Genomic DNA, 284,678 nt, shown 5'->3' on the forward strand with positions numbered 1-284,678 from the left:
GGTGGGAGTTCCCTTAGAAACTCTTCAGAAGAGAAGCCAAGACAAACCCCTTCTATTTGCCTGTGGTTTCAACTTTCCTTTCAGAAGAGTAGAGTTTGCTCATTCCATTACCTATCTGATTTCAGGGACAGGGCTTTTATTTTCTTTCCATCTTTTTATTTATTGACTTAGACCTGAGCTTTTTGGGTTTTTTTAAACTTTCTGACTGGCTGTGTGGCAGTTGTAGTTCTTTCAGTCTGGATAGCATGTCCTAGCATATCAGGTTACTGTGATTTGTCTGTTCAACAGACAACTCTTCAAGTCAGTGAAAAAGTAGAACAAGACTTTCTAAAATTGTCAGCATGGCTTTAAACATTTGAGAGGGGAATGAGAAGTGTAGTTGATTTCACAATATTAGTTTAAAAGTTGGTATTTGCAGAATGAACAAGGTCACTGCAGGTAACATGGAAATTAAGTCATCATGGTGACTCTTTCACTTTGAAGTGTCACCAGCAACCCTTGATTACCATCTCAGAGCCTTGCTTGCACACCATTCACAAGATCTCCAGCAAAATGGATCCTGGCTAGCACAGGTTGATTTTGGGGGGACAACCAATGAGCTTCACATTTTTTACTTTTTTTTAAATCAATCCTCCCTTCCTCACAACAAAGTGACTTCTTCACAGGGCTGCAGTGACCAGCTTTAGCTCCCAGGCACCTACATTTCTCTGTGCCCCACTTCACATCATGCAGCTCAGCCACCTCTGCAAGCATTGCTGCCAACACTGAGCAAATGGAGGAGACAGTGAAGGTCGAAGGAAGATGGGGCTCTGGAAAGAAACCAGGCAGTGGCATCTGTCAGCCTCCAAGTGCTTCCCCTGTTCCTTACTGTCTCCTCCAGCCTCTCAGAGCTGCTGTGTGGGAGGAAAGAGCAGCACCAGCAGCTGGAGAAAAGTGGGAGGAGTGGGAGGAAGAAGAGGGAAGAGCACCTGGGGGCTGAGAGCCAGCGTCGCTGTCTGCTCCCTTTTGCAGCCCCCTCCAGCTGTGTTTCTGTCATCCACCTAGTAGCCAGAGGGGCTGAGGAGCAGGTAGAGGTGTGAGCAGTGGCTTGTGGGGCAATTCCCACCAGCTCCCTCACCTTTGCCGTGCTTCTGCCTTTCTCCATGCCAGGAAAAGCGCCATTACTGATACTGAAGCACTCCAGCACTGTCATGCTTTATTCCCTGTACCTCTAAGTTAAGGAATAGGCGGATGAAGCAAAGATGAGAAGTAGCCAAGGACAAAATTAGTACTGCCTCCTCTCTGGACATATTTGGACTTGGATGGATGGTCTGCCCCACTAGGAGCAGGTAAGAATTGTCCCATCCCAGTACCCCTCTGCTATCCCATCCCACAGACTGTCCCAGCATCTTCCCTGGGAGAATCAGAGTGATGTGAGGATCTTGCAGCTCTTTGCCAGTCTGGGCACAGCAGGTTTGTTGAGCTGCAGTTGTGCTACCTGTCCCCCTCCTCTACCACCACAGCCTTGGTCTTCCACTGACAGAATCACCTTCCCAGGTCCCAGTTTTTGTTCTGCCTGTCTCCATGTGCCAACTTTGGCCCTGTGAATCCCTAGTAGTGCAGTTTTGTGCCTACACACCTGCAGCGCTGAAGCCTCCTGGGTACCCCCACAACACACTTCCTGCCCTCCCCGGAGGCCCGGTATCGAGCCCCTCACTGCTGATTCATGGCACCTCTCTGTCTTCTATATTCCTTTCCCGGACAGGCTTTGCCAGTGGGGCGTGTGTGTGCCGTGGACACTGGGCAACTCGGCAAGAGTAACGCCGATTCTTCAGTATCCCCAGTTTCGTGATGACTCACGTCTTGGGCAGGAGCCTTTAATGCTGGGAGGGGAAAGGGGTGTCCGTGCCACGGATGTCCCCGTCTGTCCCCGTCCAGGGAGGGGTTGGAGCCGGCACCTTTCGCCGCCAGACACAAAAGCTGCTCCCGCCGCAGCTCGGCGTCCCCGGCGGGGGCGGGGGAACCCTGGGCAGGGTCCGGGGCGGCGAGGGGAGCCCGGGAAGGGTCGGGGGCGGCGGGAGGCGCATTTCCCCTCTCTGCCGGCAGGTGGCAGCCGCAGCCCGGCTTGCAAGGGCCGGGCCGGGCCGGCCGGGCGGGGCAGCGCCCGCCGCCGCGGCGGGACCGGGGCTCCCGTCGGGGCTCCCCCGCCGCGCTCTGCCCCCGCACGGAGCGCGGCCCCGGGCGTGGCGGTGTCACCCCTGCGGCCACCCAGGGGTCCTCACCCGGGCCCACAGCGCAGCCGGGAGGGCGCTGCCTCCGGAGAGCGGCGCCGCCCGCGCTCCCCTCCCTGCCCGAGGTGCGGCCTCGGCCCGGGTTCGTCTGTTGGGACGGGGTGAGGGGCGGCTGGGGAGCTGTGGCCTTTTTGGCGGTGGAAGCCCCCGTGGCAGCGCTGTAGGAGCAGCAGGCTTTGCGGGGGTGTTTCTGAGCGCCCCTCTGCGCGGGGCCGCCCGCACTTCCCTGACGGTCCCGCTGGAACCCCCCGGCCCCGGGGACAGCTCCGGCTGCGGCGAAACCTCCCGCTCGTTCCCGCCTCCCCGTCCGGAGAACGGCCCCGGGGGCTGCCCGGCTCCCCCGTTGGCACCGCAACGCCCCGGGGGCTGAGGGGGAACCTTCCCTCCCGCCCACACAGTCTGAAACCCGAGGGATGCGGGTGCCGGGAGTGGAAACACGGGGGCGGAGCGGTGCTACCGGCGATCCCCTCCTGGGCAGGTGGTGCCCAGCACTGCATTTCTGAGGGTTTACCCACTTCAGCTCTAGATTCTGTAAGGGAAGGGTTTGCCTATCGGGAGGTTTCTCCGGGCGATCCCACCAGCCCACGGAACGCTCCTTTGTGCAGCCTCACGCTGATCCGCCCTTTGGGCTGCGGTTTGCGATTCCATCTCCTTTCACTGTAGGTTGTTTTTTTGACCAAAACTTTAGTCACAGCTGGGCTAATCTTTATATATTTCACGAATGTCACGATCGTTGCTTTCAAGCTGACCCTCCCCAGCTCCTTTACCAGCTCAGTCCCTCACCTCTGCGTGCCCTCCAGCTTCTCACAGCAGCCTCTCTTCCCAGAGCCCAGGGGACAGCCCACTGGCAGGGAGTTCCCTGCTCACCTTTCCTGCCTCTGGAGGGGGCAGAGACATTGTTATCCAGCACTGCATCTGTCCTGAAACGTCTGTAATTCAGAACAGAAACCACCTCAGGCTCTGTCAGTTTCAAACCTTTCGGGCTGGATTCATGCTCGGAGAACAATGACACCACTTTCTTCCAAACTGTTTCAAATTTAGTCAAAAATCAAACAGGAGAGTCATGCTTAGAGCTGGACTTGACTCAGAACCTGGGAGTGAAACATTGGGGTTTCTCATCTGATGGTCACAGTCCCACTGAGACAGGTAACAGCTCCCTGTTTGAAGATCTACAGGGACGACAGAGCTGGAGAGGTGGTGCAAGCATCACCACCCCTAGTCCCACCACCGTTTGTTAGTCCCTGCTCAGACTCCTGGAAGGTGATGGGAGATGAGCTGGAACCTTGCCCCTGCAGGGTGTGGCACAGGCACTAAAGGCAAGCCATGGCCATGGTGGGGAATTGTCCTGCCTGTGTCTGTGATGTTCTTTAATATCTTAGGGACTGCAGTGTACAGGGTTCTCAGACTGCCCCCCCCCCCCCCCCCCCGATTTGCCAGCTTGAAATGCTCTTTAAAATGTATTTTTAAAAATCCAAACACTATTAAATGCAAAGAAATCATGAAAAACAACAAGGAACAAAAGCTCTCAATCCTAGCTGAGCACTGCACAGACAGGAACCTGCTCTGACGTACATGAGCACCCCATAGGGATTAACTCTCTCCTACCCAACAAAGCCAGCCTTCTAGTTTCTACTTTGCAGCACATTTTGTGTGCTATATATGTATTCAATTTAGCCAGATAGGGAGATTAAAATGTACAGGCTTAGTACCTATCTGCAGTTGCCTCCACCCAAAAAAAAACCCCACAATCCTGGTCCAGGAGTTTTCTGCCTGTATGACAGATCCGAAGAAATTTCCCTTGTGAAGCAGAAACAAGATACAGGCAGCAGAAGTCTAAAGGAAAACAACAGGGAGAAGCTCTAGGAGTCATTTTCCCCTTTGCTTTCCTAGTAAATATCCAGAAGGGAGTCTATTGCATGTCTACTACCAAACAGTTAATATTTTGCTACCCTCATGCCTTAACTGAGGTTCCTAAAGCCCTTTGCAGCCACTGCTTCACTCAGTCTCAGGTACACCCACCTAGGAGACAGCCGGAGTAACTAACCCTCTTATAAAAAGAGGGGCAGTGAACCACAGGGGGGACTTGTGTAAAGCCACCTAACAGACAATTCCTGGAAAAGAAATTAGGAGGTGGGATTCTCAGTTTTGACTTTAACCTTCAAGTCAGGTTTCCTTCTTTTCCCAAACCTGCAGTGCCAAACCACTGCAGTATCAAACATGCAACAGCATCCTCCATCTTCTTGTCATCTTTGGTACCACATTAGGGTGGAGGGACATGTAAGCTGCAAGCCTCCAGACCTTCACCTGCCTTTTTAGGAGACTGCCATTTACAATGCTGGACTAGGAGATTCATGCTTCTGGCTATCTGCATTATCCTTAATTTCTATAATGGAACATCATCACTGAGGGGGGAATTACACAGAAATTACTTGCTTCAGGTACTGCATCTGTCCCATGTTTAAGCACAGTGAGAAGGTCTGATGTTTTTCCCGATGTACCACATGCTCTTATTCCATTTCTTTTTTCCCTGCATCTGTGGGCAATTCAAAGTCTCACCATGAGACCACCTGCACAGGGATACAGCCCATAGAAGGTCTCAGTTGTGGCTGCAGCAAGAACAGTTTGGAACAATGTAGAATTTTTCCAATGTGATAATTAAAGCATAGCGTCACCTATATATGCTTGCCCTTCTCACCATAAGCTGCAAATTTTGAATTCTCTCATTTTTTACTTTCAGGTCTGACTGGACACAACTACCATCTTGGGGTGCCTGACTGGTTGTCTGCAAGGGAGGTGTGTAGACATCAGCTCTCTCTTTCCCTGACAACTCGTTGCTGTGGTACAGCACAGGACATGAGCAAGATGCTCCATAGCATCTGAGATGGCAGTGAAAATCCTGTGACAGAGGCAAGATCCTTGGAGATTGGTATGTCTTAACAGGTACAGTGTTTTCCTTGAGAAATAAGTGTAAAATATTTACTACCTTTCACTCTACTGCCCTTTGACAAAATTATGAAAAAAAATTTCACTCAAAAGAAAGGGGAGAAGAAGGGATTTATGGTAGGGAATTCCTCATGTCTGCATATCTGTTCTAGAAATGGAAAATGTTCATGAGCTGTATCCAATCACTTAATTGAAATCTTTTCCCAAAACACCACCTCTACTTTTCTTAATTCTGGGTTGGTACCATTCTGAATCTATACTTTGAGTTCATCCTAAAAGGAGACAACACTATGTTGAACATGCCTTAGCTACCATTGCAGGAGTGTGATATGAGACATACCATTTCATACACGGCATGGAAAGTATGATAGACCAATATTGAACTCAAAACCATGTCAGCAAGTTTCTGGGTGAAGTTGCTAATCAGTATGCCCTGTATTTAATGTGCTTGCACTCTCCACACATCAGTGCAGTGTAGAAGTACTGGGGGAAGCGCCATAGGTGACACGCTGTATTTTTCTGAGGCTCTTGTCTTCCACTTGACTATGCCTAAGGCCCTTGCCCTCTGTGAGGATCTGTCTAGGAGCAAGTGCAAAGTTCAAGAGAGATGTCTGTGATGGTATTATGACATGATATGGGTGAGAAAAGAGGGAGAAAACATTTGCTGATAATCAGATTGTGAAGAAATTAATTTCAGTAATTTCAGGCTTGTGTTGCTCAAAGGTCAGCGTTCAGTGACATTTGACAGGAAATGAGAACTTCTCAGTTAAGATCAACAAGACATCAGTGTTTTTCAATGTTTCTTGAACACTACAGAAGGTGGCTTTAAATGCTCTTAATTCTTACCATTTTTCTACCTCTAGAAAGTCCAACAAAGTCTGGTTTTCATACTGGTTTAAGTGTCCTGAAACTTGGGCTTGAAACCTAAAACCTTCCTCATCCATGTCCCTCCTATTAGTGATGAGACAACAGGATCACAGATCCTCTTAAGGATCTTAAATTAAAACCCTTTCTTCCAGTGCTGCTCTTCTTGTCTCCATTTGCTAATTGTGAATATGGAAACTTGATAGCCAGAGACCTCATGCTAGAGCCTTACAGATCTACAGATTACATAGCTGTAATTAAATTGATGAGAGTAGAGGGAACGGAATTAATATTAAAAAAAAAAAAAAAAGGAAGAAAGAAAACAACAACAACCTAACCCCCAGAAATCAAATCCATGACAATTACTTTAAATGTGTGGTATGTGGTCAGTGACATATGAGTCACTTGAGCCTATCTTTATAGAAGTAGCAAAGTATGAATAAAACACTCAGCTGGCATGGTGCCACTGTCCCTGTAGCTATATCAGAGCATGACAGCAGCCTGCATTGTCAGCTAGAGGCTTATTGTCATCAAGGCCAATAGAAATCTTAGTCCTGGTGCTTGCTAAGAGTCATCCTATACCTCAGCGCTCTATTGCAAGTCTTCCTTGGAGCTGTCTTCCATAACTGTATTTCTCTTCAGCGCCTTTACACCCCCATTTTGTTTTCATGATTCCAAGAGAGTTTTCAAAAGAAGTAATGTAGGTACCTGTGTCTTTTCCTCTCATAGTTATATTGCCCACAACACTAACAGCTCTGCGGTGCAGGTTCAACCTACACTTGCTTTAATGAATCTGGGCTAACATGGAAGCTGGTTGTTGCCTGCCAGGATTAACAATCCAATGCATGGAAGTCCACTTTATGTGGTGTGACCATGGATTTTGGCCAGGCCCAACCAGATTCTCCATTTGAGGACATGAGTGTGGCCAGTGCTGAACCATTACACTTGCTCCCTGCAGCACAAGGAGGTCCTCTGTGAAAAGGAGATTGTGGGGTAATGGATATTGGCAAAGCCTTTAAAAAGGTTGAATTGGCATCTGTCTGGAATGACGTTGGTTATGGTTGACTCTGCTCCAGCTAGACGGATAGATTAGATAAAGCAATACAGGTGCCTTCCAGCTCTGCCACTCTGTGACAACTCCCTTAGAGCAGTCTGCACCACCATTAGCTTGATGAGCCATCACAACTAAAACATAAAGAGGAGGCAAGAGCCTATTTTGGTTTGGGAAGAGAGCTTGTAGTAAATTAGTGTACTTCCAAAGCTCTGATTGTGTAGATACAAATGCAGCACAACTGCAAATGTTGATAAACTGCCATACTCTAAAACCAGGTCCATCTCATCCCACCCTCTGTTGCCAAGGAGCAGACTAGAGGGAGGTTGGAAGGGCAAGATTAGTTTTCCAGAAATAGCTGGTCTTCTACACTGCGTCACTCTTTACCAGCGTGCTGACATTGCAGCCATGTTGTGCTAAAAGGTCAAATCCATTCAGTTCCTGTGTTGTGGCCCCATTTCCCAGAGTGGCTCACACAGCATACTTGCTAACTCACTCCCACCCCCAGGCTCAGGTGAAGCAGCCATTTCCCTAGAAGAGGAAACCTGGAAGAGAGAAGAGTTTCCATGAAGTGCCAGATGGATGGTTGGGAACACAGTCCAACTACATGGCTCAGCTGCACTTCTCAGCCCCATCCCCCAAAAGATCAAGACTCTTCTTAGTGGCTCTAAATGGGAATAACACATGAATTCCCAAATGAGTGAGGGAGTTATGCAACCAGGAGGCAACTGATCTCATGTTCATATCGCTGGGAAGCAGAGGAGCCTTCCCCCGCATCTTACCCAAGCAGACAGTGAGCGGGGTTTCCTTAATGGGAATCCCTCCACTGCTTCTCCCCCAAATCCCCAGCTCATCCATGTGGGGTGTGCCGCCTGTGCATCAGATGGGTGGAATGAGGCTGCCGACTTATTTTTCATTCAAAGGTTTAGCTGAAGATAGATTTGAACTCCACACATATATTTAAAGGGAAGTTTTTTCAACAAGTGTAGTAGGCTTAGTCTGAAATGCCCACCTCTATCCATCCCTCTCCTTCTGGAGAAAGGAGGCAGCTCAGTTTGTTGCCTCTCACTATATCTGTTTGTAAGAAAGTTGTGAGGGAAAAGCTTAAATATGTAGGCTGAACACTCCAAGATGAAAAATAACAAAAGCAAAAAAACCACCATGGTCCTCATCAGTGAGATGACAGCTTGAGTTGCACCCTGAAGTTGGTGAAGACTAGCTGGGGAAGGAGAAGGGCTTTGTCCTTTCCCAGCAGTGTGGCGCGTGTATGTGCAGGACAGGTTAAAAAAGACTCTGATTGGGAGCTCTCCCACATTCCCAAACTTTCCAGCATCTTCCATCACCTAATTTTCATTTACTCCGAGAGTTCAGAACCATTTACAAGTCATTGATGTATCTCACCTTGTGACTAACTGAGCTACTCCTGCTGGGTGAGGTAGCATGACTTACCCAGGTCAGGCCATGACAGAAGCAAGAGAAAGCCTGAGAAGCATCTGTTCCCATGGCCTGTCAGGCCATGTCTGTTCTCTCTGCACAAAAGTTTGGGAAAACTTGGTGCCTGAATGGGTTTTCCTGGGAGATTAGGGTGCATTTGCATGAGCATATCCAATAATTAGGTAACTGCCATAGCTGGTGAAGACCAACTTTCTCCTAGGAGGCCACAGAGGAAGATGACTTTCCCTACCTGTTGTGGCTGGGGAGAGGGGCCAGGAGGTGAGGTTAGGAGACAGGTCATGGCCCTTCAGGAATGGATTTCCCCAGTGTCACCGGGACAGCCCTCCAGGGGAAGAGCTAAAGCTCCCCACACCAGGTGTCCGAACAGCTATGCTAGAGCCTTCTCTGCCCTCTCCTCCTCAGGAGTGAGAGAGCTTTGGGCAAGGGCTGACTCAGCTCAGCAGGGCACAGAGAGACACCCCACCAGGCAGCCCTACCAGCACCAGGGCTGGGTGGTACCAGCATGACCGCAGGCATCTGCCATCCCAGGCCCTGTGTGCCCACTCACCGGGCTGCTGGAGCTACAGCCAGACTGAGCATGGAAGTGACCACAACATGGGTTACAGTCGGGAGGGCTGCTGGGGCTGTCTCCCCCCCACCATGCTGGACATCAGATGGGGAAGGCAGCTCTGACTGATAGGTGTCCCTTCATGAGAGAGTAATAGGAAAATTACTGGGATTTCTGCTTCTGTAAACCATCCTGCCTGGGAAATAGCCAAGCAGAAACATCTAGGAGAAAAAAAAATGAAGCATCTGCTTGATCATATGAAGGGTGTTGCCCTAAGATGGAAAAACTAGCTTTATGTCCCAGCAATGCCACACACTACCTCTATAGCCTTGGGTGAGTCACTCAACTTTCATTTACCCAGCTATAAGTAAGTGCAAAGGGTTTTTTCCTTTTATATTTATTATTTACTTTTTCTTTTCACATATTAAGCTCCTTGGGCAGTCTCTTAATACCCAGCATGTCTAGCTCCTCACATGTTATGGTGCAGATCTTATTTGGTTGTTTACCTCCTCCCATAGCATAAATGAAAATTCACTATTAATATCCCTGTAGGAATACTTAGATTGGGAGAGGCTATTTTGGGAATGACAGGATGGAGGGGGGGGGAAAAAGTATTTTGTTAAAATGCAGACACTGCCCTTCCTAAGCCAGGCTGAGTTAGCATCCCAGAATTGAGTAATAAATGCTACTTTTTTTCTGTGTCCATCCCTTCTTTCAGCCATTCTAAGCTGAACCTTTCTGCTGCAGTGTATGTTCTGTCCTCAATTAAAAAAAAAGGCACAAAATAAAATAAACCCCTGATAATATAATTCTTCTCCCACTGCCAGAGTCTCTGCACCAGGGAACTGTGAATAATCTCCCAGTGCAAACAGCCCCCTGTGTAAAAATAGCAACACAACTGCAAACTTCAGGGTAATCACTGCTTGATTTCAAAATATTTGTTCTGCTCCTGTCCTGTCCTTTATCTCTCAGACCTCTATATGTCACTAAAGCAACATTGGACAGCTCCTCGCCAGGTCTGCCTCCTCCAATGTGCTCCATCATTATTAATGGAAACAATCTCCATCTCGGAGTATTTAAAAATATACCCTTTTCTAAATATAGGCAATCTGCGTGTGCTTAACTACTACAGGGCAGAAAGAGAGGGACCAAAATATTGACATGCACTGGGTGTGTATAATTTGTTTTGATTCCTGCTCCCCCTGCCACCTCCCAATACCAATCTGTATATTACCCACACACCTTGGAGGAAAATCTGTAATTATTTAGCACGAGGAATGTATCTGCTGCTTAGAGCCTGGAGTTTCCTTTGTTTATTTTTCCATCCTCTGTCCAAACGGTGTCAATGAGAGTGGAGCTTACTGAGCTATTTATAGCCTCTCGCCACACTAGGCTGCACCTTGCCAGCAGCAGCAGCAGCAGCAGCAGCCTCCACCCCCCGGGGGAAACAGGATGGGGCAGGCCATGGGGCAGGGCAGGGCACGGGGCCCCGGGCAAGGAGAGGAGGGCAGGTGAAAGCCTGGAAGTCAAGGAGGGGAGGGAGTGAACCAAAGGTTGTATGCAAAGTGGGGACCATGGCATGCAAGGTGGAGAGGAGCAGGGTGCAGGTGGACCAGGGGAGCTGTGTCAGGTGCTTGTCAGGGAATGGAAACCGGAAACATCAAAAATTGTTTTGAGAGAGATTTGAGGAGGGATGTGTCAGGTAGCTATTTCCTGGATAGGATGGGGGCTTTGAATTAAATCATATTGGGTCAACCCTTGCCTGGGATCAGGGAGTACTTGGGAGCTGGCCAGAGCAAAACTTGCCTCTTGGGAAGTGGGTTTTGGGGAGTGCAGAAACAGCCCATCTCACTCAGTACAGCAGGAGCATCTAAAAAAAGAGCAGTACTGGATTTGACCCATGGGGAGGGGGCAACTTGTCCAGCAAGAGTCATAACTGGGACTGGGGAACTCTGGGCTTATGTGGCCTATTGCCACAGGGGACTGGGTTCAGGGTGTGCTCCCCATCCCTTCCCCAGCATCATCTCTGTTCTAGGGTGGCAAGCTCTGACCTTGGCTGCAGCAGGCAGGCAGAACCATGACAAGTGTGTGGAAACACCCCAAGAGGGTCTCAGTGCCTTCTCTACAGCCCCCTCGGCTCTCACTGAGCCTTTGCTTCCCGCACCGTGCCTGGCCCCTCTCCCTGGGGGTCCTGCCTGCTTCCTGTGCCCCATGGGGGACATTTTCCCACCCCTGCCCGTGGGTGGATTTGATTCATGCCTGGTTTTATGTGCAGACGTGCTGGTGGCAGTTCCCTAAAAGAGGGTGAAGGCAACCTACCCACTAACAGAGTCAGCTCTGGGGCTCCGTTTGTGGCTGTGTTCTGTTGTTGTTGGCGTTAATAAGCTTGCCCTTGGTGCAGTCTGCAGGGCTCGAGGAGCTGACTAAGGAGCAAAAATCCAAGGAAGGGGGAGAGCGGGAAAGGGAGCTCTCATTTGGGAGTGTGTGTGTGCATGCTCTCCCTTGAGTACATGTCCAGAGCCTAAGGCCACCCTATTTTTCTAACGGGGTGCAGGGAATAAGCTGCAGTTTCTGCTTGAGGTATTGCTTGAGCTGGCAGGGAGAGCTGGGCTGGCCAGATGGAGGGATGAGAGGGAGGCAGGGAGAGAGAGGCAGGCAGGGATGGGAGGGGGGAGAAGGGAGCTAGACACCTACGCAAACACAGAGTGAGAGGAGATCCTTGGATGCAAACACAGACACAGGCGTCCTCCTCCTCCTCACATGCCCCTGATTCATTTCCACATGCCATACACGTGACATGCTAATTCAGGGCTACTACAGAACTCCAGGGCGAGAGAGGAACAGGAGAGAGAAATAAAACCCAGTAAGGCACCGAACTGCAGATTTTTAAAGGGGATTCAGTGCAGCTTAGCCGTACTCCCGCCTCGTGCTCCCTCCGGGGGAGGCAGAGCCGGGCTGGCCTCGCTGGCAGCCCCCCCGCCTCCTCATGCCCCACGCACCCCCACACCACCACCTTGCGGGAGTGGCTCCACGTGAGCCCCGCACACAGAACCAGTACGGTGCTAGAGCACATCCCACCCATCCCCGGGACACGCGGTTACATCAGCGGCACGCTCCCCTCCGCGCCCCTGCGGCACCACGCGGGCTGGGGCGGCCTCAGCCTCTGCCCTCCTCCCCAGCACCGGGGGCCTGCCGAGCTCGAGTCTATTTTTAAATACAGGCACATAAGTCCTACGTGCTGGGGGGCGAATAAGCTCCAAACAACCCCGTTACAAACCCGGGCATCCCCAAGGTAAATGTAGTTACCCGGCAGTGGGGCAGGAAATGCTCCGCATCGCAGCCCCCTCGCTGCAGCCCACTCCCCCACCACTGGCTCCGACTTTTGGTGCCCCTGCCCACCTCCATTCCCAAGCCTTGGCAGGCTGCCTGCCCTGCCTGACTCCGACAGTCACATCCCCACTGTGACAAGATGCTGAAAAGGAGGGGAGGTAAAATACAAAATACAGCTGTGTCTGTCAGTGGGCTGAAGTACCTCTGGCAATATGACTGCTCCAACCCCACTGGGGTTTACACCAGGGTAACAGATAGGATAGTTTTATCCTCTGTATCTGTACCCTTGCCCAGTTTATGCGGCACTTTCTTACCATCCACTCGTCCAATGCTGGGTCCAAAATGAATGAACCACCTGGATTCATAATTTCTATCATGCAGAAATAACGTCAGTACAAAGAGCTCTGCAGCCCATCACCAGCCATCTTCCTCCCACTTCCTGTTTAAGGCTGCATCAATGCAAAGACCTGAAGAACTTCACCCCCTCAAGCACTACCAGGTGTGCCAGAGACATGGGAAGGGGAAAACAAATTTCCTCTTCAGAGCTCCCCCCAGCATGAGGAGGCAAGGACTCCCAGCCATCCCAGGTGAGACAAAGAGGGGACCAAGTCCCTACTCCACACCAGAGCAAATGTGGTGAGGAAGAACAAGCACCCTCTGAACTGCACTGGGAAGTGGTGGTGGCCAACAGCAGCAGGACTAGACCTCTCCCCAGCAAACAACAAGTGATGGTGGAGGCTTCCAGTGCCCTTCGGGGTTAGTCGTGAGCACCCCCAGCTCCTATTGCATCAGGTCAGTCTGATGAGGACTGGGTGGGCATGACACAAGGATCTTAGTGGAGTTACCTCTTTGTAGCATGGAGAACCAAAGATATTTTGGGCTATATTGTATCCTGGGGATATTTTTGCTAACTGGACTAACCCTTCAGACATCTCTAACAGGAGCTCCAAATCTAGGAAGACAAAAACGTCTTTGCCTTCTCCTGAGCAGAAGCATGTGTGTTTCGCCTTTGAAAAGCATATCAGTGAAATTTGGGTTGCAGTCCTGGTAATTTGTTCCTGTGAAAAGGTAGTGGTTACAACTTTTTATCCAAGTGTTGCCTACCCTTCTCTTTTTGGGAGCCAGTGGAGCTGGACCCTGGCCCCAAGAAAGATATCTTAGCAAGCTTCTTGCTTCTGCATTTCTGAGGAGGAAAGAGAGAGGATCTAGTTTACTGGCTCTAGCTTTCCCCATGTATGAAGGGGCTTTCTTGGCTAGACTCAATATTTTGAACCAAGATCTGTGAAGGAGAATACACAACAATTCCACATTTATCTGCCACCATTTATATTAGAGACACTCTGCTCACTCAGTAGAAGAAACCTGTGTTGCTTCATGCAAAGAATAAGAGGAGAAGGTGGAAAGCATTCAAGTTAAATATTCCACCCAAGTATTTTAAACTGACAGTCACATGAAGTAAAAAATCCCGCAAGCTAAATAAGACTGTGTAAGGCTTACTGAAAAACAAGGCTTTCTGTCTAAGGCAGAGGAAACAAAGGTCACTCATAACACCCACTAATGTTTGTATTTTAAACTCTTATTATGTCCGTTCTTAGAGGCCCTAATCATGATCAAGGTCTTTGTGTGTATGGACAAGAAGGTAAGATATCAACCCCAGAATGTTTTTAATGATGTAGACAGACAGTTATGGTGGAAGCAGTCACAAACGTACACGTGCAGAAGTGTGTGTGTGTCTTTGTGTAGCATCCTGTCTCTTTACAGTACTGCCCATGGGCACCACAGCGCAAGATGCTGCCCCCAAAATAACAAGGAAATCCATGACCAAAGAGTGTGCAACTGCAAGTAAAGACCAAACTGACCTGAGTGCTTACTTTGAGCCTAACAAGCTGCTGCACCCAAGCTGGCATTGCAGCCCGGGAGTCCTGCCTCTCCCTGTCTCCAGTAACCGTGAGACAGCACTCCTTCCCACATTTGCAGGAACAATGATTTTATTATTTTTTTCTGTAATTATATTAATACCTGTTCTTCCCTCATGCTAGCAATTTGGTTGATTTCTTGTTTATTGCTTTTCACCTTCTACCATCAATAATTCAGCCACATAGCCCCCAGGAGGTGGAGAACTTAATACTCATTTTACAGAGACTTGCCTAGGAAAGGAGTGGTATGATAGCTGGAATCAGATCCCTGGCATTCCTTGTTCCTAACCCAAGCCACAGTCCCAGAGATGGCAATCCCACAACCTGTGATGCCAAGCCTCTTGCTGGCTTTTGGAGTTTTGTTCTGGTTTCTATCTTGTTGAGTTTTGCCAGGAATAACAACTGCAGGATGTGACCCTGATTGTAAATGAGGTCCATAGGTGGCTTGTGCACTATCAGTCTTGCTTCTTCTCCTCTGGTCTTTAATCCTGTGTTTCCCAAATCAAAGTGTTGTACCCGGATCCTCTCAGGATCTGTGGATTAGGTCATGGGGTTCATTTCAGTGCTCAGAAAAACCTGGTTCTTGTAATTAAACTGCTACCGTTGTCAACCCCAGAAAATCCTGTTTTAGGGACTGGAAGGGGTGAGGAGAGAAAAGGCTGTGAAGAATCAGCTCCACTTACACTCTCTAGTGAGTGTCTGAGCCATATAGGTCAGGCAGAAGCCATTTGCTGTGCTGTACCTGCTCCACGGATGAACAGGGGACTGCATTCGGCATATATGTCAGCTGTCTTCAGTTCAATTTAATTAGCTAAACCCTTCTTAAAACCCTGTAGAAATAAATATCCCTCTACTCCTCAAGCTACTGCCTTTTTTTTTGGGGGGGAGGGGGGGGTTTCTGTGCGTGCTGTCCCTCCAGCTCATCCTTCAAACACCTCGGCCATCTCTTCGAGTGCCGTGGGCTATTTTTAACTCATGTGCGGGTTTGAGCGAAGCCTCCCCGTGCCGGAGTCCCCCCGCTGGGGTGCGGAAGGGGCTGGCGGCGTGGAGCAGGGAGCGAAGTCAAGCCACAAGGGGGCATGTGCTCTTCTAATTCATAAAATGTGCCTTCATTGACAAAAATGCTGAACAATTGGTGAATGGTGTGTGCATAAGTTAATGCCGCTGGAGAACACACGGGTAGTGACGGGGGAGCTTGGCTGGGGGGCTTGTGAGCAGGGGAACAGAGAGATGGGGAGGAGTGGCAGGGCCCTAAAATGCATCCGGGGTGTCTCTGCACCTCTCTCCTGCTGAAGCAGGGAGCTCTGGTGAGGGGAGAGTCAGAGAGCCTAATTCTGCTCCCAAACTCCACTGAAAGGAATTACAGTGGTAATGCCAAAGCCGGGAGGATGTTAGCAACAGTCACAGGCTCGAGCTGGCTCTGGGGATGCTTTGTTGGTTTTTTTAAGGTTTTGTAGCAAATGCGTTCAGCTGCCAAACATTTTTAATTCCTTCACTAGGTGAGACGGTACAAGAGACTAATGGCTAATAAGGATATTTACACACAGAATATTTATTTCTAAGCAAACTTTACATCCACCTGCATCTCCTAGACTGGTGTAGCTGAACCCATCCTCACCACGGTAAGTTCCTCAGCTTCTGCTGTCTCTTCCTGCCCTATAGTGCTTGGGTAGTTTCACCAAAGGACAACCAGTGTAGAGGGAAGAGAAATGGGGCTAAGCACTGAACAGGGAGCCAGGACCCTTGGGGATGCACCCAGCCCTGCTATGGTCTCCAGTGTCTGTGAGTACTCTGATGAATTAGAGGAACTAGGAACTGCTAAAGACTACTGTGAAGTCTTGTTTTCAAACAGATTTCCCAATGCAATGGATAAAAGAAAATACGAGATGAGCAGAAGTTTTTCTGTCTGAGCATGTCACAATAAATATTTGGTTTATTGGCTTTTTAAGGGTCCTATCTTCTCAATCCAAAATGGATTCAGGTGTACTGGGAGTCAGTTTACAAATTCCCAGTATATGAGTCAAAATGTGCAGCTTATCACCTGTAATTCCAGTGACTGCAGTGGAATTCAGACAAGGATGAATTTGACAAAAGAGGACTGGTCAGGATTGTCCTGAGAAATATCAGAAATGGGGAGGCAACCCTCATTCTGCCTGCCCTGCTAGCTCACCTCCTTCTGCAAACCTTCTCCTCCAGCTGTGAGGGCAATGCAGTCAGACCTTCACTCACTATAGGCTGTGCCTAGGCAGCATACACTGGGGTCTTCCACCAGTCCCTACAGACTGCACTGAAATAAGGGACAGGGTTGCAGAGGGTGTGTCTCACCCCACTCCCCAGATTATTCCCTGCTTCCCTTTCCTTTCTTTGGTGGGGAGGGGAGGGGAAAAGCCAGGCAGTAAAGAAAGTACCAGCACTGTCCCTAGAGCACAAAGAGAGGAGGTACAGGATTACTCCATAGTGACAAGCTGATGTGTCCCAGAAAGCACCTTCTGGAGTAACCAGGCATGTAAGAGCCAGGCCTATAGCCACCATTGATGAATTTGATGATTCAGCCTTCAAGCCTCTTCACCTCATTTTAAAAAGGCAGGAAAAGCCCTGTCATGCTGGTCAGAAGATCATGTTGCCCTCTATCTCCATCTTTCCCCCTGCACCGGTGCAAGCAAGACATAAGTGCTGCAAGGTTTTATACAAAACAGAAGAGGGGAAGCAGACTGGATTTACCTGCAGTATGAAGCAGATTTATCTCTTGAATGAGATAGCCCAAAATGGCATCTCTGAGAATTTTGGCTAAATTCAGAAGACGTAGAAATAAACATGCAAAGGGCTTTCTGTCATGAAAGATGCTCTGACACAACAGTGATGTGTGTGTATAACATTTATTGGGGAAATCGGCAGGAACAAACCCAGCCTCAAGTATTCTAAAGCCTGGGACATGACATGCAAGGCTGCTGCATAGGAGTCTCCTGTCACAAACTGTGTGACTACTTCATGCTGCTGACAGCAATACCACTCCATTCAACATTTTATGTGTGGCATGGGCAAGACTTTGGGAAGTCTGGCTTGCCCCTGGGACATGATTGGTTAGGCAGGATGCAGGACCGTAACCTTTCATTGTCTTTACAGTTTTTCAGGCCTCTGGTAGTGCTATAGCTGATCATGATTTTGCTTTTGCTAAATTCCAGATAAATCCTCCTGCACTCTGTGCAGACCTGAAATTTCCCTTTGGACTGCAAATTGTGAGGGTAGCCCTTCCCTGCATGGGAAAAAAAGACATCTTCCTGTGACTTGGGGCTAGCCACAGCCACTTGTTCATGTGCTGTGATGCCTGTGTAGCCTGTTGCCTCTAATATCCCTAAAGCCATGTGCCATGAAGCCTATCCAGACTGAAAATCTCCTGGTTCTTCTTCCAGGACTGAAGTTCCTGCAGTGGTTCCGAATAGTCTTTAAACACAGGATGCCAATTTGATTTAAAAGCTGAAAATAGCAAGATGTGTCTGTCCCACCCACCATGAAATTTGGTAACTTACTTTGTCCATCCTCCCTCCCCTTTTCTAATTGTTCTTTTTTGCACAGTTCCCCATTTAGACTGCAATCTCTTTGTGTGCAGCATGCTCTCCTATACTTAACCACAAAGCACTTTATGCACTGAACTGCTTTTTTTTCACTATTATTTAGTGCTCAGAACATTTGTTGCTGCACAGGTGGTGTGGTGTCTCCCTGCTCTTCTAGAAAATTCCAGTAGTCATAAGACTGAGATGTCTAAGAAGTCAACAATGAAATGCCAAAAGAAATATCCCTTCCCAACACAATCTTAACTGTGAGTTGCTGGCATTAGCTCCTAGAAATGGCATGGCAAAAAGTGAGGAGCCTAATAAATAGACCTGAGGCACTCTCTTTGGGTGTGTGCTGTTATTAGAATTACAGACAACAAATTGGAAATCCAACATTTATCTGCCTCTATGCTGAGTGTGTTGACTGTAGCTGTATTGATTACCTGTTGGAGCAGCTTGGAATAGCTGATATCGTGATACAGTGCAAGGTCTATGTTAAGAGATGGAGCATGTTTTTTTTGGTTTGCCAACAGAGATTTAGCCAATGTGCCCATAGTAATCCCTTGCTGCAGGAATTGTCCACAGCCTAGTGGTATGATCTCCTGGTCACTGGGGGAGGTGAGCAAGGCCATCTCACTGAAGGAATCTATAGAGAAAGGGAAAAGTCAAGATATCTTTTAGTGTCTTATATGTAGGCTCAGCACTTGAACAGAAGCCAAGCCAAGCTTGCACCTGTTTGCTTGTGTCACCTTGCCTTATGCTTTACCACAGAAAGGGAGACATTGGACTCTGTCCAAGAGACCTCCATACACGTTTCCAGTGTGCCTGCAATGGTGGGTGAGGGCCCTGCTGTGGCACAGCACTCAGAGGGCAGAGTTGAAGTTGCATTGCAAACAGCAATGTGTGCAACAAAATCGTGTCTCTTCTTTGCTTGATTTCACCCTCACTCTGCTTCTCTACTTCTTGAAATGAAATGAAGAAAATTTAATTCCCTCTAAGCAAAGTTCTGGGATATCAAATATTTTTCAATCTACACACACACATACACACCCACAGAAAAATGCAACCTTTTCCATGTCCAGAGCCTGGATAACCACACTGGATTTGGTTCACTGTGTTGCACACTGCTTCCCTCTTTATGCTCCTGTGTTTGCAGGTACAAGCATGAAACTCCAAAGAGGAGCTGGGGAAGGACTCTGGAGTAGACTGGAGCCATAACTACACTTAGAAAGGTGGAGAGGACAAAAGTGAAGGGAGCACATATGACAAGCAAGAGACCTGAAACAAAGCACTCCAAAGCCCTGTGAGGTATGGATATTGGTTACGAAGTTTGTAAAGCTCAACTGTTCAGCTTCTCTCACTTCTTTTCTCTGCTTTCTTTCATCCACCACATTCCTTTTGCCTCTTTTTACTCCCCTACAGTGCTTCAGGTCTTCTCAAATCCCTTCCATTACACCCACACTTTGTACTTCCATATCTTCTGACACCCTCCCCTTCCTCTCCATGCATGCACTGTTTGCAGCTGTCCTCCCTTGTTTCCTCCCACATCCATCTCAGCTTTACCCTTCTCCTTCCCACTTCTCACATGGAGGTTATTTGACATACCTGTGGGCAACAAGGAACGGGGCAGTGCTGTGAGGTGTGAGTGTACCAGGTGCAGGATGGCAGGACAGGGAACAAGAGCCAAGGTCCAGCCCCAGGCTGCTCCTGGGGAAGGGAAGCCCTTGGGAAGGAGGTTGAGAGCTCTGGAAATTCAGAGGCTCGTTCTTGGTCAAGCAAAAGAGCCACATGAAGGAAAACAGTGTCTGCAGAGCTCCAGGTGGCTCTGGCCGGAGACAGGCTCGGTGCCAAGCAGAATTCCCCTCTAACTAACATACTCCGCTTACACAGAGGGAAAAGGAGAGTGCTTCTAGCTCACTCTCCTCACAGCCTACCTGGCCTTCATTCTCCACCAGGCCTCTCATCATACTTTTGGGCTAGGGTCTCAGCTCTACTCCCTTGTCTTTGTTTCCTTCTGCTTTCTAGCCTCCCCTCTAATTGCTTTTGCCTTTCCAGTCCTATACTCTTCTTCCTGTGCTCTACTCCAGACCCTTCTCCCTTCTGCATCCAACCAACCCAGCCTGCCCCTGTTCAGTCAGCACATGTGCCCCAAAGCTTTCCCTCTGATAAGCACCCCCAGAAAGTAAAAAATTTAGAAACTCTAGAACAGTCTGTGCTAAAGGGATTTTTTTATCTGTGACTTACAGGCATAGATGACCAAATTGCTTGTTTTTCTTTGGCTGCATTCACTTTGCTTGTTCCAGGTAACCTAATCCTGTTTTTTTAACTGTCTTCTATGTTCCTCCACTTAGTCCTTGCTGATTTTTCATGACTACTTACGTTTCTAAAACAACATTGGACTGTTTATTTTAGAGAACTCACAAATGTTGTTTTTAAATGAGAGATAGTGAGGTTTGGACAAAAGGAGCTCTTGCAAAACACAAGAAACTTGTACATCACTCTGTTCCCAAAAGCTGTCAAGAGAAGTCACCCTGCATAGTGCATGGGTGCAGCTCAGGTCTAGCCAACACCTCGTGTCACCTGAGATCATTTAGTTATTTTACCAGCAAGCTGCCTTGAAACCTTCTTGCTTCAGCACATCTTACTGCTCATGTGCACCTCACCTCACTTTCTTTGATTTGATAGTTTGCCACAAGCTGATGTGGGGACTCAAGCTCAAAGGTCAGTCACTTTTGCAGCAGAGTGTCATCACCACTGCAGAGCACCAGCAGAAATTAATATCCAAGAACATGCCAGTCTGAGCAGGACCAAAACTTCTTTTTAAAAATTAATAATAATAATAATAATAATAGCCATCATCAATAGTGATACAAAGATGGATGAATGTGTGAATGAATGATTCATATAATGGCCGTGCTTTCATTCTTTTCCTATTTGTCCCTCAGAACTAGGAGTGGAGCCTCTGTGCACACCAATGCTAGTCTTGGTGTCATCAGCAGTCTGCAGATACAGTTCCAGCTATAGTACATGCGTAGCCATTACATGAAAAAAAGGGATGTGTGAGATGCCTATCTCAGGCAGGCTGCGCATCTGCAACTTCTTGCTCAAATGACTCCAAATTTGCCCCAAGTGATATTTATCCAGGGCCTCTGGGAGGTTCATTAGTACTGCAAAAATCAGATGGAGCATGAGAATATTGAGGTATGTTGCATACTTCCTTGTTAAGCAGAACATGATGCTCATTCTTCACTATGGTAGAGCAATGCACACTCTCTGGGATGGATCTGAGTGTATACAGTGCTGAAGTATTGTAAGTAATAAATGGTGTACCCAATAGTGCCTAGCTGCAGTGGTGATTAATCATTTAGGCCCTGATCCTGCAAACATGCATGAGTTTAACGTTACTACTATGAGTAATCCCCTTGATTTCAAATTAGATTAGTCACAGTCTTAACACTTGGCACGTGAATAAATGTTTGCAGGGCTAGAGTCCTATTTATGGCCTGATCTTGCAAATTATTACTGTCTAGCACAGTGCCTCTGTTCCTGAATACTTTCACCGATTAAAAAAAAAAAAAAAAGCCTGAAACACTCTCCTGAACTGTGAATGTTGCAGGATTAGATCTGCTGTGTGGTACGTATGCACAGCTCTGCATAGCATAGGTCATGGATAGATATAGCTGTATCTGGCCATGGGTGTGTGCTTTGATGAAAGCACTTGAAAGCTGATCACCATCAATGTTTATTTACTGTCCTTTACCACTGGTTCTAAGATTTAGGTCTTCCCTCTACAGTGTAAACAGAATTTTCCTCCTATTTCTTTTTAAAGAAAGAAAGAGAGATTAAATCAGTTTTGCTAAGTTAGGGTGAAGAAAATAAGGAAGCAAATAAGCAGCTTGCAAATTTAAGTCACCAGTCTAATCAAATTCCTCTGGGCTGCGGTGTCCTTTCTGTGAAATCAACCTGCATTAAAGCGACTGGGTTGCTGTTTGTGAATGTACCATCTCTGCAAATTACCGCTGCTCTGTTGCATTGTGTTTGTATGAATGGGGGTGACATGTGCTTGCCCACAGGTCCACGTGAGAGAGGTGGGGTGAGGAAGGAAGGATATTTTTAAAATGAATCTAGAGGGAGAAAGTGGACGCTGCAGCTTCATAGAATGTGAATGGTATCCTAAAATAACCCCTGTCATCTGCCCACCCACCCACTGCCAAAATCAAGGTGCAGCTCTTTCATTTAAAATTAATTCTTGGCCCCAGAGGGTATCGATAGATCAATATTTTGTGCTTCTGATCTCTTGCAGGCCACCCTTCAATGGCTCATGCAAAGGCTAAAAACAGAAAGATGCAACACAAAAGATACTGCAGTCAGCTCAAGCAAGGGGGATATTTTTAGATCAGAAAAGGGAAAGGAGGGGAGAGGGAGAGAAAAAGGAAAGAGAGGGAGAGAGGCTGGTCTAGGGTTTGCAATCTAATTTGGTCTCCCTCTTCCCCCCTCCTTTTTTTTTTCGTTCTCTCTTTTTTTATTCCATCGGTGGTATTTTCCATACAATCTGATTTCTGCCCGCTTGGCTGGGGGGGGGGGGGGGGGGGGGGGGGGGGTGGGCTGGCACAGCAAAGCCGGGCTGAAGATTCTGGAGTTTTATGGCTCATTCCAGCTAGTGGCTTCTCTCTGCCAGTTGAATTAATTTGATACTATTTTTGAAAGTCAGTGTTTCTAAGGGAGACCTAATGACGCAATGACGTCAATGCAGGTCAATAGCACACACTGGAGGAACTGACTGTGCTACCGGGAGCCAAGGGCTGGGAGCCCGCTCCAACACCCTGGCTCCCGCACATGCTCCCCCGCCGCCTCCCCAGCCATCCCCGCTCCCCCCACGCACCCCGTGGGCTCCCCGCAACCCCCACCTCCCCCCCGCAAAAAAAAAAAATCTCTAAAAAATCTGTGATCAGAGGCAGTGCGGTGAAAAAAAAAGCCCCCCCTCACTACCTGTGAAAGGCAGCGTTATTGTGGCGGTGCACGCACTAGGAGGAAGGGGAGGCAGGCAGGGACACGCGTGTGCCCGGCCGGCCGGGACCGCGGGCTATAAATAGCGGCGGGGGCGCGGGGCGGCGGGGGCTGAGCGATTCCGCCCCGCGCACTCGCTCAGGAGGTGCCGGGCTCGGCGGTGCGGGGGTGGTGCGTGGGCGGCGGGGCGGGGGGGGTGGCGGGGGAGGGGAGGAGGGGGCTGCTGCTTCTCCCTGTCTCCAAGTCAGGCTCTGAACACGAACTGGCTTCTTTTTTTTTTCCCCCTTTTTTTTTTTTCCTTTCTCCTAGAAGAGTGCAGGCACACATTACGCGAAACCCACAGCCTTTCGCGATACACAGCTCGAAACGCTCTAGTTTATTTATATAGCCCCTCCACCCTCAGCTCTTCCCACCCGTCCCCAAATTCCCTAGAAATCCAGCTAAGGCGTGGGGAAGAGGGGAAAGCGGTTTTGGAGGGGAGGGAGTTATTTATTTTTGTTTTGTTTGGGGATTGTTTTGTTTTGTTGGGTTTTTTTTCTTTGCATACAAAAATAAGTGAAGAAGATTTTGCAAGGTAGGTTTCTCTGTGTGTGCGTGCGCGTATGTGTGCGTGCGTGCGTGTGTGTGGTGCTTTCCTTTTGCTTTTTGCAAAGTTTTCTGATTTCAGCTGTTAGATGCTTTTACAAGACATAGACTTTTCTGATTTCTTCTGCTACCTGTCTTTGAAAAGACTGGACAGCGTTGCATTCCCCCTCCTTGCAAAGAGTTCTCTAGACTGTTGTGTTGTGTGTCCTGTGCATTTGATGTTCCTGCAGGAAAGCATGTTAGTTTGCGAGCTCAAACTGCAGACAGGGAGCTATGTATTTGAGACCCCCCCACACTTTTTGCAGAGGCTGCAACTTTCACTTTGTCACATTTTGGGGTGGGGGGAGAAGGAAGGCATCAACTCACTCAGGAAACAAGCTTGCAAATGAAATTTTAATTGCAAAAAGAGTCGAAGTTAGCAATGTTAAAGCTTAGGGAGGATGAAAGGGAGTTGACATTTCTTGCATAGAGAATTTGCTACCACTGGGAATAGACTGAAAGTCCATAGTGAAGGGGGGGGGGGGGGTAATAGGTAAAATAACAAAGCAAATGATAAGGCAAAATACTAATTAAAGTGATGCAGGAAAGTGAGAGGCTGTTACAAGCTCTAACCACCTGTAGAGGGAAATCTTTATACATAGTAATTTCTGATAGCTGATCTATAGAGAAACTAAACAGAATTACATGTTCCAAACTTTGCTGCTCTGCAATGTGTGAACCAAGATGCCAAGATGCTCGGTTAATTCTCGGGGGTTTGCAAACTGCAGATACTGTTAGCTCAGGAGAAATGAGGGTTTCTTAGTCTCCACCTTGGCTGCAGCCATCTGTGGTGCACGTCCTGGTTTCCTTTACTGCTGCTGCACTCAGCGTTGGTTATCAACAGATGTCTTGCCTGAGAAGAGCAGGTTTGATTTATTGCTAATTTCAAGCAGGTTTCTTAATCAAAAAAAGTTGAATGGCCCTCACTGTCTGAGGGGAAGGTTTCCAAAGTAGCTGTGAGGACCAACTACTTCAACCAGTGGAAAGCCTTTTTCCCTTCAGAGAACCCTGCTCAATTTCTGTGTAACTAAAAGTAATAACTAATACCATGTGACAACTGACACAGTACAGAGTGTGAGTTATGTACCACACCTTGTGTAGTGCCTTTTCTTCTGAGGAATCTCAGGGCACTCAGTGGAGCAGTGGAGCAACCTGACCTCAGAGGGGACAAAACAGGCAACTGCAGGATGACAGCCAACTGCCTCAGAAGGGTGAGGTGGCACTGGAAGTCAGAGACATGGCAGTTGATGCAGAAAATCAAAAGTGATGTGGGTTTGAGGCAGCTTTTCACTTCTCGCTTGCTCATAGAGTATTTTCGTCCTCTACCATGAAAGGCAGATCTGTCTGGAACATGCTGGGGGTTACAAAGTGCTCATGTCTTAATCATAGAATGGTTTGGGTTGGAAGGGACCTTAAAGACCATCTAGTTCCAACCACCCTGCTATGGGCAGGGACACCATCTACTAGAACAGATTCCTTAAGAACCTATCCAATGTGGCCTTGAACATATCCAACACTTAACTGTCCTGCCTACTACACCATTGGTCCATCTCCCTTGCAGAAATATGGAGATCTTGAGTTCATTTGGCCTTGAATCACCTCTACAGCCACCTGTTCAACCCTCATCTGTCATTCGCCTGTCCAACTGAGAAAACATGGAGATCTCCTGTATTTTATGCTGGTGAATCTTGATGCAGACGTCATTGGGGTCACCTGATTAGTGAGACTGCAGGGGGTGAAACACCATGGGGCAGTGCTACTCACTTGTATCCTCCACAGAACATTACAACCGCTGGAGTCCATCCCTTCAGAGTGCTGTTTTGAGGTTTCTGAGGTTTGTGCTTCATCTCTTTTCTTTTCTCTGCTCTTCACCCCAACACCCAAATTGTTGACTGATCAGGATATCTGAATGTTTTGAAATGCCACCAGGTTTAAACAACTTCAGGAACTCCTCTCTTGCCACTTCAAGAAAGCAATCTGTGGCAGGATGACTCTTGGTAATGAGTTTTCATTAACTCCTTTCACTTCCCCTTCTCTGGGAGCTTCTGAGGTCCCACACATGGTCTTCTCAGTACAAACTCTCTTTAACCCAGATATTCTCGCATCCACTTCACCTATGAGTCACTGCACTTTCTAGCCTACAATTACATTTGCATAGCTTGTGCAATAGAGGGAATTCTCCAGCTCGAACACTGCTCATCTACCTTGTTGCAGCTTTCCAGATGCTGTGTCTTTTCATGTCAGATTTAGAAGGATTCCCTGTGTTGAAAGAGCTAACCACTCCCTCTTTTTCTACCCTTTCTCTCTACTACCATCTCCTCCAAGCCCAACAATGAACAGGACTGCATCAACACAGAATCTTGCCCTGAAAGTGCTTATCTTGCTTTAGATGCTTGTGCTGAAGGATATTCCCTATTAAGACTCCTCCTGCTTTGTATGTTCTTCTGCTACTCTTGATTTTCTAGTGCTAAGCATCCTGTGATGCAACTTACCTCAAGGAGGCTGCATAAGCTAATTCTGAAGTGGTTTTATTCAAGATGGTGGTAGTTTATGTCACCATGCAGCATATTAAATGTCAGGTGGACAGCCATACAGAGGAAAATCCTGTATTTCTTCTCACTGTACTTCTCCAGATTGTCTTGCCAATAATTACACAGTACTATTAGAGACCTAGATACAGTCTTCATCACAGTAAATGGCAATGAAAGTAGTTCTTTCTTATGAAAAACCTTCAGAGAGGCAACCACACACCACCTTATAAGCTCCAGGTATAAGAAGTAAAACTCTTTCTTCTACTAAACTATGTACGTAGTATAAGGACTGGACAAAAAGTCAATGCTGGTGAGTTAGAGCAAAACAGTTTATTGCTTGGACTCACATTTAGTTTATAGGAAAATGAGGAAAAGGCCACAAGTCCACAAGCTATCTGGCAGAAGAATTGCTGTCTCTCAATTTCATTGCAGACCTCTCTGAAAGGCACTCCAAAATTCATTGACACCCATGTGCAATCTCACTGCCAGGTTAGTTCACCTCCACTTTCTCAGTTGAAAAACTAGTATCAAGCCAAGGTGAGTGGCTTCACTCTTTCACATACTCATTGGAGTATTTTTGATATTCCATGGCATTTTTCCCCTCGAAACACCAGGATCACAAATAAGATTGAAAGATTGTCTCAGCCCTGATATTTGCAATGCATTCTTGCAAATTCTTCTTGTATAGTAGCTTCAGTTTCTCCTGCTTTTCAACCTTAGGCACGAGCTTCCCATTGACTCCCACTGTGAGTGTGAGGCCACGCACCTTGCTCTTGCTGCTTGTCACTTTACGCTCCTCTTTGCTCTACCCAAGATCTCTTTCCTATCAATTCGTCACTTGCTGCGATCTTACCAAAATTATCTACATAATATTATTTATATTATAAATAATATAATATTTCTATAAAATATATAATTTATAATATAGCAATATTTCTGCAAAAGATAGCCATTCCAAAATAAAAAACCGTGCTGGGGCACAAGTAATTTTCCTCCGTTTTTCATAGGACTCTCTTCTGTGCCCTTCCATTTGAATTGTAACCTCATGGGGCAGTTACTGATGTTGTTCATTCTCTGGTACAGTACCCACCAGGTCATGCATAGGTAGTAGGTAACAATTACATTGTCTGTCATTATTTTTCTTTTTTCTCCCCCCTAAATAAGGATCCAACTTTATTTTAATGCCCCAACCTATGTTTTCAAGTGTTGGCTCCTGGCTAGAATGTTCCTTTTGGTTACTTTTTGATTCTTTGTTTGCACAGCATCCCATAGGGTGGGAGCTTAATCTGAGATTGCCAACACATGATAATGAGGCTCACTTTTGAAAGTTTAACTTGTGACATGTTGCTAATGTAAGGATCAGTCAACTGATACAATATTAACGTAAAAAAAAAAAAAAACCAGATTTCTAAATTTAGCTAAATACTCATTGTCAATTTTGAACAACAATTCAGGATAGCTTTTATATGCAAACCTTGAACTACCCAGAAAATCATTACATGAAATGTAATTCAGACTTTGTATCTCTGTTCATATAGTCCTGCAATAATTGCAATTACTGCAAAAGCAGCACAAAACAATGATCTGTGAGGGATTTGAAGAAGCATATGGGTTTCATCCCCTGGCTCCATGGCAGGCATATATAGCAATATGATGATAGCCTGTGTTTCTCTGTTGCTCGTCTGTGGATCTCCAGATATTCTACTAATATTCTGTAAGTTATGTATGGTACTTCTCCATCCAGTTCACATCGTGAGCTGGGTAAGTATTAATACAAATGTCCTGTCATTAAAAGAATGTACATGTAGCCACAACAAGGACCAGGGACACAGCTGCTACCCATCCTCTGCTTTGGAGGGCCCACTGATGAGGGAACAAAATGGAGAAAACCGCTATGGTTCCTCTGTACACGTTTCACTATATATTGGCTGATGGTAGTGGTGTGATTAGATGTATGCACTGCAGCAGTGTTTCTGAGGACTTTCTAAATGGTCTATACTCTTCCAAATATTGAAGTGTGTCCTTCTTCCTGTGAATTTCATGGCATGCCTTGTCTTCTCAGTGACAGCTGTTGGTCCAGTAGCTGTCACAGTTTCCCCTAGGGGAACCAAAGCATGTCTTAACAGTAAAAATTTGTAGATGTTTCCACTCCTATGCCCAGTCACATGAATTATCTCCTCCCGATTCATGACCAAATAACATCATGTACCAATAGTCATTTATTTGGCAAAGTAAAAGAATATGAAGTATCACATGTTTCTGCAATTCAGCATCTGGGAAAGAGTAAAAGCCATTGGTGCTTGCCCAGCTGGTCCTCAGGGACTTCCACGAGTTTTGTACACACTGATGGTTTGCCAGTCACAGTAAGGAAACCAGTGGCTTACTTTGTAAACTGTGCGTAGAAAAGACAGCTTGGATCCAAGCAGAAACAGCTTGGATCTTGGTGCCGTTTATAGGGTTGAACTTGCTATTAGCATACAGTGCATAAATGTTAACTGGTGATAAAAATAGGTGTTTAGACAAAAAATCATATGTGATCTAGATCTTTTATCCATTCATGTTTTAGTTTTCTTTCACGTTACTGGAAACTGCCACATTTCTGCTTTACTGAACATGGGTTTCTGGAATTTCAGACTTTAGATAAAAGAGATATTTGGGCTTTTAGTAGGAATTCCAGAACTACTGAATGGTGTGAATTTGGACCTCAAAAGGTAAGTAGAGAAGTGACTGATGAAATCTCTATCCTGTCCTTGTTTGAATATGCATTACATTTTCTAGCTGAGTAACACTTCTATGTTGTAATTTTTGATAGCCAGATTGAACTACATTCTAAGGAAGAACAAATCAGAGGCAACAAATTAGGAAAGGACAGTGTTACAGCAGCATCAGAGGCCAGGATAAGAGCTCACAAGGCCATGTCTTCATAACCGTAGACATCTCACCTTGTCTTCCACCTCACCATCTATGAAATGTAGCTAAATGAGTGTATTTTCTTTTTCCCACTCCACTGTCTTCAAGAACATCCCTGAGAGATGAACATACCTTCAAGAACATCCCTGAGAGAATCTGATTTTTTTCTTTAATTATATCCTTTGGCTTCATGTTTTATCTCAGTAAATAAATTCTTCCTAAATTACTTAAAAATCACCCCACTCCATATCCCATTCTCTCCCACTGACTATAATACTGGCTAGCTTGAGGTAAAGACTGACACAGATTTTTAGCATTTCTTCATCACTGCCTTCTCTTATTTTCTATGAGTACAAGTTCCTGTATAATTTACCTTGAGGTGGTTTTTTTATGCTTTTGTTCTTGCTTATAACTCTTTCTTTAAGGTATTTGCCAGATATGTATGCACATTATGTTAAAGGTCATGGGTCTTATTCATTAAAAGTTCCATTTTAAAGGCTAATGAAAATCAAATCTTAGTGTAAAGGCTCATCAAATTCGTAGCAGGATTCCTCAAAGGTTGTGCTTCTTGTATCTGAAGTATGATGCCTATTCACTGTATTTCTTCCATAGGTTCAACTTTCATTAAGAAGTGGTATGATTTTCTTTTGATATCATCCTCAATATTGAGACCTTAGTATTCTTTTCCACCAGCTTCATTATGCTAATGCTTCTCTTCTTTTCATCCCTGTTACACAGAAGTATGTCTCTAGGGCCTGGTTTTGCAGCCATTGGAGGAAAATCCAGTTTCTATCCCTTTACATGTTATAGCAGCAATATATATCTCTAATGTAAACAGAAAAGCTAATGAAAACAAAGCAACCCAGGTATAGTGGCATTTCAACCCAAAACTGTTCAAAGTGTTTATTAATGCAATTTGTGTGTGATGATACTACCATGAGTTGTCTATTTTATTGGTGTCCTGGTATATGCATCCAGGTTCTCATAAAATTCCGTAAATCGAAGTCTTAATAAGTCCTTGATCTTCTGACAAAGGTGAGATTTTCTTTATTAACGTACTGCAGTTTCTCATTCTGATGTTGGAAGTAAAACATTCTTTTCCTCTTTGCGCTTCCTTGCATGCTCTGATCTCTGATTATTTATAATATAACAATATTATAAAGTCTTCTTACTGATGACTTTTATTCATTATCTCAATGCTATAGATACCTTCAAGAACATCCTGGTTAGGTAAGTGGGTATTGTCTTATCTTCATTTTGTGAGTAGATATACCAAGTATAAAGCGATGGGCACTCCACCTGAAATCAGAGGAGAACCTCAAAATTTTTCAAGGAAAAAGCCTTTCCATGAGAAATTTCAGATCAACACTTGTTGTAGCAATTTTGTAATTAGAAGGAAATATCTAGATCCTAATCCTCAGCTTTAACTAGCAATTACTCTTCTTCAGATCCGTTCACTAGCTTATACTCTGTCACCTATAATAACCAGCAGATTGTTGAATAGATATTGCTTTAATTTATTTCCATTTCAATATGACTGTGCTTTCCTCTGGATTCTATATTTTCCTGTAACATGAATTAACTGATATAAGTTATTGATTGACCTGATACAAGGTGAATTTTATTCAAAAAGATGAGGGGGTTTTGTGAGTTCCTAGTATATCTTGGTGACACTTCACTCTGCTTCTGGTTATCTTCTGTTCTCCTTGTCTTTGGAACATATCAAGTGTCATTCAGCTTCTTGAGTGAACGAGGCCAAGAACAGAATCAAACTGTTTGTGGAAGTAAGACTGGGTTAGAAGAGTATTTTATAGCAATTATATTAATGAATGGCTCACAGGTCAGCTGAACTCCAAAGCTCTGAGGAGGTAACTCTCAAACTACAGCAGACCCAAAATGAGAAAGAGATGGTGCCTTGAACTTGCTGGAAGGGAAATTTCCAAGGGAGAGGACAGTTCCACATATATGGATCATACATGTTACAGCAGCCCTTTTGGCGTCTTCTGTAGCTGTAGGTGATGCTGACGGGGACTCCACTGCTTCAGTCAGTATTGGGTATCACTTTTCAGTGGAGGAAAAAATACAGAATCCGTTGCTTTCATTAAGACTTCATTGGTAGGAAAGCTTAATTGTTTGGAAACAAGGAGATGGCTGATAAATTTATCTTCTACGTTGATATTTTAGTTTCTTTTTAGTGCTTCTAATGATCAGGAGAAGTGGAAACTGCTGTTTGGTACATGATCAACTGCCAAACATACTTTTCAGTTTGGATGGTTTCCATTTTTTTTTTTTTTTTTTTTTTTAAGCAAGAAGTTCTCTGGGCACTGGACTTCACTTTGACCAAGCCCTTACCAGCAGACAGGCAAGATAGGAGGTGGTTCTGCTGAGGTGGAGATGATGTATTGAACTTGAGAATCAGGGGACACCAAAGAGGAAGGCAGGCTGGTTTTGTGGAATTGAAGCTGAAAGATGGTACTACAGCTTCCAGAAGAAAATGTTAAACCCTTTGGTAGAAAGATCTAGTTCTTTCACTAAGTTTAGAGGTCTTAGGGGAAAAGAAACCACACAACACAAAAAACCCCAAACGAACCACAAAACAAAATAAAAAATCCCACATGTGACTGCAAGGAGCTGCTCAGGATGGGAAGCAGGGAGGGAATTCCAGGCATCTTTGTGGCTGGGGAGGGTCTCAGGCCCAGGAGCTGCAAGGCTTGCCAGCATGCCTGCTCCTGACCTGTCACAGAGATCATCCGTTGTGCACAACCAGGCTGATACCTTTTCTTTGCAATAGAGAAAAAGTAAAGCTAAACAGCTTTCCTCTGTTCACATTCACAGAGGAGAACTACAGAGAAATGCAAAGCATTTGGTGTATGTCTGGGAGGGAAGAGAGTAGATGACCATCCCTTCCTTCCACAGTGGACTGTGGGTTATCTGAAAGCTCTCAGGTCTGAGTGACAGAAGATAGTTTAGGTGTGCACACCTCCATCCTTGAACTCCTGTGTCACCTAATGATTTTAGTAATACAGGATGAGCTTCATTGCAGTTCCTCAAAGAAGGTATGTTGTGTGACTGGCTCTTTGTCTGGGTCTTTAGGTGCTTTGACCTGTCCTTGGTATGAGGTCTTTCCCCACTGTGGTATTTCTCCACATCCTTCTAGTGTCTGGGCTGCTACTGCTGTAAAGGCCAGCTTTCCAGCTGTATATGGTGAAAAAATGATTTAGGCTGGGTTTTCATTCTAGGTCTGAAGCACAACATCTTTCCCAGTCCTGGGAAGATGGATTTGTGGCAGGTGTGCCAGAGATATGCGAATGAAAATGGATCTGCCCACTTCTACCGAAGTGTGTGTGTAGTCCTTTTAAAATGCCTAATCTATTTCCCCAAGCCTGACAGTGCTTATGATGTGATCTCAGAAAGGTGTGTGATGTCCCCCTCCCTGAGTCCTGTTCTATCAGTACCAGTAGTTGGCAACACCATTGTCTGGCTAAGAGACAGAGGAGGAGACAGCCTTACCTCATTGATTGCAGTTTATTGACATTAGGAAATTCATTGTCTGCAAAAGAAGTTGGTAATAATTAAGTGAGTTAATAAATAAGGAATGTGTGTGTACAGATTAGACAGTAAATAACTTCCTGTCTTCTTGATTGCCCCAGAATTTTGCTTCTCTCTTCATGCAAAGTGTGAAAAGGGATGATGGTGGGCAGAGCATGGTAGGGTATTCTTACCTGGGCAAGACAGTCCCATAAGCCTGGGCTTTCCCTCAGGTGCTGGCATGTGTGTCTGAGTCTGTCCCCGGGGGTGGGGAGGTTGTTTAATGCTTTTAGTACCATTTTCCAACAAATGAGAGATGTGTTTAAAAATAGCAACAGCCCTTTATGCTTGACTTTTTTTAGTCATTTTAAGAAAGAGCTGCATCCCTTTGGCTGGGAGACGGGAAGACGACCTGATCTTCAAGGTCTCCATTAGCTCCTCTGGGACTGTGGAAGGGTTCCTGGTGCCCTCCCCTCCCCTGGCTGCATGTGTTAATTGACCCCTCTTCGCACACTTGGTGGCAAGAGAGGTCGTTTCAGAGATGTGTTTTGCTTAATGGGAGCAGGGAAAGGTGTGGTGCCTAAAGGGAATACCTCTCTTGGCCAGATAAACCCCGCAATTGTCAGCAAGACAATTCTCTTTTGTCTAGCTGCTATTGATGCCTGGGTTTGGGGCAGGGGGCTCGGGGGGTGCGAGTGTGTGTCTGTGTGTGCCACACTGCAAGCTCAGGTTTAGCCATCTGCGTACAGACTATAGCAGCATTATAATTTTTAATTGCAATTTCATTTGATATTCTCTCCCTTTCCCCCACCCTTTTCCCTCTCTCTGTATAATCTGGATCATTGCTCTCTGTAGCTGATTCCGTGGGAGACCAAGCAGAGTGCGTGGGTGCAGAATATAGAAAGCCAGAGCCATAGAATCTGTTATTTGCGTCATTCTAGGAGACGGGGCTGTTTGCCTGACAAATATACAGAATTAATCCTGGTTTTATCAATATCTGTCTTTTGCTACAGTAGCCAAATACAAGTGTAAGGTGGTAGGGGGACTTGCTGCTGCTGTTGTTGGTCTCTTGTGGGGAGGGGGAGTGCGGGGGGGTGACAGGGGAAAAGAGGAGGTAAGGATGCTAAAATATATTCAGCTCCCCCCGTGCTGTTTGCCTTACAAATATTCAGAAAACAGACTTATGTTTCCAAATTGCTTTTTGTTAAAATTGGTAACCACGAGAAGGGAGATGGGGGGCGGGGGGGGCGGGGCGGGGGGTAATGTTCTTGCAAGGTCTGGCTATGCAGATTGCTCTCCCTGCCTGTGCTTCTGCATGGGATATGTGTGTGTTTTTTAAGAAATATCTCCCTGTCCCCAGCGCATATTCCCTCCTCCCCACCCCCCACCCCAAACACACATATGAACACCCCTCAGGATTTTTGTGCAACTGTACAGAGCGCTGCACTACACGAAATATGGGGCTTGCTAATTAACTCTTTTCCTCGAATTGAAGTGCCTTACTGCAAGCACAAAGCTCCAAGCACAGACATCTTTTATGATGAACTAGAGCCTCTGAAGAGGAGAATCTGAACGTGACGTCAATAGCTGATAACTGACGCAGCCTTGCAAAGGAGTCTCAGGCTGGCTCCTTGCAGCCTGCAAGCCCTAATGATTCTATTTTTTCCCCAGTCCCCCCTCGTAGTGAATTACTAGAACGCAAACACACACACCCCTTTTTTTTCATATATGTATTTATAGATCCTTTATTCTCCAAACAAAGGATTTTTTAAGGGGGGGAAAGGCACTGGGTGGGGAGGAGAGAATTTTATAAAAAAAACCCCTTTCTTCGTGCTGGGTGCAATTCAGTACATGAAACCACCTCTATCTCTCGGCAAAGCAAACATCCCTGCCTGAAATCCACATTTGTGCATGATGGCAAACTGGTGCATGGTGGTTGTGTTTTTTCCAAAGCCCACTTTATAAAGACTCCGGAGGAAGACAGACACAATAATGATTGCAAGGCAACAGGCAGAGAGGCACAGAGACAGACTCAATACAACTGTGGATTAGGGGGTTGTGCAATAGGACAGCATGGAAGGCGGTCAGTTTGGGTCGTTTGGTGTGGATTTTGTTTGTTTGTTTTTGTTGTGTGGTGTGTTTTTTTTCCTCTGCAATGATACACCTAAAGCAAATGTGGATGGTGTTGCAGAAAGAAGCTAGGGTAGGGGGGTGCGTGGTTGGGGGCTGTTGTGTTGTAGGGGGGCAGACTTAATGCACATTTAATGTTTTGGATGTAGCGTTCCAGCGAAATGCCTTTGTGTGTAGATTTTTTTCCCCAGTACCTGCTAAAAATAGCATCAGGGTTTTGATCGCGTTCCAGAAATAGACAGAGGGTTGCACTTGTATAAAAAGCGAGCGCGGGTGGAAGAAAACCTGGACATCACCGCAGTATTTTTTTTCCAACTCCTGTCTGGAAATTAATTGTTGGATTCCCCCCCTCCCTTTCCTCGCCCCCTCCCCCTCCCCCTCCCTCCCCTAACCGAGGAGTTCCCGTTTGGGTAAGTAGTGATCTTTCCTGTGCATGGTGCAGAGAGTGGCTGTGAGTCTTGTCTTTATTTTATGCATGCCTGGATTCATTTTTTCCTTCCTTTCTACTTTTCCTCTAAAGCGATAGGGGTATACTCCTCTACATAATGAATTTGGTGCATGCCCGGAGCCCAGACACGGGGAATTCTTGCAGAAAGGGGAATCACCCTGTCGGTAAATCTCTGAATCAATAGCGAGCTGCAACTCTCTCTCTCTCTCTGTCGGCGCTGTTGAGCCCCTCTCCCCGCCCGCCCCCCCCTCTATTTTCACCTTCCAAGGGGGGAGAGGCAGGGGCCGGCGGCGGGGCCGGGGGCGCGGGCCGGGCGCTCCCCGCAGGGCGGCCTCCCGGAGCTGTCCGTGCCCCGGTGCTGAACCCGCCGCCGCGGGCGGGGGTCGGTGCCGGCCCCGCTGCCGCCGGGCGGGGGCCGCGCAGCGCCGCCGGCAGCGCCGCTCCCGCGGAGGCTTCCCCGCCGCCGCTCCTCCGCCCGGCGCCGCCTGCCCTTCCCGCCCGTGTGTTTGAAAGAGCCTCTACCTGATGATGGTGCTCCGCAAAATAAGAGGCTATAGGTTGCTTTATTTGGACTCACCCCTTCTCCTCCCACCTCATTTTTCCCCCCTAAGTGCTCACACTTTCTGCTGATCGTGTGTGTGCGAGCGTCTGTTTTTATTATTGCCCGTCCTTCGCGTCCTTAGTCATATCCTCACCAGAGGAGTTGGTGGAATGACTGAATTAGAGGCGAAGTAGTGGGGGATTGTTGTGGTGTGTACGGAGTAGCTGTGTAGGGTTACCTCGGTGCTGCAACAACCCGTCATCCCCTCACCGCTTCTGGGAGCCGGGGAAGTTCTCGCTAGGCTACGAGCATGCAGGTTCGCAGGCATTCCGGCTAGCAAAGACATGTCATCAGATTGCATTAAAAGAGACACGGAAACACCGTCCGGCACTCACATGCACCACCGCGTTATCCCGGACAACGGTATCCCCTCCGAAACCGCCGTGGAAGGGGGCTTAGCTGCAGCCTCAGACCTGCAAAGGGTGGAAAACGCACGAGGCAGACAATAGATAAGGAAGCAGCTTCCCCCGGAGCACGTTTAGCCATAGCCTCGCAGTAAAAGCAAGCTTAGAAAATGGTGCACCTACCACACAAAGCCCAGCAACAATTGCGGATCCTGCAGACAATGGCATGATGCAGCCATGAACATCAGTATAGCACAGCACACTGGGCTGGGGTGAGAGCACCTCCTGGCCAAGACTGCATGCAATGGCTCTAATCTAGGCATACAAAAGACATCATTTCTTGCAATTAATCAAATACCAGAGCCTGAATTCACAGCACGGCACTCCACCCACGGCTCCCCTTAATGTCTAAACCGTCCCTTCCCCGAGCTTGCGTGGTCGTATTTACAAGCAGACCCAATATCTATTTTGTTTGTTTGGTTTTTTAAAGAAAAAAAAACCCCTTACAACACGTGTAGCCAATCATTGCAACTCTTAATATATCTCTACAAAACAGGCATTAGAAACAAGAAATGCCCTCCTTCCTCGCCCCCTCCCTCGCCTTCCCAGTCCTCCCCTCCTAGATCGTTGCCTCACTTGACACAATGCATAAGATTACCCTTAACTGGATCCTATTAAATAATTCAATGGTGGCGGTGTAATTTTGGTTGGAAACTGCACGGATTTCCAAGTCGTGACTGTAAAAGTGAGTAATGTGCTCTGGCTGCGTCATGGCTCCAGTCACAGATGGTTCCAAACTGAGGAGAAATCGTGACTTCGACTTGAGACGTCCCCTCTCCATGAAAAGACCATCCAATCACAACGGCGTCGGGGGGCAGCCGGACTCCGCGGAGCTCGCTTTCTCCTTGCTCTCCCGTCCGTGTGTGTGCGTGTGTGTGCCCGTGTGTGTGTCCGTGTGCCCGTGCCTGCGCGCGTGTGTGTATAAAATCCTCAACAAGTTGCAGAAGGGGTAGGGAGAGGAGGGGTTAATCCCGGGGAATCTTCTGCACCTAGTGAGATCGTGACCCTCCCACACAGTACAGTAACTTATATACACACCTGGAGGAAGGGACGCTTTGCTTTTGGGCTTTCCAAAAAAAAACCAAAACCCACCAAAAAAACACCAAAACACTGTTGGTGATGGTTGCACCCTGCGCGGGACTCCCCGGAGCGGCCAGGGACGCGCCCCGCCAGGTAAGTACTGGGGGTTTTCAAACTTCTGCCTGCGCTGCCCCGGCTGCACTGTCCGTCCTGCCGCGCTCCGCTCCTCTCGGCCGCGCCGCTGCCGCTGGGCTCGCCGGGGGCTCGGGGCGTCGTTCCACCCGGCGGGCGGGAGCGTCGGGAAGGAGCCGCTGCCGTGCGGGATGGGACGCGCGCGGGGGCGTCACGCGTGGGTTTCCCGCGCCGCTCGCGCGGGACCCTTTGCCGCCGCGGGGCAGTGGTGGACCCGCAAGTTCTGGAGTTTGGGCCGGGACGCGAGTCCTCTCGGTCCCGCGCGAGTATCTGCCCCAACTCGTACGGGATCCCGGCGGGCGGGCGGGCCTCGACGCGGACGTGTGTTTGCCTTCCTCCCGTTGCCGCCGGGCACTGGCGGGGCCTCTGGTTCCCCGCGGGCTTTCAGGAGAAGACCTCTGGAGTTCACTGACATGTCCTGGAAACTTTTAGCAAGCGGGTGTCCTCGCCGAGGGCGGTGATGGGTGGCTCAGCGCCCAGGACGGAACTAAGGAGCGGAGGGGAGGGGACGTCCCGCGTCCCCCGCCGTCCACGACAGGGTCGCCCCTCGGGTCTGACTGGCTCCCCGCGCTGAGGCGGGGGAGATAGGGAAGAAGGCAGCGGCAGGTCCCCCGTGTCCCCAGCTGCCCGCCGCGAGGTGGCGGGCGGCCCGGGGCGCCCCCGCCGAGGGGAGCAGCGGCTCTGCGCCCGGGGCCCCCCGCGGCGGGGCTGATCCTTAGCTTAACGGCGCCCCTTTGGCAGAGGATTCCCGGAGAGGGGCTTGGGGAGCGGCAGAGGCGAGAAGGGGTCTGGGCTGGCCCGGTCGCGCTGTCGGACGTGCTCTTGTCGTGGATTTGGTGACTAATTGAACATAGAGAGGGCTTTTTCCCCCTCTTTTTTCTTTTTTTCCCTTCCTCCTTCCATCCATCCATCCATCCATCCTTCCCTCCCGCTCTCCTCTCCTCTCCCCCTTTCGGGAGGAAAAAAAAAAAAAAAAAAAAAAAAGAAAAAAAAAAAAAAAAAGCCGAGCGAGGCAGTGTGAGGCGCCCGCTGATTGGTGGGTGACGATTTTAGCCCGCACCAATGAGCGGCCCTCCTGCTCTCTATTTATTTAGCGCTCAGGGGGGAGAGTTTTCTCTTTACGCAGCGCCCGTGCCCAGCGCCGGAGCCTCCGCGCGGAGCGGGGCCGCGGACACGCCGCGCTCCCCACGCTCCCGCGGCCCCACCGCCGGCCCCGGCCCCGCCGCGGGGGGGTGCGGGGTGATGGGACACCCCCCTTCCCCCCCGCCGCCGCCTCTCCCAGCGGGGTCCTGGGTTTCGGAACGGGACTTGGCGGGGATGGGGGTGGGGACCCGGCGTGGCGGGGGATGGCGGAGCCGATCGCCCGTGGGTCCTGTGGATGTTGTGGTGGCAGCCGGATGGATGGATGTAGGAAGCTGCGGGAGACTTTGTCCTTCGCGAATCTTTTTGCGGTCTGGGCTTGCTGTACATAACTACCTACCCGGGAAGCCCTTACCCCAAAAAGCATTCGCGGAGGGCGCATTCGCCGAAGGAGCAGCAGCTGCGATCGCCGAGCCTTGGACTTATCTAGACTCTGTGGGCTTCTATTATTAATTCCTGGCACCTTTCCTTTTCCCCTGTCCCCCCCCCCCCCCCCGCCCCCCTCCCGTTGTGAGTGTATATATGTGTCTCTCTAGATATATATGTAGTGAGAGAAATAAACACCCTTTCCCCCCCTTTCCTACTCCTCTTGGTCCCCCAAACGTCCAAATATTCCCCGTCGCCTAGTAGCCTAACTTTTTAATCGACTTTTGCCTAAAGGAGCAAATCACACCTTTATTCGGATAACTGTATGGTAGTTTTTATTTCATTTATGGAAAAATAAAAAAAGAATAAAACTTCTTAAAAGTTCTCCTACCCTAACCTTCCCCCCCCCTCCCCTCCTTTCAGGACATAGCCGTGTTTGAAAAATATGGGTGTCCTAGTTGATCGAGATTAATTCATAAAAAAAATTCTTCGGAGCGATTCATTAAATGCTCTGTAATTGTGAGCCTCGGCTTATTTCGAGGTGGGGAGGGTGGGATTTACTGGGATCACCCCATAAATAATAGGGAGGGAGGAGGAGGGGGAGGTGCACGGATCCGCCGCGGTTTGGGGGAGACCCCAGTTAGCAGGAGATGCACCATGGAAGCGCTTGCCAAAGGCGCCTCCCTCCCCCCTGCCCACTTCCAACCTGATTTTAAGCAACTTGCAGTCCGGTGATCTCTCCGATCACTCTTTCTCCAAAAACTAGTGCCCCCGAAAAGGGTAAAAAAGGCAGAATCCGAGGGAAAACCCAGCCGAGGCAATGCTTTTGGACGAGGTGATTGCAAGCGAGCAAAGCAGCATCAGCACCAGCTCTGTGGTTCTGAAACTGCCTTGTGCATGCACACAGCACTGAGAGCATCTCAGGCAGGAGTTGGGGAAGCTGCATTTTCCCTCTCTTTGCAGTAATTACTAGCCTGGATTCCGTGGGCAAGAAATAAATAGCAAAGAGAAATCCTCCCTGCCTGCCGCCCCCCAAAAGAAGGAGTGATTAAGAGCGGATCTGTCCGTGCAGATCAGCTTCGTGAAAGAGACAAAATCTGAGCAGCAAGTTGGTAGCAGAGTGGCCGCTTGACGCAACACAGGGGCCTATGGTTCGCCCGGCTGTAAAATAAAAATGAGGGGGGGGGCGATCTAATGTCTCAGCTGTCAGAAACTACAAGGGATGTCCCCTCTGCTCCCCCCGCCGGACAGCAGCACGGAGGGAGATTCGTCTGAGAAAGGGCTGATCTTTGCATTTCAGGGAAGCCTGCATAGGAGAGATCGGACGAGGACCACAGTCGAGGTTAAGAGTTAATATTTCTCGAGAGATAAAGGAGATTTTGAAGACCTGCTTGCACTTTAGAAAAGAGTAAAAGGCCAGCTAAGGGATAAGTGAGGAAAGAAGGCAAAGAAAAAGCACCTCATAGCTACCCTCCCTCCTTTCCTTCTTGCTCAGGACACGTAGCTTGAGCACTTGCTGGCTTGATGAAAACAAAGGTGGAAGGGTCACAATATCTTCCAAGTAGACTCGCATTTTCATAATAATTTATCCTCTTCTATTTAGAGAAAAAAAAGACATTTGTACTTTCTGGTCGCCAGCAAACGTCTTTACGGGGTTTTTATTCATGTGAGCATAATCTAAAGGGAGAGACAAGGTAGCAGAGGGAACTTGGAAAAAAAGAAGAGGGAAGTGATAAGAGGGATCAGCCAAGCTAAGGCTAAAAAAGCATCCTGTATGTTCCCTGCCTACAGTCGTCCCTCAAGAGGATGGAAACCAGCAGTGATTTGGGGGGGCAGCTCAGGCGCGAGTGGAAATCCGAGCCACGGTGGTGCAGCTCCACGTCTCTTTACCTTGCCAGCCAACTGTTGCTGCCATGCTCAGGGCTGCGGCTGCTGCGGGCGGAGCGGGAGCCGCTCCCTTCTGCTCGGGGGCTGCCCCTGGCCGGGCTCCGCGCCCGCCGCAGCTCCACACGGCGCCTGCCCCCAGCCGCCCTGCCCCGCTCCGCTCCCTGCCCTGCCCCTCTCCCTGTCCTCGCTCCTCGCAGGTCCCTCTCTGCTGCGGGACACTCTCACACGTCGGGCGGTCCGGGCCGCTGCCGCCCCTGCCCCGGCCGCCCAAGCCCCCACCCCCCGGCAGCCCCTCCGGAGCGTCCCGGGGAAGCCCCGGCCCTTTCCTTCTCCCGTCGGGCCCTCTCCTGGCCCTGCCAAGACGCGTCCCGGGCTGGACTCGCCTCCCCCGACGTGCTGTGCTGGGGCTGGGCCTGGGGCAGCTGCCGGGGCTCCACTTGGTGCTCAGTGTGTGTGTGTCTGTGTGTGTGTGTGTCCTCTCGAGTGACACGGACGCCCAGGTGGGGCCGTGAGCCAGTCTCCGCTCCCCTCGAGGCTTCAGGGCAATCCGCAGCCAGGTGAGTCGGGGAGGAGCGGAGACCCCTGCGGGAGCCACTCCCGACCCGAATAACCCCCCTTTTCCCTCTGCCTTTCCCCACAGGTGCGGACGCGCCGTCGAGGCCGGAGGCGCCGTGGGAGCAGCGAGGGCCGCAGGCAGGTGAGAGCAGCGGCACGACGGGTTTCCCCCCACACCCCCGGGGTTACTCACACGGGGCCCTCCCGAAAGCCAGGGAGCCGTCTGGGTTCCCAGCTACTGCCGTTTCCTTAGACCCCGGTGCTAGTTACAGCCAGGCTTGGCCTAATACAGCCTTAGGCCACAGCTCCTCGGGGACCTCCAGCACTGATAGGGCTCAAGGCAGCACCTGCAGCCCCTGTGTACAGGCTAACACCTCTCATCCACACGGGAGAAAGCCCATGCTGGTGGAAGGGAGGTCAGGTCATTGAAAGAGGGGGGGAAATCCAAGTAAAGTTGATATAAATTATATATAAACAGACCGTCAAAGTGATTTCAAGTGAAACCTGTCGTCGTAAGAAGATGGGGAAGAAAAAAAGTTAATGAGCATTGCCTAGAATCTATTTACTTACCTCATCTTTCTTTCTTCATTTGCTAGTTAACACTCTTCCACTTCATAGTTAAATGCATTGTCCGACATTTGCAGTTCTCGTAGTTTTTTCTCGTAGTTTTTTTTCTTCTTCTTTTTTTTAAATGCACAATCCTTGAGACAGCTAGTACAATTTTCTGCCTACTACTATAGTCATGAGGTAGAAAAATCAAGAGGCAAATTAATTTATAGCACATATTTTAAAAGCAAAAGGACCCCACCCCATTAAAACAACCAAAAATATCCTTGTTTGACTCATTTTTAGCCATTGTACCCTGCTCTGCTTCCAAACATGGCAACTTTGGAGAAAGACGAAATACATTCCAGTTACAAAATTAAAAGCTTATAGACAAGTAACTACAGCAAAGTGTTTTTACATTTTTAATTTTATATTCATTTTTTTCCTTTTGGATTTTAAATTCAATTTATGAGTAAATGAAATTCATAGGAAGGATTTTTGCAAGAAGTCCATTTTTGTCTTTTCATTTTGGCATCTAATTTCTTGATGGCCGTTATCTACCCACAACTTGTGATGGATGATTTGCTGTAAAACCACAAAAATATCTTTCTTCAGAAAGCTGTCATTACGGGCAGATGTCTTCAGAAGTTGGGGGCTCTGCTACCACCTGACTCAGGTTAAACACTTCATTAGGACCCATAAAGCTTAGCAGTGCTTTACTGGTGTCAGCTCATTTACCACCAAAGTAGACAAACTTTGCTTATTTATAGGTATTGAAGAAAAGCAGATTCTTTAGCTAAAGGTGGGTAAGGCCTGCTAGAGCCTTGAGTACATGCACCTCCTAGACCAGCATTTAATCTCCCCCAAAAGAGAATGTATCAAATACTAAACTAGTTCTACTCTTGAGGTTTCTTAAAAGGTCAAGGCATACATTGATAGGAGCAGGAGGTGAGCGCATGTTAATTTACGTCTGTTACTGTACTTGATACAATTATATAAAGGCTAAGAGCCTATGAATAGAATTGCTACTTAAGGCCTGTGAGGCTCCTGTATTCCTGTCAGTTAAAGGCTGAGAAATACCTCCAACCATCTGTAAAAAATTGCTTTGTGAATATGGGCCTCATGAAATAATGATTAAGACTTGTACCCTCCCCTCCTTCTACTCTCCCTCTCCCCCAATTTTTAGTAGTATTTGAATCTTTTGCAGAGTATCTGCACATCAGTTTTCATTCTTTCTCTTTTAGATGTGTTACCACAAATATATTTGGCTATAATATCTGCATTAGCTGTAGTATACTGCCATCTCATTTCTGGCTATAGAGATCACTCTTATAAAGGACTCACGTGAATTACTTTTATTTTTGTTACTATATTTTCAGACAAGTTTTGTAGTGGTTATTTTTTGTGTAACTTTCAATAACTATCAACTCTTGTTGAAATGTTAGATGTTTTTAAATATACTTCTAAAGGAGCTTTTTCTAAAAATTAAAATAAATACCTTTTGGCTTTCATATGATTAGTTATACCCAGGTTCAGCAGGGGCAGGTTAATTTGATTGGTGTCATGTTGTGCCCCCCCCCCCAAAAAAAAAAACCCAAACCACAGAAAGTTATTATTTCTCTTTCCTTTTTTAAATATTTTATGGGCAGTACTTAGGGAGCACTAAATAGGGTTTGTTGACTCTCTGGCAGTGTCCACACAAGTCTGTTTTATTATCGCTGGTTTAGCATGACCACCGAAAGTGCCTCAATAACCAGTAATGCAGTTAGCAGTGCTTATAGCCACTGCATTTATCTAATGTGAGAGTGTGAGAGTTGAAAACCCCAACAAAGCCTAATTAGCAGTAGACATGACAGGAAAAGTTGGCAGATTTATGGTACTGCAGATGTGATAAGTAGTCGTGGGGAAAATATAGGGTGTAGACTCACCAAACTTCAGAGAGGAGCACTAGAACAGCCAAACTTAGTCTGAAATGATGCTATGCTGTTTAACTTTATTTCTGTTTGTAAATATAATCCATTTTCTTATGTAAATATAACCAGGAAAGAGCATCATTGTCCATGGACCTTGTTTGGAGCAGGGAGAAGTTGTTGCACCTTATTTAAATACATTCAATTTTCTGTGTGACCTAGTGCTGTTCAGAACAATACACAGGGGCACAGGGTTGGCTGCATGCACACACACGTAATACATATGTATGTCAATACAAAATGGAATTTTTTCTAGAATTTTGTTTTAATTCTGGATAGTCAAGCTTCCTAATTTGTAGAAGAGAGTTACGGAACTTGTCCCTGTGAAACTCAAAGCTTCCACTTAAAAAGAAGTGACACCCGTGTTTTATAACATATTTGATGCGGTTGTCCAGATGAGTTTGGACGGATGATAGAAGATGCTTTATTAATTTTACTATTTGCACATGGAGAAATGCATAGAAATAGTAGCAGCATGACATGAGTCTCATTTCTAATACAGCTTTAGTCTCTGTAGAACCTCTGTGGGGTTGGTAGACACCATCCGCTCCCCATGGCCACAGTATGGCCTCCAGCACCGCTCAGGTGCTTCCTGTGACATGCACTCCTGTCTATATACAGGTAGTCTCAGGCTGAGCTACAAGTGTAGTGACAAGGACTGGCATTCCAGTACTGATGGTACCTGTGCTCATCACCAGGATGCAGCATTAGCCTTCTCAGGAGGAAAGAGGATTCCCTTGAGTCCAGCCAGAGGCGAAATGTGACCCCTGTGTTTGTATAACGTCAATGAGTTGTGCTGATAGTGCTAATGTCTAGGCACCACGTTGTTCTCTCCCAGGCAGGCGTAGATGGGAGACATGTGAGAGAAAAAGGGAGGCGAATTTAATTTTCTGTTTATTTTATTAGAGGATTCCCTCATCCCCAAAGCTCATTCTCTGAATTTGAGGAATTCATGCTCTGCCACTGCAGCTCTGTCTCCCAGGTGGTGGTTAGGCTGTCTTCTGAAGTTGCCCCCTTTGCTTGTCAATGGAGGTACTGAAGGGGTTATTGTCACCTTCTCCCCACAGCTGAAAATGAGCAGGTATTATTTTAAAAAGTGCTCAAAGAATTGTGATTTTCTAGGCCGAGAATAGAATTTACTAAGAATAAAGTCAGGGTGTGCCCTGGAAAACGTGTTCCATCGTCCCTCATTTTCAGCAAGCTATAAGTAAACAGCATGGGATAATGCCATGCTGAATAACATAAGCTATCATGGGCTTCTGCCCGGACAAGGTTCATCCACCTGGGAAACCTGAAAATTCTCAGTTTGCGTGCAAACGTCTCTGAAAAGGGGCATTGTAAAATAAATTTCTTCTGAGAATTTGATTGTTTTAAATGATACATTCTCAAAATGCCTGGTTGAAGGAAAAAAATGAAAAGCAGTGGAAAACTGCCATGGAGAAATTACATTCTTTTTAAAGGTGTGATTCTTCCATTTTTTTTCCCTCTTTGAATTATCTGGCCTCACGTGAACATTTCTACCAGAGAGGTGTGGGAGGCAGAAAGCATTGCCAAATCAAGGCCTACCTCACCCTTGAGTTTATAGCTTTACTGAAGCAAATAAGATTTGTTTCCAACAGAGGAATCGGGACAAGCACTGGGAAAATGTGCTGTTGTTCAGCTTGTTGCATCACAGTCCCAGCTGTACAGATATAAGTCAGTGCCCATGTTGGTGTCCACCCTCACTACAAGCAGAAGGAGGAAAAGGAGAAAGTGGCCTAGAAGAGAGGGTGTTTAATCTTGAGCTGAGTGAATGGCACATAGTGTCCACTCTGGAAAAATGTCAGCATTTCCTGGGAGAGAAGTAAGGACAAAAAAGACCAGCTAACTAGGAGAGGGGCTGGGGAGAAGTGGCCAGCAGCTATGACACTATCAGTTATTTAACCTCAATGTACAGAATACATAGTCAGCAGTATTAATTTAACGTAAATACCGTGAGCTGCAAACACCCAAAGAAAGACACAAAAGCCAACACAGAAACGTCTCAATTCCCTTGCTTTTTTTTTTGTCTGGAAAGACTGGCTGAGTGATTCGCTAAAATTCTGCATATCTGGTGTAGCTGCCCTTGTCCTTAGTGGTAAGCTCATGCCAGATCTATGTCACTTTCTGGTTCCTTTTCTAAATATTCTTAACAATGTTGTTATATTTTAGTCATTTTTTAATTATTTATTATATTTAGTTATTTTCAGCATGTGTTCCTATGGTCTATTTTGTTGCATTAGAAATGGCCAGTGATTTAAGAGAAGAGCTATTTGTCTGTTAAGAGAATATGAAAAATCCTGACATACCTGTTCCTGGCATACCAGAAGTTCCTGGCTCTGACAATATGTTTGCCAGTTTTGATGCAAATGTATACTGATTGCTAATTTGCTCTTTGTTGGTCCATCTCCAGGGCAGGGATGGTGCAGCGAAGTGTTCCCTGCCTGGGCACAGTTCTCAGCCTTTGCCATAGATCTGCTCCTGTGGCGTCTTGCTCCTCAGAGAATCTCCAGCCCATGTGTCCCAATCGTAAGACCAGGCACAATTCCTAGTTGGAAAAGAAAATGGATTTCTTCTCAAGGAGGTAGAAAGAGAGGGACATCCTAAAGTATGGGGAAAGATGATATGGCTTTGTGGGGTGTCATTTTTCAGCAATATATTTGGTAACTCTCTTTTCCTTCCAAATCAGGATTTAAGAAGCCAAAACAGAGAAAAAAATTAGCAGAGTGAGATGTAGGCTTTTAAAAAACTTCAGTCCACTGCTGGTTCCCAGACTTGCCCTCATCAAAGCAATGCTTCTCAGTCACTCTCCTTACCCTCATGGGAGCGTCTGCTGGGGAAGTATGATATGGCACAGGTAGAGAAATGACTAAACGCTACAGATGATGAGAATGTGGCAAGACAGCTCCTATTTCTCCTCTTTAAATCCCCCCTCCCCCTTTTTAATTTTTTTTAATTTTTCCTGTTTCCCTGTATTTCTATTTCATTGCTCCTGCTTCTACTTTGTCCCGACTCAGGCACATGCACACTGTCTCTCTTTTTTCCTTCATTCTGTTTCCCAGATTTTCACCCACCTCCATGGGCACCTGTCCCTAGAAAGGGCCCTCAGCTGATTCTCCTACTACACTGCTCCTCCCATCTTGTTTCCTACAATGCACAGAAGATGAATACTTCTGATGAACACAGGAGGTGAAAACTAGGAGGCAGGGCAGAAAGCAGAGGGTGAGCCTGGGTCTGAGCAGCCAGCTCAGCAGACGTGATCCCTAGCTGGGTTGGCCACTGCCTTTTGGCACTTGGATGATCACAAAGTTCATCACAGAGCAGAATGAGCAGATATCAGGGCCTGTCAATGTAAATGAGAGAAATCTTCCCCTCAGCTGTTGAGTTTGGTGTTAGGATTCTTCTCCTTAATTGCTTCTTAGGTAAATTAGCATGCTGTGTGCTGCTGTGCCTGTTGCACGGGGCTGACAAGGACTTTGCAGGCAGTGTGGCTACATTATAAACTGATTAACCATCTTCAATAAGTTGCAAATGACGATGGAAGTTACACGGCATAGAGGGGAGCATGTGCTCCCTGCTTTATGACAAGTTGAGGTAAGCAAGGGTGGGAAGGATGAATCTACTACACAAAAATAGGATTTATTGACATGCATTACAGAATTTTATAGAGAGTTTTGTAAGTAGTTGTATGTTTCTGTATGTTCACATGCATGTATTTTTATCACGCAGTTGTAGCAGAAGGCCAACCTAACTGAACCAAATGAAGGAAAACAGGACCAAGAAAAAAACCCCAAATTAAAATACTGTTGTGTACACTGAACTGCTCAAGTCCATATGCTGGCAGGCCACCCATACCTTCATCTTGAGGCTTTATTAAGAGTTTGAAGTACTTGTGTGTAGTGTGACATAAAAGAACAGGGTGCCAAGTCACTAAACTGAAACCTTTGGGAGCTCTGCTCATCAGGCTTGCAGTATAAGGGACGTTATGTTGAAGTGTGATGCTCAAAATCATCTTGAAGGACCTATGGCAATGACTTCTCAAAGTCCTATGTTTTTCTTAAAAAAAAAAAAAATTTCAAAAGTATGTTGTTGAAAGGAACAGGAAAAAAACCCACAGCTATCTTTTGTTTTTAAATTAAATTAAAACACTTTATAGTTAATGTCAAAAAACCAAATGAACTGATTTGTTTTAGCACACAACAGCAAGGAGGTAATATGGCTAGGACAGGGAGATAAACAATTGATCTTTTAGGCTGGTTTCTTTTTTTTTTTTACTGGCCAAACGGAATGAAATGCAACAATAAAGAGCCTATAAAAAGGGAAATCAGGATTGACCCTTGTTTGTTTTTTTTATAGTTTTTCCAAGTGCTTTCTGGTTTTACTCTTTAAAATAAAATTAATATCAGAAACCATGACATTTTTTACATAAACATTTTAAATTTACACCGTAGGTTTAACTTGTTATGGCAATTATACAAGGTGAATTTTTTACTTCTTCTTTAATTTTTTTTACCCAGTATTTGTGAATATGCAAGTCTTTGTATGTGCATGCACACAGATTATTTTATTGTGCAAGGACAGATGTATATGTGCACATGTAGACATATCCACAAATACGTGTGCATGCAAATCCATAGTAGAAATAATAAAGGTAAAATGTGATTCTTTTCTTGCTATGTATAAATTTGGCAAAAAATTAAAAATTGTTTACTGATTCACAGGTTTTAATGTACACTAAGAAAATTATAGTTCATTTCATAAATATTTACTAACTTTTTAAAAGGCCTATTCAATATTAATTAAGCTGAAGTACCGGGCAGACTTTTTTATTATATCACAGTTTATGGAGTTGAGGACTATTTAAAAAATAATGTTTACTGACCAGCGATTGCCTGCATTTCTGCAACTTCCTCAGGGTTTTTTTAACCCCAATTTTAACTATTTGGTCAAGCAAATATTTTATGGCTCTTTGTGTTCACCAGCAGTCTGTTGCAATACAAAGCTTTGTATGTTGCTTGCAAACCCAGCAGCTATTTCCTGAGAAAAGTAACTACATCTGGATCCAGCAAGGGCTTTCCTCTTCCAAGCAGTCTTCTAACAGGACTTAGCCTAACCACAATAGGGCTCCTCACAGCAGTAAATGCTGCAAAGAGACACAGATGCTTGCAGGGAAAGGCCTTTTGTCTTGCACTACTGCATCTTATATTTTTTTCCTTCCTTTTCACAGTGGGTAAAGATATCTTGTTTGTGTTAAGAATCAAGCTCTTGCTGAATTTTTCTTTACTTCTGATTGTCCAGTCACAGAAGTGGCATAAAGACCCTACATCCCTTCCTGAACGATCCTGGTTTCTGTAAATTTCTATTTTTTGTTAGTTTGAAGAGTTTCTGTGGGATGTAGTTTTGGCACTGTGTGACTGGCTATCTGTTCACATGCTTAGTAAACCTATTAGCAATAAATATTCTGGCTTTATTAATTCACTGCCCCATCCCACATTTACTCCAGTGCAGAGGGACTATCCAAAGCCTGAGAGGAATATTTGGTTTTCTGAGTCCTTTCTGCTCAGGTTGTCAAAATATGAGAGGAGGGGTATTTTGTCGTTGGGGTTTTTTTTAATTATTTTGATTTTTTTTTTTTTAACACTTAACAATTATTGCTTGGCAACTGAACAAAGACCATCCAAACTTGTATCACACTAACCATTACTACCTTGTTTGTTACCCTGCTTGCTTGTTTCCTTTTCTGATTATTCATAGTCAAACTAGGCCTTTCTCAATGTAATGGGTTTTAAAAATATATGTGTAATGCAGCTGCTAAACTGAGAATGGAGATCCTGCAGTTTAGCACTCAGTAAACAAAATATGACCAAGTACTGTCATGCCAATAGTACAAAGATTCCCAAATTAACATGAGTGTTAGTTTGGTTACCCTTGTAACCTGCTATACTCTATCTTTTTGCATAAGACCTTCATTTGCTTTCCCATATGGTTCATGAGATTATGGAGTTAGTTCTGCTCCCACAGTGAAGCCATTAGTAAAACTCCTTTAGACTTGTATACAAAAAGTACTGGTTCAAAAGTGATAATTTCTTATTATGTAGCTATTTGACCTCTTCTTTTGAGACATATTCATCTCCTTATTTTGTTCAGTTGATACATACTTATATACAGTAGAAACTCACAATTTAGGTATTTTACTTGCTGCTCAACTTTAAGCAGGTATTACACGCAAGAAAAGCAATCTTAGAAAAAAAAAATCAGAAAAACCTGATGAGGTTGAAATGGCAGAAAATGTTCTGCATAAAGTAACATTGCATTTCATCATTATTTTTTATTTTTGGATTAATTTGGTGGGCTGATGTATAAAAGACCACAATCTGTCCGCTCCCCCCCCATCGTCTAACACTCATGTAACTGCAGAGCTCACTTAAGCAGATCACCCTTTACTTCCCCTGCTCCAGATGTGAAATTTTAGCTAACACTGTCCCAATTAAATAATGGTCATTGCTTTTCACTCCTATTAAACTAAATCAGTCTCTTGATTCATTCCTGTTAAAGGAATTTCTTGTATAAATTTGAACTAGTATAGTAGAACTCTATATGTGGGGGACTGGATATACATGCATATATGCAGGCATATGTGCATTAAAAATACAGGAAAAGTATAGTAACTGAAAATAATAAATAGAATCAAATTAATCCGTCCTCAGTTCATTTGTTTTTAAGGTATTTGGCTAGAATCATAGAATTTTAAGGTGTTCATGAAACTGCAGTATAGTTCTATATAGTGAAACAGTTATGCTGCAGGGGGATTTCACAACTAGTTGCTTTGAAAATGTGTTTGAACATTCCTGTCTGTAAGGTACATACCTAGTCCTTACATAGTTTAACCAAATCTGATTCAAATCCAATCAAAATCCCACTGAAATTAAGGGCTATTTTTTCATTTAATAGAAATTGTATCAGTCCATCCAGTATCCTTGTTTATTTGAGGGTAACAACTGTCATGATTTCTCTGTGTGTGTGTGTGTGTGTGGCACGTGTACCCATGCAAATTTTATTCATCTATCTGTCCGTAAAAAGCCATACGTGTTGTGTAGTTTTACTGTGGCTTTGTGCATGCATTAGGTAAACACATATCCATGAGGTAGTACATGAGAAGAGTTGTGTAACAGTGGTCTCCTCTTTATGCACAAGTATTTATTTTTTTTTTATATCTAAGAGAATAGCCATCATCTAGCTTTCAATGGGAAAACAAACTAGCTTTCAATGGGAAAGCAGAGTAATTTTTGCTGGTTTTTTTTCCATTTTAATTTGTCCTTGAAGGTCAAAACTATTTTGTTGATCACTTCATGTCACGATTTTTATTTGGAAACAGACTGTAACATCTCTAGCAGAAGGACTGAGAAGTTATGAACATGTATCTGAAGTGTCTAACACACCAGAAGAAACTTTTTTTCCCTACTCAACAGTGGTAAAGAAAATATAGGCCAATACCTGCTTACTTTATTATCCAAATTTTCCTAACAAAGTCCACTTGATTAATTACAGAACTAAAAATAGTGGTTGCTTTCATAGGTGGGCTTTAGTATCTGTACGCATCATAGACATTACAATAAATAGTTGTTCCTTGATTTAAAATGTTTTTATTTTTTGGCTTGCCTTTCCTGCTGCCTAGTTTAGGAGGCTAACCTCAGACAAGCAAGTCTGAAATTTTAGGCCATTGTTTTTTAACCTTATGGACAGTCCCCAAACTGTACAGCATTTATTTCTGTATCAGCTTTAAGAATAAATGAGATACTGCTTTCGGGTTTCTGAAAGGTAACCACAGTTAGATATAATCAAATTCCTGGAAAAGGTGTCAAGAAGGAAACAAGTCAACTTGCTCTCTGTCATTTCTAGCAGCCTGGAACAGTACAGAATTTGAATAACAGAAATTCAGTGGAGTGAGTAGATCTTGGATCTAAGGGTGGATCTGAAAGGTGCAAACTGTGCTAATAGAGCACAATGAAATGTGACCGTTTTGTATCTAGGCATCTGTGCAGTCAAGTCCCCCATTCCCTTAGTCCAACAGGCACATAAGGCTGTGGGAGGGTGTCAGGCAGGGTGAGTGGGCAGGAGAGGGGACACACACCATCCTGCTGAGGCCACCTGCGGCCATGGCACCAGATCATGCGCCGCTGGTCTACCCACTGCCCTGCTGCAACACTAGCTCAGACTGTTAGAAAATCTGGGACAAAATAAAAATGACAAAATAAAATATTTGGGCCTGGTCTTTTGTCCCAAATAGTTTCTAACTTGGGTGGATTTTATTGTTGTAAAGAGGCAGGTGTGTAACGTGTGAAGTCCCTTGGAGCTGTGGTGGCCGATACTGGTCAGCTGAGCCATCAGCCTGCCTCAATACCTGCTGTGTCAAGGATGGAGCTAATCTGTCTAGTGAGGAGGAGCAAAAAGGAAGCAAACTGACTGCAAAAAAAAAAAGCATCAAAAAGATACCAGAAGTACTTGGGGGGGTCTTTTTGAAATTAGAATTTCTGAATGCACGACGAATGCAGGGTTGACTTCTTATTTGAAGGAATATTTGTAATAGCTTTGTTTTATTTATTATAAAGTTAGGTAGTGATGTAATGGAGACCTAGAAGACGTTCTTAAGTATAAAGAAGCACATTTGCCTAGTGGAAGTAAGACCTACTGGAAGTTTTACTTTGTCTATGCTTATTCACGGGTCTAGCACGGAACTAAGAGAACGCTTTGAGGGTGGAAGGGGGTGAGGAAGATTAGTGTGTCTGTTAGACATGATACAGTTTCCAAGCTCATGTGTGTCAAGGTCAAATGTAACTCACTTTCTGTACATTATTTACCAGAGTCTTGTTTCTGGTAAATGGAAGTATTTATCTGAGTGGCTAGAGCAGAAACTTGCATTAAAAACTAGCCATGAGTATGATTCCCTTGCATCCATGAGTATTATTCCTTTGCATCCTTCGGAAAAAAAAAATCCAAATTTATAACGAAGCTGAGAACAAATGAAAAAATAAACCTTTACTCTGTCGTTCTTGCTACAGCTGGTCAGGGGGTTATTGATATGTAAAGTGCATAATGAGTGCTATAACTAATAAAATAAAAATTATTTGCATGTTTAGATAATAGGCAAATCCATATTGCTCTGTCCCATGAATCTAGTCCTATTATATGTAAGCAGGACCTAGCCCATTATATGGCCTTATATGGACAATTCAGATACATAAAGAAAGCATGTTTTGGCTCAGTCATATGCAAACAAAAGTCTTCTGTACATTTACAACTAACAAAGGACATTTAGGATGACTTTTTTTATATGAATGTAACCCAAAATAGGAAGAAAAAATAATTCCACTGAGGTAATAGTGGAAGTTAAATGTTAAACATGCTTGGATCATTAAAAAAATTGTCAGAGCAGCATGCTGCCATTTTATCACTCTATCATCTGTTATACATGTTATTAAGTAAATATGAATATTAAAAATAAATGTTAATCCTCTTTTTGTATTTACTCCACAGTAACAGTCATATTTTTCTTGTAATTTTGGAATTAAAAATATAAAAACATTTAGCTGTTGAGAACAAAACCTGGATTTTTTTCCCCCCTCCATTTAAACTACTGATTAACAATTTATTTACTTGTAAATTACGATTGACCATCCCAGTCATTGCTTTTTATTTGATATTTTACTTGCTGTTTCTTTCTGGACAGTGTATGAAGAAGGTTTTCATTTCTATATGATTCTAATCCTCTATTTCTACATATATTACTAATATTTTCCTTAGAAAAATCTTATCTTTCAAGTGAGAGTCTCCCCTCTGCAACTTTACATTTATTTTTCAAAGAACTAAATACTCTATACTGAAGTTTTCCTGTTTTGAGCAGTCACTATTTAGGTTAGTCTCTTTTGCAAACTTGAGGGTTCAGGTCTGAGACTATAAGCACTTCTGTATGTATAAGTCTAATTTTGTGAGTAGTCTAAGCCAGCAGGGCTCCTCAAACAAGTACGTGTTTGCAGGCTTGGGACCTGCAGATATTTGGATGGAGGAGACAACAGGGAAGGGCTACAGATACTAAGTTTTGGGTTTAATTACACATGCCTGCCAGGATCATCAAGAAATATGACAGTATTATTTCATGAAACAGATTGTTTGGGACACATAACATACAATGAAACTGTTTGCCTAATTTGGTACCATAAGATAAAGTTAACCTAAATACCTGATACCCTAATCAAATCTAATCATTGTGACTGTTGAAACTTTCAGTTCTGATTTAGTTGAATTTATAGGTAACATTCAAATATCTAAAAATCTTCCCATCTGATGATATCTGGTTGAAAAATTTGGAAAAACAGGAATCAGTTTCTAAAATTTGTGGAGGATCAAAAGGCTTTTCAAAGATGCTATTAGAGTAACAGCTTTTTGGTTTTTTTTATATATAAGTTGTTACTATGTTTTTTCACTGAGAATTTTGTTTTGGTTAGTTAGGATTTTTTCCTCTTCACCACACCACTTTCAAGTTGCAGCCACAAATTAAAAACCATTTAGGAAAAGGCTACTTGCCTGGTTCATGATACTGCTCCTACTTCATTTAATGGGATCAGTATCAGTTTTAGAGGTGAGGGGTGTGGTGTAAAAGCAGAAGGACAGAGGTGCATAAAAAGAGTATTTCACAACTCAGAGAATATTTATAATGTAGTCAGAAGCTTGTGCAACGAGAGAAAAGTGATGTGAGGACATAGTCTGTGGTAAATAAGGAGGCTAGAAAAATCAATGTTTTAGAAGCCATGTTTGCAGATGTGACAAATATATCTACCTGGGAAATGGCAATTAAATTTTTAAGCAATATTGTTTTTACAATAATGAAATTAAGGAAAACTATGGAAGTCAAATTCTGCCCTTAGATATACTCATATATTGCCTGATGGCATGAAGAGTGAAGATTTTAACGTTTCACATCTGACTTGGAACCAAATCAAAAAGACTATTTTCAGATTACTCTGGAGTGACTTCCAGATCAGAGGATCCCAAATTGATCTGCCAATGTATAGAGAAATGATTTCATCAGGCATAGAGAGCAGTCTCTTTGGAGTCAAACATGATAGCGATTGAACTGTACATAGCAACGACAAATGGCAATTTTGACTTTTACGGGAAAGAGGGAATTTACTCATATGTAGAACTTCATACTCCAGATGACTATCTGTTAAAGTGAGTGACAGAAATACAGGCCATCGTTCCCTCTTCAGACTACTTTGTAATAGCTTCGCTTCTCTGTCCTGTAAGTATGACTGGCCCAAATTAATAGCTAGGTTCTGTGATTCAAATAGAGCATTAATAAGCAGAACTTCAGGTCCTCCTCCAGTCTCCACCAGCTTTTCAGTATAACCCTGGACAGACAGCTGTTTTTCAAATGGTATGTAGTATTTACATGAAACATAGTTCAGCAAAATGGAGGCTTCAACAAGCAGATACAGTTTCAGATAGACTGTTCTTAGGCAGCTAGTTACTGGTCTGTGGAGACTGGCATACACACATTTATCCTACTTTGTTCACTGCTATTACGAGTAGAGTTTGGTGATCCCATCTGAGTATCCTGGTTTCTGATAGTTTCTGAAGGTTTCTGTCTGGAATAGTCACTTACTCTCTCTCTGTCGTTAAATATTTCTGAGGAAGAAAGCAGGCAGCCTGCTGTGTCAGAAGGCTATGTACAAGGAAAAGTGGAAAGGTTTTGGCGAGTCTTCCCAAACCACATTGACCAGAAATTACCTATCCTTTATCTGGCAGACACTCAACAATGTCAATGACTGTCAACATTTATTTTTTTCTCAGCTGTCTTTAGAGGACTCAGCTAAGCTGACTATGATGTTTCTCGGCCTTTTCTTGAAGAAGGTGGTCATCAAATCTTTGATTCTCATTTGTCTTTCAAGATATCTTTATGTGGATACTGACGTACTAGAATTGAATGTTCTTGTCTTCTTGTTAGCCAGGATCAGCTTCCTGAAGACCAGCAATGAAGGCGTCCCTGTTAACTTTCACCAGGAAAAACAGGAAAAGGAACATCACCTGAATGTCTTACACAGAGTAGTACCAGACCTGAAAAAGCTGATTTCCTAGGGTTGTTTCACGCCTTGCTGTAAATTTTGATGGATTCTTCTTCTTCAGTTGGGCCGCTTATAACTACCCTCTCCTGTGTGGATTCTCAGGTGCCTAATAACGCATGTTCTCACAGTGCAGCCTTTTCCTCCAACCTGGAACACTTACAGGTCTCTGTAGTCTTGGTGGCCGCCTACTTTCACAAAACTTGCAGAAACTTAATTATCATTGAGACCTATGTTTAAGTGCCAGGTCTGACTGCAAACTAGCAGTGTATTCAACAGTTATTGAACACCCTGACGGTCACTTTCTGTCTGACTTTTATGCGCACAAGTACGTACACATGCACACACACAGCATGATCACAAGCCTCGTTGCCATAGGAAACCAGGCTAAAAACAAGCAAGGTCAGAAGGCATGAGCTCATTGTTTTTCCTTTCCTGTTCCTTCTTAGAAACTCCTAGCACAGCTTTTGTTATTTATTAGATTAGATGTGGTTTTGGATGCTAGGTAATGGAAATCATACTTACTGCATGCTAGGTTCTATATTGCATGACACAATGATGTCCATCATGGACTTTGTCCAGTTGCCATCTTTGTCAGGCCTTACCTCATTCTGTAGACAGTCTTTACTTGATTCGGTAGTCCTACATGCTGCTTTGGCTTGCAGTTTTCTTCATGGTCCCCTGGTTGTTGTTGAGAGTTTCTTCCATAATCACTTTGATCTCACTACAGAGTCTTGCTCACCTTGAAAATAGTAGCAGCATCACAGGAACAAAAGATATTCCAAAATAGATTTCAGTGGGCTGCACTGTTTGCATAAAAACCCAAGTGGGGTCATCAGTGGTTAAACATTACGGAAACCTCTAATCTAGTTAGAACTAGCTCAACCACTGTCATCTTTGCTTTAGAATAAATACATATAGTGTGCTATAGCTAAACCTTTATAATACAGAGGTGCTTTCCTGGGTAGGAGATCAGTTGGGTACCAGAGGCCCCTTATCTGGAGACACTGGTTACCTTTCTTGTCTTTCATATACAGAAGGGTAGTTTTAACCTCTCACAAGGGTGGGGTCACTGTGACCAGAGGACTGTGAGGGTCGTGAAAACAGAGCCACAGAGCTGCAAAATTTAAAGAATTTCTCTGCATAGGGGACACAAAAGCCATACTTTTGGTAACTGTTCATGTATGCTCTTCTTTCTTTGTCCCCCACTAGTACAGCAGCAAAATGTTGCTCTTTTGACCAACATGGTTACTTGCCGAGACTTATTTGCCTTTTCAACATGAATTTTTGCATTCTCTTGCATCTTCTTCTATCAAATACAATTGCAAAGTACAGACGATAAGGAACAGGAATCCACCTGGGTTTGAGTGTGTAAAACAGCTTAATTAGTGATAAAGCATAGCATATTTCTTTGTCTCATGTAAATATTAAATTAAGGTGCCTACCAGTGGGCACAATTATGTAGACATATGTTTATCATGTAAGAATAAATCAAACTTCTTGTTTTCCATATACTGTTTTAGAAATTCAGAAACTGTAGACCTACTTGATTATAGCTGTCTGTCCCCATTGCCAGGGTAGACTTGTACCTTGTTTGTGAGTTTCTGTGCTTTTACCTGTACTTGCTCTTATGGAGGTTCTGTTCTTGGGTAAAATTGGAGAATTTCAACCCTGGAAAATATTTCCTCTTGTCCTCTCTGGATGCTCTTTCACTTCAGTGGATGGAAATCATGTCTTAAATGTATACATTGTTTGTTAGAGACTCCTTTGCAGTGACGGTTAGTAAATCCCAGTGGTACATAGATAATCCAGATCCTCTCTGCATTTCTACATCTTCTTTCCCTGGGTTTGTCAGTGCTGCAGAGACAGATCACCCAAAGTCACTCAGCAGTGGCCTCTAGCCACCTCGGTTTTGTCAGGCCTTCTAGGGACAAAAGCTTTTCTCAGCATCAAGAGCTTACTGGGAAGGCAGAAGCCTGCTAGAGTAATGGGGGGAAATTGTAAAACTTGGAGTACTTCCGGCTACTACCAAAGGCACAGAAAACCTCTTTTCTGAAACTCTTTCACCACCACTTCCCCAGCTTCCCTAGAACCGTATCACTGCCTTTACTGATTGCATACATATGGTTTGGGCCACTCCTAGTGCCAAGCCATGAAACATTTGTAGTCTGGGAGCTGTGCTGATGTTATCAGATCAGCAGAGAAAGGAACTAGCAGAATATAGTTATTTTCAAAAGCCATCTAGGAGATTAAAGTCGCCACAGAGTGTGCACCTGTCTCCCTGCCTGTCTCTCAAATCCTGGGCATGTAGCTTTAAAATCCTTAAAGAAAAGGAAACTGGCAGCTCACTGCCAGATACCTCAGAGCCGGTGCCATGTATCTTGAAAGCTCACATCCCTGGCTGTGTCCATGCTAGTAATTTATATGCATCTTGGACCATTCTCTGGCACTGAGGTCAACTGGCACAAAACATCCAGCATCCATACAATTAAGCTGTCTTGATCTCCCAAGACAAGATGGCCATTTGCAAAATATTTCTTGGGAACAGTTGCTGGCTTGAGGTAGCTTCCAGCCCACACCCAGGAGCAGTTTGGGAGAGTGCTGTTTGGCCCTGCCTCAGCCATGCCAGGGGTCTTCTAGAAACTGGAGAAGAGGTGCCAGTGGTAGTGTCCCTGGCACATTTTAATGTTTCGGAGGAGGTGTAGTCTTGCATGTGACTTGTAGGTGCCTTTGCCACAGCAACAAGATGGAAAGATTGATCCCTTTTACAAGGGTTACAATTCCCTCTCTTTGTCAATCCCTTTGTCTCCTCTCTCAAATCTGAGATTTTATTCTGATGAATGTTGGAATGGATTACTATTTTCATCTGTTTAATAGTTTTCTGTTGTGATTGTATTTGACTATATTTGAATTTGTATTTCCCCAAGGATAGTGAAAGGGATTCTATAAATATTATTTGATTTAATTAGTAAATATCAGCTTATTTTGTAATGTAGTAGGGAAGTGAGGATGTGCACAGGGAGAGTGACCAGTAAGGACAGAAAGACATTGCTGTTTTTATTTCTATGCCACAGTCACCATAGTCCCTGTGCCGCTGTTGCTGGAAACTCTAATGCCGCCACAAAGGGCATTCTCTATTGTAAACTCCATGGTAAAACCCCAAGGTATTTTTTTATAACTCATAGTTTGCTGCCATAATCCAGAGAATCCCTGTAATTCAGACCCTACTGAAAGGATGCACTTGGTCAACAAGTTTTTCTTGAACTGAGCATTCAGATTATTCAGATTATTATTATCATTATTATTGTTCAGATTATTTTGATCCCTTGTAGGCTCTTCAGCAGAAAATCACCACGTCAGTATAATCTTTCAAGGCACATCTTCATTCTGAAATGTCCTCTGTAGCCTGATGTAAGCCCTGGTTGAATTTGGCCAGGCACGTTAACCAGGTTTCTGCTGAGTCAGACCATTTGTTGGCAGGGTCTAGGAGCCGTACTGTCAGCCAGGGAGCAGAGGTTTCCTTCAGATGATTATTTTGTTAACAGAAAAGACTTTAAATTTCTAGTTAATAATATTTTACAAATCTACAGGTAAAAATATGAATTTAAAGAAAAGATTTGAATCAGATGCTGATGTGTCTTGGGGCAAATCAGTGATGATAGAGTGCCATGTAGATTTGTGGGAGTCTATTAAGGTTGTTTCCACATTCCAAAATGGGTGTATCTATTCCTAGAGCTGTCTTGTATAAGTAAATAAAATGTCCTAGGTATTTTTGCTATTCTGGGGCTTTCTGTTAGTCTGATAGTTGAATGAAATGTTCTGTGGGCCAAATGCTATTTGCTTAACTCATGGGAGCTAGTCTGCTTATTTCAATGAGTTAGAAAAGCAAACTGGATTTTGTTTTTTAGAAACTATTCAGAAAGCTGTCCTATATTTTTACCAAGGATTGCCCACTAATGTGGATGCCACTATATGCTATAATCAATGGGAAACCTGTAGGAAAGTCAGAAGGTATGGCACTGAGTTTGCACTGGTTTAGGATTTACAAACAAATCCTTGAAGGGGGGCATACAAGGGGCAGATGGAACAAAATTCCAATACACTTCAAATGGTATTAACTAATATTCATGGCTATTTCTTATGCTTGTTGTATGTATGGGGCTTCTGTGGATAGGAGTCATGCATATACAGTGCTGGAATTATTCTGTTCTAAACTAAGAATTTTAGAGTAGTTTTAATAACGTTCTATTCATCTGTAAAATCTGGAAGTGTATTCTGTCAATGGAGGTTAGTACATAAAGACTGTTAAAAAAAATGTGAACTTTTATTTGAGTATAACTATTTGTTTTGATGGTAATTGAGGCAGTTCCTTCACTTTCCACAAACATTCATTAGAGTGATATTCTGTAGAAAAACTGTCACATGCAATGATGCATTTCTGTATCCATATGAATGCCTGAAATGGTAGTTTGCGTGCAGCTCTTAGGGAAGCCTTTGATGGGTTGCAAGTTTACCAACAAAGGTTAAAAAAAATGTCAGGTGATTTGTGTGACCAGCAGCCCCTTATAAATACTAATCTATGAGTGGTGAATTCCTAAAATACGTGAAGCAGTCATTTTAGTGAATAGCTTGTGAGCAACGTCATGGGCAGAAATCTGTTGGCAATTACTCATTCAATAATTTGTGAAAAATATGTCTGCTCATTGACATTTTGGAAAAAAAAATTACATCTCATGAACGCACCGTGGGAAATATCTTGCCAACTAACAATGCAAAATACATGACTCCACTTATAAATATTTAACCTTCTTAACTTCTGATATTTCTTATCAGAAGAGGTCTGTCTAGATGTGCAGACCCCATTAGTTCCCCAAACAGCAGAAATGTAACCCCAGAATTGTGACATAATTTAAAAAAACCCCAAACTTTTATGAGTGGCTCAGTCCCAAAGTGAAATTTGCAGCTGGATGGAGTTTTTTTAAACAAAATATCAATTTTTTGTACTTGGGTATGTTAAAAAAACAGATTGCAATTCAAACTTCAAAACAAAATTCACTTCTGAAGGCTGTTATGCATGTGCATTGGGGATCCAAGTACGCATTTGAAAATGCAGTTGTTGGCAGTCATTAATTTAATCTCCTCTGCTGAACACAGGTAGATCCAGAACAGTTTAGAGCTCATGATCCATGATTTGCTGCAGCAATAAGATTTACGAAAGCCCATTCCTGGATCATTCCTTTCTCATTGGCCATCAGAGTATCAGTTCTCCCATGCTGCTCCTCTGTGACCTGCTTTAGAGCTTCAAAGGAGGTTGATTTTCTGTGTCTCCTTCTTCCTTTTATGTCTTTGCTGAAGTTCCCAACCAGAGAGGTCATTTTTAAGGGTATATTTTTGTGACGTGGACGTGGGACATGAATTGAGACTGACAGATTCATTTCATGCAGGATACATGAATAGTGCTCGCAACTTTTGGTCCATATGTGCATGCACTGATTTCAGATTGGTAGCTTAGCTGGCATAGCTACTTCCAATGTCTTACTTTCAAGGTTATTTGTACCATTTCAACCTCATTTCAGTAGTGACCGCACAACAGATCCCATCATGTATAGGCACGTACCTCTTCATATATTTATTTTCTGGTTTTTATTGTTTGTTGGGTTTTTTTATATGTAGTTTGCTGACACAATTGTATGTTTTTTACATTTTTCCTTGTTAAAATTATGTTCCTAATGCACTCTTATTACTAAAATAATTTCATACTTTACTAAAATTTCTTCCCGGCCTCAAGTATGCAGTGATTACCCTAGCATAGTCAAACCAGTATCCTTACATTATAATTTGATGGTACATCAGCATTAAAATGACTTAGTGTTGTCTAACCATCTATCAAAGTATTCCAATATATATAATTGTAATGCAATAAATTTTGGTCTTATATTTTATACCCTTAAAAAGTATGAAGAACTTTGAAACCCTTCACATTCAAGACCAGTTAAATGGAAATATGACAAAAAACACATTCTGCAATAGGTACCTCACAAATAATTTGTTTGTCTCAGTTGCGTCTGTCTTGCCATGGAAATAATAGTTAAAGGGGCAAATGAGTGAAATTGTTTCTAGTTTAAGATTTTGTTTAGAAATAAAACAACTGAAGATGAGTTGTCTCATTGAACTTTTTCCTGAAATATACAAGGTTTTGTTTATATTTTTGGATTTCAGTTTTCCTCTGAATGATTTGCTATCCAAAACAAAATCAGGGCTTTTCTACGACACAGTAATTAAAATATGAAAACTAACAAGTACTAGAAAATGAGTCTTGTTTGTTGTAAATTGGTGACCTGTACTGCAATGCAGAATGCAGATGATGACCCGAAAGTCAGAGAGACTTAAAAGTGTGGCATAACTTATTTCAAAATGATTACTGAAATTGTTAAGGAATCTGTGTTTTGAGGCAGTAACATGTCTTTAAGCCTGTCACGATTCAATTCAACTTGGTTTTTTTGAGTGTTCAGTGATGAGAGACCGAATTAAGCATTCTCAGCAACTCTGGTAACGTTTGTGCTGCTGGCCTGAAATACTCCACCTTTTGTCGTGGTCCTTCTCCCCACATGGCAGTGCATTAGTACACCTTGCCCTGTTATCAAGTGTCCTTGTTGTTCTGGCCCTGCTCTCCTTTCAGTCAATAGGAATTACAGCATAGGTTTTTGTAAGAATAGGGGCTGACCCCCTCTCAGGATTTCTTTTCTTAAGTAGTAATAACTTTGCACAGTGCCTGATTGGTTTGGGGGAGTTGTTTATGGTAACTACTTGAGTTCAACAGAGTTTTTGTATTTTCTTTTGCTGTTGCTAATTTGAATTTATTTTTAAAAGGGGAATTAAATTACCCAGACAGGAAGATATTGATGCAAATTTCCTAACTGCTAAGTTAATAGGATTGAAATTAGGAGTGTGTATGTATCTTCAAGAAGCATCAAAAATACATAACTACAATTTAGGGACCTTAGAAATATTTTGGTTTTAACAGAAATGTGATTCCTTGACTTACTTAGCTCAGGCCTATTTTTTAAATGCTATGACTAAGACTCAAAACCTCTTTGCTTCTTCAGTGATTCTGCAGGACTGTGTTGAACCCTTCCTGAGAACAACATCCTGCACAGATGTCTCACCTTTTTCTCCAGATGATCTCAAGACTTCCCAAACAAAGCACTCTGAGAATTACACTTTAGTCCATTCCACCATACGTCTTCTTTATAATTTTACCTGGAAATTTTGTGAGGGAGTTAAAACAGCAAAACTTATGCTATGGAAGAATTGTAACATGTGCTACCATACATAGGTGCATGTAATTATTTTACAGCTCAAGAAGCCTAAAGTCCATCTCCAAGACTAGCACTTCTTAGGCAATCACATGCTACAAAAATATAACACTTCTATTATTTATGTCACCTTTTTTGTATAGATATCAGTGCATATTCAATTCAAAGGATCTTGCAGTGCTTTACAAATGACATATGTACAGGAATTCCTTCCACATTGAAATGCCCAGGCTTAGAGGGTGGGCTGCAGCCAAGAAAATAATCAGCTTATAGCACACTGCATAATGTGTGTGAACTGCACAATGTGTGTAAGGATAATTCTGGCCAAGGGCATATCAGACAGTGCATCTCACCAGTGCATCCTGCTGGAAAAGACTAGTATTTAAAAGATACATTAAAAATAAAAAAACACCATCAACATTCTTCATGGACGGTCAATATGGTCCATTAAGTTTTTCTTTATACATGTATGCATTTTGACTATACATACATATAATTAAAATGTTGATTTGTCATTGGCATCCCTAAACATTGTCTGTTTTCACAAGTAATTTCCTTTAAGCATCAGGTTTTAATAACCAATGATAAAGGAAATTAGAAGAATCTTGACTTATACATCTGAGAGGACAATATACATCTATATGGACTAATGATACTTACTTACAGTTCAGAGGACCAGCCCATACACAGACTTACTGGTATAAACTGTGAACTAGACTGTAGAAAGTGTGTGTGCATTACCTTTTTAAATACTACAGCACCTGCTACCTAATTCTTGTTACTTACATAGTGCTGCCAGCTTGGAGTTCCCCAAACATTTCACCAAGATTAATTGGGGAATAATCTCATTTAAATTTGGAAAAAAAAAAAAAAAAGCTCCAACAAAAACCTAGAACTTTTTTCCTCATTTAATAAATGACAAGCCATCAAACAGTTATATGATATGACTTTGCCAATAATGCATGGTCGGCCGTGAGTTAACACTTACTGTCAAAATACCGTGCCATAACTACACCTGTCAAGCTCTTTGTCTGAATGAGCCTTCAGTTTGCCTTTGGGGTAGAGGCAGCCAGTTGTTGTGGGACTGTACAGTCCTACCACAGTGAGAATAACTGTGGTTGTTCCAGAGCATCCGTGACAGTTTCAGTGTTGGCTAGTAATTATAAGAAGGACAGGAATGTTCATAACCTGTCCAGTGGTGCCAGAGTCTCCTATTACAAAGTCATTTCATAGGAGACCTTCAATAAATGCCTCAGTGTCTTGGGGAGAAAAATATGTTGACTACTGCCCTGACCCTTGTACTGGCATGAAGAGGAGGGCCATCATTAACCTCAATCTTCTCCATAATTCTTGCTTTCTAAAGAATTTAACTTAGCTCCTCCTAGGTGTTTCCCTTGCTTTCTCCTGTCCTTTTATTCTACTCATCTTTGCTCTGACTCCATAGGATGCCTCTATTCTCAAAATTATTACTCCAACTCTCAGTTAATGTTGCTGTTCAGGTACCATCTTTTTCTGCAGATTCCTCAGGACAGATTTCTTCTGCAAGTCCTTTCAGAGGAGACCTACTAGTGAAATGTCCATCATAACGGGTTGAAAAGGATGATAAAATAAAATGGCAAGGACTGTGTGGAACCAAACAGCAACCACTGGCTGGCTTCTGCAGAAAACCCCTGCACTGCTCAAGCATCCCCACTCTATTTCTCCCTTTTTCTTTATGCCCCTAAGGTATGTTTTGGATTAGTCTAATTTAGAATATCAGCATCTGGGGTTTTTTTTTGTTTTTACCTGTATTGAGATGTATGCATGTATGGCACTGTACCAGTAACAACAGGAAAGGCAGTGGCACAGTTCCTTTAGCTCGAATTTATGTGTACTAATGAAGGGATTCATTATTTTTGCTGTTTTGGGCAGACAGACAGCAGTATGGGGATGTGTACATAGAATGCAAATGCCTACATACTGCATATGCTGTTTGAGTGTAACTGTGCATGTGTTCTCTATGTGTGTGTCTGCACATGTGCCCTTAGCTTTATTATGTATGTGTTTATTTTACATAGTTGATTAAGTATTTTGTATTTATTTTTCCGTGTGTCCGTCTGGACACTTTAGTTCTTCCAAGTCAGTATAAGGCATAAGTATACCCCTTTAGCTGTGTCTGTCAATGCTGAATGAGAGGATGTTCATACTTGAGCTTATTCTACATATACTAGTCAGGATCTGTGCTTGTCCATGACATATGTATGAATGCATTCATGAAGACTTGGTTAACATGTTTTGGCCTGGTCTGAATATCTCTGTGCAGAAGACGGTGTACAAGGGAAGTTTGCTTTTACTAGTTTGCAGACACCATATTCTCAGTGTACTGAATGCTGACCACTGAGTGCTTATGACAACATAAGGGTCAGTAATGATGGCTAACATTAAAGATTTTTTAATTTATCAAGTTAATAGTGTCCATATTCTTGCACAAAATGAGAGAGCTGGCCTTTGTGTTTTAGGGGAATGCAGAATGTGGCCAAGACTAGTTTTGATAGGGTTTTTTTTTGATTTTGCCTCGTGCTTAGAAATACAAATCTTTAGATTTCTAACACCAAGTTTGGAAATTGCACGTCTAGTAAGTGTTTTACAGGCTTTTTGAGCTGTCTGGTGAGCCAAAACAAGAGACTATATCCATCAGTTTTTTCTGTCTACTTAATTTGTTAAGTGAAGTAATCTTCCTGAAGTGGGAGCATTTCATATAGCTTGCTAAACAACCAGGAATTTTGAAAACCTTGGATAAAAATAAAGACTTTATTGTTCATGGCTTCATTTAATAATTTAGGGCTGTGCAAAGTGAGTGCAAAACAGGTATGGATGCTCTGTTTTGCACTTACTTTTCTTATCTGAGTCTTGAAACATGATTCCCTAATGTGATATAGTGTACCAGCATGGTGAAACAGGTCCACTTTGCTTATACAGAGCTAAGTATACAAGGGGCAAGGCAGCAGAAAATTAGGGCATAGGGGCCTATCCCAATTCCCTTGAAGGAAATGGGAACTGAACTACGCCTAAATCTCTAATTACATGGGGGTAATAGTCTATCAGAACTCCCACTGAAGCAAAAGGGAGTTGGATCAAGCCCAAGAGTCTAATTGCATTTTTCCTTGCCATTTTTGTTCATATATTTTGTTTACTCTGGCTCATCATTACATTATTTTGTAATTATTATGATAGGATTAGTGGCCGTTAAATATCTTATTTCTGAATGGTATGACTTGTTCCTAGTCACTGATGTCACTGATGTGTGTCAGAAAGGTTTATATATTCTGGTGGGTATAGCAAGAGATAGATAAATTTATCTAACTGATTGAAATGGATCAAGGCTTATACATTTCCTACCAGCACTTCGAAGAGCCATACTACTTTTCTGTGTGCAGAAAACAATACAGTGCAAGGCCACACCAGGACTTTTTTCTTCCTGGTGTTCATACCAATACCTTTGAATTTCCACAGTGAGGACTGGATATATCTAAGGAATTTTACAAGAACAGAGCAGTACTGGCTATGTGGTGCATAGCTATTACTTGGAGAAAGTTCCCATGCCACCCATCATTTTGGAGCACTCCAATACATTTGTTCAGTTTGTTCAATACCAGATTTCGTCCTGCTCTGCAGTGGTATCAACATGTCATCTACAGTATAGACTGTAGCTGGGAGTTTCTTCCTGTCTTTGAATCCCATCCCCAAACATCACAGCTCTAGTCTAAGAGAGTTACAAAACATCCCAGGCAATGAGAAGTGTACTCACACTTCCAGTGGCACGCTGACTGCGCCGTACCGGCAGTATTAAAACTGAAGGACTGTACAGAGGCCCTGGTACACGATGGGAATTCTCACCAATGACGGCAGAAACTGCATACGTCAGTCTAGGCAGGACTCCAGGTAGATGACGTCAGTGTGGCTTGGAAAACATCAAAGTAGGAAATGCTGGAGCAAGGGGCATTTATGCAGTCATTCCTCACGACGTAATTTTACTTAGTTGCCCATTAATAATGTCCTGAGACAGGTGGGCACAGCTTTATTTTGGAGATCTTATTGATTTGTCCTAATTTGTACTTCCAATTTGTGACCCTCGTATATAAGCTCAAAATTAGGGAATGGTTTTAGCCGAGACAGGTTAGACTTCTGGAAAAGTTTTCTTACAGGAGCAGTGGAAACAGGCAAGCAAATTAGGTATGGATTTTGATTAATTAATGAAATGGACTATATATCAAGGTTGTCCAAAATAGGAAGGCTTTACTCATCAACATAGGAGATCCCATCCACTGTAAGTTTCACTGTATCTATCTGGGGAGCTGCGAAGGAGATAATTATCAATACACTATGGAAGGACAAGGTGAATCATTGATATAGCTATCCATTACTTTCTGGGACAGAAGGACTTTGAACAATTTGGAGATGTTTTGTTCCTAATTAATATATTTTTGACTACAGCAGAGGTACAGAAACTTTGAACCAAATAGTAGATGATATGTCTGTCAATTAAACTACCCAGGAGATGTACTGGTAAGCGACCTTCAGTTACAGAGATATAGTCTAGGTAACCTCAGTCACTTCACAGGAATCATTCAAGACTTGAACTGACAGAAAAGAGGAAGGAATGTCTTCCTCATTGAAACTCTTTTATCCCATTCAGAATAACACAGTCTTAATGTGTATCTCCTAACTGCAGTAGGAATTACAGTTTTCTTTCAGACTGAACAGTATTTTGGTGTTTAGTTCACTTGACGTAGTTTCTGTCAAAGAAGACAATTTTTTCCTTTTGAACTTACAAACCTGGTTTGCAGTGTTTCCAATATGTACATTAAAATCTATAGAGCGACATCTCACTGTAGTCTTAGCATGCTATTGTTAATATTGGGCGAGACTTTTGCTTAAGAACAAACAGGGTGAAACAGTTCATGATAAACAACAACAAAATATTTAAAAGTAGATCTGACTATCTTGATTAAAACTGATTGTTTCTTAAATTTGTAATGAAGATGAGTTAGAACTGTTTCAATAATTTGTAAAAAAATAGTATCAGAAGGCCATTTTAGTGACTTGGAACTTGCTGTCCTGGGCTGCGTAGAGCCTGGGAACTCAAGGAGGCAGAGGAGTAAGCTGGCCAGTCCAGCTTCGCTGTTCAACGTGACCAAAGTACACCAACACACAGATACTCCAGGCTATGAGATGCAAGTGAACTTGTAAAAATTGCTCTCTTCAGCAACTCAGTAACAAAGGTAAGGAGCCTATTTAAAACATACACTTTAACTAAAATATTTATTTTAGCATTGCTTTTGAAAAAAAAGCAATATAAAAATACCTGTCAGATCCATTTTAAAAGATAGGTTCTAGTTTACCATGAGAGAGAAAACCGGGTACTGGATGGGGAGACAGTTTCATCAGTTTCGATTGACATAAAGGTAAGCAGGTCTTCTCTGTATGACTTCAATGACAAAGCACTATCATGTTTCCTCCCCGCCCCCTTAACAACAGATGCAAAGGATGGTACACCTCCATCCGGTGAAGCTGTTGAAGTTTTGGGTGGCTTCAAAGCAGAGTTCTGCTGGAGAGGGGAAAAGTGCAGGTTTTGTGATACATCTTTTGTAAAGTAATACCTAAATTACATGTAATTCAAAAGCTAAGTATTTCCTTAAACACTAGTATCAAGACACTGGCTAAAGAGTTAACAATATGAAAAAATTCTGTTAGTAAAATCTTCTCTTTCCTAATATAAAAAAATTGAGATAATATATTGTACGTGCAAAACGTTTTTTGCATTTTTTTTTGAAGGAAAGAGTGTGTATGAAGAAAACTATTTGAGCAAAGTTTAAGAAAAAGATGTCCGAATGCAGTAATGTCAGAAAAATATCTGTAGAAGATTTTGCATAGATTTGTAGTTCATTGTAATCAGGGAAAAACTGATTCTTCTGCAGAGTGCAGACAGACAGATGGCATCCTGCTTGTTTGGACTGGGGCTCTGTGTAGGTGACATGCTGGCCCTCAGCACAAAGAGTGATTTCACTGAGTTAGGTGGTAACTTTCTAAACAGGTTATTATCCACATTTCAGCCCCCAAGATCTGAAAATTAAGGTACAACTCACTGCCTCTCATAATGTTTATTGCAGATCTTTGTGCTCGAGTCGTAAGAGGTCATGCACGATGCTTTACCAGGCAGACTGAAGTCCCACTCACTGTATCTCATACAGGTAGTCTGGCAGCATTTCAGAAAGTGATGGTGGACCTGAATCCTTACTGGCATACATGAGAGAAATTGCTGACGTCATTACAGCTTCAGGTGTTCACATCAGTAACTTTGGCTTTAGTTTGTCAGTAAAATGTGGAAATCTTTGCTCTTAAAACGTTTGGAACTTTTCTGCCACAGTTCAGTGCTATGTAGCATCTACTTCCAGTTTCACAGAGTGCATTTATATGTAGGGAACTGAATGCACGTGCCAGAAATGGAAAGTTTTTTGCAGTCACTTCTCTGGAAGACATGCCATAAACCTGCTGTAAAGAGTTAATAGCACTGGAGGCTAATCACAGAACAGTTGCTGACCTCAGTGAGTTTCGGCAGACCATACCTTTGATCACAAAAGGCAGCTTTTGTGATCAGACCCCATGAAGATGTTGCACAAGTCATGCATGCATTGAAGGTTCAGTTGTGGGGTTTTTAAAACCATTCACAGCTGTTGACTTTAGTGGAAAAAAATGTAATAAAAATTTTATTTTCTGCTTAATGCAGAACGTTTACCTTTTCAGAAAGGAGTTCTTACTCCTCACTTACCCATCTGGTCCGTTGAGCTGGTCACTCTCATAATAGGCTTTTTGCAGCTGAGGATGCAAGAGTACAGCAAAGATGACGTACCTGAGACTGTGCAGTCAGTGGGAGAGCTACACAGAAGAGTCTTGCCGCTTGCAACAGACCAAACAGTGACCGTTAGATTCCAGTAAAGTTATAGACCTTTTAAAAGATAAAATCTGGGATTAAGGTGTTTGGTAAACCCTTTGAAAGTGGGGATTTGAAAAGAGAGGGTAGTTTTTCTAGAGAAGCACTAAAGTATCATGATCTACTGTGAAATGGCTAATAAAGGGTAAAATCAGCAACTCCATGGCTTCTAATACCTGTGGAACAGGTACTTTTTAAAGCAGACTAACTCTTTTTATACCTTGTAATAGTTACCTTACATGTATAAAAGCACTATTTCTAGTTTAATTAGTTGTCTTTATTAATAATTATTCAGCTCTGAACTTGAACTAGCTTTGTTTGCAATTACAGAAATAATCAAATTCACTTGAATAGCACTAATTCCTATTTATCAGTAATGCATTTTTTAGAATTCTTTTTAGAAGTTAAAAATAGGACAACTTACAAATTACATTTCAAATAGTTTCATATCTTGTTTAAATAAAAGTTTGTTACACATCTAGACTGAAATTTTAGATATTCTGTTTTAATTTAGTGAGACAATTTTTGGCTCAAGAAAGGATAATTGTGAATGGAAATGTTATCAAAGCTTTATTTTTGGCAACAGCTTTACAAAATGACACAAGGTGTAGTCTGCTACTAGTCTGTAGTTTCAAGTTCTTGCTCTCCTGAAAGTGCTCAGGATTTCCTTGGATCAGGCCCATAACTATCTTTGTCACCTCAAATGGAGCTATCAGTGTCACTCCATAACAAAAAAACCTGTTAACCCTTCCCTGCCCAGCACCTTCTCAAAGACTTGCATCAACTCCAGCAATTCAGAGAACTAGCAGTAGAAAGCTTTGCTGGTTGATTTGATTACTCTTTTACCAGACCATTCTGATTTAACTCCTGATTTTGGATAAAGTAAAGGAGTTTTCACTAATTCTACCTCTCCCCTCCCAGTTCACACTTTCTGTATTTGCTGGGAAAGTTTCTTGCCAGCTTGCTTCTTTGTGGGGAGGAGAGGGGAAGCCTATGACTTAACAGCATATATATCAGAGGCATCAAGGTCACAGGTAAAATAGATGGAACTACTAATTTTTCCAGCTGTATACTAGTAAAAGCATGCACCACAAAGACCCGATCCTGACAGACCTCCCATGCCTTTCCATTGCTCTCTCTACTTGGCACCTGCAGGTTTGTGAATTGGAAGCCAGCTGTCATCCCAGCTTTTACTAGTGCTCTGGGTCCTGAGCATGCAGAGGACCTGCGTGCCTGGGACCACACCGGCCTGGGGGCTCGTGAGTGTCCTGCTCTGCCTCTGCACCACATGCTCTTTGAGTCCGCAATCAGTTTTACATGAGGCTAAATTGCACTGCTTACTGGAGGAGTTTATAAATCCTGGGGGCTAAATCTAAACAATTCTTTCCAAAATTATTTTGTCCTGTTAAAATAGCTCTGATCAACATCAGAACTAAGATGCTTTCTGTTCTTTACTAAGAAAAGTAAGGAATCTCTGCTGGCTATTTGGAGGCTAGATCCTGCAACCTCTAGTGAATATTTATGCATATTCATGAAAATAATATCAAGGAACTCAATAGGAACATTTCTGTGAATCAGAATTATTCCTAGGAATGCAGGTTAACATAATACTGCCCTGGCAAAATCTCCAGTTGATAATGCTGCAGTGCTTCCTCTCATAGTACCTGACTTTCAGAGCTAAGTTTTGAAAGCACTAAATCAAAAGTAAAAGTTAAAACTTCTAACTACATGTTTCCAAATGCAGTATACAACAAACAATATTAGGTATTTCAAATGAATTAAAAAAAAACAAGTAATAAAAAAGCCTTTAATTGTAGTTTTGTCTGAGTTTCTTTTCTTGGATGTTTGGGATCTGCTATAATCAGTTCTACAAAAATTAAAATCTCCAGGACAAGCAGATGGAATCTTTAACTAAATAAGTAAAATTTTGCAAAAGTACTCGAGTTTTTAAAGTAAAGGAAACGTTGATCTGATTTGTAACAATAATTTGCAAATTTAACTTGGAAACCAGCTTTTTCTTCCAGATGAGGGAGGACCAGAAGTAGCCAGAACATTCAGAAAAGGTAACTATATAAGCTTTCAAAGCTGCTTTGCTAACATACTGTCTACCACAAACATTATTTTCACAAAATCATAAAACCATATTTTCATATAAAGAGAAATTTCATAGAGGTCTTCTGACCTTCATAGTTAATTTAGACAAAATCCTACTGCCTTTAAAGGTACTGCCTGAAATTACTTTTGTCAGGAAAAAAAAAGAGGGTTTGAGACTTACAGAGCCTTTATTTGAATATATTTAGTATTGTGATGTATTGACATACAGAGACAGATCCTCTTAATTGTCTAGAATTTGGACTTGAAGGAAATCAAAACTTAAAACAGATTAAAAGTTAGGCAAAACACTTTAGGACTGCAGGCACCAGCCAGATAATTTCAGTGGATAGCTTTTTTTTAAAGTGAATATTTATATTAAATGGCATCCAGTTGAGAAATAATTTTCAGAGAAGATATTTTCTTATATTCTGGGAAGTTAGACTCATAATTGCCAAAGTACTACGTAGCATGCAGCTAAATATAAAACAAAATAAGCTCAGTTATCTAATATAGATATAAATGCAAGTATTTGTGAAATCTATTTAGAGTAATGTTTTGTACCTTTGCATACAGAAGAAAAAGCTGAAGTGGGAATATTGTATACTTTAGCCAAAATACCAGCTAAATATTTTTTCCTTTTGCTGGATTTACTTCCTAACAGTAATAAAAAAGGTTTAAGTATCAAAAATATCTGAAGAATAAGCATACCTAATTGTTACCAAATTCATATGGTACGAGTTAGGAGACAATTGGATCTTAAATTCCTGTGGACTGATCCTGCTCTCCTAAAATGAATGGTAAATTTTCCTTTGCCTTCAAAGGGAGCTGAGTTTCATGTCAGCTTTTTAAATAGAATTTATTAACTCTTCAGTATTCTGATAAATAATATAACTTCACTGTTTCTTTAAAATCAAAGAAACAAAAATTTTAGATTAAAATCTAAGCAAACAAGACTGGCAAGTACTGTAAAAAAAACAGCTTTTGAGTCGTAGCTATTATTAGACTATCAGCTGATAATTTGATAAAAAGAATTCAGTCTTATTTGTCTACTGTTTTTAAGTGGCTTATAGAACTTAGATGTTTTAGACTCTCTATTAACATATACAGAATGCAAAAGAAATAAAGCCCTGCCCTTGCAGAATAAAGGCAGAAATATGTTCTGGCAATTAAAACAATTAAATCTAGCTGCTGAATCTAAAACTTAGTTCCCTAAGAACTGATATTTTAATGTTAACAGTAGAAAATGAGGCAGAGATATCTTTGCATCAAGAAAGAACTTCTTTTAATGAAATATACAAACTTGGTCTTTCAGACATTAAAAAAAAAATGTATTTGTGAGTTTAAATTTGTAGTCTAGTAAATACATTGTTTAAATAGCAAGCAGAGACAGCCTTAGAAGAGGAGTAATTGATAGGATTAAAACTTACAGTTGGTACAAAGAGAAAATACTTTGATAAGGGCAAGCAGTAAGCATAAGTCAGTTTGGGGTTCATCAGTATCCTATGAATTCCTATATTTCATACTAATTCATATGACTTAAAATTGTTAGAATCATTATTCATCCCTATTGAATATATTTCTATTAAAAAGTTATATTTTTCTTCTTTTTCAAAAATTGCTATTGGTTGTTCTACAGAGAAGCAGAAAAAAAAGTAAATTCTGTCATAATTCACAAATACTCCTTCTCCTGAAGCAGATTTTTTACTTTGAAATTATTAATAGGAAATTATTTTAACAGTTTTTTAAAAGTTTATTTATGTGAGAAGCTTTTCGAAAGTTTTATAATACTATCTTATTTATAACTGACTGCAGCTAGAATACAGCCTTTTTAAATACTGAATTCTGTACATAATAATTAACAAAACATGTGGATGTAGATACAGTTATTAGGAACATTAATTTACATTGTTGAATCTTAGGGGGAGGTTGTTCTTTCTTAAGGCTTTTAAATAGTTAGAATAAAAACAAATGGAGATTAAAAGAATCTGTTTCAAATCTTCCTTAGAAACCTGAAAAATGTTTCTAAACCTTTAAATGTGGTTTGATGTTTTTTTGCCTAATATGTATAGGTTATTTATAAATCTTCTTACTATAAAAGATTTTTATTTATAGATAGTTCATATTTCATTAAACCAACTGAGCAGACAGGGCTACATCATACTTGTTTGTAAATTTAACTGGGACTTATTTAATAGAACAATGAGCTAGATAAATGTCCTACCCGAAGTTTTATCCAAATAATAGCACTTGTAATAATTAACATATGTTAACAGTCCCATATTGATCATGTATCTGGAACCTCTCTCTTCAGTTCCTACTTAATATTCTTGGAGGTTTTTTCTATTTATGGCTTTCAGAATAATAAACACAATACTCCTGTTGTTTTTGAAATTTATAATGAAGAATAAATATTGATTTTGTTTTGACATCAAGAGCAATTACTTACAGAAGGAGATATACACTAATTTTGCACAAGCAAGTTTATGAAGTTTTAAAGTCCTGGAAGGAAAGGAGTTTAAAAGAACAAAAACAAAAGAAACCCCACCCCCAATATTTGATTAAAAATGTTTTAAATGTCTGCTGCAATTTTTTTAAGAGGGGAAAATAGCCTTTTTTCTTTGGCAATGTATTGAAATTCAAAGAATGATATTAAAATTCATGATGGGAGTTCTACCACAGAACTTAGCTTTTCAAATGTCTGGTCAGCTCCTTAAACTACATTAAAAAACTATGTTTTCATGTGCTAAGTAAACCTAAATGTTTACCTTGGAAAAGAATAACTACATATATCTGATCAGTGGAGACATGAACACCACACAAGTGATTTTTTTAAAGGAAAAGAATTATTTCCACATAACTTTTAAATCAATGGGCATCTGCTTATGGCCATATTTGTGCTATAATAAGGACAATAAGCTAGATTTTACCAACTAAGTGGAAGGTAGGTATAGTATAGTATGAAGTGGGAGCAGGCTCAGAGTTGGCTCATTATAGCAGCAGTACATAAATATAAATATCAGGAACAAAGTTCAACTTATTTGACTACAATTTTCTCAGAGATACTACCTTAAATTTGAATTTGCTAATTGTATGTGCTTCAATGAAATCATGAGCTTTTAAAACATGTATTAATAAGCTTAAATATGATTATGTTATTAAATATTTCATTAATTAAAAAGAGAGCTCTGTAAGTCATAGTGTAAGCCAAATATGGAAAACTGAATTGATGCCTTAGTAATATGCTTCATTCTTTATTTTTAATGAACAGTTTTAGAGGTGAATAATAAATTCTCCAGAATAAATTCACAAATGTATCACTCTATTACTTTTTGAAAATGTTTTGTTCTCCTGCCACATAAATTATGTAATCTTTTTGCTCTCTAGAAATTATGCCAAAGTTGCAAAAGGGTCAAAATATTACCAGTTTAAGTCTCCCAAAAAGTTTTAAAATATTTCTATATTTCACATTACAATAAGGCAGCTGTGGAAGATGATTCAATGTAATCCATTAATTTAAAAATTCTCGATGATGAATATTCAACTGTAAATTATTATTACAATAAATTCTTATTACATAATTTGATATTAATTTTTTCCCCTGTAGGACACCACAGATATAAGACAAAGTCTTGCATTCAAAACTTAGCTTATAATAGTATAAGGTTAGGCAAAGCAGTATCCTCATTTGTGGCTGTAATTTTATAACCAGAGGAATATCTATATTAGAGGTTAAAAATTTAATACTTGTCTTCTGCTACAGTTATCCAGATTTCTATTCTATTTACTAGTATTTTTGCCACAGTTTTCATTTAGGTATTTCAAACAAGAAGACACAATTGCTTGGTCTCTGATCTCTAAAAATCCATCCTGTCAGGATGAGAATTAATTAATTAATATAGCTTTAATTAACTTTAAGTTTTCCCTGTCCCTTTTTCTCTCTGGTTAATTTGGTAGAGGGCAAAAATAGAACTCAGATTAATATAATTTCATCTGCCATGGGCAGGGGGTTTGGAACTAGATGATTTTCAAGGTGCCTTCAAACTCAAACCATTCTGTTATTCTATGATTCTGTGATTTCCCAACTCACATAAAATCCTCTTTTGATAAGACAAATTCTTGGGGTAATAATGACATACTGTTACTAATGTGCATTTTTTAACCTAAATTATGGCATTCAATAAATTTATTTCACTGAAAAAAATCCAATTAATTGGCCTCAATATTTATCAGAGGTTGCAAATTGTGATTTTAGTTATTAACTCTTAGTTTTAATGGTCATTATACTTACCATATAGAATGCTATTTAAACAACCAGACCTCATGCTTTTAAGATTTAAAGCAACCATTCAAATCATCTTCACCACTCTTCTGCCATAATAATGTAGCAAATCTGTATTTCATGACACAGGAATTTAAAATGAGATGCACAAGGGCATCTAATTGGAACAAAAAGGAAAGTAGTCAGATTACAAGGGTATCTGGATTTACGTGGGTTAACACCAAACTTCTTTGTGAATTGCTGAACTGAAGATATGAAATTTCAATTCATATAGAATCATAGATGTAAAGATGTGAAATTATACTGACTGTCTGATCTGTATAAATCCAGCCAAAAGCTTATAAGTGATCATTGGGCTCATGTGGTAGCAGTGACTTAGTTGTACTGCAGTCTAACTCCATACTGAAATGGGGTCTGGGGTTGAGATGTGGATGAGGCAGAGGTTAAGGCTAAGCAGCTGGAACACAGGCCTGCCTACCCTCAGAGCTGCCCAGCTCTGGGATGGGGACTGTTCCAGCTCTGTGGTACCCAAGCCCTCCAGAAATTTTGGGTCAGGCCTGTTTTTGTAAAAATTTTTTGGCTACGTTCTAGTGCACAGTGCAGTTGGTTTCAGGGAAGCTGCATTTATCAGAATATTTTTGTGTACCATATTCTATATTTGTGGCTTGGACTTTATGATTATTCTATATGCTTGCTTAAATGAAACTGAAACTTTAGGAATAGAGAGCTAATTTTTTTCTCGTAAAGAAAAAATACTGTTATATAGAAGAGACTCCATATAAGGTAAACGACATGTCAGCTAGCTGCTGGTGTATTTATTCCTTACCCATATGAGATGGAAAGTAACATGAAGCTAGGAGGTATTAATGGCTGCCTTAAACTAAGAACTGGTAAAAAGCGAGTGGATGCTGACAGATTTACTTGCCATGCGTAGGGATTCCACATGTGCCTCATTTTCCAAATTTACTTAAAATTCAGAATTTTTCCTGTATGCATTTTCTGAAATTTCAGAGTTCACTAGTTGCACACAGGTGTGCAACAACAGTGAAATATGGGTCATATTGCTCCAACTGTATGGTATACAAGCCCTGAAGGTTCAAAAGAGGAAATATTCTTACCTAGGTTGTGTCAATTAATAGTGTTCTTCCCATGTTTAGTTTATTTGAGAAGTGAAGTTTGAATTAATCTGCCCAAACCTCCTCTTCTGTTTAACTTTATACTCTGGCAGCTCATTGGGTCCCTTCACAAAACACAGTAAGACCAGCTTCAACACTATTAATGTGAGAGACACAAAACCTGAGCAGAAATACCTGACCTTAACCTATACGAAGTGTCCACTTCGCACCACTTTGACCAGGAGTAAGCACTTGCGCCCATAGCCACTGTTTACGGATAGGTCTCTAATAAATTGACAATGTGTGGATAAATATCAGGCCCTTCTTCTGTCCCTTTGTCTAGTTTCTGATTATTTTTAACTATATTTCGGCAGCTGGGGAAGAATATTTAGCTATTAGCTGTGACTGAAAGTTCTGCAGTATTTAGACAAATAATATAAACTTTTTATGAAATGTTAAACCATTAATATTGAGGTGCTGCAAAATCATATAGGACAGTAAGAAATGTCCATGGGAAAGACTGACAGGGCTTCATTTTTCATAAAAATCTGTAGGATCATCAGTGTAATTTTCATAAAGCATTTTTAATTTTTATTTTTTGGGGGGAAAAGATCAAAATCACACCTGTGGTATTTCTGAAACCAGAGTACTGCGTTTTCTTTTTATGGAAGTCTGTTGGATTTTATTTAATCCCATTTAGATTGTTATATCATGCTCATAACTGCACTATTGGAAAGCCACTCACTTGCTTAGTGCCAACAAGTGTGTTTTGATATTTGGGAATGACTTGACTTGGAGTCCAGGATGTGTGTACTGTATGTCCAAGACTAGTTGGACACAGCTTGGTTTACAACCCATGAATGTGCCTTCTTGAGCACTAGACATAGTATGTTTTTGTATGGTCCTCCTGAGGATAAAAATTGATGTTCTGGTCGTCCCCTGTTAGTAGATGGTTTCTGACCTTCATTATGCTACAAAGCACAAATTTCCAGTCAAACTTTTTTTGACCAGAGGTTGTTATTTATTACACTAGCTTGCTAAGAGGGTGGGAAAAGTAAGGGGTCTTTTATCTTTTGCAAGTTTAGTATTAACTGAGTTAAATGTATGCCATTTGCTTAGGTGCCCTGGAATGTCAAATAAAATGTAGAAATGCAGAATATAGGTATGAATATGTAGAATATAAAGTAAAATATATTATTTAAGATTTGCTGTGGGAGAAATGGCACACCGTCTTCTCCAAACTACAGTTGGGAAAGGACCTTGGGAGTGTACAAAGCTGGTCTAAGAACAAGAAAACAGAAGGGCTGTTTGGCAATAAGTGGTTTCAAAGCTGAAGCCCTTCAAAAAGGCAAAGGGAAATGGAGCAAGCTCATCAGCTGTTTGCATGCAAGCCAAAATAAATGACAGGCACCAAGGTCGTGATACATCTTGAGACAATTGGAGTCCACAGGATTTTTAGACATGTTGAGCACTTCTTCCAACTGAGATGAGTGATGTGCAGTTCCTTCCCACTCATCCAGTAATATCTCGTTCAGAAGGACTAATCCTTTTGGACTATGAGGATCATGCCCTGCTTTTTAATTATAGAAGGATACTGAATATATGGCAAAAAGGTAGTCACTAAATGATGTGCTATTAATTGATCAAGTCTGATAAATCTTCCACCACTCTTCCCATCATTAGTAAAAGCTTTATGTGTCTTTTTTTAATCGCGTAGGGAGGTATCTGTGATGCAGTTCCTTTTCCTGTTAACAGGCAGTATATGCACTTCCTTTTTTGCAATCTACTATATGCAATGCCATTATGTCCTTTATGAAGAGATGAATCAAAAGGAAGTCACAGATTCAGGAAGTTTGATAAACTGTATTAAAGGACATCTGTTCACCTTCACTTTTTCAGGGAGACTGGACGTGCTGCCAGCAAGCCAAGGTAGTCAGTAGCTCAGTGGCTACCCCAGATGCTTGCAGGAAGTTCTCAGTCCCCAGCTGTCCAAACTGAGATACTGCTGACAAACTTTTTCTTCTAACACTGCGTATATTGTTATGTCCTTTAGCAACCCTCAGTTCAAGAAACACTTGTTCAGCGGAGGCAAAGTTCCCATGGAGCAATGAATTCCCAAGCAGCACAGTTTTAGAAAGCGACAGAAACCAGTTTTGTTGAACCTGGATGCAGTGAAGGTCTGCTGATAGTGGCAGAAGACCTACATAATTCCATGACAATGCAAAGTCTGTATGATCACCTGGGTTATGGTCATCTTTCTGTTGTGTTTCTCTATAAGCAGAATTATGCTTGGTAAGGGATATGAGTGATAGACAGAGGTTTTGATATTAGTATATTTGCTTTAAATTTAAGGAAAGAAATGAAGGTATTTTTCCCTATGTTGTGTGTATACTGTTTTAGATCTCTTGATCAGCTGGTCTTTATTTAGAAGTTGCAAAAGAAATCTATGTATTGGAAATCTATGAGGTTGTGTTACATTGGTTGTTTAAAATAGGGCCAGATAATGTTTATAATACATGCGTTGCAATATTCACTGTATCTCTGATATAAACCTATTGTGCAAACATGAAGATGCTGTTGGCTCACAGGCAGAAGTAGGGGTCCCAACACTATTGGGATGCTCTCTATGGATGTTCACCCCCAGGAGCTAGCCTGGTTATTGCTGTGCTCATTTTGGTCTCTCCTATGTGACTGCCTCATTGAGCTGGGATCAGGGCACTGCTCAAAAGGTCAGAAAAAAGTAAAGACAGCTAAGGTCTGGTGTATTTGAGACTGAACTAGAATGAGAGGTGAAAAGTCAATGATCCCAGGCTGTGCTCTCCTCACCTGTCACAGACACTGTTTGACCTGTTCACATCTCTGTTCCTCAGTTTAACCCACCTGCCATGACAGTTACTCTCCACTACAAGGGTTATGAATAATGTGATTATTACATAGCACCAGGTGTTATGCCTGGTGCCTTCCAACACAAATACATTAGCAAGTATTTGTTAATGGTTGCTCTGCTCCATGTTTCCAGAAGGGAAAAGGAGAGAGGAGCAGACTGTCCTTGTGATAACCTCTTCTACCACAGTAGGACCTGTCAGAAGAGGGCTGCAAACCATTAGAAACCCCAAGGAGAGACTACAGAGCCCTTCAAGCCTTCTGGCATGGCTAAGAAAGGCATCTCCTGGGGAGTTCCCTTCTTTGCACTTCAGGAATTATTACAACATTAAGTATCTTTGAAAGAACATCAACCCTCTTTCCATCACCTTTCACGTGTAACTGTCTTCTGACCCTCTACCACACATAGTATTTTGAAGGGTTCATTGATAATCCTTGCTGTGAGGTCTTAATATCCTTAATATTGGAAGACAGAAGTCAAATGACAGTTACACAGCTAAAATTATCTCGTTAGTTTAAGAAACACAAAAATGTATAGCAAATATTTATATAAATTTATTTATATTTCCGCAGTGCTACAGAAAGGGACCTGGGGGTCCTGGTTGATGGCCAGTTGAATATGAGTCAGCAGTGCCCTGTCAGCCAGGAGGGCCAATCATGTTTAGGGGTGTATCAGGCACAGCATCACCAGCCGGTCGAGAGAGGAGATTGTCCGGCTCTGCTCTGCACTGGTGTGGCCTCCCCTTGAATATTGTGGCAGTTTTGGGCACCACAATATAGGAAGATATTAAGTTATTAGAGAGTGTTCAATGGAGAGCAAAGAAGATGGTGAAGGGCCTTGAGGGGATGATCTATGAGGAGTGGCTGAGGTCACTTTGTCAGTTCAGCCTGGAGAAGAGGAAACTGAGGGGAGACCTCACTGCAGTCACAACTTCCTTGTGAGGGAGAGAGGAGGGGCAGGCACTGTTCTCTTCTCTGTGGTGACCAGTGATAAGACCTGAAGGAATGGCCTGAAGTTGTGTCAGGGGAGGTTTAGGTTGGGTATTAGAAAGAGGCTCTTCACCCAGAGAATGTTTGGATGCTGGAACAGGCTCCCCGGGGAAGTGGTCACAGCACCAAGCCTGGCAGAATTCAGGAAGCAGTTGTACGATACTCTCAGGCACATGGTGTGACTCTTGGGAATGGTCCTGTGCAGGGCCAGGAGTTGGACTCGGTGATCCTTGTGGGTCCCTTCCAACTCGGCATATTCCGTGATTCTGTGATACAAGACAGATAAAATACAGGGCACAATCTCTAGAAGGAAGTAATTTCTACAAGTGTACCAAGAACAGCATTTAAGAGCAAGGCTAAGTTATGAAGCACATCCTTTAAAGGAACCATTTTGAAACAGGCCAATGTATTTTCTGTAATTATTTCTCTCATTTCACCCGTATTAATGGATGGATATTTAGTGGTTTCATGAGTGCCCACTTTAGTTAAGCTTCATCATATATTAAAGAATTTGCCCTAAAAGCTAATGCAGGGAAAGCTAGCAAAGTCTTTCTCTCAGGACACTTTATTGTGGGGGGAAATGCAGCCCTGGGTGAAAGCCTGATGTAATAGCTAACTTCCACCAAAACACTTTATCAACAGCATGGTTGGACGTTAGGAAATTAGGGACAAACAAATCTTAGACATCGCAGTTAAGAAAGAGTGAATTTTGCAACTTATGAGGGATATGGCTACCCTGGGTGTATAGACGCAGTGTGTTGGGAGTATATGAAAGTCAGTGTTGCGATCAGGCTTTCTGGTAAGCTCTGTTTCCTGTGACCCAGGTGATTATAGTGGTCTATCTTTGTATGGCACAGAAGCTTTTAGGGTGTGGTTGACCTAAGTGAGTGAATAACCCCACTGAACACAGGGGCTATAACTGTATGCTTGAAATTAAGTGTGTGTATGAGTCTCATGTTGACCTGGCCTTGGAAACACAAGACATGTCTTCTGGGGAAAGGAAAGGAGAAGTAGTGGTTGAGAACGAAAGCAGAGACAAATTATTTGAGAGCGTAGTTACTCCTCTTCTGTGTAGTTACATTCAGGAAAAGAGAAAACAGGAACATGTGCTATATCATTCTGTGGAAGCTGCTCGTGTCTAGATGTGTGATGTGTCAAACACATAGTACCACAGACTACTTGAATAAAAAAGTGGGTGTCTCTGAAGTGGATGGGTACATGATCACAATGAAATTCCATTTTTTTATTTAAGTTTCATATGGTGAAATAAAACAGTAGTGAAAATAAAACTGTGATATAAGTATTCTCACAGGGGTTGCATAGGTGAGCTTTTAATATTTAACTTTTGGCATATAAATATGACTATAATTTCTGTAAGCAGCTAGTGATAATTTCTGTGTGTGCTTGTAGGACATAGAATTTCTAGGAAAGAAGTTGAAAAAGTGATTGTTGCGTGGCTCCTGTAAACCCCTAAGTCTTTCCTTTAAGTCTCAGTGTCTCAGAAGCCATTATGTCTACAAAGGCAGAAGCTGCAGTGCTTTGGTAGCTGGAGGAAGATTTCATTGTATGTATATGGGCCAACCTACACATATGTGCGAGTTCGTGACTGCGTTTTGGAGTCTGTACCATAGAGAGGGAAGGTCATGTAAAAGGGTACATATGGGTTTGGAAAATATAAATGGAAGCTGTTTTTTTCCCCTGCTATTGATAGTTATAGTTGCTAAAAGCATTGTGGTGTATTCTGAAAAAATGAGGTTTACGCAAGCATAAGCTTTGGAAACTTTGGTTAGACAAGGTCCTGGTGCAAGACAGTAACAGTTCTGTATGGGCTGGAGTGTTTCTTATTGATTGTGCTTCGCACAAGGAGGAGAAAGAGTTATTCACACCTGGTAGCAGAGAGATACAGTATTTCCCTCCCCATGAAAACCACTCAAAGTGAACAGATGCCCTCTAATTTTCTGTGGCCTGTGTCAAGAAGGGTATTTGTCACTAATTCAAAAGTATACAGAAAGGTAAATGCAGGAACTTTTTCCCCTTGAGTTTGCATAGGAAAATAATTGAAGGCAAACATTGTACGTTATAAGGAATATATTGGTCTGCATTTGGCATTCTTTTATTGCAGATTACAGACCCAGAGGCCTGATTCTGATGTCAGTGAAGTGAATGGCACATTTCCTATTGATTTCAGGGAAAGAAGGAGCAGACTACAACCCAACATGAGAAAGGTGAAAGCTGCTCCTTTAGAAGTATGCTATCCTTTATATTTAGGCCCCCAAAATAATTTTTTCTTAGTGTCCTGGGAAGTAGATGGACATGAATTGTTTGTATTAAAAGTGTAATGAGGATTGTTTAAAGATGTAAATGTCATCTTTAACATTGCTGAACCAAAAATATAGAAGATTCTGCCAGTGCATGAAAGTGAAACTAGCTGAGAACAAAAGTGAAACCAACAGGCAACTCTCACTCCCCAGGCTGAGTAAAATGCAGAAAAGTAAATCCTAAACTGGTGATGCTAAACAGTAAATTTGAATTGTAAAATTTTCTTTAGTTTTATTAGTGTGTGAAAGTGTTGCTAGTGATCTAGATAAAGATTTCCCCTAAGATAGATGTTTTCTCATGATGGTATCTCTTTAAAAAGTCAGAACCAATTAAAAATGTCTATTTTTTTTATTTATGATGTTTAGGGGCATCTATAAATGTTACCCCCTTTTCTTTTCCATGCATTTTCCTTTTTCACGTGTTGCATCACAGGCTTGCAAGTCATGTACACTTAATATGCTGACAGGAGCATGTGCTAGAGCAAGACAGTATTGACCTTGCTTTGCAAAAGTATTGGGGACTGTAATCAGCAAGTTTCTAGAGAAGGGAAAGGAAAAGTATCTTTAAAAATATATGAAAATGACTGTAGAATGTGTTTAATCTGTAAAACACTAAAAAATGAGAGGCAGTGTAGCAAAGGGGAGAGACAGATAGACAGTTCTCTCTGCCCCGTTTAGTATGATCAGCAGGAGACAAATGTACAGAAAAGTGGGCAAATACCAAACAAAACAACACCAGAGGGTAAAAAAAAGCAATGGGAGTCATGGAGAAAAAGAGAGAATGGAGAAAATAAGTGGTTTAGATAAGTTAACATTGTGCAAAATTCTTCCTTGTTTCACATTTGTCAATGTCTAGGAAATTGGGTGGAAAAATACATGTGCAGCAACAGTCTGCTATAGATCTAAGCAGTATTAGGAGGCTAAAATATGTGGACGGAGAAGGGTAAGAGATGGCAGGTGTTTTGTTTTGTTTTGTTTTGTTTTGTTTTAAAAAAAGGCAGTTTAGTCATAAGTACTACACCCTCCAATGCTGAGGCTTTCTGACCATGATTTACATTGATAATGCTTATTAAATGACAAACTGAGGGAAAGGGGTTTTTTTGAAATTTAGCACAATGAATTTGGACTCATTATCTTGAACTTTTTTCCCCTCTCACATTTGTTTGAAAAAGCGTAGAGGGAAAAAGGGGGGGGTAACAGTGTATAGACAGTGATTTTAGCTGATATCTTCCTTGCATGTGAAGGGAGGAGATAGAAGTCTCAAAACTACAGGCCTATGGAAATTGTACAGCATCACAAATAAGTACAAAATAACACAAACCACAGAAAAAATGGTAAAGCAGACACCGTATTTATCTGGGAAGGTATTCAGCTTCTAAAGCAGAGAAGGAAAAAGTTGCCGTGCAAAGAAATATCTCAGGACTCTGTCCCTCATGTAAATGGCTTAAAAAAATTTTTCAGTGTATGTAAAATAAATTATTTTTTTCTTTTTAAATGTAAGATCATGCCACTTGCAGTTAAATGTTGCTAATGAGATGGAGCATGCAGTGGTATACAGTTTAATACAGTGTTATACGGGCCTCTAAGAACTGAAAAACAGGTCTGGAAAATCTGGTACTTCAATTTACCACGTATGGAACTAATTTTTGGCATGTGCACCTGACTTATCAAGACCAATTTTGAGGACTCTAATTAGAATGCAATAGGAGTTCTTAAATGCTTTTCAGATCAAGAGATACAAAGCTTTGTGAGGGTCACATAATTTGAACATCCAAAAATGTGTCCTGGCATACAATAATTTTAATCTATTCTCTCTTACATTATAGGGAGCCCAACACAGCCCCTGTTCTGGACAGAAGGACAGACGTCCGAGGGAAACGAGCATAACTTCTCAGGTAATGCGCTGTTACTGATACCTTTTGATATAGAGAGAAAATAACTTTTCTGTTCAGATTAAATAATACCTGACCTTTTGGCCTTTTAGATTTTGGAGTTTACTGACATTTCAGGCAAACACAAATATTTTTGGTTTAGTTTGAGAGAGGCGAGGAGGCAAAATGTTGTGAGGGAGGGAAGTTAATGCCAAGTCCTTCTGAAGTCCAGTCAGTTGCAGGAGAACAGTAGTCCTTGCAGTAGTATACTGGATTTTCCCATTAAAAGATGCAAATGAGAGGATACTATAGAAAGATTGATGTATTTGTGAGTCGTGGTGTGTGTTTCAGTTCACGTCATATTAGAATAGCTAATAAATTGGAAGTAGATGCTATAATCTGTGGTTGGTCAAAGACAGGGCTAAAAAAATAGATCTTTCTAATTGTACGTGGCTTTATTGTGTTGAAAAATATAGTTGATGTGGTAGCAATTAAAAGTAGTCTGTTTTGATTAAGTTGAAGGAACAAGACTTGTTTTTAAAGCATGCTGGTTAATTAAGCAAGAGTCAGGAAATGGCATAAAGCTAGAGATAGGATGGTTTTTGAAAAAAATGCAATTTCGTGAGGTCAAATTAATCAATAAATAAAATTTTCTGATCAGGAAAGAATCTGTATTTCTGAGATATTTTATACTTTGTGTAAGCTTTTTATACACCAATAGATAGAGGAGCTGTGTTAAAGTGTTGGACTTGCTATTGTGTTATGGTACATCACTTTTTCTTCCTGATTTGAATTGTTGATTCAACTGTGATAATTTAGACAAGAGAGAAATGTAAATTCCGTTTACCAAATGAGATGTTTGTAGTATTTTAAAAAAAGAGAGATTAAAAAATATTAGAAGTCTCTAAAAGCTATAATGTTGTTCTGTAACCTTATAAAAGGCAAAAATCTAAATCAAAATATTTCTACAGGTAAAATAATATACAATATCTAAAAAAGGTATAAACTGCTGTTAGAAAAGTTTTGAAATAAACAATATGTGAAGATAGGTAGTTAGGATTTTTAAGTATTTTTCTTCCCCTTTTCTCTCTCCTTTTTGGCAAGGAAAATTGAAATATTTCTTTCAAATAGAAAAGGAATAAATAAATACAATTGGAATAAAACATTATGCTTGATATTTGGTGAACTTTGTTTTCTTATAAGTATTTTGGTTTTAAATATAAGTGCTGTGAAATAGTTCAGATCTCAAAGTTTGTGGGGAGAAAATGTTTCAGTATCTTTGTTCCTACCTGAGGAATACATTTTAGAGGTCTATTTTCCCTGTTTGCAAAATACATTTTTATTAGATCTATGTATTTGGGTTAAGACTTACTTAAAATTACTTAATTAGGTTATACTGAAATTCTAAGTGATTTAAAAAGAAGGATTATGGTAATATGACAAAACATAACACTATTTTCATTGAAATTCTTAAATAAAGCCCTTTTAACATGCCAATTTTAAAAATCTATAAATTTAGAGTGTTAAAATAGTACAAAATATAAAAAGGCTGAACTCATAATGGAATGTATAATCCTGTACCAGTGAGCAGGGGTTTTTGTAGGTACGTCTGGAACATGGGAGGAGGTCATTTACACCTTAAGTTTGGTTTTGAGCATTTCTCTTGTTGTGTTGTCCTTTTCATTACTTTATTATGTATATGTAAACACTTATAAAATGTTTGTGGCTGATTTGTAAAGAGAAAATGTAGAAAAAGAGGTAACAGTGTAGGTACGCTAAGCTAGATGCGAATTGATTGTGTTTTCCAAGGAAATTTTGAAATATATACCAAAGTAGAAATTGCTATAGTAAGGAGTAAATTCTAAATAATTGTACTGAAGCCGTTTGAAATACCATGGCTGTGAATTGTCTTTAAAAACCTCCTATAAGTGTCCGAAAAACAGTGCAACATTAAAAGATTTTCTAATTGTGTTTTCTCTAGATAAATCTATAGGCTTGTTATGCTGATTTAAGGCACAGAGTATTAAAAAATAAACTTTAAAAAGGAGCTACATATGTGCTTTTCTCATAGATAGTTCTTTTTTTTCTAAAAAGGAAAACGTATGTGTCTCTTTCCTCTGTGTTGTTTATGGTTTGAAATAAATAATAAATTTTTAGTGATTTATTTCTTAAAAAGAAGTATTTATATGAAAAATCTGGCAGTAGGTTTGTTTCACTTGTAATTTAATTTTGGAGAAATAGCAGAATGTTTCTGGATATTTGCATTTGTTTCAGAGGTTGGAGCCTAAGCCAGATTTCTGTGTAGTCTGTCAGGCAGTTACACGTCTGGGCATGTTACAGTTTGTAGCACTACAAATTAGAGCCATTTGACTTGTATTTGCTGCACGAGGCTTTCATAAAAAAAAAAATATTGCCATTAAAATGGAAGTATAGGGAATGAGCTGTGTGCATGGGGTGTGTTTCAGGGTGCGGTGCTGAGCTGTGGAGGGGGTCGGGTGAGACCCAGTGGATTTTCCTCTGAGGTGCTGCTTCTGTCTGAACTTGTGATATCTGCACCCCCCACGCCCCGTCCCTCACTTATTTTATAAATGGATTATGACACTCCGGGTTATTTTTTAGATCGCAGCAGGTTAGTTGCATGCACATTGTTTGCTACTTATTTTAAGAGAGGAGCTGACAAACTGCTATATGTGTCAGTCATATGTATACTGAGCACCTGTATGAAGAGTGTATGGGAAGGAGGATAGAATAGGAACGTGTTACTGAGTTTTCGCATTCGTTTCACTGCCGGATAGCTCAGCATTTCCCAGTAACTTTGTCCCAAAGTTTTCTGGGGGTTGTAAAGCTATTTTTGAGTTAATTTGCTTATTACAATTTGCCTTCTTAAACAAAACAAACAAATAAAAAACCCCAAACAGTTGGTAGAAGGTATTTCGACTGCTTTTTATCATCCGGCAGGGAGCGTGAGGTTAATACCAGCAACAAAAAACTGTGGTTGGGGACCAGAAACCTCAGTGCGGGAGCACCGAAAGCCGCCCCAGCATCAGCGGCCCGGGGCCCGCCGCTGGGCCGGGCCGGGCCGGGCCGCTCGGAGCGAGCTCCGCCGCCCCTCCGGGCAGGGCCAGAGGCGGCCGTTCCTCCTGGGGCCGCACAGGAGCCGTGCCGGGGGCTCGGACGGGACCCGCTGGGCAGCCGCCGAGGCGGGCGGGGGGGACCGGGCGGGCCGGCAAAGGCGCCTCAGCGCCGCAGAGGGTTAATGACGGCGGGGCCGCGGGGGCCGGCGGGAGTTGTAGGCGCCGAGGCATGACGGGAACTGGCGGGAACGGCCGGGATGTGACGGGAGCGCCTGTGACGGCGCCCGCTTGGCTCAGGGTGGTGGGGCCGTCACTGTCCCGCCAGGCCGGTCCACCCGCACTGAGCCGCCGCGCTGGGGCGGCCCGTGCCCGGCCGGGAAGCTCGGGGAGCGCCGGCCTGGCCCCCGCGCCCTGAGCAGCGGCCTCGGGGCGCGGCCCGGCCGGGTGCGCTCCTCGGGCGCCGGTAGCTCGGTGGCGGGTTCCCTCCTTCCCGCGGGGCCGGGGGTGCCCGGCCAGCCCTGCCCTGCCCCAATGTCGGCGGGGCTGGGCGGCCGGGGCCTGCCTGTGCCGCCCGCGGCTCCGCGCCCGGGCCAGGCTGGCGGGCGGTGCCGCAGGGCAGGGGGTCACCGGCCGGGCTCGACGGGGCTCCCCCCAACCCGTTTCCTCCCGGGAGGGATTCGCTTTGGTTAAACGACGGGCGCGGCTCCTTCGCGCTGGCTCCGGGGCTCCCGCCGCACCTGTGGCCGCTCGGGGCCGAGGCACCGGCTTACGGGCTCGCTGCGTGTGCGGGGCTGGGCTTCCACTTTGTGCTGAGCACAGATGCTTTCCTGCGGCCTCCGTCGCCAGTCAGCCTGCTTGGATAGCGGAGGCATGCACGTGGCAGGAGGAGGTCGCATTTTTTATCTGCAAGTTTGGGTTTGGTTGGTTGGTTGTTTTTTTTTTAATGTGAAATGGAAGAATTAAAATGCTTAAACGTGCTGAAGTGTGTTGAAGTTATGGAGGGACAAACCCAGGAAGCAAGCAGGACTCAGCAGTCTACCTCATAGCAGGGTTTTTTCTCTGTGGACAAAGTGGGGAGGGAAGAAAGAGGAGGAAATATACTACGTGTTAATTTAATTTGTGGCAATAGTGGGCCCAAAGTGCAAAATCAGTTTCTTGTTAAACATTCTCATGTTTTAAAATAACTTGTTAATTAACTGGAGGTACCTTACTGTATGCATGAAAGGAATGACAAGTAATAAATCAGTCTGCAGTGAATTTGGTAAATTTTGTTTGGATTCTTGTTTTCCTCCTTACTTTTTGGCAGCAAGTCTTGAAATACAGTGGTGCCATGCATCAGCAGTCAGCTGAACTTGGGGCTGAACATGCTTCTCATGGGAGCGAAACATGGTTATTAGGTTATTTTCCTTTGTAATAGTAATCCTCTTGAGATTCAGAAGTAAACATAATTTATTTGTTAACTAATAAAGAAGTATGAAGAAAATAATACTATTGAGCTCAAACAAAAGAAGAAAAGAAAGGAACTATGCCACAGTAGGTTTGTTTTCTATTGCACATGTTGCAGTTCAGTTTTGAGAGGAGGTGTGAGGAGCTCTACAAACATTTGTGTGTCTGAAAGCAGATTTTGCCAGTAATCATCACGTGAAATACAGTCCTTAATGTATACATAGATGGGTGTAATTCTCAGAAGAAAGAAAACAAAGAAGTGATTTTTTAAAAATTATTTTTTAAGCGAAGTTATTGTTCCAGTGGAGGAAAAATCCCATTGTTTTTCTTGTAAAAAAAAAAAATTGTTGGGTAGACAGAGAAAAGGGGGTAAGTGCCTTAAGTGCCAGCTTTGTAACACCTGGTGGTTTGGATTTGCGGAGTTAAGCTGTTGAAGATGACTTGAGACACAAAATCAGCAAGTCCAGAACAAAACAAAATATAAAAGATCAAGACAAGGAAAATGTGAATACTGTCATGTGTTTTAAACTTATTAGGCCCACTCTATTCCCATTCTGAAAAGAACCACTGTTTTTCCAGTTTTGCAGTAGGAAATTTTACTGGATTCTGTTTTATTTTAGTGGCAATGCATTAACAATGCACTTGTGCATTAGCACAATAAATAAAACATATCCCCTTTCCAAAAATGTATAATGTAACTGTAAAGACTGTATGAGCAGTGGAAGCTACATGCAAAGGTGGTCAAATAGTTGAGGGTACCCAAAAGAAAGACAAGCTTAGCGATACAGATGGTCTGATCTGACAGCCACTGTAAACTTAGCTGTAGGACAATTTTTGAAGAGTGAAATAAAATCACAGAGAAATTAAAGGTGGCTTGAAATGCAGCGCAGTTTTAGCAAAAGAAAGTGCTAGACTAACTTGTTACCTTACATGTTTCATTGTGAGGAAACCGGTACTGTACAATGTGAGGAAATCATGTAAAATGGAAAAAATTTTGATTAATTACATTGTAAGCTAACTTTGGAATGCACTGACAGATAATAGTTGGAAAGAAGGCTTCAAACTTGTGTTTTCAAAGACTGTATTGGAATTCTTTCCCTAGTGACACCAGTGAAAAAGTAGAATGGTAATAAAATCTTATGACAAAAAATATAGTGGACTGTATTGATAGAGAGGAGGATTGGAATATCCCATGCACCAACAAGATAAATCAAAACTGCGATTAATAGAATTAGATGAGATTTAGTGATGCAAATAGAAACTAATCACAATTTATTCTGAAAGAGTTCATCGCTTCAGTGGTGAGTTGGTAGTTGGTGCAGTAGTCAGCAGCAGAACGATAGCATGCTGCTATGTGACGTGGCTGAGAAAAAAAAAAGGTGGTGTCCTAGAAAGCATTATGGGATGGATTTACTGTGTGTATAGGACATATTACTGTCAAAGTATATGGCATTAGTAAGACCCTATCTGGAGCCCAAATAGCACCCACATTCAGATTAAATGGATTCAAACAGATGGATGGAACAGATGCAGAAAAGGACCACATGGATGTTAAGAGGAATAGAGAGGCTTAACGGAAAGGCACAGAAGTGACAATTACACTCTTTTTATATAGGGAAGGAAAATAATTATGTGAGCTCAAGATTAGAGTAAAGAAGCAAAACAAATGCATGCAAAGGGGATAATGGGTAGAGTTTGCTGAAAATTGCAGGAAGAGCTCTAACTATCAGACCAACAATATTCTAAAGCAGTTGCAAATGAGAAGTTTAAATTTCTTTTTTAAATGAAGTTAGATGTATCCAGAAAAGAACATCAGTATTGGGTTCTGTGTAATATTGGGGAATTTGATTCATGAATCCTGGATATCCCCTCACATAATTCTTCATTCTTGTTTATCAGTAAAATGGATTCTGAGATGGATATGTTCATTTACGGTAGGTCCACTTTGAAAGTGCTGTTGTTTTTTGTCATCTTGATGTGTTTTTTGTTAATTAATTCTTTTCTTTGAGCACCTTAATAGAGGCAGAGTAGTTTGGTTATATTTGCTATGAGTTGTATGTGTGGTTTGGACACCATGCTGAAGGTGTATTCACGCAGTGCTGCTTGACATCTTGCCCCTGGATGGGCTGTAGAAGTCTTCATGGAAAAATTTTTTGGAAAATATTTGAATGAAAAACTCAAGTCATCTAGGGCAAGGCAATGTTGCATTCTAAAAAAGGGAGGTATAATCAGCTTCCTCAGGTGTGAGACCTTGTGTCTTTTTTTTTGCCTTTTGAACTCCATAGTTTTTACATACAGCATTTAGTGCAGCACTGAAAAAATGACAGAAAAACCTAATGATTAAAGAACATTGCTTTTCAGCAAGGCTACCATCCTCTAGGCAGACAATTTAGGTTTCTACTTGGCGTTTTTGCTATTTGGGAAATCTCCTCAAAGCAGGGAGTTAAGCAATCATTGCTCAGCCATCCATTTTAATTTTATTTCTCAGTCCACATCTGTAGCAGGTTATTCAAAGAGAAATAATATAATATGTTTTAAGGATGTAACTTTCCATTCAGTGGTCAATAGAAAACTAAGTGATAAAATCAATCTAATCATCAATTTATGCATTAAGTGCTACCAGTGGCACTTTCAATAGTTGCTGAAGCAAAGGAATGAATGGATTATAGGGATTAAACTTCCTTCATATGCCTAGAGGGAAACAAGTAATGAAAATGGAAGGCTTATTTGGTATGAGACAGCACAAAAGACTTGGAAGACAAAAAAATAAATATGTATTATTTCTAAATTGTTTCTTGCACATTTTTTCTGTAATGTGGGATTTGAGCTACGGATTCAATCTTGAGGCTTACAGGGCAGAAGTGAGACCATGAAAGTGATTCTATGAGTATGGAATGAAACATGACTGGTTGTTATCTAACCCACATTCCTGAAAAATATTTCTCTCTTCCATCATGACTCTGATTCTTTAACGAAAATAATTCCTGTACATAGCAGATTCTTCAGGTTCTTTCTCTTGTTCTTTTCTCGACCTTTTTGAGCTGGAAGAAAGTCATGGACTTTCCCATTGAAATGGTGGGAACACAGTGTTAGGTCTTCAGCAAAGTAGGATTTTCTGACCTGCTTTGCCTGTGTCATCCTCCAAGGCTTTCCACTGCAAAAAGAGGCACTTCCGCTAGTGTCACCAATTTCTCGTTCTCTTGTGCTGCATTGTCTCTTGAAATAGTACTGATTGGAGGAGAAAATTCATGGAAGTGAGAAGCATTTATGAGACAAGGTTGATAATGATATTTGTGTGATTCAATAACAAAAGCAAAACAGCTAGTATTTTAATATTAAACAAAAATTAGATGTACTGAGTAGGGAGAGTCCATTCTTTGGCTGGTTCTATGTAAACAAGTCTGGGCAGAATATGTACATATGTATACTCATAAATGTATATATACCTATAAACCTGATTTGCTGTGCATGCTGGCTAATGAGCAAAAGTAATAGAGGATCAATATATAGAAGAACTGGAAACTTAAGACGCTGAACAAAATCAAAGTATGCTCGAGCTTGAATTGGTAGCAGTAGACTGGGAAAGGGATGGTTCAAGGCAGCCTGCAGCAGCATTTTTTGGGTTGGGGTTTTTTATTTTTGATGTTATTTTGTTTTTAATTATTATTTGTAGGAATGCTTTGGAGCCAGGTCATTGCTGCTGTAAATCTTCAGATTTCCATTGATGTCTCCAGAGGGATAGTGTTTTACACCCCCTGAATAGATGGTGTTCTTGGTGGAAACATTATTGTGGTGTCTTTGGTCTTACATTGTTTTTAAACAAGGGTGGTTTTGAAATGCTAACTTTAATGGTTAAAACTAATGGTAGGACTCTTTAGGAAATCTAAAAGCTGGGCATTTTAAAGAAGTATGGAGAATTCGAAGAAAAACATACGGACGCATAATTGGGTGTTAAAGATAAATAGGAAACAGGTTGGGTTTTTTTTGCTATCAACTTCTGCCACTGGTGGGGTCCTAACTGAACTTTCTACCATCCTATTTCCTCTAGAAGTGATACACTGCGCTTAACAGGCATTCTTCAAAACTTAATTCATGTTTGTGAAATACTGGGAGTGGCCAAGACAAAGTCTTCTACAAGTACCAGGTGCACCAGAACTGTCTGGCAAGTGGATCTTTAATGAGAGACTTGAGGATGATGGATTTTTTTAAAAAGGATATGATGATGGAAGAGGTAAATTGTTATGTGAAAGAGAGGAAATGTCACATGATTTCTGTCTCTTGGGTATGTACCAGCTTGTGCTAGGTAGTCTCTTTCAGAGATGTGGTGGAGCAGAGTGGAGGGAGAGCTATAGACACAATCAATACGCTCCACAAAAGGATGCTGTGAAAGAGGGTTGAGTGTATATAATACAGTGCAGTGGATGAATAATGGGTTATAGATGAGGAGACAGAGGTTTATTAACAAATGTAGTCTATCATCTGCATCTGAAAGTGATTGCGTGATGCAAGGTGAGACTGAGTGTTGGCAATGGTGTGAGGGACATGCATTCCTGAACTTTGTTCATTTTATGTGGACAAGTATCTGTATCACTTATCTACAGTTACGAAACTAGGTACAAGAGACATCAAGGATTAAACAATGAGCACACAGTATTTCATTTCTACAGATGATATTTTCAGCTCAAAATCAATATATTTCAGTGGGCTGTAGGATTGAAGATGGTTAATCTTCTGTTGCCATGGCCATATTACGTCTCTCCAGTAAACACATGCTGCACTTGGATTTGCAGCATGCACAACTGTTAGAATTTTTTTTCAGTAGTACTTGATTTCCAGTGTTGCTGGTGATTAAAAAAAAAAAACAACCACTTTATATGCATGTCCTACTCAAGACTTTCCTTAGTTTGCATGATGAGAGGATCTGGAGCTCCCCATTGTAATCACTTCTGAAAACTCTAAATGGGGAATGGCAATAAAAAGAGCAATTTTGAGATTTTACAGGAGACTCACCTGTTAATCCACAGTAGGTAAAAGTGAAAAAACCCTGTACAAAGTACTAGAAGTTTATAGTGCCATTTGTCTTGTTTTCTGTTTGTAAGGGAAGCTGAACAGACCTTCTCATAAAGAGCTGTGTACATCTGCTTGACATGCTAAATTTACAATCTATAGACTCAACTAGTTAATATGCCAACTACTGTCTGGCTTTAGGTTCTGTTTATCTTCCATTGCTACATTTGTCTGGAGTGTTTTGTTGTTGAGAAATTTTGGACTTTATTCCCTAAAGCAGAAGGACAGGTTGCTGACGCCAAAATTTATTTAAGAAACAAGGAGTGTATAGCTGCTACACAGTGTAATAACCTAAAATGCCTGAATGGCTCAATTTCAAAGCTAAGACTTGTGTTTCAAAGCTGGCTTGTGTTTGCAGGTCCCTGTCCTTCTCCCATAAACTACAGTCAAAAGTGTGCAACTGCAGGATGAGTGACACACCAATCAAAATCTGTGCCTACTTGCTTATTTATTATGGCACTTTATGTTACCAGTTCCCTCCCTTTCTCTCAACCAACTGCTCTCTGGCTCATTTTCTCCTGTAAGCTCTGCAGAGCAGGGACAATCAGCTCTTCTGTGGTTGTTCAGTGCCTGGTGCCCCTTCTCACAAGTGCTGAGGTGCCCTGTGTAGCCCCCAGACTTGGGCTGCTGCTGGCAAGGCCCAAGTCTGAAACATGGATCCCCAAGCACCTGCTTGGAGGGAAGAGGCTTACATAAATACCTGTTTTCAGAGTTGCCCAAATACATGGCTTTAACATATGTTTAAGATTTATGCACAAGATGGCACTGAGAATGTCTGCCCCAGCCCCTCCAGTCCCACTGGCTTTCCCTCACATCATTGCAGATGATGGAAAACCAGTTATTAGGAAAATTTTTTTTACTGAGGGTGGTGGGGCAGTGGAATGGGTTGCCCAGATGTAGTGGTGGATGCCCCATCCCTGTGAGTTTTCAAGGGCAGGTTGGATGGGGCTCTGAGCCACCTGGTCTGGTAAAAGGTGTCCATGCCTACAGCAGGGAGGGTTGGAACTAGATGATCTTTAAGGTCCCTTCCAACCCAAACCATTCTGTAGTTCTATGATAAGATGATTGATTCTATGATTCTGTGTGCTATGCAAGAACTTCAACAAGATCACCTCACCCAGCACACATCTGTACCATGCTGTTAAAACACTTTGCTGCCCTTTCAGGCAGAAGAGGGAAAACTGAGTTCCTGGGTGAGTGCTAAATAGCATGCAGATTTGGCGGGGTACGATGACCCCTGCAAGGAGATGGAGTGGGTGCCTAAGGAAAGGCTGAGGGTTGAGAATTCCACACAAGGTATCTTGCCTCACCCCAGCGTTAGGATCAACTCAGCAGTGGACAAGGTGTCTTGAGAGATTTGTTGACATGTATAACTGGTTCCTGTAGACATCTTCATTTAACAGGATGGATAATGAAGATTATGTTCTTAGGTATTCTACTTTTTGCCTTCAGTGTGCACTGGGGCAGGGTGTCGTGAGGCTGTGGATTTAGGCAAAGACATGCTGCAGTGCTCAGCACCGCAAGAGCCAGGCCCTTTTTTGAATCTGGCCTCACCTCAGTAAGTGTGAGTAATGATAACAGAGGCATGAGAGCAGAATGACTGTACAGAAGGGAGAGCTGCTCTTGACTTGCTAGACTGAAAAACATATTTGTAAAGGGATAAAATTAGTGTTGGGTACAAGAATGCCATTTAATGAAACAAATGACTACATTTCTTCTCAGTGGCACGAAAAACACGTGACATATCCCAGATAACCAGCAGTCCCCCATTCTGCTCTAAGAGTTGCTGCAGAGCTTTGTCTCCTTTTGATATATTCCTCTCTGTAGTTCTACATCCTTATTTTTTGTTCATTATTGTTGCATTTTTTACTCATGCATGTCTTTACTCCTTTAGCTTTCCTGAATACTTCTCTTCTGTCTCTCTTGTGATCTGCCATACAGCTTGGCCACCTTCCATGTGATGGAGCAATGTAGCCGACTTGTGGGTTGACTTAGGCTTGCATCACCATCCTGACCCGGGTTGCATCAGCAGTCATCTGGAACTGACTACACCCCTGAACTGATAAAAGATGCTGTGGAAATATGGATCTCTGGGGCCTTTGCAAGGTATCTTCATATATATGCGTGTATGCATGTTGATGTGTGAGTACATTCAAAATGCCTATCTGTTCTATCAGCTCAGCTGACTGAGTGCTCCTTTGGGATTTGCTGCTGCTTAAGGCAAATGGGAACAGACCTGCAAAGCTCAGGGGAATACTGGGATTGACCCTGAGAAGGGGGATATGCCTGTTGCCTAGGAATACCCATAAGCAAGAGATCCAAAACCCCTCACTTGACCTTTGTATAGTTCTTTCCCTTCCAGTGAGTCCCTTTCCCTGCCTGTGACTCATCTTCTTCTAAATGTAGACTGTAAGCTTCTCAGAGGACTGCCTTTCTCTCTGAACAGAGTAGCATAAAAAATAGCAACACTGTTGAATAACTAGTATTATTTTTTAACACAAAAAACCTAAGGGCTGCCTTGCTGTATCTGTGCTTCTCTGTCAACGGATTTATCAGTTCCCTCGACAGAACAGCGGGGCAGGTTCTGTCCTGACCCACGACAAGAAGGTTGTTCAGAGAAGAGGTCTCAGGAGCAGCACAGCTGCAGTGCAGTGGGGAGTAGACGTTATAATAAAAGATGGGCAGGCTCTGACAAAGGCCAACACATCTTCCATGGCACCCATGTACTTACTTCCCTATTTCTGACTGATTTGTAATTGGCAGCATCCCCTTAGTAACTGCAGTGTGGCTTATGTGAACGTCCAGTAGGAAGCTGCCTGCTCCCTTCAGCAGGTTATTCAACACCCATCTCCTTTTCTCCAGCCTCTACATACACTGTCCAGCTGCCCAGTCCACTTCCGTTCTCAACTCTTGGTGACACTGCAGCTCTTGTGTTGTCTTCAACTTGTCGTAGATCTCTTACTCTGGGCAAACTGGTACCTTTTCTCTTTTCAGATGCTTGTGCCATATCCTGTCTCTTTGTTGCCTGGTCCTCTGGAGGACAAAAGAGTGAGAATCAGCAGTGTCTCACTTATCCTGCAAACAGTTTGAGAACTGCTTTGACAGCCAGTGGAAGAAAATAGTGTGATGTGGTCACAGCAAGCACGTGTTCTTTCTAACAATTTACAATTGCACTATGATCCCATTGAGAGTGATACTCAAACCTCCCTCTGATTACCTGTTCTTTTCTCTTGCTGTAACAACATTGTTTCTTTCCAACACAGGAGTGTTTATGCAGAAATGCCAAGATTCTTTACACAGATTACAGTAGGTTTACAAATTAAGGAAAAACTAGTATGGAACAAGAGGAAAATAATCCTAGCATTTTGCACTTACTTGTAATCAAAATCCTGTCTTTGGAGGGTGTTAAGTCAAATATACACTTGGTGAGGCCTATGAGGATTTTCCCTGTGTAAGGGCAAGAGTTAGCCCTAGCATATCACACTATTCTAAAAATGGTGTCCAGTAAGCAATAGGTGGCCACTCTTGGAAAAAAATCAGGGAGAAATTGGTGAAACCTGGATCCTCTGCAGTGTCACTTTCACAGTTGAGTGACTGACAAACAAAAGCAAAGAAAAAGACCCAGTGGGCTAAATCACCATGAGGTTGGATTCCCCCTGTTGTGGAATTGAACAAAATCCAGCAATGTTCCCTTCTATTAGGTCTGATGTAAATGCTGTATGGTAAAGACTAATTTCTAAAAGTCAGCTGTAAACCTATAGGTCAGCCAATAAGACAGAGACTTGACACATTTTTCATTGTGAAGTGTATGATAGTTTCAAGCCTTTAGTCAATGTCACTGCAGACAGTATATTGTTGAATCCAATGGAATTGGAATCCTGCTATGAATTTAATTGTTTTCCACAAGTAGAACAGAAGCCTTTGATTTCTATTAATTATGTATCTACGTGAAAAGCTATTTTGTGTGTATATATATTTAACAACAGGAAATGTAACACATATTTATTTTTATTAAACTAATAAAAGGGATAAACCTATCAAAGCATGTTTTCATTTAATTTCTTTGGACTTGTTTCCCTTAGCATGAAACATGAAAGGTCATTAAGTTCAACCTCATATATCTCAGGACACACAGGTCTTTCTATGAGATAATTGACATCATACAAAAGCATCTTGTTTCTAAATGAGAACTTTGAGGTTGCAATAGTCCTTGTAACTGCAATCAACCATGGTTGGGTTGAGGCCTCAAGGTGCAACACTCGAGGTACTACTTACCTGTTGCAACTAGGGTGGCACCTTGCATGAGATCTTTCCAAACTCTTGCAAATGTAATCCCTGCATTGAGAAGCTCATGCTTTATGAACAATGAGCAGCAAAAGGTTAGGAAACATGGAATAGGACAAGGAGAGAGAAATTGTAGAGCTCTTGTAAATCCATTCAGTTCATAGTAAGCAGTCTGCAGGAGTGGGATCTCTAAAGGGTAGCCAGATCTGTAGCATGTTGGTTCTCCACCTCCTGGAGGAGAACACGGTGTGTGGAAAGTCATGCAAAGGAGAGAGTGAGGGGAACTGGCACATGGCTGCAGCCTGGCAGCAGTGCTTTAGCAGAGGCAAGGGTGGCATGGGAAGATGGAAGTTCCTGAAAACTGTCTGGTGGCAAAGCTATGTGTAGATACTCATGAACACAGGTGTCACCAGCTTGAGTGGCTCTGGCAGCAGCTGGAGAAACAGCAAGAGGAAGAGAGCAACGTAATAAAATTGATGGATGAGGAAGATGAACTCTATGTTTGTTTTGGATTCAGGTGGGATTTTTGGTGGGGTATCTGGGAAGGCCAAATTGGGCTCTCCTAGGTGTCAGAGCAGCGTGGTAAGAGGATGAAGTCTGAGGCAGAGTGGTGCTTTGGTATTGCTTGGAGATCTTCAGCAGTAGTGGCTGGATTTGGGTATGACCTGTTTGCCAGTGCAGGGGAGAAAGGAAAGGCAACATCAAAACTGCCCCCTATTCTACCTGTTGTCAATCTCTCAGATGTATGCTCCAAAAAACCTCATCTAGAGAATGTTTCTTACTGCTTGAAATTAAGTCATTGTCAAAGAAATGGTATGAAAGGTTTGTTTTCTAGAAAAAGATTTTGACACTGAGAGTTGCAGGAGGCTCTCTTTAAAAACAGTGGTTCCCTCCACCTCCACGGGACTTCTCTTGCATTTCGGTTGACCCGCACATTGCACCAAGACGCCACTGATTTTTCTTCTTCCTCAGCCACTCCCGCCCTCCAGCCTGTTCAGGCACTACATCTCAACCATGAGCTATTTCAGGACTTCAGCCTCCCAGACCTCCCCTGTCCCACCTCCTTCCCATCTCAGGCTCCCTCCAGGAAGGGCGGGATAAGCCCAGGGGCCGTACGCGCTGTACGGGTGGCACAGCCCCAGCGGGTGGCTGGACTGGGGCAGAAGGCAGCGCAGGTTCGTGCTCTTCTCTGCCACCATGGAAAGGGCGAGGGAGAGTGTGCATGTGCGTGTGTGTGTGTCATTTCAGAGGTGTCTCCTACACTTCCCCCGAGTCCAGGCGTTCCAGACCCATCGCGCGTGGGGCTGTGGGAGCGAAGTCGTGTCAAACGGGCAGGTGAAGGACGGCGGGGAAGAGCAAGTCCAGGCGTAGTGCAGCAAGTGAGGAAATATGTCAGGAGGCCTCCGCTGCCCCCGGATCTCGCCGGGGGAGGCAGATCGAGGCCGGTCAGAGGGAGAGCGCTGCCAGCCCCGCGTCGCGTGGGCAGCCGTGGCGCCCGGGCTGTGGTGCCCAGCCGCGCTTTCCCCCGTGCCATGTTCCCCGTGCCCCCCCGGCCGTGCCGTGTCGATTCCATCGCGGGGCCGCTCCGGGGGCGAGCGCAGTGCGCGGCGGGGGGAGGGGAACCCAGGGACACATTCGGGTGCCGGGCGGAGCCTGAGCATTTTATGAATGGGCTCATATGACGTCATGAGGGCGGGAAGAGAGGACCCGTCCTCCACCAATCCTGCGAGGCCTCCGCGCTGCGGGGCCAATCGAAGCGCGATCTCCGGGTGACGGCCATCCTCGCCGGCCAATGGAGGCAGGAGAGCGGTGGCGACCACGTGGGGCGCAGGCCGCAAGTAGTACGGGGGCGTGTGGCCGGGCGGCCTCGGGGCGGGCGGGCCCGGCCGCGTTGCCGGGTTACCCGGTGCCTGAGCGGCCCCTCCGCCAATCGCGGCGGGGCGGGGGCGGGCGCCGTGACGGCTGCGGGGCGGCGGTGGCCGGGAGGGCTCAGTCCGGCCGCGGCAGCCTCCGCAGCATGGTTGTTCCCGCCGCGCTCCCGGCCGCCGGCCTCCTCTACTGGGTGGGCGCGTTGGGCGCTCTGTACGCGGCGGCGCTGGCCTCGTACCGCCTTCTGGCCGGCCTCCGCGTCTGGGTGCTGGGCAGCGGCGCTGCCGCCGTGGGGCCGGCCCTGGGCGCCTGGGCAGGTGAGTGCGCGTCCCGGCCGCCCCCGCCGCGGCTCCTTCCCCTCCGTCCCCCCGGGCCGGGGCAGAGCCCCGCGGGGCAGCGCGGCGGCGGCCTCGGCCCGGCGGGGAGGGGGCGCGGGGCGCTTCTCCTGGTGAGCGCGGGTGGCGGGCACCGGCCTCGAGGGAAGCGGCGGAGCGCCCGGGGGGCGGCAGCGGGTCCCGGGGCGGGCCGGTCTGGGGCAGCAGCCGAGGGGCCAGCGGGTACCGCCGCCCGGCCGGGCGCGCTGCCGCGGAGCCGGTCTCAGGCTCCCCGCGAAATCTGCGGGTGCTGAGAGAAGCTCCAGTTGTTGGGATTTTGTGCGCTGGCGGGCGGGCGGGCACGGCGTGTTTGAACTTGGTCCCGGCCGAGCACGCAGCGCGGCCCCGGGTCCGCGCGGCTGATCCCGGTCTCGGTCCCGGTCCGCATTCCCGGCGCGCGCCGCCCCCTCCGCGCCGGCCTCGCGCCTCATCGCTGACGTCACGCCCGCCCCGTCCCCGCCGCCCCCGGAGCAGCCGCGGCTCCCGGTGCAGCGGGAGCGGGAACAGCCAGCCCCGTGCCCGGCCGCGGCGGCACCGGGAGCAGCAGCGCTGGGCCGCGGCCGATGCCCGGCGGGCGGGGGCAGCCGCGGCTGCTCCGGGAGAAGCGCCGGGGCGGAGGGCGAGGGAGCAATCGTGCCGGGAGCGGCGGGCGAACAGCGCGAAACTTGTGCCAGCCCCGCCTGCTCCAGCAGTCCGTCCGCTCCGCGGTCCCGGTCCAAGGAAGGGCTGAAGCTGAGTGGCCGCTCCTTTGTAAGGGGTGACAGTAGTGGTGGCCGGGAGGGGGTGTCGACAGCGTTTAACTGACATCCCAGAAATACAGGAGCGCAGGGGAAGTACAGCAGAGGCCGGTGCCAGGGGATCACCAGTGCTACGCTGCACTAACTTTTCTCAGTTCTTCGATTCCTGGTCACAGGAGGCACAGTTTTTTCCATCTGAGTCTGACATTGCCACTGCAGCTTTGAAGTTAAGATGAGGCTTTAGAAAGGGCTTCTCTGCCGGTGTAACAGATCAGGCCAAGAGAGTTTTCAGTTCCATTCCTCCCAAAGGCAGTGGGAAGGACAAGTCCTAAGCCTAATTGGGAATTGATAAGGTGGGCCATAAGAAGAATTGCAAACTGTAAGAGCTGTGAGTTTAAGATAAGATGATAGTTTAAAAGGCTGCACAAGGTATTTCCTTCCCTCAAGGGGAGTAGGAGGACATCAAGTGCTCAGATGCTGCAGCTGCTTCCAGGTGGCAGACCTGTAGGTGCAGCAGCCCCGCAACAAGCTGGTAGGTTGCTGGGCTAATGACGGTGCTTCCTGATAATCTTCAGCCCACACAGAACTGGTGCTTCAGCCAACACAGAACTCGTATATGAACACATGGTCGGGCAGTCGAATTTCAGCTTGTGTGAGACGCCAGTAAAGCAGTAATGCTACTGGCAGCACACATAATGCCAGAGCATGTCATGAGTCCTGCGTGCACGGGTTTGAAATGCAGCAGCAGTGCCTTGGACAGGCTGTAGCTTTACATACAAATGAATAAGGCCCATGTCTTCCTCCCAGCTAGAGAAATGGAATGCCTGTTAAAGATATGGTTGGCACAGGAGACCCAAACCCTCTTTGACTTTCTGATGTTAGTTTTAAATATATTACTTACTGCATTATCAGTTGCCTGCTGACTTGTGGTGCGTCACAGAAGTCTTGGTGGCCACTTTAGCTTGTTTTGCGTTGTCACACACGTGGAAGTTTGCAGTGCTTGAGCCAAATGCCAGCTTATCAGCTGGAACCACAAACTGTAGACAACAGATCTTCCCACAATCACATCCTTAGATGTTCACAGAACTGCAATGCAAATGTCCTCCGTCACTGGTTTGTACAAGTGTAGGCAGCAGCAGGCCACTGTATGTGGCCAGTGGGTACTCAAAAATTATTCTTTCTCTTTGCCATGGTCATGATCTTCAAGACATGGAGGAAGAGGAGCATTGGCAGGACAGCTAAATTCCCTGTTTGTTGCTCTGCTCTGAAGTAGAAGCACTGCTGCGGTGTCAAGGAGCATGGAGAAATAGGGTGACGGTGCCTGCTGATTTGGACTTGAGCTGTCACTGTGGCTGACAACGTTTGGCCATCGTGAGCTAGCTGTTGTGTGTCCTCTGTGTGCAGCTTATGCAGGCGAGATGCTGCTTTATTGGGACAGCTGCTGTAATCTCTAGCTGAAATGAGGAGAGGTTGTTGTAATCTGAATAAGCACTGGGGTGGTTTGCCCTGAAGCACATTGTGGCACCAACAATAGTCTGGACAGGTTGTCTGTTTTCTCTCCTAAAAAGGAGTATAAGGCACAGCTTGCAGATATGTTGGGTCACCTTGAGAATCAGCGAATTACTAAGTCATACTGTAGGAAGAAGTGCATTTCCTGTTTTTCTGGTCTTTTAAAAACTAGTGGATTTGATGCTAATTGGCTACTGTAGTTACTGTTATGTGTTCTTTCTACTGCAGGACTAGAAAGCAACTTTACAACAATTCTGAAACACAAACACTTTTGTAAGGGCTTCATACCGCCCTTTACCTCTTCTGCATGTCTGAAACTGACTTGGAAATTCTTTTCTTGTTTTCTTAGAATTTTTTTTGGATGCCTATATTCAGTTGCTTCTATCTATGCTCTGTCTAATTTTCTGGTATTTAGAAGGAGGGGATTTGAGGAGGAGGAACAACTGGATGAACCAGTAATGTACTCTGAGAAAATCAGGTTTGTACTACTTGAAATAGCATCTCTTTTGACCAAAAGTTAATTTTTCTAAAGTTGCACTTCTGTATGAAGGTCTGTATGCAGCTTTTCTGGTTTACCCTCTGCATAACTTGCATCTGGCTTGATTTTTGGCTACTGTACAGTGAATGGACGTTGGGTGGATGTTATTTCAATGTGATATTTCTGGGTGCGTCTTGAGCGAGTATGCAGTGAAAACTTGTGGGTTCAATGCTCTGCCTTTAATGTGCCTAATAAATTGGTAGCAGAAGATAACAGCTCCCTTGATTGAAAAACAGTTTAGCTAAAGAAACCACAGACTTGACAGGAGCAGCATGCCAAGGAGTCATTCTGAAATCACCAAGAATACAGCAAAGATCTGGCTGCTCTCCTGCCTTCCTCTAGACAGGCAGATCTGTTGATGGTGCTGCTAGTTGTGATCCATAGTGATATTTCCTTAGGTTGGATGAGTGTCCTATTCTTCTCCCATTGATGGTAGTGGCAGGCAGCCACCTTGCTTCTCTGCCATTGACAACTGGGTGTATTCTGGAGTACAGAGTGTCTGGAGCAGGGAACTGTCTGCTGCTGTCATAGCTCCCATTTGGAGAGTTGCCTTGTCTCCTATTTTAGGAAGTCACCTCTTTTTCTGGAAAACATGAAATAATTTTTCTGTCCCTTTCTTTCAGTAACTTGGTGAAATGAATTCAAAATCCTATGGTAATTCAGACTGGGAGGGACCTCAGGAGGGACCTCTACTTCAACCTCCTGTTTGGAGCAGGGTCAGCCGTGAGATCAGACCAGTTTGCTATATGCAAATAATCAACTTTGTATATTCAAAATACACTGTCACTGCAAGTTGTATTGATCTGGTGCTCTAAAGTGCCTGACATCTTGGTTGTGTCAATACCTGGTTGTGTAGATACCTAAACTTTTTATTTATTTTTTTCCTGGCTCAAAATCGCAAATATGTTGATGAGAAATATATTTTTTCCCTGATTTGATGTAACTGAAGTGATGTGTTAAGTGGAAACAAAGTTTATTTTGATTGTGTAATTGTCCATATGACACTCAAAGAAAAGTCCTGTTTTCTTTCAAGCCTCACAATGGCTTAAAAAAGCACCCACTTCTTCCCCCAGTGCCTTTGATAGAGACATGGTTGAATAATTGTACATTTAGTGGTTACAAAATGTCTGATAGTGGTGATGCTTTCTCATGTGGTGAATACAGCTGTACAGTTGTATTGGGGCCAACAAACGTTTGTGAAGATGAGTTTGCCTTAATTAAGCTTCTTGGAGTTTATTCACTAACATGCAAAATTAACTAAATGTGGGCAATTTGCTCTAAATTTCCTAAAAAAGAATTTGTAAGAGGTTGTTAATCAGGATGGTGCTCTCAACTCCCTCTAACTTCCTGTGATTTGAATTTAGACAAAACCCCCTTATTCAGTCTTAAACTGTTCTTTTGCTGTGTAAATGTTTAACAAATAACTTGTTGGAGCAGCAGCAAAGCTGGGTGAACCTCTCTGCCTTCTTGTCGGCTTCTTTTAGCTTCTTTTATTTAACCTGGGCTATGCACAGTCCAGCATCTAAAAATAGCAACTTGTGTACCAGGGCCACTAAGGAAGGCATGAAAAATGTATGTAACTGGGTACATGAGCAGTGGAGTAGATACTTATTTGTGTCTCTATGGTCAGGTCTTTTAAAAATTAAGAATATGAGGGGTGATTCCCAAACTCTGGCAAGCAGGTTGGGGTAATAACAAGCTCTATAAGTCAGACCTTAACAATAATATTATTAAATTAATAAATGTGATGCTTATGTGAAGAGGAAGAAGACTAGCTGGATTTTGTACTTGTCAATGTTTTGAGTTAGATTCCATCTATAAGATTATGCTTCCTGTGGTGTCTGGAAACGGTGTGTTATGAAACAGACCCTGATCCTTATGAAGTTCGTGGGATATCATTAATGAAATGTCAGATGATAAATTATGTTAACAACAATTTAAGAACTCCATACAAAGAACATTCACTTTAGTGCTGACCATGTGCTAACTTGTTGATGACTGAGCAGCTTTCACAAGCAATGTTGTTTTGCAAACTCAGTAGCATCAAGTGAAATAGTTACCTGAAGGCTTCTTTGTTTTCTGCAAGTAGCTTTCAGTCCCTGTTGCACAATTGAGTGCAGTCTTGATTTGCAGGTGTTTCACAATGTGCAGTGATATAGTGTAGACCATGTCACAAATCACTGTTGCACAAATCACTGTGCAACACTAGTGCAATGTGTGGTGACGGTGTAGTTAGTAGGCTCTGCCCAACTCCCAGTTTTCCCTGCATGCAAGTGCTTGGCTGGTGTGTGCAAAGCTTTAGGGAAAGCTTTTGGTTCTTTTGTTCTTTAGCAGAATCACTTATTCAGAGATTTATCATCTTCAGCACTTCGGATCCATTGGAAAGGTTTTTTGGCCTTGTTCTTCATTCTGAATTCTACAATAAACACTTCTACCCTTGTGTGAAATAAAGCATGGCACTCATCAACCTAGAAAGTAATGTTAAGAAAGTGTGAAAATATGCCAGTTTGCTTGTAACTAACTCGTGATCGTGACAGCTCAAGAGAAATGTGCAGCCTGAACTTGGAGCATGTTTTGCTTTTTTGTATGGCTATTTGCACAGTGCTTCTGAAGGGTTATGCATTGAAGAGTGGTTTTGAGAACAAGCTGGTGCTAGTGTCCTAATCCTCTCTGAACTTCCCAGGAGTGCTTCTCCAGTGTGTGTGGCTTTTGCTTTTCCTATTTGCCATGTAATGTTTCCAAGTATCCATCCTGAATTTTCTCTTGTAAAAAAGTTAGCTGTCTCCCTTTAGTCATCAATCCTATTTATAGTTGGTAATTTAGAAGACTTCTGTCAGTGTCTCCCTCCCGCTTGCTCCTTGTTGGACTAAGCAAGCAATGCTCTTCCAGAGCAACCCAGGAGAAGTGGGATCTCTGACCCTGTTTCTCTAGACTCAGCAGCTTGCATTGTGTGGTGCTTGAGTGGGCTGCAACTCCTTCAGAGACCTTGCAGCTCTTGGTGAGTCAGGGAGGTTCTCTAGTATTTTTTACGTAGGCTACTGCTACTAACATATCCTAAAATTAGTTTTGCTTCCTGACAGTGTAAAGGAATGCTGTTTTCTACAATTTTGCTGTATTTCTGCTGCTTGACTGCATCTTTCAGGTGTTTTCCTTTGCACATGATGTTACTCACTGTTTAAAATCTCTGCTTAGTAGGATTGCTCAACACTTGTTGCGTTGAGTGCTCCTTCTTGCAATCTGTGCTCAAAAGAGGAGTGGGAGAGCAAATACTCCACCCAGATGTTCACAGTCTCATCTCCAGTTCTGATGTATCCCTGCTGATGGACTTCAGCCTTCCACTTCGGGCTTGTGCCAGCACGCTAAAAGTGTATGTGTGGGCACCACCATCAATCAGCATCAATCAGGCTCATAATCTCCAGCTCTGGAGTTTGATTCAGAATATGAACAGGCATTGCTGTGTTTAACTGCAGGAACAGAGATGTATGTGAAGAAGGGTTAAATGCTGTAGTACAGTTTCTCTACCTCCAAAAAAAAAAAAAGCTAATGATGTGTGGAGGACAGATGTTTGCATTAAGGTGAAAAGAATACCCATCTCTGATAAGCAGCCTGAGAGGGAAATGCTTGAAAATTTATTAGCCTGGGGGATGAATAGCTGTGTTATTTTAAGCCAGCTCATTCTCTCAACCTTCTGTGTGTTTTAAAGTAGGGATACTTGTAATGGAAACTGGTTAATTAAAACTAGAGAATTTATACAAGGATGTAATCTAGAGTAGTATCTTTCTCCCGTTTCTTTGTTTTCCTTTTTTGTCCAGTGTACTTCCCTCCCTTTGGGAAGATTATCTGGGAAGCACCCTGGTGACAGCAAGGAAAGGCCTTGTGTACAAGTGAGGAGCACAGAAGTGTCTCCAGCAAAGAAGTCCAACTGGAGTTGTGCTGGGTGTTACTGTCAGTTGGGTAAATACTCTCCTGTGTGAAGAACAAGTAAGCTAGGAAGCCTTGAAGGTGTGAGGGCAGAGCTGAGAGTGTAGTTTGGGGGAAATTCCACCTGGGAATCATTTTTTGGTAGGTGGGTGAATCTTGGTCTTGTGAATCACAGAATATGCTGAATTGGAAGGGATCCACAAGGATCCACAAGGATCCTTGAGTCCAACTCCTGGCCCTGCACAGGACCATCCCCAAGAGTCACACCACGTGCCTGAGAGTATCGTCCAAACGCTTCTTGAACTCTGTCAGGTTTGGTGCTGTGACCACTTCCCTGGGGAGCCTGTTCCAGTGCCCAACCACCCTCTGGGTGAAGAATCTATTTGTGATATCCAACCTAAACCTCCTCTGACACAACTTCAGAGCATTCCCTTGGGTCCTGTCACTGGGCACCGCAGAGAGGTGGTGGAGAGGAGAAGACCCCTCTTCCCCTCACAAAGAAGTTGTAAACTGTGATGAGGTCTTCCTTCAGTCTCCTCCAGGCTGAATATATTCATCCCTAATACATATGGTTGGGATGATCATGTCTGCTATGAAAGGGATGATAGTAAGAAAGTATCTCCTAATTATTCAAACAGAAATGCCAAATGTGATTCTGTAGGCTTGTATATGAATACAAATATGGGATAAACACTATAACTGGTAGGTAAAGCATCTCGTGTTGGGCTTGCATGGTTTAATTACTTGCCTAATTAGATTTAGGGTTGCTGCTTGTAGTTTCAGATGACTTCTATTGCTCACTTACTGGTAGACTTTAGAAAACCAGGGTTTCTAAAGAAAAGCAAAAGATTTTTCAGATTGATTACATTAATATCTGAAAATGCTAGAACTGGAACAATTTGAGTTCCTTCCCCTGTAGTACTTTTAATTGTACCAAAGAATTCTATCTTAAATCTTCTTTTTTTTTTTTTGACTCCTGATTATTTAACCTTAATGTGATATATTGTTTTTCAATCTGTGCAACTTCCAGATTCCTGGAGTTGAAGTCTAGAGCAGTACACCATCAGCCACTGAGTGAGTCATTAGCAGAGCTAAAATCCTGATCCACAATATAAACTTCTCCAGCTAACATGGCAAAAGAGCTATATACAAAATTTCCTGCTGAGCTTCTAATTTACTCCCTTACCCTCAGCAACAGATGGTGACACCGAAAATCCTGGGCTTTGGTTGTGGGTTTTGAAAGAATCCTCATATGTAGCAGTTCTTCAAACTAGAGTTGAGATGTCCAGAAGCTGAGCCTCAGGGAAAATAGTGCCTGTTCCATTGTTTCTTGTATTTCTTTTCCCATTTTTATTACCCTCCCTGCTTCTTTCTCTCTTGAGGGTTCTCTTGTTTTTTGCTCATGACTCAGTTGCTTCTCAGTTGTGGGAGACAGCTGGGTGGCTCAGATTCAAGCATGGTTTGCATATGTGCAGAACTTACTGTCTATTTGACTGTACAGATTTGGGTTTGGTTGCATCTTTGGTTTTTTTCTGGTTTTTATACCTTGCTTCTGTTTTCTCCTCCTAAGTAATCATGAGCTGTGTTTTCTAGGAGGGTGTATTCCATCAATCATGGCAGTACCTGAGGAACAGCTGGGCTTCCACTTCTTGAGGAGCTCTCTACTTACTGGACAAGGAAGAGCAGAGTTGGGGAGCTCAGCTCTAGGGATGTTAATCACAAAGATTTTTTCCAAAGGGTTTTCATGTGTGTTAGAAGACTACCACTGAAGCAGAAAGGGAGAAAGGCTGTAATGAAAGAAGGGGACTGGGACATGAGGGATAAACTCAGTGGGGCAAAGGTTTTTATTGTTGAGGGGAGGAGCTTGTTGTGCAGAAACTGAAGAATCTGATCTCTTTCCAAAGTGTCTAGTCCCTGCTTTTAGGTGCAGAGGTGTGGAAGAATGTGTGTAGATACAGAAAGCAGAAGGCGGAGAACTACCTATAGTTCTGCAGTTGCTGCTACCCAATCAACGCTTGCATGCTGTTCTTCTCTGTACTCTACTTCACCAAAAAGACCCAGTTTCATGTTCCTTGTCTGTGACTGGCTGGTCTGTTTCTCCAAAACTCTTCTCTTGTATCTGTTCTCATCTCTGGAAGACCTGTTTCCCATAGGCTCTGGTCCATCTGCTCCCTTCCCCAGGATTCTTATCCTGCCAGCAAAGGTGCTTGAGTTATAAATTTGTAACTTACTATTGTTTTTCACAAATATATTTTCTTGAAAAATACAGTACTCCTGATGTCTGAGTCCTATCTGCCACAAGAGCTCTCCATCTCCAGAGTGTGACGAGTAGAGGTGATTCATCATGGCTTAAAAGTCAGATCTCCCAACTCAGAATATTCTGTGACTCAGTGACTCTAACAGGAGTGAGGAGCAGCAACCAGGAGAAGGATAGGGCAGTAGACGATCACTGCACTGCTGGAAAAAGCTGCTACCCTGTCAGTAGTTGAACAAGCTATTAGAGTTAGGGTGTCTTGCAGTTTGTTCCTGCTCTCAGATGTCCTGCATGTCCAAGCTAGTGTTTGTCTTGCATGGCAGAAAGGAATGTGTATTCTTACCATTTTACAGGTGTTCTAATACCAGCTCTTTACCTCAGTATTTTTGTCCTGGTAGACCCAGATCTATGTCAAAACTTTTGGGGCTCCACAACTTTTTGTTGGTTCCTAGATTTGGATATAGAATACTCCATTTGGTGGACTGGTTCTTCGTCTTTGCTATTTATTGCCAGTTCTTGGGTGTTCACTCCAACCTTCACAGCCTTGTTCATGTCCCTTACATTGGAATCAGTGGTGTCAGTTTATAAATGAGATGCCTTCAGTCACAAGACTGAGTGTGTGGTTTTACATCATGGCTTTCTGATGTAAAAGTTTGGTGTGAAGAGAGAAGGTAGATGGAGAACTCCACTCTTGCTTTTTTCCTCCTTATGCTGGCACTGATGTTGGTCTGTTTGTGTGATGATCTGGTTAAGGAGTCTACCCTGCAGAAAATTAGTCACTTGGGGCTATTTATGCTCCATAGACTGCTTTGGTCATATGAATTTCAGTGCTGGTGCAACAGAAAGGAAACCTGGCAGTATTATGAAACTATATATTGAGGATACAGTTGAGCCCATTGGTCAGCTCGAATTGCTCCAAGACCAGGCTGCTGCCAAAAGAATTGCTGCTGCTGTAGTCACTGGCTGTGAGCTCTCGCTGCTTCCCTTATGTTGCCTCCAGTCAATGTGTGGCTGTGGTGGTGTGAGTGAGGTCTGCTTGTGTGGCAGACAACTAACTCTGCAAGAAAGACCAGCTGTAGGTAGCTGGATCAGCTTACTGAGCTGCCTGAAAAGCAACTGGCAAAGAGATGCTGAGGAAGCAGGTAAGAATGGATGGCAGGGTGACATCCTGCAGCTACACTGGCTGAAATGGAGCCTAAGACTGCAGGAGGAGCGTGTTTTCAGTTCTGTTGCTTGGTCCCATCTTAATGGGCTATTCCAGAGTCCCGTTTTGCTTGGTTCTTTGTGGGTCAAGATGGGTGGCATGTACCTCTTGTGGGTTTGAGAGGATTGTTTGTGAGTTGCAGAGTATGGTTTTGGAAGTCCTTGCTAACAGATTTAACTAGCTCCTTTCCTTTTCCAAAACTAGAATAATGGTCTTGTATTGGTTTGATAGCTAGGGTATTAATTTTAAGACATAAAACTTTTTGTCATTCCTTCTACAGTAGTTTAGTATTCTTTTCTTTCTGTGATCTTGTCCTTAAGGACAGACTGGTTGTGTTTGGCTGTATTTCAGGATCTTGTTCTGTTAACCAAAATCTTGATGTTTTACAGTGTTTGAAAATGGGATGTGGGATGTGGTAGGGAATCTGTAAATCTAAAAGTCTTTGTAATCCAAGAAATTTTAGTAAAATGAAAGAGGTGGATTTTCAAGCTGCCACCTATGCAGAATTGTGGTAGCATCTCATCACAGCTGGATTTGTCACTTCTATGCTATTGCTGGTTTTGTTTAAATTGAAGTGTAGAATTGCTGATATAAAACATTGCCTTGGCAACATCTGAAAATAATGCATTTGTTCAGAGAAATGTTAGTGTGACATACCAGTATAGACTAGCTTGTTTCAGTCGCTGTAAGTAAGCTTTGGATTGAAACCATGTTTCTTGTACAATAACCTAGAATTTGTCTCTTCAAACTTACTTTCAGCACAAATTCTGTACAAAGTGAGGAAGTAGATTTGAGTAAGAGTATATCTTATTTCATAAATGTATATTGTTTTAAAATAGCCTTTACTGTAGAAATTGGTTTACATTTTCATTTCAGGGTCTTATTTTGGGGGGAATTGGTCATATGGCATGCCATTCAAAACTTTTAATGCCCAATGTGGTACTATATGCATATACTTATTAGCTGTGGATTTTCTGCAGTCTGAACTTTTGCCCTTATTCCTAAATCTTGGAGTAATGATACTGTTCTTTAAAAAGCCCTTTCTCCCTTCTCCTCCTTTCTCCCTTCTCCTCCTTTCTCCCTTCTCCTCCTTTCTCCCTTCTCCTCCTTTCTCCCTTCTCCTCCTTTCTCCCTTCTCCTCCTTTCTCCCTTCTCCTCCTTTCTCCCTTCTCCTCCTTTCTCCCTTCTCCTCCTTTCTCCCTTCTCCTCCTTTCTCCCTTCTCCTCCTTTCTCCCTTCTCCTCCTTTCTCCCTTCTCCTCCTTTCTCCCTTCTCCTCCTTTCTCCCTTCTCCTCCTTTCTCCCTTCTCCCTCTCTTCCTTAAGGTGTCTTAGTTCCTTTGATACAAGCTACTTCCTCTAGCCACAATGGCGACTTTCAGCATGAATGATGTACCTAAGTTCAGTGCTGTGTTAGTTTGCATGTGCAGTGGGCTGCTCGGCCTCTAACAGTGACCCGACCAGACTGTGCTGTGCCCCAGCTGGCCCGTGTTCGTCCTGTCCACATTCTGGTGCTTGTGGAACGGCAGTATTTTGGTGAGGTGGCACTAGCTGTCTGAACACATTGTAAGAAAGGTTTGCAGGACCTGAAGAAGAGCAGCAGAGGTGCTGGAGTGTTTCCCATTGGCGAAAGGGAGCTTTGCGCAATTTTGAGGGGTCTTTTGAGAGAGAGCTAGAAGGACCTGTGGGTAATAAAGCTCTTTTGTGGTTCTGATCAGTGGACTAAAGGTACCAAGATCAGTCTATGCAGAGGTGGTAAGAACAACCTCCATTGTTTCTAATGTCTAACTTCTAAAGGAGGATTTTCTCTTGGACCAGAGAGGGAAGTTCAATACTTGGCCCCCAGTCTCACTCAGAGAGGAGTTGGGGGGGGGCACTACTGAAAACCTTTTCTGTTGTGGAACTTATAAGCTTTTCTAAATCAAAGAGTCTTTGGAAAGTTGGGATAGGGGAGCTACGAGGACGGGATGTCAAAAAAGGAAGGAAAGGATCAAATAGGAGGGAGATGGGGCAGGAGGTACCTGAAGTCAAACGGGGAGCCAGTGGGGTGCACCCTATTGTGGATGCGGCTTTCCAGAGAATTCAGGCAGTTAGTTGAGGCTATTCCCCCTTCATAGCATTGCACCTGTGGACAGAAGGTGTTGCTGGAAGTTCCTCTGAGCTACCTTTTTTGTGAGCCATGACTACTGGTCTGCTAGCTTGGGACAAGCTGAAGAGTCCTGTTGCCACTTGCTTGAGTGGACTGTGTAAATAAAAAGGGAGGTTGGAGAGATTGCAGTGAAGACCTTGGAAGGAGATTGTGGTGGACCTTCCCAGGGGGTTGCTGCATTCTTGGTGTGACTATCCATAGAAGTCTCCACCTTGCCAGGAGCAAAGTACATGTTGAGGACATGGTGAACAGTGCTGCGTCTGTGCCAGTGTTCCCTGATGGAGGCAGGGTTCAGTGGGACCTGAAATCCATGTGGAATGCGGGCTGGCCTGGAGGTCCTTCCCTCTGCCGGGAACGTGTGCCGAGCTGCCTTGTGTTTGGGACACGAGCACGCAGGGCTGTTGGCAGCGAGCTCAGACTCCTCTGTGAAGGCCGGCTGGGGAGAACCGCTGGGGCAGGCGGCAGCGAGGGATATGGAGAATGCTATCGGCTGGGCCCCAGCTGAGCACACGTGGGCTGGGCTGGGCTGCGAAGGGCGCGCTGGTGGCACCGGGCTCGTGCTGCTGGAAGCCGGGCGCTCGGGAAGGGTCGGCTACCGGCCAGCAACGGGGATCTCCAGCGCCCCGGTGACGTGCATTCTTAGTGCCAGAGGGCTGATGGCAGTGCGCGCCGTGGTGCGGGCGTGCTGGGATGAGTGTGTGGGAACAGGACGTGCTCCTCGCCGCCCGGGCCGGGGCATCACGCGTGGGCGCAGAGAAGGGGCCGCAGGGCGCCGTCGGTGCCGCGTCCGTCTGTCGGTCCGTCTGTCCGTCCGCTCCCTCCCCCGCCCGCCGCGGCGCCGCAGCGCCCCCTGCCGGCCTCGCGCGGCGCGCGGGAGATGCGGGCGCTCGGGGCCCGCGGGGCCGCCCCGCCGCCCTCCCGCGGCATCGGCCTCGCCCCCGCGGCCTCCGGTGGGCGGTGGGGAAGCCCGCCCCGCTCCCGGGGGACCCGCTCCCCACGGGTGGAGGCCGCCCCCACGAAGGGTTAACGCCGCCTCACCTCAGCCGCCCCGGCCGCGGCGGGCGGGGGCGGGGGAGCGGTGCCGTCACTGCGGCGGCTCCCGCGCCGTTACCTAACCGGTGACATAACGCGCTCTCTCCGCTCCGCTCAAGGAACGCCTGGGGCCATCACGGGGGCTGGGTCTCAGACCCTGTGGGGAGGTGACGGGGCCGCTGTGAACCCGGCCGGGGGCGCCTGGCTTCCTCCGCCTGCATTCCCGCTCTTCCCAAGCCGCCCCCGCTCCCCCCCCCCCCGCCCGCCCCGAGGGGAGGCGGGCTGCCCCGGCCGGGAGCTCTCCCCTTGTCCTCCTCCCGAAGTTTCCCGAGCGGCTGCCGGCGAGCCGGGCGGGCAGTGAATCGGAGGGGCCGCCATCCCCCGCCGCTGCCCCGTGGGAGGGGGGACACGCCAGCCTGGGGTCCGCGGCCGCCTCGCGTGACAGGGACACTGACAGGGACACTGGCTGGTCCACGTGCGGCCGGGGGGGCCAGGGCAGCCTGCACCAGCCCATGCAGTGCCCGCAGGCGCTTCCTCTGCCTTCCTGCTCTGCCAGGGAGAAGAAAGTGCATCGAATCAATTGTAGCTGAAACATTTAAGGAGGCTTGATGGGAGCCCTATTTCCATGGGAAAATCTGAGGAGTTTTCCACCGGGGGAAATACTGCAAGTTTTCAAGAGCTGGGAGTGAAATATAGAAGGCATCGGTGGGCGTTTCTTTATTTAGAAACGGGAAGGCAAAGGCAGTGTTGCCCGAGTTCTTCCTTAAATCTTTAAGGCAAACACCTATTGCAAAACAGTGCCGATACGAATAAAACAGACCAGGATTTCTAGAGCGCTTTAACGTAAGAGTCTCCCTAATGCGTGATGGTAATTTATCGAGGGCATTTCTCATGAGACAGCTGTGGCCTTCTAAATTGATTAACTTGGGCGTGTTAATATTATATTCATCTCCTTCCCCCCCCCCCCCCCCCCCCCGATAGATAAAAATATTCAATTAAAGCAAATGTAATTAAGAGCGTGGGATGAAAGGGACCTCAGTGGAACAATAATTACCAAATATGCTCATTTTAGCTAAAACTGTATCTATATTTTAGGGTCAAAAAAACCACAGAGTAGTGCTCAGATTTACTCTGTTTCCAGCACTGCATCGTTGCCTTTCAGCTCTGCGCGACCCCCTTTTTATGAATGGTGGGTTGTGCTCGATTGAGGAGACGGGTCCGCTCGCTGCTCCTGCGTCGGCTGCGGGCAGAGGGCGCTGCTGAGGCCCGAGCGCGGCTCAATGCGGAGAGGCGAGTCCGGCTCTGAAAGGCGCGGCTCGGGCTGGGCTCAGCCGCTGCTCCGCAGCTGCAGTGCACAAAAGCAACATGATCGGCTGACTTCTAGTTTAAACAAAATTGCCCTTCTGTATCGGTTTCCAGTGCAAAGGCTAGAAGGCAAAACGTGGACTTGAAACAAAACACTGTGGAGTACCTCACGCTTGTTGTAGGCTATGTATCTTTTGAAGATAAGTTTAATGGCTTTTCATCAACTTCAATGTTTATTTTTTTGGTATAAACCATCTCTTTGAATAGATTGTTTCTCATCATAATTAGGTAACTTTCAAAGATGCTAGAAATTTACATTCTTCTAGTGCTACTTCTCTACATTTTAAAGAATTACCTTTATAAGATCTCGACAACTGGATAAAGACTTGCAGCTAACAGCATCTTTTATCTGTGTTTGGTCTTACATCTTTTAATAGAACATTGTTTTCTAAATATACTCCCGAAGCCATCTTTGTCTCTGACAATCCATGAGAAGCTGTTTCCGGTACAACTGGAAATGGAGAGGGGTCCATTTTTAACAGAAATAAGTCTTATTTAGAATTAGAGATTATAAAAGGTTTAGAGCCATTCCTAGCATAGTGTAAACATGCTTACGAGCTTCTTATGGATCTTGGAGTGCATGCAGTCATGCTTGAACCTGTGAGAGAGGACACCCTGAGGGGTGTCTTCTTCTCTACTACTTTAGCAGTTGGTTTGAGCAACATTGCACAGATACTTCCTTCCATAGTAGCAGGGAAAAGGTCATATTTGATGTTGTTTTGTGTCTTGGATAGCAACAGGCAGCTTAAATGGTCCAGTCCACTTTTTTTTTGTCCTTGGAAACTGAAGATTTGGGTGACCTGACATTTTGGATCTTTCCATTCAGTAAGAATAGAAGCATATTATTGTATCTTCTAGTAGAATGTTATCTCTAAACAAGATGAGTTCACATTCTTGCTTAATGTGAACTACTTTGCTAATTAGCCTAGGTGGCTTCCTATTCTAAACCTTGCAATTTTATTATCCCTTTTAAGTGCTGGAGGCTTTTACCTGTAGTGGTCACATCAATTTCAATCTGCATTTATCTTAGACAAGCTGCATAGAGATATAATAAGGATTGTGAACGTCCTGCAGTCCCACAGTTCTGCAGCCTCAAGTGAGGAGCAGTGGGCTGGGTGAAAGGGAGCAGCAATTTCAGCCTCTCATGACACTAGTGTTTCTCCTCTTTGTGTCTAACATGACATCTTGTGCTGCTGCTGTGCTTTTACTGTCTCAGTAAAACCACTAGGAACTGGTTATGGGAACTGGCCTGGTCTCCTGGCTTGTCATTGTTCCTGTAGTGCAGGAGTGGAGCAGATGTATGTTTGTACACTTGTTTCCTGTTGTATATACATTGAAGGGCCTGAACTGGCATTCTGCACTTGTCGTCTTCCTCGTAAAATTCCCAGTGTGATGTTTCCCATACTGCTGTTTAGGGGTTTCAGATATGGAACTCTCTGTGCTTCAACTTCCTTACTTTTGAGCAGGTTGCATGATTTGGGCATGAGTCTTGTTGCCACTTCAGCTGTTCTGCAGAGTCCTTATTTTCATTCCTCTGTGTCCCTAGAGCAAATGCTACCTTCTCAGTGTACAGCTTGTTTTAACATTGCTTCTAGCCAAAATGAATAAAATATCACTAGGTGTCTTCCTGCTCAGTTTCTGTTGTACTTCTGAGCAGTCAGGATCTCTGAGAGAGCTTCTGAATGAATTCTCTCCAAGCCTCACCTCTCTTCAGCTGGATTTCTTTTTCCCAGATAGGCTGCAGATGTTACAAATTCTCCCTACATTGGCTTCCCCATGCTTGTGTTGGAGGGCAAAGAAGTAAATATGTATAGTGTGGGTGGTGGGGAGGCAGAACTTTACTGCTTCAAACAAGAAGTAGAGAGTTGTCAAGCTTTCCTATTTCTTTCTTGGGTGGTATGTGACATGATGAGAACTCATGAAGAGGGGAAGATCTTGGCTCTATCACAATCTGTTAATGCACTGTAGGATCTGAGGTGTAAAACCTGGAAACATGATATACATAGGCAAATTCCTCCTGAGCCCTAAATGCTGGCCATGAGTGATAAATGGATGGTCTGAAATAGTAGGTAAGAGCTGTTATATGTCCCCTGCCTGTGTTAAGCAAAGGACTCAAATTCTGCATAGCAGCAGGTTGGGCTAATGGATTTATTAATATGTTTTGTCTATGACCACAAGTTCAAAATGCAAGGTGTATTTTTTTTAGAGCTGTTGCATGTCTTCCTCTCCCATAGGCCCCTGGAGGTAAGAGGTCAAACAAAAGTAGTTTCTTGGGTAATTCTGACTTTGGGATTAACTCTGGGTTTTTTGGAAGGGAGCAGGTAGAACTAGAATTTTTAGGGGGTCAGCGCAAAACTTATCCATAAGCTTGAATCTGTTACATAGAAGTCCATGTGGCTATTGCAGAACATAAAGGATCCACAGATCCAAAGGGCTGGAAACTCCCTATTCTATTTTAAAAATAATTTAAAAAGCCTTAGCATTTCAGGAACTCTCCTTGTTTTTCAGAATTTTTAGCTGTTGAAACAGTCATATAGCAGAAATGTGTCTTAACAGTTGTCTGTTAGACACAAGAATGTCTAAAAAGATCTCCAAGAAAGGAAACAGCTTTTGGAAGGATTAGATGTATTAGCTTTGTGGGCTTTTCAAAGTCTTCACAAAAATTCAGCAAGGAAATCAAGCTGCTTTGTATTTCAATAGAAATTCAAGAGGTCAGAAAATATCTATACAGTGTTGCGTAACTTTCTTGTCACATATAGTGCAGGGCAGGTGTATTTGCTGATGGATGTATAGATACAGATTTTCTCTTCACATGTAAAATCTGTCTCTTTCTTGGAAGATAAAACTTAAAAAAGGGTGACTTATGTGTGTAATATGCTGGTGCAGAGAATGGGAAGGTGACAATGCAGGGTTATTAGGTATCTTGAAACACGTTTTAGTATGGCTTGGGCTCTTAAATTAAAGGTTCTGGGAGAGCCCTTGCAGCTATTGCATCACTTGCCAAAAATAGCATCTATACTGCATAAGGCAGCCTGTCTGCAGTGTGGATAGTCTTGAGAAATTAGTGCTTCTTTTGAATGATGTTCAGTCATTTTTCCTTCTCAGCTAAGCAGATTTTTAATCTAAATTGTGATAGAGAATGAAGTAAAACATTTTATTTTCTGTCTCTGGGGTTGGGGTGAGTCTGAAAATAGCATTGTCCACAGTTCTGTCTGCAGCATGATTCTAAAAATATATTTTTAAGCTTACTGAAATTACAGTTTAAAGACACTAATAAACATGTTCTTATATTGTAATTGTCAGGGGAAGGGAAGGAAAAAATTGCTTTGTGCAGCATGAGGTAGTCTGCTGTTCTCATCAATCACTTAAAATTTGGCAGTGTTTTTTTTTTAATTACAATTATGCAATGCAAGTGAAGTATAATGCTAATCTAAATTATTACTAAAAACCCCCCAGAAATCCCAAATCCCTTTTCTTGAAAATAGAAGGTATGTTCTACAGTGTTTTTTTAACTTCTCTTATTCTGAAATCTTAGTCAAGATATACCAGCAAAGGAGTGTTTGTATTCCAGTGGTGTTGCTGAACCAGACAGGTCTGCAGCATAGCATTTTATTTTTAGACTCTAGGTTGCCATTTTTATCCTGTAAAAAATATTCATCAGCGTCTGGGTGACAGGCCATCAGTTTTTATAAATGTGTCACACCGCGTTTTTTCCACCTCTCTCTATTTCTCCTTTTATGTCCTGCTGTATACATTTCTTTTTTTGGGGAAAAGGGAGAGGAGGAATGAGGGTATGGATTTTAATTCATGCATTAGATTTTTCAATTCACAGGTCTTTAGTGTCACACTGTTCATTCATCTCCTGTACTTGGCCGCTTACGCAGCTTTGCTTATTGTCTGCAATGGGTGAACTGCTCTGGTGCACAGAGCGGGGGCATGGGAAGGGGCGAAACAGGTTTGCTGCCAGACTGATCACCTTGGCTGCCCTCTCTCTGCTCACCCCAAAATACCCTGTTGTGGCAGTGCTGTTGAGAAATAGTTTCATGTATGGTTTTGGGGTATTTGTCAGTATGAAATTACTTCACGGAGAAGCTATTCAAGATCTCTTTGCAATAAATTTATATAGGCCAGCTGACTTCTAACAATAGAAGATGGGAGATCTCTTCTGGTCTGGGATATTGAGAAGTGCATGGCTCAAAGCAAAACAGTTTCGGGATGGTGAGGCAGTAACTCCACTGAGTATGAATCTGTAGCACAAATTTCATGGCAGTAGTGCCATATTACAGTTGCTTTCTAGGGTGCTGGACTTCTGAACCTCCATAGCACAACTGTCCTGTATGTGTGTAGAAAGCCTTAGGCTTTCAGGAAGAATTGCTCCTCGTGTCCTTGAAGAACCATCTAGGTTGGCAAGGAACTATTGTCATCAGAGCAATTGGTACTGCTGCTGGCCCTTTCTTATTTCCCCTGAACCCAAACATGGGAATCTTACTGTAGCAGTGATAGGAGCTTGATTTTGAGCGACTCTTTGCTGCTTTGGTGGTGTTGGAGAAGAGTTGTTGCTTGTGGGACGTGGCAGCCAGGAAGAACTTGCTGCTGAAGCTGAGTTAGCTCATGGCCTAAGGGGGACTCACCTAGGAGGATGGTGGGTTTCATACTAGTCTGGCTGCGTACTAAGGTTTTACCTGAATGACGTGATCTCAAATGCTAAAAGGGAACTGAGAGAAACAAGTGAAAAGGGTGCAAATACTCTATTAGGAGTTAAAGGTCTGAGTCAACTCTGTCCTGATTAGTTTTATTTATAATTTTAAAAGTTTTTGAAGTCTTTAGTCACTGGTACCCAAGATGGCTTGTTCAGGCAGGGCCAAACTTAGATGTTATAAGTAATAGTAGGTATTCACAAATGTAAGAGCAATAAAATTATTAGGATGGTTGGTTACTGATACTTTTGGAATTAGAAGAGGAGATTCAGTATGCTTAAGCTGTATATACACACATGCTAAACGTGCTTTAAAGGGGGGAAAATGGATTGGATTTTGATCTTATTTGGAGAGGCACTGTAGGTTGAGACCTTCCGGAGGAGGGTTCTTAGGTACAAATGTGCACACTTGTGTTGGAGAAGATAATACACAGAGCTTGTGGTGTGACTTAACTAGTAACCTCCTTAAATGTCATATTAGTCGTATTTCTGCTGCATGAGGTAATACAACACTGTGTCTTTCTCACGGTTAAAATTTGTCTTTCCTTCTGTACATCCAAGTAACTGTCCTGATTTATATCATCCCATCCTAAAAATGGAACAGTTTAATTTTTGTGTATTAGAATTTGTAAACCCTAAGGAAGTGGCTTTATGGAATAAAATACAGTGGTAGGCAGTATTCCAGCAAAAATTAAGTAACTAATGTGTTTCATTTTTTTTTAGTCTATTTTGACTATGATAAGTTTGAAACTACATTGTAAATAAGAGGTTAAGGATTGGAGGCTGGACCTAAAATGGGTCCCCCTTACTGTCATTAAGGGGAATGATATCCCGGTTGGATGAATGTTACAGGAAAAAGCAGGTGAGACAGCAATGTGTTAGTGACTGCATGAAATGAGCACAGGCCTGGTGGCGGTCATCTGGGCCAGAGCGAAAAGGCTTGTCCGTGTGTGAGGCTGCTCCTGTGCTGCTTCGTGTGTGCCTTCATCAGGAAGGTGCTGTGGTGGCCAAGTTCATCCATGCAGACCTAGGTTAGCTAGTGAGCCCTGTTCTGTCCAAAAAAAATGCCGAGGAGCACAGTGTGGGACTATGGTTCCAGCCTGCACCTGGCTGGGGTATTGGTACTGGTTTGGTGGCAGGTGGGGTGAGCCCAGCCTGGCTCCCACTTGGAACTGTCTTGGCTCTCTGCTTTCCTTCTCAGGGGCTGTGCTGCAAGGAGGTTTGTCAGTTGGGTGCAGGACTGGGTGAATGTAGGACTCCAACGCATTCCTCAGCTTTTTGGGAGGCAGAAAGGCTCCATATGGAGGCACCCAGTGGTTCTGTGGAGGTTCTTAGGTCTGGATGGGCTCATCAGCTGAAAGCTGGCAGGCTGTGTTATGTAAAAATATATTCCTGAGAGTCTCCATAGCTCTCTTTCTTGTCAGAGACCATCTACCTACCTGTCTTTTCCAAAGAGTGGTTTATCCTGGGTACAGTGATGCTTATTGCAGACTTAGATGCTGCAAATGTTTATTATCTTTGGCACAAGGCAGAGTGCTAATAAAGGTGGTAAAGGAATGTCCGAGCAGTTCTGTGGTTTGAGATTCATTGGAGCTGGAAATGAAGGAAGAAAAAATCAGTTTCTACAGTGTCAGTTTTCTTAGTCTTTCTGTGCTTCCCAGTTTGTCTATTTTTGGCATGTTGTTGACGCACTGAAATTCTACCCTGTAACTTGTATTCTAAAGGAAGATTTTAATTCTGGGAGTAGGAAAGGAGCATGGTTTTTCTAATAGATGGACTATATTTAGATAATTTGGGTATTTTAAATGTGCTTAGTGTTTTAATTAATTTGCTGTCTGCAAACCTGTAGTCCAAAGAGATTCTGACAGAGGCTCCCATCAAAGGGTTTCCTAAGTATCTAATCTAATAAATTTTGTTCTATCTGTTGAATTTACCTGTTTAGTTAATATATAAAATAACTTGAAAATCTACAACTTCAATTTAAAGGACAGGGAGAAAGTTAAAAAGTGAACAATGTCATTGCTTGCCATGATCAAGAGGTGGTGGAGAAAGCACCAAATCCCAAACTAGCAGATGAGTTTCAAAAAGAACAGGGAACCATACTGTCGTATGCAGGATGTAGTTCAGCTGGGTAGCTCCTTGTTACAGTCTGTATTAGATGCAAAAGGTTTACATGGATTAAAAACAAATTACTCTAAAAGATCTTAAAAGCTTTTTCTCCTGTGAATTTGTCCAAAATCACCAGCTGTAGTCCACCAAATTGCAGAGCGGTAAGCCAGAGAGAGGAAGAGCGTCCTGGAGAAGGTATCACAATATGATTGACTTCTTAAATTCTCCCCTCAGTACCTATTGCTGGCCACTACCAGGGACTGAGTCTGGAGTTAGTGGGATCTCCATTCTGAGCTGGAAGATCTATTCTTGTGATAAAACAGTTACACTATAAAAGAGCTTGTCTACACTATGTTGTTTTTTTTACCACCTCTAGTCTTTCACTATAATAGTTGGATGTGTGCAAAGGGAAGGAACAGGTGAATGATAACATGGAGTTACACGGGGGTTTTTTTCTAATGACCTGATGTGTTGGATGTGCCATACTAGTACTGAATGATGCATTAATGCTTGAAATATACCAAAACCTTAATTTAAAAATTTCATCAAGACTTTGTGTTTTGTATAACTCTAAATAATTCAGTTCCTAGTCGTGAAGCTGTGAAAGGTCAACTAATGTTTCGAAAGTGTACAGAAAAGTTTGTATTTAGCACTGCACGAGTTTCATGCCCACAGTCTGATCTTAAAAAGCCATTACAAGGTGCTGTTGCTTCTTTTCATGCCCAAAATGTTTCTGGAGACTGGTGTCCTCACTGTGAATAGGGAGGTGATTGAGTAAGATGATTTGAATTATTGCCAGTGAGATAAGGGGTCCCAGAAGGAATCCCTTCCCAGTTCAGATCCTCTTCATGGAACCAGAGTCTCTGTTCTGTTAGGACCACTGTGCATTTGTCTGTCATATAATTTTTGTTTCATATTTCTAGCTTCAGTTAGCCTCTCTTTCATGAAGAGGTGAGAAGAGACACTCTGGAAGTCAAATTGTCCGTTGAGATGGTGGGGGGGAGAATTTCTCTGATACCTTCCGACAATCTGAGGAAGCTTAGAAGGGTGCAGTTAACAGAATGTATCAAAAACAATAAATTCAAGTCAGGGTTATTTTGTTTCCCATTTCCCTTCTGATCCATTAAATGGATAGTAATTAACAGATTCCTGTTGCAAGTTTGTAGCTCTGTTTCCAGAGTTAGCTTTGGCTTGTCCTGCATCTCAGAGCTCCTCTGGCAGGTCAGGTTCCTTACCCCAAGTTCAGACTCAGAAACAGGGTATTTTTTTCCCCCGTTGAGAGATATTAATTTCCAGTCTTATTTGTGACCAACTTATAGTTTCTTCCCAATGTTAGCCTAAACTTTTCCTTTCCTGCTGATTATACTACATGAACTTATAAAGAGCAAACAAACCCCTTTTAAATTCATCTCCCAGAAGAGATAACTCTTAATCATTTTAGCAACTTTTTCTTTTTCTTTTTCTTTTTCTTTTTCTTTTTCTTTTTCTTTTTCTTTTTCTTTTTCTTTTTCTTTTTCTTTTTCTTTTTCTTTTTCTTTTTCTTTTTTCTTTTCTTACTGTTTCCATTTAAATTACTTAATTTATTATTGATTTTTTATTGCCATGAGAAGCACCTCAGTAGTTATATAAGTTGCCTTTATAGCTGCATCAGAATGGCAGTTTACAGACCATTTTATACGTAGGTGCTGCACCCCAGGTACCTTTTTTCCACTACTTACGATGGTCACCTCAGCTCTAAACAAAGTTAGTCTCAAGTGCGTACCTTGACATCTGGTACCACTATGTCACAGTGTAATATCTGACAATATTATGTTTCAATTCCTGTGGTCTGTAGACCTATCTAATCTTTTGTAGTGTGACAAATGTGATCCTTTTCAGTAGCTAGGTTGTCTGTGAAGTTCATAAAGCATTTCCATCTTTGTGTGGTGGTCATTAGCAGAAATGCTGAACAGGATTTCTGCTGAGATCAGTCCCTGAGGAGTGTAAGTAATAATTTGGTTTTATCCTGACAAAGTTCCTTTTTTTGGTCTGAACTGTTGTAGATGCCTCTCCAGGTAGCTTCTGATGATATTCTAAAATTCTTCCAGTTGGTAGCAGTCACCTTCACGGTTGTAGTTCCTTATGATCATCATATAAAATGTTTTTTCTTTTGCCTTGTGGGTCTGAAGCATTATTCTTGTCTAAACTGATCGCACCTTTTAGTAGTTTGACACAGTTTGTCTTTTGATTAAAAATGGGTCTAGTGCTGATTTTATACCAATCTCTGCTTTTTCTATGCTCACAATTATTCTGACATCTTGCATATCTTTGACTTCAATTGAATTTGCTCATAGCTTACCAAATCACTTGTTATCCTCTTCTGCTTGCAAGTTTTGGTTCTTTGTTGCCACATCACTGATTTAAATTTATTTTTCTGCCTGCTACAATGAAAGAGGAAAAAAAGATCTGAAATTTCTTCTAGTGACTTCTTATGTAGAGTCTTCTTTCAGCTTTACAGGCTCCAAACCCAGAGGCTTTTCTACTGGCTGCTTAGTTCCTTCTCAGAAAAATAATGTATCTAGGCGTGTTTCCAGTGGCAAGCACACTGAAAGCCTTCAGATGGTGCCAGTTGTCAGCTATCTGGTCTTCAAAGTGTTTGTGTTGTATTCCTCCTCTCCTGAAGGCAGGAAGAACCAGAAGTGGTAATTTGAACGACCCCTACACATGTGGGTTTTTGGCCTGGTCGTGCTTGCCATGACAGTCAATATCTGTCATGTATTTCACAATGATGAACACATGAGAGACTGTTTTTGTCAAACATTAATACTATGCAGTAACTCTTACTGTAGTGTCTTAGAGCACAAGGCAGCTGTAGCCTTTGCAAATGCTTAACTCAGCTTGAATTGACTGGAGCAGATGATCTGAACAATTTCCTTGATATTGCAGAAATTAAGTTCAGGGCACTCTTGGTTTCACCTGATGACTTCTGGATCAAAAGCCTTAAAAGCAGCCAAGGATGGAGTGGGGACTTCTGAACAGGATGATGGAATTCCCCTTCTCTTCCTAGACTCCCATGCCCATAACACAGCAACCCTTGACTAACAGGAGAAAAAGACCTCATGGCAAAGACTTGAATGTAAGTGCATAAAGGACAACCAGCCTGGAACTGGGAGAGCTCCCACAGAGGCAACTGGAACTGATATTGCTTAAGGATTGCCTGTGACTTTCATGAACTCTTCAGTACGCTTTTCCTGTTGGGATTTCTAGATTGCTTCTAGCTCTCAAGTCTAAAGAATCTTGTGAATGCACTGCCCAAAACCCTTTCTTGCTGTAGTTCTGGGTGAAATGGGAACTTGTCAGTGCTGTGATATTTATAGAATATTTTTCTACCCACAGTCCTAGCTCCTAGACACAAGCTGTTACCAAGTAAGTGTTCGGTTCTGGGAACTGAACCTTTTTCTGTAGTTTATCTTTTCAAAGCCTGACCATTAGGTCTTAGCTCCTTTGTGCAGAAAAAAAACTTCTTTATATGAAAAAAAAAACCAAACCCAAACCAGAATTTCTAGAATTCTAGGTCAGGGTACAGATCTTTCTGATGAGGCTTCCTATTTCAGCAGTTAAATTGAGAATAGATATGAAGTTTGTCTTATTTTCTGCACTGAGTTTTCTGGTTTTATTTAATAAAAATGCAGGGAGTTGCTGCTGTCTTATTAACTTGCAGCCAGCATGCTTATCTTCTTTGTTCTTTGTTAAATATGAGCTGGCATGTGTTAGACTGCGTTAACGTTCGCTCTTTGGGACTTCAGTGGTTTCTAAATTTGGCATTGCTAAGCCGGTGCCCTGTTTGCTTGAATCAATTGGGGCTGCTATTTTTAGCAACAAAAGGGAATTGAAATAGCAATATTCTTTCCATGTAATAGATCCCCAAGAGGAATACTGATGCAAGCTCTCTGTCATCCCGTATTCTCCCCCTCCCCAAAAGCACTCAGACGAAAGGCAGCTGTCATGGTTTGCGGCTGTATTAATCTTTAATCAATCGAGTGTTTTCTGCATTCAGGTGTTCGGGGAAAAAAAAGGGTCACGACTAAGATCTGCCTGGAATAACTAAGCACTCATGCATGGTCTGTGCAGTCAGAATTTGTGGGTAACGGCAGGAATAGACAGAGCAGCTAAAAATAGCATATGCTTCCAGTGTTTCTCCAATCTATTTTTGATGCTTGATTTTGATAAGGTTGATTGGACTCTTACTAAAAATAGCCGTTCCTAGCAAGCTGAGGACAAAAAGTAGAGTATTTTTAACCAGCACAGACTAAAGTACTTTTGTTGGCTGGAAATAATCTAGAAGCTTGGTATTGGTCAAATGCCAATGATTTATATAAATCTGTAATAAATGAAGCACTGCTTGATGCCAAGCAGGGATAGTCTTTTCTCCCCTTGCCAGCTTTTGTTTTCCCCAGGAGCTGTCATATTCTTAATATAGCCTCCGTGTTTCGTAGCAGAAGAATCTCGAGTCTTCAGTTATTTATGTGTTGTACTTTTAAACCTATGCTAAGGTTAGCTGTGCTGTGAAGTTTCTCTCAACTGTATTGCTTTAACAAGATACATAGGGTCCTAGTTTATTCTTTGTGTTGTGCGCTACAGCGAGATACTGTGCTGTGACAGACCCTTGCTCGTATCTGGATTCAGTCTTGCAGGACAGGGATGGCTCTTCTGTGTGAATGAAGGATGTAGCAGAGAGACTAGCTCTGCAGTGGCCATTTTGACATCAAATTTGAATGCCTCTCAGGGGATCAGAAATGTAGCTAAGCTACCCTCCTTGAGATCTGTTAGTTAGCTTAATTTTTTGAAAGGAAGAGTATAGGTATTCCCAAATTGCTGGACCCACATCTGTCTAGGGAGAATAACATTGATAATGGCCTGAGTTCTGCTTCCTAGGTAGATGATGTGCATGAGTGCATCTGCAGTACACTGAAAGATTGCCTAAAAACTTGGGCTATTCTGAATGAAAACAGTAAGATGGCTGAACCAAAATGAATTTGTAGTTTGAAGAGACTAGTACAGAACATGCACAATAGTTGTTAGCTTCATTGTGCAGGTAGCCGCGCAAGGAGTGTGCCTGGTGCTGTTTGCTAGAGGCGATATGGATAAAAGTATTCTGTGCTTTATCTGCATTAGGCATCTCATAAGTTTATTTTGCTGTGGAAAACGTGTGTTTGTATCTGAAGGCAGGCTTGATCTCCTTAAGCGTTTTTTTCCACTGTAGTCTAACCTTGAGTTGGGGAGTCACGAATCTATAATCTTGTTTCAGAGTGATTGCTCTGCAGAACTGCGGTAGAATTTCCTATGCTTGCTGTTGTCTTCTCCCTGTGTCAATGCTGGTCCTTGCTCTCATCATGAGAGGAGACGATTTCTACATGCCTGCCTCATGCTTTATTGCACCATTATTTGCTTTTGTTTTAAGATGTCCTGGCTGCATAAAAAGCAGGTTAAAATGTTCTTTCTGGGCCTTGAATATTCACTTCGGTCACAAAACAGGCTGTCATGGGCTGCTGGGTGCAGCTTTTGCCTGGCTCTGGAATGGTGGTCCCTTTTTTAACAGCAGGGAGTGTTAGAAGGTGGAGGATATTTTCTAGGTGACCTCTTATTTGGTAACACAGTGGCTGTTACTTCATACAAGCAAAAAGAACATGTGAGCTCTCCACACCATTGGTGGTACTTTATCCTTTGTGTTGTGGAATTTCTGAAAGATGCAGGTGCCATTGGAAACATTTTCGTATTTACCCCTCTGTAAACCTTCTCGAGAAGAGTCTACATTTTTGTTCCCTAAAGTCATGTACTACTGCTTATGTTAATTTTCTAGACTAACGTCACTGGCTGGTTACATATGTTCCATAGGCTTGGTCTTCATGGATTTTTTTAATAACAGTGCAAGGTGACACATCTCAATGACTGGTGAGCTTTTTTAACTTTGCCCTGTGTTTGTCAAGGGTTGCCTTGAGTTTGGTACTGGAGAGGAAATGTTGCCAGTGCTTATGAACGGCTTCATATCTGTTGTGTATATGACAAAAGCTGTGAAACACTAGGAGGTGAGGTGGCTAGGTGGTATTAAGGTGTAGAGAATTAGTGAATTGTCTGTCGATAACCATTCCAGTAGCAGAGGCTGTGGTGGATGCCTCTGTAGCTGTATCTTAAGTTGAAGAGATCACTGTAAGAGGTCAAAGATGTGTAAGTAAACTCAAAGCGGAGGGGTTTTTTGTGTTTTTTTTTTCTTTCTTCTCTTCCCACACCATATAGGAAGCAAAATGCTGGCACAGTCATTAGAGCAAAGATGCTATACTATCCTAAGGTGAAGATTTTGATGATTTATGGAAATAATTATATGATATATTAAGGAAAATACTGTAATAAAAATGTAACTGTTGATCCGAGTCCTTGTGCTGATGACTTGTATATATACAATGGTAGTTGAAATCTCTACAGCCTACATATGGCATAACCTCCTCCAGCAGTGTGAGCAGATGATGCCCCATACTGCTCTCATTGTTTAGAGACCTTGATACTTCATTGAAAGTTTGTTTTTGCACACTAACACTGTATCCAAAGCATTGGTGGGTTCAGAGTTGCTTATACTAATGTGGTGTACACTACTGGCTAGCGTGAGTGATTATAGATGTTTTATCAGCTTTCCAACTTCTTGTCTACCATTTTGAACAGTGTAGGATCAGTTGGAATGTAAGACTGTTCATGCAAAACTGAAATGAAAGCCAGGACTAGAGGATGAAACCATGTGTACATCAGTCACCCATTATAACAATGATTATGCCAGTCTTAACCAAAGTGTCATTATTCAGAAAAGCAAGAGTTGTTCCTTTCAGTGTGCTGGACTCACTAGGGCCAGGCTATCTGGACTCTGACTAAGAGCAGGAGCTTTTAGGCAGGTTTTTTGGAACTGAGGAAAGATGATATGGTTTTGCATGTGTCAACTCTCTACTTGTACATATACTAGTTCCAAAAAAGCACATTTTGAGATGCTGCTGTCTAATTATTTTGTAAAATACCTTGTGTCTAGAGCTGCTGAGGTCTGGCTAGTGGTAACTTCCCAGGGTAGAACATCTCCACTTCAATGCAAGTACATGTATTGGTTTACCAAGAGTGAATTGTTTTCAGAGAATGTCATGTTACTGTTCTGTCCCCTGACTTCTGGGGCTGTAGAGGAAAAGGTGAAGATGGGTGTTGACTTTGTCAAAAATCAGATGATGCTTCAGTATAAACTTCCATTCAGACAAACATTTACTTGGTGGGCTCACACACGAGCTGCCTGGGCACTCTTGCTTCTCTTCTGGAGACAGCAGATGGCTGAAGTGGGAAGCTACTACAGTTAGTCTGACTACTGAATAAATGTGTATAATCACACTTAGGAGCTGGTGCAGCTTTCTTGTACAGACCATAACTTATGCCTATCTACTTACTTTAGCCTTCTTTAAGCTCTGCCAACTGCAGTCAGTTTGTAACTTTTGTTGGAAGGCAGCTGTAGAAGAAACAGAATTCAAAAGCTTAATCGACACTTGGAGTTAAACTAGTTTCAGCACATCAAATTGATAGTAGAAATTTAGTTAAACTGACACAGCTTTGGTTAAAACTGCAACATTTGGCTCCAGTATGGAAACTAGAGATGAATGTAATCAACATGAAAATTATAAGTGACTTGCTAATGTGCAAACTTTAGGTAATGCAAAATGTGGAGGCAGATAAGGTGGCTGAATCTTGACTTCTGTGATGTTGGTCCAATCAGTTGCCTTTACCCCACCTCTTTTCTGTACTTTTACAACAACATAGGGTCTAAGTTTTGCTTTCTGCTCTGGCAGATGTCTGTCAGGACAGCCTTTCTGACCCACCAAACTACTCACTAGGATCCCATAAGTGGGCAGTAAACAGAGCTTCCTGACTGAACTGGGTGCTGTGGGTCAGCAGCAGGACAGGTCTGTGTTAGTGTGTGTTTCCCGTTGCAGTTCACTGGTGCCTCAGTGGCCTCTGCACCAGTGCAACTGCTGATGGGAAATCTATTAGCTTAGAATGGGAGGGAGCTGAGCCAGGTGGCTTCTCTTGAAGGGCCTTAGGAAGAGAAGTGTGGCCTGAAAAAAGGTTATACATTGGAAAGCTGTCCTTGTACTGTGTTTGTTCTTCAAGATGGTGTGGTAGGATGGAGCAGAAGACAGCATCCTTCTCCACATGGAACCAGTAAAAAAACTATGGTATTAGTGTTGTCTTGTGAGGAGTTCCCTTATTGTTAAGAAAAACTAGTTTCATACTTTATTCTGATCTATGCCTTTACATGCAGCAGAAGCAAAACAGTAATGTGTATTAGCTAGGAGTCTGTTTCTGTAGGTGATAGCTCAAGCACTTTTTTTTTCCTTGTGGGATTTTGTAATTTTTTATCTACATTAGAATTTTTTTAAAATTTCTTATATTCTGTTCTGGAGGGTACTTTAACCTCTGGACTACAGGTTATTTTAGTCTGAAGTAGGTCCTATAAAGGGTAAAGAAACATCTTTTTACTCACTCACACATCAGTTAGAAATCCTTGATCTTCAGATTATGTCCTGTGCTCCAGCTGATTCTATTACCATTTACCTAAGCAACAGATTCAATAAATGAGTAAATATCCTTGACTGAAACTACTTGTACTTTACTAAGCCTTTAAAGGGCCACAGGTACTTTTTGGAGTCACTGCCTCGTGGAACATGTATTGCATTCTTGGCTGCAGTTGCTAGAAGTGGAACAACCTGCAATGTCAGAAAACAGTATTTTAAAATGCTGAGCTTGTAATCTGAGAATAAAACCGTTAAGTCCATAAATCGTGAATTGGAAGGAGGAGAAATGATCTGTAAATGTTATAGGGAATGGCTCTCCTTTAGGTGCCTCACTAACTATAGTGAAGGAAACAACCCCTTTCACCAAGTCACTGAAGTTGAATGTTTTCCAGATTGGGTCAGCTTAGAACTTGTCCAGCTACTGTTGTGAGCCTAAGGGGGAGTGGTCCTGGTATGTGTTTTCACTGTGCTCCTATTTGTTTCATTGCTTTGCTGAAGCAATAATGACTTGTGTGATAATGCATAATGTGAAATCCAAAATCAGCAAGGCTGAAACTGAAGCTTGTTAGTCCTTGAACTAAAGGGATGGTGCTGTCCTGCAGCACTGTGGTGCTTTCTGGCTGAATGGGTAACGATACTGGTACAAGTTTGGTTGCAGGAAGTGAACTCCTGGGAATGTATTCTTAATTTCTTTCCTAAGGTCTGCTTTTTATTGGTCATTTGGACCCTTGCTTTACCTTTATATACGTGGATTTATTTCTGTGACAAAACTGTTACTCACACTTCCCTAATGGTGGCTGGATAGGAAGTGGCAAAACAGTGTGACACAGACACTTAGTTTTCTCAGTTCACTGGTGCTGACAGTGCAGCAGCTAGAGCTCTGTTTACTAGCCAGAGCATCCCTGATGTTCAGTGTGCGTGCATATCCTTATCACACTGGAGCTACGGCATCTTGCAAATAAACCTTGAAACTAGGGAAGGAATAAATATGTAGGATGAACATATGTATGTACCTTCATCTATGGTCATCTGTAAATCTCAAAATCAGGAACGTGCCTGGATCTTTCTTCTTAGCCTGTTATTGAACTATTGCCTTGCCATTCAAGCTCAAATAGGACCGTCACTGGTAGTTTAATCACTTGTTATTTCATCCACTTATTTGTAGCTAGCAGGCACAGAAACTGAAATGGTTACAGCATTTCTTAGCTGTTATTACTCAAACAGAAATATTCAGGCTGCTGTTTGCGTGCCAACTGTTATAGGTAATCTGCAAGCAGTAACTAATCAAATCATCTGCAAACACGTCTCCTTCCAGTGCCTGGAAGGGAAGTTATTGCTGAACCCCAGTGCTAGACAACACTTCTGTCTGCTTTGAGTTTCACTCAGGTAGAGTTTGACCCAGGAGTTGAACCAACACTCATCATCAGTTCACTCTTCTGAAACATTAAACAAACCCAAGTATTTGGCCATGCCTACATTCAGCATAAGCAGTGGAAGCACAAACCAAGCTCTTCTGATCTGATAGGAGGACAGACAGAAAAATCTGATATATTTTGTGGCTACTTGGAGAGGGAGAGCAGAGACAGGTGAATGAGGTGAGACAGAAGAGCTAAATAATGTGAGGTGTAGGCATTTGGTTTGGTAAGAAGAAAAAGCTTAGAGAAAGAGGAAGTGGTGCTGAAGGTACTTGCTTAAAAAATAGTTGGAAAAGCAGTTTCTGGATGGAGGAATTGCTGTTTACTGAGATGATCAGCTATTAGTGTGGTGAGAGCCCTGGAATAATCTGTCAAACTAATGGCGTGTTGAGTCACTCAGAGCTTCTCAGCTTGTGGAAAAGAATCCTAGAAAGACTTGAGGCTTGACACAGATCCAGTCACCCACGGGTGAAAAAGTTTAAGCTGTAGAAGCCCAGCTTGCAAGTGATGGCTGGATCAGTCACTCATACTTGCTGCCAGTGAGCACAATGGTCATAGGGATCTGAAATCTGCTGGAGAAACACTAACAGAGACCTGTTTTCTATGTCCTAAAATCTGATACCTTTTATTTTACTGTATGTTTAAAACTAAGTTGACAGCTGGTTTAATAATCATAAATGAGCTTTTTTTAGTAAAATGACTTGGAAATCTTAGTCTGCAAAGTTTCTGAAGAAGTGTATTGGGGCAGAGGACTGGCATGAGAAGGGATGCTGAACCCGATTCTTGAAACATGTACTGAGTTCCTAACTCCATCTCTTTCTCTCCTTTCTTGCTTATGGAAAGGTTTAAGTGAGAGTTCTCCAAGGGATTTAATAAAAGTTTTACACTTATTCCAGAGACTTTGACTCATTCTGTCTGGAATGAGTACTTTAACAGCTTACTGATGAACACACCCACTGCAGTTACTGTGAAACAATTAATGTAGATTTGTCTCTCTTTTTTTTTTTGTCCAGTGGTCACAGGAGCTACTGATGGGATTGGAAAAGCGTATGCAGAAGAGGTAAGAATTCTTACCAACTGAAGTCTGTCTTGATCCTTGGTAAGATGTCATCCTGTCTCAACTCTGTCAAGCAGCAGATCATATCACCTCACCTTATCTTAACAGATACCTATGGAAAAAGAGGTCTCCTGCCTTACCTTCCTCTGATAATCAGCCAAAAGTTGTATCCCTTTTAGTTAATTTCTTCTATTTGTGAATTATATTTTCAGCCCTTACCTTGTCCTTAAGGTTTTATTTTTAACTTTTTTAGTTGTTAAAATAATTAACCTTTGTAACCCTTGGTATTTATGGGTACTGACTAAATGGCATTTCTAGCTGCCAGCAGTATGTTCCAATTATTTCCCCTAATTCATGAAGTCTCTGAAGCTGGGTTTTACCTTTATCTCTTTTACTGTACTTTTGATCTTGATGGATATGTGGGCTCCAAATATGGCACTGGACTGTATTGCTTAAGACAGAAAGTGCCTGTTAGTATAGGGCAATTTAGCCTATAAGCCCAGAGAACATCATGACAGATAGTGCTGACTACAACAATTTATAGCAAAAATAACTTTCAACTCAGTATTAGTATCGAAGTAAGCCTGTCTGTACTCATTTTTGTGTTCTCTGAAATACCAGCATGACTTTGTGTGAGATCAGCTGTGAGACATTCTTTTTTTCTTGATTTTTTTGTTTTGTTTTGTTTTGTTTTGTTTTGCGAGGCCCACAGGGAAAGTTGCATTCCTCTTCATGGGTAGTCCTTGCCCTTTAGATTTCCCATCATTCCTATGTGCCCTGCCACCTGCATCCCCAGCCCTCAAATTCCTTACTTTGCAGAAAGTAGTACCTCATCCTGCTGGGTGAAAGGGGAGCTGGCTGCAAAAGGAATTAAGCCTGGTCCCATTAGCACCTGATACTGGCATATTGCTGACAGCTCATACTTGCCAAATATTCCAGTTACATGGCACTGAAGCAAATGATGCAACACTTAAATTTAACTGCCTAGAGGAAATGGGAGGAGGTCACTGTGCCCATAGCATAGCACTGTCAGGAGGAAGCCCTCTGGTGTGGGAGACACCCCTTAACATCATGGGAGATTAATTTCAAGATCTGTGTGTTAAGTTACCAGGTGAATAAAATTACAGCTTGCTTATGTTCTCCTGTTGTCTCTAAGAACTAGGCTGCTTTTGAACATAATATGTGCTGCTGGCAGACCCCTGCATTCAAAGCCCTATTAGGAAAGCTATCACAAGCATGAGATACTGATGGGAAACAGTGGATGCAAATACTCATTCTTGAGCTATAGAATGAAACACACTTTTCATGAGTTGTATTTACTATTGTTACTTATGTATTTATTTAGTATAAAACACAAATCTGTTCTTTGACAGCTTAGATGGATGAAAAATACTTGATGAAGTTAAGTGTGGATGCAGGATGAAATGTGGAATACCTGAAAAGACTTCTCAGTCTTTAACTCTAGAGATATCTTCAGAAGACTGCCAGCAGAGTCTTGACTTTCTATTGGAAATTCCCTTCTGGTTACTATAAATGCCACTGGCATATAGGTACTTGGGCCCTGATGGCTGTGATTATAATCATGCAGACAGCTTCCTTCTCCTTGGAGGAATTTTTGAGAATTTGTGAGAATTGTAACTGTGCATGGAGAATTGCCTCTTTGAAAGTTTGATATGGTCTCACCAGAAAGTGATGGAAGAGCATTATGAGTTTGTGGATTCTTGGGTTATACTCTGCTCTGTAGGTTACTTTCCTTTTCCAAGCAAAGAATTGTTTTTACGCTCTTGCAGTATTAAGATCTTTATTGTTTTCTCAGCACTGATGTCCTTATCACCAGACCACCCCTTCGTGAAAGGTTTCGTTTTATAAGGGTATGGTCAGAAGTCACTATTTGTTGCCACTCTTATCATTGTCTGCTGTTTGCTTTTGAAAGTCATTAGTAAAAATTAATCTTAGATGTATGCTAGTGATAAACTAGAGGTTGTGATCCCATTGCACTCTGTAGTATTCTGCTGTGCACATCTGTTTAGTATCACATTTTTAGATTGTCTTGCTATGCCTACTCTAACAAGAGCTTTAACTTTGCTTTGGTGGGCTGTTAATGTCATTCTTTTCCACCCTGGAGAGAAAGGGCTTTAGCAGCAGCTATGTTTTGCTACCAAAGTGGCAATGTGGTAGTCACTAAAATGGTATTAAGGGAATTCAAACACCTACGTTCACTGGCTCCATTAGAATGGTGACTTCTTGCTTGCATCAATCCTTAGGCTACAGGAGTATCTTCCCAACATTTGCTGCTCTGCGTGAGTTTTTATGTTTAGTTTTAAGATCTTCTCATTCAGCTTTTTCAGCACCCTAAGGACATTGGCCAAAGAAACAAATATACTGGCAGATTATCTACAAAGCAAGTGGGTCTTCCTTGATTCTTATATAAAAACGTAATTAATAACTGAAATCTCAGGGATCATTATCGCTCTTTGGATAGTTGTGTTTCCTTTCAACCAGTTAGGTCTCTACCAGTGAAGTCAAAGTGCTCAACAGAAACTGATCTGGTTGCATCAAACTCTTTAACTGAACTTGCTGTTGAGTGTTGTATCTTTTCCAAGTTTGATTACTTTTCATAGTGGTATTTGTTGCTAGTTACAGGGTCTTACCTTGGCCGTTTTATGTGCTCTGTACTTAGAACTCCACTTGCAAATGGGTTTCCATTTCCAGATTTCAGATGTACTTCTCAGAGTGCATCCCTTTAGTGTGAACATGGCAGTGGTTTCTCTCAAGCTCTCTCTTGTGGTGGAAGTTCTCTGAGTGTGGTGAGGTTCCACTGACTGGATGGTCAGGTTCCACTTTACTTCCTTGGCTTTTGAGATAAGTACAGCTGGATACTTTTCCATAAAGTTGAAGTAGCTACTAAAGCAATCTGAGAGCCCAGAGGTCATGACTGCTCAAAGAGCAAACTGCATGTCAGCAGTCTGGAGCTTGCACCCAAGAGGAAGATCTCTGGGGCTTTTCAGCCTCATGGGACCACAGTTATTTTGGATTCTGAGTAGATTACTGTCAGATTGTCCTCACAGATTAAGTAATCAAGACCATCACTGCCTTGATCCTGTGGAATGAGAGTACTGTTATGCCCTTCTCCCCAGTGCCTTCCAAGCCTACTGTTGGCTTTATGAAAAATTTGTTCCAGTGAGGCAGATGTTTACCTGCAGGTGGATGCATTCATCCATTTTAGCCAGTCATCCTTGTAACACCATATCATTTCCTCGACAGAAAGCTTTTAAGTTACCAGTAAGACTGAACTTGGCAACTGTTTGTTAGTGATTCCTGTTGTATCTTTGGTTTCACCACACCTCACTCTATGTTCACGAGATGTAGTATGAGATTTCTACTGCTTAGAGGTCACACGTCAAAATGAAGTATGGAGATCACTGATGAACTTTCTCATACATCTCTCTGGAAGAATCGCTACTGCTTGGGATACTTCTGCTAGAAAGGTAGAGGAGATTAAGTCACTTCAGGTTGTTGCTGTCCTATGCTGTGATGTTGTGAGGTTTCTGGGTCCTTGTGTGATATTTTTTTTTGTTGTTGTTGTTGATTGGGTGTTTTCTTTGTTTGGTTGTTTTTTTCATTTTGTTTTGGGTTTGTTTGTTTTTCTTTGTTTGTTTTTTTTAATTTGTTTGGTTTTTTTTTTGTTTTGCCTTCCATTGGAGAGCCATTCTCAACTGCTTCCTAAGGCAGTGAAGGAGTTTTATTGGAGCAGTGAGAACACACCTGGTTTTTATATGTGTCTGAAAGGAAGATCACTATGGACTCTGGATACATTTTTTTCTACTTTTCACTGGAACGGGGACTTACAGTGGTCACCTTGTTTTCATTGCAGAGTAATTCAGATATGTAACTGTATTTCTGGAGACACTTTTCAATTGATTTGTTAGATCCCATTTTTAAACTTGTGGCAGTAGGTCTGATTTGATGACCAGGGTACACTCTGGCCACAGCTTAAGTTCCACAAATAGCTTCCCTAAAAGAGCTGCAGGAGTAATTTAACCTTTATACCTATGATTAGTACAAAGTAAGAGTGGAGTCTTACTGAAGGAAGGAAGTATTGAGTTGCAACACAGGTGTTCAAGTGACCATGGATATCTTAACTTGGCATGTTAAACTCCATTATGATAATAATGTCTGCTCTGACTTGCAGAGGTGTTGTAAAAGTTCTGTGAAATATCTGCAGTTGGTTTTCTATTTCATAAATGTGCCTATCCACCTGTATTAGATGACTGAGAAGATAATAAATTTGGTGTGAAGGGAATTGAGTGAGAAATAGCATGGAAGTATTCGTCCTGGTTTTCCCCTTCATGTCTCTTTTAAAATGTATTTTTTCAGACTTGCTGGTCATATATTGCCGTGATGTTTGATGAATTTTGCAATTCCTTAAATTAGGATACTAACTTGGAAGTGATTTATGACTATTCTAATGACTCCTGTTTTGTTTTGTTGCAGTTAGCAAAACGTGGAATGAAGGTGGTTCTAATCAGTCGGTCGAAAGAAAAACTGGACCAGGTTTCTAATGAAATAAGTGAGTTGAAAACTTCTCCTTAAACTTTACAGACATGCTTATAAATAAATGCAATTGCATGTGAATTTCATACATGCTTATATATATACAGCTCTGATTTTGAAAAAGGTTTGCTCTTGTGCACAGTGCAAATATTACAGATAAAAGTGGTAAAAGCCTTGCAGATTAATTTTATAGGTGTTGATACTTAACTTCTGAGAACAATAGGGCTCAATTCTGGAATAAGTACTCCTAAAACTATTAGTCTTCCATAATAACAGCTTACCAGGCCAAACCAAAATATTACCTATCCACATAGTAGTTGTCTAAAATCATAATAAACAAGATACATGTAGCCATTATGTCATCTGAATATTCCCTCAGCTTGAAGCAAGTTTGGGCTTCAACCATAAGAGTGGTTTCTTGGTAACTCAAAAATTGATGAAAACATGTTCCTTATGTTACTTGCTGTCTTATCAAGTATACAAATTTATTGTGAGTAGCTTCCCACTCCTCCCTCTCTTTTGTTTTGTTTGAATAAACTACTCGAAGATTAGATTAGAGAGCTGTAAGGTCTTTTGAGGTGATGATTGTTCATAGTCATAAGAATATAGGGAATGAGTTAATGTGTTTAAGAACCTGTTTCTTCAGGGATTGTTTCTTCAGTAAGTGTGTAGTAAATGGCTGTAATGCAAAAATAAGGGAGCAACTTGAGTATTCCAATCACAAATGTAAAATGGATATTTGTACGGGATCAGTTAGGAGAAAGCTTCCTCAAGTCTCATGCTGACAAATGATTTTCCAATCAGAGCAAAGTCTAATCTAACACACAAGCATTCCTCTTCTATATCTCTTTTATTAAGGCATATTTCATGCAAGGTTATTAGTTTGTGCAGAGTATGTCAGATAAAGTGAGAAATGTAGCCATGTGAAAAGGTTTTGATAAGCAGGAGTGGGAGTTGTGTACTATAAAGTAGGTTTCTCAGCATAATGATGTTGGGTAAAGAAACCTTTAAAATTATGCTTCTGTGTTACCCTCCCTTGTCTTGCTTAGGCTTTCCTAAAATGGTTTGTGTACATAATGCAAATACCTGTTAAAAACTGCTCTCTTTCCAAGGTCATAAATGTATCATTTTGGCTTAAATTTGTTAAAACTTCCAGTGAATTTTTTAGTGCTTTACTGTAAATCATAATTTAGTAAGTCAAGTCTCAACACACTGTCCTGTAGTAAGTTGTAAGGGGATGCTGAGTGAATGTAAAGGTGACTGAAAAACTCGAGTACTTCAGCTTGCCTAACGGTAGCTGTTGTGCTAGTTCACTGAAAGTCAGGGCATACAGTTCTGTTGATATAAATGCCACTGTCTCTGATTTTTTTTTAGTGTCCAATGTAAGATGGCATATGAAACTGTTTTCTAGTCAGAAAATTCTTTTTACCTCTATGTTTAGGTTTTAGAAAGCATTCGTTCTTAGAGTGAAGTTGTCATCAAGTTCAATCTTCTGCTGATTTGGAAGTAATTGGTATTGTTCATTAGTATCCTGAATTTAAAGATGTTGCTGCAGTGTCTGGACCTACCTGTGATGCTCTAGTCAATACAGTCACAGGGTAAATGCAACAGTATAGGTGTCACTGCTCGGGTAACCTATATAAGTACTGATGCTTACTGCAAATATATGAAGAAGCTACAACAAGGTGGTCTTTTTGGTGTTTCACTGCTGTAGCTGGATGGTAGTTTGCTGCATATGTGGGCACGTTCAGTCACGTTTCTTACAGTGCTATATAAAGTTGTTTTGCTAAGTAAAGCTATAATTGATAGAAGTTTCTACAAATATCTTGCTCTGGAATCAAACACCTATGCATGAAGTGACGAGCTTTCTGAAAGAGGTCATAACCCTTTCTGTAACAGTTTGGAAATGTCTTAACTCCCTGGGAGTTAAGCATATGCTGACAAGACAGATAAATCTACTGCTTTGAGCTTTTGTCACTTACATGAGAGCTGCTGGGGGAGTTTTTCAGATTAAAAAAATAGGTACATGTACCTGTGTGAAGCAGCCAGTAATACATAATTACTGTTAGGCCTCACCCAAACATTTTTCTGCTTCCTTTCCTAAACCATTCTGAAATGAGATGACTCATGTTGGATTTTCAGAACACTTCTTTTGACAACACTGAGCTACTGAAAAGTATTCCTTGTTCACTGTGGAATATGCTGAAGGATTAGGATAGTCTGCATAATCAAGCAAACCTGAGTCGCACTTTCAGATCCTTCTAGGTTTTAGCTGGACAGAATTTTCTTGTCTCATGTGGTCTCTGCGGTCTGTTCAGATGTTGTCATATATAAGGTGAGTAACGTTTTTAGTGCGAAGACTGTAACTACTGGAGTGCTTCCTAAGGTAGCTTTAAACTTCTTTATGGTAGTCCCACAATTGTTCTTCAAATTGACATGGGCTTTCTCCTCTTGAGTAATGAGTCTTAATCACTTTAAGGAAGAATAGCTGTTTAACTAATTCCAGTTCTTTGAATTGTGTGATTCTGTGCCTGTTTTCTGTTTCCTTCTTGTTTTGACTGATCAGTCTTGCTTATCCTAGTGAATGGATAGATGCACTCTGCCACAAAGAATGAGAGGGCTTTTGAGGATCAGGTGTGTTCGTTCTATTTAAGAAGACTCTTTTCTTCTGCTCTTAGGGTATACTTCTATTAGGAGTGATACCTATGTACAAAATGAAAGTTGCATAACCACCATCATAAGGGAAGTAGTCATATATCTTTCTGCATGTTAAATGCCAGCTGACCTGGATCTGATTTTTTTATGTGCAATTGCACATTAAACTGGCTGAACTGATGTTACAGAAACGGCAGATGTTCTGACCTTGCAGCTCAGTTTGAGCAACAAAAATTAATGGGTTAATTACAAGTAGTTAAAGACTTTAGAAGACTTTTCAATGTGTCTTCAAGCATGTTTTCAGCTTTCTGTTCCCTAAGAAACAAAGTATAGGACACAGATTGAAGAAACAAATTTGAATTTCCTCTTCAGTCATCATGGACCCACCACTGTGTGGAATTATCTAAGTTTTATGGAAGCGTATTTGATCTTTTAATCAAGTTGTCATGCACAAACACAGATTATGCAAAATGCTTGGTCTAGTTTAGTTCATGCTGCTTCACTGTTTCAGAACCTTTTTAAAGTGTCTGTTGTAGCACATCGTTTAACGCTACCAAAGATTCAGGGAGGATCAGAAAGAAAACTTCTCTGTGAATGGAGACAATTGTTATTGCCACATAACAAGGCTGTTCCTTGATTTACTGTATTTAATGGGTATGATCCAAGACATCTCAGGTGCTCTGTGCCAGAAGAGTGAATTTGCAGGCAGAAAAGCTTCAGTTACTGCAGTGCTGCTGATAGGTTTGTTCTGAGCAGACTTGAGAACTACTTTGCTGCAATATGTAGAATGTAATGCAAACCAGACAAGCAGGGAAAACACTTCAAAGAGAATATGTCCATAGGGAAATTGTCAAAAGAATTTGGTATTTCTGTACATTATTAGCTAGTGGCTTCACAGGACAGGTTGTGGAGCTGTGCATTAACTGTGAGAGCCAGGAAAAAAGTTGTAGCTTAGTAGTGTTCCTACTTGCAAGTCTAAGTGTCTACTTGTAGGTGAGTGCATATAAAAGCAACGTGGGAGATTTTGAGTTTGTCATCAATTACTGTATAATTGAAAACTTTTTTAAAAAAGGAATTTGTCATTTTCTGCTTTAAAGTTGGTGGTTTAGTATTACATACACTGAGGTAATAAAATTAGGTCAAATAAATTCTTTGAATTGAGAAAAATCAATTTTCCAATATATTCTCACAAACAACCATTTATTTGGAACACATTGTCTTTTAAACCTTTCATACTGTTTGAGAACCTAGTGTCCAAAACTTTGATTCTGCTACGTGCCTTTCTATAAGAAAATACAGGTTTTTGCAATTAAAATCTGTGTGGCTGACGGTTTCCTTCCAATATGTTTGCTGAGCTCAGTGTGTAGTGTACCTGAAATTGCTTGGTCCTGGTATTTTCATCTTGAACCCTGAGATTTTGGGTAGATTGTAAACTGATAGCTGTCGTGCTTATATTTGTGGTCTCTTGTCTTCTTACTAATCTGGCATGATTTTTGAGTACAAGAATGTGATGTGGTGCCAAAACCAGAAATGTTCTTTTACCATTTTCTAGGCAGGTGGGGTTTACAGGTTTCTTCTGCTTTCTTGGTAACAAGGTAGTTGGCAGCATTCTGAAGCAGACCTGATGCTGACTGCTATGCTTGTGTCTCAGCCCTTGCTGTGACCTACTGCAGCAAATGGGCAATGCCCCCCATGACAAATCTGACCCCTGCAGATGCTCAGCTGCACCTACCCTGGAGCACTTTGCTCTTCAATCTCTGCCCTGTCGCTTGCATTTCCTCCCTGCTGTGCCTCAGTAAATCCTCCTCACATTTTGGAGTTGGCAGGTAAGAATATTTGCGTTTGATAGAGGAGGATGAAATGCAGACAAACTCTGTGAGGAAGGGGACATCATCTTCTTACTTTTCTTGCACAGAAATGACAAGGTTCACTTGCTTGAGCTTAACTTGAAGACTTGAATAACTGAATCTGGCAGTTATTTTGACCTTTTGTGATCTATTTCAAGGTAAATTAATGTGTTTGCAGCCTTCTATCATCTGAGTCAGGTTAAGCTTGACAGAGTTGAAATCCCCATATATTTCTTGAATTTGACAAAATGGCTTCAAATATTTTGGACATGTTTTGATGCACTGAAATCACTTTTCACATAAAGTTGTAGAATAAGGATCTTTCATTCAAAATGAGCTCTTGGATTTCATCTCTGAAGAAACTTTCCCTTGGATGACGTGAAGAAAGTTCTCCTGGTTTTGCCTTTTGTGAGCCAGTTACTAAAGGAGCAGTTGACAGACACTGTAGAGAACTGACAGAGGATTCAAGACTGATTAATTTCTATTAATTTGTCAATAATTTAAATAGATGAGCCCTGATGTAAAAGAGCAACTGGAAAGGAAGCTTATTTTTAATTTATTTTTTTCTTTAAGAAGAATTCTGCTTCTGAGGTTTTGATTGGTTTTTTTTCCTCCTTAGTCCTTTTTTATCATCTTCTCTTGAATTTTCTCAGTGAAATTTTGCCTGGATTAATTTACAGAAATTGAGCAGAATGCTTAGAGAGAAACACTTGATAGATGTCTTGCAAGCTACAGGATGCAGTTCTTGAACTACTTTATCTCTTAGGAGAATTTTGAGGCAGCAGCATGGTAGGACAAGCCACAAGTGAAATGTTCTGCATATGACTAGTGGCATCCTTGCAAAAGGACTTCGTTTACATATTGCCTGTCAGCATATGGAATAACAGACCACTTATCATAGTTGGTTTTAAGGATGAAAACCAGTTTAAGAAAGCTCAGCAGTTGGTGTCACGGGTTCCACATAAAGTAAGCTGGCAAGTTCTAGCAGACGATAGTTTTTCATACCTGGCAAGACTGAGTTAGCCTCTTCCAGAAAGAAGATACTTGCTGTGAACATCACTGTCAGAGTGTTTCTGTGCAGTATTTATTCATACTTTGTAGATCCATAAAGTCCAGGAAAAGAAATGTGTAAAGGTTGTTTAAGTGCGAATTAGGTGCTTTGGGTTTCCTTTTCCGAATGTAAACTACAGCAGAAGTAGCTTTTTCCACACCTCACATACTCTGTATATTGTACCTGTAGGTTCAGGACTAACTCTGGGACCTGCTGGTATCTTGAGTCTTAATGTTTTACATGTTAGGTAATTGGATCAATGGGCACACGACTCACTTGGCACTTTTGAAACCCACACTTTGAACAACCAGGAATTGTCATCTCTGAAAATGTTCAGGGTCATTGCTGCCTCTGCCTGGCAGTACTTGGGTGGGGGAATAGTTTGCATTTTCTGTGATACAGAAACTAAATGCCTATCTCTGCTAGCAATGTGTTTGTTACGCAGGTTTTATGGATGCCAAAAACAAGAGCCCTTGTGCTAGTCTCTGGGCCGTTAAACACCTTCTGTTAACGTGAAAGTGGCAATATATTGTTTGTCATTTTCAGTGTAAAATAAGCAGAATATTACATGAAAAAATAAGTATTAGATTGTTTTTACATTGGATTGGGTGAAAGTCTGTTTTGCAAATCTGTTTTAAGGCAATGGGCAGAAGCTCTATTGCCAAGAGACTTAAAATTAGGCCTTTTAAGTGGCTCTGCAGGGAATAGTCTCTCTCTGGCACAGGGAAGGACTGGATGATGCAAACAGTGCTGTCCTCCTTCTGCAACTTCCTTCTATGAACTTCTGTATTTTAGTCTCATGTCACTTTTTTAGCAGGTTAAGTTTCAATACATCAAGTCGTTTTTATCTGTCAAAGCTGTAAAAATCCCTGATAGACTTCTCTGCTGAGGAGATGGTGATAATCGCTTTTATGTTTTTTCAGGAACATGTGTTGGTGAGGGAAATAATGCTAGTTAGTAGCTTTTCATAGAGAAAGGAAACTCAGTTGATTTGTTATGCACAAAAAATTCTTAAAAAAAAATAAATCCTTGACTGTGAGAAATAAACAATTTTCAAAATGGTGTAACTAGTGGATAAAAGTAGGCCTGCTGTGTAACTCCTTAAGCATGTGCCACACTTCCGGTGCTGAGCTGGGTACTATACTAGATTGGGCATTAGATGTGGACTAATTAACAATGTATTTTCCCTCACAAGTAGCACTTTGGAGATTCCTGAAAACTGTGCCTTGTCTGTCTTTGGACTACAATAAACATTTTACTGTGGATGCTGAATTGGAGACATAAAAAATAATGCTGATTTAGCCTAGAAACTTATTTCACCTTTAAAATTTGTTTTGATTCAAATAATTCATGACTTAAATGTCTTTAAATTGACTTGAGAGTAAGGGCACAATTTTTTTTGTTAATTCATAGTGTGACACCTTTCAATCTCTCTAAGTGACCCATAAATTCTTCTTATGAAGTAGTTTTCCTGGTCATTTTGAAATTCATTCAGTTGAGCCTATATCTGAAAAAAATGTGTTGTGAATTTTTTTGGTTTCTTAATCATTACTGTTCTAATAATTGTATGGCTGGAGAATTTAGACTTGTATTTTTCATCACTTTCTGCAAATTAATGTTTACATTAGTATACATAACAAGTGTACACACTGTCACAGTCAGGCAGTAATAATGACAAGGAAAAGGAAATGTTACAGGAACTGTGGGAAATAGTCCATATGCCCTTACTAAAATGAATTAGTAAATTAAAAATAGCTCTCTTCATGCTGTGTAAAAACCAGTACCTCAATGAGTATCAAAAGAACATCTTGAAGGGGGTTGCAAATAACTTTGGGGAAAGAGGAGAGAAGAAATAGGAGTTTAAGGTGCTACCTGCCACACAGTAGCAACCTTCCCACGCTTCACTTATCTCTGGAAGAACTTGGGATTGTGTCCTAGCAAACTCTGTGCAGCTTCAGCCATAGTGGATATTTTGAGGTTGTGGTGAGGAAAACCACACAAGAGCGAAGCTGAGCTATTCTGGGAAAGCATGACTCCCCACGGCACGAGGACGGCCGCACGTGCAGTGTCTGTTGGTGTTGCCCGGGCCGCTGCAGCGCTGGGGTGAGGGGGTGTGCGTGGGGAGCATCAGAGCTGTGCTTGCCTTGCTGCCTGAAATAACGCCGACATTTGGAAACATTGCAATGACTTGACTGTGCAGCCCCCCTGGCTGTCAGCCTCTGCAGCTGTTTTTCACAGGCTGCTTGATTTCGTGTTTTTAGTTAGCTTTGTAATTAGAACAAGCTTGATTTATGAAAGCTTACAATGTTGAGCATAATATTTGGGTGAATGGGCTTATTGATTGATCCTGTGTGTTGCTCATAATGTTTTTCTGACTTGGTTAGTGTATCTCAGAAGTTGTAATATATTTTGATGTAATGGGAGCCAGAGGGGAGCAAATGGAGGCAAGGATTAACAAAGTGTGTTTTCTTTCTGTGTTTTGTAGTAACACTCTGCATATACACATTAAAAACCTACATGCCCCTGTGGCTCAAGGATTTGTGGACTTTGGCTTGGAGAGCCATCTTCTCCCATGTGGACTTTGAAAGCTGAGAAGTGAGGAACTGACTTGTGTATGTTTGTGTGTATCGAAACTTAAAGTTGTTTAACAGAATAGTAACATTTTTAATACAGTGTGGCGGGTTTTTTTACCCATTCTATACTTCTATGTGATTGGATTTTTTAAAATATTCACTATTTTTAAGGAAGCTGTATCTATGAGCTTACATGTGCAACTACTGCAGTATGTAAGGAATTCCTTGGAAGTCTTGCATGTATACTTGAATGAAAGTAGTGTTTGACCCTAGTGTTTGACCAAATGTGCATACACATGTGCTTTTAAAAATGTATTGAAACATAGTAAGTACTGGTAAATTGTAGGCAGGGATCTTCTGCTATGTGGAAACAGCATACCATTCCTTTGCAAGAGGTGCAACAGAGCTATTCCTTAGGTTACCAGTACTCAGCTTCAGAGTTTTACACCCTTCAAAATGATCAGAAAAGGCTAGCTCTTGTTATACCAACCTGATTTTAACACACTTCTATATGGTGAATATATCACTGTGTAATAACAATCTACTATCAACAGTCTGAAAGCACTTGGTCCTTCTGGAAAACAGATTCCATTCATCCATGACACTGTGAGTTACTTCTATAAACTCTGAAACTCCCAAATTGGATACATTCCCGAAAGGAATGGCTCTCCCTTAAGACCAGCCAAAGACTTTGTAGAGCTATCAGCAGCCACTCCATAGTCTTAAATTCTTCTTTGTCTCTGTCCTTCATAGATACAGTACGAAAAACAGGAGGTTTTCATGTTTTGCTTTCATCTCTAAGTTTCTTACCCTATATTGAAAGGTTACTAACTCTATTTCTGGAGACCGGATGCTGGATTAGGGTGAGTTTTGCCACTGCAGTGATACTGGAGAGATGGCATCTTTATTTGTGGATGTAGTTGATTCTCCTCACTTAAACAAATTTTTCCTCTTATCTGTGAAGAATGAAGCTGGCATCTCTGCTTTGCTGGCATCTCTGGCCATCCTGAAGCTAAAAAACAAGTGAGACTTCCTTTATGTTTTTGCAAGCCATTGCATTATAGCACATCACTGTGATGGCAATATTTATGTGAGGCTTTGAATGTAAAGTGATGAGGTGCTTGAGTTCTAGCAAGAGTTTTTAATGTACTTTCCCCAATCTTGGTAGAACTGTTTCCAGTACTTGCTTACAATGTGGGCCTTGTATCCTGAACCTCTCTGTTACAAAGTTGACTGGATTTATTTTGATGTTCTTGGCAAATTCAAGCTGCTGTAGCAAACTGCTTCGAAACAGATGGTTCAAGAACTAATGTCATTTTATTAGGAATGATGGTCTTGTAGTTTTCCTGTTTCGCAGGAGACTTTGTACAACAGACCCCATGAACACTGACACTGTTTTTCTCAGGTAAACTGAACTACTTCTCCTGACCACCAGATTAGTGTGTGTTTGCTGTTGCATCAAAGTACACAAGCTTGCTCCTCTGGGGGAACCTTCTTTCAAGCCCAGTTTGTGTGTCTGAAAACTTTCTTAGCGTTTTCTTAGCCTGTCAACCAAGATTTCAGTTTAGGGGGTTTGCTGCTTTGAATTGTTTGCAAGCTTCCAAAAAAAAAAAAAAATTGAAGATTTTTAGCCATTTTACAGTTCTTTATTTGTCATTATTTAGGTTGTAGCTTAATGTAGTTTCTAACTTTCCACCTTTTTTTTTTTTTTTTATTAAATTCCAGCATGATCCTTTTTTTCTGGTGGTCTAGGTAACATGGTGCTACTTTGCATGTGAATCATTTTAGTAGCAAAGGTGTGCCCTACTTTACCTGATAGTTTAGCTTAGCATTTTTCTTACATTGCAAGACACTGGATATGTTTCCTGTAAATCAGACATATCTGGCCTTTGGAATTAATTAAGCTTTTGCTTCACCTTGTGAAGTTGTAACTAACCATCTTAGATGAGAACTCAGGTAAGCATTGTATTTTGTCGGCTGTTCCTCAGGATGGTACTGGTGTGCTTGTGCTTTCTGCCGCTTAGTTGTCCTCTCTCTACCTTTCTGTCTTCAGTTCTCTGCTGCCTCTGTTGTGCCTGCTTGCTGAAGTGCATGATTTCCAGCTCCACCAGTCTGTTTTCCTTGAGTATTACTCCTTGCCTTCCCCCTGCTCCCCCAGCAGTTCTGCAGCATCTTTCACTTAGGATCCTGCTGGCTACAAACTAACTTTATTTGGCTTCCAACGTAAGGTAGAAATAGAGATTTCCTCTGGGCCTCCTTAAAGAGCAGATGAAGCCTTTGGTCTCGCATTTGTAAGTAAGCATCTATGTCACAGCTGTATAAGAATAGATGTTCCTTTCTGGTGAACTGTTGATAAATTAAATCATGTATGAATGCATGAATATCGCTTTAATAAATTTCCTGAAATTGGCAATTTAGTTTCTGATTTTAAAATATCAAACTGAGTCTCTAATAAAGTTGTTTGCACAAGATTCCATGAACATTTGACAGTGTTTGTGTAAAACCTGGAATGACTGTTTAAGTGTCTTTATGCTTATTTTGAATAAGTTGCACCTTAACCAAGGTTTGAGACACTATTTCCAGTCCTCTTCTGAGGATATTGAAGGTAGTGTGTCCTTCAAGGGATTATATATGAAAGTGTTTGTACTTCTGATGGTGTGAAGTATGTAGCTAAATAGCATATTTGTTTCCAGACTGTCTCATTCTGTATTGTGCAGGAATGTGTAGAATGGGAACATGCCTGAGGGAAGTCAGTAGTCCTTTACCAGCAATGCAAAACCAGGCACTTTTTTCAGTTATTTTTCATTTGCCTTCCAATGTGTATTTTATGTACTGCCTTTGTTTGCATGACGACTGTGTTGGACTGTGCCATGCCTCTGCCTCTGCAGTCTGACTGTGTTCTTGGATTGCTGTCTGGATCTTAGAAAGAGCCCAGCCCAATGTTTTCTGCAAAAATTCACTTTGTCTTTTTTTCTTGAACAACATTTATACCATCCTGCTCTGTCACCATTGTGACTGTTGGTTCATTCAGCCTTCCTACAGCTGTGAAAAAGTTTTTGTCAAGGCTTTGTTCATGGACAACAACTTATTTCTCATATGATGGTGTGATGGCAGAAGATCATGTCTGCTTTTACTGATTTACCAGGATATTGTTGTTCACAGTTTGTGTCTTGCTAAATTACAGAGGTCTTGGCTAAGATCATACAGACCCTGTAAATTAACTTGACATGTGTATGTTTAGGTTAAAACTTATTTGCAGGGTCAATACTGATCTCACTTGAGTGTTTTAGTAAATGAGACGATTAAAACACTGGTGTATCAGAGTTGATAATTGTGAAGGAGATCTGCTGAGTTTCCTTTCCCATCGCATGGGTAGGTGATGACTGACTGCTGCACAACTATTGATAACATGGTGGTGTAATATTCAGTCTCCCACTAAGGAGCATTTGAAGTACCAGTTCCAAAGACAAAACATTAGATTCACTTCTTAAAATATCATCAGGAATGCTGGACATGCTGGCAGGTAATATCAGCTCTCTCAGATCCTCTGGCTATGACTGCAAAAACTGGCTTTCACTCCCTGTGGCTCTCGAGTACCTCATGGTCCTCACACTGAAAGCTCCATTAAGGGGTTTCAGGTTTTCTTTTGGACACCAATAGCCCAGACACTGTAGATATTCTGGATTAGGACATAGCCTGCTTGCTTCTTTCTCTATTACTCTACATCTCAGAGTTTTTTTGGCAGATAAAACAGGAGTGTGCTCTACTCTCTCTTCTAGCCCATCTGTTTGAGAGCATCTTAATCCTTAAGATCAATGAAATTCCCGTTTCCTTTTTTTATACAGAGAAGAGCACACCTGTTCTTCTCTGCACCTTGTGCTCTGACTACTAGACTTCAGTTTACACAGAAGTGACACTCACTCTCTACAACTACCTGAAAGGAGGTTGTAGCCAGGTAGGGGTTGGTCTCTTTTCCTAGGCAACCATCAGCAAGACAAGAGGGCAGGGTCTCAAGTTGTGCCAGGGGAGGTTTAGGTTAGATATTAGAAAGAATTTCTTTACAGAGAGGGTGATCAGACATTGGAATGGGCTGCCCAGGGAAGTAGTGGATTCTCTGTCCCTGGAGATTTTTAAAAAGAGACTGGATGTGGCACTTAGTGCCATGGTCTAGTAACCACAGTGGTAGTGGATCAAGGGTTGGACCTGATGATCTCGGAGGTCCCTTCCAACCCAGCTGGTTCTATGATTCTATGACTTAATGCTATTTGCATTGTCATTTTACATGGAACTGTTGTATTCTTTTCTCTGAGATAGTGGATCATCCCACCTATCACAGGTTCTGGGACAGAGCATGAGGTATGCAGAAGTTACAGAATACCTGAAAGCTGTCCTGAAATGGGGAAAGAGGGTTTGGTCAGCAGGTGGCATCTGCTGGGGCAAGACAGCCTTGCATGTTTGCAGTGAGCAACCTCACAAAGACCTTGTCCTCTGGCCATACTAGTAGGCACTCTTCTCCTTTCACGTTTTTATACACTGTACTATGCACCCTCTGCCCACAAAGGGTGCTGCAGCTTTTTATAGGTGTATTGCTTGCATCTTAAATGTAATGGCTCTTTGCTAATTTTCTAAAGGCTCGAAGAAGGGTCTTATATGAATAGTAGAGAATTTTTTTCTATTTATAGTATTAGGTCTTCTGATTTTTTTTTTCCTTATGTCGTCCTCTCAGTATCCCTGTAGTGATTTCAAAAGGCTTTGAAGATAGATTAGTAACAATCCTAATGAAGAGTGTTTAGTATAGAAAGGACAGTACCAACTGAGCAGATTTGTGAGAGTGGTGTTTGGGTCCTTTAAGCAACTTGCATTTCATGAAGCATCTGAGTGGCAGTGAAGACAGCTGGAGATCCTACAAAACAGTTAAAAATGTGTGTGACTTGGGCTTTGCCCACCCAGTCCATTTGAATGTATTAGGTGTGCCTCTGATGTTGCCCTTTATTCTCTGTCTTGTAAAAAACCAAATGTGTGTGCTACACATAATAACAGCTGTGTTCAAAAATAGACCATTTCTACCCCTCACTGCCCCCCCCAAATGTTGAACTTGATTTTCTTCTGACGCGATCACAAGACTGCTGCTGCAGTAGGGGCTTAATGCTATTTACGTCGTCATTTGACATAGCAACATCTCTCAGGGGATTTTTAAACAATGCAGCTGTTCAGGAGAGATGAAGAGGTTGAGGATGGGGAGAGGGAAAAGGAGCAGAAATAATTTAATCTGCCATTAGGGATATTGTGGCGGGGAGGGGAGGCAGCCAGCAAACCGGAGAGTTCAGTAGATTCATGATTCTGCATGAATGGACGGCAGGATCATGGGATTTGCAGCTTTCCCTTGAATGGGAAGGAGCATCATGGGAATCGGGCTGCTTCTAACCTTTTTTGTGAATGATTCTTTTCCTTTAACATGGCACTGTTTTTATGAATGGCTCTGGGGGGCAAAGTGCTGTAAAATCCTTCTTGAGCTGTACACAGGTCCCTTAAGGAATGCTAGGGTGGGAGTCAGGTGCAGCAAAACAGAGATGCTGCGATGTTAGCCGACCGTTCTGCTCTTGTGAAGTCTGAGAGGACATTGTACTGGTTTTAATTCAATGTAATTTGGCTTGATTGAAGCAGAGTTGCTTTTCATGTGAAGTATTTTTACTACTTGCTTTCTTCTACTTCAAAATGTAGTTGACTACACGCATTTCTTCTATTAAAGCTGGAGATGATAGCATATCAGAAGCATTTTGGAATGATCAAATTTGAAGGTCTGCTCTTGTTCACCCACATGTTCCCTTTTTGATATATGTTCAAAAAGCTAAAAGATTGAAAAAATTTTATGGGAACGGAAGTGAGAATGGAAATGGAGGGCAATAAAGAATTGTTTTTTCTTGGTCTCAAGCAACTCATTTGCCATTCAGCTTAAGTTAAGAAAAAGTGGTTTTGTCAAGCTTTACTTAAACACTGTTGTGTACATATGTTTTCAGATTTCTCCATTTTTGTTATTCTGTGCAAAGCTGTATAATTTGCTTTCTTACCATCTTTATTGTCCCTTACAAACAAAATGTGCTGAATCATTTGAGAATTTATATTCTCACCAAAAGTAGCTAATGTCACAAACTTCTTGCACAGATTATGTTACAATTCAAGGAATTCTGTTGCAGAAGTAAAAATGTTCATGTGTAATATTACCTACTTAAAATAATATTTTGTAAAACCTAATAACTGATACAGTCTTAATATTTGAATGATAATTCAACTATTTCAAACTTAAACTTTTATAAACTGTTTTTTTTTTTCTAGAGGAGAAGTACAAAGTGGAAACAAAAATCATTGTGGCAGACTTTGGAGAGAGAGAAGATATTTACAGTAGAATCAAAGCAGGATTGGAAGGCCTGGAGATTGGTGTTTTAGGTTTGTATGTGATCTTTCTAAATCTTTCATACTGATGTTTCGTCTTGGCCTGCGCAATACATTTTTCCCATATTGAACTTTATTGAAACTAGTTCACAAAAGCTGTTGTTTGTCTGACTAAAGCTATGTTGCTGTATGCTTGATATGTTTTCTAGCTTGCTGTTGACACAATACGTGATATGGTGCTTGCATGAGTGACTACTTTCTAGGAATTGTGACACTTATTGAATATTTTTAGTGTGTTACTCTGTGATTGTTAAAGGTCCTTTAGCTTACGACTGCATGCACCATGACTTGAACACTTGAGGTTGTTGAGCCTGGAGTAGAGAAGGCTCCAAGAATGCCTTATTGTGGCTGTTCAGTACTTAAAGGAGGCTTATAAGAAAGATGGGGGCACCTTTTAACAGAGCCTGTTGCAATAAGACAAGGAGTAATGGCTTTAAACTAAGAGAGGGTAGGTTTAGATTAGTTATAAGGAAGAAAAGGTGGTGAAACATTGGAACAGGTTGTCCAAATAGGTGGTGGGTGCCCCATCCCTGGAACACTCAAGGCCAGGTTGCATGGGGCTCTGAGCAACCTGATCTGGTTGAAGATGTCAGAGGGATTGGACTGGATGACCAACTGGGTTGATTAGGTGGACCAACTTGGACTGGTCCCTTCCAATCCAAACTATTCTATGATTCTATGACCTAATGCCATCGTAGAACCTAAGCGAGCTTCAGATACTTAGCTTAGGAGATATTCAACTTCAGAGTAGAGCCCTGTGGGAGAACTGTTAATTTTTAATTATAGAGCTGTTGAAATTTAATCATTACAGTATAACATCAAGTAACTGTCTCCTGCTTCAAAAGTTTTAAGTGTATTCCGATCATGTTGATAAATTCTTTCTCAGTTCAGTGTGCCTCAGTGTGGTTTGTTGTATTGCAGGAATGTAGGTGGTGTGGGAGTCCTTGAAAAGGCAAGATGATCCCTCCAGTTACTTTGTCAAACGTAGAACTATGATGTCAAAAAGATGTTTTATCACAAGCTAAGAAGAGTTTAAACATAACGGCAGTTTACCTGAATCTTTTTTGAACAGTGGGGTAAAGGCAGTTGCTTATCGGCTTACTGTTTTTTCCCTTGGAAGCATATGTACCTGTGCATATCCTGTATTTCTGTGGTTACTCAGTATAGATGAGAACCTGTGATGGTTAAACATGTGAAAAGTCACATGGCTCAGACATCTACTAGTGTATGTCATCTGATAAAATACTCCTCACTTCAAAACTCATTTTACTAACCCGAAGTGCAGTAATTGGAACTAGAACTGTGGGGTATTTTAAGCATATTTCAAAACAATACTATATGAACTTTGTTGCTAATAGGTGAATTTTGTTGTACAATGTTTGAACATAATGTTCAAGAAAATAGTCTATATAAAAATGCAATTAAAAAATTATCTTAAAGGATAAAGCCCAGAATGTTCTCTACTTCTTCTGGCGGATTTGAGTACATACAACTCAGGACATCCAGTATTTAATTGCTGTAAAAATTCAAAACCATTGGAGTAACTTCTACTGCCAAGGATGTGTTCTGTGTAAAGAGTAGTTGTGAGAAAGCTGTGAATGCCTTGTTTCTTGTTTCTGAAGGAAATAAGTTCCAAAAAAACTTTGAAGAGTGAAATTAATGTATGTTCTAATCTGTTCTGTCAAAATCCACTCAAGGAATGTAAGGCTTGCAAGCTGCCTGTCACAAAGCAATTGCTGCGAATAGTAGATCATTTAAATGTCTCAAAACACCAGCAAACCTTTTACTGTGTGAGGTACATATCCACACTGGAAAGGTTTTTATTATTTCTTAGGCTGTGATAAGGTTATGGTGATGTACAAAATCATGACAATCTGACTTTGTATAGTCTTGCATAAAGTGGGCACTAAAGCAGTATGTGTCTCAAATTCTTTGTAAGCTTATTACAGGAAAACAAGCAGGTTCCTCAAGCAGAGCCTGGTTCTTGCTGTTATTTACGTGAGCACCTTGACTAAAACCGTGGTAAAAATAGCAACTAAATGCTTTAGAGTTGCGTATTCTCTAGTTGAGTTCCTCCACTTTTTTCCTGCAGCCGCTGTCAGTGCAGGTTTACAAAAACCTGTCTTCTAATTAATCACTAGCAGTTTTAGTAGATCTTGTGCTCAAGATGACCGAATTACATGATACTTAGGTCTCTTCTATTCCCCAGATATAGCTCTATTAATAGAAACCACTGGCCAATGTAATTTATAAACACAGGTGATGGCTACTCCAGAAAGACAGTGTCTTAATTTTCTTATGACAATTAATTTCATGCTTTAGTGCCTTGTATTTTAAATTCTGTAGTATATGTTGCAACCCAGAATACAGCTTTTGTTGAGCTGCGTTTTTCATGGGCGTCTGAGGGAAAACATGGGTTTAAGTGAGAACAGCCATAAGGGATGAGTTCTCAGATTCCAGCATATTTTCTTCTTTCAGGTCTCATCTGGAACTGTAGGTATGAGAAGCGTTGGTAGCACAGTTGTCAGTGATTGGTGCTGATTATTTTTTAACCTTGTACTTGGAGACAAAGGAGTCTCCAAACGTACTGCTCAAGAACAAGCTTCTAATTATGTAGTTGCACAGAGTCCAACTAAAGTACTTACAGATTGAAATCCTTGTAAACTTCTTATTTGGAAGCTTCTTCTCACCCACGTATGAAGGCTAAAAGAGTTTGCATAATGTTTTGCTGTGTGTTCAAAACAGCGTCTGTCAGTGACTTCGAACATGTGCTAGCTACAGCAATATGTTAAACAAGCAGAGGTGGGAAATCTTCCTTTTGCCATTCTTAAATAGCTGTGATTCTTGAAAGGAGTTTGAGCTGGACAGTATCTTACGCTATGGTTATCCTTTTTTTTTTTTTCTAGTTACAATATGGTGGTACAAACCCAAAACGGATTTCTTAATGGTCTGTTACAAACTTGTAGCAGAGATGATTGCTGAAAGTATAGGCGTGTATCTGGGACTCAATCTGCAGTAAGGGGTGTGAATTTTGTGTGACTCTCTGGAGCATGAATCATGTAAATATTCTATATTTGGAGAGAATTACTGAGGTTAGTCCCATAACCCTGCCACAATTCATAGCCAAAATCCCTTCCAGAGAGATGGACTGAAAAATAGTTTCTTTAAGGATGAAAAGAAGTAAAAAAATTTGGTTCACTCTGGCAATAACAAGACTGGATCTTCTTCCTTTTCAAAACTTCTTACTCCTTCTAAATGTGGGAAATGTCTGCTGGGAATTTGCCAACTCTCCGTTTCCCTCAATTCCTCATCTCAGTTTTTAAAGGTTATCTAAAAGTTAAAAATTCGAAGCACACAACATGACTAACGAACTTCCATAAATATACTAAGATCTGGACTAAAAGAGCTGTCACTTGAGGGAATCTTCGAATGAAGTTGGTGCACTTGGCCAGAGTCTCTCCTGCTTGTTTCTTGCACATCCTGCGTCCCTATTGATACTTAAATTTCTTTTAGGCTGCGACAGCTTTGGGCACGGGTGTAGGGGCTCTTTTATTTTTTAAAAAAGGCGTCAGTGCCTTTTGAGGACGTTTTTTGTCCCAGTGCAGACTCCTGCCTGGAGGTGTACAGTGCTGTTGAGCATACATAGGCTTTGGGATTCTCTGGGTTGTAAGATACTATATAATGTAAAATGTTGCCACAGCAACCACATGTCACGCGATTCACTTGCGTAAGATAAACAACAGATACTTAGGAAGCGGAGATCCCATTTGGTCGCTGCTTTTTGTCTCCATATCAATGTGCTTTATGGAGTTGGAGGCTGCAGAGCAGTACTGTTTTCGAACAGAAGTAGAATTTTCCCCCTGTTTGGGTTGGGATTTAAGAGCGGGTTTTGGTTTCATGTCCAAGAATAAAACCGTGCCAGTCTGAAGTACTGAAAAAAACCCTCCGAGGTTTAAGTAATTCGTACCTTCTCGGTGAATTCCAAACGCTGCCGACGGGGAAAGATTTCGCAGGTGTTGGGGGTGACGGGGAGCACGGTTTCCTGCGGTGAATCTCCCTGTTACGAGGCAGCGAGAGCGGAGCGTGTCTCCCACGTAAGGCGGCGGATCCCCCCGATCCCGCCGCAGGGAGCGGGCGGTGCGGGCAGCGCGGGCAGCGCCCGTCCCGCTCCCGGGCTCCTGCTGCCACCTCCCGCCCGGACCGCGCACTGCGCCGGCCGCTCCCCTCCGCACCCTCCCCTCGGCGGGAGGGAGGGGTTGTGTGTCTCTTATTTCACTTCATATGTGTATTTATAGAAAAAGATGGGAAACAGTTTCACCTACTGTCCTGCCTGGCGCTGGGAGCTGCTCTCTGGCTCGACACCCCGCAGAGTCCCCCGTGCCCCCGCACATGTGCGCTGGCGTTTCTGGCAGGGAAGCAGCCTATGGGAAGCAGCGGAGTTCGAGGTGCTAAACATGTCATCTTTTAAACAACTGGAGAATTAACATTTAAAATGACCTGCCAATGTGCTCCCGAATTCCACTGGTGTGTGTACAAGTATGTTTCCAGTAGGAGTAGAATGTCTTAAATGCAAGATTTTCAGAGTATTGTTTGAAAATTATAATTAATTGGTGGCATCCAAGTGATCTAATTCATGCTTTTATTTCAGTTAACAATGTGGGAATGTCGTATTCTTACCCTGAATATTTTATTGATGTTCCAGAGCTGGATAAGGTAAGTGCTTTTGTGGTACCTTCTACTGTTCTACTATGATAAGCAGATATGGCAAAAGTATTTAGGTTTGGTAAAGGGACCCACATAACAAGGTTTTTTGATTAGAATTAAATGTTCAAAGAGCTTTGAGATTTACATAAGCAGCATAACACAACTCAGTTGATGGCAGTCTTATTTTTTGGTGGTGTTCTTTACATATTCTTCCCTGCTGCTTCATTTCTATTTCAGACAGGTGCTCTGAATTCAGACTATCTGAATTCTGCTCCTGTCCGTGGTCTCATCTGACTTTCTAATGAGCTCCTTTAACCTGTGGTGGGGGGTTCTTAGGTGACTGAAGGGAAGAGAGGAAAGCAACTTCATGGATGGAAGCTGCATATTCCATATTGGTTAGGAAACTTAAATATGATGGTTTTAGGCAGTTCATAATGTAGGGACAATCTTGGTTGTATTGGACACACTGAGAACTGTGTTCATGAACAATTTCACTGGTGCATGATTTTGTTTCCAAAACACCCATAGATCACTGTGTCCACTGTGGTTTTGTGTCTTCTGTTTAATCACCTTCAAATAAGCTTCATAATGTTTAGCAAAAAAAAAAAAAAGAAATCCCTGTTTTTAACTTGATGAATCAACGTTAAGTCACTAAAACACTGCTATGAAATGGTGAAGAGCAAAATACAGTAGTTCATTTCTGAACATATTTAAATATAAGAATTTATTGAAGTTTATAAGTGTTGCAAATAGGGTTAGGAAATACAGTGTCAATGTGATACATGTTCTTTATTAGTTTGAATCCCTAATCAGAGATGAAACTTGACCAAGAGCAATTCACAGACTTTACTTTGAAAGCCTATCACTGCTCCTGATACTTAAGCAGGAAGGCAAGGGATAAGGGTGAATAATTTATCCCAGCACTTAAACCGAGAGGGTGTATAAATACTGATCAAATAACTTAAAATGAGCAAACCCTAAAACTTTGCTTTCTTGCAGACAATCGACAAAATGGTCAACATTAACATCATGTCTGTTTGTAAGGTAAGTGCCCTGTTACCTACACTTGTTCCTGATATCCTAATTCAAAACCAGAAGACAGATTCAGTTGTTTGAGGGAATTACTTTCACCTGTTAGACCACAGGTTTACTTTTCATCTTGGAGAAACCCAGAGGTTGTTAGTGTCATATCGGACTGTGTGGAATATAATTTGTGGCAAAGATGCCTATTAGCTATTTGGAAGAGCAAGGTATGTACACAAAATAGCACTTAATGCTTCTTCACGATTGTTCTTCTAGCCCTTCTTGTAAATTGTTCATTTTTCTCCCCTTCCATCTTTTTCTTGGGGTGGGCAGCCCTCATCTCTGCACACATAAGATTTTTGTGCACTGTAGTGAGAAAGCACTTAAATATTTTCTGCGGGATATGTGAGCAAGAAGGAAAACCAAACTCACAGAAGCATGCATTAACTTTACTTTAGAAGTTACCTTCCTTTTTGATATTTAAACTGATTATTGAGAAGAAATCAACTTGACTTCAGGCTAAAATATATGGCTGTTTTCCTGTTTTTGATATGAGGCCCATTCAAAAATGAGATTTTCAAGTCAAAGCTTAAAAGGGATGGAGGGAATAGCAGCTGCTTACATGACACAGGGAATTGCTTAGTGTATTACTAGTGAGTGCTGATGAAACTCCTTGTGACTATTCACTGCTAAACCTTCTTATGCATAACAAAACTTGTATCTCCATTAGCTGAGGGTTAGCCTTTTGCCTCCAAGCTAAAATATTTGATCTTTCAAAGCTGGCTTGAAAGATTTTACTTTCTTGCAGCTCTTCTGATTAGGTCAAGTACTGAATTCATCTAGTACTGTGCTTCTGGGGAGTCTAAACTCCGAGTGTTTTGTTTCTCTGTAAGGGGACACAGCACCTCTTAAAACAAGGTTTTAATAAGATGCTCACACTTTATTAAAACATAGGCAAACAGTGAAAATGCAGCTCTTGCATGATTGAATTTGTAATGTCAGCTTGCTGCTGTGAACTCCTACTTTTCTGTGTGTTTTAACATCTTAAAACTACTTGTTGTAAAATGAGTCTTCAGAAACCTTTCACTTTGAAAATGACTGTGAGCCTGACAAGTACAGATTTTTTAGTTGATTGAGAAGAATTGTGGCCCATGGTGTCTTCTTGCACCCTGCGAGATTTCATTAGAGAAGTCAGTTATTAATGGGCACCTTTGAAAGTTTTTTCTTATGGAAGTAATTTAGTGGACTTTTTTTTAGGTTAACAGAGTTGCATCAGGTGTACACCTGAAGAAGTTTTGTCATTCATGGACCTCTTGGAGATTAGTGTAATCAGAAGAATGCCTCTGCTAAGGTGTGAGATCTGTGCTGTGCCAGCAGAGGGAGTGCACTATTCAGTGATAAAAGAATTTAGGGTGTCAGTCTTCATGGGAGCATTTTATTAGAGAAGTTACAGATGAACTAATTTAATATATGTTTCTGAAGATAGTGGAGTAGAGTAATAGTTTAACTCAGTATACACCTAAAGTTCCAGAGATGCAGCCAGACTGTATTGTTTTCCACAGTAAACTAATGCTGGTTTATGGTTTCAGTTATCATGTTTATGATCGGTGTTGGTCAACAATTTAACAAAATTGTCATACAGTTTCCTGTAAAATTTGCATCCTCTCAGCCTCTTAAGATTCTAATGTGGCTGTCTTTGCACATATAAAAACTTACTGAAGATCTGCTCGCTGTGTGTTTTTCGTTCTGTTTGAAAACTTTTTTCTTGACTCTGAACAACTCCCGCTACTGGATATATACAGAGTTTGAGCATAGGATTCCATGCTTGAAAATGTTTCCTCCTGCATGAACCTGTTGTGTAATTAAACAGTAGGCATGCCAGATGCTTACTGTTTTGGGAAGAAGAGCACATTAGAGATATGTACCATCTGTAAGACATTTTTTCAGGAGAACCCATAGAACTAGAGAACTGTGGTATGAAAAAATAAATTTTGGAAAAGTCTGTATATCTTTCACTTAGATTTTTAGGATGTAATCCTGTGAATATTTAGTTCAGTGTTTCAGGTTGATACCATCTCTTATCCAGGGCTATAAGTGTTTAAAAACAATAATAATATTCTCACTTCTTGCATGATTAGAAAAATGAAGTTTGCGATGGAAAAGAACACCGAGTTCTCAAGCAAGAGGGTGAAGGTACAGGAGAGGCAGGGCAGGTTTTGCTAGTACCCACAAGTACCCAGGCTCTGCCCACGATATCACCAGATCCTTGTCAGAAGTGTCATATAACCAGTACTGTTATGTTCCGGAGCACCTACTTTCTACCTTTTGGACCAAACTTTCTCAGTGCCTAAAAGATAACAATAGCCCCTGTCCTCTCAGTAACCTGCACTGCGTGCCTTCAGCAACACCTGTTGGAGAGCAGAACTCCTCTGGCATGCATGTTAAATAACTCCAGTTCTGGCTGAAACACTCCTTAGGCTTGAAGTGGGAAAGTCAAGATATTCAGCACAGTTTGATTCTGCAGAAACATTAAAGTCAGTTTTGTTGACACAAGTATAGGCAATTTTGAAGGGTAATTCTCGCCCTTTAGCTTTTTGATCCATCTTTTTCTTCCTTGCATTCCTAGGGGATATGCAGTGTGTCAGAAGGGGTGCGCTGAGAGACTGCACCTCACAGGAAAAATTATCAACGTAGTTGGTCTTGCTTTTTAATGCTTTCCCCAGCTGTAAAATATATACAATGGAATTTTGCCAGGTGTTTGAGAACTTATTTCCTGTCAGAGCTTTTAAACGCATGTCTTTCCCAAATCATATTCCATGCTGCCTTCTCCCATCATGTCCTTAGAGCACTGTTGGGTTAGGTCACCCATGAACCCAGTCATGCAATTTTGGGGCTCACTCAGTCTGACATGAAGTATTGATTACTGTGATCTGCTTTCAAAGCACCCTGTACGTGTACGTCACTGAAGATAAGTGATAGCTTATGTAAAACTGCTTGAAACAGTAAAACGTAAAACTGCTTGAAACATGTTCACATCTTTTAAAATACTGGTTAAAAAAACCTGACCAAACACCACCCTGTCCCCCACAGTAGATTCTTTTAAAGCAATCTGGGTAATATCACATTTTTATGGTGATGTGCAGTGCAGGAGCTATTTTGGTCTTCATATAGTATACAAAACAAGAAGTGTTAAGGCTCTTCATGATGCTATAAATAGAATAAAGAATTTTTATTTGTTGTATTTTCTCAGGAGAGCATGATACTTAATACAGTCATATACAAGGATTGATTTGGCAGATAAATGGTGAAGAAGACAATATAGTATGTGTAGTTTCATGGTTCCTGTCATAATATCATGTCAAGCTTCTGGAGGGATAAATAGCAGAACTTTTCTTTAATAATTGTTGGTGCCAGTTCACGTAATGTGGGTTTGTATTATAACTTTTGGATATCTTGTTGTATTTTGAGAGACAAACTAAACATTTCTGGCTTTGAGTAAAATAACATGTCAAAGTCCTTGGGTTTTTTCACTAACCAGCAAGTGTTGAAAAACCAAAATTAGAGTAGTTTCTAGTCATAGTTCCTTTGTATCAACTGCATCTTCTTGTGTCAATTCATCTTTGTGTGCTACAGCCTTCAGTTTCACTCGGGAAAACAATTAAACTTGTTTTGGCTATTGGATTCATGTCCTGAAAGCCAAGGGTGCTAGACTTGCTGTCCAGGGGAAAAAACCAGGTAGGTAATGAGCCCAGAGAATAGTTTCACATACTTCAGGGAATCCTTGTTTGTCCTTTGGAAGCTTCAAGAGATACTTGGTATAGTAAGGAACTGCAAGTTTGTTATTTCTGTTTGCAGCATTGCAATATGCTAATTGCATGGGGAGTGAGGCATGAACTTGTGTTCTCTTGAAAAATGAGCAGGACTAAATAGTTGAGGGAGTACTGGCTTAGCGGTTGATTAAGCAGGGAGCTGAATTGGTTTGCGAGCTATTATATTGTGGGGGAATGTAAATTTTAGACCTGCAGGCCAGGCTTTGGTTGGAAATTGACATTAACAGGGGAAGGGGGAGAGTAAATTATATATATGTACATCCCTTGGTGTCTGTGGTAATCTTCATGTTGATTACCTTACTCATTTTTTATACTGAGTGTCAATACAAAAGGCTAATAGGCCTGCAACATCAAGGATTTTTGTCGTCATAGTTGAGGTTATTATAATTTTCTTTAGAATTCAAAATACATAAATAATTCATGTTGAGCTGAGGTATCTGGTGTCAGTTGCCCTCCTAATGGAGGAGGAGTGAGAGGTGAATTACACCAGGTTGTGAATCCCAGGCAGGACATGGATATAAACTCTACTACAAAGTCTGAAACTGTGAGTTCAGGAAAGAAAGCAACAATAAAACCCACAACCAATATAAAATTGAAAGGAGGAGAAGAAACTAGTGTATTTGAGAAAGAAGACAGATGTTCTTCTGCAGACCTGTGTGTAGAAAGAGGAAAAGCCTGGGGAGTAATAAGCCTGAAAGGCAGTAGGAAATTACATTCTCTCTCTCTTTCTCTCTCTCTCTTTCTCTCTCTCTTTCTCTCTCTCTTTCTCTTTCTCTCTCTCTTTCTCTCTCTCTTTCTCTCTCTCTTTCTCTCTCTCTTTCTCTCTCTCTTTCTCTCTCTCTTTCTCTCTCTCTTCTCTCTCTCTCTCTCTCTCTCTCTCTCTTTCTCTCCCCAGTGGGAGGATGATTTAGCCAAGTACATAAATGCAAGTTTATAACAGAGAGGGACAGTTGCCAATACTTGGGAAAGGAGTAAGTGTTCTGTGAAGGTGGTCATGAATATCATTCAGATGGTCCAGAGGGAGAAATTCAATGCTTTTGTTTTCCCAACTTGATGACTTTTAACCTGAGAGTGTGATACACAGAAAGCCAGATCAAGGGAAATGTAACTGTGATAAATATTTTTCAGCAATAGTCAGAGAATCACTAGGGATTTTTCCTCAAAGTACAAGTAACTTGGGGAAGTTCAGGAAATCCTAGAGTTCTGTAGCTTTCTGTAGATTTGGGGCTGACACAAATACATATTTCACCTCTGGAAAGAGAAGGTTCAGCCTTATTATTTGAGTAGTCTTTTTCCTGTGTAAAGGGCAAGGGGCGAAGGATGACTATTTTTAGGGCTTTCCCTTTTAAACTGGAATCTGAAAGTTAGAGGATCTAAATAGGGAAAACTTTCTCCTCTAAAACTGTTGCTCAAAAGAAAGTCTGATAATGAGCACGGCATGCAGCATCTTATATTCATAGTTCCCTTGTATGTCCTGTGCCCCTGACATGTCCACATGGGTTACTGTGTGAATTTCTGTTGAGTTAACATCAGGTTTACTTTCTAGTTTTTACAAATATAAACGATTCTTGTTTGGCTTGGGGTATGAGCTGCATTAAGAAGTTATTTTTTCAAGAGAGACACTTTAAAAAAACTTAGTAGATGCTGAGAATAGGTCTCATAATCAATTTAACTACCAGTGCATGAGTACAGTTCCTTAGCTCTTTCAGTCTCTGCAGGCAAGCGTAGCATAGGCATGGTGCCAGTTAACTCTTGGTTAAACAGCTAGTGAATTTATGAATTTGTGTGCATTTATGAACCTGTGCCTTTGCCCTGGCACTCTAAATTATCTTATGGTAGCAATGATGTTTTTGTACGTTGAGTGGATGCACTACAGGGAATTACTGGTCTTTAAAAAGTTATGTTGCTTTGAGTTGTTATAATTTCACCCCACATTTGTGAATGAGGGAAGCTTCTTAGCTGCATAACAAAGCAGAAAACTTGTCCAAGTTCTGTAGCTTCATGCTTTGTTGTATTTGCACAGCCCTAATTACAGATCATTATACCCTTTTGAAGTGGAAAGAATGACTTGCAGTCATAACATAGAATGATTTGTCTCTAAATATACAACTGTGGTATTAGATTTCTGGCTTTGTATAACAGTTGTGTGGCCCATAAGATAGGAAGGATGACTTTAAATATTTACCTCAGCTTTTCCTACTGTATTTTAGTAGTCTGAGTGAATATCACTTGAAAGATATTCAAAATTTTACACATTATTACTCTTTCCCTAAGCTCTGCTTCTGAGCTATTGCTTAGATTGGAGTGAGAAAAGACTACAGAGATCACTAAGAATGGGAGGTTTTCTTTGGAAGAAAAAACTCTGGAAATACATGGTTATAATTTCTAACTATTTGTTAGTCCTCTAATAGCAGCTTTTAAATATAGCACCTGCTTTAGAACATAAATCCAGCCATAAGTCTGTGCATTTTTGTATTTGCAAGTAGGAATCTTTCCTTCATTGGAATAAACATGGTGTTACTTCTTCCAAAATTAGAAGGTAGAAGACAGGTTTGGTGAGGAAGAGTGGACAATGCAACCGATGCTTGCCAGGAATGTAATAAATGCAGTTGCAGATAAGGGGACATCAAGAAATGTTAGCTGCCTGTAAAAGATTATTGAAATGGTCTGTAATCAATCTCTACCTTAAGTTAGCTGTTTGCTTTGAACATCCTGGAACTTGAGATCTGAATGGTTAGATGTGAAAGAAGTTGGCTTAAAAATAATGCAGCCCTCCAAACCAAAGGAACTATACCCCAAACTCTATATGTATATATTAAATAATTGAAAAATAAACAAACTGCAACAACTACTGCTTCATGGTTGTGTGCTAAACATTTTTGCCAGACTGTATTAAATCTCAGAGATTAACAATTTCTGATATTGAGGAGACTGTCCTGAACAAATTTCTCAGATGCACATATGCACACACACACATGCTCACTCTGATCTAATGCAAATTTTCAGAAGGAAAAAACCAGTTTGTTTTGGATATTCTGGCAGTTTTCACATAGCCTAGTGTATAACTACTTGTCTAGAATTACCTGAGTCTTCAGAGTCTTGGGAACATTCACATTTTCAACTGTAGCACTCACATGTCTGTGGAAAGTAGTATTCCTTCAGAAAAATGGTTATGTGAAGGAAGCCTAAGAGTGTTCAGTGACCACCAACTGATGGCACTCTTCTTAGAGTAGTTCCTAGCCTCTCCCTTAGGTTTCTTGACGCTTCCTTCTTCCTTTATTAGGTTGCCTTCAGAGAAACAAACACTACCATAGAGTTCTCTGACATCCTACATGCTAATTCCTATAGACTTGGAATGCTTTGCAATTTATGAAATTCATGCCATTACAGAACTGGTGTCTCTAAACCAGACCTACCTAGAATTTGGATTCTTTATCTAGTTCTAGATGTTTGGTTTTTAACTGCCTATTTCATAATGGCATGTCTGAGATTATCGCTGTTGAAGACAATGGTGTTAACCACTTTGGCTGTTTAGGAGAAGGGTCATGCAATACAAGCACATATGGACACTGTTATTAGTGGTAAAACTACATTTCTGCTATTTATTGTTTTATTTTAATTAAGGCTGGAAATATTTCACGTGTGTGTACAATGTATAAAATTGCCAGGCTGGAATATTGCTGCAGAATACCCTGCCAGTGTTTTTCCAATAGTGCTTTCTGAGTGTGGACTTGGCTGGGTCAGGTGAGACTGACTCAGAGATCTACCTTCTGCTATCTTACTCTTTAAAAAAAAAAGGTATTTTTCTGTATATAAAGATACTGCATGTTCATATATATATATCTTCACACATCACAAGATGTAAAAATACTGACAGCAAAAAGTTTTTGCCCTATTTCACAGATTTTTGAAGTTCCCCCAAAATATTAATTTTAATGAAACAAATGGAAGTGGTGTTGACTATGAAATCCAGTTTTGCCATCAGTATTTTTCTGTGGAGGGGGAAAAAAATTGATTGCCTATCCGGCTTAACTGTAGAAATGAATCATTTAACCCAGTTGGTGGCGAGACTTCATAGTTTTTTATTTTGTGTAAGTCCCCCCAATTATTGTAGCATGTTCTTCTATGCTCTCATTTGGATATCAATAGTAACCAGCACGTCCGTGATAAACTGTTAGAGCTCCTTGGTGGGTTGCAGTTTGGATTTAGACCATGAATGCATTTGTGTGGATTTACAACAGAAGTTTCAAACTGTGAGGGTCCCCTCTGCATTACAATGGGAGATTGTGTACTGGTTTTTTACACCGTTTATGGGTTGCCTGAGGGAAGGCAATTTCAGACCAAGTCCGTGTGCCAATCTGTAGTGATGATATGCAGCATTACACTGCCCTGAGAGGCAAAAAACCAGTATGCTGCTTTTTACCAAGGGATTTGTAGAAGAGATCATAAAACTTGCATCAGATAAAAGATCTTCCAGTCTTGAACTAGTCTTAAAATCAACCCAAATCATTCTTTACCCTTTAGCATTAAAATAAATAGTTGATTCTACATCTCTTTTGATGCATTAGTGTATGAAAAAGCTCATGTATGCTTAAACTTAATGCCAGATATTTTTTTGATATTGCATCGGATCTGTTTCCTTGGTAGTGCTTATCAGCTCTGAATACTTAGTTTGATGTGTGGGGCAGTACTGACAGCTAAGTGTGTCAGCAGCTGACTTCATGAAAGTAAGGTTTGTTCAGCTCCTACCTGTACAATCCCTTATCAAAACAGTCATGCAGCGTGGCTGATGGCAGAATCTATTCTAAGGAGAAATGCCAATAAAATGCAAAACACAGCCCTTCTCTGCCATTTTCTTTGTGTGTCAACTGCAATCAACTGAGGTTGTTTTCTTTTGTGTTTTTTCTCCTTTATTCCTAAAAGGGTATGTTTTATAATGTAAAAATAAAAACAAACAAAAAACCTCAAACCCAAATTGAGTCATGTGTAAGTGGTAATGCAATGGTGAAAGTAAAACCAATAGCTTGCTGCAATGAGATTTGTTTCTCTGAAATATAAGTGCTTACAGGTGTTTTGTGTGCCTGTATATGCTGATTTCTTTTGTGTGTGTGTTTTTCCTCCTATATTATTCAAATATTCAATGTTTTAATTTATCAAGGTCATTTAGTATCAGGGGGCGTACCATATGTTTTGGTGTCTGCTGATTTTAGTATTTTTTTTCCCCCTCCTCACTGCATTCTCAAAAACTTTGTTGGAACACCTTTTGGATATCATAAGTGGTAGCAATTTATATTTTTTGTCTGATCTGTCTTTGGTGTCAATGAGGTGACGTTAAAAGAGTTGGCGGGGGCAGGGTAGTATTTGGCAGAAGCTGAACTTTGACATTATTTCTTAAAGGCAGAAGTTTTGGATTTAAAATGTATTTGAGGATGGTAGTAACTAGTAGCAGGCAAATTCACTATTTTACACTAGTTAAAATTTTGTCCAAGTTTGGATTGATGCTTGTTTGTTTCCCTTGTCAGAGATGCTCTGTCTGCAACTAGGAAGCTTGTTTTAGGATTACTGTTCTAGAGAATCCTTCAACCAGCTTGTAGATAGATTGCTTGGAGTCATAATGGAGGCAGGAGCTTCCAGAGCAGTGAGGAGGTTTGCAAGGCTACTTTCCTTATGGGGGTGTAGGTTTTTCAGTGTAAAAACATCTGTGTAGTCAGCAAAAATGTTTTGGGGTCTTAAGTATTTTCTGTGGGTCATGTAATGTAGGAAACTTATATTCACTAGTTCTGTCCAGTGCTCTTGCTGCTCCATAATATATTTTTATCCTAAACTCAGCAGTTCAGTAAGCCCAGCTAAAATGTATTGGATATTGTTTTGAGTCTTGGCATAGGTGGTAAATTTAGTCAGTCTTGGTACTTACGGTGAGGAGAGAAAGATAGTACATATACTGTAGTGCTCTGGTGTTTTAATGTTCTTTAGAGGCCATGAATGCTGCAGAGTGGTGAAGACATTTGTTTTATTTACTCTTATGCTACTAGCTGGATGGTTTCACCAGATTCAGTGCACATACTACTTGACAGAGCAAAGTTATCCAGGTAGAATAAAAATAAACTGCCTACGCAAAGTATGGTCTCTACTTCCCCGAGCCGAGGTTGGGGTGGAGGGGGTGGCAGCTGCTTCTGGGAGGAAGGGAGGCTTCCCTCGGTCTCTGGCTGTCTGGTGTCTGCATTCTCAGCCATCACGAATGTTTTCCTTTTGCAGATGACACGACTGGTGCTGCCCGGCATGCTGGAAAGGTGAGTCACACTAACACTATCCAGACAAAGTCATCATTATTTATAGGGGAGAATCCTTTCTTGAAAAATTCATTACTGTGACTAATCAGCCTAGTCTCCATGTTTTAATGGCAGAGTATTGCTGGGTGAGTCACGCTGATGGTGCATGAATCATCAGACGGTGGAAGCCTTTTCCACTCGATTCCCTTTTTATTTTTCCTCTCCCTTCTCCACTGTTGTGGTGATTCCTTTTAGAACAGAATTAAAAAGCCCGTCTGACTCATCAGCACTAACTCAACAACCTGCTATTCTGAGGGGGTGGTTACAGTTCCTGGGAATAACCTTCTTAAGGCTATTTCTCCCTAAGTCATTGTAAGTAAAATGGATGCAAAGAATATGTTCTCATTATACAGTAGGAGGTATATTGAGGAAAGTCTGTGATCATTTGGAAAAGTAGAATTGGAGACCAGCTCTTTAAAATAATACACCATTGTCTCCACTGAAGACGTGTACTGACTTCCTAGCTAGCTCCCAGGTGAAATTAAAAGGTTCACAGTTTCCATTTAGTCCCTCCAGGCTATTTTCTAACTGATGTTGACTGTCCTGGCTGTTGGCCATCTCTGTTGCAGTGCTTGGCCCTGGCTTGCTGGGGGTTGCCCTGGATCAGGTTTGAGCTATGATCGCAATACTGGAGGAAACTCTGTAGAACCATTCAAACCAATATGGCAGGAAGAGCATATATATAGGGCAAACCTCCAAATCTGGCAAAGATGAAGAAAAGAAACTGGTATATTTTGTATCATCCCACTGCCTGGGAATCTTCATTGCAGACCAAGATTTAGTTATTCAAGTGATGCAGAGATGCATAGCATATGTTTCACATTTAAAACAAAGCTTCTTCCTGAGTACAAACAATAAGAGCTAGGGGTCAGTGTGGGAGTCAGTGTCTATCATGTCAGGGTGATGGCAAGCTTAGATTTTTAGTTAAACAAACAAGAGATTTGAATAAGTTTATTTCATCTAAAGAAACTTGAATTAGAAATGAAGACCCAAGACTTGAGCTCTAGGGCCAGGAGTGTAGTATTTCCCAATGAAGCTGGAATAAAGGATGAGGATTATAGAACAGTGGTGATAGCTACTCAGGGTTTGTAAGTCAGAAGTTACTCCTTGTCCTTGTACTATTAATGATAGATAAAGGGACTTGCCTTTTGTGAAACCACTGCTCTCTGAAGGTGCCCACATGACCAAACCATTCTTGTTTTGAAGGGATTTAGTGTTGTTTCCTTACTAGATTCTGGAACTTAGGAGATCTGACAGTTTCTTGACTCAGTTTCTTCTTTGGTTAAAGAAACGTTGTAGCTATCCATTTGGCAGAGTTGATCTCTTCAGCTTCTCAGGAGAGAATGATGTATATTCTACTTGTATATGTTTTTCTGTTATCAACCCAGGTAAGATGATTTGAATGAAAGGCAGCAAACCAGTATCCTGCTAACTTCTGTTTCTGACTGCCCTTGAGCACACCATATCATTTTTACTCTCACTTCTCCTAACTGCATGACTACCTCAGGGATCCCAAGGATAAATGTTCAAAAATCCTGAAAAAAAGGTTAATAGTGGTTAAAAAAATAAAGTACACATCTTGAACTTTTTCCTTTAAACTACTGCTCCATTTGGATGAGGCCTTGGTTTCTGTCCCAGGGAAAAATATTTGAAAAAGCTTCCATTTTCTGTTTGATTTTTGTGAAGTTGGTTGGGTTTGCAGTGCACAGAAGCAATGTCTGCAGCTGCCAGCTCTTGCACAGTCATAGCTCACAGGCCATTAATACAACTAACAGTCTGTAACCATAAGAGAACATGGATGTCCAACAAATCCAATGGCATGAATGAATTGTAGCTGTACTCAGCTGCTCTTTAGGTCAACCATACATTTCTCACATGGGACCATGGGCTTGCTAGAACTCCAAGCTCTAAGAATAAAACTAGACTAAGAATCTCATTGTTATTCCTCACTTGTTCAAGGAGGATAGCATGTTGAGTAGATAGATGTGACAAAGCACATTTTAGCATCTTGCAGCTATCTCTAGTGCATACTTTTGTGTATTTGAATGTTAGTTTTATGGCAGTATATTACAAGTGAAGTGCAAACATAGAGCAGACTTTGCATGCTTTGCATCCAGGTCTAATAAGAGAACATAAAGCTACATCTTGGTGTGTCTTTTTATTTATAATAACCAAAGCAGCATTAGGTGAATGCCACTTCTGGTAATGGCATTTAGATTCTCTGCTGTGGCTTTTCTCCTGTGCTCTGAACACTTAAAGTGACAATTTATAATCTGCAGTTTTCTATTACACTTAAATGAGCAGTTCCTCTGTAAATTTTCAGGCTACTGTCTAACGTGGGAGATTCATAGAACTGAAAATTGAGGCTTTTGATGTCTTTGGGAGCAAAAAAGCCACCACCACCGAAAATCAGTTCACTGTTTTTAGACAAATACCAAACTATGGTATTTATTGCCAGGGAAGTAGCAAGTGCATAATTACATTACAGAAGAAGCTTGCTCTTTCCACTTGGCATGCAGCTGGAGCAGGCGCTGGTTGCCACAGCAACAGGGAGATGGCTAAATATAGCCTCCCCGGTGCTGGACCACTTAAGGTAGAATGATAGGAGGTGTGAGGGTGTGGGCCTGGCTCTGTTCATCTTAACCAACTTTTTTTTTTTTTTTCATTAACTGCACAGTCGAATTAGATGGAGCCAAAATTTATTTTTGCCGCATTGATTCTCAAGTAATTCTTCAGATCCTGACCTAAAAACATTTCGTCTGCAATTCCTCTAAGAAGCAAAATAGTAATTGTAGTAATTGGAAGTATTCCCCCTACACACGTGCTTCTCAGTTGCATTTTATCTGGAGGTTTTAAGTTATAGGCATTTAAGGCGAGGACTCTTCTCTTTAAAAAGTCAAAATACAAACCACAAAACCCCCAGTGGTATTGGCTGCTTCAGAGAGACCAATACATGGAGCTTCTGCAACAGGCTGCTATTAATTTTTTGTTTTTCCAAGGTGATTTTCTTCACTAGATCAAACCATTAATTCACTCCATCTAGGTGATGGTCACGACTCCTGCCAAAAGTTGCAGTCTAGCCAGACACTGCAAGACTTGTACTTACATTCTGAATGCCAGCCTCTCTTCTAAAGCTTCAGTTAGCTTTTATAAGCATGAGGCTCATCTTTATCCATATCAATGCATATCCTTCTTTGAATCCTATTAAGCTTTTGTCCTCAATTAAGTTTTGTGGTAAGTAGTCCCATAGTCTGAATATGGGAGAGCGCTTTCTTTTATCAGATCTAAATTTCAGTCTTTCATTTAAATAAGTGTCATCTTTCTTTTGTATACTGAGGATAAATCAAGATCTTGATCTTTTTCATTCATTAGTTTGTATACTCTTATCATGGGTGCTCTTAATAGTCTCTTAAATAAGTAAATCAATGTATCAGGGTGGCTTTTTTTTTCCTTCTCCTCCCCTTCCTTAAATCATCAGGTTCTTAATATTTGTACTGTATTTGGAGGGATAAAAATGTTCTGTAGACTGTGATAAAGATTTCGGTGGTGGTGAAGGATCTATCCCTGCCATTCCCAGAATTCTGTTCTTTGGCTAGTTTTGGAGACTGCTGCACAAAAAAACTCCCTCCTTGTTCAAGTTTTTCATGGAGGGGATAGTTGATTTGGAGACCCACAAGATTTGTGATTAATTTGCATTATTTTCTTTAGTATGCATTCTCGGTTATTGATGCACTGTTAATACTGATTTTTCATCTGCCATTCTGTAGTCTGTTCACAAAGCAGCCTAAGCTCTTTAAAAAGTTCCTTATGGTATTCTCCAATCTGGTAATCTCTTAAAAACTGAATAAATACTCGTTTGACTGCTAATCTCCGTTTGAACTCATGAATAAATACCACAGTCACCACCTGTCTTGATATGAAAAACTTCTAGCATCCACTGTTAATCTTTGGCTGTCTTGAAAATTCATGATTAATTTGTGGTCTTATGTTTTCTATGCTACGTATTTTGATCCACGTTACTACTTTATTTCTCCAACCAAGACTTGCAGGGCACTGAAAAATACAATGAACTTTGGCAAAGGTGTCTGAAATCCTGAATAATGGAAATTATTCTCTTCTGTCACATTTGCCATTTCATTCCTAGAGGCAAATTAATCACAGATGTAATTCACACTTATATCATGGCAGAAACCATGTTGGTTTGAATCTATTGTCATGATTTCCAAAGTGTTTATATTGCTTTAATTTTTAATGGTCACTTAAATTACTGTTTGTTTTTTAGGATGGTTACTTAAATCATTGTGGCAGCAGTGGCATAGGGTATACTTAGATGAACAGATATGATGAGAAACTCACATGTAAATCTGTAGGAGCTGAGCAGTGTGATGCCTACCTGCATGAATGTTCTCACTGCACTAAACACAGCATACTTAGTATGTTCAGGTAAACTGGCTTGAATTTACAGCAGGGTAGGAAGAAGCAGAGACATGTCTTTCACTATGTTGGACTGTCTCATAGCACCTTCTAACAGTGTAATTGCCCTAATTTGCATGAAGCTTTTAAAAATTCTTTTTTCTGCCTAGCACTAAATATGTCTGGTTTTTCGGTAAAACTAGTCTTAGAAATAGACATGGTCCAAATCAGTCTGTATTGGGTAATGCAGGAGTCTTTCTGTCCTACCTGCATGTGCTTTAGAACTGCTTTGCAGAGCAGATGGTAGCTAATTTCTTGTATCTTTAACAAAATATTATTGTTTGTAACCTTCAATGTTACTGTAATGCAACTGTAAAACAACTCTTACTTTCTGTGTCCACTGAATATCTTCCATAATTATTAAAACATTTCTGTATTTGAGCAGTAGGTTCAGATGCTTCTTATCTTGAAGATCCATCGTGAGGTAACATTTAGAAGATGAAAGGAATTATCAAAGTGTAAATTATACAACAGACCTGTGTTGCCATTTCTGTACCTTATCCCAAGATTTAGAAGTTCCTCTCGAACTTGTGCCAGCTTGACTCAATGGTTTTGCATAGTTTAGCCCAGTGTGTCTCTGTGTGTATATAAATATAGCTTTGATTCTCTTGCTCTATTGACCTTGAAGTTGTACTTGATTTATGCCAGCTGCTTGGATATTTAGAACTGTGCATGAAGTAAATTTCAGTTTAGGATTTGGTTGGGGGTTTTTAAACAGATCCTAATCTGAATTGCATCCTAAAAGGTTTGTTTTAGGCTTGCTGTAATTATCTGAAACATCAAATATGTTTCCTTTATTTCATGATGACATATCTTTGCTTCCTTTCAGATCAAAAGGGATAATCCTGAATATCGCATCAGCTGCCGGGATGTATCCAACTCCACTACTGACTCTTTACTCTGCAACCAAGGTAAGTGTTCTTTTCCACACTAAAATCAAGTGTCAAACATAGGCCAACACTTACAGGAATAAATGTTTTGGTGTCCATCTAGTGGTGCTTTCATGAACTAAAAGTGCAGAGTTTCTACCTTGAATTTTTCCAATAGTGGAAGGTTGAGAGAAAACTGAGTGCAAGGGTTTATTGGCATGGAAATGACTATTTTATATATTTCCTCATGCATTACATTTTTACATGGAAAAGGATGCTAGTGTACCAAGCAAGCTTAGTGGGAGGCTGAGAAAGAACACTGACTAAGTTTAACACACATTATTATTATTTTGATTTTGAGACTTTTTTTCTCCTAAATTCTGTGATGATTCTGTGATCTACATTTCATCTTAAATTTTTCTGCTCTGGTTTCTCTTTGTGTCATTGGGAGTTTCGGTTTTTTGCAGCTGATCTTATTTTTTTCCCCAAAGATAATTACAGGGAATTCTAAAACATCCCCCTAAAATATCTCCAGTGAATGCCGTAAAGACAGTATGGGTACACAGTATGGAACTGAAGCATATGGGGTAAAACTGAATGCAAGAGACATTTACACTGGTGTTAAAGCAATATGGCACTACAGCTTTTTCAGCCATCCCTGGTAATTACCTGAAATACTCCCAGGGTTTCAGAGTCTAAGCAGAACCTTGACAGGATGAAGAAACCTTCAGTAGTGTCATTCACATCAGAACAGACCTACGTGTTCTCTAGACTCTCAGTAACGTCTTCATACTCCCAGAAAGGAGTTGATGCACGCTATTTTATTCATACTAAAGGAGAGGATATTTAAGTTTAGAAGTCTGAGGTGGTTTTAGCTGATAGAATTTCTTCTTGAAATAGCTGTTTCCTGAGAGGACAGTTCTTTGTTTTAATACAAGTAGTCACTTTTGTTGTGGCGATGCCTTCAGCTTTATGGAATGAATTGAGCATCTGATTTTAGTGATAATATCCCTTACACTGCCTTGGTTAGTCTTTTTTTCAATGGGAATCTCAAATATTTCTTCCCCTCCACCTAGAAGCTAAATTACAGCTCAAGTAATCTGCCTATTCTCAGCACTGCTCATCTTCTACCACAGCAAGATTAGTAAGCATGAAAGTGACTCCCCTAATGTAGCTATAGAAAGACTGTATCTGCAATTTCTAGGGTTTTTTTTTTCCCCTCATCTATATAGAGGGGGTTTAAAGCATAGTATCCTTCAGGTCTAAGTCAATGACTTTGACTAAATAGCAGGAACAGATGCAGTCCAACTCTTTAACCTTCCTGTGGAGAATTCCCTAGTTTACAATGAAATGAGACACTTTTAAAGGAGTCATAGTGCTATTTTCTAACAGATTTACCTATCTACCTGTGTTAATGCTAATGAGAAGTGAAATATGATTATACCTTCTCCTCCTTCCCTGTCATATCTTTAGTGTTTGGGTTTGATATTGGATATTTGGATATCCAAGGAGAAGAAATTTTCTCAAATGAAATGCTTATCTGCTTATTCAGGGAATGTTTACTTAGAGAGCATTCTTTAAGTTCACAATTTTTGGGAGACTTGAGCATCAGAAGTAGAAAACCTTTAAAAAAATGCTTCAAGAAGAAAAACTCCAAAGCTTATTTGTATACTGGAAGTTACTTTTTCTTCTCGTATGAAATGAACATTCTCTTTATGGCAAGCTCTTTGCAACCAGTAGAGATTAAAGTCTTTTTATACAGTATATTTGGAGCAGTATGTAATACCAGACTTCAGTCATGGAGGAATAGTTAGAAATTTGAATGATCAAAGCACTTTTATTAACATAATATAGTTCTTTTTAGTAGATTATCAGTATATTCTGTGCAGTTATCACACGTTGACCTGGCAGCTGTGTTCAGGGACTGCACTGAACTATTAGCATATCTATGCACATGCCTTATTGTTGTGAGAGGATGCCCAGCTCGCTTGAATAGTTGCTCTAGACTAGACTTTCACACTTGTTCATGTTGAGTGCTGAATTTCATTACAAACTTAAGGGAAAGGGAGAAGAAAAGAACAATTGGACAGCAGATCAGCTTTTTTGGTTTAAGGAGCTTCCTTCTAGCTTGTACGTGTGACTTGAAGATGAAGAATAAAAGGACCTATTTGCTACATAGCAAAACCTAGTTTTCTTTCAGATCTTGAGTATGCTCAGAAGAGTGTCCATAGAAATAGACCAGTGGCATGGGAGTGTTTCTGTTGCTTCTTGTGTAGGCTGAGTGCAGTGGGATGACCTTGATAGGAGAAACACTGGGCGCTGCCAACTTCAAGTGCTGGTTTCAGTTAGGACTTTTGTTAAACCACCGGTGACATGGTGACCAAAGGAAGACTGTAAAACAGGTGCAGTACTAGAGCTTTGCTGTTTGTTTTGAAACTGGTCTGAAGAAACTGCTTCTTAAATACTTGAACCAATTTATTTAGTATTTATTTTAGCTTCAAGCATGGATAAGATAGCTTAGTTCGTTCAGTTGGAGGTACTCCATTCATCCTAGTTGGTTGTATCATTTCATTAAAACAAGAACCATAGCAGAACCTGATATTTTGTCTCACTGGACTACAGGAGGGAAAAGTGGAAAGGTGGTTTAGAAGAACTCGGGAAGTGGGAATCTACACTGGTTTGACCTTCTGAGTAGCCTTGGATTCTTAGGATAATAATTCCTGGCATGGTTATGGAGGCGGCTGAATGAGCTTTGAGGGCATCTTTAAGGCAGGTACTAACACCCACCTTTTAAGCCCTCTGACTTTTCTTTGAACTTTGAGTCTCATAATTTCTAAAACTTCCAGAAGTCTTGTAATTTCTAAAACTTCTCTTCTTCTTTGGAAGAGAATCTGTGAAGGTGGACTTGAGGACTACGAAGAAGTAACACCATAGGGTGGCATTCTTAAAAGCATAAAGGCAGAAGACCAAGTGTTTAAACACTATGTTCTAAAAACCATGCACAAGAGAAACCCACTTAAATTACTCTTGAAAAAGTATAAGGAGGTGACATACGTAGTGAACAATGTGAACATAAAAGTCTTATTTTCCTTTTTTTTACCTAGGCTTTATATAACAAATCTAGTTCCTTTTTCTTCTAAATTTGCTTAGATTGAGCCTTGCTTCTGTAAAAATACTTCATAAACATAGGGTTTCTATTCAAATGGCATTGCTCTTATATGCAAAGTTTCATTGAGAACCTGAGGTTTTTCACTTTGAAAACAGGAACTCTGAAGGGTAATTCAAATATGCTTCAAAAAAACCGGCAGACTAGAGTTTTCATTTTAACTTGTAGCATGCTGCATGTTTCCGTTCTTTTCTCTCTAGGCTTTTGTGGATTACTTCTCCCAAGGCCTCCATGCAGAATACAAGAGCAAGGGCATTATTGTGCAGGTGAGTAGTTTGTTTCATGTAAGTGTGGTTACCACAGCAACATTGGTGTCTTGGTAACAAAAAGGAATCAGCATATTCTCTTATTCGTGACTGTGTGACACAGATTAAGGATAAACATTTCTTTTGATCCCATTAGCAGCTTTCTTACTTGGAAACAATGGGTCTTGGAGCAACAAAAAAAATGGTTTGTTTTTGTGTGGATTTGGTTTGGGTTTTTAGCTCTTGGTGCTATTTGAACCTTTATGTATAATGTGTTCCATAAAACCGTGCAACTCTGTAGAATATATCTTTATGCAATTTCATCTACTGGAATACACTTGTGGAGTGCATTTGTGCAGACATTCCATTGGTAACAGCTCAAAAGACTCGGAGAGTAGAGTCCCTGCAGTGTCAGTGAATCAACTACAAGTGTAAGCATAGTTGAAGAATGAACGAAAGCATCAAATATCCTTTGTGTGTAGTGAACTGATCTGATTTTTCGTATTACTAATGAGTTTTGTTTCATGCTCCCCCTCATTTGTTTATCTTCCATGGTTTTATTTATTTTTTATGAGGCATAAAAGCAAACCAAACCAGTTTCTCACAGCTTTATAGGATTTTGTTTTAATATCACTTCTCACATACTCTTAGTTTTTGCTTCCAACGTTGAAATTTCCAGCTTTGGCCGCAACTACTGATCTTTTCATTGCTGATTAAACCTGTTCTCTCCAGAACAAGAGTTAGTTTGATAAAAGTGGTATGAGATCTTACCTGTACTGTGAAGACACGGTATATCTTTTTAAAATTCATTTAGGGATCTTATGAACAGGATTAGCCTATGTCCATGTCTGTTATTCCTCTATTCTGTGTGAACCATCTGAACTCTTGAGAGCACAACTTTTGTTACTGGCTAATAATATAGGGAAGTTGTTACCAGCTTAAGGCTATGTTACCTTTTTGATGTGCTAGATTTTTTTTTTCCTTAAAGCATACTTAACAAAACAAGAACTTATTACTAGAAAATGTCCCAGTTCCTGAGGATGGATTGCATTAAGAAAAAAGACAATTGCTGGATGAGCTATTCCCATGCAGTCACTGACCCTTTAATGGGAACCTCTTGTAAACCTAGATTTCACCTTATACTAAACATCTTAAGGAATACTCTTTATTTTGGGATCTGTTGGCAGTGGGGAGGAAAGGTAGCAAAGGTGGACCCTGAAAGCATTCTAACTGCTTGACTTTAGTTTTACAGTGATAACATTATAACTTGTAGTACAGCTCTGAAAGCTTGACTTCTCCTTTGAGTGCTTGATTCTGTGCCCTAGCACTCTGGGATGTACCTTTAGCTAAACCACTGTGCACCAATGTGCATAAGATGGTAGCATTCTGAACAGGTACAGTTTCACCACAAAGGGTCGTTTTGTATGCTCTCAGTTTTTGAAGTGCATTAAGCTGGAGTAACTTGTAGTGTTTTTTGTCTCGTCGTTACTTTCTCTTTTCACAGGGCTTCAGCCTCAAGCTGTCCAGCAACTCGTCAGTGTTTACCACGTGGCAAGTTCCTTACAGCTTTCTCTTCACTTTTACCCTCCTATCTTATTTCTGTCTCTCCAGTGTGTTTCAAATTGTGTTACTTGCAGATTTAGCTTCATTATCAGGCAGCTGTTCTTCCGATCCGTTTCATCTACCTGCCATGTGGCCTTCTCTCAATCTGTGATCACAATCTCAAAATGAGACTGAAGGAACTGATAGAGTATTTCTCTTTCCTACATCAAAAATATGAAGTCTTCTGGGAGGACTTCTTTCCTGCTGAAGTCTACGTACAAACTGTGAGGCACAGGCTCCTTCAACACGTAGCTTCACTGGCAGTAGAGATGGTGTGAATTTTCGGGGGCGTGTTTTGTAGTACAGTATCTAACCTCTGCCTTTGTTTTCTGGTGTTTTCTTAGGTAAGGCTGCTCATAGCTACCTCAGTGTGAGAGTACTTAGGGACAGATGCTTGCAGGAGAAAGAAGTGTCACGTCTTTAAGATGTCTTGTTTCTGTGTGTGTTTGTCTCCTCCTCCCCAAATTTTGTCTAAATAGTACTCTATCAGTTTGAGACGAGAAAAAGGAGAAGCAGGTACTGTTTGTTTAAGACTATGGAATACCTATTGAAACTGAAAAGGTAAATAACCCAGTAACTCATGCTTAGCTAAAGGCATTAAACACAGTATGAATGTATATGGTCTAGAAAAGATTTTATAGCTTTTGAGTATAGATAAGCCAGGAAAAGGGTTTTCAGTGTCTTACATTTTTAAGATTATAAACAAATTAAAAATTAAATGTAGCATTCTGTATCTGCATTTGTGTTTTCCTGTACAAAGCTTCACAGGTTGTGCTAAGCTGTCTTTTTGTGACTCCAGTGTTGGCTAAGGGTGCTGAATTCCTGACAGTACTGTTCTTTATCCCCTAAATGTAGACAGTGAATTGCCATTGAGTTATCTGGTTCTGATGATCAATAGCTGTCACGGCTTCAATTTGTTATGCTAATTTTATTGCAGTCCATGTCCTTGTTCTCTTGTTTCAGCCTAAGTCACTATAAACCACTAATGAATATTACAAGTACCTTCCTGTGAAGACTAGCTGATGTATCTCCTTCAATCCCTTAGGAAGACTGCATCCCTCTTAGATTATTTTTTTTTTAAGTTAATCTCTGTGACCTTCAGAAGCATAGCACTTTTAATTCCAAACTTGCCCTTCCAGCTGAGATCATAATTTAAACCAGTTAACTTTTGCCATGCCAATACTTGCAAAGTACCACTGTGTGAAAAGTGTAAAAACGTGCTGGAGCGATTTTAGCAATTTCTTACTTTCAACATAAAATGTATCAGTCTTGTTCAAGAGGATTGCCTCCTGAGGAAGCTTAGTTTTGATAGTAATATAGTGCTTTTGTTCCAATGTAGCCATCTTTAGATTAAAAATATACTCTTCTGGCTGACAGGTCTACTTAATTTTACAGAAGCAGCACAGTATTAGCATGGTTTAAAATTCTGTATGTTTATATAGAGAAAAGAGGCAAAAGAAAAGGAATGAGGAATAAGTTGACAACAACTTTTCCCAAAACTTTTTGGAAAGATCTCTCACTGAAAGGTTTCTGCAGACTTTCTGAAACCTTTGCTTTTTTACTATGTCTGAAAATATTGCTTGGTTCTTTGTACATTTCATTTAGTCCCTTTTGTAACTTCAGTTAGTTACTGGCATTTTCTCTATGTACTTTGTTACTATAGCAAAAGCCTAACAGTAGATACTTTCCCTACCTGTTTTCTTTTATTGTATCCACTACATAAAATATCAAATCACAAAATCATTAAAATATTCATTTAAAAGGATCTCTAAAAAGTTTTCTAACTTAACTCCTGCTCTCCCAGTAGTCGAATTGCCCAGCAATTAGCAGTGGGATTGCTGCTGATGCTAGGTCATGGGCTAGTCATGGCTTTATCCAGCCAAATCTTGGAAACCTTCAAGGACAGGGATGCTGTGAACTCTCTGGACAGCCTGTTTGAGTGTAGTACTGCTCTCCTAGCAAAAAGGCTTTCTCCCTAGCGTCCAGTCTGACAGCCTGCAGCCAAAATTGACTCGTTATTCTATCTGGTACTACCAAGAAGAGTTTGGTTCTTATCTTCATAAGTACCATTGAAATAACTTTAGGCAGGTAAAAGGCCACCACTAGCTTCCTTTTTACCTCACTGAACAGGCCCAGCTCTCTTTCCAGGTATTCACAAAAGTGTGCTGTTACCAAACTAATGTCTAATGGCATTGTCTTCCCGCGAAGTTTTGTAGCTTTGCCTTTTAGCTTTCCGTACAGGTCAGCATTGGTTAATGCAATTCATTCATTTCCCCTTTGTGTCCCCCACTGTCCTTTTCCCCACATAGGAACTAGTAGGAAACTTCTTTGGCAACATCTGAGAGTTCAGATCTTTTTAATATCTTAAAAATAAGGTAAAATAGGTGATGAAATTGTGTAAACAAGCGATTCTGACTTTGGGGGACTTACTGTCATGTGACTGTTCAGGACTTGAGATCTGACTTCTTACATCCATGTGATATTCAAGAACCTAATTCTAAGTCAGTTTTAATAAGCATCAGAGCTGTAAGCAGTAGCAAGTGTTTCAAGTGAGCAAGACTTATCATATTGCAGTGCAGGCTAGGCTTTCCCTGAATAAAGACAGTTATTTGGCCAGGTAGTGTGGGTTATATTTCTCTGAATGCAAAATGCTGAAACGCTTTAGGCAGTGAATTTTTGTTTTATTCTGTTATGCCAGTTTTAGATATGGTGCATGAATGTCTGAGTTTCTTGTGGGAAGGAAGAAGGGGGAAAAACTAAATAGATTCAACAGGTCTCTTGATAGGAAGAGGGTAAATCTAATGTATCTAAAATAAAATACCCCTCTTTCTGTTTTCTGGAGTGCACTTGGGAGAAGGAAAATGTTGGACTGTAATCCTGTGATTCTATGTGCCTTGAAATCTGTGGATGAATCCGGTAGTGCTACTATATGCTTGCTTTTTCAAGTATCCTCATGCACAGTTGTTTGCCCCTTCATGCTATCCAGTGGCTTAACTGGGTAATGCAGTTCACTTTTGAAGACTGTTTTGAGCAGAGGAAGACAGAGAATAAATCATAACTGTTGTGCCACTAAGTGTGGGGATGTTGCAAATATAATTTGGTGGTGAATAAGAAGCCTAGCATTTTAATTTTTTAAAAAACACCAGACTTAGAGATTCAGTTTAGGAGTGTAATCTGAAGAATAGATGAGGTTCACATTCTGGAGCTGAAATGAGGTATCTGTGCTGTTATGGTAACAGAATGAGTAGTTTTCTTATCTAAGCATTTGTAGCTTTTGGTGACTTGAAAGGCAATGGTAACTGCTTACACTTCTGAAATTTAAGTCTCCGTGTTTTTCCTTTCCATTTGAAAGTGGACTCACGCAGTATATTTTTAAAAGTCCCATTTATAGAGAGAAGGGCATGGTTTTGATATTCTAAGGTGAAGAAATGAGCAGACATACCAATGTTTCCTGCTTGTGGTGGTCAAATTCCTGTTGAAATGTGCATGGCTATGGCATGGATAAGCACTCAGTGAGAACTGGATGAGTCCTTTCCCCCATGTGCTATGCTGCTGAGAGCATGATAGTAAATGTTTCTGAGGTCAAGCATGTGTGACTGTTGTTCTTCAAGAGACTAACATGGGGAAGCAAGTTTACAAACTACAACTTGCCAAAATATACTGATTCTTGGGATAGTATTCTCATTTGGAGAAGTGGACGCATACTTCTCAGGTATCTGCTGTAAAGGTACATGAATGGTAGTGCTCACTAGATGAGCAATAGTGACCTTATAGATTGAATCACAAGTAGAGCGACCAACAGTGTCTTAGGAGGTCCTTGTCAAAGTGTTGGTAAAGTTCCAACCTTTCTAAGCCTGTGAGATATGGTATGTTTAATATCTAAGTGGCTATAGATAAGGGTTTTTTTGATTACATTTTTAGAGGCCTAAATTGAGGACAAGTTGAAAGCATTGCCAAAGCCATGACTATGAGGAAAGAGCATTGCTTCCTATTGTACAAGTGTATATGCATTTTCCTTTCCTTCTCAAGTAGCACGAACTGGGGATAGGTGGAATGTGGTTTTGGATCCCCCAGGTCTATCTTGCCCTACCACAGACACGCCTTTGTGCTATCAACATCCCTCCATCAACAATATACCCATGCTGCTTCCTCTTGCTTTTTCATTATGGGCAGTTATGAGACCCAGCGTCACTTTTTCTGTTGGTTCCAAACATTGCTATAAAAACCCATTAACTGTGCTCTGTTTCTTCATCCTTCCTTACGTCCTTGAGTACTCTGGTACTGATAATCTCCTCCATCCTCTGAGCCCTGCTGTGGAGTTACACAATGTTTCAAGTATCTTGGTGTTCTCTTTTCTTCTTACTCCTCCTGCCTTCCCGTTTGTCTCTGTACCAAACTGCAGAGTGGTTACTATAAAATCCCTGTCTTGGATTCTGTGCCTCCTTCCCAAGCAAACACTGGGAGTTTACTACAGAGAAGCAACAGTAGAGCATTTTCTGTTAAGCACTTGGAATGAAGTTTTGTACTTGCAAGGTAAATTGTACAAACAGCTTTTCAACCATGTGCTTGCAGGAGCGGTTTTTCTAGGGCTTCAACTGGGGATGCTGACTGTCAACAGATCACTGAACTATGTCCAAATATGACCCGCAGGTTATCTGATTAAAAAAGTTTTTGATCTTACATTGTGATCCCATTATGATCTTAGAATTGAAAATAAGGCTGGCTTAAGCTAGAATCAGGTTATCTGATTTCCAATTACTTTAGTTCCTTGATGGATCTGTAAGTTAATCTGAAAGCATGCTCTACTTACCATGATTTTTCCTATGTGCAGAGTGTTCTACCATATTATGTGGCAACAAAAATGTCAAAAATCCGCACACCGACCTTTGATAAGCCCAGTCCTGAAACATATGTCAGAGCTGCTTTGAGCACAGTAGGCCTGCAGTCCCGGACCAATGGGTGCCTACCTCATGCACTCATGGTAAGTCACTTTGGAAAATGTAAGGGTCTGAAATGTCCTTTGTGTTTATTATGGGAAAAGAGTCTTTAGTACAGCCTATAAAATGCTGAGACCTCATGCCCTCCTTTTTGTTTTATTCTTTTTTTTTTTTTTTTAGGCATGGGTCTTCTCTCTTCTACCTACGTCTACTGCCATTAACTTAGTCATGAAAATAAACAAACAAATACGGGCTCATTATTTGAAAAAAATGAAGCAGAAGTAAACTGGAGACAACTTGATCTTGGAAGCCTGGGACTCCTGCAGGTTCTATACCTGCAGCATCAAGTAGACCTAATGTTTTAAACATCTTCAATAGTAGGTGTACTTTCTAACATGCAAAACAGTCTTGTTTTCAGGATACAGGTGAAACAAAACTGTTGATTTTCAATATTGATTTAAAAATAGGCTTTATTTGTTTATAGATATTATGAGGGGGGAAGTGCTTTGAACTAAAATTGCACTGTGCTTTAAGAAATACTTTCATGGACTTGATCAGACATCGTGTTGTTGAGGAACATCTTGGTTATATCATGTCCATCACATCTATGTATTGTGCTCATGGGTGAAGGGCAGCAAAAGAGTAGTACTCACAGGTGGGCAGGAGAGGGAAAGGAGCATATTTATCTAAAAAGGTAACCTAGCGCTATTTCCAGAGTATTGACCTCTTTCTCAGCTCAGGTTTTGGATTCTGCACTGTCAGCCAGCTCATGAATGCTCCCCTGCTTACATAGTCCAGTGTGATTTTTTGGTTATGAACTTGAGGGAAATGGGCCAAAAACAAAAATAAGTGTAATAGCTCATCTATAAATATATACATAAAATAACATTGCAAAAAGAAGCTAAATTCTTGGGTCTTGAATATGGATTCTACCTTTTCAGTAATATGTAATCTTCACAATTTGTAATAACATTTTTAAAAGTTCAGTGCCTGCTCTTTGTAATAGGTGGTGATAACACAATGTAGATAAATGTCACAAGTTACACGTTATATGCTGGTTGCTATGTAAAAGATTATGGGTACTTTAAATACAGAGCTTGAAATGAGTTACTCTCCTTGCAACGGTGGTTAAATTCTTTTTGAAGTATGTATCAGTCTGTCTTTTTGGTGAGACCCTTTGAAATGTGAATCCTGAATATTTAGACAGCTTTAAAAGTGAAAAACAGTAAACTTTTCAAAATGTAGAACATTTTTAGTTTAGTCATGTTAAAATTAACTGATTTGTTTCATGGTTCTATTCTAAAATGGAGTGCTCCAGCGAGGCTCAAGTTACCTGACTCCAGGACACAGGGATCAGAGTACGTGAGAGAAGTCTGCACTGCTGTCTTCTGCATTTACCTAGTCTTTATTTAAAGATTTTGATCTCTAACATTCCTTTTTATAAAAATAAAATGTATAAAACTTGCAAGGCAAATGAAACTGTAAGCAGGTACCACTGTTTTCTGTGGTGACTTCCTATGGTTGAAAAGGGGAGGTTGTTTTCTATCCTTCAAAGAATAATTTCAAGCTCTGATTTTGAAGTAAAATGTATTGCACTGAGACGTGATTTGGGGCTAACATTTCTGTACATTGAAAAAACCTGAATACCGATGCAATGGTGCTGATCAAATCTGAGATGCAGATCCTATCCCATAGTTTTCTTAATTTTTTGGAACAGGGATGGTAAAGTCAGTGGTATTAGTTCTGTAAGAGCACATGATTTGGTTTGCTCTGGATCTGATGTGGAAGCATTGGACTAAAAAATCTGTATGTTTTTGACTTTGTAAAACAAATAAAATGGAACTTACTCTGACTCTTTAATGTGCTGTTCTTTTTCTTTAAAATATTTGCCTGTACATTCAAATGCCTGATTGTCCTTTATCGTGTATAATAACACAGTGAAAATTACTGTACTTTTACATGCCAAAACCAAAGCTTTCATTAGCTGTTTTCCTGGCTGTTATCTACTCCCTGTCTGGGTTGCATCAGGCACAGCATCACTGGCCAGTCGAGGGAGGTGATTGTCCTACTCAGATACTCTGCACTAGTGTGGCCTCACCTCGAGTCCTGTGTACAGTTTTGGGTGCCACCATATAAGAAAGATACAAAGCTGTTGGAGAGAGTCCAAAGGAAGGCAGTGAAAATGGTGAAGGGCCTTAAGGGGAAGCCATACAAGAAGTAGCTGAGGTCATTTGGTCTGTTCAGCCTGGGGAAGAGGAGACTGAGGAGACATCTCATTGTGGTCTTCAGTATCCTTGTGAGGGGAAGCAGAAGTGTAGGTACCAATCTCTTTTCACTGGTGACTAGTGACAGGACCCGAGGGAATGGCCTGAAGCTGAGTCAGGGGAGGTTTAGGTTGGATATTAGGAACAAGTTTGTCACCAGAGGGTGGTTAGGCACTGGAATGGTCTCCCAATGGAAATGATCATGGCACCAAGCCTTCCAGAATTCAAGAAGTGTTGGCACAATATTCTCAAACACATAGTGTGATTTTTGGGGCTATCCTGTGCAGAGCCAGGAGCTGGACTTAAGATGATCCTTGTGAGTCCCTTCCAGCTCAGGGTATTCTATGATTTAACAGTGCTGATATGTTAAAATCACTGGAACACAAAATAAATTTTGTTTGAACTGTAATTAAGATATTAATAAGAAATAATTATCTCCAAATAACAATTTTCTAACTATTGAAGGTGTTTGGAAAGGTGCGTCAGGGAATAGTAGGCACATCCAACTGGCACAGATGGAGGGATGCCCCTGTAAATGGGGTTCTTGGAGCCTGTGGTCACTGTTGTTGTGTTGGGCAGGCTACAGTTTGGATTCCCACTCTCATGCTTCTCCTCAGGTCTTTTATTTTCTAAGCTGCAGCAGAGAATTGCTAACTTTAAGTGAAATTCAGGTAAAAATTTAAGTTTAACCTAAATTGCCCTGACTTCGATTTTGAATGTCTGTTCACCTTAGTGATTGAGGTAGTGTGTACTCAATAGCTGCCCGTGTGCTTGGGAGTATCCCGGGCACCTGGCAGAAAACAGGAGGGCATTTCTGTTGGTATCAGCCTTGTCGTCTTGCATTTCTGCTTCCAGGGGTGTTTTTGTCACCGGCGCAACGCAAGAGCTGGAGCAGGGTGGGAGGCGAGTTGGGTGCCTGCTCCTGCCGTCCCAGGGACAGGAAACCTTCAACTCTGCCCCTGCGTGCCGCGGCCGGAGGGCGGAGCACAGGGCTGGCGGCGGGGCCCGGGCGCAGGCTCAGCCGGGTCTCTGGGGCCCTCCGCCGGCGGAAGGGAGCGGAGCGCCGGGCGGGTTGTGGCGGGGGCGGGCGGAGCGCCGTGCTGGGATGGCGGAGCGGCGGCTGCGGGCCCGTGTGCAGGGCGGCTGGGCCGGCGGCCCGGCGGGGCGGCCCGCAGGTAAGGAGGCCGGACAGCCGCCTCACCAGCGTCGTGCGGCGCCCCGGGCGGGCCCGGCCCTGTGGGAAACGCTGGGGCTGCCTTCCCCTTCCCTACAGACGGCGGGGAGAAAAGTGCCGGCCTTGGCGCGGCGGCGAGCGGCGGGCGGCGGGACCGGCCTCCGGCTGCGCGGCGCCGAGGGGTGGCCCTGCTTACCCCGCTCCCCTCGGTAACGGAACTGCAGGTGTCCGAACACAGTGTTTGAGTAAAACTTGTACGTGTGCCGCAGGTGTGGCCGTTTTGGGTGCAGAACGCAAGGTATGGATGTGTTGCTAATGTGCACATTGAGGCGAGTGCACGGTACACATCTCCCGGCGAGATGAATGAGGCGAATAGAACTTGATGGAGCTGACTGGTGTGAGAATCAATAGTCACTTTTTATTCGTAAAACACAATGTATGTCTTCGTTTACCTTTTCGCGGTGAAAACATTGCAAAATAAAGAGAGCTGTTTGGAAGGGCTGGAGTTAACAACACAGTTCTTTTAACAAACATTGAAACCAAACCATACAGAGGCAGGAGACCACTTTGTAGGTTTCCAGTCTTGTAGGAGGGACTGGTTTGTTTTTGTGAACGTGCTCAAAACACTGTGTTCCACTCACCTGATTACAGTTCCCATAAAACTCCCATATCTCTGCAGACTGAGCATCCTAGGCAAGCTGATTTATTTTTTTTTTAATCGTGAAAAAACATAGCCAACTCTTATGATTTGTGCTTGTGGCCTGTAAATTTTGTGTCACAGGTGCATTTTATTCCACCTGTTCCTAAAGGAATTAAAAAAAATATTTCCATCTTTTGAATTATGCAGAATGAAGACTTTGTGTCAGGCTTGTTTTAAAGCCTGTCTGCATGTGTAAATAGAACACATGAAGTGGTATGCCTGAGTTCCTCTTCCATACTTCCTAATTTAAAAATCCTGTTTTAATAAAAATATTTCTCTCTCTTTTTCCCCCCCCAAAAAAAAAAAAGATACAGAGGGAAGTAGTTTGGCTGCATGGGACAATTTCTGCTGGCATGTCATAGGTGTTTGGTTTAGAATTGAAAGGTTCTAGATGTCATCCTTTCTGATAAAATGATGCTTTCATTTTTGTTTGTCTATAGATAATGAATATGTTTTAAAAATTTCAGTTCCTGTGCAGTTTTAACTCTTTAAGTAGTTTAAGTTTGGCTGTTTTCTGGAGTCTCTGCCCAGCAGAGGAGAATACTCCAAGGAATGATCCTGTAAATTCTTCCTAACTATATTTTTTGTATGATGATATTCTATTTCAAGTGATCCTTCTTTTTTTTTCTCTCTTTGCTTTAGCACCTAAGGCACCTGTGGTGAGCAGCCTTGCCCCTGCGGATGCCAGACCGGCATGGATGAGGAAAGATCAGGCTCACACTCAAAAGCAATTTGTCTTTGAAAAGCCATCAGAGGTAAAAATTACACGGTAACTAGCAGAATCTCATCCATGATTAAACTGCAGATGATAAAAATTATAAAAAGGATAAAAAGTATTTGAGAATATAGTCTGTTGTTTAAAAACAATTAAAAACTCAGCTGAGCTGAACTTTGGGCTTTTACGAAGCAGAATTTGCAACTGTCTTGCATATATGGCAAACAGAAAAAATACTGTTCCTCTATTTAACCTGTTCATAACTACCATTTTTTTTCACAGAGCTGAAAGAATATGTTCTCCTAAATATTCAGAATGATGCAATGTCCTAAGCATTGAGCTCTTTTTGTTTTCCTCAGCTGGGATATCTGTCTTGTTGCAGGCAAAGAGTATGGGATTCGTTTTATACACCTAATGTCCCATCAGCAGATGAAGAATATTGTGCTCTTTGCAGAAAAAGGGCAGCTCCTTTCTTGGGAAAAAAAAATAAATCATGAACACTTCTTTCTAAGCTAGACTTATTTCAAATGCTTGGAAGAATTGAAGATGGTCTGGGAAGATTCTCCTTTCTTTGTGACAGAGCCCTGGTATCTATATAGTACTATATTTTGATCCTCTTGCTGGTGCAGTGCAGTACCTCCATGCATCTCAGCACTCTGAGCTCAGAGAAGAGAAACATAAATCCCTGAGACAACCAAAATGATAGCCAAGGCTGGATTAAACTACTTTGTCTTTTGTTTTAACAAAAACCAGCTATCTCAGCTGTGCAGACAATTTTACAGCATCAGCTCCTGCTATGTTTGGCTTCTCTTGTGTTTTACTCACTGACTGAGGCCTGGGGTTTGTTCATCTGTCCTAAAGTTAATCTAGATTTTTACTTGTGTAAGGATATTTTAATGAATGTAAGGATAAGAATTTTCTTGTTTGCAGTTGATAAATAGCAAGTATTATAATAATCCAAATAATTTAGAAATCAATGTCCTTTAGGGGGCAGTTGATTGTTAAAAACCAGCCTGCAATGATAGCTGCGTTTGAGAGTTTCTGTGGTGTGGAGGGAGCGGGTGGGTTGTTACTGCTCATGGATTGTCCAGAGGTATGTTTTCTCACTGCCATATCAGTGTGTGGCTATCCTGAGTCACTAGAGAAGACCTTTAGTTCCGTTTGACTAGAGTGTGCCAGGTACTTAGATATTTAATATTCATTGTGCACTCTCTTGTTACCTTTTAGGTGGAGCGCAGAGTTCCTGAGGCAGGTGTGATAGAGTGAGTACACTGCTGACTTAACTGTCCCTCCCGCAGTTTTTCTGTCATTATGGTCGGTGGGAATCTGCTGGAAAAGAGTTCCTTCTCCACACACAACTGCCATACCTTTGGAAGAAATTTCAGTAGAAAATGTGGACTTTCAACCCTTTATCCTGAGCTGAGTGTATTATCAGGAGAGTCCAAATCTGTTAACTGGTTTTTATAGCTTTGGTGTAGCTGTGTAAGCCAGGAATAACGATTAATTGGACATTCTGGTTCAACAGAACTGCCATTATGTCTCCTTTGGTTAGCAGTGTACATTTTCCTGGAACAGTCCCTGTGTAAACTATGCTGGAAATTACTTACTCTGGAATATACCAGGAGTATAGCTGGTATGGCAACTTCTTTGAAGGCTTGGAAAAGTAGCTGATAGTAAGTGTCACAGTGAAGCTGGATATTTGTAGATCACTTACCTTTTGTGTTGAAATGGGGATCTTCTGAGGATAATTTTGACATGAAGGGTGACCGAGTGTGGTGGTGTATGGTGAAGTTTGAGATAATGAAGATTAAATATTCTTCAGTTTGGCTATCTTGGTGGAATTTTCTTACTCAGGGTGCCTATAAATGCAAACATAGTGATCTGAGTGCAGTCTTATGTGGTTGTCTCCTTTAGGTTCCCTGTGACATCCCTGTTTTATTTATCTCTAGAGTCCTAAAACTGTGTATTGAGCCCTTGGTGAAAAGAAAGACAGGAAGTATACACAAACTCATGTGCTTCTGCAGCATCCCTTGCTGCCTTACTCTGACCCCTATCTCCAGGACATTATTGCTTCCCTTTTTTAATTTTCTTTTCTTTTTTAAAGAAAAAATTTCCCTAGTCCAGGCCTGCAGCAATTCTAGTCTGTGCTGCCCAGTCTAAGATAGTTTCTTGTTGTTTGTCTTTCTGATGTTTCTTTTCCTTTCTACATCCTCAGCAAGCCTGGTGTGTATGAGCTCAGCAAAGGGCCAACTGGCACTTCTAGGTAAGTGGCTGAAACTTCTTACTTGCTTTTGCAGAGTGATGTGGTGATACTCAGACTTCTGAAGCCCAGTCTCTGCAGAGCATTCTGACTCTAGCAGCAGCACACTGCCCTTCCTGTGTATCATCTGTTTAGAGTACTTCTGGAAATACTTTAAGTATCAGGTAGCAGAGATTTACGTGGTTCTGAGCAGCACTGAAGAGAAGAAAAATAAATGTCTTGAGATTTAGTGAGTACTGCATCTGGTGTGCTTGTCTGGAATAAGGACAAGGGGCTTTGTCCATTTGATTCATGATTCAGAATAAGTTACTGCTGGAAGTTTGGGTTGGTATTCCTATATTAGCAAGTGCCTGATGTCTGTGTTGTACAGTTAAGAGCTGCCAAAAACTTTTAGCTGTAAATTAGACTTGTTTTAAATTAATCTAAAAAAAGCATTTAACTTCAGGCAGGTTTGGTAACTTTAGGGTTGTCTCTTTTGCTTATATGCCATGCCTTAATTATTTCAGCTTGAGGGCACTTCAAAACAATGCCTACTTGTTCTGTGATTTTGCTAACTAAAATGCATTTTACTTTACCTGGCTGATTTAAATGCAGTATCAGTATTAATCCTTTTCTTCTGAATTTGATACATTTTTATTAATTGTGGAAAAAATGCCAAGGACATAGCATTTTTTGTGTATTTATTTCAATTAATGTCTTCTTATTATTGTATTATTTTAGTGCCTTCATCTTAATTTCTTCTAAAGGTGCAAATAAATTTTTAAAGCATTTTTAAAAGTAAAAGCTTTGATGAGCTAGGAAGAGACAAGATACGCAACCAGTTGGGTTACTCTGCATTTTCTGGAGTTTGTTTTCATAATATGCTGATGGAATATATATATTTCTTGAAAGTTAATGATCAGATTTTGCATCTTTTTTTAGCATCTTTACTTTAGCACTTATTGTGATATCTTTGTAGCATGGAATACTTGTGAGAGTAAACTGCTGTGAGCAGCATTCCTACTTTGCAGCCACTACAGTGGCTGTAGTTCTTGAATGACTGTTAGGACAGTCAAAATATCAAATGTACATAGAGAAATAAAAAAATAGGAGAGATTAAATACTGTAGGGTTCTTGTGCTTGGAAAAGGGGAATAGAATGGCAGTAGGAATAAAGGGCTGTCAAATTCTGAGTGACATGGAGATGGTGGATAAAGGGCAATTATTTACTTATGTTGATTGTATTACCATAATCAGGGCTATTTGACTGATCAGATGTGAAGCAAAAGGATGCCATTTCTCACAGTACGTTACTGATTCTGGGATTCATGGTATATTGGTAGTGTTGTGTTTTTGTAAGTTTTGAAAAGCAACTACACATGTTTGGTGAGGGTAAGACTCCACAGGAGCTCTTCTGTTCTCTCCTTCACACCTGTTTTTGGCTGTGGTCAGAAACAGGATACTGGACTTTGACTTTTGATCTAATGCATTACAGCCGTTTTTAACTGCTTTGGGAATCCTGGAAATTAGAACATTTTACCAAAGTAGGTATAGAAATGTATATTCCTTCCATCTTTTCTTTATCTTTTTTGTCCTTAGGATTCGTTTGATTCCTGGCTTTATTGACTCAGAACAGGCAGACTGGATGTTTGAACAACTCCTCCAAGACATACCCTGGGGTCAGCGAACTCACATCAGGCAGGGTAAGGAGTGTGTAGACCAGCTTTTCAGGTCATTCCAAGGTCAGTTCCGTAACAAAGTCTGTGCATTGTTTGTAATTGATTTTATTTTTTGTATTACCACTCCTTCAGATTTCCTTGCAGGTTTTCTGTGCATATCTGAAGAGTACTGCTGTTTATTTTTCAATCTCTATCACCTTGTTACTATTGCCAATTAAATGAAATCTTTCCAAATTAAACTTGCCTGTCATCTCCAGTTTCTTTTCTCGCTCTTTTCTTAAGATTATGTCTGGTCACCATCCCTTCATATAGTCTCCCAGTGATGCTGTAAAAGCTATGCTTTGACGTTTCTGTTGCGAGGTACATTTTTTGCCTCTTTCACTTAAAATCCCAGCAGAGCATGTTCCTTTTTGCCTTGTCTTTGCTTATTAGTTCCGGTATGCAGTAAGAGAAGAGACTGCTATTCTGGATTTGTTCACTAAGGGGCACCTGTTCTAGCTAAATTTTGATTTCAGTCAGGAACGGATGTAAGATAATGTATCAGAGTAACAAGACTGGAAAATGTCTTCGGCATGTGTATTTCTTGGCTTGCAATAACGGTACAGTATAATGGAGAATGTTATCTGTCAAGCATGAGAAATAGTTACCAAGATAGTCTTTTCAGAAGTTGAAAGTATTTTTAACTTTATCCTTATGTTACACCACAGAGCAGGCATGCATTTGGCAAAATATTACTTGTGTCCAACCTTGGTACATTATGCTTCTGTAATGTCCCATTGATGCTACTGTCCTTTCCACTTCACTCTTTCCAGTGGATCCCTCTGCATCTTGCAAGTTATGCCATCATATTGGGCATTGGAACCAGGAGAATGTAAAACAAGCCAGAATTATAAATAAAATCTCAGTTTCATTTTGTCATCTTTAACTCATCCAGTCCTTGCCCTGTCTGGCATAGGGGCAAGAAAATGGATATGGTTTCAAGATTCTGGCAGGATAGTTCCTCCTGCAGAGACAGGCCTGATTTCGAATAATCTCATTCCTTCATATGAGTTCATTATGTAAAGCTGAGGATTTTAAAGGGCTGCTTTTTAGTTTTAGGTGAATGGACAGTCTCTTTTTGATCAAGTTTCTTGGCAGAATTGCATCATCTTTCCATTTTCAAACCCTTTGATAAAGCAACTGAGAAAGTCTTCCTGTTTTTCTTTTTCTCAGAAGTATCTTTTGAGGAACCACGGCTTACATCCTGGTATGGGGAACTTCCTTACACCTACTCCAGGATAACAATGCAGCCAAATCCAAACGTATGTATATGTCTACAGTTTCCTTATATTATTGCCAACATAGAAATCCTTTGCAGAGATCAAGAAACAAGAATTCCCTCTATCCTTTACTCTTATGTAGAGTATCTGTTGACTTTTCATTTGTGATCAGCAACAGATTCTACTGCATTGTGGACAGTTTTATAAAATAAACTTTATGAGTGGTTTGCCTGAGAGGAGCGCGATTTACTTGCTAAATGTTGCCAAAAGAAAGCTATCACTCTAGAGTTTAAAGGTCTGCTTTTGGGTCACTGTAGCTTTGGATGAAACTCTGAATGGCTCTGTGTGACTTACTCCAAGCATCTTTATATGGGAGGTTGTAGTGCACACAGTCATACTGAGTTTTTTGTTGTAAAGATACAATAATATCAATTACTGAAATGGTTACTTTCAGAAACACTTAGACTCAGTACTGCTTAAATGAGAATTTGGACATATTTTGATTCCTGTGTGGATGCTATGAAATTCACACATGCAACCAGTCTGCTCAGCACTCCAGATTGTATGAGGTAATTTCCCACGCTGTTTTGGAAGAGTTAAAAGCCTTCTGAGTGACAGAGTGATGTTTTGTTCCTGCTTGTGCACTCTTCCTCTCTCTCTCTCTCCTTCTCTTCCTCTGTCTCTCTGTCTTCCAGCCTGTTGTCCCATCAGCCTGTCTTCTGGTATTGCTTTGTTTGAAATTTCCATGGCATTAGGCTACAGTGTTCTGAACCATAAATCAGGTGTCACGTAGCATGAGAGAAAAGTGTCTCAAGTCCCAGAACTTCTGCCAAAGCAGGGTATCTCCTAGCAGAGCTCACTTTGGGAAAAGTTGGAAAGACGTTATTTAACATGATGAATTGTGAAGATTTTGTAGTCTCAAAAATACTGTAGTTAAAAATTATAACGTATGCATCTTGTGGTGGGAAAATAGGCATTTTTTTTGGTACTCATTTGTGAAATACTAGTTTAAATGGACTTTTCTGGAAGCTGAGTGGCTTTAGGGATTGGAACTGCCCCCACAAAATCATTCTGTTGTATACTAATGACTTAAATCCTGTTCAGAACTGCCTGGTGTGGAAGCCATTGCTGCTCAGAGGTTGGATAGAGCCCATATACCCTGAATTCACAGTTTCATCTCAGTTCGCAGAAAGATCAGAGTTAGCACTCATTGGACCACTGGCTTGTTTTTCTCATCTAAGGCCTAAATTGGTCACACATGCTGATTCTGTCTTTTAGCCCTGAATAATTTATCTGTTTGCCAAGAGAAAGAAACTCAAACAGAAAGTTAGGTGCACTGGGAAACTTGCATAGCTGGGAGCCAGTCCTTCCCTAGCTGTCCACAGGCAGATAGATACATGGGTAGACTGCACGTGGACACTGACATTTCACTTGGCTTTGTATATGGCAGTACCTGAAGCTAGAAGAAGCAGTGGATGGTATAAAAAGCACAGTCCTTCTCAGTAGAAAGGGGTTTCTATCACAAAAGTGTCTTGAGTGTAATGTAATTTAGTGCACAGCTTGGCCAAAACCAATTACTGCCTTAAACACTTGATCTGTAGGAGTAATTAGCTTTGTGTGCCTCCTTTTTTTGTTTGGTAGGAGTTGGTGTGATTATGGCATCGCTAGATTTAATCCAGTGCTCATGCCTAAATGAATTTTGGTATTAGAAAATGTTTCTTTGTAAGCAGTAATACAGTTGGTGACACAGTAATCTTTCAACAAAATTACTTCCACTGCAGCAGGTTTTTAGTGGGGTTTCCAGTACAAAATTCACTATATGGTAACATTTTTAGTAATACATACTTCTGTGATAGGAATTGAAGAAATCTGGTCCTAGTTGGTCACTGAAAAATGCTTTCAGTAATTCCTGTTGTACTCCTATGCACATTCAGGCAGCCCAATTGCAAGAAAACTCCTTTTCAGGTGGTATTACTGATTTCCCTACATTTCCCATAGCTGCAAGCTATGTTTATATATGATTAATTATTCACATGATGCTTAATACTTGAAGGAGTGACTTAGTTAGAAATACTCCAGTAGAGAAAGATGGTATGTTGCGGCTCCTGCAGTGTGACCAGTAAGTTAAATGCACCTTAAATATGGGTAAGCTTGGAAAGAAGGAAGTGCAGCCTTGATTATTAGAGGTGGATACTAGAAAATAGTTCCTGCTGTCTGTTGCTTCTTTTGCCAGTGATGCACTGGGAGATTTGGAATCAGTTTCCTATCCTCTCTTGATCTCTGTTTCTGCTTATATAATGGGCAAAAATTCTGGCCTACATTCCTTTGGGGTTTTTTTTCTTTATATACTTGTGTAGTTCTTAAAAGCATTCTGACAGATGAAAGACATGATGTAAGTTTATAACATTAAATAATTGGACTGAGTTGTAATGGTATGTGCAGAGCTGCCCTGGGCTGTGGAGTCAGCAAGATGTTAGCAAAGGGAAGGATGAAATTCCAGCCAGTCACATTGGTTTTGTGACCCACTGGAAAGTTACAGTGTTGGAGTCAAAACCCCAGGAGGTGATGAGTTGAGCTCAACAAGCTGTGCTGACAGAGCGGGGACAGGGGGCCACATTAGGCCAACTGCCTCCTCTTGTTCTCTGTCAACAGCTGCAGGCAATTGAGAGCATATCATTTAGTCCCTGATTGCCTGCATTAGTGTGAAAGGCAGCCTGGCTTCACTGTTTCAAGAGATGATTTGGTATTGAGCGATGGGTAACGTATGCATATTTCACAGAAAGCCCGTTCCTCCGCTTTGCTAAAAACATAATCAGAATTGTGGTGAGTCATTTGTTTGATTTTAAGTTTATTGTGATTCAAGTGCAGTATATTTTGTTCCTTAGTAGTTTTCACCCTGTGTGTTATGTTACCTGCCGCTGGCCTGCTTTCATTGCATTTACCCTTCCCCTCTGCACTGACTGCAGTGGCATCCTCTGCTGACCGTGCTGAAGGAGCGCATTGAGGAGTTCACTGGCTACACCTTCAACTCTCTTCTCTGCAACCTCTACCGAAATGAGAAGGATAGTGTGGACTGGCACAGTGATGATGAACCATCGCTGGGAAAAAACCCCACCATTGCCTCACTCAGCTTTGGTGCTACTCGGACCTTTGAGATGAGGAAGAAACCTTCTCCTGTGAGTGTTTATATCACACTTAGACAGTCTTACAGCTACTAATATGTTTATTATTTGCCCCCTGTTTAGAGAACTTAATTACAAAAGTTTTTCACAGTTAATAATGAAAGCAGAACTTGTAAAGTTCTGTGGAATAAACGTACGGATCACGAAATGCATCGCGTGGAACTTGAAATCCTGAGGATGGGGATAGGACCACTCTAATAGTGTGCTGTAGTGAAACTGTGACCTGGGCACCTTTCTGCCTGAATAAGGGTGTTTCCCGGTACTTAAAATGAGATCAGTGATGCTGAAAGTCAACTTATTCTGTGCAAGTGAGTCAAAGAGTTGGTACCATTTTCTTAAACTCAGGCCAAAGTTATGTAAAGCATAATGTAGGATGAAGAGTAGTTCTGACTGCTCTTTAACAATGTTTGTGTTTTGATGCGTGCGTTCAGATTGAGGGACAGTGAACAAAGGGAAGAAGCTCATTTCTTTTCCATCAAATACCATGGAAACTGTTGCATCATCCTTCACAGACTAAACAGAGATCCTTTACTTTGATAAGGAGGCATGCGTGGAATGTCATTTCAGGAGATAGTTTGTGATTCAGTAGTGAATGCTTTTTGTAGATAAAATGCTGTACTTTGGAATGCTGTGTTTACAAGCCAACTTAAACTTGGCAGTTTGTATTTATCCAAGTAAAGGATTTTACCTTATTTTAGGATCTCCTTTTCAGATGTATTTTCTGCTTGTGTAGTCTTTGAGAACTTCGGGAAGAAGTTTGCTGTCTGCTTATGTTGCTATTTATTATGAATAAGTAATACAGAAAGCAGAGGTGATGATTATCAGCCTACTGGAAAACTGTGCTGACATACTGAAATCTCCCCATCAAGAGTCGTTGGGTCACCTAGTCGTGAACAGCAAAGGTCAGAAATTGAATCTCAAAACAAATAAATAGTTTGTATTTTTCACCAGTTCTCTAATTTGTAAATTCTTTGTTGTCTGAAGTGAGTGTAATATTGGTTCCTGAGTATGAGATTACGTAACTAGTGCATTATGTCAGTGGGCATACCGTGAGTAAGTATCCTTGATGCTGCGTTGATGACAAAATGTCAGCTGGAAAGTTCATTCTTCTAGGAAACTGTGAACGGTACTTGGATTCATTTCTAGAAGTGCCCATGTTCCCCATCAATGGATCAGAATAAAAGCCATTTAGATTTCAGTATAAACTTTGCAGGTTCCCTCTTAAAAATCAATCTGAGTTCTTGAATAAGATGTCTTTTTTTTCTATTTTCTGCAAAGACCCCACAATGAACAAAGGGGGAAGTTCAGTCTGTGCCATTCATAGTCGGCCACCTTCTTTCATCTGTACTGTACAGTCTCTTCCCTTTTCTTCCTGACACAGATGATTTTCTATAGATGTATTCCTCAAGCTGTCCTCATTTTTCTTCAGCACCTTTGACAGGATATTTCTGACTAGCTGAATCTTGCTATCTGTGAAGTGTATTCCTTTTGCAAGTGCAACATGCCTGTTTCTGAGGTAGAATCCCCATGTGTAGTGATCTTCAAATAAGTTGCTATTAAGTACATCCTGTGTCTAAGGGAACTCATGCTTAATAATTACATGGCACACATTACGTATTTTTTGCACGTTCTCAAAGCCTGCAGTTTTCTGAGAGCATCCTGTGACAGCACATGCTTTGCCAAGTGGGAGTTTCAAGAGGCTTTAATGGAAATTACAACGTTTCAGGCTGTACCACCAAATAAGTAATTTTCATACTCTATTGTACTGTAGCATTCTCTCATTAAGAGAAAGTTAAAACTGATTGTAGATATTTGAAGTTTGAACATTACTTTGTTCAAAAGCAAGATATAGGAAGAGCAATGTAGTCTAGGGAAAAGGAATTCAGATTAGCAGTCATCACAGACACTCAGGCTCTCCCTGGTTTGTAATCTGCCAGTATCAGTACATTGGGTTTTCCGGAGTTAGCCTTCATTGAGGAGGGAAAGAGAAAGTAAATACTTTTCCTCCCATAATTAAGCCTCTTTGAAGGCCAACATTCTACTATTTCAGATTCTAGGATTTCAAAGGCCTCTATTTCCCTCTGTTCTTGTAGATCCTTTTAAGTATTTTGAACTGAAAGATGTAATGAACATACTAGTTGCCTGTGTGGAATCATGTACTGTTACAAAACAGTATGTACCACAAGTGAGGTCACATCTTGAAGGGTTACTGAAGAGTACTAGATAAGAGCCTACAGAGACTTCACTTCGTGTTGGTATCTCTACAAATATTTTCCAGATTATATCTTGAAATGTGATTGAACTTACTAGTGAATAAAATCCCATTTCTCTAGCTGAAAAGACAACCAGTAGTGTTGGTGAGTTTTTTCTTTTGTGCATGTTTGTGTGAATTTCAACATTTGTCTGGTAGTGATTTGGTAGCATTTACATAAGCCACTCTGAAACAGTCGCACAATGAAATATTTTTTTCCTTGGCAAAAATTAAACAACAAAAAAAGTTACTGAGGTGCAAGTGGTATTTTTTTTTCCTGAAAATTGTTCTAGAGTGAGGGGAAGGAAAAGTTCAGTCAAGTGGTATTTTTTTTTCTTGAAAATTGTTCTAGAGTGAGGGGAAGGAAAAGTTCAGTCCTGTTTTTCTTTTTTGATGAGTACTGTACTGGATGAGTAAGTGTTCGTCATATAATAGAGGGTAAAGGAGTGTAGAGACATGCACAGCCTATTGAATCTGCTTAAACAAGCATAATAATTCTTACTGGGTTTTCAGCCCAGTGCATGTAAAAAAAGCTAAAAATACATTTCAGGTGTAAATTCCCCCCTGGAATAAGGATACTTTTCATGGGAATTAACATGGTGTCAGAAACTTTTATTTTTTCTGCTGGGATTTTTTGTTTTAAGCATTCATTCTTCTAAATATGGCCTTTTCTGTTTATTTGGACCAGTTATGTGGTTGTAGCTGATATTTTTCCTTTACTTTAAATGGTTTCTAGGTTTTTCTGAATGCCTACTTGATAGTTCAAAGTCCACAGTGGTCTGGTTTCTTCTAGTTCCAGTAAATTACTTTTACTTTCCTCTTGCTTTCTTGTTGTAGCTCCTGCCTACACCGAAACCAGGAGACAAATGCTTTGCTTTAGAGCTGTGATTCATGCACAGTTCACACACAGCTACTGGTTTAGTCAACAAGTCCTCTCATGCTTGTCTACAGTGTGTCACCACTGCAGCACTGTGACCTGCTCCCATTCTCCACACAGCCTCAAGCCCTCAGTCCCACTTGTACATGACTTCATCCTCCTGCTCGAGAGGAATTGATTCCACTCTCTTAGATGGGTCTTTCCAATAGAGCCTCACTACCATTTTTCCTGTTGTCATTGCTCAACTCTGAGACCATACCAGGCTATCTGATTAGGTCCTCCTGGAAGCTGAGTGTGAAATGTTAGTTCAGCAGTGGAGGGTGGTACTTAAAGTCCCATTAAGCTCCCACATTCCACTGGGAGGTGCTCTGTGGCAGAGGTCTGGGTGCCATAAGGACCATCTGGGTGCCGTTGCCCAGTGAACTGCTGTGTGAACTGTGGAAGGAGTTAGAACGCCAGCTGCCAGCTTGCTCTTTTTCCATCTGTAACCAAGGAAACTGATGGGTGCTGGAAAGAGAGGGAGCTTCACGTGTGTGTTAGATAATAGCAGGATGTTCATGATGTTCTAAGAATCAGCCTTCATATGGGTCTGTCCTTCAAATGAATCACTTAAGTACAATCTTTTTCTTCTGTCCTTGAGTAACTGTTCTAGCAGCAGGTAAAGATCACCTAGTACTTTTGGAAACAGGCCTGACAGGCCTATTTGAAGATGAATGTGGGACTATGTGGAGCACAGTAGAAAGAGATTCAGATCAGGATGAGGAGAATTGAACTTTTACATTGGCATGAAGGAGGCTTGCAGACAGCCTGGCTGCAGAGGAGGAGGAGGTATTGTCCACCAGTGTTGGCAGAACTTGAGAAGCTATAGACAAGCAGAGAGGAAGATGGGAGTGCTTTAGAGCTATCTCACTTGCAGTCTGCTAGGTCAGCTGCAGAAAGACCAAGGAAGTTTAAGGATAGGCCTGTGGAGGCAGGCAGATGTATTATGTGAGGAAAGGGCAATATAACTGATATTCATTATTGCTAAACACATAAAGAAGAGAACCACAGTGAGGATTTTGTCAGAGATAGAATAAACTGGTAAAAATGCAGAAGTACTGATAGATGAGACTACTTTGTTGTGAAGGAGAGTGTTTACACAGCTGGTGGCAGAGGAGTAAACTGGAAAAGAGGGATACAAGCAAGATGAAGTCTGAAAAACAGGAGATCTTTAAGTTTTGTAAGGATAATTCTCTTGGTAATAGGTAAATAGGTGAAGCAGAAGAACTAGAAGCCAGCGTTCTCCATGCTAACTTTAGCCATTGAAAATTATTTTGCATCATTTGCCTGTATAACTGCATTATTATTTATACTTTTTTCTGCAGGGTGTTTCTGTTTGCTTTTCCTTATAATAGAAGAAGCTTTCACACTATCCAGAACCCATTTCCTACTACTATAGCAGTAAACTTTCCTGAGACTTAAGAAACAAACTTGGGTGATGATTTATACTAGATCTTTTCTCTTTTTTATTTTGATACCATTTTAAGAAAACAACCTTGATGGAATCCAGGAGTACTTACAGATTTTGTATTCACAGCTTCACATCAAATCACACTGAGCTTTCCTCACTTATTAACTGTAGTTACGGTAGTTACTGTACTTGGACAGTGTAAAGCTTGATTGTATTATGTGGAACTCAAGATTATGAAAATTCTAGTGTACTAAAAACCAGAACAGTTGCTTTACTATTCCTGTTCTTGTAAGCAGTTGGTTTTGTCATACACATACAGAGTTACAAAGTGAATTTATACAAGTTACCTGATGCACTCCTTTAGATGTTTGTTACCAGAAAATCTTTTCTGGCTTACATGTCAAAAATAAATTTCCTTCATAAACTTCTTGACCTCTGAAACTCAACTGAGTTTTCTGTATGTCATCAGCTCTAGAGATAAAAGCTCTTAAATGAGCTTTGGTTGACACTGTTAGTAATGACATGTAAGAAGGTAAAAACTTATTGTTCACTGGCTTATCAAAACTAATTGACATAAAAATCTCTTTTTCTAAGTAAAACAAAGCTCAGAGATGCCCCATTTAAAACAGAAAGTAACTGTTGCTTTTACATAGTGACTTTTCTAAGCCAAAAGGATGTTTTCTCCTAAATCATTTATCTTAGCAGAATTCCTTTTTAATCAAGATGAGCAAGAGATAAAAATAAGTCCACTGTTGTCCGTCCACAAAGTGGAATGATGTAATCCTCTGAAATAGAAAATAGCCGTGCAATGATATTTCTCTGCTTTTCATCAGCAGTCATGTTTATAATACCTATTTTTGAAAATTTTTCCTTGTTTTCACTGAAGTTAAGAAAATATTTTTGGCATTACACCTTACTTTTAATAGAATGAGATAAATGGCTAATAATTCTAGAAGCTTAAAAATATGTTTTACATTGTCTTTGCAAAGAATACGTATTACAAGTGTTTCTGAGTGCCTTCAGCTCTCCTTGATTCCAGAGGTTTAGTGAGGTTAATCAGTCACCGGCACAGCCTTGGGCCCTTAGGTATCCCCAAGGAATGTAGAAGTCTGGAGTGGGCAGCCAGTGAGTGCTGGCAGTTTCACCAGCAGTATTGAATAGCCTTGTTCTGTCACACTGGGACTTCTGATCCCAGATGGGAACAGAAAGTGACACTGGTGCAAATAAATAGTCAATTACATCAAGTGATGCTTTTTATTGTCGAGAGCTGATTTGATCCCAATCCAGCTCTTTGGCATTTTAGAAGATTTGCAGTCTTCCTTCTTATCTGCATCTTTTTTATAAACGCACACACTCCCAGTTGTTTTCCTGAAAATCAGACTCTGTTTTAGTCTAGGACATCATTTTCCCAGTAATTGTTACTTTACCTCATTATTTTGAGCTTTTAAAAAGACAAACCTGTAATCAAGTTGTGGCACTGCACAGTTAAGCTTCAAGGAACTTAGTTAAAATTTTTGAAAATGTGAGCTTTGTAAAAGCATTAAAATGTGTTGGATGAGAACTGTTGGGTCTTTCTGATGGTTCTCAAAAGACTATGTCTGCGTTTTTATGACCAATTAGTGTTTTCTTTTAACTGTTGGGTTTGTGCGGAGTCCTGTTAGTTTTCCTGAATGATTCAACATGCGGCTGAAATCTGAAGACCTTGTAACATTAGTTTCTGTTTCAGAAATGTGGGTCTTCTGTCAGTGTGAGGTAGATATACCTGTACCTCAACCTAAATCTTACTGTGATAATTTCATTTTCCCAGTCTCAGGTATCCTATACTGTTTCAAGTTCCTTTGTGATCTGTTTCTGTTACAAGTGACATAAGTTGTGACCTCTCATCTCTTCTGCCCAAGAAGTACAATTTCATTTTACATGACAGTTGTGACAAATGCTACTCTGTTGGTAACAAGCTTTGTGGTCTGGAGTAATTGCTACCTTCAGCTGAGTCTGAAATAATTGAGCATTGTCTTCTCCTAAACACTCAGCAAGTATGATTTTAGGAGTCCACTAACCATTATAAGAAACAGGAAGAGAAAATACTACCTAACTAATTAAAAACTAAAAAATCTGAAGCATTTGTTGTGCAGCTGTCTAAGATGTGTTGTCTTTTACAGGAACACTCATGCTTTAGCAGCTCAGACCTGGTCTTATTATTTTTTCTCATCTCTTCGTAGTAATTGTGTATTTCTGCCTTTTTTTTTTCAAGAACAAATAACTGATTTGGTGATCTCTTTGGAAAAAAAACTAGATTCCGGATGTTTAGTGAGCTTAATCAATCACTGGCAGACTAGAGGTGCTTCTAGAGGCAGTGGTGCAATAGCAAGTACATACTCAGGCTATGTTTGCTATATGCAGTATATTCTGAAAAAGGTTAGCCCTGTACTTGTAGAGTGTAGAGACTGAGAACCTGTCATGCTCTTTATTTTTCAGTGAAGGACACTTATTATCCACTTTACACTTTCAAGCTATCTACGGCTTTCTGTAACTTAAAATACCTCAAGTCCCTTTCCTTTCAATGCTAATTAAAATATTTCTCCAACTCCTCCTCTCCCTAAAATAATCCCTGTATTTTGCAGGTGATTTCATATCTGAAACTTCCCTGAATTCCTCATTTCAGAGAGTTGCTTTCTATTTTTTCCTAGACCGCTTCCTAAGTTAGCAATAGAGATCTATAAAGGATAAAATACATACTGCCAATCTGTATTTGGGGGGCATCCTGGTTTTCCTATTCGCATTTCAATATTAATGAAGTAATCAAAGTGCCAACATTAAGTAGGCCAGATGTTAAATGGAAGTTGTTCAAGGTTTGTAGCATTTCTTTCTGCAGCTATTGAAGGCTAAAATGAGAAAATATTAAAGGATTACACAGAGCATTATAATACCTGCCCATGTGGTGTTCTGGAAGATACTTAATGTCATGCATAGTATGATTTCATGATTTTATTTACTGTCATGATTGACAAAAAAAGAACTGTGTACTCATAATAGACTTCCTTGATCAATTTGACTTAGCAGTGTATTAGTCTGATTTAAAATTGGAAGGGATAGTGCAAAGGAATAGAGAGTTGCTATTCCCAATGATGTGGCATATGCAAGACTAATACTGTGGTGTTACTATGTCCAGTTGCTATATTTGAGCTTTAAAAAAGTTATATATAATCTAAACCAAAAGGTTGCAGATTATTTTCCTTCTATTTTAGCAGTCTGTTTGGCTTATCGATGATACAGTTTGAGACAACTTGTTTTACAAAGCACTGCAGGAAAAGGAGATTTATTTATTTTTTTAGATAGGAAAAGCTCTTCGTCCAGCAGCTAATACAATACCAGCATGTAACATCCAAACCAAGGCAAATCTAGAATAGCAGGAAGATATGTATTTTTGATGAAGTAGTTAACTGTTGGAATCGGGGTGGCTATTGCAGAATGTCTCCACACTGAACTGTTTATTTTAAGAGTGGATGTTTCCCAAAGGTTCTCAGCCTTTCTGAGAATTTTACACTAAATGTAGGAACTTGTTGAACTTTACCTGTACTGTACAGGCAGTGAGATACAATGGCTTCTTTCATCATTAAAATGCTTGACTACTGGACTTTGTATGAAATACAGATACAGAAATGTTTAGTTAGACTTCTTGATCTTATAAGAGCTTCCTCCTCCCCCCTTACAGCTTTTTAAGCTCTGCTGTAGAGGACTGGTTTTCTACCAAATGCACGTACCCACTTCTTCAGTGTCTAATGTTTCTTTTTAGGAAGAGAATGGAGACTATACTTATGTAGAGAGACTAAAAATCCCCCTTGATCACGGGACTCTCTTGATGATGGAAGGAGCTACCCAGGCAGATTGGCAGGTAAGAACTCCCTGATGCTGTTTGTGTGGTTTACTTGCAGTGCAGTTTTTCAAATATGCCCAGGACACTCCCATAAAGTTATGGGACATTCTGCTTCCAGTGACACAGTTGTTTTCCAGGGCATCAGTACTGCTTTCTGCCTCAGAATTTGAAAGCAGCCAAAGAAACAATGGGTTTTCTTTCAAGTGCTAAGTGATGCAATAGGAATCAGCTCAGATTTTCCAGCATTAAAGTTCAGTAATGAAGGCTGCAGCCTGCAGTGGAAAGAGCAAAATCAATATAGGAAGATGGGATATCAAAGTGTTGTAGCTTAATTTAAGAAGTCTACAGTAATATACAAAGACCTTTTGTTTTCAGTGGCTCTGAGCAGTCAGAACCTGATTTTTTTGCCTTACCTAAATGTTTAAAAATGTGAATTAAAAACCATCACAGGAAATGAAGGTTTTATTCATTGTTTGATTACCTGTATTTTAAATGCACAAGGTCATGCTTTTTTTTTTCTTGGTTTTTTTTTTCCCTAATGCCACTTACAGCATCGAGTGCCTAAGGAATATCATTCTAGAGATGCACGGATAAACTTGACCTTTAGGATCATTTATCCAGAATCTGATGGAGTTTGGGAGTGAAGAGGCACTTGGACATCGTTGGGTGTACATCCACAGCAGATCCAGACCCTCAGATTGCCACAGATTTAAAAGAAGCCTTACAGGAACAGAGTTCCATGAAATACATGATGAGGAAAAGAGTCGCTATTATGAAGATCTTTGGCAATCCGAAAGATGCCTGTGTTATATGGACAGAAATTATATGCTGTTACATAGTATTGAATTGCAGGCTTTAAGTTTGTGAAACAACAATGATTGTTCTTAAAAGAACACAAAGCACGTGAAAAATTTGAGAGGTCCCATCTGGAGCAGAAAGATTCAGTGAGCAGATAGTTTTGCCTCTTGTCTTGACTCTCCTTTACCCTTAAGAAGTGATCTTTGAGGTAATGACAAGATGGGTTTCTTTGATGTAAAGCCATCTCTGTGTGTGTATAGCAATGATAAAGCTGCACTTGGTGATGTTCTCAAAGTATTAGTCATTTCATCAAGAGGCAGTGCATTGCTGTTTAGGTTGCAGAGTCTTTTCCAATTAAGCAGTTTCATAATTTAAACAACTACTTGAATTATACCAGTGTCTCCTAGAACGGAGGGCCAAGGCTCTTTTCTGCCACGCACTCTGTGGTCAGACTTTATCCTGTTTATCCATTTAGAGAAAACAAAGCGAAGGCAAGTGACAGAGAGACCTTGGCCATGAGCCTTATCACTCAGGTTGGAGCTGCCCATGGCTTGAGTATTAGCAGTCCTCCATCCCTGCTGGCTTAAAACTGTTACCTCTGTGTCTCAGGCGGGAAAATAGACACAAAGAGATGGGAAAAAAATTACTTGCAGAATTTGCTAATAAATTCTTGGTTTATTTTTTGTTTTTAGCATGACTGAGTTGTGGCTTCCATTGATTTCAGGCGGGAGAGAAAATGTCATCATCTCTAAAAATTAGGCTTGTGCTGCCAGATTTGATACCAGAAGAATTGGTCCAAATATTTGGAACTAAATTATTGCAAATCTACACTAAGTAGACTGTAGTAGCACCAGGCACAATACTCACACTGGTGCTACTGCTCCTAGGTCAATGCATGTTGCATTAAAAAATATTACTTGGAGGGTTATCTCTTGAACCTCTGCTGTTACAGATCAGCAGTCAGCACCTCAGACCTGATTCTAGGTTGACTTGATGGAATTCTTCAAGTTTGCCTACATCAGGTACAACTCACCTGGCGGTGGGAAGCAGTGAGCTGGTGACTGCAGTCTGGATGTTAAGTCAGGTGTGCTGCCTACATGATTAAGTTCTCACTGCAGAGAGGTGGTATCCACCGTACAGGATTAAAACATAGGTTTGGTCTGTCTTCACTGTGCCTGAAGTAGGATCTAAGCACAGGTAAATACTCCACGCCTTGTAACGTTAACTTTGTTAAGCAAATTAATGTACCTCTTTAGGGTAAGAATAAGCTGGTGTTTATAAAATATCTGTCTTTTTTTAGCTGGCATTTGCTGTGGTTTAAATTCTTACTTGATGAGAACAGTCAAGTTATAAATACTCAGTTATGCCTATGTTTTAACGTTATTGATGACCTAAAGGACAGACTGTTGAGCCATTTCAGTCTCTGTGATCTGAAATTGAGCAGAATCATTTTCTAGAATAATTTTCTGTGTGATACTTTCTACACCATACATTAATCTTCTAAAATGAATGAATGTTATTAGAAAACTTGCTCTGTTATCTAATGATGTCTTCACTTTCATCTGAGTTTGTTCAGAAATATGCTTTTGGAGTATATGTAATGTTAATTCCTTGAATTTTAATCTAAGATCTAGGTTCTGTGATGTATCTCCTGGGAACCACTGCTGAAGGAAGCAGACACTTGCTTCCACGTTTACTTTCATTGGGTCACTGGAGCTTTGTGCACATCCCTGTAAGTGTGTCCAGGTTTGGCAGTCCTGTCAGAGAGTGTTTTTCCTTAACCAAGGGACAGTGCTAATTTCTCCAGGTATTCTGAGAAGGCAACACTTTAGCCTTTATCAGTTCATAGAGGCCACATTTATTTTCACTGTGTTAAGAGCTGTCATGATTGAAGAGAGCGTAGGAGATAGGGACAAGTCGGGAACTCTTAAACCCCCCCCAGACCTCAGCCTATGGAAATTGCAACTCATTTGAATTCAATGAATCTATGGCACATAACTAATGGTAGGCCCTGGAGGCTGATACTGTTGTGGAAGACCAGTTTTTCACTTCCTTTCTTGGTTTCAGTTTGTAATGTTTGCAAATTATAGTTTAGTTTCTTTACTTCCTTTGATTTGGGAGAAGACCAAGTTTTCCTTCCCAACAATAAAATGATTTATAAGATAAATGCTTTATCCCACAGAGCTCTGTTCTGTGATACCTTTTTGTTGCTGGAGTCTGCTATGTTCTGCTCTCTCTCATGTGTCAAGTGTGCTGTATCCAAATCTGGTTGACAGTGGGGAGAAGGCATACAGCATCATTCCTCCCGGTGTCCTGAGTGTCCTGGCTGTAAGGGGAACAGTTGGCCTAGAGGTCAGGTTTCTTTGTCAGCTGGGAACTTGTGGGTCCTTCCTTCCTCCCCCCACCTCCTCCCTAAAAAAGTCACCTAGCCAGGTGGTAGCAGATTGCAACATCCTGCCTGCCAGAACAGCAGGAAATGGCTTTGAGCAGAGGAGATTCCAGCCCACATCTCCTCAGGAGGTCTTTCTGCAGGGATGTTTTTCCTGTAGGTAGAAATTTGTTCCTGAATGCTGAGACACTCTTGCAATTTTCAAAATGTATATGTGCAAAAGTGAGATTTGAGAAGTCTTGAGCCTGGTGGTGTTCCCACAGTACCTAAAGATTTTTCACTAGAGAACAGGGCAACATGAACATTTCTTGTTTACTGTTCAGCAGTTTCTGCTGTTGGAGTCAGGTGCAGAGGGCAGCATATTTAGAATGCTAAATACTCAGTTAGGTTCCATTCTTTAACTTAAAGATAGGTGGAGGAACCTTTCCCCTAGTAACATGGATTTGAAAACAATATTTCTGAAAATGCCACCCAAGACTTATTTTCCAGTTATAAAGTTTCCTTTCTTCCCAGGACTGTTTTCGCAGTACAATATTCTCAACCAGAAAGTTTTAGAAAAATGATTTAAACTCAGAATACATTAAGTTAAAGTAAAATATATAGTTTATACATATGGAGGATTTGAGGGCAGGGAAGTTGCTTGGGGGTTTTGGTTTTGCTGTTATTACCAGACTCTGTTCATGTGAGGGACTGCAGTGATACTAAGAGCTGCTTTGCCTACAGAGCACCTCTGAATTTTATTTTCCATATTCCTTGTATTCCTGTGTCTCACAAACTACCTTTTGGAGCCTTTTCCTCTCCCCTCTCCCTTTCATTGTCATTTGTTCCTATTTAGTTACATCTCATATGCTCCCTGCTGCAGGTGTGATTATTTTTTTATGTAGAAGATATAAACTGTGAGCTTACTCTTTTCCTGTTTCTTAGAAACATAGAATGTTTGGGGTCGGAAGGGACCTTAAAGATTTCAGCAGAGTATGTGTGTCTCTTCCAAGAAAAGCTCAAAAACTGCATTCCTTTGAACTGTTCATTGTCTGTGGCTTTCAAGCAGAGGGGAGTCTACTAGTAACCCCAATTAAGATTCCCTTTTCCAAAACAGCCGTGACCTTTTCCAAAATGGCCCTAGGAATTGATGGTAAGGAGAGGACGAATGGAAGCTGTCTTTGGTAAGGATGGATGGTGGCCTGCCTCCATGAGGGAACATGCAGGATGGAACTGTTCTGAAAAAACCCACAACTTGTTCCAGCACAAACTCTTGATGAGATTGGAGTGTATCTGACTGAATACTGCACTGTTGGGCCACACTGGGTTGATCTGAGTACACACCATTTAAAATCAATAACAAAGTTCTGTCATTTCTCTGCCCCGTGTTTCCTTTTTTTTTTTTTGGTGAAAAGAACTCTAAGATTTTCAGTTTTGATTAACTTTAAAGTTGCAGATAGTTTTATTCCTTCTGTGTCAGATTAATTCTAGCTGTATATTTTCCACTTGTCACGTTGGGCTTAGTATAGTACATATAGTAATATATAGCTAGAATAGTAATGTGGAAGGAGACAGGGTGCCAGGAAGGGGTTAAGAAATCAGAATTTTCATACAGTAGTATTGGCAAAGTAGAGAGGACTGTTTTTCTGGGGTTTGGGATAGAAGAACGTGCGTATGATGGCTGCTGCAAATCTGTAACGCCTCCTCCTCAAGTGCTGCTACTATTGCCATAGCTAAAAGGCATTTAACACCCACTTTGCCTTTTCTGGTCATAAACCTTTTCAGAGTGGATATGAAAGCTGCCTCACTATGTTTTGTTTTCAAGGTGCTTCTTTTCCATCCTTGAGGTTTCCATAGCAACCTGGAACATTTGTTTAAATTGGAGCTCCCTGGCCTGTCCTCCCTGTGCGTAACTTCTGCTGAGATCTTGCAGGTATCATCTCTTCTTGGCACACCTGAGAGTGACTGGTGAGGGTTACAGAGGGGCTCAGCAGCAGTTGGCCACGAGAGTGTTTTCTCCCGTGTTGCCCTATTTAATTTACCTCATTCTTATTCTGTGTAGCATTCAGTACAGCTTTGTGGAGTTATTACAAACTCCCTTGAAGCTGGCAGGTCTTTGGTGGCTCATACTGGAGAGGCACATCTTGGGGGAGCTAGGAGGCCTTGTTCGAAGTAGAGAAAGTAAAAACTGTATTGAAGAATTTTAATCAGAATGTGGAGCAAGGAGGTCTGCTCCATGGCCCCCATTGTTTAATTTAGATTTCACAGCAGAAACAAAAACTTTGTTCTGTACACACAGGAGGTTTTGCTGGCTGAGCAAGACTCAGAGCAGAGTCTTCAAGTCACAGGGGATCATCCTGACAGACAGTGCTCATTGGATCCAGCATGATGCTCAACCAAAAGTTGTTTCTGACTATAGCTGTGTGTGCAGCTGCTTTGCTGGTCACAGAGGGTGATTTTTATTCTGTTGCTCTAGTCCCATGGTGGAGACATCACATAGGTCCACACTGAAGAGTGGGTTGGTTATAGCTGATCTCTGAGCTGCCAGTGCCCTCCACAGCTCCTGGGCACGTGTTTCCAGCAATGCCTATGTGCCAAGGCAGGCTGCCATGCAACCTGCAGTGGCTGATCTTGGGAAGTAAGCTGCCAGAGCATGATCCCTTATAGCAGAAAAGAGCAGAAAACAGGCTACTTGGAGGAACTCACAGGCTAAAAGGAGCCGTGGTGTTGGGTGGGATGGGATTTGTAGCTGTGACTTATCACTGGCCATTGGGTCCACATCATCATTAGGGAGGGCTGCGGGAAGGCTTTTTGCCCTGAAGAGCTTCTGATGCAGACAGCAGAAGATAAAGCAGGAGTGAGCAGAGACGTGATTTGCCAGAGGGTGTACTGGCCTAGATACATAACCCACAGTCCCAGCCTGGTGCTGGGTTTGTTAGGCTGCAGAATTTACATGGTTCCCAGTTCTTTCTCCCCCGTCTTGCTTTCTGGAGGCAGGTCCATGCTGGATTTCTGCACTGTGCCGAGGAGAAGACAGCCTGGCTGACCGGCACATCCATGCCTTTAGCTTGAGTTATCTGGGGGGGCTTGGAAAGGAGGGGCCACAAGATGCAGACTGCTCAATTTTTTGGAAGAAGCAAGGGCTGGTAGTGCAAGAGGGATTTAAAATTGCCTGGTGGTGTTTTCTGTTGGGAAGCAGTGAATGGCTGCAGGCTGAGCATGGCCAGGATGCAGCACTGGTACCCACTCAACCCTCCCCTGCTCAGGGGAGGGGAGGCAGCAGGCACATCAGTAGGGCAGCATCTGAAAAACTGTACCTACAGCAACCTTTGCCAATATCTGCGGTTTCCCAGCGTCGATGAAGTCATCACAACTCATAGCAGAGAAGAGATTGCTGCCTGGAACAAGCTGACAAGCCAGCCTGAAGAAATCCTCCCAGGCCTCAGAGCAAGGAGAGCGATGGAGTGAGGGAGTGCAGGTTGGATGCAGAACGTGGCAACTTGGTGCTGCAGCAGCCTGAGCATTGGCTGCTTCTCTGTAACTTCCCTATATTTTGAACTGATCATTTTTTCCTTTGGTGACCTCACCAGTTATCTCCTGGCTTCACTTCCCTTGCAGAGACTAAAGTGGCTCTATTTTACATTAGAAAAGCTGCTTCCTAGTGTTAAACAGAGCATTACTCAGCTTTGGGTGCTATAGGCTTTCATCTGACAGGGGTGAGGTTACACTTTTTTTTCTTTCTGCCTGTCAGCAATAGCACCACTCTGGCTCCCCTCTGCAAGGCAAGGCTTCAGTTGCTGAACCATCACTCAGCAATTTACTACTGTGGTTGTTGCAATTTTTGTCCAAAGTCCCCAAAAGGTTTAGAGACTGAGTAAAAAAGTCTCCAGGATTAGGTTACTTGAAGTCTGATAGTTCAGTTGTCAAGAAACTTCTGTTTTAATCTCTAGACTTTAATTGATTTCTGTCTTGATTGCTTACAAATAGGCTTAAAAAGAGAGGAAAAAATTAAATTTATTCTGCTGAGATATGTGCATGCTGTGCAGTGATTTTAGTTGCAGAAGAAAATGGAAGATAAAATCCATCAGAAGCACTAAGATCTGATTTATGGTACTGACTTAAGATTTTTAGTCTTGACACATGTAGATTTTCCTTTTGCCCAGCCTTCAAAGCATCTAGAGCCTATGTGACCATGGTCTCTGCTGGTCAGGCCTCCCCCCCAGTTTTGAGATGTGTAGTCAGTTTTGTCCAAATCTGAGAGAGGATGGGAAGTCTCAGAAATAATTCAATTTCTTCAGCTCTTGCAAAACTCAGCAGTTGGGTACAGAAGAGAAACCAAGACAAGCACTCTGTGCTCTGACAGGTGTGGGTTAGGCTGAGGATCCCTGACAAGGAGTGGGAGAATCCTCCTCTCCTCGCTGTCTTGCTGGTAGTATTTCTCCTCCTTCAGCTGACACACTGCCCAGGAGGCAGCACAGCATGCCTGGCCGTCGGCAATGTCACAGCCACCAGCTGGAGTGTGGACCATGTGGAAGGTTGGAAACTCTGAGGGTTCATCAGCAATGTTCTCCCCTGCACACAAAAAGGGTTTTTATTTTTTCTAAAATTCTTAAATAATTTTGTGGGACAAAACATTTCTTCCAGGTTTTGAACTCAGGACAGAAAGTACTGGACTAGAAATACTTATTTCTGCGCTGCTTAATGGATAGTATCACAGTAGCAGCTAGACACGGTAATACATCAACAGTTAAAGAAGGTTAGAGGTTAATTTTACTCCAAGTGGCAGCAGGTTTAACCAGCAGAAATATTCAAAGCAGTTAGTCACCTAATTTGTTTAAAGTATAGTTTCGTTCTTTAAAGAGCTGAGTTTTCTGCAATCACTTGTCTCCAGTTGTCTGAACCGCACTTTTATCTTGTATCCTTGTAGCACCCTGTCCTGATACATTAGTAACAGTGCTGGGAAAAGCTACCATCCCTCCTGATGCCTGTCGGGCCAAACAAGGGAAATTTAATGTAGCAATTTTTGTCGGGGAATACTTTGCAGCTCTCTTTCAAAACAAAGACTTTTGTTACTACATTTCCTGTTAGTGGTGTGGTGACAGCCAAATGCTGTTAACTTGTGAGGTGCTACTGAAACACACTGACTTTTCACTTCAGCTATCACTTTACAATTAAAACAGTTCTGTATAGAGAATAAAATAATACATTTCTGTGAGAAGCATTAATACATTCAAACATTTTAGTTAGTACTTTGTCTGAATGGCATTGGGCAGAAGCTTTATGGGATTTATTGCAGCTTCTAAAAAGTCAGGCAAGACTGAAACTGAGATATTTGAGGGGGTAGGAGCTTTGAATACACATACTTTGTATTAACTGTGTTGTATCATGAGCTTTTCACAAGTATTGACGAGTGTTTGTCACAACCTATAGTCGTAGTATGGGTATGTCCTCTTCTTTCAGCGCTGGCTGCTGAGCCGGAAGGAAATGGTCCCACTCCCGGACCTGGTCACAGGCGAGTCCCCAGCTGGTGAGAGGCACTGTCGGGGATGGGGAACACCATGATGTCCCTGTGCAAGGAAGCATTGCTGAGCTGGTGGGTCTGGGTCTGCTAAAATTGTAGTGGCTGGAACTGAGGAAGAGGGAACAGGAAACACAGCAGAGACAGGGAAGAGGAGGAGCTGGGCTTCAAGGATGGACTGAGGAGGATCGTGCCATGAAGGTATCTGTAAAGAGAAAAAGTTGGGAATCAATAACTTGGCTGAATTTCCTACTCATTACTTTAGGCTAATTTGGAAAGAAATTTTTCAGCTAAAATGGCCAAGGTACATATAAAAATTAGATATATAAAAAAGAGAAAAACCTTTTAAAATGTTATTTTGCTCAGAGAATTATCTTGAAACTTCAATAAGTGGCAAGATGATACCATTTCTGTGTCAGACTGCCTAGGGAGATGTAAAAATCCTTCCATGCACCTGTAGTTCATGCATTAAAACATCCAGTTTGAAACATCCCTCGGAGAACTTGCCCATCCTAGCAAATCCCTGGTACACTGGGAAGAGCTTTTACATGGAAGTAGCTTTAGTAGAAATAATTTTTCACAAGCTGCCTGCAAAGATCCCAGCAGGGACCTGAGCCTCCTGCTGCCACTCATGGGTACCTTGCTGAATGTATCTGCTCTCCAAGATATGGTAAGTGCTGTCAGGGAGTTTTCTCACCCCTCATTACCTGAGGCTTCCCCCTCATCCCATGCTGTAGGGTACAAAAATCATGGTGCTCAGGGTGTGAAGGAGAACCCTGGCCTGCAGGAGGCTGGAAGCAGAGTGTGCTGCAGAACAAGCCAAATCTTGTCTTGCCTACGGAAATTTCCAATCCTGCAGCTGAGGCCCTGCCAACGCCTGCCTGCTGCAGAGGGGAGACAGGCTTATTCCTCACCTATGCTGCTGGCTGCAGGGCTCCCCACAGCTGCCCCCAGATGCTGCCAGGCAGGATGACTCTTTACATAGCCCAGGGAATGCAAGGTGCAATTTCAAGTTTAAATCAAATGTGCATGTGTGCATGCAGACAAAGAGACAGGAAGACTCACTTTTAGAGGTAGCTTGTATTGGCTGCCTGTTTATTTGGTGTATCCTTTCCAGTTTGTAAGCCAGTATCTGTTAGACTGCAGTTATCTGAATGTTTTTATTACTATTTTAAAAATGGTTGTTTCAGGGCGTGAAATGTAGTGGAGAGGTAACAGCAACTCCTTCCTATGTCCTGACGGAAATGAATTCAACGAGTAGGACGCTGAGTGGAGATGTGCACAGCAAGGTGTGATGGCACAGCAGTATGGCTGGAAATGCCACCTGCCAGGACAGCAAGAGGCAGCTTTTACTCTCAAGTATGTTTTGAGGATATTTGAAACCTGTGTGCTGGGGATGGACTAAAGCATCCTGCTGGGAAGCAGCTTATGCTGCTGGCTCTCAAGGGGCCCCATCAACTCTGACAGCAGGGTTACTGCTCCATTTTGGGACATAAACTGTGGTGTTCGGGGTATTCACACTGGGATTGCCCAGCTACAGGTGGTTATCTCCCTCCATCCTCTTTTTAATCTTTCCCTTCTGTGGCATTCAATCTGATAGTCAGCAAGAGGAATAATAATTAATAGGCTGTGTGTGTTTTCTATCATCACATTGTTAAACGAACGAACAGATGACAAACTAATTTCCATAGTGCTGTTTCAGCAGTGCTACTTGTTTCTTCTCCTGTGAAACTGGAGTTCGAACTTCCCAAGGCCCCAAAAACACATTTGAAGTGTTCTCAGCTGTGAGTAAAGATTCCCTCCAGCCCCTGTGCAGTGTGCTGGTGTACAAAGTGACTTCAACACTGTACTATGCAGGACCTGATGATCCATGTGGCAGAGAGTGTCTGTAATCTATACCATGCGGTCACATTTCAATACCGGGAGCCACTGAGATTGAAGTCATGATTTAAACCACTGGAGTAAATATAGTTTTTACATTAGAGTGTTGCAGATCTAACTTGGGGGATTATGTCACAGGATATTTTTTCTGAATTGTCTCAAATAAAATCTTCAAGGCCTCCCGGTTATTACCATGGTGATCTTGCTCCAACTCAGCACTGAAATTTCCCAGAGCATTTTATAATCATATTTGTGAGGGATCAAATGTTTGCTCTACTTGAGTTTGCCTTCATACTGAACTTTCTGCAGGAAACCAGACAGGCAGTTGGGACTGGGGACACGTGTTGAATTTCAGATATCAAGTCAACCAGCCTTTTTTCGGTTGAACTTTGGATCCTTTTGGGCTGGAGCAGATTAAATTTACCTTGCTTCAAATGAATGCGAGATGCTTTTCTGACAGAACAAGGCTCCTGTGTCATCTCATTTCTGCAGGATACACATACTCAGCCCCAGAAGGCCTCCAAACTGGTCATCAGGCTTGTCTTCTTGGAGAGCTGTACTGAGGAAACAGTTTGGCCCTCACCGTGCTGCAGAATCAAGTTGTGAGGAATTAAAGCAGTTGTAAATGGAGCTCTTTGAGAGAAAGTTATTGTACGGCAGAAGGGCTGTATGGGCTAAATTTAGCCATTAAAATCAACAGCAAAAACACAGCCTTCTGCAAGCTGGAATGATTCAATTTGACCAAAAAGAAAATTATTCCCTTATTAAGCTAATTGTATCTCCCAACAAAAAAGGCTTCAAACTGAACCTGGCCCTAAAGCTGCCTTGGGGAGCCAGGAAGCCAAGAGATTGCAACCAGGTATTTCATAAAGCCAAGTCTCTTAATGTTTCTTTTACATTGGGAAGGGGCAAAGCAGCCAGCCTTCTGGAAATACACTAGCGAGTGCTTCTGCTCTCTTCTCTCCTTAAACTGTATTCTTGTTTCATTTTGTTCCATTTGAGACAGGGCTGTAATTTACAGGGATTTGTTTCCAGTGCAGGTCCCGAAATATTACCACTGCTAAGGCAGTTTGAAAAGAGGAAGGACCAGTCCTAAGCCTTACCCAAAGACAACTTGAGACTTTCTGATGGTGAATGCACAAAAATAAGGCCATTTCTGTGTGCTGGACTATGGCACAGAATGTATATGCTGTATGTAATCTTTTGGGTTTTTTTCAGACCATTTGTCTTTCTTGGCACAAACAACGTATTTTATGGCAAAATATAACAAACTCGCACTGTCTGCAGCTTGGTCATAGGACTCAGGGCTGCTGGAGTAAGTGTGTGTAGATCCCTCTGTGGTATAACTGGTACTGGCAATGCCCCGAGTACCTCCACACTGCAGTGCTGTGCTGGGTGTGCAACTGAACACTCACTCACTGCTCGGCAAACCCCAGGGTGTTGTCCTTTGTCCCCTTGGCAGCACAGACCAGGATTTCTGATAACGTTGCTAAGCCTCTGCTTCCTTCCCAGTTCCTAACTAAGCTTCAAAAATATCCTCGAGTGGGTGAAGCTATCCTGGAGAATGTTTTTATGGGAATAGTCTAACATTAACCCTGAAGAGGAGACAGACTTACCATTTCAGGCTCTTCCTACTTCATACTTTTCTACTCTGCTTCCCTCCGGGTCCTTTCCTATTCCCATCAAATGTTTTTCTTATGTTGTTGGGTTTTTCCATCACTGAGAGTCCTTGGCACACGCAGCTTTAAAGTGTAGTTCCAGCCGTCACTAATTTGCAAGCCTTTGTTTCAGCTCAGTAATACTTGTATGCCATTTTCTGTCTGAGAATCTGATTCTGCATTCTGAAGAAGAGAGCCCACAGGGGAATGGGAAATGTTAAGATCCCTTCTAAAAGGAAAAAAATGGAGTCACACTGAAGCAGGTGTTTAAGCTGTGTTAGAGGTGGCAGAATTGGGAACAAGATCCCAGAGTCCTGCTTAACTCTCAGCAGCTGATGTATCTTGCCTGGGACCATCCTGTGTGATCTCTCTAGTTTAGATCTGGGTCACTGTACCATTAGGGTATTCAGATTTGGGCTTGACTTGGGGGTTCCTTTAACCATGGGTACGTTACTCTGACGTTGATGATCAGCCGAAAGTTGCTGTGACGAGTCTGTTGGTACTCTTTCACGACCATAGAAATCATGGTATTGATTAAAAACAAATCAGCTGCGAGGTGAGATGCAGAAAGCTGAACTACCGCCCTGGATGTCCGGGACCCAGCTGAAGCTCCACTGGGCGTCGCGAGACAGGAGAGGGATGCCCTGGGGAGAGGGGTCCAGAGCAGGCGGCGGCGCCCGGGGGACAGGAGAGAGCGTAGCCTCGGGTGGGGAGAGGGAACGGGAAGGGGAGATAGGATGGAGGGCGAAGGCTCCTCCGGCGGCTCCCCCGCTTCCAGGGGACGCGGCGGGCGGGGGCGGCGGCGCGGGAACAGCGGTGCGGGGACACGTCAGGCAGGAGGGAGCGCCGGGCTGGCCGCGAGTGGGCTCCGCTGCCGTCTGGGCGTGCTGCCGTGTGAGCATGCTACTGTCTGAGCATGCTCCCGCGGGGCACCGCCGGCTATATAACATTGCCGAGCCCCGGCGGCAGCGGCAGCGGCTCCGCTGAGGCACCCGGGGAACATCGCACTGCGCCTCTGCATCGCCCCGCACCGCGCCTCTTGGCATCGCTCCGCACCGGACGGTACCGCACCGCGCATCTCGGCACCGCGCATCTCGGCACCGCGCATCTCGGCACCGCGCATCTCGGCACCGCGCATCTCGGCACCGCGCTCCGCTCCGCACCGCGCTCCGTATCTCACTGCACCGCACTCCGCTGCCCACCGCGCCTCTCCGGACAGCCCTGCTCCGCGCGGTACCGCACCGCTCCGCGGGGCCCGTCCCTGCCCGGCCGCCGCTGCCCACCGGAGCCCCGGCGCCCGGCACGGCCGAGGCAGCGAGCCCCGCTCCGCCGGCCCCGGCCCCCGCGGCGGGCGCTCCCGCGGGCGGCAGGATGGCCGCGAAGCCGGCCGAGCTGATGGGCATCTGCTCCAGCTACCAGGCGGTGATGCCCCACTTCGTGTGCGTGGCCGAGGAGTTCCCGCCGCCCGCCCGACCCGCCAGGGCCCCCAGGGGCAAACTGCGGCGGCCGCGGCAGTCGCGCTTCAAGACGCAGCCGGTGACTTTCGACGAGATCCAGGAGGTCGAGGAGGAGGGGGTGTCCCCTATGGAGGAGGAGAAAGCCAAGAAGTCTTTCCTGCAGTCGCTGGAGTGTCTGCGGCGGAGCACCCAGAACCTCAGTATCCAGCGGGACCGCCTGGGCAGCTGCCGCCTCCGCAACAGCCTCGACTCCAGCGACTCGGACTCGGCCCTCTGAGGGCAGCGGGGGCCGGCGGGACCCCGCCCGGCTCGGGGGACCTGGCGGGACGCGACCGGCGGCGGCGGCACGGACTGGGCTGCAGTGAGCTGCCCCGCCGCAGGCCCAAGAGCGCCCGAAGCGGGCGGCCGCGTTGGGATGTTTTCTAAGAAAGCGCTTGTATCTTCGTTTCTATTTGATTGTATGAAACTCTCCATTTAAAAGACAAAAAAAAAAATCTTTTCTATTCGTTAGAGGAAAATAGCTGTTTTAGATGCATTGAGCTGCTGGACTTTATATTTATTTTTGCATTTAAACTGTTGACTGCATTAATTTAATATGTTTCTACCTGAATGTCTGTTATCATTTCCATAAAAGAGTAATAAAATCCGATATATTTGCACAGTACTTATCGGGCTGTCCTTGTTTGGGTGATCCAACTGTCCTCCTTCAGCTGCCTTTCCCCTTTGTAGGCTAAAGGGATTTAAATGCTGTCGGTAGCTAGTAGGGAACCAGCAGCGCTTTCCTCGGGGATGCTGCTCGGAGTGGTTTTACAGTCTGTACTGTCAGGTATAAGCTACTGAGACAACAATCAAGTTAGATGGATTTTAGACAACTTTTTTTGCTTCTTTGAGATCTTTATGTTAACCTGAATTGATGGTTAAGGAGTGTTTGTAACTGGTTGTGTCTGAGAACCTTAATGCAACTGGGCAAGCCTCCTGCATTCACAAAAGTGCATATATACTTTCTGTTCTCATCCAAGTTGGTTTTGTCTCTTCTCCCCTTCCCCTTCTGAATTATTTAGTGCTGCAGGTTTAGTAATTGGGTAGAATGTGATTTTATTTACTAGAGCAAGTGGTACTATGTGGTCATGCTTCTCTTGGAGTTAAAAAGCATAGGGATTTTCATTTGTTATAGGACTGAAGTTTCTGTGAGGCTTCTGCATGTGTGTGTGTGTGTGTGTGTGTGTGTGTAGGTGCATGTAAGATTTTCTCTGTCCATGGCATATGTGCTGAGGAGCATCTGAAGCTCTCTGCAGAATGAAAAGCAAATTCCTGGGCTGAAAATATTCTCACTGTATTTTTTCCATTCTCTTGAAATATTCTTGTGCTAATAGTGTGATCCCGTGGGAGCATCTTTCTGCAGGGCAAGCCTCTGGCAGTTAGCAGGTATTAGATGATACTGAGCTGTAGCCTCTAACTAATATTTCTCTGGTATGATTTTCTGGGGAGTTATGTCTTTTATGTCCTGACTTGAAGCGCAATCATACTGATCAAAAGAGAGAGGTAAGGGCTGGAACAGAGGGAAGAATGGACATGGTGCAGGAGAACAGGATGCCTAGTTAGGACTGCAACCACAGAGTTGTACCCTCTGGGCACTGAAGAAAGCAGATGACTTGAACAAGGAACCCGGTGGTGGCTGCCGGCTCTGGCACAACTGAAGCCTGTCTCTCTCTAGTTTAAAGCTGAAAAAAATTAGAGGGCATGGGGGGTGGCTTGGTTTTGAACAAGTCCTTCATCAACTACAGGAAGAGTTTTAAAACTCCCTTGCAGTAGGAGAGCCATCTGACCTCCAGCACCAGGGGAGGGTTGTGCATGGAATTCAGCAGGTAAGGAAACAAATCTGGACTCTGACTCAACCTCCTTGTAAAAAAAGCATTAAATTACCCTATCTGTCTTCCTGTATGCAGTCTGTGAAACAGCTTGTCTCCCTTTGCCGTTAGACTGTGATGATCGCTTTCTCTGTAGATGCAGTACATATATACACAATATCTATGCACAAAGCAAAGCAACTTGACCTCCAGAACAGCTTTCAGTCAGACAGGCAAACTGGAATCAGTAAGACATAATCAATTACCAGCAACTGGGCTTATTTTCCTCAACAAATTCCCAATGTTGTTACAATTTTGGGAGTTTTGGGTTTGTGGAAGGGTTTGCAACATCTGTGGGAACATTTAGCCATGTGCCTAAATGTTGCATAATGTATGCAGTGAGCTAATGAGCTCCATAAGATTTCCAGAGGTTGAATAGCATCTTTTCCATACTGCAGGTTTTAGGTTACTTTTCAGTCTCCTTTTGCTTTCACCTCTGGTACAAATCCCTGTGACACACAAAGTGTGTCGTAGCTTCAAGAGGCTGTGAGTGCATGATCCTTGTCCATGCTCATGATTTCTGTTCAGCACCTGGGATTACTAACCCTTCCCATCCCTGCTTCATCCTGCAGCTGTGGTACCACCACACAGGAGGCACAGGAGGCTGTGCTGCACCAGCCAGCAGTGGAGCATTGGATACTCGCTTCCTGGAAGGGGGAAAATACGCCTGCTTCAAAAGACAAATGTGGGTGTCAACACAGAGGACAAAGAGGATTTGAGAATTTGTTGTAGCATAATCTTTGGAGAAAATGGCATATTCCAGTCGTTAGGCTGAATAAATAAGTTTCTCTTCAACTGTTCTTTGCTAACATTTTTCTTCTCCATTTCAGATTGAATAACATGGGAGATGCCAGTGCTAAATATAGGCTAGTGTTTATCTTCCAAACAGTTACAATCAAGGCAAAAGGGTGAAAAGCCAGGGTGATTTAGCTCTGTCCTGGATAGGCCTTCCTGAATACAGCTGGAAAAATAAACCTCCCTTCCAGTCTTCCTGTGCTGCTAATTTTGAAGGTTTCTCTTGCAGTGTTTTTTAGTGTCATGACTATCGTGACTATCTGTCCTGTAAGGATTTCAGGAAGACCTGTTAATTTCCCTTTAGTGAGGGTAATGACTGTACCAAAGGGTTCTGAGTCTATCACCCACTCCCTAGGCTTGAGATGTGGGTCGTACATTTCCCTTCATCAATTCACAGCTTAAAAGCATCCAACAGATGCCACTTACAGTGATGCTCAGCATGGCAGTGAGTAGGCACAAACATTCCATGTCTGCACAGGAAGGAGCTGGGAGCCAATCTCTCATGGTGCAGCAGGAGATGTCTCAGGGCAGAGGGGAGACTGAGCATCCCAGGAGTTTCTTCAGCACTATTTTTCCAAGTTACAGGAAATTGCACAGCAAATTTGTCTTTAATGGGACTGTCTTTTATTCTCGTATCACTTCATGTGTAAATCATTCTGTCCTCTGTGGCAAGAGGATCATCCAGTCAGTAAAAGCTTGAACTTGAAAGCAATTTTTTTACTCTCTGTTTTGTGTCCAGTCCCCTTCAAGCCTGTCAGCATTTCTCCCCTGTGCTTGTGTTGAAATGCTGTGTTAGTGTAAAGCTGATCATGCTGGCGTGGTGGATCTGTACCTCTGCACCTTACTTGGCCTGACCAGTGTAGAGGGGATCTGAACAGTGTAGTATTGTTGCTCTACTGGCATCAGGGGAAAAAAATCCTCTTTGTACATCTTATGGACAAGGTTTTTCTGCTCTTTTTGAAAACATTTTAGCTAAATTTAACTCAGTAATTCATGGAGGATTTCTGGGTGCAATTTAGTGTTCACTTCAAGAGGCTGAGGATAATCTCCTTTCCTAGCTGTGTGTGCCCCATTTCTGCTCTTGGATAACTTCTCTTACCCCTGAGTTTCCAGGGATTCACTGGGGACACTTTGGAGTGGAGCTGTTATCAGGAACAAATATGACAAGGTGCTTGCAATTCCTGCAGGTTTCTGTGCTGGGATCCTGAAAATGCATTTGCTTTAGGAGCTGGTTAATGATATCTTGTGACCTTTACCTGTGCTGTGGGTCTGATTCTGCAGCAGCACAGTGGACGGACTGTGGGACACTGCTGTGGGTAAGAAGCACCACACAACTGTTGTTACCTAACCTCCTAAGTGACAGCAGACCCGTGGGACGAAACACAAACTCAGGCATCTCTTTAATTGTCAGGCTGACAGCGAACAAATTGCAGTGTAAAAGGGACTGATGGGTGAGCTCCAGCAAATCTGATTGCTGTGGTTTCTCAAACGTCAGCAGTGCCAACCATTTGCTGGCTGCCCTCCATGAGGTTGTGGCTCCCTGGCACTGTTCATAGACCTCAGTCTCCATGGCTCCCGGTCTTACGTGCAGGCTTTTGAGACACCACCAGAGAGATCAGCATGGTTCTCCAGGCTGCGTCTAGGCTTGTTTAAACCTCAGCTCCCATGGCATGGCTCAGCCTGAGCTCTCTTTTGTACATGGGACTTGCATTTCTGTGGGGGAAAAAAACCTTGGGGAGGTGCAAATAGTCTGAAATCCCTGTGCAGAGCTCAGACTGGCAGTGCAGTGATGGTGCCCTGGATTTGCGGTTTGACTTTTCACAGCCATCTTAAATAGAGCGTGCAAGCTGTGTACAGTGCTTCAGCAAGACTGGCTCCTAACCGTAGGGGTATTTTTTATGCTGTAAAGATGCAAGTTTACATCCTGAGCAGAAAATAATCAGGTGTCCAGTAATAACACAAACAAGAGTATCTCCCCTTCTCCTGAAGTAGGAGGCCATTGCGCAGTACAGGGAGGTCACCATCTCAACCCTCCAGGCTTTATCAACAAGTAGTACGTGGTCTTTCACTTCCCCTTGAGTAGCCACCTGAAGTCAGGTGACTGAATTTGGAGGACTTAATTAATTGTAGGAAGGAATTAATTTCTAAGCAGCATCTTACCACATGTATGCATATATGTGTCCCTGTGCCTGGTCTGTCTAGTCTAGAGTGAGTGCTGCTAACAGCAGAGCAGCCCAACCCTTGACTGTAGAACAAAGCACCTCCAGATATTTAATTGACAGTGCAATTACTTTAACTGGTACCAGGGGAGAAGGAAATACTTCCTGCAAAGCCAATAACTGTGGAGTCAGAGTCATGTAATGGTGTCTCGTGCCAGAGCATCAGCTTTGGGGCTATTAAATGTGTGAACTTAGTAATTATGCAGTTATGACTCCTGTGTTGGCAAATGCCATGCTATGTTATAAATAGCTTAGGGACAGATCCTGATTTTGGCTGCACTGGTGTCAAATTGGCTTTGGTCCAGCTGTACTCTGGAGTTGATCTGGATTTGCTCCTTGTGCATTCATACAATTTGATGATGTCGCTGAGCATGTTTCTGGACTGGCTTGAAATGTCCAAGACGCTTCTCCCCTGCTGCATCATGCCCAGAATACTCTGAAGCTTCACACAACCTTACACAACTTCAACATCCTTGTGCTTTGGAAGCAGTGTGGATGATATATATCCACTTGGCTGGGACATCTATTCCCTGCTCCCAGATGGAGCAGGAGCCAGCAGCAATGATGGGGAGAGGCTGGGGCAACTGGAGCAAGAGGGGAGGGAGCTTTCCTCTGTCTCCTCTGTGAGTCCATACTAATATGAGACTGCAGAAGACTTTCTTTGAAATCAAACCAAGGTTCACCTGGATCCAATTTCAAACAAAACAAGATCTACCACAATAATTTATGACTCTGCCTTGAACAGAGATTCTCGGTTTGGAATTGCTTGCATTGAAGAGGTTGAAGTTATTTACTAGGAACTTGTGAAAGGGAAGTTTTCTTTGTTGGAATGATTTAAAACACTGTTGTTGTAGAAGTGTTTTATTGGTGTTTGGGTTTTTTTTTCTTTTTTTTTTTTCACTTCATGTGAAGAAAATGACCTTTCTTGGGCAGAAGAGAAGGTGACTGGTGAGGAGGGAGAGAGGGAGGGAGGCAACACAGCTTGCTTGTGAAACAGCTCTTGGCTAATACAAAACCATGTGAAGGTTGTTTATGTGCCTGTTACTTTTAATCCTGGGTTCTTGCAAGTGAGTGTTTTCCTTTTGAGAAGTATTCGGAGGTCTTGACCATGATGCTTAAAGATCCATGTCAGTCTCTTTTTACAACAACCTCTATTGTCTGAGTGAGCTTTCATTCTGATGCCTTGAATGTTTCAGGGGAAGTTCAGCAAGTTAACATGGTTTTTCCACTGTTTCTTACATAAAAGCAAACAGCAGAAAAACAGCATCAGAAACATAGGTTATCATTCATGCTTGCTGTTAAACATTTGCTGTTGAGTTGGATGCATTTCAGCTGTACATGACTGGCATTTGTTGGCTGGGAATGTATGCTCCAAGGTTCTCTGTGTTTTGGAGGCAGGTTGGATGGCTGAGTTTTGAAGGGGTGGAAATACACAGAAGCGTGGAAACCTGGAAGAACACAGCTCTGTCACTTTGCAGAGAGGCAGTTAAGGGAGATTTCTTTTGGAATGGACCTGCTGGAGCAGAACCAAATGATGTGGGGAGAGAGAAGGAAAGGAAAGGGAAGGGAAGGGGAGGGGAGGGGAGACAAAAATACTCAACCTCAGAGCAAAACTGGATGTAGCCTTCCTGCCTAAAATGGCAAATGAGCCTGTTTTTAATCAACTTCCATTAGGAGTACTCCACAGTTAATGCACTCTTGGGATCCAATGAAATGAAGAATGAAGTTTTGCCTGCTTTTTCAACTTCTGAAGCATATTGGCAATTTTATGTGACCTTTTTGTTTGGGTTTTTTTTTCCTAAAATAAATGTGGGAGTTACCGAGTTATCAACCAACTCCTCCTTTTCCCAGAAAATAAAACCAAAATAACCAATCCACTAGTTTTATGAGTTTAGTTATTAATTTTATGAATGTGTCTATGTATGTGTTTACTGCTGGATACAGTGTCCCTATGTATTTTTACCATAAAGTTGAAGCAAACAAATAGGCAAAACAGGAAAGGGGGCAGGATCACTGAGATTTCTGCTTAGTTTTAAACACAAAGGCACTCCATGTCTCAGAATAAGGGTGCTGGCAGCTGGGCCTCACAGGGTTTACTGCTTGTCTGGGGACAGAATATGGTCTTGTGCTCTCAGGGAGAGATGGAGAGTCAGGGGAGAGAGTGCTGTTCCCGATCCTGCTGACGATGCGCTGCCTGATCCTGAGCAAGCTGCTTCTCTCTGGACCTCAGTTTCCCTGTAGAAAGACTGGGAATTGATGAGGCTCAGTTTGTTAATCCATGCAGATGGACATCTTTTGGTTTGCAGCCATGGGAAATATGTTTGATTGGCAAATGGAAAGGACCTGGATTTATTCAGAGGACAAATGCCCAGCAATATGATGTCATGGTTTAAAAAATCATGGCTATGTGGTAAGATCACCTGTACCAGAGAGGAGGCTTTGCTTTGCTGAAGAGCATGGCACAGAGCCCAGGCTCCTCCAGTCCAGAGTCATAGAATCATAGAATGGCTTGGATTGGAAGGGACCTTAAACATAATTCAGTTCCAACCCCTTTGCCATGGGCAGGGACACCTTCCACTGGACTAGATTGCCCCATCCAACCTGCTCTGGAACACTTTCAGTGATGGGGCATCCATAACTCCTCTGGGCAGCTGTTCCAGAGTCCCACCACCTTCAGAATAAAGAATTTATTTCTAGTATCCAAGTTAAACCTGCCCTCTTTCAGTTCCACCCGCTGGAGGCTGCGTGCAGCCCCTGACTGGCCAGAGGCACCTGCTCTTTGGGGACACACACACACTTTCTGCTGCTCAGCAGATATTTTTGGGAACTGGGGAGAAAACAGTGTTCTGCCACTGCTGGTGAACCATACTAGGATTTCAGCTGAGGAAGCTGATGAATGGTATATACACATAACGGGATTGTGTGAGGCCTTCTCAGGTGTTCCATAACCTTGCTCGGGAACCTGAGACTGGAGGCTTTCCTCCTTCTGCTGTGTAGGGATTCAATGGTGTTTCTATGTTAGAAAAGGGCTTATTTTGCCATTGTGAATGTGAGTCTGGATCAGGAAGGAGTGGAGGGGAGAGGGCAGCATTGCGTCTGAGCTGAAATGTGGTTGCTTCAGGAACTTAGTGGAAAGCAACTGACCAGTAGGACATCAAAGTACATGATGGCTGAGTAGGTCAACCAGTGAAAGAAAACCTGAACTAAACAGTGTCAGTAAGTAACACAGAGTCCTTACAGGAAGAGGTGTCATGTTTCTGTAGGATTCTGTATATGACCGGGGTCCAAAATCGTCCACCCAAAGGGGATGTTGCAATGGATGAGCTATTCTGACAGAAAGAAATTGCACAATAAAAGAATAGCAAGAATTTTCGCCTAACTTCATACAGACTGAGTAAATATTTACAAAAGGGCATGATGGTGATGCTATGTTTTTGTACTATAGGCAGTGCTTCCTACAACAACAAGTCTGAGAACCTACAAGCTGCAGGGTACTCTTGATTTTGCTCAAGGAGTGTACAGATGCAATGAGGAGGCACTTTGCAATAGAGATAATCAAGCATTCAAATTTCGTAGCTCTATAGAGTGAAACTTCCTCCCCCCATCCTCTACATTAAAATCCTAGCTTCAAGGATAAAAATTAAAGAAGCCAAAGGAGTAAAAAAAGCTTGAGGATATCTAGGTTCTGGTTATTAGGAGTCCATGATAAATTTAACTACCAGAAAGACTTTTCAAAAAGAATAAAAATAGCTAGCATAGTTAAATAGCAGATTAAAGAATATTATTAGAAGTAAAAAGATATCCTACAAAAAGCATAAGTCATATCCAAAGGGGGAAAACAGAAAGGATCACATATATGGGGATGTTAAATGTGAAATCATAATAAGACATGCTTAAAAAAAGATCTTGAAGAATGGCTTGTAAAAAGCCAGAAGCTTCTGCTAAAAACTTTTGCAAACACTTTGGAAGAGGAAAGCTCACTAGAAAGTCTTTGGCCCCCTGGCTAAACAGAGACTAGAGTGAACACTCAAGAAGAATAAGACAGTATCATAAAATCTAAGTCTATTCCCTGCAACACTGTGAACTATGTATATTAATCTATTCCCTGCAACACCATGAACTATGTATATTCGACTATATATTCAATACAAAGTACTCTAAATCAGCAGTTATTGATGGTGAAAGAGATGCTGGAGTCATTGGGGATAGTCGTTGCTGAGCAGCAAGTGGACTTCAGACTAAGTGAAAAGAATGTTTACAATTACTAGGAAAGAAATCAAGGGCAAAACAAAAATCCTAATCTGGCAACAGTCTAAAATGACAGTGCTGTGGTATCTTGAATATTCTATTTAGGTTTAGTAAGGAAAAAAAATTCTGAAAAGGATCTATATTTCATGCTGTTGAACAGAAATGTAAGAGTCGGACCTTTTAGTTTGAAAAAAAATAACTAGGAAGAAAGGAGGGAGATGCAGGAATAATTTTTGAAGATCAGTAAGGACCTTCTTAATTGTTTCTGACAATACAAGAGCTGGAACAGTGTGTAAGTTATGGGGCAGCATGTTTAGGACAAATGAAAGGAGATACGTTTTTTTGCACAATGAATAACAGAATCCACTGTCAGAGGATATTGTGGATGCCAAAAGGACTAACCCACTCAAACTCCTAGGAAACAGGTTTATGTAGAGATAGTAATGATCATATGGGGATGGGTGACAGAGGCTCCCCAAACCACTGGCATACAGAAGCGGGTGCTGCTGAGTGATGTGCTGGTGCTTCCCTGCAGCCTGTGCACATGGCCACTGTTACACCCAGGCTGAGGGACCTTTATCCAAGGGGTAGCAGCCTCTGGACACCGCTGAGCTGCTACCCAGCTGTGTTGAGTGCCTGAACTGCTCTGGGGCATAGTCCGTCCAACTGATCCATCCCGGGTGGCCCCACAGCTCCCTGTCTGGGCAGAGTGAGGGCAGGTCAGGGGTGCTGATCCCCTAACAACGCTCCCCCGGCAGTGGTGGGAAGCTCTTGCCCAAGGCAGTCTTCATGGCTGTGGTGGAGTAACAGCCCCTTCCCCACATGGCCCCAGGAATCCAGCAGGGATCCAACAGGGAACTAGCACTGGGGTGGTCCCTCCAAGAGCATTATAGGTACCTGCCATGGAGGGGAGTGTTCAAGGCCATGGTGTTTGCCGTACAAATACTATGTTACAGCCGAAACTGGGGGAAAGTTTTGTTAGGAGCCAGGTCCCCCAAGGTTTGTTGCACTGAGCCACCCAGCTGACAGGGCACCTTCACGGGTGGGCAGAGGTGAGAGGCTGTGTGGTCCTGTGCAGCCCCTCTCTGCCCTGCAGCGATGCCATGCCCAGCACATGCATTTGTGTGTGTGTGTATGCTGACAGATTTGGTTGCTTTCAAGCGATTGGAAATTCAGCTTTATGAGAAGAAAGCAAAGATTTATGTTCTTGTCCTCCCATGTCTGGGTCCCAGTGGACGTGATCTTTATCTCCTACCCTGTGTTTAATTCCTGCGTAGGCACTTGGAGACTGATCTTAAAGTGAGCATCAACACCACCCCCAGAACATATCTAAATAAAGTAGAAGTTGAGTGTTAGCATATGGTTATTTTCCAAATGCCATGTTGGTCCTGCTAGAAAAAATGGTTATTTTCATAAGCTGCAGGGTTAATATTTCAGGGGGCATGATTACAAAAATAAAATAGATGTCAAATAAAAGGAATTGGGCCAAATTTTACAATGACTAAGTAACTCAATAAATGGAATTATATACTGTGTGAGAAATAAATCATCCCAGAATTTGGCTCAGGGTTCACTGCTGGAGCCCAAACAATAATAACAGGTAGATTGGAATTGTATGTGAAAAGCCAGGACTGTGCATTTCCCTGCTGTTACCAAATGTGCAGTGCCTATTTTTATCAAGCACGTTCCTGACTCATGTACGATGGGCTGAATGCCCTTATCACTGTGTGATGCCCCTGCTTCCTACACAAACAAACTCATACATGTGTGCAAGGTCTTGGCTGATCTTTGTAGCTTGGTTTGACGTATTTCCTGCTCCTTGTCTGCTGGGCTTGACCAGGCTAGTGAAACTCTGGAGAAGGTTCTCGTGTTGCTCAGCCCATTGGACCCTTATGCTCAGATCTTTCCAAGTCTCCTTCTTGCTTGGCTCCCCCAGTAGACCTGTGCCTGTGGCTTCCTAGCACTTCAGAATAGATTCACAGTCTCAGAGGGTCAGGACCACCTGAGTGGGAGACAGGCTGGAGAGGAAAGCTGCTGCTGTCTGCAGTAGTCCCTGGCACACCAAGGCAGGAACAGGATTACCTACGGAAATCACTGGGGCCAAGAGGCCTTGCTGGCTTTCCTGCAAGAATTGTTTGCGCTTCTCCGTCAGGGCCTTTGGGTCTTTTTTTTTAATTTTTAATGCTGTTCAGATTTTGAAAAAACCCAAATGCTGGTAAAGCAAGAAAGTGTCAGGGTTCTCTTGCCGTCCAAGGGCCCTTGGAAGCCCTCTGGATCCTGCCCATCCTTAGGCTTCTGTAACCTGAAGCTTGCAACATGCTGCCATGTCCTCTGTGAACATCTTAAGACCATGCTGGACTTGAGGGCTGTAAGGAAAACCCACTAGGCCAGACTGCAGCAAGCTGGCTCTGCTGGGCTTCATTGGGCTAGCTGCAGACCGTGAGCTACGTGCCAAGCTCCTCCCAGGCTGCTCTGGTTCATTCCCCGCACATCAGCAAGGCTGTGTGGAAAAGAGGACAGGACTCAGAAACTTTGGGGACTGTTCTGTCACACCTCCTGCCATTATGTCCCTGTGAAACACCCATTTTGGGGTTGTTATATGCCGTCCAGCCCACAGAAAGCTACATCTTTTGGCTATGTTCCTCAAAATACAAATATGGTTGACACCATGCTTAGCTCAGCTTTTCCCAAGTACATTTTGTTTTGTGAAGCTCTGTTTTGTTAATGTTCCCAGATGAATAAAACCTGCCCCAAGGAAGCAGGGCTGAGACCACAGGGCAGAGCACCTCTTCCCACAGCTGTATGCCCCATCTGTCACACAATGTTCTGCTCTTTTTTACCATCATCCCAAAGTGAAAAAAAAATCATGAAAAGCTGTAACTCTACTTAGTGTTTGTACTGCCTGCCTGCTTCTCCCCAGTCTTCCCTGTGCTGGCAGCTCTGATTTACAGCCCAGAGACTGCTTGTCTCTGTACCCCAGCAGATTCACATTTTCCATTTTGCTATCTCTCAGCCTGATGCTTGTTCAAGTAGGACAGCACATCAGGCTCAGCCTCCTTAGCAGCTTATAAGTACATCACAGTTCTCAAAGCAAGGGTTATTTTTACCGTCTCCCTCTGCTTATTGATGACACTGATCTGAAAGCTCCCACAGTGGTGTCCCAGCCACCAGACAATTTGGTCAACAGCTTCCATCTTACCAATGAGGTGGGAGCATCACATGGACAGACTGGGTGAAGGTTGCCTGTGCCCTGGAGACGATGAGGCTTCTCTCCCATCCCCAGCCTCATTTCACGGTTCCCTCGATGCAGCCTCAGCCAGAATCAGGCCTTCCACGTGCTTCACCTTCTGTGTGCCTGCAAAAACCTCTGCACCATGCTTAATGCATTATGGAGATCTCTTATCCTATCTCTAAGTGCCACAGCAAATAGAATTAAATGAAAACATTAATAAGTATATATTTCCTGTGAAAATGTTATGGTTTTTTGTTTTGTTTTGTTTTGTTTTGTTTGTGGGGTTTTTTTTTGTTTTGACAGGAAATTGATTGTTACTTTTTTTCTTCTCTATTGATTTTTCTTTGCCCAGCTTAAAAGCCTGCTTTTGATTAAATCTGGGAAAATCTAATTGTGCCTGTCCTGCAGCAATGTCTCATGGGAGGCACAGCTCTGTGGCCTGATGCTGCCCTTCTCTTGGCTGGGGTGGGTGAGGGCATCCCCTCCCCACCCCGGGGCTCCGCAAGCCTCATGAGTCAGTGCTGTCTGTCAGAGGAAGGGTGATGGCATGCAGAGAAGGAGGTGTACTCTTTTGGGGGACCTGGGCAGAAGGGCAGTGGGAGATGCCCAATTGACAGCTGAAGTCAAATTTTCAAAATGCTCTTCTTTTGCTTCTTTCACCGGAGACACAGCCTCTTTTTTTTGCCTCTTTTTCAGTCAAACTCTTAGAGCTGCCACTGATTTGAGGCCAGCAGAGCCCAATGTGAAGGCAGAGGGCTGGAAGGAGACACGTGCTGCTACACATCAGCAGAGGCAGTGGACTGAGGTAACCTTTGCAATTACTCCTGTAAAACTGTTCGAGTGCCTCTGTCAGAGTCTTCAGACTTCAGAAAAACATTGTTAAGACTTTTTATTTAATGCTGCTATACTAGGAAAGCTTTAGGGCTCCCTTGTTTTAGCAAAACACAGGAGGCTCCCTCTTGCAGGAGACTGAGTGCAAACATGGGAGCATCCCATGGCACAGGCACAGGCACTTGCCTGTCCTGGGGGTACACATTGCTTGCTCACTAATCTTGGGGCCACAGCTCTGGTTAAAGTCTTCCAGTGCAGATATCTAAGCCCAGCATGCCTCAGCCTCGCCTGCCTTTGGGGATGGTTTAATGTGATGAAAACTTAGAAAGAGCTCTGACCTTTCTGTGTTGCTCCTCTAGCATGGTTAATACAGTCCCAGCCCCAGCTACTCTCGCTGTGTTACAGCTCCTGCGAGATCCTCCAGCCACCTGCAAATGCACCCAAACACCCACACAAACACACACCTTGTAAAACATGGGTTACAACCAACCACAAGGCCCTCTCATTTTATACACTGCTTACAGATGCGTGCGCTAAACGCTAATGCAGCACATCCCATGCACCTCCTGCTCGAGTGCACAAACTTACAGCTTTGTTTGCCCTGGCACTACATGTGTATAGTGAATGCAAAATATGTCCTCATGGCATAGGGTTTGTCTTTCAAAGAATGCGACTAACCTTTGTGTGCAGCAGAACATGAGTTGCACAAGACAGAAGCTGCAGAGGATGAGAGCTGCCTCCAGCCCAGTTTTGCTGAGGGGTGGCTGTGCTGCTGGAGCAGATTCATCTGGCCCCCGCCAGAGCCAGAGCTGCCAGCTGAACACAAAGACTCCTTGTAGTCTGGGGCTGCTGTGGCCAGAATGAGCTAAAGAGAAAAACGTTGCATCAATATTTACCCGACCCACATGCACAGCTCCGCAAGCCATCCATAAACGTGTGCACTTAGCATATACCCTGCACACACATTTCCTTGAGTTTCTGTATGTAAATCCATAAGATCCATGTTGCCCTATGCAGCATACATAAAACCACGTGCAGGCTCCCACACGCATTGCACACCTAAGTGCCAGAACTACACATTTCATTGAAAACCTCTCTGTGTGGAGGAAACTGCAGCCTCTGGCACTGTCCGTAGGGCAGGAGCAGGCAAGGCTCTTAGGGATGACCAGTGTGTAGAAGGCAGACCTCAAACTGAAATGCTACTAGGATTTTAGAGGTGGTATAGCCTCTGGTTTCCCTGAGAGGCACTTCTGACATGTCAAAATCAGCCCTTGGCTTGTTGAGAAGGGACCTACGAACGCACAGTGCAAGTGCTTGCTGTCCTTGAAATTGAAAAGCCATAGAAAGAGCCCAGATGGCCCTCAAATGACGACTGTTTGTCCTCGGATCACGGTCACCATGTTTTAGCGGCAATCTCACAAGGACATAACCCAAAGCTTTGAATTTATATCTCACCAGGCTGGGGGGGGAAATTTCTGGGGTCTTCTCTTGCCCCATGAGTTTGAAGTGACCATGTAACAAACTGAGGGATTCAAGTGGGTTTTGCTGAGGTACAACTTCCGGAGCAGGCTGGGCTCCTGCTGGCTCAACTGTTTTCATGGTATATACATCAGCCCAACAAGGCTGAAGCAGAAGGTTAGAGCTCCTCTTGTCTTGAAAAGCCACTGTCATAGCATGCCTATGAGCCAAGGTTTCAGCCCAGGTTTCTCATACTTTAGGTACATGCTGGAGGAAGGGAACAACAAGCAGGTCCAGGACAAGACTGAATGTGCAGGTGCCTGTTAGGAGGAGGAAATTTCCTTGGAGGAAAAATGGAGGCATGAGTAGTTCCAGTTAAAGCTCTTGAGATGGAAAATAAAGAGCAGAAACCTCAAATATGTTGTTCTTAGCATAATCACTCATGTACCACACTGTTCTTCTTCCAAAAACAAAATCAGAACAGCATTACCTTATGGTAATGTGGGATTCTGAATGTTGTAGCTCAAATACTTAAGGTTGGAAAGGCCAGGTGAGATAAGTACTATTTGTTCCAAAAAACTTGAGCGTTTTGGGAAGAATTCTTTCTGGATGCAACATGAAGGTATCAGAGCTGTCTTTTCCATTCTCTCTCCCATCAGGAAAGCTAAACGTGGCAGAAAAAGTAGTGTAAGATTAGAAGAAAACAGAGGTGAATGCTACAAAGACTTGGACACTGTGGGCATCTTTGTTGACACTTGATATACAGCAGTGCTGAGCCTGTGACAAGCTGTGGAAGCTGGTACTGTTCTGCATGCTGTGGAAAACACAGGTTACACTGTGAAAGAAGATGATGTCTGATAGCATCAGGCTACAGGAGAACTAGGAAGGGCGGGTTGGGCTCTGGGAGACTTGCTGCGCAGATGGGCAGCATGGTGATACACATGAAAAAGTGTCTTCTGGGACACTGTTTTGTCCCTGGTCACACCACTGAGACTGCTTCGAGCCCTACTTCATGCTTCCCACACTTCCTGTGAGGCCATATCTGAGCTGAGGTCAGGCTTCCCTTGCTGTTAGCTGTCCTGGGACAGGAAACAGCAAATAAAATCCAAGAGATAAATGGTGTCTGCTAATCCTTTCTGTGTGTCCCAGCAACTTGGATTTGTTATTTAACAGCCAGCAGCTCTCCATCTGTTTCCTGGAGACAGAATGCTCAGCTCCTCACATATCAGGTTCCAGCAGATAGGAATCCAAAAAGGCTTTTAGAAGAGAAATTTCTGCTCAGTCATTGGTTATTGATCAGTGGAAAGAACAAAATGCTCCACATGCAGTGGAGACCACATATCTTTGTATCTTTAGCAATAAGATCAAATACTGACTTCTGAAGTACAGCCAGGGCACTGCATGGCAGACCCCATGCTTCTCACTGGGACCTTGCTTTTGACTTCTGCTTGTAACAACAGGGTCAACAGAGAGGATTTTGTGATGAGGTGAGGGATGTGGTTAGTGTTTTTTTCTTGATTCTTCCAAAGTCTCTGCACAAGTGGGAAGCACAGCTCCCTCTCCCTACCTACAAAGTTCCTTCCCCAAGAGCATGAACGTGGCAATGTACGCACTAGATGCACATCAGCGTCCTGTCTACAGGACATGAACCTGGGTGAGCAGATCGGGACTGGATGTGATGCTTCTATGAGTCTGATCCAGGACTTTTCTCCTGGGTAGGAAACAAATCCCAGGAGGTGCTGATATTTAGAAGGGAAACAATCGGATCCTGGGAGACTTCCTGGTGGCTGTCAATGAGTACCAGGAAGCAATGGACCAGTACAGTATAGCCCTGAGTTTGGATCCAAACGATCAGAAGTCACTAGAAGGACTGCAGAAAATGGAAAAAGAAGAAAGTCCAACAGATGCCACCCAGGAAGAAGATGTGGATGACATGGAGGGAAGTGGAGAAGAAGGGGACTTGGAAGGCAGTGACAGTGAAGCAGCTCAGTGGGCAGATCAAGAACAGTGGTTTGGGATGCAATAAAGGTCTCACCCGCTGCTTGTTCTGGCACTTGAACACACCACTAGGGCCATTCTTCTTAGGAGAACAGAAACTATGATTTTTTTGCAGTAAGAAAGGACCTTTTTTTGTTTGTTGGATGGAAGCACGTCTCACTCTCCATGTGGGACCAGCTTGCAGCAGGAGATTTTCCCTGGACTGGTGTGATGGCGCATCCAAGCCCAGACAGGATGGATCTGACATGGACCAGTACAATCTTCAGGTAAGAAAGCCATATGTCTGGATCAGTGGCCTTGCCTGTATAACCAGCAAAGGGGAATTGTACTGTGCATTATGGAAGTGTTCTGTATTACCCAGGCAATCTCCCCTACACATGACCATGTGGTACCTGAGGGTGCAGCGGTTGTGTCTGCAGCTGTGGAGAGTGGCAGAAGCTTTCGGTGTGGCCCTAGGGCCTCCACAGACCTTGTGGGGCTACTGTGGTCAAAGAAAGAGTGCCCTCTGTTTCCCCTGGACTGACTGGCAGGGCTGTGCCAGTGTCATGCTGAAGGTGGGAGACACTCCAGCTTGCTCATCTATGGGCAGGTTTATAGCCTCAGAAAATGGCATACCAGAACCAGATGCCTCCAGGAGCTGTTTTTTATTAATTTAATTCATTATTTATTATGGATCTATATTAATTTTATTTATTTCTTCTTTAATACATTTCCCTTTTTGTTTTATTAATGCATTTTACACTGTTATGTGCTTAGTACGGGCAGTGGAGTTAGTCATGTCAATACTAGATATTGAACTGTTGTCCTGCCAGATCTCAGAGGGCAAAGCTAAGGCTAAACATCCACCCTGAAATTAGCATTTTTAGTCCTGAAGGCCTAAGTCCAAATGGGACTCACCATGTGGTTAGAATTCTGCACCTGACATCTAAGTATCACAGTCATTCCACTTCAAAGCTATAGTTGCTCAGCTATTCACAGCAATCAGGTTTCTGGTTTTCTGCCCAATAGCATGGGTTGAAATCTCACCCCATAACTGTGCTCAGACCAGGTCTCCTAGAACAGACCTCAGATAAATGTCAACAAACATTGCCATATTTGTTTACTTTATCTCCCAGTCCAGCAGATAGAGCAGTAACCTTTGGAGGGACAGAAATGAAGACTTGTGTCCCATCCTTATTCTGCCTGATTTGGTTCTGGGATTAAACCTGATTCCTCCACTTCCTGGAGGAGAGTGCAGCCAGAGGCAACTGCAGAACCCCTGGCTGCAGCTCTGTGGCTGGTTTTGTCACCCTAGGCAGTGTCTTGAGCTTTGTGGTTCTGAGGAGAGAGACTTGCTGTTCTTGTCCCAGAGGCTGCCACCTGAGCCCTTCTTCTTGGCCGTTCCTGCTAGCTACTTCAGCTACTTCCAGCTTGCTCTGCTGCTACCTTAACAATCTCCCCATCTTGTGCGGTAAGCCCTGGCAACCTAATCCAAGACTGCACCTGTCTGTGGATGGGAAGACACCTAGGAGCTTGGCATTGCCATGCAACTGGGCTACTTGTGAGCCCTGCTTACTGCAATCACATCTTAGCTCAGCAGCAGCATGTGAGAAGCTGGTTGTGAGGCAAAACAGTACACAACTATTTAAGCCTTTCATGGATGCTCAAAGAATCACAGAAGAGGAAGAAGATTTCAAAGCCAGCTCCGGATCCTGGAGCTCACAAGCATCTCAGGAGATGCTTACAAGAACAGGTCTGGTCTCAGCCAACGGAGGTCTATGGTACACACCTTATGGGTACTGTGGTATTGAGGAAGGGTACAAGGCTGTGAATTGCCTTTGATATTTATAATCTTGTTGATTTTTAAAAGCAATTGTTCTGGTGTGTTTAATACCATGGGAAAAAGGAGGACTTGAGAGGCCTAAGGCAAGAGAGTGGATTACTCTTTGCATACACGCTCAGCAGAGCGATAGCCTGATGTAACAGGATCAGACACCTGGTTTGCTTCTGCATAGAGGACTCATAGGCAATCAGCCCCATTTGCCCCTGCCTGCTCAGCCATGACTCCAGGCTGTGAAAAACATGAATTATGTGCAGAAAAAGTTTTGTTACTGAACAAAGAATTCATTTCAGTTTCTTTTCCTTGTTTCCAACTACAGCCTATATTCTGTTGGGTACAACTGGGTCAATAGACTCAAGTACTTTTCTGTACACAGAAGGACCAGAAATGTTTTTCTTTTCTGAACAGAAACTGAGAGTCTTGTGCAAAGACAAAGGCTGGAATTTAAAGATAGTGATGAATGTGTCTTGAGCTATTGTGATAAAATCCCAAGGAACGTGGGGCTGGATGAAGTACCAGACTGGAATATAAGTGTTTTGGAGCAGTGGGGTGAAGGGAAATGGTTTTCTCTTCTGCAGTCCAGCTGTTAGCCACAAACCAGCAGTCTTGCCCTTGGACTTTGCACCCCTGTTACAAGGCCTACACCTTCTACATTACAGCACCATGCCTTCTTTCCCACTCTGCAGCTGCTCCCAAGGGGCCCCTGAGGATGCTATAGAAGTCCTGTGCTGGAGAATATCCTCCAGCTGCAGCTCTGAGCTAGTGTCATTCCCCACGTTGTGGATTTGTCCCATCATGCACCTTAATGTCATCCCATCTGATGTCCTGGAGAAGAAGGTGCATGGGGCAGTTCTGCTTGCTGCCCCTCTGCCCTCGGGAGCCACTGTTTTGGGGCCACCTGGCAGCTGCACCCAACAGTTTTGCTCTTTCAGCAAAATTGGTGTGTGCATCATGATGTCTTTGCCCCTACACTGACTTACTGCCAGCAAGCGCACATATAGATCTTGCTATATATGAACAAGCAGGGTCAGAGCTCTATTTTTAGCCTATCTAGAAATACATTCCTTGCTGTGCATTTCTTGCCACCGATTTATATTCCTGTCTCCCTGCTACCAAAAGCCCTGTGAGGTCAGTGAGGTCTGTCAGCTCTGGGACCAAAGTGGGGCAACAGGGTAGAAAACTTTGCTACAGGATGTCTCCTGATATCAGGCCCTGCCACGAGCACAAAATGGGGTGGGCACTTGTGCTAAAACATCCCTTTGACATTTCAGGTGAGGAAATCTCCAGGACAATTTTTAACATATAGAGTCAATTACTCTGTAAAATGGAAGCCCAGCAGCTCAAATGTTCCAGAGCCAGCTGCAGGCACAGGCAGGGAGTGTCCAGAAGAGCTGGACAGAGTGGGACACTTGTCACACCACCATAAGCCCCTCCTGCAGTACTGGGTACATAGAGATTTCTTCTCTCCAGGGTTGAGCTTTGCTCCCTCTTATAGCTGGTAGGGTTATCTTGTGCCAGTATGTGATGCGATTGGTGCTACAGTGTGGTGGTTCCTGTCACGCTTCAAACCTTTTCTGAGAGCCATCATGGTAACAATGAGCAAAGTGCTGCTTCTGGGCTGTGGACCTGGGTGATTTTGAGTAATTAGCTTTCCATCTTCCTGAAGCCAGACCGCCTTTGGAGGTGTTTGCAGTGCTGTTGATGTGTTACTGCTGCTATTTAACCTGGCTACATGGGGACAGGAGGTGGTTGACATAAAGTTGAGGAGGGAAAGAATATTTCTGTAAAGGGAAACAGACAAGCATAAAAGGTAGGGCTTGGCTGCAGGTAGCATGGGAAGGGGATGAAGGTGACATGTGAGAGGGCAGAGAGAGCAAACCCTGGGGGTGCTGACTACTCCTCTTGCAGTGACAGCTCTTTCCTGCTGCTGCATGCTCTGCCTGCTGCATGCTCTGCCAGAGGTGCTTTCCTCTGGCTCCCCGGGGTGCACACCCAGCCTGCTCTGGGAAGGTGGAGCAGAATGCCATGTGGTAGTCTCTCCTGCTTCTGTCACTTTCTCTGACCCCTGGTGACAAAGATGTCCCTAAAGGACAGTTTGCTTTGAAGGGCTCTGTGTTGCAAAGGGCTCCCACGCTCCCTCGCTTTGCCATACCATCGCAAGTCACAGTGCAGCTGCTGAGCTGGGCCAGCTGTCTGTGCGTACGTGCTGCAGCCCAGGATGAGCTGATCATCTTACTCTCTTTCATCACAGGCTGAACTTAATTTCATTTGCCTGGCAATAGTCCTGGCTCGTCCTGTGCGCGTAGCTGGTTACTCACGGTAACTCGTGTCACCATAACCCAACTCTGAGTCCCACCTCTGGCAATTTGACTGTAAATCTTATGCTATTTCAGGATTTTTTCCTTACTCTCTTGGCTCCTGGAAGCCTCTGGTCTGACAAAAATCTGTTCTTTTGCTTTTATAACACTTTCCACGCTTCCTGTCTATGGAAAAAACCAGCTTGAAAATGGGATTCCAGTATTCTTGGTAGGCTGGGAGAAGAGAGGGGAAATGCATCAACTGTTAAAAAATAATCATGGCTTTCTAGCAGTTTCATATCAGAGGGAGTCAAGGAGGTTTTGAAACAACCCTTTCTGTTTAATGAACCATGGTTCTTTGTAACTTTATACCACTTAACTGAAAGGCAACAGAGAACTATTTGTATCTTAGCTTTCTTAATTTTTATACAGGGGTTAATGTGGATGTCTAAGCAGGAAGACTGGAAGTATCCTACTAGATCAGTCAACAGATCTAGTAGAACTCCACAAGTTGTGCAAAAATCCACAAGCTGCAAATCTAGGAGGAAGGTGAAGATTATGATGTATGAAATGGACAGCTAATTTCTTACGAATTCCTTACAGTTATCCATGATGCTTTCAAGGGAAAATATTGTACCTTAATTTATGATTCATTATATACATAGGATTAATTTATTAATTCCTTATTTGTAATTAACTAAAAAATATGTAAAGTAGAAATCTTCCAATGCAAAATTATATTTACATGGAGGCAGAAGACTGTTGATATTAAGCAGTAGTAAGCTTGCCACCTTGGGTTGAGTATCAGTATCAGCTATAACTGAATTTCTTGTTCATGGCTTGCTGATTATCAGAATATAAATTATGAGAAGAAAAGACTGGTAATGTAGGGTTGCTACAATCTCCTGTAGCCAAGGAAAAGTCTGGGGACTGTAGAAAGCCGGGAAAGACAGAAAAGCTCTTGAGTCACAGTGTACATTAAGGAAGACTTGCCATTAAGTGAGGTACCCCAAAATTTGGAAGGGTACAATGAGAATTTCCTGCCTGCCTCCTGCATCCCTCCCACCACAGATCACGGACCACTCCCTGCCCACAGTGCTTTAATTGCAAACTAACTTCAGACTTATAGAATGGAGGACAAAACCTGCAACAACTTTGAGGTGCCACAAGAACAGGATGTGAGTGATTAAGAGCATCCCTGGTGCCCCAGGTCATGGCTGCAGTAGGGAACTTTTTATTACAAAACCCTGAGATTATTCTAAGAAACAGACTGTAACCCACCTCACTGTGAAGCCCAAATATATTGCTCTGTGTGGTGATGCTGTGATGTCTGACAAGACACACTGACCCCCAGGAGGTTGGGAAGAAGTAAGAAGTAGTTTGTTGAGATTGTAATGGGCACCTGGTCTGCTGGTTGTGGGGGATTCATGGTGGTGAGGAGGTGGGGATACAGACCAACCAGCTCATCAGATGCAGACAGATCCCCATTTTTCTCTATTTAGTCCTATCTGGGATCTGGTTGGGTTGTCCCATCTGAGAAGCATTAATTTGGAGAGCTGAGCTGTGACGACTAACTTCGGCAACAGCAAATGCTCCTGCATTTGGGGTAGATATAGGGCCAAGAGACTCACTCTGCTCCCAGTGCAATGCTTTGCAAAGCTCCTGATGCTGCTGTCAGCTACTGTCTTACAGCAGCAGAATGAGCTTTTGGAAATCCTGACCTACCTCTGCCACCCAGCTTGTCTTCTAAGACCACAGGCCCCCCTTTTTTTTCACTGTGCACCTGTCTCCTCACAGCTTCAGCTCATCTCATCCTGCCAGTTAGAGCATTTAATTTAATAACATGGCTATTTAGTGATTAAAAATCATATTGGGAAATTGGCACTGTCCCTCTGTTAACCCTTAAAACTCTGGCATTTATCTCACTTCCAGCTATCTGTGAAGGGAAAGACTAAGAGCAGGATTGGGCAGGCAAAAAAGATGGCCAGTGCCTAGCTCCTGATGTATCGTCACTTTGTGGTGAATGGAGAATTCATGCCATCTGATGGACATGGTGGCCAAAGCTCAGATTCCCCGGGTCCACATCATGTGGAGGGGAATGGATGAAGAATCAGAGGAACCTAGGGTTTGAATTTTCACCAGGGCCTGTTTGCTGCTCCCATCGACAGTGCCCCAAGTGCTAATTATAATTTCCTTATTCTGCTTTGGTCAGGGCATATGACAAAGTGGGGTGAAAGCCAAAAATAAGCAGCCCTAAGAATAGCCCTCTCCACATCTTCCTACTAATGGCATCTCTGAAGAAGACTGCTTGTTCCCCTTCAGATGAGCTTTCACAGGCTATTTTAATCCATTTTTAGTGGCAAACAGCATTTATCAGAATAAGTGTGGGCTTGTCGCCAGCTCCTTCAGATCTTTGACAGCCTGGAGGGGAAAGTCTCTGAAAAATAACTGAGTGTGCTTCTACTGCATGTTACCCTGCCCAGGGGATTTTGGGGACATAATAAGGAAACATTCATCTGATGGAACAGAGCCTAGGAACCAGTCCTTTGCTAAAACCAGCAATTCCCCTGTCATCAACTCTTGATCCCTGGAATCAGAGCTCTTGTTCTTGTCATCAGTGTGGATGTTTACAGATTCAATTTAGCAATCATTAGGAGGCAAGAAGCAAGGTTGGCAAAAAGGTTAGAGAGGCACTCATTTCTGAGTCACTGCTCAGAACATGACCCTGGCTAATTGTGTTCAAAATTCATCACTGACAGTCATCTCATGGCCACTCGGTGGTCTCTGGTGGGTTTATGATCTTTGCCAAGTTCCTAAATTCTTCAAAGTTATATTTTAGAAAATGCCATATTGAACACTAATTGGCATTCCCAGGGAAGCAAACCTGGAATAGGCTGTGAAGATTAAATTCTCCTTTTCCCTGAAAGAATTTTGATACCAGGCAGTACCTCAGGATCTTGCCCTACTGTTCTATCTCAGTGGTCTGTCTGGGTCTCTGGGACTGTCACTTTTCACCAGTTCTAAATCAATTTTAACATATCTTAGGAATAATGTGGGAGGGGGTTACTGCCTGATTTCCCTGGGGAAGGGGATGACAGGCAAGGGAGAAAGAGCCAACAGAAGGGGAGAGGGTAACATGAGAGATCTTGGGGCTTGACAGAGGTTACCATAGGAGAAATTTAGGAAAATATTGCTACATTTGTGTGTATTGCTGTCCTCATTTGTCAGAGTGACTTTGAAGACCACTTGATCTGGTTTTAATCTATTGATACCTTTGTATTCAAAACCAGGCATCTGAAATGTAGATCAGAAGAGGTTCATGAGCAGTACTATGAAGAAAGTCTGTTGAGTATGTGATACTTGGTGCCATTTTGCATCCATGATCCTGGCCCCAAGTCAACATAACAATGACAAATTTTTTGCTATGCTGTGGAAACATGTTGCATTTCCTCAAGAATACGATGGTACACATCCGTTTTTCTCTCTCTCCTGACCTGAGACACAATTATATGTTTTACGATGTGTCAAATATGTGTCATGTGTTTTGACAGTCACAATAAACATGTCAGGATGATATAGGAATTTTCACAATGCTGCTAAGTTATTGTTTCTTTATTATTTAAAAAGATAAAGACTGGTAGTAACAGAACCCCTCAGACATGTCTTTGCGTAGATACAAACAAGCCTTCAAGGAATATCAGCCAATCTTTTTCTTCCTATTTGATTTCACTGGCTTTGTGAGAGGAGAGGAGACTTGGCTGGAAGTGAACAGGTAGAACACATTTCTAATTATCTCAAGTCTGAAGTCTGACTAGACCATCCTTGTGGCTGCTTTTGACTTCCATCAGCGCACTGTCAGGGTCTTGTGACATGTGCATTTGTTGCCTGACAAATGCTAATAAACCTGACTTAACCATTTTGTGTCATCCTTTCAACACCAGTAGGGCAGTTACACTTTTACAATGAAATACAGCTCCTTTAGCTGGATTGTGTAAGGTTTCCAGCAAAAAACAAATGGCAGCCCTTACCTACCAGCTCCTGTCAATTCTGTTTCATTTTGTTTCACAGGTATGTTTGGCTGTTGAGTGGGACAGTCTTTGAACTTTGCAGTGGGAAGAGTATAGGATGACTCACTCTGCTGCAGCAAGCTGGGAAGTTTCTGGTCGCTGCCTCCAGACTAATTAATTTATCATGAATGTAGAGAAGTTTTGTTTGCTGACTATTGCCATGCTTGTTTTCCCTGCCTGGGCTTCCCCCGTTATTTCTAGGTGGATCTTTAATGGAAAAATTGGATTTGTCTTCTGTAAGTGCACCCATCTCTGTTATGATGCTGCAGTCCCAAGTGGGACTTCTCTTGCTTGACTCCAAGCCCCCTGCACCATGACAGCACAGCCAGAGCATGGCAGGGACCAGGCTGCTGAGAGCATGCAGGATAGCAGGGATGGCACCTGCAGTCCCATGGAGAAGGCAGCTGCTCTTGGCTCACTGCACCACTCTCTTGGCTGCTTCCTGCCTTGGTGCCTTACTTGTGCCAGCTAGAGCCTTGAGGGAGCTGCTACTGATTTACTAGTTCAATAAATACCCCTGCTGCGAGTGTAGATGAAAGCATCCCCATCTCAGGTAGGGCTGGTGCCAGAGAGCAGTCCAAATGATTTCAGGGAAAGCTGGAAAGGACATTTTATGATCCTAGCAACAGGTTTGAGCCACAAATGCCCTTCCACTCATGCACTCCTGCATTCACAGCCTGAAGTGCCAACTGCCTTGTCACAGCTATTCCTACTCACTACAGAGATGGATTTACTCTTATGCAGTTCTGCCGTGGAAGTCAGTTTCGATATGTGTCTTAGGTAGTAAAGCCCGGGCATCCTCATGACTACTAAAAGTGCTGCAATGCTTTCAACTGGAGAATAAATGCATTTTTGTCACCTTGGCTCAGCTGTATTCTCTTCCCTGTATTTTCAGGGATAGGTACTGCTCCTCACCTAGTGTTTGGGGGCATTTAAGATATTGAATTTCTGTAGAGGGTCTAACACTTGGAGTTAAAAGAAAGTTTGTGTCTCTGAACATCTAAAAGTGGTAGTGGATGACATAAAACTGAGTACTTGTGAGGAAACTATAGGCAAAATGGGAAGGGATGAGCTTTGCCAGAGTTTGTCCTTGACTACACCATCTGCAGAAGGTCACGGCCTCTGTTTTGTGTTGAGGAAATGCTGAGAGCAGACTGTGAGAAGGAAGGAGGAAGCAAGCAGGGGCTTAAGGAATAAAAGGAGAGAAAAGCAGAAATGACACTTGAAGGCAGGAGACTGGTGGAGAATGTCAACTCCTTACATTTGCAGGGTTGCAGAAACAAAGGGGAAGTCTTGTGCACTTAATGTTTAGTTTTGTCTTTGGATACTTGTATAAATACATGGGTAGAAGTTATCTTAAAAGGCTTGCATTGCAGTCAGGCAAGCAAAGTTTCCTTATCATCATTTCTTGCAATTCCCTTGGTAGAAGTCAATTCCCAAGGCAGAGGCAGTACACAGAGTGCGCATGTACTGAGGGTGCAGTACAGAAATGAGTAAGCAAAGGTTGCCTCTTGCTCTGAGTTCAGAGTGCTTGGACATGCTGTCCTGACAGTAGGCACACACCAGAGGTGGAGGGCAAAGCTCTCTTCCCAGCAGGCCAGAGCTGCCTTTAGTATCTGCATTCCTACCCAATCCTCCAACGCCATCTCATACAGGGCACTTTGGCAGAACACTATTTTGGATGGGCTTCCAGAGACCTTTTAAGGCTGTGGGATTTTCCTTTATAGTTGCAATTTCCTGGTAAAACTTTTCTGAATTATGCAGGCTCTTAACAGTGAAATGGGTTCAAGACCCTCTATTTTTAGTCTAGCTCTAAACAAGTGCAAGAATTATCGCCTGCTAGTCTTGTGTTCCTCTGTGGCTCTCTCCCTCACCAAGGCTGTCAGCTCTCTGTGCCAGGTAGCTGTTTGATGGTAGGAAGAGTCAGAGAAATGGGACTATTTAGTCTCAAAGAAACCATAACCTTCTTTTCCAGGACCATAAAAAGCCAATCAATGCTCTTGATTTGTCACAACAAGATGATGTGACATTAACTAGCAGGCTGCTCTCAGAACAGGATATCTGAAAAGCACGCAGGCTTTTAGAAGGCTGTTGATCAGGATAGAACATGAGACCGATGTAACCGCATAATGCAGGACTATTGAGAGTGTATGTGCGTGTACTGTTTATATAGCGATGTATTTGTGCAAGATATGTTACAGATATTTAAATGCACATTCCTTGATGGGAAGAGTTGTACTTGAGAAACCATTTGCAATCATAACAAGAACTCGGATTGACCTGAGGTAATGTTAACTGGGTTGGAGTTCCTTACTCAATATCCGTTTATATAAAGCATGTATGTGCTCTCCTTCTGTTTAATACACAAATTCACGCAGACTCCATCCCAGAAAACTTATGATCTAGACTTAACACTAAAGAATGCTGACTGTGGCATGAGTGGGAATGGCTGGAAAACACACAGGACCCTACCCTCATAAGAGACAGTGATTGCCACAAACCCACTGTGCTAAATCCCTACTTGTATTGCCTCTACTTGTTTGACCCCAGCTCCAGCAGGTATCAGAAAACCTTGTAGCACCCCGAGAGCCAGTTGCCCCAGGAAGAGCCCTGTGAAGCAGGAATGGTGGGCTAAACTTCAGAAAGGACAAGGTTGCCTCTGCAGCATGAACATATGTGTCCTATCCCAACCTCAATCCATCTATTGCCTCCTCCTCAAGGCTCTACTGCAACTAATCAACCAGTGCAGCTTCCTTATATACACCACCTTGGAGAGAGGATTTTGCAGACTCTGCAAAAGCCATGAAAGCAAGTCCAGCCTCCTGGTCCCCTTCTTGGCACAGGGGTCATCCTTGAATGTGCAGGAAATGTGCAGCCATCTTGCAAAGCCAATTCCCTACCTGCTTGGCTTCCCTCTGCTGGTTCCTCAGCTGAAGCTGCCCAGACTGTTGCTGCTCTATCAGGCAGACCCCCATGGCTGAGGATGGTGGCATGAGAAATGGTAAGTCCCAGGCAGGGGGTTGTTTGGCTTTGGATGGCTGGACTATGTCCCAGACTGTGTCACTTGATGTAACTTGAACCCTTAAGGTCCAAACAGTTTTGCAGATGAAGTGTAGAGGCCCTCAGAGCAAGTCCAGCATGGCCTGTGCAGAGCTGGTCTCAAGGGGTTTTTTCACCCAGAGTAAGGTGAGCATGGAGGTTGGTTGCACATGGAGAGAGACAACATGCTTCCTGAGAGGCTACGACCCTTGTGTGTAAGTTGTGAAAAACTATAGGGACTTGAGTAGGTAAAAACCTGTTACTGCCAGATCAGTTTTACTTTCCATCCTCAAAAGACCACTGAGAGCTCAGCACAGGTCCCATCCTGCCTTCTGAGGGCACTTGTGAAAGTCTTGTCTCCCATGACTGTCCCAAGACATCACTCTTCTTGTGCCTCCCTCCACCCTTGCCCAGCTCATGAACAGTTCTGAGGGTGTGAAAGGAAGGGACAGCCTTTATTCCAGCTCTCACAGCCCAGCCATACCCTGTGCCTCCCAAAAGGGTTTCACCTAGGGCTGGAAAAGCAATAGGCATTGACAGGGTGCAGCTCCCCTGCCCCAGGCGAGCTTTGCACTGCACAGCCTCGTGGGTTGGAAGTCCCAGGGGAGAGTTCCGTGTGGATAATTGCCTCTCTGCTTCCTGCAGAGCAGCACCGAGGCATATGTCGCTGCTTTTCTGCTCGAAATCTATTCATCTGTAGACCGAAATGAGAACCAGCTGGTGGTTGTTTTGGATTTATTTTGGAAAATAAACCATCTTGTGTAAAGCATTATTCTGTTTTGAGTTCCTGTTTCCTTTCCCATCTGCCCAAGGAGCTGGGTTTGTGAGTCTCCCACTGTCCACATGTCCTTACTCACAGCATGGCTCCTCTGTGCTGGGTCCCAGTGCGGCTCCAGTGGGCAGGCGTGGGGTTACGTTTCTCCTGGGACTGTGTGCAGGGGAGCTTGTGCAAACTCACTGTTTCTTAGTTCGGCATGTTTTCATCTGTTTATGGTTCCCCTCCTCCCAAGTTTCCCGGATTTGAGCAAACCCAGAAATCTCTAAGCAAAACACCGCTGAAACACCATCTGGTTTCACATCAAAACAGCACACTTCTCAGCCACTCCTCTGTCAGCTGCTTGACTCTCCATTGCAGCCTGCAACTGCATATTATCACTGGCACCAGCACAGAGTGGCTGGTTTGGTGGTATTCTGCACCCACGAAGCCTCTGCAAATATGCAAAAACACAAGGCACAAGGCCACCTTTAAAAAACTGGGCAGAGCAAACCCAACAACACTGAGCAACCTCTAGAGTGTAATTTTTACACCTTTCTTTGTTTTTTGTGTTTGATTTTATGAGAGTATAAAACTCTACCTTATTCGTTTAAAATGAGAGGCCAGATTCTGCTCTCAGTTGCACCAAAATTAATCTGGATTTATACTCAAGTTTTGGAGAAAATAAATATTTCTCTGCATCTTCTTTTTTGTTTTCTACAAATGCCCTTTCTATTTCCTTCAGCTGTTGGCAGCTACATGAAGGATTTCCTCACTGGATTTTTAATATTTATTAAAGAAATTGTGGCTTTCAAAAAGATTTCACTTTCTCTTGCAACTTCTAATAGTAATTAAAATCTCTTCCATAACACAGCACAATTTGTTCTGATATCTTTCAGTGCTTTCAGAGGTCTTTGCCGTTCTTCCTGGGCACTTTTCATATTTTTAAGACCAGAGGGGTCTTTATGATTATCTGTTCTGACAATAAATCTCACTCAATAATTTCTGCTTCAGCGTTTCTTGAGATGTATTGTATTTTTGAAAAAAGGCTGTTTAGTCTTCAGTTCAAGACCTCAAACTGTGGAAGTTCTACCCCATTCCTACACCAATGGTTCTAGTAGTTAAAGGCTTTTGTTAAACAGTGCTCCTTACAGTTCCTCTGAGTTTGCTTGGATTCTGTTTCCAACGACCACAAGAAATTATATTCCTGCTTTATTTCTCTCTACCTGATTAAAGAGCCCTAATCTTAAGAATTTCTTCTTGTTCTGATAGTTGTAGACAGTGCTTAAGTAATCTTTTGACCTTCTGTTGGGTAAACTTGGATTGACCTTCTTAAGTTTCTTGCTAGAAGTATGTTTTCCAGATGCTGTATCTTTCTTGAAGCTCTTCCCTGAACTCTTGACCACTGCTGTGTTGTTTTTGAACTGTTAACACTGACATATAACCACACATTCTCTTTTGATGTAGTGTAGTAGTTTCTGCTGCTGTTTCAACAGCAGTGTATACTGAGGTAATGCCACCTCTCTGCTTTTGCATGATACTTTCATGCTTATAGGTCCAAGCATTACATTCATCCTACCAACAGTATCATGTCAAGGGATCATGTTTAAATGACAGTGTTCCATGACCCCTGGGTAGAGTCAGATTTGTAATCATCCCTTATGGAGGTGTTACTGTGCAAGGGACTGCCTTCCCCTGTACACACATAACCATCACCATCCTTCGCTACCATATGAGTGATCCCAATTTGGCTGCATTAACCACCATATTGTACAAATTAATTTGTCATGCTGGACAGGCTTTTAGGTAAGCCTGTACATCTGACCATGCTCCTTGGCTTTCCAAGCTTACCATTTTTGTATCATTCTGAATGCTACCTGCTTCTCATGAGCAATACTAATTTTGTGGGTTGCTGTCTTTATATGACAATGTCAAGTGATGCTGTAAAATTACTCCTGATGTAAACATACTGATAGAGTTATCTACATTAAATAAACTAGTGATCTCACCAAATATAGGACCAAGTGTGTTTTAATAAGGCCTGTTCCCATAAAAAAGATATGCACCTTTCCTAGAGAGAAAGGGGACTCTCTGTCTCTGCAGATACTAAAACTGAACCAGACAAGTCCCTGAGTAACCTGACCACGTAATCACACCTGTTTGCACAGGAGCTTCGATGAGATGACTTCCAGAGGTCCCTCCCAATTCCAATTTTTCTGTAATTCTGTAATTACGTGACTAATTAGGTTACTACTTATAATAACTGTCACTGTTCTCTATAGTCACCTTTCTGCATTTCATACTGCTCCAATGACAGGTTAACTGGAATAGGCCCCACAGATTTAAATATCTTTTATATTTAATCTGCTTAATGAACTCTGTGGTTACAGGGTAAATAGAGAGCACTTCATTATCAGGTAATCCTACTCATGCCAAATACAAATCAAAGGTGCTTCCAAAAGATGTCTTTCTCTGCAGGGTGCCTGCTGTCAGGCATGTGTCTTGGGGGCTGACACTGGATAGCCTGCAGATATTTGCTGGGGACCTCTCTCTTGCACTCTGCCTGAAGAGAGGCAACCAGAGCCTGTGGCTGTGCTCCTGCCATTCCTAGAGCAGGACTACCAGGCTGGCAGTCTCCAGGAGAGGTCACTCCTGTCTGCCAGAACCTGCCGGCACTGGACTGCCTCTTCCCAGAGCGGATCCTTACCCTCACCTCTTCAACACGCAACAGCATGGTGGGAAGGAAAGTCAACTCTTGAAGGTGGAGGAAGGTATTGCTCCTTCTCTCCCAGTCTGCCTTTCCCATCCCAGATGCATCCAGCACTATCAGGAATGTCAGGCATATGACAGACTTGTGATTTCCCTAAAACCTATTTGATCAAGTTTATTTTAATAGCAGAATGTTTCCAAATTTGTCTGCTTTTAATTTCTTCACACTGATCACAGTTCCCTTCCTAAATACTTAAATAGTCATTCTCAAGCTACTGTTTTATTCCAACACTTAATGGTAACTTTTGATCAAGCACCATTTTAGAGTCTAATTTAGATTGAAAGAGATCTCTGAAGACCATATGATCCTTACATCCACTCCAAGCAGGACCACTGCAAAGCCACATTGGGCTGCTTAGGGCCATATCTGTCTGATTACTGAATATCTTTGTGAATGTTAATTTCACAGCCTCTCCAAGAATCTCTTGCACTGCTTGACCATCTTCATCAGGGTCAAACAGTGCTTTGTGGCTTAATAACCATGGAAAATTCCCTGTCTCTGTCCTTTGTCAACAGCATGTAATCCTGTTGTTGTCTGCTTTATTGAGATCTTCTAACATATTCCCATGAAGCTTTCCCTTTCATTTCCCATATTAGTCTTGGTGCCCTTCCTGAAGTGTCTAAACTAACAGGGGCTAAGCATGCACTTGCTGTACCTGAGGGAGTCTGGAGCACTACGGCTCTCCAAATGTGCTTCATATTGAGAAATGTGCTCTAGGGCTAGAAAAGAGAAGCATGGTAGAGGCAGGAGGCAGCTGGGACCCCTGTCAGCTTCCAGAGAGGCCTCTGGGTGACACAGGGCACTGCATGCCCAGGGCTGTGTTTGTGCAGCCCTTTGCCCACCTTGATGACACAGCTGCTGCTTTATTGCTGCTGCCTGAGCTGGGTGTCGTGCTCTGACTGCCTTTGCTGTTTGTTTTCCTCCTTGTGAGTTCAGTTGTTTTGCATCTGCGAGACTGAGTGGGTGGTGTGTAGTTTCTGTACACTCTGTTCTTTTGGTGAGTTTGGTTTAGTCTGTGTTTTAAATGCAGGCTGTGCTTTGCAGAAGGGACATTACTGTCATTGAATGACATGATCTATCTAAGTACCTGGTTTAGCTTTTGCACCAGAAAATCTGATGAGATACAAGCTGATATCTTCTTTTTTTTCTTTGGTTAGAGGAAGTCACGATGTTTTTTCAGGGAAATCTTTATTCAAAGATCTGAAACTGTATAAACAAGTAGATGCTTCCTCTGCTTTCCTTTGTCAGGCTGTCAAAATTTTCCCAGGCCACCCTGGTGGGTGATTTTCACTTGTTATTCCTTCTTCTGGATGACAACAGAGAAATGAGTTGACAGGCAGTGGTGTATGAGGCAGAGACTTGCTCTGGGGAGACAAGCGTTTAGCTTTAAAGGCAGGCCCAAGCCCTAGGCTGCTCATCAGTTTGTTTCATTGGGACCCAACTAGCAGTTTGAAGGCTGAGCACAGGGAGATGACTGGGAGAACTGAGATCTCTCTGGTCTTTGACCTTCAAGATCAAACCTTAGCAAATCACAGCATGTAACAAGGGGAGGAAGGTATGCCTGGGACTTGCATGGTTATATTTTGTTAGTTTGAACTTAAAACAGCAAAGGGTGAGGAGCAGTGGCTGGTAGTGGTTGCACTGGTGTGTAGAATGTCCACGTTGGTTGGAGATAGCAGCCAGAGGGGAAAGGGGTTTTGGCGGGCTCATGAGAGGGGAGTGGGAAGTGGGGAACCTTAACCATGACATGCAAAGTGCTTGACTGGGTGTAACTGGTCCCTGTCTTTTAGAAATCCATGTGATGAGCTGGAAGAGATACAGGCTGTGAAAAGAGAGGAGGAGAGTGGGGAGTAGAAGAATATGAGGCGTAAGAAAATGGGGTGGGAAAGTAGGAAGGGAAAAGCTGGAGTGGTACATAGTCAGGGCACAGTCAGGTTGGCGAAAGATTTCCTGTGTCGTTTGTTGAAACTTGTGACAAAATCCAAGTTCTAAATATTAGTTGTACATTCAGACACAAGGGGTCATACAAAGAAGGTCAAGTTCAAGGAGTGTGGCTTGTCCACTTCCCTTATCTCTTCTTCTTGTTCTTCCTTCTTCTGTCAGCCTGACACTGTAGCTGAACAAAGCTGGAGGTTTCCAACCTGCAGCATGTGAGTCTTGTATAGAGTAGAGAGCATGGCCTGCTTGTTTCCAGGAAAGGACTCATCATTGCTGTCAGGCATACGAGAACACAGGTATGTTGGAGCATTCCAGGCATCTTCTGATCCAGGCAGCAGACTATCAGTTATGTCTGTGAGAGACTGATAACTGAGAAAGGGTGAGAGAGTTGTGGGGAAGAACATAAGGAGTGCAGGGATGGAGGGGTACGCTGTTTGACCTTGGTTGCTTGAGATATCCAGGGAAGTGCTCAACAAGGTGCTATTCTACTTGCCCAAATCCACAACAGATGCCGGAGTTGCCCAGGGATCATAGGCATGACCTATCTGACAACCTTTAGCATTCCTTATGGAACTATGTGCAGGAGGGAAAAGCCTCAGGCACACGTGTTTTCCCACAATGGATGTGAAGCCACAGGTAAATGTTCTGTAGCCTCATAAAAAAGTTGCTTGTCAGCTGTCTGACAGCATTTTGTCCCTGTAAAGGTTAGTGTTGTGCTGAAAAGTCAAAGGCAGAGTAATGCTCTATTAAGTACCTCCCCACAGAGCTACCTTGCCTGTCCTGGAGGCCCTGGGTATCCTATGCTCTGCTAAGCCCAGGCTGCATGGTGTGGGGAGTCAAGTGGGTCATGTCTAATGTCCTCTGGAGTCTGTACAGAGTGCCCAGAGTTGGACCCTGGGTGCAGTGGCAACTATCTGGTAGGGGATCCTCTGCAGGGGCAACCACTGCTCCCTTGGGCCCACCATCGAACAGTGGTGCTTTCCAGTAATGCCCAGGTCAATCTCTCATGGGCTTTATTCTTTGCATGCCTGAAGAGACATCATCCTGATGCCAACTCACAGCCGGTTGCAGTTCATGGCATTCATCAGCCTGTTATTGTTGTGACACTGCTCATGTATTTCCTTCTCTCACCCACTGCCTTTCCAAGGGGAAGCTGTGATAATGACAGGACTTCTTGTTCTTTGTCACAGAAATTGGGTATAATCGCTCCATTTTGGCAGCTTTAAGAAGTGCAGCAGGGGAACAGGCTGGATTCATTCTTAAGACATCAGTCATCTGAAGTATTTGGTAGATGTATTTGGCACATCAGAGCTGGGAAATGACTCAACCATCTTTGTTAAAAGCAGTCTTTGGGCTCTGGGAATAAAATTAGAGGGAGAGAGCTGAAAGGGGTGCAGGAGGGGAAAGGAAACTTGAGCAACAGAGATGATGCTGTGTTCTGTGCTGCTGTCATAGCAGAGTTTCCTCTGCTAGAGTTGTACCTGAATCATCCCTTCAGTCAAGGAACTATTCGTTAGCCAGCCCACCCAAGGCACAAAGGGCAAGGTGTCCCAGAGGGGAGAGGTGGCTAGTGGATGCAGCTGGGCTCAGCACAGCCGTGCTGCCGCTGTCAGCAGCACAAGGCTCCTGGGCTGTAGTTCCTCCATGAGTGACTGCAAATGGTGTTATTTCTGTGAGGGTGTTAGGGAGAACCCAGATCTCTCTCCTAAAACTCTGGGATCCCTTAGAGAGGTGTGGGGAGGTGAGCGCTCTGACATCTGACTAGGTCTCATATACCTCTTGCTTTCAACTTGGTGTTGAGATCTCAGCAGAAGGACTTCAGCCTCCCACCAGCATCTGAGCCAAGGTGGGCTGTTACTAATGGAAAGCCTTTTTAACAAGAATGAGAATTTCCAGTTACATGGTCTGACTAAACTAGCTCCCTGTTCTCAACTGACATGGTGTGTAGGAATCAGGGTGGCCTCCAGGTGAGCCTTCTTCCCAGGGAACATCTACCTGCTGCCAAGCTGCTGAGCTGCCTGGATGGGCTGCAGCTTTGCCTTCCTGTCACAACCTGGAAATATGCAACTTGAGATAATCCCATCCAGGAGCCAATTGTCCTCCTGGCTGGGCTCACAGAAATGTAGATGGGTTGTAGCTGGCAGGCAAAAGCCTGCCACTGAGTCTTTGCAGGTCTTGCATGGCAAACTTCTTGATGGCAAAACAAGCTGCTTTTTAGTGGGCGTAGCAGGGACCGGCTTGTTTGTTTTTCCTGCTGCCAAGGCCTTGCTTATCTAACCTCAATTTCAGTTCTATTCTGAGTGGAAATATTCTTATTTATGCAGCTGGGGCAGAGGTCCTTTTTGTTTTAACTCTTCTTAGTTTGAACTTGTGGAAGAGAAAAGCTCTCATGGTGTCTGTCTTCTACTGGATGAAATATGGTGCCTGATATAGGGGTTGTACAGATGAGCACAGCGCGGTAAAACTAACCCCTGGTCAGTAATGAGCCATGGTAATTTCTTCAGTGCATTGATACATCTACTTAATTGCATCTAGTGGAATCTAATTTGAGCCTTCTTGGTCCCCCATGACAGTGACATCCAGAGGTTTCAAACCTGATACAGGCCAATAACAAGAAACAATCCCTACTCCAAAGAGCACTCAGAGGTGTAAGTGACACCATAGCTGGAGGACTCCTTTAAGAGCACCACAATCTCATGAGGGTCTGGAGGCCATCTCCTGGGATGTCATGTGTTTGGGCACATCTATTTAGGCTACTCTGCAGTCTGGCCTGGAGGCTGTTCGTGAGGGGGCAGGTCATTGAGCGTGCTATGCTTCTAGCTGCTCTCATACCCCATGTGAAGAGTCCCCGTATCTAGGAGACCCTACCACTTTGTCCTGCTCCTTCTGTCTGTATTCTGGGTACCAGGATCCCTGATAGCCAACAGTGACTTGGTAAGGACTGTTGTGACAGTGGGGACCTTATGGTCTTCACACACTGATGTGACCTCTTTGATTGTGGGAATGAAGGTGACTGAGTTTTTTGTTATACATTAATATAGAATTCGGTCATTTGCAGAGCATCTTATGCCTCTTATGTTGCCTACTGCAGTGTGAGAACTCAACAGCCCCAATACTGCATCTGTACCAAGTACTGTTCATTCCTAGGTGAGAGGATGCAGAAATGAGATTTCTTATATATTGCTTCCTTTTATAGTGTCTCAATGCACTACTTTATGTTTTTGTTTAAATACTCCAAGGTCTAGGTTTCTTTGTTCAGCACAGTCTGTTCAACACAAAGGAAAGTCAGTCACTAGTGGTTATTTGGAACGTGCTTTCCTTTCTTAGATGTCCTGTGCTTTCATGGACTCTCCAGGTGCTTGTTTCCAGAACAGACTCGATCTCTGTGGTTCCCCTCTGAAAAGGATCTACCTGTGCTAGGTTATGACTCTACAGTAATTATTGAAGAGTTGCAGAGCTGGTCAATGCTGCCTATTTAATTTGGGCCACTGTGTTTCTAAGTACCGTGACTAGTTGGTTAAGGGAGAACATGTTCATGACCTGCTACAGCTGATGCTACCAGTGACAGAATTATACAGTCCATTTACACGCTCAAAGTGTCTTTATTGATAAGGTCATAATGACTGCTCTCCTGTAGCCTGTATGAGGAGAAATTGTAATTTTGGGAGCTAGCAGAGCCGAGTAGAGTTTGTTAGCAATGTTTCAACAAAGATGATGCAGTTAGAAAATGTGTACGTGCTGAAGCAGAATTGTTTCATAGAAACACGTGGTTTGACAAACTTCCATTGTCAGTCTTCTTTTGGATAACTTGCCTGTTATATCACGTTTGATCTTGGAACTGCAGAGAAAAAATGCTACTGAGGTTTGCCCAGGAATTGCTGCCCCATAGTCACAATCCTGGCATCCTCTCACTGGCCAAGATGGGACTTCTTTTGTTCCTTAAAAGCTGGAAACTTGGTTCTTGTGTGAGGCAGATGTGACTCTTCAGTTTTGTTGTTGTGCGCTCCCAAATAAATTTGCTGTCCCTATTTGGTGCTGAGCAGCCATGATACTGGAAAAATACCCGACTATGGCAACTTTACTCAACAGCTACTGAAGTCCTGGGCTACATCTAATATTTTGGAAACACTATGTTATCAGTGTTTCTGAAATTAAATCTTACAGGATTTCTGTTTCAGAGGAAACTTGGAACTTTTTTATGCCTATTTGAAATTACATTTCAAGCTATTGAAAATGTCTACAGAATGAAATCCTATTACTCAGCTAGCTTGAGATCTGACTTTTACCTTATTGTTGCTGAGATTTTGAGCAGATGTGGCTGGAGGTGTTATGACAACCACTATGCTCCTAGATAGCAGTTACTTTAATTGCTGTATAATACAATATATACTGAGGTTTACTTGCACACAGGCTCCAGAGGCTCGTTCAGTGGAGACTAAGGGCAGGCCACGCTTGGCCATTTCTGAAATTCTTCACAAGAAGGAAAATTGTTTTACAGGCTAAGATATTGCTGTGTTTTGTCTCTACAGAATGAGTTTGAAGTTCAACAGCAAGAACAACAAAAAAGTATTGCTATTTTCTATATTGAGGTTACTTTCTTGGGAATTTGGTCACAAGTATATTTAGTGCTTGAAAAAAACCCACAAACACTCCAGAGAACTAAAATCTCTAGGGAAGTTTAATTATTGGCTAAAGAGATCCTATGACCCAATTCTGTGTAGTTTTATCCTATTATAGACTGAAATCTAATCTAATATATTATGACTCTAAAGCCATGGCATGCCTACCACCTTCATTTACAAGTGGCTTCACAGGATATTGAAATTACGCTGGCTAGGGGATGCTTAAGTTTCTCTGTGCTGCAGTTTTGCTGCTTATAAGTAAACAGAGACCAAAGTCTTAATCAGATGAATTCTAAGAACTACAATCCTTCAAGAAGAATGCAAAACTCACCCACAGTCATCAGCATTTACCTGTAGATCAAATCTCAGGTCAGGCTGGGAGGAAGGTGTCAAGGATTAAAATCCTGACCTAGGAACAGGCCAACTGGTTTTGAGTCAGCTGCTCTGTCACCAGTTTTATGGGAAAATTTGGGCAAACAGTTATATTTCACCTATTCTTGGCTCCTCATTTTCCAAGTGAGGGTAGGAGTACTTTTGTGTCTTACAGGCATGGGAATATAGTACAGCTTGTGAGGCACTTGACCATTACTGGTTTGGAAGTACCACAAATCCACCTGTTCTCCTGATTATACAGATGGCAAAGGCAATGTGAGGAGCTGGCTTTGTCTGAGGCAGTGCTAGAAATGATGGACTAATCAGTCTAGGCTGGGAATAGCATGTTCTGATGCCAAATCCCTGCTTTGGCTGTCCTGTTGCTGTCTCTGCTATGTTTGGCTTTGCAACTGAAGTGCAAAGGAGTTTCACCCAGGGGAGTAACTGGAGGTAAAATCCTCCAGTTTCTCTCCTTTACTGGATGTATTTTTTGCTGGAACTGTTTCAGATTAGCTCAGTCATTAGACTCTCTAATTTTTTCAAAAAAGTTTGGTTTTGCTTTCATAGGCTGACAACATGCTGATGCTTGTCACTTGACTTGGCTGTGTAGCACTTCCCATGACCCCAGAAAGATATTTTGGAAAGGATATTAAAACAAGCATAAATTGACCCTGAAGAAGAGCATGTTCAGTAAATGTGTGTTGCAAGCACTTACGTCAAGGAAGCTGGAAATCTATGTAGAACTTTTCTCTCCCTGAAAGCCTTGTCATGAGGTAATTTTCTGAGGTGCTGACTACTGATACAAAAGGACCTTGATGTTGTTTATGCCAAATCTGGTTGTCCTTCCCTTTAGTATTTACAGCACCCTTGTTGATCCCACATACCCTTGTTGATCCCACATACTCGTGGAACAGAGGAGGCTTTGCTTACGTCTCTCTGGGAGTATTGCACATCCGCATGGGATCGCACAGCTTAGGGCTCTGCCACACAGTTGGTTTGCCTATTCAAATGTTACTGACAAAGCTGCATGTGGTCAATAAAATGTGTGCCCATCTTGGTCACTGACCAAAGGAAAAAATAGTTAATGCAAAGCTATGAGGGAAATTAAATCCAGAAATATGTGTTTATTACTTTTTCCCCCCCACCTTAGCAGATTTTGTTTTATTTTTGCCAAAGATTGCAGTACCTGATTGCTCAAAATGATTGATTAGTTTATGTAAAAACAAGCAGATTGTTTTGGTTATCTTTGGCTGAATGTAGACCTATGTGGGGTTTTTTTGATGTTTCTGTAATAGAATGTTTCATGTCTTTCAGGCTAGGATCCTATGCAGAATTGTCTACCACTTACTTTTGGGTTTCCCAGTCCACTCACTAGGGCAGAAGATCCCGTGGTGTGAGAGACCCACATCCAAGCCTCCTTTTGCAAAGGGTGATGCTCAAGTGCTTCAGTCACCAGGAAGTCTTCATTATGTTTTGTTGTAGAAATACTCGGATGCCTTCAGAAGAGAAGCCTGAAACACATAGGGAACATATTTGATGGTTTGTTGGCATATGTGATGGTTTGTTGATTGGGACCCTTTAAGAAGAAGGGTAGTGAGGGCAGATAAAAGTACACCAACTTGGGATTCTCTCCTACATGATGATCAACCAGTACCAGGGCTACTCTGCTGTCTAACCGTCTCTGGAAGACTCTGATCCTCTTCATTTCCAATAACTCCTAAGGTCAAAGTGGGTTCCATGGATAGGTACTTTGTGCAGCCCATGCAGTCTCACCTCTCTTCTGTAGCCTGGGAACAGCTCTGCTCTTTTGGGAATCCAGACATTTTGTCTGATTCCCTTGGCTTTTGTAGAAAATGCCTCCCAAGGGAAATTATTTGTTTTCCACCTAATAAAACATTTCACTTAATCTAATGTCAAATGTTTTCAATTTGCCAGATATTCCAAAATATGTCATTCTCAGAGGGACCCACAAAAACACTTCCTTTTTTTTTTTTCTTCCTGTTCCATGACAGAACAGAATTAATTAACTAGTGCCTCACCTCTCATGCCAAAGGCAAGGCAGCAAAAGTGTGGCGGCACTATTTCCCCTTGCCTTGAGGAGGCTCAGGCTGAGGGAAGCATTGGGGGGATCAATAAGGGGGCACCCACTGAACCCAAGGTCTAGCTCATGATTGAGAGAGTGAGTCACACCTGCCTGTTTGCTTCTCAGTGAAGAAGTAGCCCTGCAAAAGGAGAGGTGAGCAGTTCATAGGTTCAGGGCTGTCCTCTGACAAAGGGATGAATTTCACAACACCATCTGTCCTTTGGGCACCTTCCTCTCTACCCACTGACAGCTGAACAGCTCATTTCACATGCCCTGAGACCACTGAGATGCTGCTTCTTTCAAGTTGTCTGTCCTTCTTAACAGTATCGAGGATCACAGTTCCTGCTGTCATGACAGTGACCTTCCTCCAGGCAGCAAAGATAGTGTCCAGGGAAGGACATGGTGGTGCTGTGGCTTTAGTTTCATTCCTCCCCTGCAGCTGCTGCCTCTGGCTCTCTTGTTTCCCAGCAACTCCGCCTGCAGGCATGTTGCCTGTCTGTTATGGGGATACCTTCACCTCAGCCTCTAATGTCAAATCTGTGCTTTAACTCATCAGTCGTTTCTCTCCTCATCTGTCATTCAGCCCATGATAACTCCCCTCTGCTCCTCACAAGGGCTACATGAGGAAGAGGAGGAACAAACTGTCTTCCAGCAATGCAGGAACATAAAGCTGGAGCTGCAATTGCAGTTACCAAACACATAAAAGCCATAATTTCTTTGCCAGTGCACAGCCCAGAGACAAAGCCTCCGCAAAGCCCTGCTGGCAACCACCCCAGACAGAGACATCTGCGCAGCACATCCTCACAGGGGTGCAGAGAGGAGGGGAAGATATGTCTCTACTCTGCAATTAAGGCCCTCATTTTTTCAGTTTTATTCCCTTCTTATGGAAACCAGCAAAACACTTTGCTTCTTCCCATCTCCCACCCCCACTGCAGTGCTTTATGGTGCTTGAGTGCTCCCTCCCTTCTCTGCAGAGCAGCTGCTACTGTATTCCTAGCAAGGCTGGGTGACCTGACACCCTGTCTGCTAACTGAAGCTGAGTGGTGCTCTTCTAGCTTTCCTGACCACTGCTGCAAGGCACAGGACCCTGCTGCTGGGAAACCCTTGTGTGCAGCCCTGTTCTGAGGCACACTACAAAGACTTCAATTATGTTTGTTTTCTTCATGCATTTGGAAGGGCTCCCCAGACCTTTCCCCACTGTTTGTTATTTTTTAAGAATTTTTTGATGAATCCTCTCTCTATGTCTGTGATTTAAAGCACTTTGCTGGAAGCCCCAAGCTGTAACCACTTGCCTGCCCAGCTCTCACGTTCCACCTGATGCTGTTCTGCCAGGGCACACCAAAGTGCTAAACTCTGAACAAATGGACTGCACTGCTCAGCTGTTCAGACACACAACAGCTGCTTTTGGGATGTTATTGATCTGTCGTAATTCTATGATTTCACAGAGTCTGTAATCTGGACATACCTAGGAAAAAGTGAGGTCTGCTCCATTTCACTGTCCCATTACACCAACATGTGCTGCAGGTTTTCTCTCTGGTACATCTGTCATCCTTCCCCTTAGTACACTCACATACAAAAATCATCTCCAAAAAGAGTTGTATTTCTCAGCATCCTAAATGAGGAGTCACCAGGCAGAATGAGTCGCTAGTGCAATTTTCTATAGCTTAATCTAAACTTTTAGGACCTGGTGTCATTATTATTTCTTACTTTGAGTGGTTTCTTCCTGCGTGCTGAAATCAACAAGATTTCTGCTGTCACTTGGGTGGAAAGTTTTTAAAAAACACACAGGTTGTTTTAGGTCAGGATTCAATTAGGGGAGTGAAGTACAGGAAGAAGTGCTGGACAGGTAAACAGAGGTGATGATGAAAGCTGCCTTCATGCAACCTTTCTATGTTGCATGTACTTTTGTGTTACTTAAGCACTTGAATGGTTTAGTAACTTCTGTAAGCTGCAGACTGGAGCAGATGGGCTGACATGAGTGGGGTGGAAAGATGGCATTCAGTGGGCAACCAAGAAATGCCATGTCTTTCATGGACATGTGAAGTTTTTTTGGGAGCAAGGAGTTAGATGCAGTGTTCTTCACATTTCCTTTTCCAAGGAATCCTCACTCAAGAAATGGAATAACTTCCCCAGACCAACAGAGCTGAGTACTCCAGAAAAAGCATTTAGGTCTTTGAAAATACCCAAGGACCTGACATCTTTTCCTCAGACATCACAAAATGGATCTCTGTGATTTCTCAGGATGAGTAAAAGGATGTTGTTAGGTCATGTAGAAAGAAAATTAGAAAGCCAAAAGCTCAGCTAGAACTCAATCTGGCCAATGCTGTAAAAGATGATAATAAAAATTGTTTTTATAATTACATTAACCACAAAAGGAGGGCCAAGGAAAATTACATTCTTTATTGAACATGGTGGGGCACATTGTCACCAAGGATGAGGAAAAGGCTGAAGTACTTAATGTCTTCTTTGCCTCAGTCTTTAAGAGTAAGACCTGTCATCCTCAGGGCCTCCTGAGCTGGTAGACAAGTACAAGGAGCAGAATAGACCTCCCGCAACCCAGGAGGGGGTAGTTAGTGATCTACTGTGCCATTTAGGTGCTACAAGTCTATGGGACTGGATGAGATTCATCCAAGGGTACTGAGGGAACTGGCAGAAGAGCTTGCTAAACTGCTCCCCATCATTTATTAACAGTCCTGGCTAACTGAGGAGGACCCAGACGACAGGAGACTGGCCAATGTAATGCCCATCCACAGAAAGGGCCAGAAGGAGAATCCAGGGAACTATAGGCCTGTCAGCCTGATCTTGGTGCCTTGCAAGGTTATAGAACAGATAATCTTGAGAGCAATCACATGGCACATACACGACAACCACGGGATGAGACCCAACCAGCATGGGTTTAGGAAAGGCAGGTCCTGCCTGACCAACCTGTTTGACTTTTATGACCAGATGACCCACCTAGTGGATGAGGGAAAGGATGTGGATGTACCTAGACTTCAGTAAAGCCTTTGATACTGTCTCCCATGGCATTCTCCTGGAAAAGTTGGCAGCCCATGGCTTGCACAGGTGCACTCTTTGCTCAGTTAAGAACTGGCTGGATGGCTGGGCTCAGAGTGGTGGTGCCACATCCAGCTGGTGGCTGGTCATGATTGGGGTTTGTCAGGGCTCAGTATTGGGCCCAGTCCTGTTTAATGTCTTTAGCAGTGATCTGGATGAGGGGATCAAGTGTACTCTCAGTAAATTCACGGACAACCCCAAGTCAAGTATGACTGTTGCTCTGCCGGAGTGTAGGAAGGCCCTGCAGAGGAATCTGGGCAAGCTGGATTGATGGGCCGAGGGCAGTGGTATGGAATTCAACAAGACCAAGTGCTGGGTCCTACACTTCAGCTACAACACTCCCAGGCAGCGTACAGGCTGGGAGAAGAGTGGCTGGAAAGAAGTCTAGCAGAAAAAGACTTGGGGGTACTGGTCAACAGCAGCTGAATATGAGCCCAGCCCTGTGACCAGGTGGACAAGAAGGCCCATGGCATCCTGACCTGTATCAGGAATAGCGTGTCTTATAGCAGGACTAGAGAAGGAGGTGATTGTCCCCCTGTACTTGGCACTGGTGAGGCCACACCTTGAGTGCTGTGTCCAGTTCTGGGCCCTTCACTGCAAGAGGGACATTGAGGTGCTGGAATGTGTCCAGAGAAGGACAATGGTGATGGTGAAGGATCTAGAGGATAAGTCCTATGACAAACAGCTGAGGGAGCTGGGGTTCTTTAGCCTGGAGAAGAGGAGGCTCAGAGGAGACCTTATTGTTCTCTACAAGTACCTGAAAGGAGGTTATAGCAAGGTGGGGATTGGCCTCTTCTCCCAGGCAACTAGTGACAAGAGGATGTAGTCTTAAGCTGCTCTGGGAGAGGCTGAGGTTGGATATCAGGAGGAATTTCTTAATGGAAAGGGTTGTTAAATACTGTAATGGACTGCCCAGGGAGGTGGTGGAGTCACCATCTCTGGAGGTGTTTAAGAAAAGACTGGACAAGACCCTTAGTGCCATGGTCTAGTTGATAAGGTGGTGATAGGTCAAAGGTTGGACATCAGAGGTCTTTTTCAACCTAATTCATTCTGTGATTTCCCAGCATCACAGATAATTCCTTTTCCCTCTTGTCCCTTCTGCTAAAACAAATCCAGTCCCTCTGCAGGATTTCTTAGTATCTTGGCCAGTCTCACTTGAAAAATACTCTTGTACTGAAGCTTTCAGATCTACTCTATTACATTATATTTTCTTTAGTCAAGTGTTTCTTTTTTTTTCTAGTACAGTCTTTTTCACACGCATTAAAAAAAAATCTTCGGCTTATTTTTGCCATATTTGCAGACTTCAGAGCATATCTGTTTTGTCTCTCAGCCAAATGGCAGAGACAGCTCAGTTCTGAGTCTAGCTAGAGTTTGTTTTTCTTGTCTGAATTTGCACTTTGATAATGTCTTACCAGCAATGTGCTACACACAACTGAGCAAAAATATCCAGAGAACATCACCCACAGATCTTAACCAGAAGGATTGGATTGTCCCTTCTGTCCTTCAGGGCATGATACATTTTCTCAGATTCTGACAAAAAAACCTTTTGCAGAATAGCTTCCCCCACACTACCACAGACTTGACTTTTTCAGGTTTAGTTGAGGAAGGCTTTGACCCTGCCAGATCTAGGGCAAGAGACCCCCAGGGACAGCAAATCGGGTTGTGGACCCCTGCTGCACTTGTACCAGAGTACTGGCAAGTCAGGTTGGTTATTGTGTTCCCTAGTGAGCTCTGTCCTACTTTCTTTCCTTCCTTTATCCCTTTTTCTCTGTTCCTTTTCTCATGGCAAAAGCAGTTCAGCCCCCTTTTCTTCAGTTAGGAACTTTTTTTTTTGTAATTCAGTGCAATCTTCCCACGCTGCAGAGATTTTTTCCATGCTGGCTGTGATATCACTTTGTATGGAGACCCTTCTATTGCTGTAACCCTTGAAAGTGTGGGTGAAAACAATAACATATATTCAAATATTTTGAGAAAGTATATAATAATAAACTAGCAAATTATTACTAGAGGCCTCAATGTTCTAATTCTCAAAGAAATTAGGTAATAGAGTAGGTCAAGAATATGCCTTCCCCATCTTTTTGTTTTATTTCCCACTTTGCTTATGTCCTATTTCTGTAGGTTTTAATCCTTATAATAGCTAATCCTTTCGGAGTAAGGATGAATCCCTTGAGACTAGTGTACCTGGAAGGCCTGTAGCTTTTGCATTACCAAACTGCACAGTCTGTGAGAATATTCTGTCTGGCAGTCTATATAACCCATAGGATCTCTCAGATTGTTATTTGCAGTAGAAATTTTTGAGTTTAAAGGCTGTGTTTCAGATGGAATGAGGCTGGTTTTTAAGCTGAGGCACATGGGTGATGAATAAGAACTGCCCTTGCACATCATCCAAGGTATGTGCATGGACTGATTGATATTTTCTGTGAGGGAGTAACAACACTGTCCTGGTTTTGATAAGGACCCAAATGTTATTTTATACTACCTCATATCATTGCCAGGGGCAGGGGGGAAGGGACTCTGGCTTCTTAGAAGAGGGGTGGGGTTTCCAGTTGAAAAAATGTGGTGGGCAGGGTGGGAAGGTATCTGACATTGTTCATTGTCTTGGGGTCGTGGTGAGCATTTTTGCATGTGAATCACCCTGTCTTTTGTATACTTTACTTATTAATATTTCTGCTGTTACTATTAGTTTTCTATTTCATTGCTGTTTTGTCTCAGTTTGAGACAATTTAGAGGGGTGGAGAACTCCAACAGAAGTCTCCTCCCTCAGATTCAATACTCCTGATTTTCTCCAAGAAAGAGAGAGAGACCAAATACGTCCAGATGTAAGTGAAAAAATAACTCTTTACCAAGAAGAAATGCTAATAACAATACTGATAAAACTGGGTTAAACCAACAGTGAGGAGAAGCTTCCCAAGCCCTTCCCACTGTACCAAATCTAGATGGTAGTTGGCCTCCCCCACCTGGAAAAAACACATGACCACAGGGCAGAGACAAGATGACCACGCTTCCACATGGTTCACCTCCCTCATGCACAGAAAAACCTGACAGGAACATTTGGAGAGTCAGGGGAAGGTGAGAGAGCGCCATGTGGCTTGGGAGAGCCTTAACAGAGCACTGAATTGAGGAGTACCATTCCTAAATCACGACAAATACATAGGTAAAATCCAGATTGAAGGAGAAGGGAAGGAGAATAGAAGTTAACAAAAGACAAGCTGGGTCATGAAGAGTAGACTAGAAAAGGGAAACCTTTTCCCAGCTGATTTAGCAAAAAGCAAACAGGGGATGATGAAGAGAGTGAGCACAGCTGGCAGAGCTCCTTTTCCCGGATCTGCAGGTGATGCCTGGGGCTTTGGGTCCCCTGGGGTCAGCAGCTGTCATGGCTTCCTCTTTGGCTCCCTGTAGACTCACAGTTGGAAAAGTCTCATGGACTACTCAGGTTCCATCTGCTCTTTGTTTGTACTGTGATATGTTTTGCAAGGCCTTACATGCAATGGATCCGTCAAAACAGAGTCTCTGCAGAGAAAACTTCCCTCGCGATTTGGTGTGATGTGCTACATGGAATGGGCATAAAAGCTGCTGACTCTTGCCAGAACCTCCACTGGCTCAGACCTCCTCTGAAAATACAAGAAGTTCAGGTCAGGTGTTTGTTGCTGTTGTAGGTTTGAAAAGTATTTATTCTTCTTTGTGTGCATTGTCTTTATGTATCTGATACAGAGCTGTGAAACTGCACTTGGTTTACCACCATCTACAATATTCACCAGGATCTAGAAAGCTAAAAGTCTTGGAGGAAAGGTTGTCCCAGAGCAAGTATCCCAGACAAGGCAGGTCTCAGAGATGGGGCTGAACTTGCCAAGTCCAAACCCTCATCCAGGGCTTTGTTATTGCTCCAACAGAGTTTTATCTGGAAGGGGGCTTTGGGCAACATCTTGCTCATTCTTATTGAGATCAAGACTTTCAGGTGCCTGTCCAAATTGTGGCCTGAAATTCCAGGTCATAGCCTGACTCACAACCCAGCCCACCCATGGAAATGGGAGCGAAATTCCTGACAATGCTGGCTGCCTTAGCTGCCTGGATATTTCTTGAGCTCTCACATACAAAGTCCTCTGAGAAAAAACCCAGCTCTGGATCTCTCCACTCTGCACATTTTTAACTCTCAAAACAGTCAGATGCGATCAAAGCATAACCTGGTTTGCAAAGCATTTGTGAACTTGAGCAGACCTTGCCTTCACTGCAGCTTGTAATGAAACCCCAGACCAGGGGCACCTCACCTGGTTCCAGGCTGGGTTTTGCTCACCAGCTGGGATCAATGCAGACTCAGTCAGTTGGCTTTAATTGATACAGATGCCAGACTCTGTACAGTGGGATGAAAAGTGGAAAACAGGCTTTCAACCCCACTTGTTCTCAACAGACAAACACAAAAGGGGTCCAGTATCTTCAAAAGGCAGAGGGTTTGGACGGGAGTCATGGTGAATTTGCGGGGGGAATTCTGGTGGAGCTGGGTTTGCGCAGGGGCCAAGAGTATTCCTGGTGCAACACTGTTGACGTCAGCACCTCATGCATTCAACATCAGATCCTCATTTGTATTTTCACTTGAGCTCATACGGTCAGGCATTTGGTTTGTGCTTTTGTTACAGCAGCTGTTTGCTGGTCTGGCTGTCTCAGTAATTTCTCTGATCCCTGGAAAACCCACCCGGGAGCCTGTCTCTAGAGCTCTGTGATTGCTCTCTTAAACACAGGCTTCCCATATTGACTCCCTCTCCACAGACTAATTCATCTGACTAATTATCCCCTTCTTGGTGCTAGTTTGTTGTGAATGCAGAAATTTGGTCATTACAATTTGTTCTATTCTTGAAAATTCCGAAGTCATTGAATAACAATGAATAGAAAAAACCTTTTGTTAATTCAAATTCAGCAGTGAACAGTGGTAGCCTCTCTGATGTGAGGGTATGTCTTCCAAAAAAGTGAGGCTGTGCTCACAGAAATTCAGCTGCTTCAGAGAAGTCAGGGGGGAGGCTGCTCTGTTGTCCTGTGCTGCAGCAGGTACTGCTTACAGGTAATTTCCTGAGCAATATACAGGTGAATTATTGGGAGGGTTTTTTTTCAGTGAGAAAAATGAAGGAAAACCACTGGAATCTAAAACAAAAAGATGGATTTCCCTTAGTGGAAGCAGTTTAGAAAATGAAATGTCTACCAGAACCTTATGAGTGCACTACTCTAGCACAGGAATTGCCGCACTGGTTTAAACGAGGGGTTCATCAGTGAGCCAAGCCTTCATTGCTTCACCGGACAGCACAAAACACGATTAAAATGGACAGTGGGTATCAATATGTTAACAACCATGTTTGGCTATGGAGAGTACTTCTGCTGTTTCCATAAATCTCTGCTGGATTTTTTTGCATTCCTGTGAACACTTTGTCTCAAGCAAGATCTGAAGACAAGGCCTGTGTTTTTTAAATTTCTGTGGAGCCATCTGTGCAGCTGTACTCTGCACATCGTAACTCGAAAGGCTTTGCTTCAGCTCTACCCATTTCACTAGCAAGTAGCAAGCTCTGTGGGTGGGTGGGACAGTTCTACATTTGGAGACTCTTGTAAATGTGTGTTCTCTGGGTCTTATGTTTTAAAGGGAGGTCATTAGGCATACCTAAATGATCTCTTCCATGGTTATGCTTATGCCTGCCTTCTCCTATCCTTGTTCACCTGCTTTCTTTCACTTGTAACAGAACCATTTCATTGTATCCCTCTCTATGTTTTTATATGGATTTCCAAATCTTTCTAGTGCCTTCTTCACAGTTTTTAATTTTATTTTGGCTACTTCTTTTGAAAAAGAAAAATGAACGCTGTTATTTCAAAAAACAAACTACCATAATTCCTACAATTCCATTATATTTTCAGTATTAACTAATTCCTTACACTTTTCAGTATTTGTGTTCTTTTCAGCATGCCTTAAGATCAATTGGTTTTGATTGCTGATAAAAATTGAGCAATATTTTTACTGAATCATTTGTAAGGAGTAATTTAGTTTTTAGAGCACCAGCAAAGGCAGTTTGCCTAGTCTCTCATTGTCCTGTTCTCTTGGTAAGTTAGGAACCTCTGAAACTCCTAACGTTTCCTTTCCTTGATGTCAGGGGTAAATGATACACACCCTCATTCAGACGCTCCTAGGCCAAAACTGACTGCTTATGTCAGATTTCCACCTCCCGCATTTTTGCTGAAATGGTTATTTTGAAATTTTCTGGATGAGCATTCCTATCCCAATATCACCTAATTTTGGGGAAATTGAAAAAGTGTTGTCAGCACCTATTTATGCATCTCTGAGAGCAACTCATAGACATTCCTGATTTCTAGATACAGTGATATTTTGGTTTCATGGAAAGTAAGTTAAAGCTAAAATTCCCTGAAAGAACGTAACAGATTGACTCAAAGTCCATGAAAACATTGTTATCTTAAGACACTTCTGAAATGAAAGAAGATTCTTTTGCATCTGTCAGCTCCTTGACTCCTTCTTGAGGCTGTAGCAATCAAGTTCTCACCTGGTGCTGTTTAGTAGCATGTTCTTAGGGGCAGCTCTGCTCCAGGCAGAAACCACCACAGCTTCCATCTCATTGATCACACCACAAAGAAAAGTTTGAAAGAGAAATGCGGTTCACTGCTTTCTGATCCATTGATGAAAGGTTGCATCCTTTTCCACTTATCTTAAACATGCTGGTTTAAAAGAGATCACTTTATTATTAGAGTAAATTACTAGCTCTGGGGCTTTTCTTCATGGATCTGTCTTAGGTTTCTTCTCCAAAATTTTTTGAGATGCAAAGTGACTTGTGTTCAGAATATTTGCTGCAGTTAACGGTAGAGGCGACCTGTGAATCCAGAATCAGACAATGGTGGGAAAAAAGACCAGTGAGATGTGGTCGCGCAGAAATGAAGAGAACTACTATGAATGGAAGATTTCCTATAAAAGGCCATACGGTGTTACCTGTTTATTTCCATTTGTCTCCCTGGAAGGTTTGAGACTGTGCTGGAACACAGCCTTTTCACATTCTTTTCTGCTTATTGTGTTCTCCTCTTCCTCTGTCCCTTCCCCCCCATCTCTAATATTTTTGTTTGAGTTAAAGCTGGACACAGTGGGAGAGAGATTTGAGTTCCCCCCTCCTCTTCCCCTATGGTCTCTCATCTCTTATTTATGTCTGTAAATGTTTTGTTTTATTAATGCACAGTTGCCAGAGAAATGCTGGGCCCAGCTCCAGGCAGTCTCATTTCCATCTTGCATCATGAGACATTCCAGACCTGAACAACATGAACTTGCACAGCCAAGTATTTAGGAGAAAGCAATGAATCTGTGTCACTAGAAACTCTGAATAGCCCTTAGAATAAAATGTTATTATTTAGTATGTGCAGAAAAAAATGTATCACACCATTTCTATAAAAGGTCTTGGAGCAGAAAGGCCTATGCTTAAACTATCAACCATTATAGTCAACATAGCAACTCACTTAAGTCTGATATCAGAGTTAAAGTACCACCATACTCAACTCACTTCTAGCCCCAGACCACTGAAAGATGACAGTGTGGTAGTGACTTTTAAATCCTGTAGGATCCCAGACCCCTCCTAGCACCGGATCAACTTCTTTCACTGAAGCTCATCATCTTTGTGTTTCTTCCTCTCATTCCTCTTTTAATATTTCAGTACTTTCTTTGAACATGGAGAGGAATTATGGATAAACGTGTTTCAGTTGGAGCATATGTTTGTTGAGACAAACATCACCCCTACTGCTGTGAGAGCTTAATCTGGCGCCAGGGAGTTTGCAAAGGTTTCTGAGATTTCTAAACCTCTCTTAGAATTTGGTGCAGAAGTTTGCCAGAGGTTACCACAACCTGTAGGAGCGATGTTCTTCAGCAGAGAAGTAAAACATATAGCTGGGACTGTCTGCCTTACTTATATTGTTGCAGCTAATTTTGACACTCTGTAAACCAGAGCACAAAGCCTGAAAAATGTACCAGAAGTTTGGAGTAGCTTCTGGGTGTTAGTGCTTGGAATCAAGCTCCAAGCCTTCAGACTGGACATGTTCATGAAAGCACATCTTTCTCCTCTACTGCCAGATACCCTGGACAAGAAAGCAGTAGAGAAAATTGAAAACAAATGAGATTCTGGAGAAAGAGGTCCAAAGTGATGCTGGAGTAACTGCACATGGAGGATCCTTCATGTCCAGATGAGTGAGACAGACAAAGACCAGCTGCCTTTATGTGCTTGCCCTGTCTGGTAGTGACTGAAGCATGCTGCATCTTTCAGTTGCCTCCTGCCCATTTTAAAGGTTTTAAGAGCTTCTCTAATCAAGTTATGGCAACACCATATTTAATCAGTTGCCTGTCAGCTGGCACAAGGCCTTGAAGAGGTTTGGAAGAGGGAGTAGAGACACTGCACACCTGCTTCCATCCTCTGCCCAAGATACGCTCAATAACACCAAGTGCTCCCGTTTGGTTTGCTTCTGGGCTACAAGCAAGTATTAAAACAGGGTTACTGGTTACTCAGACGTGCAGTACCTTTGCACCAGCCCAGGCACAGCATTGTACTTGTTAGTTCATCACTTTGTGGAAAACATATGAAGCCTGGTCACATGCAAATCAGTATTTCCAGTGGATAAGAGGGAGGGAAAGAGAGAGAGAGGGAAGAGCTAAGGCAACAACTTGACTGAATGCGAATGGGAGAGGAAGTGAACTAGCACTGCATGCTGAAGTCTGGATTTTTCTATCAACATTGTGGGTGCTTTTGCTTTTCTTAATGCCTGAGCTTCATGGAAATCAGTGTTTATTTATTCATATTTAAATGATTTTTGAATGCTTGCTAACTCAATATATTGATAATAAACTTTTTGGTGGAAAATAGATGCTGGTTTGATTGCTAACTTTATTAATTGGAACGGAGGATACACAGACCTCAGGGAATTATATATTTTTGTGTCTATTAATATAAATATTTTTCTTTCAGATAAGCATCTGATAGAGAAAAAAAAATCTATGAAAGCTGTAAATAAAAATTCTTTTCTTCTCCCTTCTTGCAAATTGTTCTGTAAATAACTACAATTGGTTTTGGACTAGAGGCCAGACCTTGACCACTTAATCAGTGCAACAGCTGTGCTTTTTCCCCAGCATCACTTGTGAGCATCTGGTATATTCTCCACGTGGGAAAGGCATGTGGCTTGTACCTGGGTTTGGAAGAGAGACAGCACTGATCTTGCTCTCGCCGCAGTGGCTTGGGGCACAGCAGAGTGCCTGGTGAAACAACACAGCTAAGGTGACTCCTGCTTGCTCACAGATCTTCTGCTTCAAGGCCTTCCACTCCTGGAGACATGTGAGAGACAACGCTGCCTCCAGAGCACCGAGCGACCACTGCCACTTAGCAAAGCCCACGCATCAAAGGTTGGTAATGCAGATGAAATTTGGAGTGGTTTAAAACTAACTCCTACTGTTAAAGCAGATTAATATTAGCTTAAACAGACTCTAGCACTTTCTGAGAGAGGTATTCTTCTGTCTGCAGACAAAGAAATTCAAAGTATGCTAATCAGGGGAGTTGGTTTGGAAATTTGTGCTGTCTTTCTGACCATAACTATACTGTTATATCTCTCTTTTTGCATATTTGCATGGAGATAGAGTGAATGAAATCCCATCCTTTAGACTCAAGCAGCCTAGGCACAGGCAGAACACACTTCAATGTATGCTGCCTCTGCTTGCCAAAATATTTCTTGCCTCCAATTGGAAAAAGGCAAGTTCCCTTGTGGGACAAACAGCTTCTTGAGTCATAACCTCTGGGCCAGCAACATTTAATGACTTTTCTATGAGTTTTTCATCACTCCTAAATAACTGACTTGAAATGTAACTAATTTCCTTCATAAGTTTTTCTGTAATTTTGGTCACTTCTGAATGAAAGTAGCTTCAGTCAAACTGAAAAACAGGAAAGCAGAGGGAGAAAAGATGGCCATAATATACGCATTGCAAAGGGAAAGTTTATGTGTGTCTTCCTTGATAATTACCCTACTCAGTCACAATGGATCCAAAACTGCCGAGGAGAAAGGGTGAAGGGAAATGAACTAAATGTGGTCAGTAAGTTAACTTTAGGGTAGACTCGAATTTGGGTTCAATTAAAGTCTCTTAAGAGAGAGGAACATACTCAACGAACGTACAGTCAGATAACAGGACAAACTGAAAGGCTGAGAAGTTGGGAAGATGATATGAAGACTCTTCTTTGTAAGTCTTTGGCAGTACTGCAGGTGAGATCACGTTTCCTCTCTCTCCCAGCTGTCCTGATTTATGAAGGATGAAGGCTGCCACTACAGTCTTGGTTATAGACTGAATTCAAATTCAAGCCAAGCAGCTCACATCTTTAATACTGGTGATCTCCATTTCCTTCCATCTGTCAGCTAGGGTTGTGATGGTCCTGGACACAGTCCAGTAGTCTGGAGGGGAGAGTTTGGTGGAACTGGCCTCTGCTCAGTTTCCACTGCACAACTCCCATGGCACAAAAGCAGTTCCTTTCTGAAGTCTTGCCAGATGCATTGAAGACTTAAACAGTGACTACAAAAATTTATTTAATCTCTTGCAGTCACCCACCAGTTTCAAGCTGTGCCATGATGACAGGTTGCATGGGAAAAGCTTCTTTTGTTGACTGAACATGACATTCCCCTTCTGGCTGCACTCAGGGTATGAGTACCCATACTCGGTTCACTGGCACTGCACTTACCTACTCTTTTAAAAAACAACCTACTAAACCAGAGGAGATTATTTCGCTCCCACCATGTAGCGTATTTGGAAAGTGACCTCAATTTGTCAGCAGCAGGAACTGGCTTTTAGTAGGCTTGAGAGACACACACCTGCAAAAGGTGCTGGGCCTCAACTTGCCAGAGATTTATTAGCTTTGGAAAGAGTGGTCCACAGTATTGTCACAGGCTCTGGAATGGGAATTTGCTGTGACAGTCTCAGGTTAGGAGGTGGTCTCTGCAGAAACCCTCATCTTTGCAATTCTGAAGTAAGAGGTTGAAAAACATAGTTAGCATTGACATTCTTCAAGGCACCAACATCTGATTATTATTGACGTCTGGAACAGTGAGTAGCTGAATAGCCTGTCACTTGTAGAATTATTTTCTTAAATGTTTTTATAACCTTTTATGAAATTCCCTAGAATGAATCACTGTTTAACAACAGCTTAGTAAACATCATACAGTTAAAGTGATTTGAACATAGTACAGTCTGAACTAAGATTGAGTCTTCAAAGAAAAGATTTGCTAGAAGCTGCAAAACAAACTCTGTTCTTTCCCTTAATGCAATAAAACACCTGTCAGCCTCCAAATAATCAGATTTTCAGAAGTTTCTAGCAATAGCTGTGAATTCTGAATGTTCCCTTCCACCCCAGAAGGCATACACCTGATGATTTATAACCAGGACACATTCTGCTCTTTAAATACCACAAGAAAGGTACATGACCCTAACCAAGGGCACAAGGACGTGGTTTCTGATTGGGAAAACCTTGTAAGGGGGTGTGTGATTCTCACACGTGCTTTTCTGGGAGCTCCTTGATGCAATCTGAGTCTAATGAACACACCTGAAAAAGCAAACAAACACCAGAGAGCACTTCCTCAGCCTTTTTCCAGAGTTATAACTGTAGCTGTACCCAGGATCATAGGGCAAAATCTGACTGACTGTCTGTCAATCAGTCCGTCCATTTCTTCTACCAGTGAAGTCCACAGGTAAGAGCAGACTATTTGTATCTTACTCCAACTCTGTTTTGATTCAGCTGTAAGGTATGGAGAAGCATTTTTGTTTGCTTTAGACAATGAGTATAGTAATTTCTGAGGCATTCTAGATATGGATAAATGATACTGTTGTTGTTATGAGGCACTGAACTCTAAGAAGACACGATAGTGCTTCTCCCTACATGTTTTTTTTTTACCTGTGCCAAGCCTCTGAATTGCTCCGTGCCTCTCTTTCTTAGATGTTAAGTGGGAGCAAGCTGTATGACTGTGCTGTGATGTTACACTCAGAAACACACATGAGGCACTTGCCTATTCTACAAGAGTAAACAAGACTGGGATGACAAACAGCTGTATTTTTAGGAGTAATTATTTTCCTCTGCCAACTTTTTTTTGAACTGGACCAGTGCAGTGGACTGACTATTAGTCAACACACCAATAATTGGCTGGAAAGGGAGAACAGATAGACACTGGGATGGAGGAGCTGCATCTTGAACCAAATCAAACCCAGGCCCAGCAGATCTAAATAGTTTAGTGGCAATCTCCTGGATGTGTCTGCACCCCTCTACTGCATAGTAATGCAGGGAGTGAGAAGACTGAGGTCTGGCAGAGATAATGGTGTCAAACTCAATGTTGCACGAATGTGGTTGTTGTGCTTTGAGGAACTGGGTGTCTCAGGATCAGTGTTGGAGGGAATGGGCCTCTGAAAGCTTGGAGCTGGCTTTGTGTAGTACCATTCACAAAGCCAGTCCTAGGATTGTTCAGGCACTACTTAGATCCATGTCTTCGTACACACTTGATGAAGTCCAGCACCAAGGAAACTGGCTAAGACAGCTGCAGAAATATTAGGGAATATTCCAGAGCTATTATGGGAAATGGATGAAATCTCAAAATGTAGGAAAAGAGTGTATGCAGTGATACTCTTTTAAGAAAGGAGAAAAAGAAGTGAAAAGAACTGGTTAGTAGTCACCCAAGTTTCAATTCCTGGAAAAAGTGGAACAAATGAGCAGTGTGTAAGCATATAGAAGATAACAAGGTGGTAAGTCACAGGCACACAGGCCTGTCAAGAAGAAATCCTATCGGAGCCCCCTGCCCTCTTCTTTCTGACAGAGGAACCAATCAGGGAAGAAAAAGATGTCCTTTCTTCTGACTTGGGCAAAGTTTTCCATATTCCTTCCCACGACACTTGTAAGGCAGCCACAGACCCACACCCTGTGAAACTCGTGTAATATGAGTGCACAGTCCAAGGGGAAGGCTTATTCACTGAACAGCCCTTGGAACTTTGTATCAAACACGGAGAGAGTAATGAGGGGACTTGTTATTAATGGCTCCATAGTTGCAACAGAGATAATGCTTATCAAATGTCATGACAGTGTCATGCTGACAGTCATGCAAGTACATGGGAGAACAGGGTCAGAATTCAAAGGGAGGACCAAATGAAACAATATTCAATATGGAGAGGTACAAAATAAGAATGAATAATCCACTGCACCAATACAAGGTAGGTGACAGCTTGCAGGACAGCAAGGGAATGGAAGGTTTTAGTCGGTTTAAGGGATCACAAAATGAATGTTTCAAATGCCTTGCTACTGTTAAGAGACCAACATTATCCTGGGACAAACAGACACGAGCATAGACTCTGAATTAGCCTCCTTTCTCTGCATAGCACTGGTGGGGTTTTGGCTTGAGTGTTATGCATAACTGTGGATTGAATATTTCACAAAAGCTATAGATTAGTTAAAGAGAGTTGAGACAAGAAAAACAAAAATAATCAGAAATGTAGAGAAGATAGTCACTGCATTTTTTGGATTTGTTGAGAAAGCTGTACACTAACCTCTCAGCTTCTTGTGAAAGAAAGCAGAAAGTTTTCTGAGTCAGTGGTAGATAGGATAAGAATGCTCCTTTACAACTTACATTGTAGCAGAAGATATAAGGGTTAGGCTTTAGGAAGCCCTTCTGAGGCCAAGTGAGGTAAAGCACTGAATAAGTTGCTTAGGGGAGCTTGGGAGTCTTTTATGAGAGATTTCAAAAACTTCGCATTTTCCAGGAATTGTCACGGTAGTGCTGCCATGGGTAGAGATGTAAATAACACAAAAACAACAGAGAACCCAGATAGTATAGCTGTGAAAACTAGACAAGCCTTTGGGCAAATAAGTTTCTTTTCCAGTCTCAACCTATTGGTAATCTTGCTGTGGAATAGACTAGACAGTGTCCCTGCCAGTCTGTGCTGAGGGCAAGAGAAATCACTCAGTAAGAAAAGAGGTGTTTGGCAGCGTTTTTAGAAACAGAGGTAGCAGCACCACCTGCACACTTCTATTGACTATTTCTGCCTTATTTTAGTCTCCAAATACTAATGACAGATTGTGCAACTGTTGAAACAAGAGGATCTTCTCAGCTTCAATTTAATGGTCTAGGGGCCACTGGCTTTAAAGGGATTTCAAGTTCTGGTTCTGGAGCCATATGAGAAATTGGAAGGATTTCCAGTCTTGGAAGATTTTACTTCCATCCCAACCACTTCTACGTTTCATTTCCTGAACAATTTTTTTCATCCATTCACTACTCTGAAGAGAAGATAGACTCTTAGCAGAACTGGCTGATACAGATACTTACAGGTATCAGAACTTTGTACTAGTCTGACTTCTGTTTATGTCTCCTTTCCAGACAACAATCGATCCAGTGTGGTTATTTTAATTTAAATATTAGCATAAATTTTCTGCTAACTTTACTAAAAAATTTATTTCAGAAAGCTCAAAAACCTCCCTCTCATTTGCTCACTTGCATAGCCAGACAGTGCCTTCTCTCAGTAAGTTTGCTGTAAAATAGTATTTAATAGTAAAATAGTATTTAAAAAATGGGACTTTATTTTTGGGCCACATCAAGTTCAGATAATGATAGTGTAGCTGGGTGCAGCACCAGTTGTACAGCTCAGGCAGCTGGCATCACACTGGTCAGCAGGACCAGTGTTGACCCACAGTCTCAGGCTGTTCCTTGAGTGTGCTGGTAGTTACACAAGGACAATAAAGTTACCGGGAGAAATTACTGACTTTTTAAGGGCAACAGCACTGGAGCTCTTGCTCCCATTCAGAAATGGGAAGAACGAGGGAAGGAGAACAGAAAGGTCTCCAGCTCTCATGAACTGACTGCAAGAAAAAGCTTAAAAAAACCAAAAATCAACCCAGAATAAAAGAGTATTTATTAGCACTTATTAAGAAAGGATAGACAGCACTGACAACGTGTGAGGGAAACATCCCTTTTTGTGGATTATACTTGGTTCAGGAAAGCAGAAGCTGAGCACAGCTGAACTGTATGGGTATGTTGATGTTGCCTTTGTAGCTCTCTGATCAAGGCAAGCAGTTGTAAGTTTTGTACCTTCAGCACCAGAAACAAGGCTACCAGTGTTAGCATCATTCGTGATTCTCAGGCCTGGCAAAGCAGAAAAGAAGGTCGGGATGAGGACGATGATCTGCTGTCAGTGCAATGAGGCTGGAGCAGAATAGTTGTGGAGCTCTGGCAGGATTGAGTTGCACTGGTAGAGCCCTGTGAAAACCAAGGACACTCACAGCAGTGGGTGTTGCAGGCCAGCATCACAGCTTTAAGGGAAAGTTGTCTTTATGTACATGGTTTCTCAGTGTGTAAAATACTTCATTTATCCTGTAATTGCAAAAAACTACACTGACACCACCAACCCTCACTACCATCATCATCCATGTTAAAAAAGACTTATTGTGAACAAACAGATCATTTGGGGGGACATTAGAAGTATCCTCTTAGTCATACTACAGAAAACAAGATCACTGTTTCAACTCACTTAGTTATTTCAGGCAGAAGCAGTGTAAACTCCTCACAACTATAAATTAAAATACAGAAGAATTCTCACCTGTGGTTTTATATAGAAATTGAATTCCAAGTGTTTACTCTATCAGATCAAACAGGGAGGTCTCTGTGTCTATCTTTAACATCAGATGGCTTTTCTGTTTTAAGGCAAATGTAACAGATCCTGAATATTCCTTACATAAAACTAGAGAGACAAAAAAAACTCATGGCAACTGAAGGGCACAGTCCAACCAGCCACATCAAGAGAAATGGGTTGATACCTCATTTTGTTGTGTCATTACTTGGGGAATTTTATCTCTTTTATTTACCTCAGTGATCTGCAATTGTCAGTTTGAAGGCCACAAAAGGGGCCAAGGGGTTCTTGGCTCAGTGTCTGTGGGTTCTGAAATGACCCACGTTGTTTTCTGGCAGCAGAGAGGGAGAAAATATTTGCAAAGAACTCGCAGACCAGAGTCAGTCCAAGAAGCGACAATAACCAAAAAAGAAAGAAACCAGACAAATAAAAATGCATGACTAATATAAACAGCACGTCAAAAGGGAAACAACTTCTAGTGCTCATTTCCTAGCTAGAGCCAGTAGCTCTTCTTTTCCTCTACTCTGTTCAACATGGTTTTCCTTTGCCGTCCTCTTCCAGTGTCAGTGACCATGAAGAATCTGCAAACAGAGATCACTTTATCACTTGCCACACCATGTCCTTCATGGTGAAGCCTCTCAGGGTTTCTTTCTCTAGGGCAATACAAAAATCTCTGTGTTTAGAAATGGAAGGTTTCAACCAGCCCTGCAAGGAACTTACATGTACATGTGAATCTGCAAGTGCAGAGATGCCTTTGCTTGTCTTGGCCATGAGTGCCTGACAAGCCTTAGTGGAGGACATGAAGTACTGCAAGAGCTTTCTCTGCATATAGTATGACACGTCAGTGTCATATGGAAAGTTAAATTTATTTGCCCTAATAGACATACTGGATTTGATTTCTTGCCTGAGGCATCAGCCACTGTTTCTTCACCATGAAGAAGAAAACGCACGCCCTGCCACTCCCTAGTTGAATGCAGTGTGCTCATCAGTTTAGCAGAAGTGCAACCTGCTCCTGCCCTGAAATTTGCCACTATTTCATCTGTAACATAAACACTTATTCAGTCAGAACTTACAGAAATCATCTTATGGCAGCTAAATCTACAAGAATTTAGATATCTTTAAAGAAGAGAATTGGTCTCTCTTTGGTTTAGTTCTGTTCAGGACTGCAACTGCAGAAGCAGGCTTGGTCATAGGAATCTGGTTCCATTTCTTCTCTTGCATCCCTCTAGCAAATTAATTTAGACACTCAGATTCACTTTACCTCTGTTTGCTATTAGTCACAGGGTTAGCCAGTACTTAAAACACATCCAACCCGAACACCGCTTCCTGCTCCAGGGAACACCTTTAAATAATGGCATGGGATAAGTAAGCAGACCTGGCTCTTATCAAAGTAATTTGCACAGAAAGTGTGAAAACCACAATTTCTTAGTTATTTGTGTAGATGTTACACTTACTGTGAGGGTGGAAAACCCTCAGCATTTCCAGTAGCTCCCTCTGCTCACAGTAGTTTTCACCAAAAACACAATGTGCTGTTTAATCAATTACAAAACTGACACCTGGGGAAAAAAAAAAAAAAAAAAAAAAAAAAAAAAAAAAGAAGAATCAGTTTCAGAAAATCTAGGAGTTGAATAGACAAACTCTTATTTTCTTCTGCAGTTTTCCTTGTCCAGCTCCACTTTACAAAAGATTTTTGAAGACTGTCCTACTGCCCTCTGTGGGCTTTATTGTAAAGTACCTTTAAATAACCCTTTGGGCATGTGTTGGGACATGACTCCCTCAGAAACTTTTGCTTCTCTCATGCCCATGTGCTGCAGCTGCTTGTTAAAATGATATCTTAATTTAATAAGGACAACTGTACACCCTCCCACCCCCCACGTGGCTGCCAATGCCTTAAGAAGCCTAAGAGAAGGCATCTGTAGTGGCTGTTTGGTCTTGCTTGTTCTGAAAGCCAGTGAGATATAAACTCATCTCCAAAGAAACATACAGAAATGGAAGAACTACTGATAAGTTGGGAAGGAAGATCCTGATACATATGAGATCCTGCCTTAGTTTTGGTTGAGGTGCTTTGTTTCAGTCATCATTTTGTGGTGTTCAGAGGCTGGGCTGAGGGGTTTTGCCAGAGAATTGAGTGGATAATAAATATTGTTGATAAGATTTATACATTAGAAACTCTTTGTGAAGCAGAAATGGTGTTTTCTGGCATTTCTCTACAATGGTCAGTTTTTAAAGAATGTAAAAATAACTGCTGCTTTTTAGCTTCAGCTGCTCCGCGTCCCTTGGCAATCTGGGGAATGAGATGCAGAACAGAGAGTGCCTGGGGGTGTTCTTCTGCACCATTACTGTCCAGGGCATTAGCTCAGCTCCAGAGAAACTACAGAATTAAGAGAGTTTCAATTTGTTCTCATTTGTCCAATAACATGGCTAACTCTCATATTTATTTATAGTATCTACCAAATTAGAGAGATGTAAAATATTTTTTTCTCAATAGTCTATTTGGATTTTAATTTGTAAGCTGCAATTATTGCAATGAATTTTTACCAGTGCCACCTTCAAGGAACTAGACTTGAGTCTGCTCAAGACTCAAGTCAGCACAGAAATGGGCATCAGAGAGTTGTGGTTTGGGTCATGGTGCTTCTGGGCTTTACTTAAGTACTGCCAGTAGCCACTACACATCCTAGGGAAGTAACCTTCCTCTGATCTACAGCATTGTAAGAGCCAAACCAGCATCCTTCCACGTGCTGGAGGCTGTTGAAAATGGTTGTTTTACTCTGCTGCAGCAGACACTCCCATTTACACCAAACCATGGAGGACCATGTACTTAACTTCTGGAAAATAGGCCTGTGGGCAACTGTCCCTCCGGTTAAATCTCCTGCTGACACAGTCCCGACTTGGCAGAGTCCCCTGCTCGTACGTGTTCCTTCCCACCGGTGAGTTTCCACGCACACTCACTGCGCCAGGCGGAGGAAGGTAGTCGGGGCTGGAGCACCCTCTGCAGGGACCTTCCTCCCGTCACGGCGCCGGCAGCGGAGCCGCCTGCCCGGGAGGAGGTGTTCAGGGACACCTCCAGCCCACAGCGCTCCTCCGCACTGTCGAAATGGACGGAGCTAAAAGGGCAGAGGGATTGTGCTGTGCGACGCCTCGGCTCAGGGAGTGTCAGCAGTGGGAGCTGCAAAACGCCTGCTCTGCTGGGAGGGGATGCAAAGGACATACTTTGGGAAAGGGGAGCAACATGATTATGGAGATGCTAACCCAAGTGCTGCTTGGTATGAACCATCCTCTTTGCAGCATGAAGGCATCTATAATTTTAAGGCTTTAGTATTCTTTAAGAAAAACTTCTGTAATTAACAAAATAATTTATTATTACCATCCAACATTGAACTAAGCTGCAAGGCCTCCATTTGCTTTTGTGAAAGTTTTCCCTACCAAAACCACTGTGATGGTTGTCCTATTTCCCAGCTCAAGGCCTCATACTCAAGCTTCCACTCAGCTTTCAAACGTGCTGGAAATAAACAGAAATTCTGGCTTCCAGGGATTTCATTTCAGTGCTGCCTGTGACCATGCCATTGAGCAAGACTCCAGATTTGACAGACATTTGTTTTGAATATCATTGCTTACGGGCACTGGCAGAGGAGCACTGGCAGAGGAGCACAGTCCCCTGCTCCAATAGCTTGCAATGTGTAGGGCAAACATTGTCTAAGATTTAGCTGATTGTCAACTAGTTGCATCAACCTCTTGTAGTCCTATAATAAACTAAAAGCAACAAAATAGTGAAGCTTAATACCATCTTTTAAAGGTGGTATGTTCAGGATTACACATCACAGCTTGCTAGAAGCAGAGTTGTGGTATGTGGTTTGCTTGAGGAAGGAATGCTCTGTAACTGCAGCACTTGGCTGTCATCTGCTGAGATGAAACTGAAGCATTAAATTTGCTGTAAACAAGGAAGGAACTCTATGACAGTATTTGGTTTGCATTCCTGAGCTTGCTGCATGAAAAGCGAAGGTAGAGAAGGGTTTTTTTGTCAAAAGAGTGTTAAAAGAATTAGCCTGTCTTGGATACATCAATATCCACCTTTCAATATGGCACCTATACTTTTGTCACTTCAATAGGTGTACAAAACAGCTCAGAAAATAAAGTCTTTATTTTTGTTTCTGCAATTCTCGGGGCTTGCTCTGTGCACATTTCAACACCATCGCTTCTTGCACTTAGTCCTCTTTTCCATTTGAACTGGAAAAACAGCTCAGAGAACTAGCAGCTCAAACAACTATCTCAGCAATATAACAGCACATGATATGTTTCTTCTCAATCCGATGTGTGCCTGACCCATGATTGCAAGGGAAGCTCTTAATCTCATTTTAAAAATCAAGTTTCCACTTTCCAAGGCATAAGAAGGTGAAAACAACTGAACCATGAACAATAGTTCAAGATTTATTTATTGTTTTATATCATGAATCTAGGTTCCATTCCTTTTAATGTTTATATTTTGAAATAGTGGCTCTTTCTGAAACCAGTGCATAAGCTGAGTTACTTCTGAGAATGGTTTACTGCTGTCTGGCTAACTTATGGCCCTTAAGTATAATAGGCTGCAGCCAAGCTCTCAGGTTTCTTTGAAAAGCTTTTTAAAAAGACTGTTCCATGCTGCCTTTAATCTATTTATATTTACTATTAAACTTCTATCATCAGTGGCTCTATTCATTGTTGCCCTGGTCTTTGTGTGCTATCCCATATAATCAATGTAAAAATCCTTACATAATTAAGTCTGTACTTGTAGAGCATAAAGTGCCATTCCCATGGAAAAAAAAAAAAAAAACCACAAGAGGAAAGTAAAGGCCCATCTTTCTTATGGGCATGTGGAAATACAACCTCTAGCTAAGCAGACCACTGGAAATCCAAACTACTCTCTGATCATAAATTACTAAGAAAGGTAGTGTCATTTTTAAAGCTGTCTTGCCACTTTTCTTTTTAATTTCTCCCCCCATACAGACAAGTATTCGAAGTGTTTCACAAAAAGTAATGAAGATCAAGATCTTTGTTTCCATTTCACAGACTGAGAAATGGAATAATAGTGGCTGTGAATGATTTATTAAAATCCAGAGTGAAGTTAATAAGAGTGGGATAAAAAACCTACAGTGCTGCAATGAAGTAGATCTTTTGATCTAAATGGAAAATTGAGAACTTTGTATGTGCTTCACCACCTATACATTGGCCACAGGTGACACAGGATACGGATACACTGGGTTTCATTCTGGTCTTCTCATAAATTATTGGTTTTATGTTTGTATTTGCTGCCTTAGAGCTCATTCCTTATCCTGCCAGGCTCGAGTCTGGACTGAAATTTCCAAACCGATGGGCCGTGGTGCTGCTAGCTCCGTCCTGCAGTGTGGCTTGAGGCGTCTTCACGGCTGATGCAGCAAGACAGCTCTGTGAAGTCGAGTTCCGCAATTATAGATTCCTGCAGGGAATT

General features: G+C 42.4%; 4 protein-coding genes and 4 long non-coding RNA genes across 17 annotated transcripts; 6 read left to right on the top strand and 2 right to left on the bottom strand.

Moving 5' to 3' along the window:
- Positions 1–2,158: 2,158 nt before the first annotated feature.
- LOC113987149 lies at positions 2,159–21,365 on the top strand. Its single transcript, XR_003540397.2, has 5 exons — positions 2,159–2,335; positions 5,008–5,196; positions 19,084–19,235; positions 20,174–20,230; positions 20,873–21,365. It is a non-coding gene; the product is annotated as an uncharacterized LOC113987149 (long non-coding RNA).
- A 1,878-nt stretch (positions 21,366–23,243) lies between these two features.
- Positions 23,244–99,383, top strand: LOC113987110. 10 transcript variants are annotated; one of them, XR_005564509.1, is made up of 6 exons: positions 23,244–23,508; positions 41,356–41,412; positions 64,758–64,964; positions 85,715–85,783; positions 97,288–97,452; positions 98,341–99,383. XR_005564509.1 is itself a non-coding variant. In XM_039383905.1 (6 exons), the coding sequence occupies exons 1-5, from the start codon at positions 40,635–40,637 to the stop codon at positions 97,318–97,320; spliced, it is 900 nt and encodes a 299-aa protein (XP_039239839.1). In that variant the 5' UTR covers positions 39,385–40,634; the 3' UTR covers positions 97,321–97,452; positions 98,341–99,383. The 10 variants fall into 10 exon arrangements, 3 of the variants coding, with proteins under 3 accessions (XP_039239839.1, XP_039239841.1, XP_039239840.1); XR_005564510.1 differs by lacking the exons at positions 23,244–23,508; positions 64,758–64,964 and adding exons at positions 33,865–35,067; positions 83,693–83,795; XR_005564505.1 differs by lacking the exons at positions 23,244–23,508; positions 64,758–64,964 and adding exons at positions 33,868–35,067; positions 37,128–37,283.
- Positions 99,384–101,422: 2,039 nt separating this feature from the next.
- On the top strand, positions 101,423–186,587 carry HSD17B12 (hydroxysteroid 17-beta dehydrogenase 12). Its single transcript, XM_027719563.2, is given in 13 exon segments — positions 101,423–101,490; positions 101,492–101,640; positions 101,643–101,816; positions 134,383–134,429; positions 138,921–138,996; positions 153,440–153,550; positions 158,205–158,269; positions 159,260–159,304; positions 169,369–169,403; positions 174,745–174,826; positions 178,151–178,216; positions 184,629–184,778; positions 184,915–186,587. Coding segments are annotated over 13 exon segments (1,173 nt in total). The 3' UTR covers positions 185,020–186,587.
- LOC113987134 lies at positions 110,400–114,968 on the bottom strand. Its single transcript, XR_005564502.1, has 2 exons — positions 114,055–114,968; positions 110,400–112,649 (listed from the first exon to the last, which is right to left on the bottom strand). It is a non-coding gene; the product is annotated as an uncharacterized LOC113987134 (long non-coding RNA).
- A 1,501-nt stretch (positions 186,588–188,088) lies between the features above and the next one.
- Positions 188,089–210,594, top strand: ALKBH3 (alkB homolog 3, alpha-ketoglutarate dependent dioxygenase). Its single transcript, XM_027719606.2, has 9 exons — positions 188,089–188,173; positions 189,515–189,627; positions 190,815–190,849; positions 191,803–191,850; positions 193,425–193,528; positions 194,717–194,805; positions 197,730–197,939; positions 206,317–206,415; positions 206,949–210,594. Exons 1-9 carry the CDS (start codon positions 188,104–188,106, stop codon positions 207,039–207,041), a joined length of 861 nt encoding a protein of 286 aa, XP_027575407.1. The 5' UTR covers positions 188,089–188,103; the 3' UTR covers positions 207,042–210,594.
- Positions 210,595–214,835: 4,241 nt separating this feature from the next.
- On the bottom strand, positions 214,836–219,421 carry LOC120323727. Its single transcript, XR_005564511.1, has 2 exons — positions 218,579–219,421; positions 214,836–215,286 (listed from the first exon to the last, which is right to left on the bottom strand). It is a non-coding gene; the product is annotated as an uncharacterized LOC120323727 (long non-coding RNA).
- Positions 215,023–217,592, top strand: LOC113987167. Its single transcript, XR_003540399.2, has 4 exons — positions 215,023–215,090; positions 215,184–215,282; positions 216,272–216,440; positions 217,455–217,592. It is a non-coding gene; the product is annotated as an uncharacterized LOC113987167 (long non-coding RNA).
- A 222-nt stretch (positions 219,422–219,643) lies between the features above and the next one.
- CUNH11orf96 (chromosome unknown C11orf96 homolog) lies at positions 219,644–220,741 on the top strand. Its single transcript, XM_039383908.1, has 2 exons — positions 219,644–219,685; positions 219,731–220,741. Exon 2 carries the CDS (start codon positions 219,992–219,994, stop codon positions 220,352–220,354), a length of 363 nt encoding a protein of 120 aa, XP_039239842.1. The 5' UTR covers positions 219,644–219,685; positions 219,731–219,991; the 3' UTR covers positions 220,355–220,741.
- The last annotated feature ends 63,937 nt before the right edge of the window (positions 220,742–284,678 follow it).

The sequence above is a fragment of the Pipra filicauda genome, unplaced genomic scaffold, assembly GCF_003945595.2.
Source record: "Pipra filicauda isolate LSUMZ 115617 unplaced genomic scaffold, ASM394559v2 scaffold32_size4067784_pilon, whole genome shotgun sequence".
NCBI lineage: Eukaryota > Metazoa > Chordata > Aves > Passeriformes > Pipridae > Pipra > Pipra filicauda.

What these genes read in the sequence shown, in the direction of transcription:
- LOC113987110 (XM_039383905.1), top strand. Translation starts at nt 40,635, where the DNA reads ATGGAAACCAGCAGTGATTTGGGGGGGCAGCTCAGGCGCGAGTGGAAA. An exon ending in TCAGGGCAATCCGCAGCCAG is followed by an intron (nt 41,273 to 41,355) that starts GTGAGTCGGGGA and finishes CTTTCCCCACAG; the next exon opens with GTGCGGACGCGCCGTCGAGG. An exon ending in GCAGCGAGGGCCGCAGGCAG is followed by an intron (nt 41,413 to 83,692) that starts GTGAGAGCAGCG and finishes CTTTTATTGCAG; the next exon opens with ATTACAGACCCAGAGGCCTG.
- ALKBH3 (XM_027719606.2), top strand. Translation starts at nt 188,104, where the DNA reads ATGGCGGAGCGGCGGCTGCGGGCCCGTGTGCAGGGCGGCTGGGCCGGC. An exon ending in CCTGAGGCAGGTGTGATAGA is followed by an intron (nt 190,850 to 191,802) that starts GTGAGTACACTG and finishes CTACATCCTCAG; the next exon opens with CAAGCCTGGTGTGTATGAGC. An exon ending in CAATGCAGCCAAATCCAAAC is followed by an intron (nt 194,806 to 197,729) that starts GTATGTATATGT and finishes CACTGACTGCAG; the next exon opens with TGGCATCCTCTGCTGACCGT.
- CUNH11orf96 (XM_039383908.1), top strand. Translation starts at nt 219,992, where the DNA reads ATGGCCGCGAAGCCGGCCGAGCTGATGGGCATCTGCTCCAGCTACCAG.